A 288,358-nucleotide genomic window follows, 5' to 3' on the forward strand; every position below is an offset into this window, starting at 1 on the left:
ATGCCGCTGCGCATCACACGTGTATTATGGCTAGCAGTGAAGGGGTTAATTAGGTAGCTTGTAGGGAGCTTGCAGGGTTAATATTAGATTTAGTGTAGAGCTCAGCCTCCCACCTGAAACATCAGACCCCCTGATCCCTCCCAAACAGCTCTCTTCCCTCCCCCACCCCACAATTGTCCCCGCCATCTTAAGTACTGGCAGAAAGTCTGCCAGTACTAAAATAAAAGCTATATTTGTTTTTTTGGTGGTTTTTTTTTAAAGCATACTTACATATGCTGCTGTGTACTATCCCCCCTTAGCCCCCAACCTCACTGATCCCCCCCAAACAGCTTCCTAACCCTCCCACTCTAACTTAATGGGCGCCATCTTGGGTACTGGCAGCTGTCTGCCAGTACCCAGTTTAGAAGAAAAAAGGTTTTTGTTTTACATTTTTTTTAACTTTTCTGTAGTGTAGCTTTCCCCCACACAAAAACCAACCCCCCACCCCTCCACGATCTCTTTTTGTGCTTTTTTTTGTGTGCTTATGGCACTTTTAACTTTATACTTTTTATTAATTTTCCGTAGTGTAGCGGTTCCCACCCGCTCCCGCCCCGTGCACGCGCCCGTCCGCCACCCTCCGTGCACGCGCGCGCGTCCGTGCGCGCCCCCGGCGGTCCCGCCCCCGATCCCGCCCCCCTCGACGTCACACGGCACACCGATGGCCGCCCACCCGCCTCCCAAGTCGGCTCCCACCCACCAACGATACCGGCCATCGATGTCCGGTGCAGAGAGGGCCACAGAGTGGCTCTCTCTGCATCGGATGGCCATGTAAGGTTATTGCAGGATGCCTCCATATCGAGGCATCACTGCAATAACCGGAAAGCAGCTGGAAGCGAGCAGGATCGCTTCCAGCTGCTTTCCACACCAAGGACGTGCAGGGTACGTCCTCAGGCGTTAACTGCCTTTTTTTTGAGGACGTACCCTGCACGTCCTCGGTCATTAAGGGGTTAAAGTTGGCATCATGATTAGAGTGTCGATGACCATGGTGTCTCTGAGTTTGGTATGTTTGGCATGATGTTTGTGTGGATATGAATGATGTGATGTCTGTTTGTGTGAGTAGTGGTTTCTACCATAGCTGTCATAGTTCTGGTATCTATTTTGCCAATGTGTATTCGGATTAACTATACATGAAACATTTTTATTTGACCAATTTGTGGTGGAATTGTCTTTGTGGGAAGGAAACCTATTACCATAGTTGTTAACAGTGTTTTGATTGTGCGGGCCTCTGAATCTATTGACCCTATTGTGTTGGACTTTTTTCCATCCATTTTGTGATTCTTGTGGATCGGATGGGTCTTGTTGAGTTGTATTATCGCTGCGATTAAAGGTATAAACACAGTTTTTCGTGTAATCCTCATGGTCTCTCTGCATTTTTTTTTTTGTTTTTAGTGCTCACAATATTTTCCTGATATCTATCAGTGCGTTTATTGATATCTTTAGCTATTTTTGCATAATCTGTGTTCTGTTGGTAACAAATAAGGTCTTTTTGGTTCTTCTCTATGTTAGTGTTACATTCATTAAATAGTTGCATCTATCTTCAATTAAAATGTTAATCAAATTAAAAGAACATTTGTTGAGGGCATCTTACCACTTTTTAAGGAGATCAGGATCGTCTTTAAAGGAACAATGTTTTAAAATATGGAGCCCCCTTGGAATGTATTAGATCTCAGCATATTTTCCCAAAGTGGTTAGATCCCACCAATGTCTATGCTCTTTGTTGATCTCTTCTTCTAATAGATAGAATTGATCTCTCATGGGTCTAATGTTATTTGTATGTAGAGTTGTATTTGAAATGGTAATGTTTCTTGATAAATTGAAACCTTGTCTTTTAGAGCATCTTTCCTCACTGGATTGCATGTTAATGTTACAGTGTATCTGTGAATATTCTTATATATGTAAGGTGTTGAAATGTTTCAGTAACTTGTGAAAGGAGTTGGAAATCTACTCTGGCATTCTAAAATGATAAATGTTATAATATGATGATGTGTGACTAGTGGAATATCGTCTCCAGAATGGAATAATGTGAAAAATGCTAAGTGAATATAATGGTGATAGTGAACTTTCAGAGAAGTTTGAAATATCAGATCATATCATTAGTGAGTTAAAAAATATAAAATAAATATAACAGATATTCCCAGCATCACAATTTCTGGACCACTTTGAAGCCTGGCTTCCACATTGTTTCTCTTGTAATGTCCCTTCTCTCATCTTAGGGGACTTCAACATACCCGTTGATAATCCTAACATGCCTGCTGCATCTAAACTTCTATCCCTTACCACCTCTTTTGGCCTGTCCCAGTGGACAACATCTCCAACCCACTGTGAAGGCAACTCTATCAACCTGGTCTTCACTAATCTCTGTGCCGTTTCCAACTTCCTTAACTTCCCCTTTCCTCTCTCTGATTATCATCTACTAACTTTCTCTCTTACTCTACCTGCTACATATTTGCAAGCCCCCAATAAACTGCTACCTTACCTGAATGTAAATGACTTGAATCTCACAGACTTTTCAACTCAACTGAATCCTCTGCTCTTAGACATTTCATCCCTCTCTTGCCCAAACCTTGTGGCTTTACAGTATAATTTGGCACTAAAATCAACACTTGACAAAGCTGCTGTAATGCTTGTGGGATATTCCTCTATCAGACCAAACTCGACCAGTAGTTTTGTTATCCCGGAGTCGAGCCGGAATGATAAGGAATATCCCAGAGCAGAGAAAGTTAGTAAGACGAGGAAGGAGGCACTCACCACAGACTGGAAAGTCCACAGCGGTATTGGCAGTGCAGTCCAAGGACAAACCACTAGAATGGTCAGGCAGGCAGGGTTTGGCAACAGCAAAGCAGTCCAAGGGCACACTACTAGAATGGTCAAGCAGGCAGGATTTGGCAACAGTAAAGCAGTCCAAGGGCACACCACTAGAATGGTCAGGCAGGCAGGATTTGGCAACAGTAAAGCAGTCCAAGGGCACACCACTAGAATGGTCAGACAGGCAGGGTTCGGCAACAAATAGGCAATCCAGAACAACAAGGGTTAATAAGCAAAGTAGTCAGACAGGCAGGGTTCGGCAGCAGTATATCAATCCAGTAATTCCGGATTATAGCAGGCAGAGTAGTCAGACAGGCAGGGTTCAGCAGCAGTATATCAATCCAGTAATTAAGGGGTATATCACACAGAGTAGTCAGACAGGCAGGGATCATACACGAGTAGGTTAAATTAAACAATGATCTATCACACCCAGGAGCACACAAGGTAACACCTATACTTGGGCAGTGATAAATCGTTGTGATGGCACTTACATAGGCGCAGGATTCGGGCCAGGCGTCCGAACTGGCATCAGGAAGAGAGGCGTGTGCAGCTATGACGTCAGCGCCGCATGCATTCAGATCCGACACAACCCCTGGCAATGAGCAGGGAAGGAGACACCGCGCCCCTAACAATGGCTAGAGCGGCCTGGCGTGACAGCTGCACCCTCCACTGTTCACCGTATATCAATCACCGTGGCACACCAAACAGCCCAGATATCTTTAGTGTTGCTCACTGGCTGCTGAACGACAGTGGAGGAAATCATACACCTGTGCTGATTTCTGGCATTATAAATTCATCCTTTAGTCCTACAACTCTGCGCTCAGCCTGGCCAAACAAGTCTATTTCTCCTCCCTTGTGTCATCTCATGCATCCAACCCCAGAAAGCTGTTATCAACTTTTAACTCCCTTCTACATCCACCTGCACCCCCGCCAACTACCAATCTCACTGCTCAGATTATTGCTGATCACTTCAAAAATAAAATTGACACAATTAGAAAAGATCTCTGCACCTCACACCCCTCAAACCAAGCAATCCTACCCACCCCTTCTATTAACAAAACTCTATGCTACTTAACTCCTGTAACAGAGGAAGAAGTCTCTGCACTCCTATCCTTGGCTCATCTTACAACCTGCCCACTTGACCCTATTCCTTCATGACTTCGTCCCTCTCTCTCTGCTTTACTAATCCCTACCCTAACTTACCTCTTTAACCAATCTCTCACCACTGGCATATTTCTTGATACATTCAAGCATGCGTCAATCATACCAATCCTAAAAAAGCCCTCGCTTGACCCTTCCACACCTTCTAACTATCGACCGGTCTCCTTACTTCCCTTTGCTTCAAAATTATTGGAACGACTGGTCTATAATCAACTAATTCCATTCTTGATCCACTACAATCTGGTTTCCGCCCTAAACACTCAACAGAAACCACTCTTGCTAAAGTAACAAATAACCTGCTATCAGCTAAAGCAAAAGGCCATTACTCCTTACTAATTCTTCTTGACCTATCCACTGCTTTTGACACAGTCGACCATCCTCTCCTCCTAAAAATACTACATTCATTTGGCATCCAAGACACAGCCCTCTCCTGGTTTGCCTTATATCTCTCAAACTGCTCGTTTTCAGTTTCCTTTAACAACATATCTTGTGATCCTATGCCTCTCTCAGTTGGAGTACCGCAAGGCTCTGTCTTGGGCCACTTGCTTTTCTCTCTCTATACATCCTCCCTTGGAAAACTTATAGCCTCTTTTGGATTCCAGTACCACTTATATGCTGATGATACCCAAATCTATCTTTCCTCTCCTGATATCTCTCCCTCTTTACTCAACCAGATTTCCAACTGCCTCTCTGCAATTTTTTCTTGGATGTCTTCACACTACCTCCAACTCAATCTGTCCAAAACTGAGCTGCTTCTTATTCCCTCCTCTTCGAGACATCCAACACCTGACATTTCTCTGATGGTTGAAGACTCTATTCTCAACACCTCACCCCAGGTCCGTTGTCTTGGGGTCACACTAGACTCAGAACTCACATTCAACCCACATATACAAGCACTTACCAAATCCTGCTGTTCACACCTAAGCAACATTTCCAGAATTCATCCCTTCCTTACTCAAAAATCTACAAAAATACTTATTCATTCCCTCATTTTGTCACACATTGATTATTGCACTCTACCCCTAAATGGCTTTCCAAAGCACTGCCTCTCCTCCCTCCAATCTATTATGAATACTTCTGCTAGACTCATGCACCTAAGTCGCCGATCTACATCAGCTGCTCTGCTCTGCCAGTCTCTACACTGGCTCCCCATACACTCCAGAATACAACTTAAAGTATTAACCTTAACTTACAAAGCACTCAACAGTCTAATTCCCAACTATATTTCCTCTCTCGTCATGAAATATTCCCTATCCCGTCCTCTTTGATCAACCTCTGACCTATGTCTCTCCACTCCTGCTATCTCTACGCCCCACTCCCGCCTCCAAGACTTTGCATGTGCTATTCTTGTCCTCTGGAACTCTCTATCCTGCTCCATAAGACTGTCTCTAACCTTGTATAGCTTCAGACGCTCCTTGAAAACCCACCTATTAAGAGTGGCTTACTATTTCTCCACCATCCCTCATCCGAACCAAACTAATACATGAACTGCCTGACTCACTGCTGCAACTACAACCGATGTGACAAGCTACCCAACCAACCTTATGTCTCTGCACCCTAAACCTGTAGACTGTGAGCTCTCCGGAGCAGGGCCCTCTTCCTCCTGTACTAGATTTGTTTAGTTTTGTTATGTTTTGTATTTTATCACAAATCCTTGTCATTGTATACCCCTATCATTGTACCCAGCGCTGCGGAATTTGCGGTGCTATACAAATAAATGATAACAATAATAATAAAATAACTAATGAAAAAATCACAAGGTGCCGACTGCCCCTAAAACACCTCAAATAGAACAAGAAAAATGTGTACAGATAACCGTGAGGGTATCCTATAAAAGGGGGAGCACCAATTATTTATATAAAGATCAACGAAAAACAATAATATTATGGTGATGAAATCAACCAAAGAAATGTGTATGAAATAATATAAAGTCATAATAAAAAAAAGTGTAATTAGTTGAAATCAGGACATTAAAGACAGAGTAGAATCTTGTATACCAGTGCGTAGTACGCTGTATAGTCCATGGACACCAGCAGGAAAAAGGTGATCCGTGATCCTCTGGATGTAAAGGAGAAAAAGACTGCTCCACTTTAAAATCCTGTGTGTTGGGCAATCTGTAGAAATGGAGAAGAAAGAAAGAGGCACCTCATAGTGTATTTCAGACAGCTGACGTGTAAAGGTAGGTGTGTATGTAAATATGTATATTCATGTATATTTATAAATATATATTTTATGTGCACTGGGAAACAAAAACATTAGTGTGACTTACGTTATTGCTATGCAGTATTCGCTTTATCGACGTGGCTGGAACCGAACCTGCAATATCTCTGAGGTACGCCTAGCAAAAGAAAGGACTTTGTTTAACTTTCATGATTCAGATAGAGCATGCAATTTTAAGCAAAATTTTAATTTACTCCTATTATCAATTTTTCTTTGTTCTCTTGGTATCTTTATTTAAATTTAAGTTTAGGAGCCAGCCCATTTTTTGTTCAACACCTGGGTGGCTACACTTAGATGCCAATCAGAAAGTGCTACCCAGGTTCTGAACCAAATTGGGCCAGCTCCTATGTTTACATTCTTGCTTTTTCAAATAAAGATACCAAGAGAACAAAGAAAAATTTATAATAGGAGTAAATGAGATAGTTGCTTAAATGACCAAGGATGTGCCTGGCACATCCTCTGGGGTTTCAAGCACTGGAAGCAATCATGATCGCTTTCAGGGTATTGCAGCCATGCCTCAATATTGAGGCATTGTGCAATATCCTTTTTAGGCAAACCGATGCAGGACCTCTGTGGCCCTCTCTGCATCGGCCAGTGATGGTGCCGATCCTTAGTGATTTGGGAGGGATACGAAGGAGGGTGGGTTGGCGGCCCATTGCTGGATCAGTTCTGGCATCCAGTTCCGGCAGTGCGCATGGGGGTGGGATCGCTCAGGGGGGTGGGAGCACGCGTGCACACTATTAAAGCTGCTGTGTAAGGGAAGGAGGGAGATGGAGGGTGGAATAAGGAAAAATTTTGGGAAAGGGATCTGGAAGGGGGAGGGGAGTAGGGTATTGAGGGGGGGCAGCTACACTACAGAAACATGGGGTATTTTTATTATAAGAACAAAACAGAGGAAGTCTGCCAAAGTGCTGGTAAAACATCCACTTTATTGAAGATATTAAAAGTAGTTAGGATAATGCAACATCCACCATCATCAACAAGGTAACAGGAAACAGTGTAGCCTGGAAGGGCTTACGCATTTCGGCTAACAAGCTGTAGCCATAGCTGGTGTGCAGCGGCATTTAGTGTCCTTCTTATTACCAATAAGCAATGCCAAAGCCATATATGTCTGCTATTTCTGAACAAAGGGGATCCCAGAGAAGCATTTACAACCATTTGTGCCATAATTGCACAAGCTGTTTGTAAATAATGTCACTGAGAAACCAAAAGTTAGTGAAAAAGTTAACTTTTTTCTATTTGATCGCATTTGGCTGTGAAATGGTGGCATGAAATATACCAAAATGGGCCTAGATCAATACTTTGGGTTGTCTACTACACTGCACTAAAGCTAACATTAACCCTACAAGCTATGTCATTAACCCCTTCACTGCTCGGCATAATACACCTTCACTGCTGGGCATAATACAAGTGTGGTGCGCAGAGGCATTAAGCAGCCTTCTAATTACTAAAAAGTTATGCCAAAGCCATATATGTCTGCTATTTATGAACCAAGGGGATCCCATAGAAGCATTTACAACCATTCGTGCCATAAAAAGCTGAGAATATAAAGTTTGTGAAAAAGTTAACGATTTTTTTTATTTGATCGCATTTGGCAAAAAACTTAAATAATTAATTATTTATTATGAGCAAAAATCAAGTCACAGTGCATTATTAATAAAAAGATGTTAACAAATAGAATTATACATAAGCAAACAGTTTTTAAAATAAAAAGGAGGAATAACAGACCTAATACTTTACTAGCTTAGATGTCTGCGCCAGGGAGATTGGCAAGAAAAGATGGTCACTACTCTGTTGGTATACAGCCTCCCATGTAGAATGAACTTTGTTAGACACAACCTTCTTACGAGGGGCCAGAAATATCCACCCCTCTCTTTTTAGGACATGTCATAAAGTTCAGAGTCTTTGGCTGAAATTATAGAACACCTTATAATTTCTGTTATGTGTATCTGACTCATACACACAGATAGGCAATCCCTGTTTGATGCCATTAGAAGTATTCTGATACCAAACGCCATATAATTTGCATTCTTTATGGTTCTGAGGCATTATGACTTATAAAAGTATATTAATTTGCAAGGCTGGTTGTCCCGTGAATGACCTCAGTTTAGAGCCTGGATAGAGACACTGTGTTCCAAAAAGTTCTCTCTTGTGGATCTTACAAACTATTTATGAGGGCTCTGGCTTATCTAAGGGAAAACACAGCAACAAATTTCTTCTGGAAAAAATGTTTTTAGCACACAAGATAAAGAAAATTAACCCATTAGCATCTAAATCATGAGGTATTCAAAGACTATTGTTCATCTGCTCCCTTTACATCTATCTTCCTTTCATTTTATGGGGTATAAATTTGATGGCTTTTACGTTATGGATGACTCTGCCATTGCAATGCCATAGAAATGACAGAGCAAAGAGAGGAGACGGCATTGTAATTTATGTCGACAATTCCACAAAGTACACCCCTTACAAAAATCTAGCTCTCCTGCCACCTTTGATTTCCTTTCTGGCACAATTGAGATCCCGTGCAGTAAATCAATCATTGTTGCAGGAATCTACCGCCAAAGTAGCTGCCCTGTGCATTCCCTTTCTGACATAGCACATCTCCATAGTGAAACCATAGCTCAAAACCCAAAAAGCCAATCCGATTGAACTTGAATTTGATTGGCTGATTCAATCAGCCAATCAGATTTTTCCTACCTTAATTCCGATTGGCTGATAGAATCCTATCAGCCAATCGGAATTCGAGGGACGCCATCTTGGATGACATCACTTAAAGGAACGTTCATTCGTCGGAGTCGCCGGAAGAAGAGGATGGATCCGCGTCGGCTGTTTTAAGATGGTCCCGCTCCGCGCCGGATGGAAGAAGATAGAAGATGCCGCCTGGATGAAGATGTCTACCGGTCCGGATGTCCTCTTCTTGCCAGATAGGATGGAGACTTCGGACCCTCTTCTGGACCTCTTTTTGCCAGATAGGATGAAGACTTCGGACCCTCTTCTGGACGGATGGTGTGATACCCGGCGTGGTGAAGATAAGGTAGGGAGATCTTCAGAGGCTTAGTGTTAGGTTTTTTAAGGGGTGTTTGGGTTAGATTAGGGGTATGTGGGTGGTGGGTTGTAATGTTGGGGGGGTATTGTATGTTTATTTAAATGCAAAAGAGCTGTTTTCTTTGGGGCATGCCCTGCAAAAGGCCCTGTAAAAGAGCTGTTAACTTTTTATTTTAGAATAGGGTAGGGCATTTTTTTATTTTGGGGGGCTTTGTTATTTTTTTAGGGGGCTTAGAGTAGGTGTAATTAGTTTAAAATTCTTGTAATCTTTTTTTATTTTTTGTAATTTAGTGTTTGTTTTTTGTAATTTAGTTTAGTTGATTTAATTGTAGATAATTGTAGATAGTTTAGTTAATTAATTTATTGATAGTGTAGTGTAAGGTTTAATTGTAACTTAGGTTAGGATTTATTTTACAGGTAATTTTGTAATTATTTTAACTAGGTAGCTATTAAATAGTTATTAACTATTTAATAGCTATTGTACCTAATTAAAATAAATACAAAGTTGCCTGTAAAATAAATATAAATCCTAAAATAGCTACAATATAATTATTTGTTATATTGTAGCTATATTAGGGTTTATTTTACAGGTAAGTATTTAGCTTTAAATAGGATTAATTTATTTAATAAGAGTTAATTTATTTCATTAAATAAAAATTATTTTTAACTTAGGGGGTGTTAGTGTTAGGGTTAGACTTAGCTTTAGGGGTTAATACATGTATTTATAGTAGCGGCGAGGTCCGGTCGGCAGCTTAGGGGTTAATACTTGAAGTTAGGTGTTGGCGATGTTAGGGAGGGCAGATCAGGGGTTAATACTATTTATTATAGGGTTTTTGAGGCGGGAGTGAGGCGGTTTAGGGGTTAATACATTTATTAGAGTGGCGGCGAGGTCCGGTCGGCAGATTAGGGGTTAATAAGTGTAGGTAGGTAGCGGCGACGTTGGGGGGGCAGATTAGGGTGTAATAAATATAATATAGGGGTCGGCGATGTTAGGGGCAGCAGATTAGGGGTACATAGGGATAATGTAGGTTGCGGCGGTGTAGGGAGCGGCAGATTAAGGGTTAATAATAATATGCAGGGGTCAGCGATAGCGGGGTCGGCAGATTAGGGGTTAATAAGTGTAAGGTTAGGGGTGTTTAGACTCGGGGTTCATGTTAGGGTGTTAGGTGCAGACTTAGGAAGTGTTTCCCCATAGGAAACAATGGGGCTGCGTTAGGAGCTGAACGCTGCTTTTTTGCAGGTGTTAGGTTTTTTTTTCAGCTCAAACTGCTCCATTGTTTCCTATGGGGAAATCGTGCACGAGCACGTTTTTGAAGCTGGCCGCGTCCGTAAGCAACGCTGGTATTTAGAGTTGCAGTGGCGGTAAATTATGCTCTACGCTCCAGTTTTAGAGCCTAACGCAGCCCTTCAGAGAACTCTAAATACCAGCGTTGTTTAAAAGGTGCGGAGGAAAAAAGACACGCGTAGCTAACGAACCCCTTCTAACGCAAAACTCTAAATCTAGGTGTAAGTTTTTTTTAAACAGAAGTCGGTATTAAAGGGACAGTAAAGTCATAATTAGACTTTTATGATTCAGACAGAGCATTCAATTTTAAACAACTTTCCAATTGTATTCTATTATTAAATTTGCTTCCTTCTCTTGTTATCCTTTGCTGAAGGATTTATCTAGGAAAGCTCAGGAACAGCAAACCTGGTTGATAGCTGGTGATTGGTGGCAGCATATAAGCCTATTGTTATTGGCTCACCCAAAGTGTTCAGTTAGTAACCAGTAGTGCATTGATGCTCCTTAAACAAATGATACCAAGAGACTGAAGCACATTTGATAATATAAGTAAACTGGAAAGTTGTTTTACCTAAATCATAAAAAAAAAATGTGGGGTTGCATGTCCCTTTAAATGACTTGTGTAGGTAATCTGATTTTTTTAGGTATGGAAATAAATTGGGTAAACAATTATCAAATCTTGTCAGGATGAAGAGATGTAACATCAGTAGCACAGCATTGAAGGTGGGAGCATGAGATCAAATTATATATAAGTTATATTGTAGCTATCTTAGGGTTTATTTTATAGGTAAGTATTTAGTTTTAAATAGGAATAATTTATTTAATTGTAGTAATTTTATTTAGATTTATTTAAGTTAGGGGGGGTTAGACTTAGATTTAGGAGTTAATAACTTTATTATAGTGTCTGCGACGTTGGGGGCGGCAGATTAGGGGTCAATAAATGTAGTTAGTTTGCGGCGACATTGGGGGCGGCAGATTAGGGGTTAATAAATATAATGTAGGTGTCGGCAATGTTGGGGGCAGCAGATTAGGGGTTCATAAGTATAATGTAGGTGGCGGCGGTGTCCAGAGCGGCAGATTAGGGGTTAATAATATAATGCAGGTGTCGCGATGTCGGGGGCGGCAAATTAGGGGTTAATAAGTGTAAGATTAGGGGTTTTTAGACTCGGGGTTCATGTTAGGGTGTTAGGTGTAGACATAAATTTTATTTCCCAATAGGAATCAATGGGGCTGCGTTAGAAGCTGAACGCTGCTTTATTGCAGGTGTTAGGGTATTTTTCAGCTGAATCAGACCCATTGATTCTTATGGGGAAATCGTGCACGAGCACGTTTAGCCAGCTCACCGCTACCGTAAGCAGCGCTGGTATTGAGGTGAGATGTGGAGCTAAATTCTGCTTTATGCTCACCTTTTTGCGGCCAACGCCGGGTTTAAAAAAGCCTGTAATACCAGCGTTACTTTAGGTGAGTGGTGAGCTGAAACTTGGGGCCCGATCCGATATGCAGCGTCGCCCGCAAAAGCCGGCGACCCCAAATATTGCGCTGGTTTGGTATCACATATACGGCGTAACCTAGAAGTTACGCTCGTATATTTCATCCTTCGGCCGTAGTTTTTTGGCCCATAGAGTGATATACAAAACCTGCGCAGTTTGTATCCAATATACAGCGTAAGGACTTACGTGGCGAAAATGGAGAAATCTTACTCCGTTTTGACCTCGCCACAAAATGCAGGCGTAGTAAGCCTTACGCTGAGTATTGGAGACCCGTAACTCCCTAAACTACCTGCAAAATAAAACCTAACACCTAACGCATGCGCAATGTCTATCTACCTGTCAACCGCAATCCCCCGCCGCAATCCCTAATAAAGTGTTTAACCCCTAAACCGCCACTCCCGGACCCCGCCGCCACCTACATTAACTATATTACCCCCTAATCTGATCCCCCTACACCGCCGCCACCTACATTAACTATATTACCCCCTAATCTAATCCCCCTACACCGCCTCCACCTATATTAAATATATTAACCACTAAACCTAAGTCTAACCCTAACACCCCCTAACTTAATAATTATTGAAATAAATCTAAATAATATTAATATTATTAACTAAATTATTCCTATTTAAAACTAAATACTTACCTATAAAATAAACCCTAAGATAGCTACAATATAATTAATAATTACATTGTAGCTATTTTAGGGTTTATATTTATTTTACAGGTAACTTTGTATTTATTATAACTAGGTACAATAGCTATTAAATAGTTAATAACTATTTAATAGCTACCTAGTTGAAATAATTACCAAATTACCTGTAAAATAAATCCTAACCTAAGTTACCATTACACCTAACACTACCCTATCAATAAGGACAGGTAAGGACCACTTGGGGGTTAGACTTAGGTTTTTTTAAGGGGGGATCGGGTTTTAGAGTAGGGGTGTGTGGGTGGTGGGTTGTAATGGGGGTGGGTTGTTCTTTTTTTTTTACAGGTAAAAGAGCTGATTACTTTGGGGCAATGCCCCGCAAAAGGCCCTTTTAAGGGCTGGTAACAGAGCTGATTAATTTTTTAATTTAGTTTAGGGTAGGGAAATTTTATTATTTTGGGGGGCTTTTTAATTTTATTAGGGGGCTTAGATTAGGTGTAATTAGCTTAAAATTCTTGTAATCTTTTTTTATTTTTTGTAATTTAGTGGGGGTTTAGTGTATTTAATTGTATTTTAGTTGAGATAATTGTAGTTTATTTAATTAATTTATTGATAACGTAGTGTTAGGTATAATGGTAATTTAGGTTAGGATTTATTTTACAGGTAATTTGGTAATTATTTTAACTAGGTAGCTATTAAATAGTTATTAACTATTTAATAGCTATTGTACCTAGTTAAAATAAATACAAAGTTACCTGTAAAATAAATATAAACCCTAAACTAGCTACAGTGTAATTATTAATTATATTGTAGCTATCTTAGGGTTTATTTTATAGGTAAGTATTTAGTTTTAAATAGGAATAATTTAGTTAATAATATTAATATTATTTAGATTTATTTCAATAATAATTAAGTTAGGGGGTGTTAGGGTTAGACTTAGGTTTAGTGGTTAATATATTTACTATAGGTGGCGGCGGTGTAGGGGGATTAGATTAGGGGTTAATAAATTTAATATAGCTGGCGGCGGTGTATGGGAATCAGATTAGGGGGTAATAGAGTTAATATAGGTGGCGGCGGTGTAGGGGGCTCAGATTAGGGGGCAATACATTTAATGTAGCTGGCGGCGGGGTCCGGGGGCGGCGGATTAAGGGTTAATATATTTATTATTAGGAGTGAGAGGGGGGATTGCGGATAGAGGGGTATACGTGTCGGGATGATGTTTGGGAGGCGTGTTAGACAGTTACGGGATATTTTATACTTTAGTTAGTTTTTTTTATGCGGCGGCAGTTTCTAAAGTCCCGTAAGTTACTGACGACTCCAGAAATTCGTACTTACGCTTATTTCTGGACATCGCTAGTTTGTCCGACTTACGGCACTTTAGCAACTGTCGGCGCCGTATATGTGATAGGTCGAGGTGCGAGGTGAAACTACGGGCGGCGCAGGTTTCCACGAAACATGTGCCGTATATTGGATCACGCCCTAAGCATTAGCAACGCACCCCTGTTACCGCAAAACTCGTAATATCGGTGTACCTATTTAAAAATAAATACAAACTTACCTATGAAATAAAACTAAAACCTAAGCTTACACTAAAAAAAAAACTAACATTACTAATTAAAATAAAAAAACTAAGAAAAAAACCTAAGATTACTAAAAAATGAAAACAACAATTACAAAAAATAATAAACACTAAAATTACAAAAAATAAAAAACTACCATTACAAAAAAAATTATCCAAAAAAATTAAAATTATTCCTATTATAAACCCACCCAAAAATAATAAAAAAACTAATCTATAATAAACTACCAATAGCCCTTAAAAGTGCCTTTTGTAGGACATTGCCCTAAAGTTAACAGCTCTTTTACAAAAAAAATAAAAACAAACACCCCCTAACATTAGAAACCCCTACCCCCCCAAACCCACAAAATAAAAATAAACCTAATCTCCCCATTCCACCAAAAAGGGCATTTGTATGGGCATTGCCCTTAAAAGGGCATTCAGCTCTTTTTCAGGCCATTAAAAATAAAAAATGCCTAAATTAAAAAAAAAAAACACCCCAAAAATAAACAAAAATCCCATTACAAAATATAACAAACGAAATTATACAAAATAATAAAAAATATTCCTATTCTAATACCCCGTTTAAAAAAATACCCACCCCAAAATAAAAAACCCTTATCTATAATAAACTACCAATAGCGCTTAAAAGGGCATTTTGTAGGGCATTGCCCTAAAGTAAACAGCTCTTTTGGAATCAAATAAAAACAAACACCCCCTAACTTCACAAATCCCCCCTCCAAACCCACAAAATAAAAAAAACCTTACTAAAAAACCCCACTAATCTACCCATTGCCCTGAAAAGGGCATTTGTATGGGCATTGCCCTTAAAAGGGCATTCAGCTCTTTTACTGCATTTAAAAGGGCATTCAGCTCTTTTTCGGCCCATTAAAATAAAAAAAGCCCTAATCTAAAAAAAAAACACCCCAAATAAATAACCTTACACTAACCCCAAAATCGGTGCTCACAGTTTCTGAAGTCCACAGAAAGATCTTCATCCCAGCAGCGAAGCATCTTCATCCAGGCAGCTCCATCTTTATCCATCGTGGGACCGGCATCTTCTTCATCCCTGCAGAGGTGGAGCAGTTGATGCGCGGAGACGGAGGTCCAGGTGGAGGTCCATCAGTCCGACGTGGAGGTCCACTTCTTGCGATCGTCCGCTGTACACTGAGGATTCAAATGCAAGGTACCTCTTTTATATAGGGGTACCGTTGCATTCCTATTGGCTGAAAAATTAAAATCAGCCAATAGGAATGAGAGCTGCTTAAATCCTATTGGCTGATTTGAACAGTCAATAATATTTAAGCAGCTCTCATTCTTATTGGCTAATTTCGTTATTTTTTGTAATGGTAGTTTTTTTTATTTTTTGTAATTTTAGTGTTTATTATTTTTTGTTATTGTAGTTTTAATCTTTTAGTAATCTTAGATTTTTTTATTTTTAGTAATGTTAGTTTTTTTTATTTTTAGTAATGTTAGGTTTTATTAGTTTAAGCTTAGGTTTTATTTTATTTCACAGGTAAGTTTGTATTTATTTTAACTAGGTAGTTAGTAAATATTGTAGCTAGCTTAGGTTTTATTTTAATTTCACAGGTAAGTTTGTATTTATTTTTAAATAGGTAGTTAGTTAATTAATTAGGTCTATTTTAATTATGTTAAAGTTAGGGGTGTTAGGTTTAGGGGTTAATATAGTTTAATTTAGATTTTTGCGATGTGGGGGGCGGCGGTTTAGGGGTTAAAAGGTTTAGTTAGTGTTGACGATGTTTGGGAATGGCGGTTTAGGGGTATTTAGGTTTAGTTAGTGTTGACAATGTTTGGGAACAGCGGTTTAGGGGTTAATAGGTTTATTTAGTGTTTCAGTTAGTGTCGGCGATGTTGGGGAACTGCGGTTTAGGGGTTAATAGGTTTAGTTAGTGTCGTCAATGTCGGGGAACGGGGGTTTAGGAGGTAATAGCTTTATTTATTGATTTAGTTGGTGTCGGCGATGTCGGGGAATGGCAATTTAGTGGTTAACAGCTTTATTTAGTGATTTTGTTAGTGCCAGCGATGTCGAGGAACTGCAGTTTAAATTAGAACAATGAAAAATTCAGAATATGAATAATGGATCCGCAAATTCGGAAACTGATTTATTCATTTTCGGAATTTTTCGAGATTTTAGTTATGGTGCTGATTTTGAAATTTGGATGCATTCGATTCTTCGAATTGGCCAAAATTCGTCCGAAAACGAAATTCGCCCGAAATGAGACGCACATGTCTAAATTCATATTTAATAGAATTGTTGAAGTCTAGATGCCAAAGGTTCATAATGGCTATTATGGTTTGATTCTGTTTTTTTCCTTGGCTGGACTCCACAGTTTGACGATTGACATACTATTTATGCACCTAATAACTATATTATATTATGCCCACTCAAACATTTTCATATTATAACCATAACTTACTCCTTACCTCTTATTGAGTACCTGATATTGGCTACCTGTCAGGGTGGCAGGAATCAGACTGAGATGAGAAGTGCAAAAATAATCACACCTTTATTAATAACAAAAAATAATAAAAAGTCCACAAGTCAAATAACAAGCCAGGAGTCAAAGCCAGAGCTGGTAGTCAGACGAGCCGAGTCAGGAGCCAAAGCGAATAGTCAGACAAGCCGAGTCAGCAACCTTTCTCACATGGATGATGTACACCAGTCTGGCCATAAAAGGGCGTGCAGGAAATGAGCAGCATCACACACTATGCACCAGAGTCAGCAAGAGAGGTGAGTAAAATGGCTACCAGCATCACATGCCAAACAAAGCAGGGAAAAAACCCTGACAGTACCCTCCCCTAAACGATCCCTCCCCCGCGGGAGGACAAAAGGCTAATTGGGGAAACGGGCATGGAAGGCACGGTGGAGGGCAGGAGCAAGAACATTAGAGGAGGGAACCCATGAACGTTCCTCCAGACCGTAGCCCCTCCAGTGAACCAAATACTGTATGTGGCCCCTGGACATGAGAGTCAATAATGCTGCTGACCTCATATTCTTCATTGTTGTCAACAAAGATAGGACGGGGACGAGGCAACACAGTGGTAAACCGATTACAAACCAATGGTTTCAAGAGGGAGACATAAAAAACATTGGAGATGCGCATTGCAGGAGGAAGGTCAAGAGTGTAGGCCACAGGATTGACCCGTCGGAGTATTCGAAAAAGACCAACATAACGGAGCCAGTTTATTGGAAGGCACACAAAGGTTCAAGTTGCAGGAAGACAGTCAAACCCTCTCACCAACCTGGTAGGAAGGCACAGGCAGATGCCTACGATCAGCCTGGAACTTTTAGCGCTGCATAGAACAATGAAGGCAATCCTGAATCTGCATCCACGTGGAACAGAGTTGCCGGAGATGCTACTCCAAAGCCGGAGACATGAATGAATCGGGCAACAAGGATGGTTGAAACCCATAATTCGCCATGAACGGAGATAACTTGGATAAACCACCCAAGGTCTGCCCCCAACAGGACCTTAGGTGCAAGCATTTCCCGGCCGTGTAGGACAAGACTTTAAAAGGTGACCCTGTAACCCACAATAGAGGCAGAGCCCCTCCCTCCTCCTAAAGGCCCTCTCCGCTGCGGAGAGATGAGTGAATCCCAACTGCATCGGCTCAGCAGTACCTGGTGACTCGGGACCAGGAGGCATGGGAGGAGAGGGAGGCATGGGTGAGAACAAACACGTAGGAGACAACGGTACAGGAGGTTTCTGCAAGCTCTCCTTGAAAGAAGGCCTCTCTCTGAGTCTGATGTCAATTAAAATAAAAAAAGACACCAATGCCTTGGGATCCTCTGGTAAATCTCTGGCAGCAACTTCGTCTTTAATCGCATCAGAGAGCCCATGAAAGAAGGCGGCAACAAGGGCTTCATTGTTCCAACCTACCTCTGCGGCAAGCGTATGGAACTCAATGGCATACTGAGCAACAGATCTTGTACCTTGTTGAATGGACATGAGTCCATTAGCAGCAGAGGAGGAGCGAGCCGGAACAACAAATACCCTTCGAAAGGAGGCCACAAATTCAGGGTAATTTGAAATCACAGGTTACTTAGTCTCCCACAAGGGATTAGTCTAGGCAAGAGCTGTGTCAGAGAGTAACAAGATGAGAAATCCCACCTTAGCTCTGTCAGAGGGAAACGCCTGAGGTAACATCTCAAAGTAAATGCCCACCTGGTTCACAAATCCTCTGCACTGAATAGGATCACCTCCATATTGCTGAGGTAGAGATGCAGAACCTGACATGCTCCTGGTAGGACTAGGTGCAGCAGCGGAAACAGGAAAAGCCACAACTTGCGGGACACTTTGGTCTAAATGTGCAGTGTGAGTCAGCAGAGTTTGCAGGGCTAGTGCAAATTGATCCAAACAGTGATTCTGTTCATCCCTCCTGGAAATGATGGTAGATAAAGGTGGATTATTAGCACCATCAGGATTCATGGTCCTTGCGTAATGTCAGGGTGCCAGGAATCAGACTGAGGCGACAAGTGCAAAAATAATCACACCTTTATTAATAACAAAAAATAATAAAAAGTCCACAAGTGAAATAACAAACTAGGAGTCAAAGCCAGAGCTGGTAGTCAGACGAGCCAAGTCAGGAGCCAAAGCGAATAGTCAGAGGAGCCGAGTCAGGAACCAAAGTGGGTAGTCAGACGAGCCGGAATCAGGAACAAGGAGAACAGCAGAGTCAGGAACAAGCCAGGGATCAAGAACCAGGAGGGACGTCAGACAGCCAGGTAAAACACAGGAACTGGAACTCACAAACAGGTCTGATACAACCCAAGGGCAAAGCATACTGAACAGAGGCCCTTTAAATAATAAGTGATTACATCACAATTCTGAGACTGCAACCTATCTCACAAGGATGATGTACACCAGTCTGGCTATAAAAGTGCGTGCAGAAAATGAGCAGCATCACACACTATGCACCAGAGTCAGCAAGAGAGTTGAGTAAAATGGCTGCCAGCAGCACAAAGCAGGGAAAAACCCTGACACTAACTTTGTGCATTTGAATGTTCTTCTTGGTTTCTCAACTACCTTTAAATTGGTAGCACACATGATTCCCATATCATATATTTTACTGTACTATGTTTTGCTAGTCTTATATTTAAGTATTTAATTGCTATAACCACATAAAATCTATGCTTCTAAATTACTACCATATAGTTAACACATGTGGTTCTAATATAATACTGTATACTACAGTTCACCTCCAGTATTTTACATTCTTATTCAAGACTGGCCTTTATATTCATAGGAGGATATATATATATATATAAATTTAGTACAGACCGCACTCCAGAATCCTTGATCCATCCCCGGGTGCACCAAGTGTATTAACAATTGCACGAAAGAAGAGCACTCCACGGGTCTTATTAAATATCACTTTACTGTTATGTAAACGTTTGTCCGAAAACTTTAACATAACAGTAAAGTGATATTTAATAAGACCCGTGGAGTGCTCTTCTTTTGTGCAAATATATATATATATATAGTGATGTCGCAAATAGTTTGCCGGCGAATAGTTCCCGGCGAACATAGCATGTTCGCGTTCGCCACTGCGGGCGAACATATGTGATGTTCGACCCGCCCCCTATTCGTCATCATTGAGTAATACTTTGATCCTGTACCTCACAGTCAGCAGGCACATTCCAGCCAATCAGCAGCAGACCCACCCTCCCAGACCCTCCTACCTCCTGGACAGCATCCATTTTAGATTCATTCGGAAGCTGCATTGTTATTCAGAGGAGGGACAGTGTAGCTGCTGCTGATTGAATAGGGAAATCGATAGCTAGGCTAGTGTATTCAGTGTCCACTACAGTCCTGAAGGACTCATCTGATCTCTGCTGTAAGGACAGCACCCCAAAGAGCCCTTTTTAGGGCAAGAACATCTGCTTTTTTTTTTTCCTGTGTAATCTAATTGCAGTTGCCTGCCTGCCAGCGTGTGTGTCAGGCTTACAGCGTATACTGTGCCCACTTGCCCAGTGCCACCACTCATATCTGGTGTAACAGTAGTGTAGATTTAAAAAAAAACCCACTTTTTTGACTGTGTTAAATAATAGCAGTCAGTTTCCTTCACACGTGTGCGTTTCAGTGCCTGCCTGCCAGGGCACAGTGTCACCCCAGTGCAACTCATATCTGGTGTAACAGTAGTCTAGATTTAAAAAAAAAACAACACTTTTTTGACTGTGTTAAATAATAGCAGTCAGTTTCCTTCACACGTGTGCGTTTCAGTGCCTTCCTGCCAGGGCACAGTGTCACCACAGTGCAACTCATATCTGGTGTAACAGTAGTGTAGATTTAAAAAAAAACAACACTTTTTTGACTGTGTTAAATAATAGCAGTCAGTTTCCTTCACACGTGTGCGTTTCAGTGCCTGCCTGCCAGTACACAGTGTCACCCCAGTGGAACTCATATGTGGTGTAACAGTAGTGTAGATTTTAAAAAAACAACAACACTTTTTTGGCTGTGTTAAATAATAGCAGTCAGTTTCCTTCACACGTGTGCGTTTCAGGGCCTGCCTGCCAGGGCACAGTGTCACCCCAGTGCAACTCATATCTGGTGTAACAGTAGTGTAGATTTAAAAAAAACAACGCCTAGATTTAGAGTTTGGCGTTAGCCGTCAAAACCAGCGTTAGAGGCTCCTAACGCTGGCTTTGGGCTACCGCTGGTATTTAGAGTCAGTCAGGAAAGGGTCTAACGCTCACTTTGCAGCCGCAACTTTTGCATACCGCATATCCCCCTACGCCATTTGCGTATCCTATCTTTTCAATGGGATCTTTCTAACGCTGGTATTTAGAGTCTTGGCTGAAGTGAGTGTTAGAAATCTAACGACAAAACTCCAGCCGCAGCAAAAAGCCAGCAGTTAAGAGCTTTCTGGGCTAACGCCGGTTCATAAAGCTCTTAACTACTGTGCTCTAAAGTACACTAACACCCATAAAATACCTATGTACCCCTAAACCGAGGTCCCCCCACATCGCCGCCACTCTATTAAATTTTTTTAACCCCTAATCTGCTGACCGCACACAGCTGCCACCTACATTATCCCTATGTAGCCCTAATCTGCTGCCCCTAACACCGCCGACCCCTATATTATATTTATTAACCCCTAATCTGCCGCCCCCAACATCGCCGCCACCTACCTACACTTATTAACCCCTAATCTGCCGACCGGACCTCACCGCTACTCTAATAAATGTATTAACCCCTAAAGCTAAGTCTAACCCTAACCCTAACACCCCCCTAAGTTAAATATAATTTAAATCTAACGAAATAAATTAACTCTTATTAAATAAATTATTCCTATTTAAAGCTAAATACTTACCTGTAAAATAAACCCTAATATAGCTACAATATAAATAATAATTATATTGTAGCTATTTTAGGATTAATATTTATTTTACAGGCAACTTTGTATTTATTTTAACCAGGTACAATAGCTATTAAATAGTTAATAACTATTTAATAGTTACCTAGTTAAAATAATTACAAAATTACCTGTAAAATAAATCCTAACCTAAGTTACAATTAAACCTAACACTACACTATCAATAAATTAATTAAATAAAATACCTACAATTATCTACAATTAAACTTAACACTACACTATCAATAAATTAATTGAATACAATACCTACAAATAAATACAATTAAATAAACTAACTAAAGTACAAAAAATAAAAAAGAACTAAGTTACAAAAAATAAAAAAATATTTACAAACATTAGAAAAATATTACAACAATTTTAAACTAATTACACCTACTCTAAGCCCCCTAATAAAATAACAAAGCCCCCCAAAATAAAAAAATGCCCTACCCTATTCTAAAATTAAAATAGAAAAGCTCTTTTACCTTACCAGCCCTTAAAAGGGCCTTTTGCGGGGCATGCCCCAAAGAATTCAGCTCTTTTGCCTGGAAAAAAAATCATACAATACCCCCCCAACATTACAACCCACCACCCACATACCCCTAATCTAACCCAAACCCCCCTTTAACACTAAGCCCCTGAAGATCTTCCTACCTTATCTTCACCACGCCGGGTATCACCGATAGGTCCAGGCTCCGATGTCTTGATCCAAGCCCAAGCGGGGGCTGAAGACGTCCATCCTCCGGCTGAAGTCTTGATCCAAGCCCAAGTGGGGGCTGAAGACGTCCATCCTCCGGCTGAAGTCTTGATCCAAGCGGCGGCTGAAGAAGTCCATCATCGGGCAGAAGTCTTCATCCTATCCGGGCAGAAGAGGAGATCCGGACCGGTAGACATCTTCATCCAAGCGGCATCTTCTATCTTCTTCCATCCGATGACGAGCGGCTCCATCTTCAAGATGTCCGGCATGGATCCATCCTCTTCTTCCGAAGACTAGACGACGAATGAAGGTTCCTTTAAGGGACGTCATCCAAGATGGTGTCCCTCGAATTACGATTGGCTGATAGGATTCTATCAGCCAATCGGAATTAAGGTAGGAAAATTCTGATTGGCTGATGGAATCAGCCAATCAGATTCAAGTTCATCCGATTGGCTTATCCAATCAGCCAATCAGATTGAGCTCGCATTCTATTGGCTGATCGGAACAGTGTGCGTTTCAGTGCCTGCCTGCCAGGGCACAGTATCACCCCAGTGCAACTCATATCTGGTGTAACAGTAGTCTAGATTTAAAAAAAACAACACTTTTTTGACTGTGTTAAATAATAGCAGTCAGTTTCCTTCACACGTGTGCGTTTCAGTGCCTGCCTGCCAGGGCACAGTGTCACCCCAGTGCAACTCATATCTGGTGTAACAGTAGTCTAAATGAAAAAAAAACAACCCTTTTTGGACTGTGTTAAATAATAGCAGTCAGTTTCCTTCACACGTGTGCGTTTCAGTGCCTGGCTGCCAGGGCACAGTGTCACCCCAGTGCAACTCATATCTGGTGTAACAGTAGTGTAGATTTAAAAAAAAAAACACTTTTTTGACTGTGTTAAATAATAGCAGTCAGTTTCCTTCACACGTGTGCGTTTCAGTGCCTGCCTGCCAGGGCACAGTGTCACCCCAGTGCAACTCATATCTGGTGTAACAGTAGTGTAGATTTAAAAAAAACAACACTTTTTTGACTGTGTTAAATAATAGCAGTCAGTTTCCTTCACACGTGTGCGTTTCAGTGCCTGCCTGCCAGGGCACAGTGTCACCCCAGTGCAACTCATATCTGGTGTAACAGTAGTCTAGATTTTAAAAAAACAACACTTTTTTGACTGTGTTAAATAATAGCAGTCAGTTTCCTTCACACGTGTGCGTTTCAGTGCCTGCCTACCAGGGCACAGTGTCACCCCAGTGCAAATCATATCTGGTGTAACAGTAGTGTAGATTTAAAAAAAACAACACTTTTTTGACTGTGTTAAATAATAGCAGTCAGTTTCCTTCACACGTGTGCGTTTCAGTGCCTGCCTGCCTGCCTGCCAGGGCACAGTGTCACCCCAGTGCAACTCATATCTGGTGTAACAGTAGTGTAGATTTAAAAAAAAACAACACTTTTTTTACTGTGTTAAATAATAGCAGTCAGTTTCCTTCACATGTGTGCGTTTCAGTGCCTGCCTGCCAGGGCACAGTGTCACCCCAGTGCAACTCATATCTGGTGTAACAGTAGTGTAGATTTAAAAAAAACAACACTTTTTTGACTGTGTTAAATAATAACAGTCAGTTTCCTTCACACGTGTGCGTTTCAGTGCCTGCCTGCCAGGGCACAGTGTCACCCCAGTGCAACTCATATCTGGTGTAACAGTAGTTTACATTTATAAAAAAAAATTTTTTTTGACTGTAATAGATTGAATAGCAGTTAGTTGTCTGCAAGCGTGTGTGTCAGGCCTACAGCGTCTACTCTGCCAACTTCTGCCAGTGCACAGTGCCACTCATATCTGTTGACACAGTAGCTTGCACGCATAGTACCACTAATCGAAAAAAAAATTATAGGCAGAGGCAGGCCACCCCGCAGGGGCCGTCGTGTTCGTGGTGCTGTGATTCCCTTTGGCCCTAGAATAATGCCCAGTGTTCAGAGGCCACGTACCCCAAACTCGAACATTTCTGAGGACATAGTTGACTGGCTAACACAGGACACCCAATCGTCTACAGCTTCCGCTCAGAACCTTGACGCACCATCCTCCTCCAGCTTAGCTTCGGGCACCTCTCAAGTTACCACTTGCCCGCCTGCCGCCACCACCAACACTAGCACCAAATCCACTTCACTTGATCTGTCAGAGGAGTTATTTATACATCAGTTGGAAGAAATGAGTGATAGTGATGCACAACCATTATTGCCAGAGGATGTAGATAACAGGGATATGTCTCAGACAGGCAGCATTACACACATGGACGTACGGTGTTATGATGATGATGTTGTACCTGCTGCTGCTTCCTTTGTTGACTTGTCAGATACAAGTGAAGCGGTTGATGATGAAGATGCGTCCGTGGATGTCACGTGGGTGCCCGCTAGAAGAGAAGAAGAAGAGGGGGAAAGTTCATATGGGGAGACAGAGAGGAGGAGGAGACGAGTTGGAAGGAGGGGGAGGTCATCGCAAGGAGCTAGTGGCACAGTTAGACAGCATGCATCGGCACCCGGGGTTAGCCAGACAGCACGCCAATCAACGCATGCTGTTGCCACCACCAGAATGCCGTCATCGCAGAGCTCAGCAATGTGGCATTTTTTTGTGTGTGTCTGCCTCTGACAACAGCGATGCCATTTGCAACCTGTGCCAAAAGAAACTGAGTCATGGGAAGTCCAAAACCCACCTAGGTACAACTGCTTTGCGAAGGCACATGATCGCACATCACAAACGCCTATGGGATCAACACATGATTACAAGCAGCACACAAACTCAAAGCCACCATCCTCCTCCTGGTCCAGCATCTTCAGCCACGTCAACCACTGCTGTCCTCCTTGCCCCGGCATCTGACAGCTGGCTTGACTGAACTCTTAGCCTGCCAGCTTTTACCATACAAGCTGGTGGAGTCTGAGGCGTTCAAAAAATTTGTAGCTATTGGGACACCGCAGTGGAAGGTACCCGGCCGAAATTTCTTTGCACAAAAGGCAATCCCCAACCTGTACTCGATTGTGAAAAAGGAAGTAATGGCATGTCTGGCACACAGTGTTGGGCAAGGGTCCATCTGACCACTGATACCTGGTCTGCAAAGCATGGTCAGGGCAGGTATATCACATACAATGTGCATTGGGTAAACCTGCTGATGGCTGCCAAGCATGGAATGTGTGGCTCTGCAGCGGAGTTGGTGACACCGCCACGACTTGCAGGCAGGCCTGCTGCCACCTCCTCTACTCCTCCTACTCCATCCTCTTCCATAACCTCCTCGGCTGAGTCCTCTTCTGCATCTTGCTCCACATCAATGGCACCCCCCCAGCTCCCCAGGTACTATTCCACATCCCGGATACTGCAGTGTCACGCCGTCTTGGGGTTGACTTGCCTGAAAGAAGAGAGTCACACCAGACCAGCACTCCTGTCCGCCCTGAACGCACAGGTGGATCAGTGGCTGACTCCGCACCAACTTGAGTTTGGCAAAGTGGTTAGTGACAACAGAATAAATTTGGTGGCGGCATTGAATTTGGGCAAGTTGACACATGTGCTGTGCATGGCACATGTGTGTAATCTGATCGTACAACGCTTTGTGCATAAGTACCCAGGCTTACAGGACATCCTGAAGCAGGCCAGGAAGGTGTGTGGCCATTTCAGGCATTCCTACACGGCCATGGCGCACTTTGCAGATATCCAGCGGCGAAACAACATGCCAGTGAGGCGCTTGATTTGCAACAGCCCGACACGTTGGAATTCAACACTCCTAATGTTTGACCGCCTGATCCAACAAGAAAAAGCCGTTAATGACTATTTGTATGACCGGGGTGATAGGACAGGCTCTGCGGAGCTGGGAATTTTTTTGCCATGTTACTGGACGCTCATGCGCAATGCCTGTAGGCTCATGCGTCCTTTTGAGGAGGTGACAAACCTAGTCAGTCGCACCGAAGGCACCATCAGCAACATCATACCATTTGTTTTCTTCCTGGAGCGTACCCTGCGAAGAGTGCTGGATCAGGCCGTAGATGAGCGTGAAGAGGAAGAGTTGCGGTCACCATCACCACCAGAAACAGCCTTATCAGCATCGCTTACTGTACCTGCAGCAACGCTGGAAGAGGATTGTGAGGAAGAGGAGTCAGAGGAGGAATGTGGCTTTGAGGAGGAGGAGGAGGAAGACCAACCACAACAGGCATCCCAGGGTGCTCATTGTCACCTATCTGGTACCCGTGGTGTTGTACGTGGCTGGGGGGAAGAAGATACCTTCAGTGAGATCACTGAGGACGAGGAACGGGACATGAGTAGCTCGGCATCCAACCTTGTGCAAATGGGGTCTTTCATGCTGTCGTGCCTGTTGAGGGACCCTGGTATAAAAAGGCTGAAGGAGAACGAACTGTACTGGGTGTCCACGCTACTAGACCCCTGGTATAAGCATAAAGTGTCTGAAATGTTACCGAATTACCGCAAGTCGGAAAGGATGCAGCAGTTCCAAAATAAATTAAAAAGTATGCTATACACAGTGTTTAAGGGTGATGTCACAGCACAACGGGAATCTAACAGGGGAAGAGGTGAAAGTAATCCTTCTCCTCCCACGACCACGCCGGCAAGGACAGGACGCTTTACAGACGTGTTGTTGATGGAGGACATGCAGAGCTTTTTAAGTCCTACGCATCGCCACAACCCTTCGGGGTCCACCCTCAGAGAAAGACTCGACCGACAGGTAGCAGACTACCTCGCCTTAACTGCAAATATCGACACTCTGAGGAGCGATGAACCCCTTGACTACTGGGTGTGCAGGATTGACCTGTGGCCTGAGCTATCCCAATTTGCGATAGAACTTCTGGCCTGCCCCGCTTCAAGTATCCTGTCAGAAAGGACCTTCAGTGCAGCAGGAGGTATTGCAACTGAGAAGAGAAGTCGCCTAGGTCAAAAAAGTCTAGATTACTTCACCTTTATTAAGATGAATGAGGGATGGATCCCAAAGGAACTGACAGTGGGCGATACATTCGACTAAAAAAGGCCTGATGAGATGAGCTGCCTTGGTCTAAAAATGGTCCACACGCTGCTGTATTTGATCTCTGAATGCCGGATGACTTGCGTGACTTATCCGCCACCAACTAGGGTTCAAGCCGCAATGTTTTAGGGCACTTTCTGCCTGGGAAACAAACATCAATTTTTCTGGCCGCTGCTACAGCAGCGGCTGCAACAATACCTAATTTTTCAGGCATGTGTACATGCCTAATTTTTCTGGCCTCTGGTGCTGCATTGTGGCTTCAAAAACCAAACCAAAAAAAAGTCACATAACAGGGATTAAACTGATAGGAATAGTACTACTTAAAACACCACTCCTATCTGGTGGCACATTAGATTGCACGCGCAGTGCCCCAAATTTGAAGTAGGAGGACCAACCAAGCATCTTTTTCCATCTCCCGGTTCCTAAAATCGATGCCATATACACGTCCCCTGATAGGGGACGTAACAGGGATTAAACTGATAAGAATAGAACTACTTAACACACCACTCAAATCTGGTGGCACATTAGATTGCACGCGCAGTGCCCCAAATTTGAAGTAGGAGGACCGACCAAGCATCTTTTTCCATCTCCCGGTTGCTAAAATCGATGCCATATACACGTCCCCTGATAGGGGACGTAACAGGGATTAAACTGATAAGAATAGAACTACTTAACACACCACTCATATCTGGTGGCACATTAGATTGCACGCGCAGTGCCCCAAATTTGAAGTAGGAGGACCGACCAAGAATCTTTTTCCATCTCCCGGTTCCTAAAATCGATGCCATATACACGTCCCCTGATAGGGGACGTAACAGGGATTAAACTGATAAGAATAGAACTACTTAACACACCACTCCTATCTGGTGGCACATTAGATTGCACGCACAGTGCCCCAAATTTGAAGTAGGAGGACCGACCAAGCATCTTTTTCCATCTCCCGGTTCTTAAAATCGATGCCATATACACGTCCCCTGATAGGGGACGTAACAGGGATTAAACTGATAAGAATAGAACTACTTAACACACCACTCAAATCTGGTGGCACATTAGATTGCACGCGCAGTGCCCCAAATTTGAAGTAGGAGGACCGACCAAGCATCTTTTTCCATCTCCCAGTTCCTAAAATCGATGCCATATACACGTCCCCTGATAGGGGACATAACAGGGATTAAACTGATAAGAATAGAACTACTTAACACACCACTCCTATCTGGTGGCACATTAGATTGCACGCGCAGTGCCCCAAATTTGAAGTAGGAGGACCGACCAAGAATCTTTTTCCATCTCCCAGTTCCTAAAATCGATGCCATATACACATCCCCTGATAGGGGACATAACAGGGATTAAACTGATAAGAATAGAACTACTTAACACACAACTCCTATCTGGTGGCACATTAGATTGCACGCGCAGTGCCCCAAATTTGAAGTAGGAGGACCGACCAAGCATCTTTTTCCATCTCCCGGTTCCTAAAATCGATGCCATATACACGTCCCCTGATAGGGGACGTAACATTGATTAAACTGTTAGGAATAGTACTACTTAACACACCTTATAATAACGCAGAGAGAGGAAGCGCAGAGAGAGGAGTCTGAAGAAGAGGAGTCAGAGGAGGAAGGTGGCTTTGAGGAGGTGGAAGACCAAATACAGCAGGCGTCCCAGGGGGCTTGTTGTCACCTTTCGGGGACCCTTGGTATTGTACGTGGCTGGGTGGAGTAAAGACCTTCAATGACATCAGTGAGGACAAGGCTAGCTTGGTATCCAACCTTGTGCAAATGGGGAGTTTGCGGTTGTGCAAATTGACTGTTTGCGGTGCTTTAAAGAGACAGTCTAGGCCAAAATAAACTTTCATGATTCAGATAGAGCATCTAATTTTAAACAATTTTCCAATTTACTTTTATCACCAATTTTGCTTTGTTCTCTTGGTATTCTTAGTTGAAAGCTTAACCTAGGCGGTTAATATGCTAATTTCTTAGACCTTGAAGCCCACCTCTTTCAGATTGCATTTTAACAGTTTTTCACCACTAGAGGGTGTTAGTTCACGCATTTCATATAGATAACACTGTGCTCGTGCATGAGAAGTTATCTGGGAGCAGGCACTGATTGGCTAGACTGCAAGTCTGTCAAAAGAATTGAAAAAAGGGGCAGTTTGCAGAGGCTTAGATACAAGATAATCACAGAGGTTAAAAGTATATTATTATAAATGTGTTAGTTATGCAAAACTGGGAAATGGGTAATAAAGGGATTATCTATCTTTTAAAACAATAAAAATTCTGGTGTAGACTGTCCCTTTAAACGGGGAGTTTGGTCTGTCACTGTGAAGCGGGCGTAACCCTTACACTACCTGATCGATACAACATCCTACCTGATGTTTTAAAGCACGTTATTCCAAACAATTTTGGAATGTTAGGTGATTTATGCCCTTTATGGCTTAAAACCAGACTCTGCATCAACTATGTAATTTTCCATGGGAGTTTTGCCATGGATCCCCCTCCGGCATGCCACAGTCCAGGTGTTAGTCCCCTTGAAACAACTTTTCCATCACTATTGTGGCCAGAAAGAGTCCCTGTGGGTTTTAAAATTTGCCTGCCCATTGAAGTCAATGGCGGTTCGCCCGGTTCGCCCATTCGCGAACTTTTGCGGAAGTTCGTGTTCGCCATTCACGAACCCAAATTTTTATGTTTGCGACATCACTATATATATATATATATATATATATATATATATATATATATATATATATATATATATATGAAAAAGGAGATTTAATATGAATATGTTCATCACAACTACTCATATGTGGGTGCAGGAATATCTCTTGGAGGCAGGAATATAAAGCTCTTACTCTATGCTGATGATCTTTTACAATTTATTAAAGTGATGGTAAACTCTCCCCTTTTTAAAATCAGATCTGGAATGTTAGTAATATTTTAGATGGCGTTTCATTCATCAGTTGTAATGAAGATGCAGCATAACTTACTTTTTAATATAGATATAAAATTAAAGTACCCCGCGCTCCACTGCCCACTTCAAAAGCAAATTTTTCTGAGAGCTAATGGTTTGAATTGTTCTCCTGTCAACGCTCTCCCCATATGGCACTTTTGCTAGAGTGCTGATTGGATAACAATTCACACCGTTAGTTCACAGAAAAATTGACTGTTGAAGTGGGCGGAAGAGTGCGGGATATTTGAATTTTATATCTATATTAAAAAGTAAGTTTATACAACTGATGAATAAAACTTAATCTAAAACATTACTGACATTCTGGGTCTGATTTTAAAATTGGTAAAGTTTACCATAACTTTAATGATGCCAGAAAGAATATTCTGATTACCCTAAAAATTATTAAAAAAAAAAAAAAAAGACATATAGAAGAACCTTTTTAGGAGGTCAAGAACTGTCTAACCAATCCTAAAAATTGGTTTGGAATTAATTATCTGGATCGTATTAGCAAGATTGCACATGATCTAAATAGATGGTCTAGATTACACTTATCTTTGACAGCTAAGGTAAATTTAATAAAAATTATTATCTTTAAAAAAATGTTATAACTAATGCAAAATCTACCTCTTCCTTTTGGAAAAAAAATTAAAGCAATTTAATAAATTATCTAAGATCTTAATACAATTAAGATCTTTTGGTGACCTTGCGTTGCCCAGTATTCAGATTTATAATTGGATATGTTAAGGTAAAAAAGCAATTCATTGGATTGTGGAATCAAGCTATGCAACCTATCTGAAAGTTGAAAAAACTTAGAGCATATGTATTAATATATATATTTATCAATGTTTTGTCATAGGAAGTAATGGTGTCAAAACTTTTGATTCATTCGAACAAATGTTCAATTTATTGAACAGTGGCTTTTATGTCTATTTGCAGGTTACACGCTGCCTTTAATGGTCTAGTTTTAAATAAAGAATGGTCTAAGTTGATATGGAGCCAGAGTTAACTGTATTTCTTATTGTATAAAGCTGTATTGTCAATGCAAATACAAGATTTACAGGCCCATTTATCAAAGGGCTTGCGGACCTGATCCGACACTGCTGATCAGGTCCGCAAGACCTCGCTAAATGCGGAGAGCAATACGCTCTCCGCATTTAACATTGCACCAGCAGCTCACAAGAGCTGCTGGTGCAACGCCGCCCCCTGCTGACTCGCGGCCAATCGGCCGCCAGCAGGGAGCTGTCAATCATCCCGATCGCATTCGATCGGGTTGATGTCCGGCGATTCCTGTCCGTCTGCTCAGAGCAGGCGGACAGGGTTATGGAGCAGCGGTCTTTAGACCGCTGCTTCATAAGTTGTGTTTCTGGTGAGTCTGAAGACTCGCCAGAAACACGGCCCTTCAAGCTCCGTACGGAGCTTGATAAATGGGCCTGCTAGTCTCTAAATGGCAACATGATTTTTATTTTATTAATGTAAGAACAATTCTATAAAGCTTAGCGTAGACAAGACAATGATAAAGACAACCTGATGTGTCACATTTTAAATTAAAGAATAAAATGTATCTTTTGCCAGCTGTGAAAAATAAATATTATGTACAATGCCCACAAGGATGTTACACTGTGGTTTTGTTGGAACAGATTTGATACATTTTTTTGGAATTGTTATAAAATTAAAATATTTTGGAATAAAGTAAATTCTAGTTAAACAAATTTCAAAGACATAAAAGCCCTTTACCAAAGTATCATATATTTTATGTTTGAAAAGGTGAATAGACTTGATCATGAGAAATTGATATACTGCAATTTCATGTGGCTGACATCTAATTCTCAAGACTTGGAAATCAAAGAAAGAACCAAGTATAGATGAAATAATAAAGAAAACGCATCAACAAGCAGTTAATGAACTATTGGATACATCTATTCACAATGAAAAAAGTATTAAAAAATATTTTACATATATTAACCCCTTTGTTACCATAAATTTCAGAAGAAAACGTACCTAAAATACCGGAGAATGTTTCACATTTTTGCTATAGCTCCATTACAGAAATAGCTCCAAACAGAAATAGAGCCTTGTTATTTTTTTTTTATTTACCTATAAAAAAAAATATATATTTTTTTACACCTTCACTGCCTTATGACGTTCTATGCCATCCTAACTGCACCTGGCTTTAAAGCCCTTAGGGCGCCATAGAATGTTATAGCCATTTGGGATAATAAAGCCAAATGCTCTTCCTAATTGGGATCACGAGCAGGAGGGCATGCCTAGTGTCAAAGTCACTCCCCCCTAACCTGATCCCATCATTGAAATACATTTTTTACTTATTTATTTACATTGAAACTTTGTTCTGATGTATAAAAATAAATAGAGATGGGAGGGGGTTAAGTAGACAACCCAAGGTATTGATCTAGGACAATTTTGAATGCAGCAATCACCCTATTGTTATAAAAGGCGTCAGACCTTTTCCGTAGTGCAGCGCCCATCCTTCCCTCTCCCTTTTCTCATAGGGTCCCTGCCACTTCCTCGTCCCTCTGCTGCCCACCCCCCTTCTCACCAACACTTTCCGCTAGCACCAATGGAGACAGTAACAGACAGACTGTCACTGTCTTTAACAATGTGGAAATTTGCCTTTTTTAAATCTGAATATAAGGCTAATGCAATTGTGGTGAATACCTACTTACATATGTTTTTTTAGAACATTGCCAATAAAAGTTGAAGATTGTACCTTGGTCGGGGGGGGGGGGGGGTAAGGAAAGGTTTACTCCCTTTTTTTTTTTTTACTTCTCATTATTGGTTTTAGAATTATAGGAGGTCAGGGAGAGGACCTATCTATTATTTATCAGAAAATAGTTATATAATTGCTGGGTTTTTTTAATTTTATATTTTGATACATGTGAATTAAATCAGGGGTCAAGTCCTACAAGAAAAAGTGTGGAAATTCACCAAGACTTTCACCCCCTCACAATGAATATTGTTTTATACACACACAGTGTATTTATATGTATATAATCTATACACTCTGGTTAATGAAAGCAAATTAAAACCAATGAAGGGCTGAATGGTTGCTTCGGGCCTGATGATGGACACCCAGGGTTACAGTTTTGCATGGCGGGGTGACATTTTTTATTTGTAATTTAGGATTCAACTGATACTGAATACTGAAAAGCCAGACACACACTTTTAAGAACATATGAAAGGGCATTTGTATATAGATGATGTTGAATAATCTAAAACGCTAAGAGTCTTAGTAAAATATTAGGATGTGTTACTCCCTTGCTCTCAGGATGTATAAGGCTCTGTAATGTAAACATCTGATATCATGATCTTGATAAGGTTTGTGTGTGCACTCACTCTGCAGTAAGAAACAATGATAATGTGATTTAAAGTAAAATTATGGACACAAGGCATCTGAGTGTTATTTTCTTTTACCATTAACACGTATACCAAGTAAATGCGAAGCAAGTAACATTGGCAGAGGAAGCAGGAGGCATGAGGGCACAGTAACATTAAAAGCAAAACAGATTATCCTGCACTTTGGGATGAAACTGTTATGGTTGAAGCTGCAGCAAATACATTATTTTGCAAAGGTCAGCATTCTGCAGAGAACCTGGCCTGCTGACCATAAATTGATAGTTATACAGACACCAACATAAACAGATTGCATATATATATATATATATATATATATATAAGGCCACTTCTCTCTGCTTATCCTCCTTGACCTGTCTGCAGCCTTTGACACTGTTGACCACCCTATTCTGCTCCGAACCCTCCAATCCTTCGGCATCTGTGACACAGCTCTCTCGTGGTTCTCTTCCTATCTGACTAATCGTACATTTAGTGTAGCCTTCTCCGGAGCATCCTCTGCCCCATTACCACTTTCTGTTGGGGTACCTCAAGGCTCTGTCCTTGGTCCCCTTCTCTTTTCAATCTACACGTCGTCACTAGGTTCCTTAATAAAGTCCCATGGGTTTCAATACCATTTGTATGCCGATGACACCCAAATCTACCTATCTGCACCAGACCTACTGTCTTTCTCACATCTCATCTTGGATGTCCTCTCACTACCTTAAGCTAAATCTCTCCAAAACTGAACTCCTTATTTTTCCCCCTTCTTCCAATGTCTCCACCCACAAAATTTCTATAACTGTTGATAATTCCATCATTACCCCTAACCCGCACGCCCGATGTCTTGGGGTCACACTTGACTCAGATCTTTCCTTCACTCCTCACATTCAGTCCTTGGCTAAAGCCTGCCGCTTCCACCTTAAAAACATTGCTAAAATTAGACATTTCCTTACACAAGATACAACCAAGATTTTAATCCACTCTCTCATCCTTTCCCGCCTCAACTACTGCAATTCCGTCCTCTCTGGTCTACCTAGCTGCCGCATAGCTCCTTTACAATCCATTATGAATGCCTCTGCCAGGCTCATCTTCCTTACTCGTCACTCTTCATCTGCTGCACCTCTCTGCCAATCCCTTCACTGGCTTCCTCTTGCCTCTAGGATTAAACATAAAATCCTCACCCTGACATATAATGCTCTCAACTAAACTGCTCCCCCCTACATCTCAGAACTTGTCTCTAGATACTCTCCCTCCCGTCCCCTTCGATCAGCTCAGGATCTCCTCCTCTCCTCCTCTCTTGTTACTTCCTCACATTCACGTTTACAGGACTTCTCCAGACTGACCCCCATCTTGTGGAATTCCCTGCCTCGCTCCATAAGACTCTCCCCTAGATTTAACAGCTTCAAGCACTCCCTAAAAACTCTACTATTCAGGGATGCATACAACCAACACTAACCTTTCCTAACGCTATTGCTTTCCCCTTGAACCTCTTAGATTGTAAGCCTATGGGCCCAGCTGTTTACAGATCGCTTCATAAGAGCCGACTACAACAGTGAAACTCTCGGCAGGGCCCTCTACCCACTTGACCCCTACAAAAGCTATCCTGTACACCGACTATGTTTACAGTGCTGCGGAATCTGTTGGCGCTCTACAAATACCTGATAATAATAATAATACTATTGGTGTATAAAATAAAGTAATTGGGCTTATCCTACTACAAGATGTTTTACAAACACTTTTAATTGCAAGGACTATTTTACTTTCCAGACAGAAAGCAGGAAACTGGAAGGACGTGACTCTTCCCTGCTTGATGAGCACATTATCTTTGGTGAAACACTAAACTTTTTTTAAAACAACTTTAAAATAACTAAACTAGATATGCATTAACACCTGTTGTTTAATGTCAATATCCATGCTGTAGATACTTTGTTTTTAACTCACATGGTGCATGGCCCGCTTAGTTTCAGTTCCTCACACCCTCCTTCCTCCCCTCTCCTTCCTTTTCAGGGTGGGCTGACATCTCTGTGTCTGACAGCAACTCCAGAATCCTCTTCTGTCACAGGGTTTCACCCATTTAATGTACACTAGTTCTATTTCTGCTGAGGGCTAAATAACCCCAGAGTAAGCCATACAGAAATGTAAGCACCATGTGGGGTGATCACACAGCAGGACCACTTGTGTACTTAGTGTATTTTACGAAGTGTTACTGCCCATTACTGGAGGATCTCACTATCCCTCACTATCCCTCTAACCAGAATGTGTTCCAGCTCCTCCCACCAGCAGCTGCTGTGTTTATTGAAGTGTTTCTGTTTTTAGTCCAGGGGGAACTTAGTTCCTCCTTCAAAAATAGTGCAGAAACTATGTTCCCATGTGTTTCCGCTGGACTTGACCCCTGAATTAAATGGAAGTAAACCTTATTTAAGAATGCTGCTACTTTAACATCTCAACCACCTAAAGTGTGGCAGATTTCAATAATCCTGATCCAATAAGGATGACTGACAGCCCCTGCTTGCACGAAATTGGCAGAGAGCAAGCAAAGGACGGCATTGCAAAAGCGCTGAGCTGCCATTCAGACAAGCTTCACTATAGCGAACCTCATCCGCCCAATACATAAAAAATAGATATCAAACTCAGAAATCAGCAACAAGTTTATATGTTATCATATGTAATACTTACTGTTCTCTCACATTAAAATTGCTAACATGTAATTTAAAAATAGTTAATTACTTTACAGCACTACATGTTTTCAAAAGTACAGTAAAATACTAAATTATCTATTTAATATCTCATGACCTCTCAATATACAATGTAATTTAAAATTTCACAATGCAACTTTACAACTAAAACGATGCAAGTTTTTAATAAAATAAAAAAGTTTAAAATAAGGTTTTTACCTAAAACATAAAAATTCAAATGCTTATTGATCCCGGGCAGCGCTTACTACCAGCGCCGGTGTTCTGTTAAGGGACCGAACTTTTCAAAAGAGCGAACCACGTCACTTCCTGTGACGTTACATCAGCTGTTGTACACATTTTGGCCCTAATGCGCATGCGTGCCAGCGTCATCACATACCTGGCCGCATACGTCACTGTGAAACTATTTAGACTTGTGAAATTCAGAAGCCTTTCTATAGCGCATGAGCGGGATTTTCTCTCACAAATGGGGGGGGGGGGGTTTATGGAACGCTGTTTATTCGTCCCTGCATGACAAACAGCCACTCGGCTATCGCCACTGCTTCTGTTGGAAGAACCATTTACTTTAGTAGAAAGTCTGGTCACGTTGTCATTGCTTTACCAACAAAAATATAATTTTGTAATGTCGTATTTTAAAGTAAACATAAAGTGAAGTGCTTTGAATGCACGCCTTCTTGTTTGTATGCGTTTGAGGTTATAGGTTATTTTATATTTTTGTTTCATCCACACCCAAATAAAATGTTCTATGTGTTTTAATATTTTTAAATAAGTATACATTTTCCTATCCTTACTTTTTTATCGGTTTTACACCATAATTTACATATATTGTTGAATAAACAGCGTTCCATAAACCCCCCCCATTTGTGATAGAAATTCCCACGCATGCGCTATAGAAAGGCTTCTGAATTTCACAATTCTAAATAGTTTCCCAGTGACGTATGCGGCCAGGTATGTGATGGCGCTGGCACGCATGTGCATTAGGGCCATAATGTGTACAACAGCTGATGTAACGTCACAGGAAGTGACGTGGTTCGCTCTTTTGAAAAGTTCGGTCCCTTAATAGAACACCGGCACATAGGGAGTGGTGATGACGTTGCGGTGTGTATACGTCACCAGTTAGGGAGCTTTGACAAAACGCTCCCATTGCAACGTCCCACATCACCACGCATTGGACAGAATAGTAGCCATGCGCAAAGGGATCTGCATAGTAGAGACACTTTTAAATGCATGCAATATTTCTAATACCTTTTAAGTATTATAAATATTGCATGCAAATAGAAACATCTCATATGAATTATATATTGTAATCCATTATCGTGCAGTAGATCGCTTTGCACATGCGAATGTTTATTAGTAGCTCCCTTACTTGTTAAAGTGTTATTAAATTTACAACACTTATTTATATAAATATATATATATAAATAATTGTAAATGTAATAGTACTTTCACAAATTGTGATAATAAATAATGCAGATATGATTAACTTTTACATTATTGTAAACATGGCAGCCTCCACGAGCAACACGTGTGTATATAAATATACTGTATGTATAGTGTTGCTCGTGGAGGTGTTTACATTACAAGAGTCTGAGCTTTCAGCGTTGAAAAGTCCCAGCTTTACCAGCACGCTGGAAGTGGAAACGCTGGGACTTACGTCATCAGAGCTCTGCCTCTGAGGGAACGCCCAGCACCTCACTGTCAAGTGTTCACAGAACCTTGCAGAACGCGGCTTGTCATTTGGGCTTAGATATCACGTGATGAGTACGGCCAATGGGGGAAGAGCAATTGATTAATTGTCAGTGTGGTAGTGACTGAATTGTGAATTATCATGTCCTGTTTCAGACTTCTGTTTGTTCTGCGGTTAGTTTGAAGTACTGTTTTCGTGATTTCACACCGTAATCGCCTGACTGTTCGGTGTAAATAAAAGTTGAGAATCGATTTGCTGAGGCTGTCATGATAAATTACTTTCTTTACAGTTAAACACTTCTTATACGTAGATCTTTTTATTTTACTATAAAACAAGTGTTCAATTATAAGTAGATGTACTTTTGAAGTGGTATAACGTGTTCTGTACTAATTACAAGTATATCATTCAAATAGCTTTGGAAATGAATGTTGTAGCATTTTCATTACGTAGCATACTGTATATGTATTTACACATCCACACAATTATAATAGCCGATAATCATATGCATGTTTATTAGCATCCATCTGTACTAACACGCAGGTTACAAACACTGTCACAGCTCTGTCAACACTTGTTACCCCCCCCCCTCCTTATACAGCAGCTAGACTGAAAGTAGTGCATGACTCAGTGCCCCTCTACATCTATTTATAGGTTGCCAGAAACAAAAAATATTCAACAAGCGAATAAAAAGCCCACATAGGGTAGCATTTGATGTTTCGCTTAACGCATCCACAAATATAAATTAGAACAAATGATTATGTGCGTGAAATACAGCAAGGAAAGTCCTCTTACTACACCGCCTCACTCAAAGATGAATGACTATGAACTTGTCAGTTTATGCGAAAAAAGCTGCAGGTTCTTTTACAAGAGTATTCTTATAGCTACCTTTAAAAATACAGTATATATAAAATATATTTTAAGTAAAAACGTATCTAATTGTTATCAGCATTGTACACCTTTAAAGCCTATACGGATTTTTGTTGCAGATAAATCATTGTATACGTATTTCTGACTGACCCCAATATCAGAAATACTGTTTGCAAAAAAAAAGTTCTTCGGTAATGCAGGGTTTATATATTTTGTTAAAATGAACCAAGAGAGAGAGAGAGAGAGAGAAAAAAGAAGCAGCCTCCAATCAGAAATGACTTTCTCGTTTACTAATCACAGACCCACTTGCCCATCCAATCTGCTGCTGGAGGGGAGGAGAGAAACTGAAGAATGGAGGAAGGTGGCTTCAGTGAGGGATCAGACTGACATCCAGGCTGCCCTGCCTCCATAGAAATCTCTCTTTTTTTCTGTGGTGACAGTGGGAGGAGTAAACTATAAAGAGCTGTTTTATCAAAGAGAAAAGAAACACCCATTTTGGCTTATCCATAGCAGTTGGTGAACATCATGGCAGAGCAGCCAGTGTGTGCAGCTCAGGTAAACAGCTGCCCTAGCAGTCAGAGCAACAGCTGCAGCGGTGGAGGAAGTGTGAGCAGCACCAGTGTCCCGGTACTCTTCTGCTTCTCAGTGTTCGCACGCCCCTCATCTGTGCCGCACGGTTCCTGTTATGAGATTCTGATCCAGAAGTTCCTTAGCCTGTATGGAGATCAGATAGATATGCACCGCAAGTTTGTTGTGCAGCTCTATGCGGAGGAGTGGGGCCAATACATTGACCTGCCCAAGGGCTTTCTTGTCAGTGAAAGGTGCAAAGTCAGACTGGTGCCCCTGCAGATACAGGTGAGTGCAGAAATGTGAGCTCAATACATAAGATGCACATAATTACTTTACAGACGTCTATTCAAGTTTATCTCGAAACCCCCCAAATTTTTTTTTGTATCCTTGTATTGCACTAATAACAAGAAAGCTCCCCAAAAGATGTTTTGAATTCAGAAATAAACATGGCTTACTTTTTTATTAGCTGTATAATAATACACAGTAAGTGGCTATTTATATATCCCATATAAGCAACTTGTTGCATTTCTGGATGCTGTTTTAATGCTATTTACCAACATTTGGCATTTTTTAGGATTCAGACTAAATTGAGATGCACCTCAGAGTTATTATACCTAATCAAATGCACCAGATATATAGATTACCTGGAAATAACCCAGCTTGTTTCCTTGGTAGCACTTATGTACCAATGATTAATGCTGCTTCAGCTGCTGCCTGATGATAGAAAATTATTCTCTCCTGCCCTGAATAATTCTCAAAGGATATCTCCAGAATTTGATTAGACAGGATAAAGCTGATATCTACCAAGTACAGGTAGTAAAAGCTGTCAGTAATATCCTTAAATGAATATAGTGGAACACCTGTTTGCTGTGTGCAATGATACACAATATCTTTTAAAGTATCCATTCTGAAACTTTTAATATTTATATTTTGTACAATGGGTTCTGCTATACAAAAAATGTAATTAAGCTGATAACAATGGAAATATATACATCTGTTACACTCTTTAAAGTTTCACTCATTTAACATCTCTAGGATACTTCCTACTTTAGTGACTATACAGATCAATTGTCTGCCTGCTGCTGTGCGTGTTCATATATAAAATATTATAACAAATATTTATTCACCAGTCTTGTGTATCACTGCTTCTAATCAAAAACTTTGTAACATATGTAAATGTATTTAAATGTCTTTACAAGACTATTTAGGGTATAATGTACATGCTATTTGCATTTATTTAGCTTCAAGTTTCCCTTTCTTTTTAAATATTTTTTTATATATATATATATATTGTTCAAAGAGAGCACTCTCACTTCCAAACTTTAAATGCCAGGGTGCAAGCAGGTGCGTATATATAAATGAAAGAAAGCACTCTCTGGTCTTTAAAGTGAATATTTATTAAATCAAGCGAGACGTTTCGGGGACACCCTCTGAGGAAAGGGAAGTGTCCCCCCGAAACGTCACGCTTGATTTATTAAATATTCACTTTAAAGACCAGAGAGTGCTTTCTTTCATATATATATATATATATATATATATATATATATATATATATATATATATATATATATATATATATATATATATATATATATATATATATCTGTAACAGCTCACAGTGTGGAAGATGCTTGTGCAGTTGACACATATAATTAATTCATTTTCTATGTTAGCTTCATCACAAAACAAACAAACAAATATCCCTCTAGGAATATCAATCATATTATCATTCTTTTAAAGCGTATTACTGTTTCCACCATCTGCTAAAATGAATAATATTATTATGGGATTAATATTTATTATCTATATATCTTCAGAGTAAAGGATGCACTCACCAGGAATTTTCACAATCGTCACCTTTTATTCATTTAATGTTTCAGGGTTTTATCCCCTTCATCAGACACCAAAAAATGACAACACCTTGGTGTCTGACGAAGGTGATAAAACCCTGAAACATTAAATGAATAAAAGGTAACGATTGTGAAAATTTGTGGTGAGTGCATCCTTTACTCTGAAGATTATCTGATGATTGGAAGCACCCTGGGTGGTTATTTGGACCATGAGTGCTGGCCTCTAGATCTATCTATATCATCACAATTTCTTATGTTACTCTGTTGCAAATTCTTTAAACCATTAGAACATTCTCCATTGTATGTTGGAATGAGTTTATCTTACAATAATATTTTAATTACTGCTAATTTTCCAAGTGAATATAGGCCATTTTATATATTTTATGAGTGTTAATATTTGCATTTTTTGCTTGAAAATTATTTTGAACACACTTACAAATATAATTTAGATAACCGATTGCCATGATTTTGAATTTGCTTATTTCTATGCATCTACTTGTCTGAAAATGAAACTTTTATTTTGCAGCTGAGTGCTGTAAATATGGAAATCTTTAGCTTTTTATGTGTTCAGTATAAATTACTAGGTCTGGTTTTTACAGAAGTTTTTGGTTTCCATTATAAGGTGATACTAGAACTGGAAATTGTAACATAAATGATACCGTATGTAAATATCAGCTATTGTCTAAGTATTTGTTCTAAAGGTTGTGGCTGAAATAGAGAGATCACTTTTATTGTAACATTTCTATAATTGCTTGATTATTATATTTATTATGTTATTGTTATTTACTGTTGTATTATAAACCTAATGACATCTTTTTAGATCATCCATTACTGATCAAATTGCATCCAAAGTTTGTGTCTTTGGTTGTGTTTTTTTTTTTTCTTTGTGTGAATATGGTGGTTTATGATGCTGGCTAAGGACATATCTTAGATTGTTTCACAACTCTTCAACTTTAAAGGGACAGTCTTGTCAAAAATAAACTTTCATGATTCAGATAGGGCATGCAATTTTAAATAACTTTTCAATTTACTTTTGTCATCAAATTTGCTTTGTTCCCTTGGTGATATTTTTGAAAAGCTAAACCTAGGTAGGCTCAAACGGATTTCTAAACCGTTGAAAACCGCCTCTTAGCTCAGAGCATTTGGAAAGTTTTCCACAGTTAGACGGTGCTAGTTCATGTGTTTCATATAGATACAATTGTGCTCACTCCTGTGGAGTTATTTAGGAGTCTGCACTGATTGACTAAACTGCATGTCTGTCAAAAGCACTGAGATAAGGGGGCAGTCTGCAGAAGCTTAGATACAAGGTAATCACAGAGGTAAAACATATAAATATAACTGTGTTGGTTATGCAAAACAGAGGAATGGGCAATACAGGGATTATCTATCTTTAAAAAAAATAAAAAATCTGGTGTAGACTGTCCCTTTAATCACTATTATTAAATAGTTGTTGCATTTCAACTAGAACATTAATGCATTTGACCTATTTTTGGCTTAATGTTTGCTCTGTGTTGCAGACCTCTCTAGTGAGACTTTAACTATGTTACATGTTAGACAAAAATCCTGTGTGAGCTCTACAAAATAACAAAAAATCTTTATTGCAGAAACATAATAAAATATCACACATTCACAGGATACAGGTGGCAACCAGAAGTACGGATCTTACACGTTTCAGCAAAGTCGTGCAATAATCATAGATCTGATTGTATACTTGGTATGCTGATATTTAATTGAAATATATTTTTATTAATCACACTCTTCCAACAATGACATCAAAAAAGCGAAAGAGAAAATACAGACTTTCAATCATTAGAAAACATCAGATCTTGGGGAACTAAGTCACATTTCAAAGAGGAATGTCCTTCAATAGAGTTTCTGATTCCAACAAGTTTCTTTTTTACTTGAGGTTTGTTCCAATGAGAATAGTCCCCCTCACTTTGTACGTTCTGCATTACATTTTCAGGCAAGAGTGTGTTATTTAGATATAAACACATGGTCCCTCAAACATTTTCTAAACAATGCCCATCATGTATTATCTATCTGGGGAACATGTAGTATGTAGGAGGCATGATCTTCAAAGATTCTCAGCCTCCTTAACAATAACTCAAAACTAAAACTATGTAAACATGAAAAACAATAATCAATGCACGAATCAAACTTATACCTTAATATTTAAGCGTAGTATTTTGTGTTTTTAACATATCAAAGAGTTGGTTTCTCATCTTATCTTGCTCCCAAAGGTAGTAACTAATTCCATTCCTCACCTCCTCTTCTCTTCCCTCACACCCTGTCTCTCTCCCCTCTCTATTCCATCTCCCCCTCAGTTACCCTAGAAGTCAGATTATTATCCCCCTCCAGCATCCAATAAAACCAGACTTTCTGAAATTGGGCCTCCGTATCTTGGATCTGTGCAGCAGATTCATACATTGAGTATACCAACTTAATTCTAGCTATCACTTCTGACCACGACGGTACCTCCGTCTTCCAGTATTTAGCGATCACTATTCTAGTCGTGGTGCACAGTATTCTAATAAACGTGTTAATGTATTTGTTCAAACTAGGGATACGTTCATGCAATAAAGCCTGAGCCGGGGTGAGATCAATTCGTTCGCCCAACACTTTTCCCAGTAGGGAAGACAATTCTTGCCATACTCTACGTACCTTGGGGCATCCCCACCACATGTGTAGATATGAACCTACCTCTTTGCACCCTCTGTAGCAAAATTTAGAGCTCTCTTTTCCCATATGGGCTGTCTTAGTTGGGGTAAGGTACCATCTGAAAGATGTTTTTAATACATTTTCTCTTAGATCGGCACTAATGAGGCCCTTACAGGTTTGGTGCAATGTTTCTTGCCATTTGTCTCTTTCTAACTCTTTATCTATATCTGCTTCCCATTTTGTCATTAATGTTGTCTTAGAGTCACTTTTAGAGTCTTGGATTGAAATGTATAGCCTAGAAATTGCCCTCTTAGGTCGAGCAGTTGCTGTGCAAAGGTGTTCAAGCTCAGTTTGTCTAATGTGTGTCGGGGATTTATCTATGTATGTACGTACGGCTGATACTACTTGGAGGTATAAGAACCATGGTAGTGGAAGAGGTTCAAGTTTCTGTTGGAGCTGTGTAAAGGTCAGCAAATTGCCCTGGGAGTACATGTCAGCTACCCTATATAACCCCTTATTTTCCCATTTTTTGATGTGAAATTTAAATTCTTCGTTAACAATGAATTTCAAGGGCCGAATCTTTGTGTGTGAGGGAAGAATTCCCTCCCTGGTCCGTGTGGGTGGCCACTGTCGTCTAGAGAGTAATGTGATCTTATTCTGGTATGTGGGATGCCCATCAGTCAGTTTTTTAGACCAAAGAATGCCATCTGGAGTCTCCTGTCCCACCATCTCTGCTTCTAAGAGAGGCCATATTACATCTTCCTGTCTCCTACTCAAGAGGGAATCCTGGGCCAGTCTTGCCGCTCTATAGTAATCAAGTAGGTTAGGGACCCCTATCCCTCCCAGTTGCCTATGTCTGTTTAAGATAGTGTGAGGAATTCTCGGGTGCTTACTGTCTCTTAGGAAGCTATGTATGTCCCTCTGAAGGCTAGCAATGTCTGTAGTGTTAATCCTGATCGGGAGCACCCTAAATAAGTATAATATTCTAGGTAGAGTCGTCATTTTTATCGCGGATAGTCTCCCATACCAAGAAAAACCCATTTTCTTCCATTTTCCCAAATCAGATCTAATCGCTTTAAGTAAAGGGGTATAGTTTGCTTCATATAGCTTCGAGGAATGTGACACCAACTTTATGCCTAAATATTTCAACCCGTCTAGAGCCCAATTAAAATCAAAGTTTGCTTCTATCAGTTTGATAGTATGCTTAGGAATAGAAAGGGGTAGCGCCTCACACTTATCTATATTTATTTTATATCCCGATATTTTAGAAAACTGCTGTATTGTTTGATATACATATGGTAATGAATGCAGAGGCTTAGAGATAGTCAGCAACACATCGTCCGCAAATAAGGTAATTTTATGGTGGAATCTTCCAATCTCTAGGCCAAATATGTCAGGACAATTGCGTATATACGCCGCCAATGGTTCAATGCATATGGCAAAGATCAGAGGTGAGAGTGGGCAACCTTGTCTGGTGCCATTGAGTATAGGGAAGGTTTCTGATTGGTGTCCTATCGCCCGAACAAATGCTGTAGGCTTTGAGTATAACCCCTGAACCGCCTTCATGAAGTTGCCTTCAAATCCCATGTGTGACAAAAGACTCAGCATGTATTTCCAGTCAACCCTGTCAAATGCCTTCTCCGCATCCAATGATAGGACCAGAGAAGGCACTTTTCTGTCTCGCAATAGGTCTATTATCGATACCATTCTACGGATATTGTCCGGGGCTTCCCTATCCTTAATGAATCCCACTTGGTCAGGGTGGATTATACTTGGTAGAATATGTTTGAGTCGGTTGGCCAGGATTTTTGTCACAATCTTAACATCTTGATTGATAAGGGAGATGGGCCTATAGCTGCTACATAAATTAGGGTTTTTCCCCTGTTTTGGTATTACCACAATTTTGGCTCTAAGGAGTTCTTCTGGTATCGGTTTCCCTTCCATGATATGATTTGCAAATGTTATCAAGTGTGGCACCAGGACTTCCCTAAACGCCTTATAGTACTCCCCCGGGAATCCATCAGGTCCCGGGGCCTTGCCAGGTCTAAGGTCTTTTATAGCCGTTATCACCTCAGCTCTTGTGATCTCAGCATTAAGATTAATTCTGTCTCCTTCAGTTATCACTGGCAAGCCTGCCTTATCCATAAAGGAGTTAAAAGCCTCCTTCGTTTCTGGGTTATGCTGCACTTTCGTGCCATCATATAATGTCTGATAAAATTTGGCAAACGTATCAACAATGTCCTGTGGATGAGTCGTGATCTGGCCTGTCGGTGTCTGAATGCATGGTATAGAAAGGGATTGGTAATTGTCTCTAAGTTTTTTTGCTAAGTATTTGTCAGGTTTGTTGGCAAAGATAAAGTAGTTCGTCTTTAGTCTATGTACAGCTTTCATGGAGTGTCCATTCAACATAGATTGTAGAGTTTGCTTTTTTTCAAGTAGCTTGGTGAGTGTGACTCCAGAGTGGTTTGATTTGTGTAGTTTTTCTAATATGGCAATTTCTGTGTTCAGTTGATTAATAAGATCGTTGTACTTCTTATTATGTAATGCCTTTTCTTTAATTAGAACCCCTCTGATCACCGCCTTATGGGCCGCCCAGGGTATAGCTGTGTTTTCTGTAGACCCAACATTAATTTTCCAATATTCTTGTAGGCTTTGTAAAATCTTGCTCTTAACGGGCGGGTGTTTAGTGCTAGACACATCGTATGTCCATGTCCTAGTTCTCTTAGGATCCGCTAAGTCTCCTAGAGTAAGCGCTGTCAGAGAGTGATCTGACCAGACACATGGGTGAATATCTAATGAATGTATTGCTGGTTGCAGTATCTGGCTAGTAAATACGTAGTCTATTTTTGAATAGCTGTCGTGTGGTGCTGAATAAAATGTAGTGTCTCCTAGCCCACCATGTTGTGTTTGCCATGTGTCCTGTAGTGTGTGTTGAGCTAAGGCGTCTAGAATGTTCTTAGCAATACTCTTTTGTCTCTGCTTTTTCTTAGACTGTTGGGAAATTGTTTGCTTAGTCAGTGATTGTAGGTCAATGTTAAAATCCCCCGCCAATATTATTCTTAGTCTAGACCAGTTAGTTAGCAAATTCGAAATAACAGTGAAAAATTTATCTTGTTGTTCATTTGGGGCGTATATATTGCATAAAAGAATCTCTACACCTCCCAAACATCCAAACACTAAGAGGTATCTACCCTCCTTATCAGATATAGTCTCTCTATGGATAAAGGGTATTGAGGAGTGTATAAGGATAGAGACCCCTCTCTTTTTGGAATCCAAGGCAGAGTGATACTGCTTTGAGTAATCTCTTGCCCAGTATTTGGGGATAGTATCTTTTCAGGAAATGAGTCTCCTGAAGAAAAATAACATTAGCTTTAAGTCGTCTATAATGTGACATGGCCGTCCTCCTTTTAACATCGGTGTTTAGTCCTCTCGCATTATGCGAGATCAAAACTATCTTAGGAATGAGCATCATAATTTGTACACCCACACTTCCTCTCAATCCCTCCCTTGGTATCGGGGACCCCTGACAACAGATCTCCCTCCAACAAAAGCTTGTTAGTTTCCCTCCTCCTACTCCGTTTCTCTAATTGTCTCTTCCTTTTCCTATACCTGTGTAGAGCATTTCCGCAAGATGAGCTTAGTAAGGTTATACAACATGGTGTGCATTGTAATATTAGTAATATAAGCAAACAAACATAACAACATAACATTAAAAAACAATTAAACAATTGAGTGTGGATACATCGAAACCTGCACATAAAACCTGCACTGTGCAAGTACGACATGGAATTTCAATTTTACATCATCTGTATTCAATGAAGAGTCCCAGACCCGCCTTGTGAGTCTGAGTGGTAGTCGGCTATTCGGCCGTTTTCAGCAACCCCTAAGTCCGAGGGGAGGCCCCAGAATGCAAGAGAGAGAAAAAATAAAGAGAGAATAGACATTCTCGTCCAAGGCACTCACATATTGTTTGAATGTCTTATGTCTTGGTTTTCTTTTTGTTAGTCACCTTTTTCCATTTTGGTCTTTGAGGTTTCGCCTTCAGTGACAATACAGCAGAAGGGGTAGATTCTGAATCCTCCCCCAAGATGACCGGAGGTTCCAGGTTCAGGGATTTGCAGATTTCTGGGATCTCCTCAGTGGCTTTAATAGTAAGCATTTTACCATTTCGCATCACTTGCAACGCAAAGGGGAAGCCCCATCTGTAGGGGATGTTGTTTTTCCTCAGGAGAAGAGTGAGTGGCTTCAGCGCATATCTTTTCTGTAATGTTTTGATGCAGAGGTCTTGGAAAAATTGGATAATATTGCCCTGGAACTTAAAGGTGGGGTTGTTTCTGGCAGCCAGTAGAATCTTTTCTCTATCAGGGAACCGTAAGAGCTTAACAATAACGTCTCTTGGTGGTTGTTCTGGTTTGGGCTTTGCTTTAAGGGCTCTATGTGCTCTTTCTATTGGGCACTCAGAATCTGTCGGTCCTCCCAGTATAGCATGGAATAATTGCTGGAGATAACTGTGTAGATCTTCTGCTCCGATTGACTCAGGAATACCTTTGAGCCTGATGTTGGAGCGTCTGCTCCGGTTTTCCAGATCTTCAATTTTTTCTTCTAAATCCTGTATGTGTTGGCTGTGTGAGTCAAGAGTTTGGGAGATTGCTGTAATTTCCTCCCCTATTTCCTCTGTGGCTGTTTCTAAGGAGTCTACTCGAGTGCCCAGTTCTAGTATCTCTGTTTTAATGTCCGTAAGACTATTCGTGACTGTAGCTTGGAAGCTATCCATCTTCTCCCACAGTTTCTCAAAATTAGAAGTTATATCTTGTTTGGACACCAGGCCCTGCAAGTCTGCTTTAGTTGCGGGAGTTAGATCTGCAATTTCCTCTTCATTTTCTGAATCCGTGTCTTCCTCATTTTCCACCTGGGCAGCTTCTTGAGTCTTGGAGATCTTAGAGGCTTTGAAAAAGGTGTCTACTGATAAGGATTTTAGATTTTTATCTCCTTTGGTTCCTTTTCTTGTAGCCATAATGTGAGTGTTGATAGATCAGCTATTTTCTACTGCTTTTTATTTTGTGGCTGTTCAGTACCCAGCAGGTTTTTCTAAATGTCCCTTTTCCCTCTTTAGAGAGATTTCAATTCACCTAGATCTCCGCTGGGTATTATTACATGCGCTATCACCACTGCACTCCCTCTGTTTCTCATCAATCCCTACAGATATGATTAATAGATTATGTACGCCTCACCCCTCACAGTTGATGCGAGCATTCCTGCAAATTTGTTTTCTTTTTAGTAGGGATGGGTGAAAGGCGATGACATGACAAGTGATGCAATGATGGGTATAGAATTAGCTATAGTCATCCATGTCAGACTGTCTCAGCGCCGCGTGTCTCAGGCAGCTACATCCTCTTTATTATCTATTTCCAGGTTTTTGCCAGGCACTTTTAGTTGTTAGAGATTATGCCTAACTGTCTTTATCAAATAAAGATCAAAAAGGCTGGTTTTACAATATGTGCCTATCTCTTAGCAGAAATGTATCCCCAAATATCTCACTGAGCTACCACTGTACTGCATAAATACACTGTCCAGTTTCTGTGTGAGCTGCGGTCCCTGTGTGCAGTCTAATGTAGCAGCCTCATTTTTCTGCTGTTCAGTTTCAATGTTCGTCTTGTGCCCTTTCAGTTATAGTGCTGACAGGCTATGTATCTGAAACGGAATTCGGCCAGTATGTATCCCATATAGAGATGTTAGAAATAGAAAGAGCCCCCTTCCCTCCCCTCGGCTCGTCTCTCTGGCTTTTTATTTTGACATTCAAGAGCCGTTTACAGAGCAAAGGGGGCTCCCAATGTAAAGTGAGCTTATTCTCCCCACTCTTTCCTAGGAGGTGTATCTATTCAGGGTACTTTATCAGATGCCGAAGAGGCCTCTACGCTGGGACATTGTGTATGGCTGCCTCTAAAATGGCGTCTTTTCGCGCCACTGGTTATTCCTCTGTGCGGTTCAAACCGCTGTACCTCTCTCCAGCCCAGAAGTCCCTTGGTCCCCAAAATTATGTTGGTAGGAGATGGGGTCTGTATCAGGGTCAGCCTCAATAGTCTCTCACCTTTCCGGGGCACCTCAGTCAAACAGCCGCAGTGGGTCAGCCGAGTTCACTGTTGCGTGTGTCTTCGGAACACTGTAACGGCTCCGGAGCGGAGCCCCGACCCTCCGGAGTCGTGGACCCGCTGCTATCTCTCTGGTGGCTTGTCGATTACAGTTGTAGGTCCCGGAGCAGATATATGGCAGGGCTCTTGGATGTAGGCTAGATGTAGCTGAGCCGCTCTACCCGCCTCACCTCCGCTGCTTCTCAGTTTTCTTTTAAAATTATTCAATCGCCTTAAGTTCGGCCGGCGGAGCAGTGCAGGTCCCAGCTCCTTAGTATATAAAGGAAATAAAGTTCAATAAAAGGTGTTCTGTTGGTCAAAAACACCTAAAATTGTTAACTTCTCCAGGAGCTCCCATAAATTGCTTCCACTTCGTTCGGCAGTAAGCTCCGCCTCCGGTATGCTGATATTTAAAGGGACAGTCTAGTCCAAATTAAACTTTAATGATTCAGATAGGGCATGCCATTTTAAACAACCTTCCAATTTACTTTTATCATCATTGTTTCTCTTGCTATTCTTAGTTGAAAATGAAATCTAGGTAGACTCATATGCTAATTTCTAAGCCCCCTGAATGCATTTGACAGTTTTTCACAGTTAGGGGGCATTCGTTCATGTGTGTCATATAGATAACATTGTGCTTATGCCCATGGAGTTACTTATGAGAGGGCACCTATTTGGCTAAAATGCAAGTCTGTGAAAAGAACTCAAATAAGGGGACAGTCTGCTGAGCCTTAGATACTTTTTTATCTCTGTGATTACCTTGTATTTTAATATAACAGTGTTAGTTATGCAAAACTGGGGAATGGGTAATGAAGGCATTATCTAGCTTCTTTTTAAGCAATTACAATTCTGGAGTAGACTGTCCTTTTATTAAAGACATTATACACTATAATACTATTGAACAATTCTAAATCAACCTATTTGCCAACCAACTATTAACTCTAGTGTTACCTGAATCGTTACTGGATGAGATATATATATATATATATATATATATATATATATATATATATATATATATATATATATATATATATATATATATATATATATATATATATATATATATATATATATATATATATATATATAAAAGATACTCAATCACAAACATTTTAGTAAAATTATAATGTGCTCTTTAACACTAGCACTTCAGCATCCAATACTGAATAAATGGATATACCAAATAAATAAATAAATGCTATAAAAAAGGGCATAAAACTTGTGCTATACAAACTTGCCACTCATCCTAGTTAGCTCACTTCCGGTATCTCCGAAACTGGAAGTGATGTGACTGGACAAAGAAAGGTAAATATTAGACAGTACAATCGATCTAAGTACAATTCCTAAACTTTATGAATATTTTTAGTACCTCCACACACACTCTCTCATCAGATATTTTAGAAGAGATAAGAATTTTTAATATTTAATACGTTTTTCTATCTGTTTACGTTTTTTACCCATAATACTTACAAACAGGAAGTAGGCGGCCCTAAAAAGCCGTTTTTTGGCACCCAAACATACCTCTAAAGCTTACCCTATATAAGGCTAGTTGATGCCACATAAATTTATTATCTTGAAAAAGGCCTGTATAGGCCGAAATGCGTCGATAATTGGTAAGCACATTTCTGATACTCTTCATTTATCCTGTACATTCTACACTATGTTTTTTAATTTTTTTATAGGACATTTCACTACAAGGATACAGAAAAACCACTAGGAATCCACTGGAAGTTTTTTGTACACTATTTTTAAGCTGTTTTTACACACTTTGTGTTTCTATACACTTTTGGATTTGCTATTTTTGCGTTTTTAATTTATATATTTTTTATATTTTTTCACCGCACCAATTTTTTCACTGTTTCACTTTATCACATCAGCTGTTATTTGGATCAAGTGTGCTATATTTGACATTTGGAAACACCTTTTTCTGGACACTTTCTACTGGATAATACTAGTACTGGACATTATTTTATTATTATTTTTTTTATATCATTATGGATCCATAATTAAGACTTTTATATCCCCCCGGTTTTTATCTGAATTTTAGTATACAGTCCTGTGTATTTTTGTGCTTATGTTTGTTAATTTTCATCCATTATATTATCATCATTTGATTTATTGATGTATTTGCGTCCCTAGGACCACCATATCCTATTGTACTTCTTCCTATACCCTAGCCTTTCAGACGCTTTGTACACCCACCACTATACTTGCTCCTTTTAGGCCAGCTAGGAGGCCTTTTGTATAAAGCTAGAGGGCCACCCCGTCGGCGCTCGATCTAACTATTGCTTTAGAATATTCACCAGTGCAAGTAATCTTCCAGAGCGTGTAGTTACACTTAAGTGCCCACAACTGTTTACAGGCAATTTGGCTGTATTCCTTGAAAATCTGTGGAACGCTTAATCCGGAGTGTGTCTTTTGGACACTTAAGTGCCTTATTGTTCTATATGGACTGTAGCCATGCCGACTTCATATTAAAGTGTATTTTGTTGGTCTGATATACATCATGCTTTCTACAGGTCCTGTTATAATATTGGGCCTACTAGTATATGTGATTGTAGTTATTAGGGTTTGGCAAATATATACTTCGATATTTTTTTTTCTAATAAAGAGCTGTGTTTTTTTACAAAGAGCTGCCTTAGTCATTCTTTGGTATGCAATAAGTTGTTGCATACTCTTTCTTTTGGTAATGAATGTTTATTTACCATTCACTCACTTTAACTACATATAATATATATATATATATATATATAAAAACATAGGAAAAAGAGACAGAATACCGGACTGGTAGCCAAATGTCAGGATGAGTTTATTCAGCAGATGGTAGATAGCAGCAGCTTCATATTATCTGACATGTTTCGCGCATGCTCTCATGCGCTTCCTCACTATATATTAGTGTGTGTGTGTATATATATATATATATATATATATATTTTAAGGAGAATCTAAATACCAATTCTTATGTCTAACATCTTTGGGTTTTTGAGAAATAGTTATCCTCATAAATCAGACCCCCCTCCCCCCCCCCCCCTTTTGACCCCCTTAGGAGATTCAAAATACCAATTTGCACATCTGTAACATCTTTGGTTTTTGAGATATAGGTATCCTCATAGATCAGCCCCCCGCCACACGCACTATACACTCTACTGAATAACCGGAGCTAAACAGGAGACAGATATCGCATACATTACAGTGCGACCTGGTAAACTACTCAAGCCCGGTTCTGTGTAGATTCACAAAAAATAGAGCAGAGTCATATCTGTTTAACTACCTGGCATAAATTGACATATGCTGGCTAGAAACCACTAACGCTGCCTACTTGTTTCAGCCCCTAACGGAGGCATACTTAACTGCTGTACGGCACACTGTACATACACAATTGTACAACTACAGGGTGTGTGTATATTTAGATGTTAATCTACTCATTAAAGTGTAACTTTTTTACACACCGGGTTTATATGGCCTCTTCAAACTAGAGTACCCTAATTGTATATGAGAACTATACACCACAGTCTTGTATATACTGTGGGACAAGAATCCTATCCACAACTGGGATAAGCGAAAGAAGACTACACAAGGAGATCAGAAAGTGAGATCACCTGTAACCAAGTGTCTTATCTATACCTCATACTGTATGAGGTTGAATCGTGTGTGTGTTTCTGATTTTTGTTCTATAAACTACTGACAACATTTTTCTCAAATTCCAAATAAAAAAATTGTAACTTAGTGCATTTATTTGCAGAAAATGACAACTGGTTAAAGTAACAAAAAAGATGCAGTGCTTTTTGACTTTAAAAAGGAATATGAAACTTGATTTAATTTGCATTATTTAAACAACACAATACTAATGTTTTAACTTAGCAAGAGTTCAGAAATCAATATTTGGTGGAATAACCCTGATTTTTCAATCACAGCTTTCATGCGTCTTAGCATGCTCTCCACCAGTATTTCACATAGCTGTTGGGTGACTTTATTCCACTCCTGGTGCAAAAATTCAAGCAACTCGGCTTTGTTTGATGGCTTGTGACCATCTATCTTCCTCTTGATCACATTCCAGAGGTTTTCAGTGGGGTTTAGGTCTGGAGATTGGGCTGCCCATGACAGGGTCTTGATCTGGTGGTCATATGTAGCAAGATGTTTCTGAGCATTTTTTTATTTTTTTAAGATGGTGCCACTTATTTCTAAGTTAATAATATGGTCCTTAAATTGTCTACAATATGTAATAGCCTCCTGACAATTAATATACAGTAGATTGATAGAGTTCCAAAAGTAGCCTTGTGGATTTAGGAGGTAGATACAGTATCTTTTCAAATTTATATTTGCAGACATCATCCACTAGTTTTATAATAAAATTTAAGTAACATATATTCTATTATCTACAGTTATTTCTTTGTACATAGTTTTTATGTCTTGCTAATCAGTTTATACAAGAGAGATTTATTCAATGACCTAAAAGCCTTGCTAGAGTTCCTTATTCTATATAGGTCACAAATTGCCTTATGTTCTGTGGGAGGAATTTAATATGTAGATAAATAGAATTTAGATTTTAACATGGGACCATTGTGTTCCATATCACCTGTGATCCCCTGTTATGTTTTGATTATATATCTATGGGCCTGAAAGAGATATCTATTTTCCAGTTAGGGATGTCTTATCTTTACAGTTTTAAGGTTTAAATTGTATGATACATTTTTAAAAAAAATCAGAGGTTTACTGCAATTTTTCAGCAGTTTCTAAGTTCCATTGAAGGTATACAATGTTTGTTGTGACATCCTAGGGCCCGATGTCCAAAAAAAAAGGCGATGTCACTCCAATAGAAGTCAATGGGAGCGTTATATCACCACACACTTCAACAACATCGCCGATCATCTGCATTTTTTTTTGCGTGGGAGCCATATTTGAAGTGTGCTTACACGGTGCAAACAGTGCACTCACTGAAATTAAAAATAGTTTCACTGTAGGCACACTTAAAATATTACTGTGGGGACCTAAGTTTTACAATACCTTCTCTAACTAGCTCAGGTGATGTTGTTTGTCTCGGCAGCTGATAGCTAGCAAGACAAACATGGTCGCTACCCTCCTTGCAACTTGCACTTTGCTGCTTTGAGCATAACGATCTTGTGTCGATGTGTCCAAAGCAAAGTGCAGGCTACTCCTACTAGCACGCCTTCTGAATGCCTATAATTACATCCCACCTAAGCTGCACTCTCCCTGCTCCACCTCCCTTTCTACCATCGACCGCCTATGTCATGGCTAACCTACACTCCCCCTGCTTTGCCCAGCTAACTCACCTCCTTGACCACCTACGTCACGCCTAACCTAGACAGCCCAAAATACTCAGCTAAGTCCCTAATACAGCCTACACTGACATCATGTATAAACAACACTCCAGGGGAAAGGTAAAAAGTAAACTTTATTTAACTTTTGATGAATAAAGTTTACTTTTTACCTTTCCCCTCGAGTGCTCAGGATTTCTTTGTTGTTTGTTCCTGCTGGTGGATTGGTTCCCACCACAACACCTAATGCACCGCTTTGCATTCTGGGACTTGTAGTTTTTTTGAAACTTCAAACCGCTTGGAGATCCGTGTTCAGTCGCGGCAACTTCTTGTGATATAAACAACACTCCCATGTAACGCCCCTCAAACTAACTGCCTACTGTCAATAACAAACTAACTGTAATAACTTATACTATAAGTAAAAAACCTTATTAAAACTATATAGCTATGTCACTAAAGTTATCATAAATGTTTAATGTGTCAGAGATGTTCCTATCTGGGCTCCTGCAGTGGCGTCACTAGGGGGGTGCAGGCCGCACCCGGGTGACACCCTCCAGGGGGTGACACCACCAAAAATGTTTTTTTCAAATTTTATTGAAATTCAAAGAAATACAATGTAGAGATGCATATATTTTTTTATTAGAGGGGCCAGCATTTGTAAACATTAGTGGGACTTGGGAAATTGTAGACACTTCATTTTTTTGCCCCTTGAGCCAGCACTGCAATTTACACATATAGTTTTCCCGGCTGCTTTTGCTTGTTTGTACTTTGCTCCTCCCCTGCCCAATTTCACTATGAATGTTGTGGGCGTGCCGTGGGGCTTGCGAAGTTGTGCTGCTAGCCTAAACCTGCCTGCCTATCTGTGCTCAGTGACGTGTGGAGCAGTGGAGTCACTCACTGCTGTGCTGTCTCTCTAAACGGGAACTGGGAAATCATGAGGGGGATGCCTGGCACCTGACCGCATGACTGTCTGACACTGTCTCTAAAGTGAAGGAGCCACGTATGATACCCACCAGACCGGTACAGTTACAGTATACTAAGTGCACACTGAAGAGGTAGGAGGGGAGGGCGGGCAGGGGTCTGGGGGTGGGCAGAGAGCAGAGGTGCTTATCCATAACTTAGAAGCAGTAGGCACGCGGCCCAGGGCTGTGCACTGACAGACTTGGAACAGAGTCAGAGAGCAGAATTTTCATAGTTTGCGCGCCTAAACCTTTTCTTTAGTGATTTATTTTTAGAGTGCACTGTTTCTTTCATTTGATGCTCTGCTGAGCCAGGGAGCATTTCTAGGCATGAGCTTTATAATTAATGCAGTGCAGTTTACATATTTTGTATGTGTGTGTGTGTGTGTGTCTAAGTTTGTGTGTGTCTGAAAGACTAGCAAAATCTCCAGTAACTATACATATTATCATTAGTTGCTACATAAAGACATACACATTTTAATAGTTTTTTTTTAATGTTTTTATTATAATGTGACTGTGGTGCAGATGTACATTGCAGAGTCTTGCTCATGAAATGGCCATCCACAAAACTACAATATTGTATCCAGTGTCTTTAATATTTTGTGGGCATATTGCTGCCTTATTTATTGCAGCTGTGTTCTTCAAAACATGCCCAGCTAAGCCTTTTGTAATCATCAGATGAACAGCAGGCTCAGTTGTAATCAAAGGGATATTAGCACTGTACAAAGGCAACTTTAAGAATTGGGTCTATATATAGTATATACACACACACATATTAGACAGACGCAGTTTTAAGAGTAAATAGGTTATAACTGCTATGCTTTATTTTAAATCTGCAAAATAAATGGAAAATGTGTGCTAGATAAAGCATACAGTATTATAAATGGCAAACTTTAAAAAAATAAAGTACTAATCAATCTTTTTATAAGTACTTATTGCTTTAAAAAAATATTTCAAGTGTATTTGCTACAACATACAATAAATAAAATTTAGTATAGTATATACTATATTACTATATACGCAAAGAGTGTCACATTCCCACAACAGCACTTCGTGTTCCGTTTTAGCCAGTGACTCAACCATGGCAAGGAGAGCCGGTCAGGGAAGCGTAAACATTTTCCTGTGAGTTACACAAAAGACGCGCATGGACAGTCTTGGATATCTGAGTATCAGCAACCTATTACCGGTGTAAGTAAGGAATACACCTTATATTACCAAACTTTATTCTTCCTGTAAAAGGAGTTTTCTCTTATTGCTTATTCCAACAGCAAAACGATTGTGCTCCTATCTGGGCTTCCTATGCTCATGACCGACCTGCTTTCTGCAAACTAAACCTGAAGCTTTCTATGAGAATTAACCATTTCGCTTATGACACTATGGACTTTTTAACTTATCTTATTGTATGTATTTGTGAAATGTCTTTATGTGATTTGACATTGTATTCATTTTTTTTTCTTTTTTTGCCATTCAGCTGGATATTATATATTTGCTCTTTATTGTGCTATTTCATTTTGCCATTTCAGTAAGGTACTACAAATATTAAGCTGCCTGTTAGGGCAGCACAGTCGTTTTTTCTAGTAAACCTATTACTAGAATACATTTTTTTTTTTTTTCATGTTGTTTACACCAAATTCTGACCCTACCATCTGAATGTAACAGCTGAAATTGAGACACATCAGACAACGTTTTTCCAATCTTCTAATTTTGGTTAGCCTGTGCGATTGTAGCCTCAGTTTCCTGTTTTTTAGCTGACAGGAGTGGCACACGGTGTGGTCTTCTGCTGCTGTAGCCCATCTACTTCAAGGTTCGACGTGTTGTGCATTCAGAGATGGTATTCTGCATACCTTGGTTTTATAACGAGTGGTTATTTGAATTACTTTTTCCTTTCTATCATCTCGAATCAGTCTGCTCGTTCTCCTCTGGCATCAACAAGGCATTTTTGTCCACACAACTGCCGCTCACTGGATAATTTCTCTTTTTTGGACCATTCTCTGTAAACCCTAGAGATGGTTGTGCGTAAAAATCCCAGTAGATCAGCAGTTTTTGAAATATTTAGACCAGCCCGTCTGGCACCAACAACCATGCCATGTTCAAAGTCACTTAAATCCCCTTTTTTCCTATTCTGATGCTCGGTTTGAACTTCAGCAAGTCGTCTTCACCACGTCTAGATGCCTAAATGCATTGAGTTGCTGCCTGATTAGCAATTTGTGTTACCAAGCAATTGAATAGGTGCACCTAATAAAGTAGTGGCCTGTGTATATATCACGTGTGAGCAGGGCTGCTCAGTTGCAATAGGTGGAGAGGTTAGGATAAGTTTGATAACTTGCAATAAAGTCTCTCTTGAGAAATTGTGAGCCACAAGGGCTCTGAAACTACATATTCAACAGCTTCATAAATAGAGCTCTTAATGCGAACCAATCACTGAAATTCACATAACGCAGATTCTTTTTCATTTTTTTATAAACTACACCAACTGAGAATCAAAGGAGAGGAAAGAAGATGGACGAACACCCAACAACATAAACACAGGCTCACTTTAACTGAAGTTCAGGTGGCTTTTTTTGGCCCAATAGTTGTTCAAACTATTAAATGAAGTTGTACATCTAACATCGGATTTCTATAAGCGTATTTAAGTGATTCTGTTTTATTGTGTGTTTTTTTTTTTTTGGCTTCTAAACTGAGAAATGCACAAAACCTAGAAGAAATTGAAGTGTTGCGGACTTTTCAAATAGATTTGAAAAGGAATTTGACTGACATTCACAAGGAAATATGATACATGCAGCCAAAGTGAAAGTAAAACATGTTATAATTCAATATTGATGATAACTTCCTATGTTTGAATGCAGGCTTTTTGACTTAACTGGAAATATTCATAATACATTTTTTTAATCATTTTGATTATTTATAATATATATTTGTTTTTTTAAAACGACTAGACTTAAAGTGAAGGTAAACTTTGATGAATGAAAGCCAGTTTTCTTTTTAAAAAATACTATTAAAAACAGGGGCACTTTCATTCATCAAAGTTTAGAAGGCAGCTGTTTTGATTAAAAACTTACCTTTTGTTTTTTTTTTCACAGCCAGAGCAGCTTCCCCCACATGGAGATTCTCTCTTCACACGTCATCAATGACTAATCCAGCTTCCTCCAATCACAGCATGGCCTCAAGCAATGACTACCCTGGGGGGAAAGTTGTGATTGGAGGAAGCTGGATTAGTCATTGACGACGTGTGAAGAGAGGATCTCCGGGTGGGGGAAGCTGCTCTGGCTGTGCAAAGAAGAGAGGTAAGTTTTTTTTTTTTTTTTTTTTTTTAATCAAAACGACTGCTTTGTAAACTTTGATGAATGAAAGTGCCCCTGTTTTTAGTAGTATTTTAAAAAAATGGGCTTTCATTCATCAAAGTTTACCTTCACTTTAAATTCCCCAGAAATTAAGATGCGAATGTTATATTTCACTTCAACTATAAAATAATTTGTTTTCCACTTAAATGAACATTTAATTTGCGGAGTACAACTACAGTAACATGCTTTCTACTCACTATGGTATTGTTTTTCCTCCTCTGCCTACAGCTGTCTTCAAATGTTGTCCTCTTTTAACCCATTGCAATTATTAGTCAGTGAAGCTTTATCTTCACACTGGATGCTGCCATCTTAAAACTTAAATTTGTTATGTAACTTCTAAACTGTGCAAAAAACTGCAATAATGTACCTCTAACACTATTATGTGAGCTAAACAGAAGTGTAAGGTACAGCTGTATAAAAGCCAGTAATATCACAGATAAGTGCACTGCTACTATCAAAGGATGCAACAGTATGCAAGTTACAAGATGGCGGTGCCCGGTAAAAAATGCAGATGGATTTTATAATGAGCTAAAATACGAGAACAGCTTTTAAAGAGAGCAGCAGAAACAGGAGTTTAAAACAATAGCATGTGAGTAGTAACCCTGCTACTGTAGTTGTACCCAGCTGTTTAATAACCTTTTAATGAATGATAATAAGACACTGTAGACCTGGCACTTCCTAAGTTAGGGAAAATACATTCTATGCCAACAGCAACAAAGAGAAATCGCTACTAAACTAAGTATATATTGTCACAAACCAATATTTATAGCCATAATTTCACTTATAAATAAAACAAAGAAGAGATCCTCATGGGGCAGGAATCTTGATTTTCAAAAGAATAATACCCAATCAAATGGATACTCACAAGTAAATTGGCACTGTGTGCAATCAAAAGGCTGGGCTTTGCAGTCTCCAGCTGACTGTTTGTTAAGTGGTCTCCCAGGGTATTAAAAGGGTGGAAGTTTCTGGGGAGATAATGATCTTGTCCTTGCAAAAAATAAAAAGGAGAAAGAAGATTCCCCAATAGTGCAGAAAAGACGGATAACAAGGGATATCAATGATGTAAGTCACAAATGAGTACTCACGTGCAGTATTGCATAAATAGTGCAAACAGGTCAGGCTAATCTTTATAGTCTCCAGCTGACTAATCCTATTTGGTCTCCCAGGGTAGGTGATCCAATACTGATGGTAGTGAAGTGATATACCACCTCAAAAGGCAAAGAGGTTAATTAAAATAGGTGAAGATGAATAAACTACTTTACAAAATGTAGTTTAATAGGATAAAATGCATGCAACGCGTTTCTCAACTATCTAGCTAGGCTAATACCATTCAACTTGCATTTTTTTCCTCCACTTATAACCCACTATCAACATTTTGCAGATTCTGCATTCAGCAGAATTATCTACTTTGCAGTTTTGACAATGTCAAAATTAAAATTTTCTTTCATGTACAGCACACAGTTAATAAAAGTTCAAATTGATTTAAATGATCTAATTATGCACATTCGATTTATATGCATAATGTCTGAGGCACCAGCACCTACTGAGCATGTGCACGAGTTCACAGAATATACATATGAGTCTGTGCTAGGATTGCCACCTTTTCCTCAAAAAAAAAACTGGCCATGGGTGAGGACAGAGCCACAAAAGGGGCAGAGCCAAAAAAAGAGGTTGATTCACTCAATGTTGCATGCCCCTATGAGATTGAGCTTCAAGCTCCTCGGTACAGCTACGGGGTGGCTGGAGTTAAGTTCTAGTATGCCCTATCTGAATCATGGAAGTTTTAATATGACCAGACTGTCCCTTTAAATCTTCTCTTCCTGCACTGGAAGCATTTATCAAAATAAACCTTGTATATTTTCCTTTAATAATTATAACCGGAGACAGTTTGGATCTCAAGATTAAAAAATGCAACAGGAGACAATCAAACTTTTAAACTAACAAAAGTCTAATGTGCATGATCAAAATAATGGGATTTCTCTTACTTTAGCACTAATAACATTATCAGCTGTTGATCCTTCAGATTGATAAATGCCATCAAAGGGACAGGAAACCCACATTTTTTTTTTTTCTTTCATGATTCAGATAGAGACTACAATTTTAAACAATTTTCCTATTTACTTCTATCTCTAATTTTCTTACACCTAGATTTAGCTTTGCGGCCAAAGGGGTGCGTTAACTACGCATGTTTTTTTTTTCCCTCGCACCTTTTAAACAACGCTGGTATTTAGAGTTCTCTGAAGGACTGCGTTAGGCTCCAAAAAGGGAGCGTAGAGCATAATTTTCCGCCACTTCAACTCTAAATACCAGCGTTGCTTACGGACGCGGCCAGCTTCAAAAACGTGCTCGTGCACGATTCCCCCATAGGAAACAATGGGGCAGTTTGAGCTGGAAAAAAACCTAACACCTGCAAAAAAGCAGCGTTCAGCTCCTAACGCAACCACATTGTTTCCTATGGGGAAACACTTCCTAAGTCTGCACCTAACACCCTAACATGTACCCCGAGTCTAAACACCCCTAACCTTACACTTATTAACCCCTAATCTGCCGCCCCCGCTATCGCTGACCCCTGCATATTATTATTATTATTAACCCCTAATCTGCCGCTCCGTACACCGTCGCAACCTACATTATAGCTATGTACCCCTAATCTGCTGCCCCTAACATCGCCGACCCCTATATTTTATTTATTAACCCCTAATCTGCCGCCCCCAACGTCGCCGCTACCTACCTACACTTATTAACCCCTAATCTGCCGACCGTACCTCATCGCTACTATAATAAATGTATTAACCCCTAAAGCCAAGTCTAACCCTAACACCCCCCTAAATTAAATATAATTTTAATCTAACGAAATAAAATAAATCTTATTAAATAAATTATTCCTATTTAAAGCTAAATACTTACCTGTAAAATAAACCCTAATATAGCTACAATATAATGAATAATTATATTGTAGCTATTTTAGGATTTATATTTATTTTACAGGCAACTTTGTATTTATTTTAACCAAATACAATAGCTATTAAATAGTTAATAACTATTTAATAGCTACCTAGTTAAAATAATTACAAAATTACCTGTAAAATAAATCCTAACCTAAGTTACAATTAAACCTAACACTACACTATCAATAGATAAATTAAATAAACTACCTAGAATTATCTACAATTAAATCAACTAAACTAAATTACAAAAAATTACACCTACTCTAAGCCCCCTAAAAAAAATAACAATGCCCTACCCTATTCTAAAATATAAAGTTAACAGCTCTTTTACCTTACCAGCCCTTAAAAGGGCCTTTTGCGGTGCATGCCCCAAAGAAAACAGCTCTTTTGCATTTTAAAAAAACATACAATACCCCCCCCAACATTACAACCCACCACCCACATACCCCTAATCTAACCCACCCAAACCCTCCTTAAAAAACCTAACACTAAGCCCCTGAAGATCTCCCTACCTTATCTTCACCACGCCGGGTATCACTGAAGAGGACATCCGGACCGGTAGACATCTTCATCCAGGCAGCGTCTTCTATCTTCATGGGGGCTAAATTAATTTTTGAGTGCGCCTGAGATAGTCTAAATTTTGCCTGGTATGTCAGTATATGTTAACCTCTATATAAACTCTGTTTGGATAGAAGTGTAATAATATCTTATCGAATTGTAGTATAAATGACAAATATCTGATTGTTAATATACAATAGATTAATTTATTATATTAAGTCATATGAAATAACACAGTAAATTCATTAAAAATATATATTAAATACAAGAAATGTTTTAAAATTATCTAATTTACAAAATCACATAGAGGAGGATAAGTTCATTTGTTAATAAGTCTTTGGCGCCTATTTAAAATGACCCGGGTCCGGTAAGTGGCTTGTCTTTCATATAAGTAGTATAAAATCTATGTGTCCTAAAAATAGTATATTTAAAATACTTAATATAAGTATGTATAATAACACTTCGTCTTGCCGATTAAACACTAAGAACTTAATGTGGGCATATATAGACTCTCCATCAAATGCTTAGAACTAGATATGGGCACATATAGATTCTCTTGGTAGAAAAGGGAAGAGGGCCCAATGGCACCACTGGTTGTAAATAAGGAATATAGTTATTGATACTTATGATAATTATATTAGGTGGAAGATGAAAATCTTCTATTCCACTTATTGTATTTATAGTATCATTGTTAGGTGCTGTGTACTAATGAACTAGAAACAAAAATTGGGGATTGACATCTCCAAGAGAATGTACACTTGATTAGCACTCTAATTCCCTAATATGGAATTGTTTACTGAGTTTCAGGAATGCGGATCAGTGAATTAAATTAAAACATAACTTTTATTGGACTATATATTAAAATTAAATGGAACGGACAATACATTAAAAACCCAGGAATGATTCAACTTTGATAGGAATATGAAACAGAGCTATAATAAACCAAATAGGTAGCTGCTATAAAATGAATAGCAAATATATATATTTTTTCAGCTAGGATTCTGCCAAATCTATGAGTTATCCATTTCTAATAAAAGTGGGAGTTAACCCAAAAGAATGTTAGAATATTCATAATTCCAGTTAGTTTACTGTAACAAATGTCAGATTATGTAGTGATTATGGTATCTTGTGGTATACCATGTACTTAAATATAAAGTTCAGTGTATTTTAGTTGCTTTTACAATATTATCCCCTTTTGGGTGTAATAAGCTAACTATTGTTTCACCATAATACTGATATCAATATCTCAATAGCAGTACGTCTATATTTTCTTTTAAAAGATTTGTATTGGATAACGTTATTCAGTTAGCTAATAAATAACACTGAATTAGTGAATTCGTCATATATTTATAAACACCATTATATGGGTCTCATCAGTGTATTTGTAGCTAAGTTTAGATATTCTAGATTCAGGCTGATATCCAAATTGCTACAATATATTTCTGATTAATTTGCTCTCTGAATTATTCCTAATGTAGGTAAACCATTAGATTTTAACTGGAGCTGTTATAACATAGCATAAGGGTTTGCTGATATGGCTTGTTTATAGAGCTAAAGGTAGTACACAGTTATTCACCAGAGCTCTGTTAATACTCTGGATTCTAAGAAGCTAAGTATGAATCAAGTAAGTTTCAGCCGTTAGTTCAACTGTAGTACTCAATATATGTGGACCTTATATAAAGTCTGCTAGTAAATGTATAATGTTATCTAGCTCAATATATGTGACTTCTTAATCCATTGGTATAGGAACCACTTACTGCAGCACCATTATTGCGCTGCAAATGAGTACAGATCTATCACCAGTAACTTAGCAACATCAGAATCACAGTTTTTATGTTTGTTGACCGCTTAGCAGCTAAAAAAGTATTAATATAAACGTGTCGCTGAGGACAGTCAGTGCTTATATTGCAGCCGGTTCACCGCAGATGGTAAACTGACAGTAACTGACAGTCAGTGTTATGTCTGTGACTACTAGCGGTTAATATTGTAACCACCTTTTAAACTGATTGTCTATAGCCAAGTTCAGTCTCCCACATTAATGCTTAATATCGGTGTATATATGCAGAGATACCTGCCGTTATAAGTACTAAATATAAGCCATTAAGTATGACTTGTTATTTTAAGTATTAACTGTACCACTGAGTAAAGCACCGATATTGCGTTGCAATTTTTTGTTAAAACTGGTTACCAATTTACTGTATTCAAAGGGTTTTCAAACCTTTTGAGAAAGCCGAATTGCTCGGCGAAACATGTCAGGGGAGGTTGGGAGTTAAATGGGCTCCTTATAGTGTTAAAAATTTGTTTTAAATATCAGGAAAAACTTTGATTTAGTGATATAATTGGTAACCAGTTTTAACAAAAAATTGCAGCGCAATATCGGTGCTTTACTCAGTGCTTTACAAAGACTTATTATCAAATGAACTTATCCTCCTCTATGTGATTTTGTAAATTAGATCATTTTAAAACATTTCTTGTATTTAATATATATTTTTAATGAATTTACTGTGTTATTTCATATGACTTAATATAATAAATTAATCTATTGTATATTAACAATCAGATATTTGTCATTTATACTACAATTCGATAAGATATTATTACACTTCTATCCAAACAGAGTTTATATAGAGGTTAACATATACTGACATACCAGGCAAAATTTAGACTGAGTATATCTCATCCAGAGCTATCTCAGGCGCACTCAAAAATTAATTTAGCCCCCATATTCTAAAACTATCTTTAGTTTCAGGTGGTTTTTACTGAGGTAAACCACCTTTTTAGAGTGTTTTTTCTGCCTTAAAATTTAAGCACCATCCTCTAGGGTATTCTTGATAGTAACTCTCTTTAGAGCATCTATCATATTTGTCTTCTATCTTCATCCATCCTGCGCGGAGCGGGACCATCTTGAAGCAGCCGACGCGGATCCATCCTCTTCTTCCGGCAACTCCCGACGAATGAAGGTTCCTTTAAGGGACGTCATCCAAGATGGCGTCCCTCGAATTCCGATTGGCTGATAGGATTCTATCAGCTAATCAGAATTAAGGTAGTAAAAATCTGATTGGCTGATTGAATCAGCCAATCAGATTCAAGCTCAATCTGATTGGATCAGCCAATAAGCCAATCAGATTGAGCTTGCATTCTATTGGCTGATCGGAACAGCCAATAGAATGCAAGCTCAATCTGATTGGCTTATTGGCTGATCCAATCAGATTGAGCTTGAATCTGATTGGCTGATTCAATCAGCCAATCAGATTTTTACTACCTTAATTCTGATTAGCTGATAGAATCCTATCAGCCAATCGGAATTCGAGGGACGCCATCTTGGATGACGTCCCTTAAAGGAACCTTCATTCGTCGGGAGTTGCCGGAAGAAGAGGATGGATCCGCGTCGGCTGCTTCAAGATGGTCCCGCTCCGCGCAGGATGGATGAAGATGTCTACCGGTCCGGATGTCCTCTTCCTGCCGGATAGGATGAAGACTTCGGACCCTCTTCTGGACGGATCGGCGATACCCGGCGTGGTGAAGATAAGGTAGTGAGATCTTCAGGGGCTTAGTGTTAGGTTTTTTAAGGGGGGTTTGGGTGGGTTAGATTAGGGGTATGTGGGTGGTGGGTTGTAATGTTGGGGGGGGTATTGTATGTTTTTTTAAAATGCAAAAGAGCTGTTTTCTTTGGGGCATGCCCCGCAAAAGGCCCTTTTAAGGGCTGGTAAGGTAAAAGAGCTGTTAACTTTTTATTTTAGAATAGGGTAGGGCATTATTATTATTTTAACTAGGTAGCTATTAAATAGTTATTAACTATTTAATAGCTATTGTACCTAGTTAAAATAAATACAAAGTTGCCTGTAAAATAAATATAAATCCTAAAATAGCTACAATGTAATTATTAGTTATATTGTAGCTATATTAGGGTTTATTTTACAGGTAAGTATTTAGCTTTAAATAGGATTAATTTATTTAATAAGATTTATTTTATTTTGTTAGATTTAAATTATATTTAACTTAGGGGGGTGTTAGTGTTAGGGTTAGACTTAGCTTTAGGGGTTAATACATTTATTATAGTAGCAGTGAGGTCCGGTCGGCAGATTAGGGGTTAATTATTGTAGGTAGGTAGCGGCGACGTTGGGTGGGGCAGATTAGGGGTTAATAAATATAATATAGGGGTCGGCGATGTTAGGGGCAGCAGATTAGGCGTACATAGGGATAATGTAGGTTGCGGCGGTGTGCGGTCGGCAGATTAGGGGTTACATTTTTTTATTAGAGTGGCGGCGATGTGGGGGGACCTCAGTTTAGGGGTACATAGGTAGTTTATGGGTGTTAGTGTACTTTAGAGCACAGTAGCTAAGAGCTTTATGAACCGGCGTTAGCCCATAAAGCTCTTAACTCCTGACTTTTTTCTGCGGCTGGAGTTTTGTCGTTAGAGTTCTAACGCTCACTTCAGCGAAGACTCTAAATACCGGCGTTAGGAAGATCCCATTGAAAAGATAGGATACGCAATTGGCGTATGGGGATCTGCGGTATGGAAAAGTCGTGGCTGTAAAGTGAGCGTTAGACCCTTTCCTGGCTAACTCTAAATACCAGCGGGCAGCCAAAACCAGCGTTAGGACCCCTTAACGCTGGTTTGGACGGCTAACGCAGAACTCTAAATCTAGCCGTTAATTTAAAGGGATACTGAACCAAATTTTTTTCTTTCATGATTCAGGTAGAGCATGCAATTTTAAACAACTTTCTAATTTACTCCTAATATCAATTTTTCTTAGTTCTCTTGGTATCTGTATTTGAAAAAGCAGGATTGTAAGCTTACGAGCTGGCCCATTCTAGACCAGAACGGGAGCAAGCTACATTCATTTTAATGGCGCGACCGGGCAAACTGTGACTAGACAGTGTTGCCGCGATGCACTGTGTAAAAACCAGGCCCGCTCAGTAGAGCAAGGAGCAGCGTTCTGGTAAAATTAGGTTTTTACATACAATTTCTCTGAAATAATTGAAAGTATAAATATGCCAGTAAGCTAATGTTATATAATTCTGCACTATGTGCAGAATTCTATAACATTAGTATATAGGTTTACTGCCCCTTTAAGGACTACATTGACATGCATATATGTCCAGACAGTCTAAACATCTATGTGCATATGAGCCTGCAGATCTTGACACTTTTTGGAATGAAGAAACCAAAATTGAGATAAAAAAGGTTAAAGGAATAGTCTAGTCAAAATTAAACTTTCATGATTCAGAACATGCAACTTTCTAATTTACTCCTATTATCATGTTTTTCTTCTTTCTCTTGGTATCTTTATTTAAAAAGGCAAGAATGTAAGCATAGTAGCTGGCCCATTTTTGGTTCAGTACCTGGGTAGCGCTTTTTGATTGGTATCTAAATGTAGCCACCAATCGTCAAGCGCTAGCCAGGTGCTGAACCAAAAATGGGCCGGCTACTAAGCTTACATTCAAATAAATGTACGAAGAGAAACAAAGAAAAATTAACAATAGAAGTAAATGAGAAAGTTGCTTAAAATTGCACTACCTGAATCATGAAAGTTTAATTTTGACTAGACTATCTCTTTAATATGCATTCTGCTAACGCTCTTGGAAATCCACTTCAGTTGTGTTAAACTTCCTGCAATATAAAGTAAACTAACTAATCGCCCTTACATTCTATATTTAAAAGAAAATATGTTGATGGTTTATTATAGGCCGGAATTCATTGCCTAAGGCTCTCATTTGCAGGTTTTTAACAGCTGCGTAAAAATCTCTAAAGCAATATAACTACATATCATCTATAAAAAATGACAAGTTGTTTTATAAATTGCAACATACATTTTTTATTTGTCTATTTAGCATTTTCCTATGTGAATCAGAAGTCCTTGTTGTAAGTTGCTGTGTGCTTTTCTAGCTTTATGCACATAAAGCGGATATTTATAGTTTCACATACAACTAGAACTCTCTTAGCTGGGCTCTCCCTTTGTCAGCTGTAGCAAACTTTATAAATTGCTGCAGTAACTGAATAAAACGGCTGCTTTGAGAACTGCAGCTTCCAATTATCTTCAGGACCCTCTTGGCAAAGGGATCTTCCTGTTCTTTCTTTTTTCTTTTCTTTTTCCTTTTCTTTTCTTTCTCAGGAGTATCAAACGGAAAACACCTCTTGAAAGAATCTCTAAAATGATGATTTCACATATAAAAAAAATCTCTCATAAGTTGTTGTTTTTATTTTTTTTAAATTGAAATCATATTTCTCAGGATAAGTCTTAAACATAGAAAGGATTTTTTTATTTTTTATTATACATTTAGCTTTGTCCTTGCAGAACACTTTCCTTTTGCATTTTTGTTTGTAGAATGGTGATTATATACAACAGAATATAAATTGTCTGTCTAGCTAGCGATCTATATATTCACAGTCAAAATAACTTCCAAAAATTATACCCCATATCAAAGAATATAATATATTCTATTAAATTCTATGGGGTGTGGGGACTTCATAATTTCCATACTATGAAATTAACACACTTTTTCTCTTGTTAAGTGTAGTCAGTCCACGGGTCATCCATTACTTATGGGATTATATCTCTTCCCCAACAGGAAGTTGCAAGAGGATCACCCAAGCAGATCTGCTATATAGCTCCTCCCCTCACATGTCATATCCAGTCATTCTCTTGCAAGCTAACTAAAGACAGGTTGTTGTGTGAGGTCTGTGGTGTTTTTAAAAAACTTAGTTTATTTCTTCAATCAAAAGTTTGTTATTTTAAATGGCACCGGAGTGTGCTGTTTGTTTCTCAGGCAGCATTAGAAGAAGAATCTGCCTGCGTTTTCTATGATCTTAGCAGACGTAACTAAGATCCACTGGCTGTTCTCGCATATTCTGAGGAGTGAGGTAACTTCAGAAAAGGGGAATAGCATGCAGGGCCCCCCTGCAAACGAGGTATGTGCAGTAAATTTTTCTAAGCAATGGAATTGACTAAGAAATTACTGCTGATACCAATGTAATGTAAGTACAGCCTTAAATGCAGTGGTAGCGACTGGTATTAGGCTGAGGAGTGTGTGTACACTGAAGTATTTTTCTAGGGAATGGAATTTGACTCAGAAAATACTGTTAATACTGAAGTAATGTGTGAGCCTTAACTGCAGTAAAAGCGACTGGTAGCAGGCTTATTAATAACACTTCATAACTTTTAAAATGTATGTTCAAACGTTTGCTGGCATGTTAATCGTTTTTTGTGAGGTACTTGGTGATAAAACTTATTGGGGCATGATTTTTACCACATGGCAAACTTTTGTTTCTGCATAGAAACAGTTAACTGAGCTTCCCACTGTGTAATATGAGTGGGAGGGGCCTATTTTAGCGCTTTTTTGAGCAGTAAAAATTCAGTCACAATCTCCCTATTTCATCCTCCATGATCCAGGACGTCTCTAGAGAGCTCAGGGGTCTTCAAAATTCATTTTGAGGGAGGTAATCAGTCACAGCAGACCTGTGACAGTGTGTTTGACTGTGATAAAAACGTTAATTATTAAATTGTTATCCGTTTTTGGGTATTAAGGGGTTAATCATCCATTTGCTGGTGGGTGCAATCCTTTGCTAACTTAATACATTTACTGTGAAAATTTGGTTGCTATAACTAATTTGGTTCATTGTTATTTTAACTGTGACAGCTTTTTGTGCTTCTTAAAGGCACAGTAGCGTTTTTTATATTGCTTGTAAATTTATTTGAAAAGTATTTTCCAAGCTTGCTAGTCTCATTGCTAGTCTGTTTAAACATGTCTGACACAGATGAATCTGTTTGTTCACTATGTATGAAGGCCAATGTGGAGCCCCATAGAAAATTGTGTACTAAATGCATTGATGTAACTTTGAATAAAAGTCAGTCTTTACATGCAAAGAAATTATCACCAGACAACGAGGGGGAAGTTATGCCGACTAACTCTCCTCACGTGTCAGTACCTTCGCCTCCCGCTCAGGAGGTGCGTGATTTTGAGGCGCCAAGTACATCAGGGAGCCCCTTACAAATCACTTTGCAGAACATGGCTACTGTTATGACAGAAGTATTATCTAAATTGCCAGAATTAAGAGGCAAGCGTGATAGCTCTGGGTTAAGGACAGAGCGCGCTGATGATGTGAGAGCCATGTCCGATACTGCGTCACAATTTGCAGAACATGAAGACGGAGAGCTTCATTCTGTGGGTGACGGATCTGATCCAGGGAGACTGGATTCAGAGATTTCTAATTTTAAATTTAAGCTTGAGAACCTCCGCATTTTGCTAGGGGAGGTATTAGCGGCTCTGAATGATTGTAACACGGTTGCAATTCCAGAAAAATTATGTAGGTTGGATAGATACTATGCGGTACCGGTGTGTACTGACGTGTTTCCTATACCTAAAAGGCTTACAGAGATTATTAGCAAGGAGTGGGATAGACCCGGTGTGCCTTTTTCCCCTCCTCCCATATTTAGGAAAATGTTTCCTATAGACCCCACCACACGAGACTTATGGCAGACGGTCCCTAAGGTGGAGGGAGCGGTTTCTACTTTAGCTAAGCGTACCACTATCCCGGTGGAGGATAGTTGTGCTTTTTCAGATCCAATGGATAAAAAATTAGAAGGTTACCTTAAGAAAATGTTTGTTCAACAAGGTTTTATCTTACAGCCCCTTGCATGCATTGCGCCTGTCACTGCTGCGGCAGCATTCTGTTTTGAGTCTCTGGAAGAGGCCATTCGCACAGCTCCATTGGATGAAATTATGAACAAGCTTAAAGCACTTAAGCTAGCTAACTCATTTGTTTCTGATGCCGTCGTACATTTAACCAAACTTACGGCTAAGAACTCCGGATTTGCCATCCAAGCGCGCAGAGCGCTATGGCTTAAATCCTGGTCAGCTGACATGACTTCTAAAGCTAAATTGCTTAATATTCCTTTCAAAGGGCAGACCTTATTCGGGCCCGGCTTGAAAGAAATTATCGCTGACATTACGGGAGGTAAGGGCCATGCTCTACCTCAGGACAGGGCCAAATCAAAGGCCAAACAGTCTAATTTTCGTGCCTTTCGTAACCTCAAGGCAGGAGCAGCATCAACTTCCTCCGCTCCAAAACAGGAAGGAGCTGTTGCTCGTTACAGACAGGGCTGGAAAACTAACCAGTCCTGGAACAAGGGCAAGCAGGCCAGAAAACCTGCTGCTGCCCCTAAGACAGCATGAAGAGAGGGCCCCTTATCCGGAAACGGATCTAGTGGGGGGCAGACTATCTCTCTTCGCCCAGGCTTGGGCAAGAGATGTCCAGGATCCCTGGGCATTGGAGATCATATCTCAGGGATATCTTCTGGAGTTCAAAGCTTCTCCTCCACAAGGGAGATTTCATCTTTCAAGGTTATCAGCAAACCAAATAAAGAAAGAGGCGTTTCTACGCTGTGTACAAGACCTCTTACTAATGGGGGTAATCCACCCAGTTCCGCGGACGGAACACGGGCAGGGATTCTATTCAAATCTGTTTGTGGTTCCCAAGAAAGAGGGAACCTTCAGACCAATCTTGGACTTAAAGATCCTAAACAAATTCCTAAGAGTTCCATCATACAAAATGGAAACTATTCGAACCATCCTACCCATGATCCAAGAGGGTCAGTACATGACCACTGTGGACTTAAAGGATGCCTACCTTCACATACCGATTCACAAGGATCATTATCGGTACCTAAGATTTGCCTTCCTAGACAGGCATTACCAGTTTGTAGCTCTTCCCTTCGGGTTAGCTACGGCTCCAAGAATCTTTACAAAGGTTCTGGGCTCACTTCTGGCGGTACTAAGACCACGAGGCATAGCGGTGGCTCCGTACCTAGACGACATCCTGATACAAGCGTCAAGTTTTCAAACTGCCGAGTCTCATACAGAGATAGTTCTGGCATTTCTGAGGTCGCATGGGTGGAAGGTGAACGTGGAAAAGAGTTCTTTATTACCACTCACAAGGGTTCCCTTCCTAGGGACTCTTATAGATTCTGTAGAGATGAAAATTTACCTGACGGAGGCCAGGTTATCAAAACTTCTAAATGCTTGCCGTGTCCTTCATTCCATTCCACACCCGTCAGTAGCTCAGTGCATGGAAGTAATCGGCTTAATGGTAGCGGCAATGGACATAGTACCATTTGCGCGACTGCATCTCAGACCCCTGCAATTGTGCATGCTAAGTCAGTGGAATGGGGATTATTCAGATTTGTCCCCTCTACTAAATCTGGACCAAGAGACCAGAGATTCTCTTCTATGGTAGCTTTCTCGGCCCTACCTGTCCAAGGGGATGACCTTTCGCAGGCCAGATTGGACGATTGTAACAACAGACGCCAGCCTTCTAGGTTGGGGCGCAGTCTGGAATTCCCTGAAGGCTCAGGGATCATGGACTCAGGAGGAGAAACTCCTCCCAATAAATATTCTGGAGTTAAGAGCAATATTCAATGCTCTTCTAGCTTGGCCTCAGTTAGCAACTCTGAGGTTCATCAGATTTCAGTCGGACTGTGGCTTACATCAATCATCAAGGGGGAACCAGGAGTTCCCTAGCGATGTTGGAAGTCTCAAAGATAATTCGCTGGGCAGAGTCTCACTCTTGCCACCTGTCAGCAATCTACATCCCAGGCGTGGAGAACTGGGAGGCGGATTTTCTAAGTCGCCAGACTTTTCATCCGGGGGAGTGGGAACTTCATCCGGAGGTCTTCGCTCAACTGATTTATCGTTGGGGCAAACCAGATCTGGCTCTCATGGCGTCTCGCCAGAATGCCAAGCTTCCTCATTACGGATCCAGGTCCAGGGACCCGGGAGCGGCGCTGATAGATGCTCTAGCAGCCCCTTGGGTTTTCAAGATGGCTTATGTGTTTCCACCGTTTCCGCTGCTGCCTCGACTGATTGCCAAGATCAAACAGGAGAGAGCATCAGTGATTCTGATAGCGCCTGCGTGGCCACGCAGGACCTGGTATGCAGACCTAGTGGACATGTCGTCCTGTCCACCATGGTCTCTGCCTCTGAGGCAGGACCTTCTAATTCAGGGTCCTTTCAACCATCCAAATCTAATTTCTCTGAGGCTGACTGCATGGAGATTGAACGCTTGATTCTATCAAAGCGTGGCTTCTCGGAGTCGGTTATTGATACCCTAATACAGGCTAGGAAACCTGTTACCAGAAGAATTTACCATAAGATCTGGCGTAAATATTTGTATTGGTGCGAATCCAAGACTTACTCATGGAGTAAGGTTAGGATTCCTAGGATATTGTCTTTTCTACAAGAGGGTTTAGAAAAGGGCTTATCCGCTAGTTCGTTAAAAGGACAGATTTCTGCTCTGTCTATTCTTCTACACAAGCGTCTGGCAGAAATTCCAGATGTTCAGGCTTTTTGTCAGGCTTTGGCTAGGATTAAGCCTGTGTTTAAGACTGTTGCTCCGCCGTGGAGCTTAAACTTAGTTCTTAACGTCCTGCAAGGCGTTCCATTTGAACCCCTTCATTCCATTGATATTAAGCTGTTATCTTGGAAAGTTCTGTTTTTGATGGCTATTTCCTTGGCTCGAAGAGTCTCTGAGTTATCTGCCTTACATTGTGATTCTCCTTATCTGATTTTTCATTCAGACAAGGTAGTTCTGCGTACTAAACCTGGGTTCTTACCTAAGGTAGTTTCTAACAGGAATATCAATCAAGAGATTGTTGTTCCATCATTGTGTCCTAACCCTTCTTCAAAGAAGGAACGACTTTTGCATAATCTGGATGTAGTCCGTGCCCTGAAGTTCTATTTGCAGGCAACTAAAGATTTTCATCAAACTTTTTCCCTGTTTGTCGTTTACTCTGGACAGAGGAGAGGTCAAAAGGCTTCGGCTACCTCTCTCTCTTTTTGGCTTCGTAGCATAATACGTTTAGCCTATGAGACTGCTGGACAGCAGCCTCCTGAAAGAATTACAGCTCATTCTACTAGAGCTGTGGCTTCCACCTGGGCCTTTAAAAATGAGGCTTCTGTTGAACAGATTTGCAAGGCTGCGACTTGGTCTTCACTTCACACTTTTTCAAAATTTTACAAATTTGACACTTTTGCTTCTTCGGAGGCTATTTTTGGGAGAAAGGTACTTCAGGCAGTGGTTCCCTCCGTTTAAAGTTCCTGCCTTGTCCCTCCCTTCATCCGTGTACTTTAGCTTTGGTATTAGTATCCCATAAGTAATGGATGACCCGTGGACTGACTACACTTAACAAGAGAAAACATAATTTATTCTTACCTGATAAATTTATTTCTCTTGTAGTGTAGTCAGTCCACGGCCCGCCCTGTCTTTTAAGGCAGTTCAAAATTTTTTAATTTAACTCCAGTCACCACTGCACCCTATGGTTTCTCCTTTCTCGTCTTGTTTCGGTCGAATGACTGGATATGACATGTGAGGGGAGGAGCTATATAGCAGATCTGCTTGGGTGATCCTCTTGCAACTTCCTGTTGGGGAAGAGATATAATCCCATAAGTAATGGATGACCCGTGGACTGACTACACTACAAGAGAAATAAATTTATCAGGTAAGCATAAATTATGTTTTTTGCCACTGAATTTCTTAGGCTTTTTATTATAAGCAAAATGTATGCATGTGTTGTATGTAAGGAAGTTTCCGTTTAATAAATATCGTTTAGTAAAAATAATCTTTTATTTACTAGGGATGACAATATTCTTTGTTCATCCAAATTCTTCTGAAGAGGTTTTTTTTTTTTTGCCAGAGAAAGATTCTATTCTGACAGAATTACAATGTAGTGCATATGTATATGTGTGAGAAATGTGTCCTTAGGAATGAGTTGTGCACAAACATGAATGTCCAGTAAGTTCCAGTTAGTTACAGCTTTATGAGTTTTTCATCCAAGAGCTATTTTTAACCTGTATTATTACTGCTCCTCTATATGCATGATAGAAAAAAGTAATTAAATATCCTTTTGATGTGTCTCTATAGGAAAAGCTTTGACTGACACAAATTGTAGTTTTTTGTTAATAGTTTGACTAATGGCTAATTTAAAGCCAACATTGTACTTAAAGGGATATAAAACACACTTTTTTTTTTTTCTTTCATGATTCAGATAGAGCAGCGATTGTAATCAACTTTCACATTTACTCCTATTATTTTTTTTGTCTTCGTTCTCTTTGTATGGTTTGTTGAAGAAGCAACAATGCACTACTGGTTAATAACTGAACATGGGTGAGCCAATGACAATCAGTTTGTGTGTATGTATATATGTGTGTATGTATATGTATGTGTGTGTATGTTTATATATATATATATATATATATATATATATATATATATATATATATATATATATATATATATATATACACGACACACACACACACACACGTGGCCCTCGTTTTACAACGGTTCAATTTACACCTTTTCAGAATAACAACCCTTTTTTCCATTCATGTAACTTCTATTGAAAAGCGCTGAGAAGCAGTGCATTTATTAAAATAGCCAGTAGGTGGAGCTGTCCGCTTGTGTTGCAGCAAAGCCAAGTAAGCTGAAATTAATCAGTTTAACCAGACCTGAGCTATCAAGCAGATTTCAAAGGAACAAGATCTTCCTATCTATAAATCAGTCCAGATTGGAATGCATAGAAAGAGGTGTTTGCAGAAAAATGCAAGTGAAGTCTGTGTTGTGTGATTATTTTATTAGGTGCTGTTTAGCAAATGTTTTTGTTCATTTAACTTAGTTTAATTATATATTCTGTGTTGTGTGATTATTTTATTAGGTTTATAATGCTGTTTAGCATTTAAAGTCTTCATTTCAAAGCTTTAAAAATAATGTATTAGATGTTACTAATGACAATTTTGAGAGGGGCCTGGAACCTATCTCCCTTACTTCCCATTGACTTACATTATAAACTGGGTTTCAATTTACAACCGTTTCGATTTACAACCATTCCTTCTGTACCTAACGTGTGTGTGTATGTATATGTGTGTGTGTGTATATATATATATATATATATATAGTGTGTTAAAGTGCAGAAACAGTTAATGTGCACATTACCTAGCTAATCTGCAGATTAACTGATTTGCTTCTACACAGAAGCAGTTAATGTGCACATTACCTAGGTAAAGTTGGAAAAGTTTGTTTCTCTCATGTAAACTGTTTATTGAAAAAGAAGCCGAAGAATGTTCTGATTTCGGCCGATGGCAGATACGCTCCAGAGTGCTCTGTTCTAATCGCCTAGGTAATGTGCACATTAACGGCTTCCATGTAGTTAAAGTTGGAAAAGTTTGTTTCTCTCATGTAAACTGTTTATTGAAAAAGAAGCCGAAGAATGTTCCGATTTCGGCCGAGAGCAGATACGCTCCAGAGTGCTCTGTTCTAATCAGAGCCTCGGGCGCCGCAACTGCCTCTGGGAACCTTACCATGGGTCACAGCCCGCACGTCTTGAAATTCTCTGTCTGGGAAATTATCTATCGAATCTATCTATCTATTTATTATAGATTCGATAGATAATTTCCCAGACAGAGAATTTCAAGACGTGCGGGCTTGGAGCCATGGTAAGGTTCCTAGAGGCAGTTGCGGCGCCCAAGGCTCTGATTAGAACAGAGCACTCTGGAGCGTATCTGCCCTCGGCCGAAATCGGAACATTCTTCGGCTTCTTTTTCAATAACCAGTTTACATGAGAGAAACAAACTTTTCTAAAAAGCTAAAGTGCTTGAAAGTGTATTATTTGTTTTTCAACTGTATTATCACAGATACATTACATCTAGAATGGCAGATATTTCACATTCTCAGTACGATGTTCATTGCATAATTCCACATTGGGTTGAAAGGAAGTCGATTCTGTAACAATTCAGAATGCAGAATGGGAAGTATACAATGCTTAGAAGTGTAGAGGCCAAGATGCTAATAAATGCAAAAACAGAATGAGAGCAGTTGTTATACCCTTGGGAAAACTACTATAAACTTGTTAAGAAGTTGAAGTGTGTCTGGGCAATGAATGATGCATAAAGTGCGCCGCACTGCCCTTTAAGATTTTGTTTTTACTTCCATTTTCAGAGGAAAGTGCCCCAGCCTCTAAAAATAGTGATATGAACCGATTATCATAGGAAAAACCACGGGACTCCCTTTAGTATATATATATATATATATATATATATTTATTAGTTTAAAAATCCATGTTGTACATGATCAATGGAGAATCACAAGTATTACTTGACAAACAATGGCTGCTGCTGACATGTTTCGCCACTCAAGGCGTAATCATAGCTGCAGTAAAAATCACAGTCTGCCTATTTAAGGCAGCTGGACAACTTCTATTGGTTTAAAACTTTAATTGTTGACAAGTTTCACTTGGGGATTTTTAACCCCATTTATACACTTTAAACATTAATGCCTCTTAATAGTTCATATGTATAATGATTCTTATATGTTACTTGTTTGTTCTATAAATATTTATCAATGCAGAAAACACAGCGCTAAACTAACGTATAAACTATGCATGAAACTAGGTACGCTATGCATGAAAAATAAGAATAATACATATGCAAGGGAATGTAAAAATACATATATATATATATATATACAAGTGCACGAATACAGAAGTAAATATAAGATAATGAGTTAAACTTAAGCACTCTTGTGGAAACTAAGTTCTATATATTTATATAAACAAGGAATAACATAATCACTTTTGTTATAGTGCTAATAAACCCAATAATAAGTTATTATATTGATGCTCAACAATTACATATAGCTGTATTAGATAAATAGTGTATATTTATATATGCATAATTTTGTTAGAAAAATTACCAGAAACAATTGCTAGAGAAACTAGAAAAATTGCCAGCAAAAATGCTGAAAACATTTGCTAGAAAAAATCTTTTTCTAGAATTAATTCCAGAAAAGTGTTTGAAAAAATTGTTAGACAAAAATTGCTTGCTAGAATAATTACTAGAAAAATTATTAGAAGAGTGGGACTAGGGAGAGTTGACACAATACAACAAGTCAAACTGTCCCGTCTATTTAAATGTTATTTAAAGTATTAGGATGCCAAATTAAATCCTTTAACTAAATTGATACCCGTGATCACAGGATTATGTCACAGGAGAGGGAGATGTATGGACCAACAAATCATTTCCAAAACTTTATTTCCAAAAATTTATTAGGTCATATTCCGAATTCAGACTCAGAGGTACTCTGGTCTGAAGCTTAAATATCCAATACATCTCCCTCTTCTGCAACAGTTTATCGCGATCACCTCCTCTTGGTGGGCATACCACCCTCTCTATAGCCTGCCACCTTAAGCTACTAATGTCTTTATTGTGGCAACGTGCAAAGTGTCTAACTAAAGGAGTACTCTCTTCTCCTGCTTGAATGGTTGATAGATGGTTACGAATACGGACCTTCACCTCATTAGTAGTTAATCCTACATACTGTAGGTGACAACATATGCAGGTGAGAAGATACACTACATAGGTTGATGTGCATTTTAGACAGCTGTTGATTGGAAAAGTGTCACCCGTAACTTCTGATTTAAAGATGTTTGACACCAAGATGTATTCGCAGACCCGACATTTTTGTCTGCATTTGAACAGACCTTTGCGAGTTAACCATGAACTCACAGGTCTGCTCAATTCAGGTAACATTGATGGAGATAAGACATTTGCCAAGGTTTTCGCTCTCCGATAAGAACATCTTAAACCAGTTTTGACACAATTTTCCAAGGTTTTTATATATATATATATATATATATATATATTAATCAGCAGCTAGAACCTAGGTTCTTTACGGCTCATGAGCTTTTCTAGATAAACCTTTCAGCAAAGGATAACAAGAGAAGAAGGCAAAAGAAATAATAGAAGTAAATTGAAAAGTTTTTTTTTTTTTTTTTTTTTTTTTTAAATTTTATTTTATATATAAATCATGAAAGTTTAATTTTGGGTTTCATGTTCCTTTTTTTATTTTAAATGAATTTTTATTCAGTTTTAGAATGTAAGGTAACACTTGGGGACACGCAGGACCCCTGTTCAAACATAAACAGACAAAAAGGAACGGACACGCAGGTCCGGTTGCAATAGCTGCCAAAACATTGATACATCATAAGTAAATTGCAGGGATTTGTGGTGAAAATAATTCACCAAGATTGAACCCTAGTGTGGGCTCAGAATATGGGGGGGGGGGTTTGTTATGCTTTTAAATTTAATGTTCCAAAGAGCAAGTCCGGAAAAAATTGCTGTACTATGTAGTAATGGGTAGATTGAGAGCAGGTTCTGCCAACATCTAGAGATGTGGGTAACAAGAAAACATTCCAGAGACAAGTGAGATGCAAATTGTACCCAGTAAACACTGTACGTAGGGCCCACTGTACCTAGCACTCATTGTGCCTAGCCCACACTGTACCTAGCACTCAGCACTCATTGTACCTTGCACACGCCATACCCAGCCCACACCGTACCCAGCACACGTTATACCTAGCACACGTTATACCTAGCACACGTTATACCTAGCACACGTTATACCTAGCACACGTTATACCTAGCACTCACTGTACCTAGCACTCACTGTACCTAGCACTCACTGTACCTAGCACTCACTGTACCTAGCACTCACTGTACCTAGCACTCACTGTACCTAGCACTCACTGTACCTTGCACACACTGTACCTAGCACACACTGTACTGTGTACGCGCTGTATCCAGCACATGCTGTGCCTAGCACATATTATACCTAGCACACATTGTACCTAGCACTCACTGTACCTAGCACACGCTGTACCCAGCACCCGCCTTGCCTAGCACACGCCGTACCTAACACACATTGTACCTAGCACACATTATGCCCAGCACACACTGCACCCTGCACACACTGTATCCAGCAAACATTGTAGCCAGCACACGCTGTACCCAGCACACACTGAACCTAGCGCTCATTGTACCTAGCACACGCTGTACCTAGCACACACCGTACCCGGCACCCACCTTGCGGAGCACACGCAGTACCTAGCACGCATTGAACCTAGCACACATTGTACAGCAAACAAAGTGCCTAGCACACACAGCATCTAGCACATACAGAACCTAGTACCCACAGGACCTAGCACACACAGGACCTAGCACACACAGCACCCATCACACACAGTACCTAGCATACACAACACCAAGCAAAAACAATGCCCAGCATACGCAGTACCAAACAGACACAGTCCCCAGCTAGAACAGTAACTATCACACACAGTGCAAAGCACATACAGTACCTAGCACACCTAGGAACCCACCCTATATTAGAGTATACATATAACAAAATATAATTGTGCTACACTTTAACCCTTTGGAAGATGAATGCCTTAAAGCTATGTACAGTGACATACTGGGAGTAAACTTACTATGGAGGTACATGAATGTTAAGGAGGGTAGTACCATAATCTACGATAATATAGTAAACGTAAATGTTCATAGATAACTAGCATAACTAAACCTTAACTAGAGTATAGCAATAAACTGAATGGAAGGATGTCCCTAAACATGATATCAAAGGTTGCTATATGCATGATTGAAACTGTATAATGAGCACATCAAGCCCTGATTTTTTAAGTGAGGTCATAATCATAACCTGTGAGTGAAACGAGTACTAAATGAACAGAAAATTCCCACAATGTATATGCATATCAGTCTCCCTCTTGAAAACAGTCGGAGCGATAAATAAGATTTTGCGTGTCTCATTCTGATAGCTCAGATCATCCTGAACAACCTTTCCCCAGCCTGTGATGTTTTAACTAACGCCGGCTTTTTGCAAGATATGGAGGCCATCTAGATCAGTTTCAGTGGCCCTTTGCACAACATGCACGGGTGAAGTCATCTCAGTATTTGTGAAAGGGCTTGTGTCCATGGCAGGTTATAGGCTGTGCCCTCATGTGTGCCTTAATAGCCTGGTTTACCCGAGTTTCAGGAGCACTGCATCTCAGTCTGGGGATATCCTGCTGCGTGGCTAAAATGGCGCTTCCAGAGCTCATGTATGGAATGTCTCACATAAAGCAAAACAATCCACACACTCAGCTCCAAGAATACAATGAGCTAGGAGATATCCTCAGTATCCTTAGATGAGATCGCCTGTGGTCACAAGGATCCCAAGAAACAGTCAACACTTACTCTTTAAACACTCCGGAGTGCAGCAGCAGGCCTTGTAAAGTCAGATTGAGATGCTATCATGTGTTCCTGCAGAATGTACAGTCAGGGTATAAATAGGCGACTAACACTCAGGTCTTTCCTTAAAGGGCCATAATACCCAAATGTTTAAACACTTGAAAGTGATGCAGCATAGCTGTAAAAAGCTGACTAGAAAATATCACCTGAACATCTCTATGTAAAAAAGAAAGATATGTTACCTCAAAAGTTCCTCAGTAGCCACATCCCATTGTAAAGGATTTCTAAGAAGCATGTTAGTGTGTCTGCAAACACAAGGAGTCAGCGCACCCGGCGTTAAAGAAACTGAAGGCACACAGTAAAATGCTCAAAAGGTAGATTTAATGCAATGCATAAATAAACATCACATTCCAAGGCCAGAAGTGTATGGTGGCTGGCTCCACCGGCAATAAGAGTTAATAAGGTCAGCTAGTTAGTGTGTCTGTCCTGGGACAGCTGAAAGGATGAGCCTTGTGCACTCTCACATTATTTCACCAATCAAGTAAAGGAAGCTTACTATGAAATCTCATGAGAGTTAAGTCAAATCTCATGAGATCACAGTAAGAGTTCATGACCTCAGCACTGCTGATGCTGATTGGCTGCAGTTCATTTCTTCATTTTTTTTTTTATTTTTTTTTACCTGCAGCTGGGAGCAGCTGAGTATAACTTTTTACACAGAACTTACTCTGCTGAGATAGAGATGCTCAGGTGATATTTTCCTGTCAGCTTTTTACAGTTATACTGCATCCGTTTCAAGTGATTTAGCATATGAGTATTATGTCCCTTTAACTCCTTTCAGTCTTTAATGTGTGATCTGCCTATATTTAATACCTGCTTAGATCCTGATGTGCAGTTATTTATCAGGGATGATAGTTCTGCCTGCTTTAATCTTATTCTTTCCTGAAGATTTCAGGCTCTTTAATGAGCCAGAGACTTCCGAGGTAGGCCGAAGCCTGGGATTTTCCTGAAAATCCTCTGGAACTCCTTTCTGGGTAGATCGAAATTTGTCTCAAACTCAGCCAATGGTCCCTTGTAGTGAGTAAATACTGCTCCAAAGTTTTTTTTCTTGGAATCCGCTTTTAAATCGTGCTTTTTAGGGCTAATAAATGACAGGTTTTAACTAGAGCTCTGTTAAATTGTGACTGTCTAGGCTGCTGGCTAGCTCCGCCCCCCCCTTCATGTCCCTTTTTAATTACACATTGTTGTGGTTAATTAATCCTAAACATGCAAAGTAAAAAACATTTGTAATTCCTGTGGCTCTATAAATTACTTTAAAATGATATACTTTTTTATTGTCTGCTCTCAGGGGTGATGTAAGTAAGACACTCTGCATAAGACTCCTAGCATATACTGGAGAAGGGATTTCTGTTTCAATCCTGATATTCAGTCTTGTTTCTTTTCTTTGTAGCTAGCTACCCTTGGGAACCTCACACCTTCAACTACCGTTTTCTTCTGCTGTGACATGCAAGAGAGGTTTCGGCCAGCAATAAAGTATTTTGGAGATATAATTAGTGTAGGACAACGATTGGTAAGTGCATTTCATTTTTAGAAATACATAATACATTGAGATGATACATTATTAAAATGTTCATATTTTTAGTATATATTTTCTAGCTTTGTTTTTAACAGTGCTTTTATTTTAGCTCCAAGGGGCACGGATCTTAGGAATACCAGTTATTGTAACAGAGCAATATCCAAAAGGTCTAGGAAGCACTGTGCAAGAACTTGATCTAACAGGAGTGAAACTTGTTGTCCCAAAGACAAAATTTTCCATGGTTTTACCTGAAGTTGAAGCAGCTTTGGCAGAAATTCCTGGAGTACGCAGTGTTGTTTTATTTGGAGTAGAGGTAAGAGGTTATCTGCTGATATGTTTTCATCTGAAACTGTTATTATTCCAGCTATCGTCTGTACTACAGTGTTTCATAGTATATGTGTATATATATATATATATATATGTGTGTATATGTGTGTGTATATATATATATATATATATATATATATATATATATATATATATATATATATATATATATATATAATTTTCTTGCAACTGAAAACAAATGTTTATTTTTTTAAGAATTGATGTTTAAACTGTGCTCTTCTATATGCATGACAGAATTTTTTTTTAATGTCCCTTTCATTTGTTTAACATTCCCTGGTAGACATAGCCAATGTCTAAAATTTAATGTGCTTCTTAAAAAGTAACGTTCAAATGTGAAGTAATTTTACAAATACGATTAAAAGTCTATTTGACTAATTATAAAGTGATTTTCATAGTCAAGTATTTGCTTAGATATGCTTTAGACATGCACACAAGGGCATGTATTAAAGCAGGAACCAATAGATTTACATACCAGGCCCCACTGGACAGGAGCAATCATGGCTGAAGGAATAGAGTAACTTTGCGTTTACAATATGCAGGCATGTTTTAAATGTTTTATTCTAACACTGTTTTCATAGGGAAATGGAAGTGATGCATAAATGCAAAAGGCATGGAAGCCATTATTAAAGTTGCATGATAATTGTAGAGAGTACAATTTTATTTATATATTTTATTTTTAATATCTTTTTTTTTATTCATCAATATACAGATCTTACAATGACAAAAAGAAATATAGCGTTAAGTCAGAGGTACAGAAACAAAAAACAAGAACCCCCAAAAAGGTACAAATCAAACAGCTGTCAGTATATAGCAGGGATATAATATAATGTATTTTATTATTATTCTTTAAAACAAACCCCAAATTAAAATCTATATACAAAACAATTAAAATTAATATAAATTCCTAAATTCTTTATATTTGTTAAAGTTATAAACACATTAAATTATATTTATAGAAACCAGATTATGAATCAAACTGTATGCAGTTACAATATTCTATACAAAGATCATAAAAAGAGTTGCATTAAAATACCACAATGAAATACCAGAGTATGGATCACTAACTTTAACAGTGCTCAGTTAAACAATATAACAAGATGCTTTAACAGTCAATTTATCTGAGCTTTTTTTTTTTTTAGCTACAATTAAGGCAAGTTCTAAAATATATATAGTTGCATATAACTTAATGCACACCAGAGAGATAATATAGGCCTGGCTTAAAAATATGAAATGCAAAGGACCTTTATCTAGCAAATAAATAATTTAATAATAATGACTAGTTAGTTAAACTACACAGGACTATGAACATAAGCTTAAAATACCACTTGTGCTCTTTAAATTACTAGCTTCAATTACTGTAGCAACAATGAATATATTTGCTTTAAAATATTAAGTTATAGTCACTGCTATATGTTATCACATCAACCAATTGAGTATCTCGGCTTTCTCCAATAAGTCCAATTTCACCTCATAAATTAAAAGAGGTCTTTTTGCAAGATGGATGAAAGTTAGGCCCAGATTTGCTTTATAGAGACTGGATTCCAAGGCAACAGTTTGTCAGTCAAAACTCAGCAGCAAAAACTAGTACTTTTTTTTTTTTTTTTTTTTTCTTGCATGAGGCTATATCACGTGATATAACCCCACCACTTTTTATTCTAATCATTTGTGAAATTGGGATGATAGGCCCTTTGGATGCTTGTCCCTGATTGGTTATTTGAGACGCCTCCCTGAGTAGCCATTTATCTTTTGGCTGCAATACCATCTCTGATCTATAGGTGGCATCAGACAAGCAGAAATGCAGTTTTACCATCAAATATTGCAGTTTAACTATCTAAAAACATATGTTTATCAAATACACTATTTCTTTATATTAATAAACTTGTCTGGTCATATATATGTCCCATCTAAGATAATCCAATTTGCAGTCATATACACCACACATGAGTGTATTTCTAGTATCATACTAGTATTATTTTAAAATGCATTTAAAGTTGCATTTAATTATTTTCCCAGATTAATCCAAACACAACATATTTCACATTCAGTGCACAAAAACATATGACATATGGAGCAGAAAATGGATCATAACTTTGATGACCTCATAACGCTCGTGCGGAATGGAGACCATGAGAGCTCTTTGGAGAGAGAAGATGGAATAATCGGTCATACACTGGCAAGCACCCAGATAACAGGGAGTCCATCCGAGCGAGAGTGTCTGCTGGGGGAGACTCTGATTGCTGCTGATCAACTAGTCTTGAAATGGGAAACAGAAAGGGACCAATTCCTGGTGAGAGATTTACCTTTGGCGGTTTCCTGGAGTGGTGCGGCTGGCCCTCCGGAGATTTGCAGAAGCTTCTTTCCTCAATTAAAGACAGTCTCCTGTTCACCCACTACTGGTTTGCGACTCATAGCGGCTCAAGAACGGGATGGAGAAGTCCCCATTTTGATCTCTCCCATTGTTTACGGGACTGTTTTGACATTTCAGTGGTTTAGCTTGTTGGACTTCCTGGAGGCCCTCCCTTTCTGCTACGACATATTTGCAGCTCAACAGATAACTATTTTGTCTGAATCAGCTAGCTTACAGGGCTCTTTTGCTCTGTGTGGAGTGGGGTGAAGAGGGGACTTAGCAGTTCTTATGCTTATTATAGAGCACAGAATGACTTCACTGAGGAAATGTTTGAACTTTTAGATGTGACATTTGTTTTCTCCATATATAATTTTTTGTTAACTTTATCAGTTTGCTTTACCAGTTATGGAGATGATCAAGAGAGATTCCCAATATCAATATCTTGTTATTACATCCAGATTGATCCTTGCCTTATTCCCCATTACACTTCAGCTTATCAAACTCATTAATTATATAAGCATCACCACCAATAGATCCGTTCTCACATATATCTAAGCAATGTGTTTCTTAAGACATGTTTATCCAGCTCGTGAGTTTGGTTTTATTGTAGAAATATTTGGTTGTCTTATTATACTGCCATAGATCCCTAATGAGCACATGGTAGATATGAAGGACCAGGATTGTTGTAGCTCTTATCTTAATAGTCAAATAGATTTTTTGTGTGTATATCCCTTTTTCCTGATATCAATGATTTTTTTTATGTTTTAATGAGTGGTTATTTAAAAATTACTTTTGTGCATTGTTTAAATTATTGGTTGTACTTAAAATATATTGAACTAATAGTTGTTTTTAAAGTGGTATACATTATAAATTTAAGGAGTCCCGATCTCTAGAGTGAACCTATGTGTTTATGACGTTGTGAGTAGAGTGGCCTGATCTAACAGTGATGATGGCGAACTTTAATGAAGTTAACACTGCAATAACTGGCACTGCCAGAGAATCTTGGAATAGAGCCACACGATTGGTGGAAAAATGTATAAGCATTCTCACACTATACTTAACATATATTAGCCTTAATAGCGACATCTTAGTTGACCCAAAAGCTATTAAAAGGTAACCATTAGGAGCACTACTGGATAATAATCCCTAACGAAGGTGATCCGTACAAGATAATACAAGGTCTAAATATATGTACTATAAATATAGATATCGCTTGCTTCAGTACTCCGACATTACAATACTATAAGTAATGTCTCTATATACATAGAATCCCATCTAATACAACATCAAGTCTATGCTACATAAAGGATCAATTGCAATCTTACGTGAAACCACAACCATTGATTCTTAGTAATACTATGTATGTGGATACACTACAATAATAGTCTAGCAAAAACATTCTAGTATTGTTCAGTATCATTCTGACAATAAGAACAAATAACGAACAGTATCAACTATTTAACCTTTAGACTGCCTTTAACCTCTATATCTGTTAAACACTACCTAGGATTTATAATGTATGTATGATGGTAATAACCGTTTCAAATAAGGCAGTACTACCAATGATAACTAAGTGGCACTTAAGTATGTTATTATAGAAGATACTTTTAGCAGATATCTCGTAATCCATTGCTAGCCATATTATTATCCAAGTGACACTCCAATATACATAATTTTTGTATATGATAGCCACGTGAATACATGTTATTACACAACAAATTCAATTGCAGATATCAGGCACATATATCACATTACAAGTGGTCCAGTGAAGGATATTGATCCTCGACTAGAAATTACTTAAACCAATTCTTCTGATCTGCAATAGCTGGCCTATAGTAAATTAGTACCGCATTTGCACTATCCTGCAATTACCTATAACATATCAAAGGCTGACTTATAGGTACAGGATATTGGTCAACAGTTCTTTAGTTGTTTTTAACTTTGAGTCCTTATTTTAAGATTTCCTAATAAAAGTTATTTTTTCATTTTCCAATTTCTTATACCCAGTCCAGGCTAAGAGTGCTAGTAGTGCAGTCATTAGTGAGGTTCTCTCCTCTCTTTGTGTACTTGGTAAGAACCAGGCCTGTGTTTTTATTTTGTTGCTCCTCCTTAGAGCCTTAATTTTGTTCTTAAAGTTCTGCAGTAGGCTCCGTTTGCGCATATGCATGCAGTTGATAGTACGCTGTTATCTGGGATAGTTTGGTGGTTTCTTGCCATTTTGTCTGCTTAAAGAGTTTTTAGCATTTCAGTATGATCCACTTATCTTATTTTTATGAGGATAAGGCAGTCCTGCGTTCTATTTTGAGTTTTCTTCCTAAAGTGGTATCGGATTGCAATATCAATCAAGAAATTGTTGTTCCTTCTTTTTGTCCGAATTTTTCTTCTCAGTAGGATAGTCTATTACACAATCTGGATGCTGTACGTGCTCAAAGATTTTATCTACAAGCAACTTAAGATTTTTGGCAGTCTTCTGCTCTGTTAGTTTTTTTTGCTGGTAAGTGTAAGGGTCAGAAGACGCTTCCTTTTTTTTTTTTTTTTTAATTATAATTTTTTTATTCAGTTTTAGATAAGTTTACAACATAAACAAATAGTCATCAATACTCGACAGAAATAAGTGTACATTCAAAAAAATCTCATTTTAGAGAACATGCAGATAAATTGAAAATGAATGCCTTGTAAACATAATATAGCATAATAGATTTCAACAGTTTTTAGAGTACACCTATAGTTAAAGCCATTAGTTTTCTAAACAGAATTTCAATTCATCTGTCGTTTATTTGACATCTGGGGGGGGGGGTAGAAAAAAAATAAGAAAAAAAAAGGGAGAGGGGGAGCGAAAAAATCCTTTACCAACACCCTAGTAAAACTGTCTCGGAATGTCTAAGGGGATATATTAACTTATCTATTTCTTCCTGGGGGAAGATTTTAATAAATCTGGCCCATTTCTGGAAAAAAATAGTTATTTCCCTCTCGGATGTCAAGGTTATATCCATCTGCTCAATGATACATTGCTTTTTCATGTAATTTTTAACTTCTGATATACTCGGATTTGAAGTGTCTCGCCATTTATTAAAGATTAAATTCCTTGTGGCCAAGATTGTCATATTCATTATCTTTTTAGAGTTATGAGGAGAAGGGGATTCAATGAAGAAAACTACTTCTGCCAGAGAGAGAGGAGGCAACTTTAACACCCTAGTAAGCCAAAATCCTAACTTCCGCCAAAACTGCATTAATCGAGGACAAGTCCATATCATATGGACTAAGTCCGCCGCTGGAAACTAGCATTTCGGGCAAGAATTAAAATTATGCCATTTGAATGCTTTAAGTGGAGTGTAATAGGTACTATATAACAACTTAATGTGTGATTCCCTCCAACTAGCAGATAGAGTAGTTTGTGTTATCGTGGCTATAGACTTTTCCACTTGATTTGGCCCAATATCTAAATCTTGAGACATTAGATTCCATTTTTTGCGATATGTAATATAAATTGAGTTCACCCTTTTGGCTGACCAACAGGTCATACCAGGTTGAGATAGAAAATAGATTATTTTTAACAAGGATCGGCCAGCTATCTAACTTCCCTGAAGACCAAGTCCAACCATATTTATCAATAAGTGAAAAGAGATAATGTCTAGCCTGTAAGTACGCAAAGAAGTCCTTATTACTTAATTTGAATTCCTGCTTTAGTCTCTCAAAAGTTTTTATTAGATGGGTCTCCTGATCCATAAATTGTGTGAGGTAAGTCAGTCCCAGGCTATGCCATTTCTGGAAGACCTGAGATTGAGTACCTCTTTGGAATTCCGGATTGCCAGACAGTCCTTGAAGTTTCGGAATGGAGAGATCTATACCTAATTTACATCCTAATTTTTTCCAAGCTTGTAATATTGTATATACAGAGCTAAGGCATTTCACTTCCTTTGGAATCAGGTGCATAGGGCAGTGGATTAAAGCTATGGGATTATATGGATGTATTATGTTTGTTTCAAGAGTGTTATTCGTGAAATAGTTCTTATTTAATAACCAATCTATTACAGTTCGTGCTAAAAAGACCAAACTATAGCTGCTGAGGTCTGGTAAAGCCATGCCACCAAACCTCCTAGGCAGATGTAGTCTATTAATTGAAATTCGAGGCCTTTTGCACTTCCAGATGAAGTACCGATGGGCCTTACATAAACTCTTCCAGTCCTTGGTTTTCAGCATGACTGGTACATTTTGCAGGGGAAAAAGGATCTTAGGGAGAAGAACCATCTTGAAAAGTGCAATACGACCTGTCAATGAAAGCGGAAAATTTTGCCAATTCTTCATATATTCTTTTACCTTAACTAGGACTGGAGAGATATTAAGGTCATACCACTCTCGTGGATTTGCCGATATATTAATGCCTAAATATCTAAAGTGAGAGATGACCTCCTTAAAAGGTAACTCAGTCATGGATGTCTCACTTTTCCTAATCCACATTAACTCTGATTTAGCAGCGTTAATTTTATAACCTGTGAAGGTTCCAAAAGAATTTGTAATCGAGAGTAGTCTGGGAATATTAATTCTAGTGTTTGAGACATAGACCAGTACATCATCAGCATATAGAGCAATTTTTTGTTCCATGGACCCTATCTTTATGCCTTGAAGATCTTTTCTTATTTTGAGAGCTAATGGCTCAATAGCTAGATCAAACACCAGAGGCGATAAGGGGCAGCCTTGTCTGGTGCCCCTTTGAAGTTTGATTGGACCGGATTCTAGTTGATTGATAGTCAATTTTGTTGATGAATTTTCACAGAGACTTTTAATGAAATATACAAAGTTATCTTTAAATCCAAAGGATGAGAGAGAAGTCAAAATATGCTGATGATGTACTGAGTCAAACGCCTTTTCTGCGTCCAGCGCTATCACCGCTAAGTCCATTTGATCTTGTGACGATATTTTCCCAGAGTTGTTAAAATAGTCAAGGACCAGAAAGAGTTCTCTAACTTTGGCTGTTAAATTTAGTTTATTTAGAAACCCCGCCTGATCCTCGTTGATAAGGGTTCCAATCTCGCTCTGTAGTCTTTTAGCTAGGATCGACTTTAACAATTTATAGTCGGAGTTAAGTAATGCTATGGGCCGATAGGCCTCCTTTTTTAGAGGATCCTTACCTTGTTTTAGAATTAACGACGTGGTGGATGCAGAAAAAGATATAGGAATGGGATTTCTCTCTATGTAAAAATAATTAAAGAGTATCTTCAAATGGGGAGTAATAATCGGTGCCAAGATCTTGTAAAACTCATTAGGCAAGGAGTCCGGCCCAGGAGCTTTATCCAGCCGCAAATCTTTAATGGTTTGAAGAATCTCTTGATCAGATATAGGGGCATTAATTTTATTTACTGCATCTTCACCTAAGACTGGATGGTCCAAGCCCTCCCAAAAGTCTCTTGAGACTTCCATGTCGGACTCCTTAAAGGAATAAATCCCTTTATAATAATTTGAAAAAATTTCCAATATTTCTTTTGGGTCGTTAATCATAGAATCAGATTCTAAGAGTGAATCGATAGAGGGATTCCCTTGAATATTTTTGCATAGTTTGGCCAGAAATTTACCGGCTTTGTCCCCATGGCGATAGAATTTTGCTTTAGATTTTAAGTCAGCTTGAACCGTATTATGGGTCAGTAAAGTATCTCTCTCTCTCTTGGCAGCGGAATATCGTTTCCAGTTTACAGTAGTGGGATGGGTTAAATATCTATTATAGGAATTAATCAAGACTTTCAGTGCTTGATTTTCTCTAAGACTAATTTTTCTTTTGAACTTAACCATATACGCAATTATCTCCCCCCTCATTACAGCTTTACCTGCTTCCCATAGAAAGTTTGGATCATTAACTGAGCCCAAATTTAAGGAAAAAAATTCGTTCATTTTATTCGTTAACCAATTTTTGAACTTTAAATTTTTTGATAGAAATTTTGGGAAGAAGAAGCGTTGTGAAGAGTACATTTTGCCATAAATTGGGATCTCTAATATGATTGGGGCATGATCTGAGATAGTTATTTGTGTAATTTTAGTAGTAGTGCCTATTTTTACTATTTTATCACTAACTAAAAATAAATCGATTCTCGAGAGAGAGAATTAACATTTCTGGCCTTACATGTAAATTCTCTTTGATCTGGATGTTGTAGCCTCCAAATATCTTTAAGAGCCAAGTTACTCGCTAAAGTTCTAAACATTATGGCCTCTGATTTGTCTCTCTTAGATTGCAAAAAAATATTTGTTTGCCTGAGTCTATCAAGGGGTGTTTGTGGTGCCATATTAAAGTCCCCTGCCAGTATGACATTTCCTTCCCCCATTCGTAGAATATTGGTTTGAACCGAGTCCCAAAAGTTAGGATCAAAATTATTGGGGCCATATATGTTACAAAGTATAAAGACAAAGTTTGCCAGTTTAATTTTCAAGATTAGGCTTCTACTGTTTGAGTCAGAGTATTTTGATAGCACTTCATAAGTTAACCTCTTCCCCATTAAGATGGCCACTCCCCTCTTCCTGCCAATACTAGGTGTATAAAATACCTCCTTCACCCACAAAGTTTTAAATTTTAATGATTCTTCCACATTAAGGTGGGTCTCTTGTATAAAGGCTATATCAGAGTTATGTTTCCTCAGTTGCGAGACTATTGCCTTGCGTTTTATTGGAGAGGAGATACCCCCAACATTCCAGGACGTTAAAATCAATTTTCCCTTTTTAGACATTACTTAGAAGAAAGGAAAGGAGAAAGGAAGAGAAAAAAAATAAAAAAAAATAAAATAAAAAAAATAAATCATTTTTAAAATGCCCCGCCATCCCCAGCCCCAGAAGATTACTCCTCCTTGAAGCCTGAGGCAGAAGAAAAAGACAGATGAAGCTATAAAACCTTCTAATTTTACTTATCAAAAATATGATTGAGTACATTTGGATTGTCAAAAATCCTATTATCCTATTTAACAACTTTTTCGGTGAAAAACTTTTCTGCCTCCGCAGCGGTCTCAAAAAAGTATGTGTGACCCTGGAATTCTACTTTAAGTTTAGCCGGATAAATTACAGTGGCGGATAAACCCTCTTTAATTAATCTGCCGCATATTGGGGAGAGTTCTCTTCTTTTCAGAGACGTGCCATATGTGAAGTCTTGGAAAATTAATATTTTAGCCCCCTCCAGAAGCACAAGCAAATTTGTGCGGGATAATTGCATGATTTTGAGCTTATCTTGGTAGCTCAAATATCTTACAATTATGGGTCTAGGCCTGGATTTGTTATCCTCTGCTCCCATAGGTCTCCCTATTCTGTGGGCTCTCTCTATTACTAAAGGTAACAGTTTAGTAATTTAGGGAGAGATTCAGCTGCAAACTTCTTCAGATCTAAATAGTCTGGGGTTTCAGGCACCCCAATTATTCTGACATTATTCCTTCTTGATCGATTTTCTAAATCTTCGATCTTGTTCTGTAATTCTCTGATAGAGAGGGTATTTGCCTGTATTTTGGTACTTTGGACTGATGTGAGATCTTCAAGATCAGAGACTCTTTGCTCTGCTTCTTCGATTCTCATTGTAAATTGCTTGACCTCATTGGATAGGGAATTTAAATCTTTTATTTCTAGCCTGAGTGACTCAAATTTCGGGTTCAAGGCTTCTAGTATACTATTCACTAGCATATTATAAAATTAGCATATTGTCCTTGCCCCTCAGATAATGCAGATTTGAGAAAAATATTGCCTCAAAGATCATGTCCAGCTCTTGCCCTGTTATTTTTAGCCGATAGTGTTCCTCATACTCTTGCGAGTGCTGTTATAGAGTCCAAAGTCACCCTTTTTTTTTTTTTTTTTTTTTTTTTTTTTTTACCCTTTTTTATTTTTATTTTTTCCTCCTTTTTTTATTTTTTTTATTTCCTTTCCCTTTAGTTTTTGCAACAGGGCAGGTAAAACAAATCGGGGAGGAGGTACCTGTTATATGCCCCTAAGATCTAGGGCAATGTCTTTTAACTTGAGGCAAGTAAGACTTTCCCAGGGGATTACAAACAATAAGACACTTACTCCCATCAATTACAGACCTTGTCTCAGTCAAAATGATCTTAGAAGGGGTTCTACTAACATTTAATCCCCTGCTCTCTCCCACATGATAGACAAACTGAGAGGGAAGCTAGGACCCAATTTTTCTGTTTGCTTGTAGCTCCACTTTAAATAATGCGTTTTTTTCTTAGGGGTAACCGCAGACCGGGGAAACATAAAGGGCTCATCAAACCGACAGGTATCTTAAGAACAAATATCCCTCACAGAGTACATGAAAAAATAAGGTACCAAACTTGCAGATATTCTGCACTCACCCCTCTTTCAGTCTAACTCCTTCAGTGTTGCCCTTCGTTCCTTTATGCACTAAGAGATGCGCTGGGCATAAGCGAGTTATTTAGCCCCGGGTGTGAGGGAGACTTATGCTCAATAGCCTTGCATGGGATGGAAGAAAGATCCGTAGCTCACCAGGGCTAAGCTAATGCCCTGTATCATCTGTGTTCGGCCTTGACGTCTGCCAATCAGGTGCAGAGAGGCCCCAACAGCCAGAGGGGTGAGATACAGCGGCAACTTTGTTCCCCTACCTCCGTGCCCCCAGACCCCAGGTGGCTCGCAACGTTCTCCAGGGAGTCTCCCTGAGTAGTGCACGAGCAGGGCTCCCGTTACCTGTGAAGCCGTCGGTCTCACTGACTCTGACCGCGGTCAAGATGGATATACTCCTGTGATATATATACGGCCGATGCCGTGCTCCTTCCAAGTGCTTTCTTTATCCTGGTCTGCTGTTTCTTCTCCCCCCGCGCAGCACCGGTGGGGGGGGGAGAGCAGCATAGAATATTCGGATTCCGCTGTGAAGGCAGGCGTCTTCGGTTATCTACCCCCTCTCGCGCAGCTTCGGTGGGAGGCGGGGACTGCCGCTGGAGATGTTAAGGCTCAGAATAGCTCCTACACGCGATGTCCTGCGTGGAGCTTCAGAGTTCAGATGAATTAGAGAAGCGCAGATAACAGGCGCTTCGGGAGACCCTCAGGGCTTGATTCACAGCTCAAGCCGGTTGCAGGTCTCTTTCCTCGGCTGCAGAGGTCCCGGCGCGCGAAAAACCACCGCCAGTGGGTTACCTGCAGGACACAGGTGCTTGCGCTGCACCACCTAAACGCAGGCTCCTCCTCCGGAACTCTCCCTCCAGAAGACACTTCTACTGTTCTTTCTCTCTGGTTGAGCAGTGTTATCCGATCAGCATATGAGTCAGCTGGACTACAGCCTACTGGAAAAATTACGTCTCATTCCACTCGGGCAGTTTTCTTCTTCTTGGGCTTTCAAAATCTGCAAGGTGGTCATTTGGTCCTCTTTGCATACTTTTTCCAAATTCTACAAATTTTGATATTTTTGCCTCTGCTCGGGCATCTTTTTAGGAGAGTGGTTTTTCTAGCGGTGGTGCCTTCTGTTTAGTGAATGTGTGTATATGGGAAGGCACTAGGTGTTAAAGTTATTGAGTGATAATGTCTTAGAAAAAATAGAAAGTATTGGGTATGTATATAATACAAGTTCCTAAAAGATTATTTCCAACTTAAATAATAGCAGCCATCTGCTTCAAACTTAGGTAGAAATTGCAGTTTCTAACTATAAAATAATAACGATTCTACTTCAAACTTGGGTAAAAATATCAATTTGATATATAAAAAAAAATCCATAAAAGGTTCCATTAGGAATGGTTAAAAACTGGAGAAATGTCCAGCTTTTAATAGCTTAAAAACCGTGATCACAATGTGGTTGTTTGAGTGTTCTGATATTATCTGTATAACAACCTATATTTCGATTCCATTAGATTCTAAGAATTCAACAGTAAGTTAAAACATATAGATACAAAATTATAACAATGTTAAATTACAATGTCCCAATGCGAGTCAGACACAGGCTGATATTTAGTATCTGTTCAAGTAGTGTGTCAGGTATAGACTGATATAGTGTGTTTGTTCCAACAATGTCTACAATAGAATTATTATTTAAAAAGATAATCACTTTATTACCCATTCCCCAGTTTTGCATAACCAACAGTTATAATAATATACTTTTTACCTCTGTGATTACCTTGTATCTAAGAACCGTCTGACAGCCCCCTGATCACATAACTATGACTATTTATTATCTATTGACTTGCATTTAGCATTGTGTTGTGCTAAATCTTAAATAACTTTCTGTGCCTGAACACAGTGTTATCTATATGGCCCACGTGAACTATCAAGTCTTTTGTTGTGAAAAGCAATTTAAAAAGCATGTGATTAGAGGCAGCCCTCAAGGGCTTAGAAATTAGCATATGAGCCTACCTAGGTTTAGTTTCAACTAAGAATACCAAGAGAAAAAAGCAAATTTGATGATAAAAATAAATTGAATTTTTTTTTAAAATTGCATGTCCTATCTGAATAATGAAAGTTTAATTTTGACTAGACTATCCCTTTAATTATTTAATTATTAATTGGATAGCTATACAGTGATCAAGTTGTGTGTTTATAGTTAAATGTGGAGCATACTTCTGTATAACCTTTTCAAAATAACACCTGATGGTGATCGGGTGTTTATAGAAAAATGTGTCCAATGCTACAATAATTAATAATAAATATAGAAAGCTATTTAAAAATATGAGGAAGTTATTAAAAACGTGAAAAAGAAACTTTGTTGTGTATTCCTTAATTTCATTTTGGTGTGATTCATTATTATTGTCATGATCTGGTATTGGATCCTGTACCTTTAATTCCTTAGGCTCATGACCCTGCCAACATTCCCGTTAAGTAGGCTGAACTTTCAATAATCAGTGCTTAGTATTCTGTGTCAATAGCTGTATGCTGTTGCTCCTACTTGGAATTTCTACTCTCCTTGTTTCCTACCAAGTTATATTATAATCAACTATCAAGCAGAAGGAATTTACACACACTATTACCCTCCTGTTGCAGCGCCAAAGATTTCGTTACACCAGCTGCTTTCAGAGCGGTTACTAACCGCAATCTCTCTACGGCAAATTCCTCCCTGCAAACAGTGGATCTAAGAGTGACGTTAAAACTCCTTTTCAAACCTGTGCCTTACCTGTAACCTCTTCCAGGCAGATAGGTTACAAACCGAGGTGTCTGTTTGGCTGTGACAGTCTTCGGTCGGTGGTACGAAACCGGGAGTCGGAGTAAAACTCCTCCCACTTTGAAACATTTAAAAAACAAATACCGCTCAGCAAAGGAATCTGCTATTGGCTGTACATGGAACAACAGAGCGTGAGTAAGCTCCTCCCACCTTCTACCATTGCTACATTCCTAGCTCCGCTCTTGTTTTGTTTCACTTGTAACAAAGTATATTACTAACATTCTACAAATCTCATCATAGAAGCATTGACTTTCTTAGTTGTTCTCTGGGAATGTTACATAAAACCTTTGGCTTGTAAGAATTTTTGTTCATCTTCTATACGGCTGTTAGTACATTTGCTGTATATTATAACAGCTCCACTAATCCACACCAGTGATAATCTCATATTATACTAAAATCTCACTTCTTCTCAACGGAGATAATACTCTCAACCATAGTGTGTTCCTAAGAGTGAGTGATACCAAAAAAAAACTATTTTTTGCGATATCTGCAGCAGTGTTCCAAGTTCCAGTCTCATTACATAATACTAAGCCCAAAAAAACAATATGGAACCAGCAGATCTCCGAGAAGGTAGACCAAATTGCACAAGCAGTAAGGGATTTACAGGTGGAAAACCAATCCCCGAAGGACATCATAAAAGGCTCTATAGCAGTTAAAAGCCCACAACTTGTAGACACTCCTGAACCCCAGGTCACTTTGCCAGACACCTTTGCGGGAAATAGGAAGTCATATAGACAATTCAGGAATGCATGTCAGTTACTATTTAACTTAAAGCCCAGGTCATATCCCACCGAAAGAATAAAGATGCTGACAATTATCTAATTTCTGCGTGGTGAACCTAGAGTCTGGGCTGATAATTTCTGCAAAACCGAAGATCCCATCCTTGGCTCGCTTGATGACTTCATCTCTGCCATGGATGAATTATACCTTGATAAAGATATACAACTTACTGCAGAAGCTAGCATTAGAAGCCTTAAGCAAGGCAAAAGAGCAGTCGAGGAGTATATAACAGAGTTCAAATTGTATGCATCAGATTCATTATAGAGTCCGATATCATTGCGCAATCAGTTGGTTTTACTTACCTGTTTTACTTGTTTTAATGTATGCTCTTGATAAAGACGTGTAAAACGTTGAAACGCGTTGAGCAAATAAAACCTTTTATCCTTTGTTGAAAGATTGTCAAGATCTTGTTTTGCTGTGCTGAACTGGAATCTCCTTATTTATGGAGTAAGTTACTACATTTTTTCAATTATACACTGGATACTTTTGTCATTTGGGTCTTTATTCATTTATAGTCCACTTTTGGATAAACCTGAAAATTCAGTATTTGACTCCAGGAACCTGTGGACTCTTGCCATCTGACGCTACGTTCCCTTTCAGCTGTAAAGATTCATCTTATGGAGTGAGTATACTGCACCCATATTAATTGGCTTCAATATATGCATCAAGCCTTTTTTCTCTTCACTTACTAGAGAAAATCATTCAATAGACCAGCGCCATCTACTACTACTATCCACCCCGCAATCAGTTTCGCCTAGGTTTAGCAGACTCAGTCAAGGATGAGCTTGCCCGAATTGAACTTCTACACAGATAGATCGGAGACTACGAGAACGACAAGCTGAGCGTAATCACCCAGATAGCCATGTTAAGAATTACTCTTTCAATCAACCTTCAGTAAGTTCAAAACCTACTCCCAGTAATGTTCCCATGGAAACAGGCGTTATGAGAGGCCCACTTTCCACAGAAAAGAGGATGCAAAGAAGGAATCGGAACCTGTGTATGTACTGTGCTAGTCCAGCTCACATTGTCTCTGACTGTCCCATACTTCTTAAGAACAAGAAATGTAAGTCTACTACCATATACTCATCTCAATTATTGACTAACCAAGTATCATATTGTAAGCTCTCTCTCATTTTACAGTGTGACCACAAATGAGTGAGAACTGAAGCAATAATCGATTCCGGGGCCTACGGAAACTTCCTAGATGCAAATATTGTAAAACTTAATAAAATACCACTAGTGTTAAAAGATGCACCTGTTTCTATTGGCGTTATTGATGGCTCCCTTATCAGTACCGGGCCTATTACGCATCACACTATACCAATACAAGTTACCACAGTTTCAGGTCACACTGAGTACATATCTTTTGACGTTTTACTTTCTCCTCACTTCCCAGTAATACTAGGTATCAAGTGGCTTCAAACTCATCAACCAACAATTGACTGGGTAAGCTCTCAAATAACTTTTGATTCTCCCTATTGTAATAAAACTTGCGTTCCTAATACGGTTATATTACAAACATGTCCTGGGGATCAGACACTTCCTATCAAATACACTGAATTTTCTGACGTCTTCAGCAAGACCGAGGCCAAACATCTGCCTCCTCACCCGCCATGTGATTGCCCGATTCAGTTACAACCTGGTGCCACCATTCCTTACGGGCATCTGTACCCTTTAAGTCAACCTGAGTTGGACCATTTAAAGAATTATCTAGACGACAACCTACGAAAGGGTTTCATCAGACCCTCTACCTCTCCCGCTGGTGCTGGAATGTTCTTCGTTACAAATAAAGACAATACACTGCGTCCCATCATCGATTACCGTGAACTCAACAAACGGACCATTAAGAACAGGTACCCCTTACCCCTCATTCCAGAGCTGATCAAACAACTCTCTGAAGCCACTATATACACCAAACTTGATCTCAGAGGAGCATACAACCTTGTACGAATTTGTGAGGGCGATGAGTGGCTGACTGCCTTCAGAACTAGGAACGGGTTATTTGAGTACCTGGTTATGCCCTTTGGCTTATGTAATGCCCCAGCCACTTTCCAGCACTTTATAAATGATGTATTTAGGGATTTACTGGATGTATGCATGGTTGTCTATCTAGACGATATTCTGATATATTCCAAGAACCATGAAGAACACATTAAACATGTCAGATGGGTTCTATCCAGACTGAGGATTCACAAGTTATATGCAAAACCAGAAAAATGTTTATTTCACACTAATAACATTTCTTTTCTTGGATACACCATAACACCTGATGGCATACATATGAAAACAGAACAGGTTGAAACAGTCAAGGATTGGCCCCTTCCTAGAAACATAAAAGAACTTCAACGGTTCCTTGGTTTCTCTAATTACTATAGAAAGTTTATAAAAAAAATGTATCTGCTTTAGCAAAACCTCTCACACAATTAACCTCTGCCACTAAACCATTCCTTTGGACACCCCAGGCCATTTCTGCCTTTGAGATTTACATCCATTCCCATTCTAAGATTCCCTAACGTGAACCATCAGTACATCTTAGAAGTCGATTCTTCTGACTGCGCTATTGGTGCTGTTTTGTCCCAGAGAAAATCCTTCTCCGAACCATTACATCCAGTCTCCTACTTCTCTAAGATAATGAGCCCAGCTGAACTCAACTACCCTTTAGGGGAAAAGGAACTCCTGGCTATCAGAAGATCCCTAGAACATTGGAGACACCTTCTAGAAGGAACCAAACAACCATTCATAATTTTCACAGACCACAAGAATCTGCAATATTTACAAACAAATAAAACGCTGTCAGCAAAACAGGTCTGCTGGAGTCTGTATTTTTCCAGATTTGATTTCCAGATCATGTACAGACCAGCTAGTAAAAATGGTAAAGCTGATGCTCTGTCCAGACAGCCAAGCAGACCCACACCCCAACAAATGACAACATCTATCATTCCAATTGAACGTTTCGTTGGTATAGCAACTCAAATGATGACTGACATCAGATTATACTCTCAGGATGATCAAGATGTTCCCCATTCCCTTCTAACCAAGAAAAATGGAATATATTACCATGAAGGTAAGATTTTTATTCCAACAAAACTTCGACAATTGATTATAAAGAATCATCACGATACCCCCTTGTCCTGTCATCCAGGAATACAACGTACTACGGATCTTTTATCCAGGACTTTCTGGTGGCCAGGTATGAGAGACCATTGAAGAATATGTGAAGACCTGCATTATCTGTATTACAGCAAAAAACGAAAGACATCCACCATACGGCTTTCTTCTACTAGATACGATGAGTCCACGGATTCATCCTTTACTTGTGGGATATTATCCTCCTGCTAACAGGAAGAGGCAAAAAGCACCACAGCAGAGCTTTCTATATAGCTCCTCCCTTGACTCCACCCCCCAGTCATTCTCTTTGCCTACACTAAGTAATAGGAAAGGTAAAGTGAAAGAGGTGATAAAATGATAGTTTTTTTTATTTTCTTCAAGCAAGACTTTTTTATTTTAAATGGTACCGGTGAGTGCTATTTTTTTCCCAGGCAGCAGATGGATGAAGATTTCTGCCTGGAGACTGTTGATCTTAGCAGTTGTCACTAAGATCCAGAGAAGTTCCCACAGAATGGCTGAGGAGTACTTAAGAAACTTCAGTGTAAGGAACGTTTTTCATGCTACAAGCATTGAGGTATGTTCAGTCATTTTTTTCTGGAGAGACTGTGTTATTTCAGAATTGGCTGACAGTATTCCCATAAGGGAAGGGGTAAGCAGTAATCCTAATATGAAAGAGAAGGGTATTACTGGGACTTGTATGTTGGGCTGAAAAAATGGTTGACACTGATGGCATAATCCCCAAAATGAGATAGCATATAGATAGTCAGACACAGGATGTGCAGTATTGACTAAGATTGACAATTTATGGGGGTTTAAAAATCAATGCACATATTAACTGCCAAACTGAAGGAGTAGTTTATGCATTACGATGTAAATGTAATTTATTTTACATTGGAATGACGACCAGAAAAATAAGAGTAAGGTTGCAAGAACATCTTAGAAATATTAAAAATTCAAGAAACAACCTACAAGCAGGAAAACAATTGACTTCTTTGGCTAGACACTTCTTCAATAAGCATAATTCCAAACAAAGTGATTTAAAATGCTTTGGGATACAAAAGGTCAAATTTGGAATTAGAGGAGGTGATGTGGAACAAACCTTACTAAAGGCTGAAAGCAAATGGATTTTCCTTCTCAACACAGTCTATCCATTTGGCCTAAATGAGTGTAACAACTTTTCCTCTTTTTTATGAATTTGTAAGATGCAGTAGTTCCATATCCAATACAGTCCAATCCTTTTAAAACTCTATGCTAAATAAAACATCATATAATAAGCACTACTAGTATTTTAGCGGTGGAGTGTTACTAATATGAAGATATTAATCAGATTGGTAACTCTTTTAAACCATAGGTTGATACTACACATTGAAAGGTTCTCTTCACCATTCAAGTCAAGATTTAATGTAAATACCACAGAATTTAGTGTGGTTATTATGATTATAACCACACTTTTGTTTGTTATTATTTTATTCATTTATCAACATTATGATAGGTGTTTGCTCTTTATTATCACCTTTCTTCACATTCACATTTGGTTCTAATTTTCACATAGGGAGTTATTATATTATATATAATCTCACCTTTTCGTTACAAATTTTTTTTTTTCGCGCTTATGTACATTTTTCATTTTTTACTTATTTTTGACATATTCACACTTGCACTAAACTGCAATAATGAAATTAAGATTATAGTTTGTGTATTTCACATACACTTTATTTGACTAATAATGAGATACATCTCACAACTAGTGATGTCGCAAACAGTTCGCCAGAGAACAGTTCCCAGCGATCTTAGCTTGTTCGCGTTCGCCGCGGCGGGCAAACATATGCGATGTTCGATCCGCCCCCTATTCGTCATCATTGAGGAAACTTTGACCCTGTATCTCAGAGTCTGCAGACACAGTTCAGCCAATTAGCAGCAGACACTCCCTCACAGACCCTCCCAGCTCCTGGGCAGCAGCCATTTTAGATTCATTACGATCCTGCTTTCTTAGTGAGAGGAGGTCTAGTGCTGCTGCTGCTGATTTTATAGAGAAATAGATAGCTAGGCTAGTGTATTTAGTGTCCACTACAGTTCTGAAGGACTCATCTAATCTCTGTTGTAAGGACAGCACCCCAAAAAGCCCTTTTTAGGGCTAGAACTTCAGCCCAAAAAGCCCTTTTTAGGGCTAGAACTTCAGTCGTTTTTTTTTTTATTATTTGTAATTTATTTGCATTTGCCTGGCTGTCAGCCTGTGTGTGAGGCTCACAGCATATACTGTGATTAGTGCCACCACTGATATCTGCTTAACATTAGTGTAAATTTTAAAAAAAACCTTTTACCTCATTTTGCTAGTGTAATTTAATTTCATTTTCTATCAGGCCTGTGTGTCAGGCCCACATCATATACTGTGATTAATTGCTCTGTGCCACCACTGATATCTGGTGTAACATTAGTGTAAATTAAAAAAAAACAACCTTTTACATCATTTTGCTAGTGTAATCTAATTTCATTTTCCATCAGGCCTGTGTGTCAGGCCCACATCATATACTATGATTAATAGCTCTGTTTTCCACCACTTATATCTGATGTAACATTAGTTTAAATTTAAAAAAACAAAAACTTTTACATCAGTCTTCTAGTGTTATTTAATTTTAGTTGCCAGGCCAGCCTGCCAATACTAGTGCCAGCCTGTGTGTCAGGCTGCCAGCATATACTGTGCATACTTCCATCCTCAGTGCCACTACTCCTATCTGTTGTAACATTAGTGTAACTTTTTAAAAAAAAACTTTTACATCAGTCTGCTAGTGGTATTTAATTGCAGTTGCCTGCCTGCCAGCGTGTGTGCCAGGCCCACTTGCCAACTAGTGCCACCAATCATATTTGTTATAACAGTAGTCTAAATATTTATTTAAAATAAAAACTTTTTTGACTATGAATCATCAGTCTGCTAGTGCAATTGAATTGCAGTTGCCTGCCTGCCAGCGTGTGTGCCAGGTCCACTTGCCAACTAGTGCCACCAATCATATTTGTTATAACAGTATTGTAAATATTTAAAAAAAAAAACTTTTTTGACTGTGAAACATCAGTCAGCTAGTGTAATCTAATTGCAGTTGCCTGCCTCCCAGCGTGTGTGCCAGGCCCACTTGCCAACTAGTGCCACCAATCATATTTGTTATAACAGTAGTGTAAATATTTAAAAAAAACTAAACTTTTTTGACTGTGAATCATCAGTCTGCTAGTGTCATCTAATTGCAGTTGCCTGCCTCCCAGCGTGTGTGCCAGGCCCACTTGCCAACTAGTGCCACCAATCATATTTGTTATAACAGTAGTGTAAATATTTAAAAAAAACTAAACTTTTTTGACTGTGAATCATCAGTCTGCTAGTGTCATCTAATTGAAGTTGCCTGCCTGCCAGCGTGTGTGCCAGGCACACTTGCCAACTAGTGCCACCAATCATATTTTTTTTTATAACAGTAGTGTAAATATTTAAAAAAAAAAACTTATTGGACTGTGAAACATCAGTCTGCTAGTGTCATCTAATTGAAGTTGCCTGCCAGCGTGTGTGCCAGGCCCACTTGCCAACTAGTGCCACCAATCATATTTGTTATAACAGTAGTCTAAATATTTAAAATATAAACTTTTTTGACTGTGAATCATCAGTCTGCTAGTGTCATCTAATTGAAGTTGCCTGTCTGCCAGCGTGTGTGCCAGGCCCACTTGCCAACTAGTGCCACCAATCATATTTGTTATAACAGTATTGTAAATATTTAAAAAAACATTTTTGGACTGTGAATCATCAGTCTGCTAGTGCAATTGAATTGCAGTTGCCTGCCTGCCAGCGTGTGTGCCAGGCCCACTTGCCAACTAGTGCCACCAATCATATTTGTTATAACAGTAGTCTAAATATTTATTTAAAATAAAAACTTTTTTGACTATGAATCATCAGTCTGCTAGTGCAATTGAATTGCAGTTGCCTGCCTGCCAGCGTGTGTGCCAGGTCCACTTGCCAACTAGTGCCACCAATCATATTTGTTATAACAGTATTGTAAATATTTAAAAAAAACAAAACTTTTTTGACTGTGAATCATCAGTCTGCTAGTGTCATCTAATTGAAGTTGCCTGTCTGCCAGCGTGTGTGCCAGGCCCACTTGCCAACTAGTGCCACCAATCATATTTGTTATAACAGTATTGTAAATATTTAAAAAAACATTTTTGGACTGTGAATCATCAGTCTGCTAGTGCAATTGAATTGCAGTTGCCTGCCTGCCAGCGTGTGTGCCAGGCCAACTTGCCAACTAGTACCACAAATCATATTTGTTATAACAGTATTGTAAATATTTTAAAAAAATACTTTTTTGACTGTGAAACATCAGTCAGCTAGTGTAATCTAATTGCAGTTGCCTGCCTAGTGCCAACTAGTGCCACCAATCATATATGTTATAACAGTATTGTAAATATTTAAAAAAACAAACAATTTTTGACTTTGAAACATCAGTCTGCTTTTTTGTGCCAGGCTCACAGTGTATACTGTGCCCACTTGCCCAGTGCCACCACTCATAATTTGTTTAATAGAAGTGTAAGTGTACATTTAAAAAAAAATGACAGGCAGGGCCACTCCGCAGGTGCCATCATGGTCATGGTGCTGTGATTCCCTTAGACCCTACAACTATGCACATTGTTCAGAGACCACGTGCCATGGACGTGAAAAGTTCTGAGGAGGACCTAGTTGAATGGCTAACACAGGACACACAATCTTCTACAGCTTCCGCTCCTAGTCCTAACCTTGACGCACCATCCACCTCCAGCTTAGCTTCGGGCACCTCTCAAGTGACCAGTGCCACTCGCCCGCCTGCCGCCAACACTAGCACCACAGCCACTTCACTTGATCTGTCAGAGGAGTTATTGACACATCATTTGGAAGAAATGAGTGATGCGCAACTATCATTGACAGAGAATGTAGATAACAGTGATATGTCTCAGTCAGGCAGCATTACAGACATGGACGTACGGTGTGATGATGATGATGTTGTACCCGCTGCTGCTTCCTTTGTTGATTTATCAGATACAAGTGAAGCGGTTGATGATGATGTGTCCGTGGATGTCACGTGGGTGCCCGCTAGAAGAGAAGAAGAAGAGGGGGAAAGTTCAGATGGGGAGACAGAGAGGAGGAGACGAGTTGGAAGCAGGGGGAGGTCATCGCAAGGAGCTAGTGGCACAGTCGGACAGCATGCATCGGCACCCAGGGTCAGCCAGACAGCACGCCAATCAACGCATGCTGTTGCCACCACCAGAATGCCGTCATCGCAGAGCTCAGCAATGTGGCATTTTTTTGTGTCTGCGATGCAATTTGCAACCTGTGCCAAAAGAAACTGAGTCGTGGGAAGTCCAACACCCACCTAGGTACAACTGCTTTGCGAAGGCACATGGTCTCACATCACAAACGCCGATGGGAAGAACACATGAGTAGAAGCAGCACACAAACTCAAAGCCGCCATCCTCCTCCTGGTCCAGCATCTTCAGCCATGTCAACCACTGCTATCCTCCTTGCCCTCTCTCAACCATCCTCCACTCAGTCTGTCTTACGTAGCAGTTCCTGGTCATCTGCCCACAGTCAGGTGTCTGTCAAGGACATGTTTGAGTGTAAGAAGCCAATTTCCCAAAGTCACCCCCTTGCCCGGCCTGACAGCTGGCTTGTCTGAACTCTTAGCCCGCCAGCTTATACCATACAAGCTGGTGGAGTCTGAGGCTTTCAAAAAATTTGTATCTATTGGGACACCGCAGTGGAAGGTACCCGGCTGAAATTTCTTTTCACAAAAGGCAATCCCCAACCTGTACTCGATTATGCAAAAGGAAGTAATGGCATGTCTTGCACACAGCGTTGGGGCAAGTGTCCATCTGACCACTGATAGCTGGTCTGCAAAGCATGGTCAGGGCAGGTATATCACCTACACTGCGCATTGGGTAAACCTGCTGACGGCTGCCAAGCATGGAATGCGTGGCTCTGCAGAGGAGTTGGTGACACCGCCACGACTTGCAGGCAGGCCTGCTGCTACCTCCTCTACTCCTACTCCATCCTCTTCCATAACCTCTTCCTCGGCTGAGTCCTCTTCTGCTGCTGCGTCTTGCTCCACATCAACAGCACCGCCCCCAGCTTCCCAGGTTCAACATCCCGGATACGGCAGTGTCACGCCGTCTTGGGGTTGACTTGCCTGAAAGCCGAGAATCACACCGCACCAGCACTCCTGTCCGCCCTGAACGCACAGGTGGATCAGTGGCTGACTCCGCACCAATTGGAGATTGGCAAGGTTGTTTCTGACAATGGAAGTAATTTGGTGGCGGCATTGAAATTGGGCAAATTGACACGTGCCGTGCATGGCACATGTGTGTAATCTGATTGTACAACGCTTTGTGCATAAGTACCCAGGCTTACAGGACGTCCTGAAGCAGGCCAGGAAGGTGTGTGGCCATTTCAGGCGTTACTACACGGCCATGGCGCACTTGTCCGATATCCAGCGTCGAAACAACCTGCCAGTGAGGCGCTTGATTTGCTACAGCCCGACACGTTGGAATTCAACACTCCTAATGTTCGACCGCCTGCTCCAACAAGAAAAAGCTGTTAACGAATATTTGTATGACCGGGGTGCTAGGACAGCCTCTGGGGAGCTGGGGATTTTTTTTCCAAATTACTGGACGCTCATGCGCAATGCCTGTAGGCTCATGCGTCCTTTTTGAGGAGGTGACAAACCTTGTCAGTCGCACTGAAGGCACCATCAGCAACATCATACCATTTGTTTTCTTCCTGGAGCGTGCCCTGCGAAGAGTGCTGGATCAGGGCGTAGATGAGCGTGAAGAGGAAGAGTTGTGGTGTCCATCACCACCATAAACAGCCTTATCAGCATCGCTTGCTGGACCAGCGGCAATGCAGGAAGAGGATTGTGAGGAAGAGGAGTCAGAGGAGGAATGTGGCTTTGAGGAGGAGGAGGAAGACCAAGCACAACAGGCATCCCAGGGTGCTCATTGTTGTCACCTATCTGGTACCCGTGGTGTTGTACGTGGCAGGGGGGAGGAAGATACCTTCAGTGAGGACGAGGAACGGGACATGATTAGCTTGGCATCCAACCTTGTGGAAATGGGGTCTTTCATGCAGTCGTGCCTGTTGAGGGCCCCTCGTATAAAAAAGCTGAAGGAGAACGACCTGTACTGGGTGTCCACGCTACTAGACCCCCGGTATAAGCATAAAGTGACTGAAATGTTACCAAATTCCCACAAGTAGGAAAGGATGGAGCGGTTCAAAAATAAATTAAAAAGTATGCTTTACACAGCGTATAAGGGTGATGTCACAGCACAACGGGAATCTAACAGGGGAAGAGAAGAAAGTATTCCTCCTCCTCCTCCCACAACCACGCCGGCAAGGACAGGACACTTTCCGGACTTGTTGTTGGAGGACATGCGGACCTTTTTAACTCCTATGCATCGCCACAGCCCTTCGGGATCCAGCCTCAGAGAACGACTCAACCGACAGGTAGCAGACTACCTAGCATTAACTGCGGATCTCGACACTCTGAGGAGCGATGGACCCCTTGACTACTGGGTGTGCAGGCTTGACCTGTGGCCTGAGCTATCCCAATTTGCAATCGAACTTCTGCCCTGCCCCTTCTTCAAGTGTCCTGTCAGAAAGGACCTTCAGTGCAGCAGGAGGTATTGTCACTGAGAAGAGAAGTTGCCTAGGTCAAAAAAGTCTTGATTATTTCACCTTTATTAAAATGAATGAGGGATGGATCCCGAAGTTAGTGACATTGTGCGATACATTTGAGTAAAAAAGGCCTGATGAGATGTACTGGGTGTCCAAGCATCTCTTTCCATCTCCCGGCTCCTAAAAATTATCTCCGGGTTCCTAAAATCGATGCCATACCTGTACTGTATTGTTCAAAAGGAGGGCATTTGTGTTGTGTTACATGCTGTCGTGCCTGTTGAGGGTCCTGGACCCTCGTATAAAAAGGCTGAAGGAGAACGACCTGTACTGGGTGTCCAAGCATCTTTTTCCATCTCCCGGTTCCTAAAAATTATCTCCGGGTTCCTAAAATCGATGCCATACCTGTACTGTATTGTTCAAAAGGATGGCATATGTGGTGTTTCATGCTGTCGTGCCTGTTGAGGGTCCTGGACCCTCGTATAAAAAGGCTGAAGGAGAACGACCTGTACTGTGTGTCCAAGCATCTTTTTCCATATCCCGGTTCCTAAAAATTATCTCCGGGTTTGTAAAATCGATGCCATACCTGTACTCTATTGTGCAAAAGGAAGTAACCTTACCATGGGTCCGCATGTCTTGTTGTTATATTTTGTCAGGGTAATCGGGCAGGCCATATAGACCTCCCCCGATAGGTGGAGTAACACGTATTAAAGTGCTAAGAATAGTACTACTTAACACAACCTAGTTACCATGGGTCCCAGTCCGCATGTCTTGTTGTTATACTTTGTCAGGGTAATCAAGCAGGCCATATAGACCTCCCCCGATAGGGGGAGTAACGGGTATTAAACTGCTAAGAACAGTAATACTTAACACAACCTAGTTACCATGGGTCCCCAACCGCATGTCTTGTTGTTATACTTTGTCAGGGTAATCATGCAGGCCATATAGACCTCCCCCGATAGGGGGAGTAACAGGTATTAAACTGTTAAGAACAGTAATACTTAACACAACCTAGTTAACATGGGTCCCAGACCGCATGTCTTGTTGTTATACTTTGTCAGGGTAATCATGCAGGCCATATAGACCTCCCCCGATAGGGGGAGTAACAGGTATTAAACTGTTAAGAACAGTAATACTTAACACAACCTAGTTAACATGGGTCCCAGACCGCATGTCTTGTTGTTATACTTTGTCAGGGTAATCATGCAAGCCATATAGACCTCCCCCGATATGGGGAGTAACAGGTATTAAACTGCTAAGAACAGTAATACTTAACACAACCTAGTTACCATGGGTTCCAGACCGCATATCTTGTTGTTATACTTTTGTCAGGGTAATCATGCAGGCCATATAGACCTCCCCCGATAGGGGGAGTAACAGGTATTAAACTGCTAAGAACAGTAATACTTAACACAACCTAGTTACCATGGGTCACAGATCGCATGTCTTGTTGTTATACTTTGTCAGGGTAATCATGCAGGCCATATAGACCTCCCCGATAGGGCAAGTAACAGGTATTTAACTGCTAAGAACAGTAATACTTAACACAACCTAGTTACCATGGGTCTCAGACCGCATGTCTTGTTGTTATACTTTGTCAGGGTAATCATGCAGGCCATATAGACCTCCCCCGATAGGGGGAGTAACAGGTATTTAACTGCTAAGAACAGTAATACTTAACACAACCTAGTTACCATGGGTCTCAGACCGCATGTCTTGTTGTTATACTTTGTCAGGGTAATCATGCAGGCCATATAGACCTCCCCCGATAGGGGGAGTTACAGGGATTAAAGTGCTAAGAACCGTTCTACTTAACACAACCTAGTTACCATGGGTCCCACACTGCATGATTTGTTGTTATACTTGGTCAGGGTAATCATGCAGGCCATATAGACCTCCCCCGATAGGGGGAGTTACAGGGATTAAAGTGCTAAGAATAGTACTACTTAACACAACCTAGTTACCATGGGTCTCAGACCGCATGTCTTGTTGTTATACTTTGTCAGGGTAATCATGCAGGCCATATAGACCTCCCCCGATAGGGGGAGTTACAGGGATTAAAGTGCTAAGAATAGTACTACTTAACACAACCTAGTTACCATGGGTCCCACACTGCATGATTTGTTGTTATACTTGGTCAGGGTAATCATGCAGGCCATATAGACCTCCCCCGATAGGGGGAGTTACAGGGATTAAAGTGCTAAGAATAGTACTACTTAACACAACCTAGTTACCATGGGTCCCAGACCGCATGTCTTGTTGTTATACTTTGTCAGGGTAATCATGCAGGCCATATAGACCTCCCCCGATAGGGGGAGTTACAGGGATTAAAGTGCTAAGAATAGTATTACTTAACACAACCTTACCATGGGTCCCAGCCTGCATGTCTTATTGTTATACTTTGTCAGGGTAATCAAGCAGGCCATATAGACCTCCCCCGATAGGGGGAGTTACAGGGATTAAAGTGCTAAGAACAGTACTACTTAACACAACCTAGTTACCATGGGTCCCAGACCGCATGTTTTATTATTATACTTTGTCAGGGTAATTATATATCTATCAAATCAATCTATTTATCTTCTATCGATTCTATCCAACTATCAATCTATGTATATCTATCTATCAAATCTATCTATCTCGTGGCCGGACTGATTTGAGACAGCCACTTGTGTTTAGGCCAAATTTGAAGTAGGAGGATAGACCAATCATCTTCTTCCATCTCCCTGTTCCAAAAATGTAGGCCATATAGACCTCCCCCGAACAGGTAGTAAACTGCTAAGAATAGTACTACTTAACACACCACGGAGCCCAGACCGCATGTCTTATTGTTATACTCTTTCAGGGAAATTATATATCTATCAAATCTGTCTATTTATCTATCAAATCTATGTAACTATCAATCGTATCTATCAAATATAAATTGCATCTATTGATCTATGTAATTCGTATCTATCAAATGTATATTGCATCTTTTGATCTATGTAATTTGTATCTATCATATGTATATTGCATCTATTGATCTATGTAATCTATGTATCTATCTATCAAATCTATCTATCTCGTGGTTGTGCAAATGGACTGTTTGCAGTTGTTTGCGGTGCGTTACACGGGGAGTTTGGTGTGTCACTGTGAAGCGGGCGTAACCCTTACACTTTCCGTGGAAGTTTTGCCATGGATCCCCCTCCGGCATGCCACAGTCCAGGTGTTAGTCCCCTTGAAACAACTTTTCCATCACTATTGTGGCCAGAAAGAGTCCTTGTGGGTTTTAAAGTTCGCCTGCCTATTGAAGTCAATAGCGGTTCGCCGGTTCGCAAACAGTAGCGGAAGTTCGAGTCCGCCGTTCGCGAACCGAAATTTTAAGGTTCGCGACATCACTACTCACAACTCACCATAATTAGTCTATCAACACAATTTCACTACTTATAGACACACTTCAGAATATGAGGGGGCACGTATCTTTTTAAATTTACTCTAGATACCCAGATATATAGAATCATTCCTCGGTATGATTTGGAACACTATTAAGTAACAGTCAGGGAATGATTATTACGTTAACATTATGGTCTCTTTTTCTTCTTTAGATAGGTATGTATCAATGCTCTAATTCCGATAAGCATATTAGTTAATATTTAAAGGGACACGCAATCAAAATGAAACTTTCATTATTCAGATGGAGCATGCCATTTTAAACAACTTTCCAATTTAATTCCATTAACAAAATGTGCACAGTCTTTTTATATTTAAACTTTTTGAGTCATCGGCTCCTACTGAGCATGTGCAAGAATAAGCGTGTATGCATTTGTGAATGGCTGATAGCTGTCACATGGTACGTGTATGCATTTGTGATTGGCTGATGGCTGTCACATGGTACAGGGGGAGTGGAAAAAGACATAACTTTTAAAATTGTCAGAAAAAAAATCTACTACTCATTTGAAGTTCAGACTAAGTGCTATTTCATTATCTTGTTATCTTGCATTTGTTGATTATGCAAATCTACTGTGTTGACTGGTCCTTTAATAACACAACCCACACGTCTAAATGAAGTATACTATTAGTATTCGATCAACCCAGTCTTATCTTGCAATACAGCTTTGACGTTGTTTTGGACTGTTTACGATGGGACGAAGATTGGCCAATCGTCAATGACATCACTTCTAGAGGCGTGGTTATCACGCTTTTTAAGACCGGTGCATGAGCGGCGCGCTCACTCTTTGAAAAAGCCGAAAGGCGAAACATGTTAGGGACGTTAGGGTACTGGTGATGAGTCCTTGGAGCTCATGTATTTTTAGTATGCCTTAGGCAGCCTTAGTTGGTATCTTATTATTCTAACTTGAATATTAATTGAAGGGCTGGGCAGTGGGCGCCTTTAGATTGCATAATATCCTACTTAAAGATCTTAATACTCGATCTCGACTAGCTTGTTGCAGTAACAACACTGTTACATTGTCTCAGTGGTGAATAAAAATTGCGGTCCTCACCTCATAGGTCTTTGCAAATAATATTGGTGGGAATATTAGCGTAACATTTAGCAAGCTGCCAGAAACACCTTTTGATGTAATTTTAGAATATATAATACCGCAATACAATCAGCCGGTGAGACTATCGATAGATTCATATACAAATAACGCTATTACAATTGCTGCTTATAGATCAAGCAGCACAGCCGCCAAGGACCACTACTTGTGTGTGGACAGAGTAACAGCAGTCAATTTGTAGCTATACTGTTGATATACAAATAATAGAATATATATTAAGATCGCAGTTACTATATATTATATTTGAGCAACTGTTGATATACCAATAATAGAATATATATTAAGACCACAGTTACTTTATATTATATTTGAGCAACATACTAGTTGGACCTTATAACTTACAAAGCAAAAGTAGTGTGCTATAGAGGAACGATACTCAATCAACACATACGATACACCTGTCAGCTCTAGCAGCTGCTGGTGAGAATACTAGCGTTATATTGGGCGGGTTGCCAGAGATAATGTTGATGCAATTAAACACAAATACCACTGTACACACTTATATCGCCACTAGTGGTGTTTAGATCGAGTTAAGCAATCTGTGTTTGTACTGTTGATATAATGGTATGCCAACAATTGTATACACTGTAAAAGACAATCATTATTCAAGGTTTGAGCCATATATGTGCCAAAGTATATATGCTTAAAATCAAATCAACGTGCCTCTTGTGAACGATACTTAATTTACTGAAGCAATATTCCTGTCAGCTCTAGTCCAGTGTATATGCTTAAAATTAAATCAACGTGCCTCTTGTGAACGATACTTAGTTTACTGAAGCAATATTCTTGTCGACTCTATTGGTTGCTTCACAAATTGTGCACTAATAAGTAATCTGTTTGAGAAATTGATTATATATTTCTATATATAAACAATGATACATGTGATAATATGGTAACTCCTACTCAGTAACCGATCAGCACAGTTGTTCAACTTTAGTGTTGTTACATATTAATTGAGTGTAATCAGGATAACTATAGTTGTTGCTAAAACAAGATTATTAAGACATAATAGAATAAACACCAATACTGCAATTTGTATCTTGAATCTGAGCAACTCAGCTGTCAAATTCTACATAGTTAAAGTGAATGTCAAGTTTTCAAATCCTGAAGCCTCCTAACACTAGTTTAGCACTTCGCTATTCCAACCGCTAACTTTTTAAAATAAATAAATAAATAAACAATTTGTATAATAGTTTAAAAAACAACTTATCTCCGGTTTGAGATTGAACTCCTCCCATCCGGCACTTCCTTGAAAGTGCGCACCCGTGGAGCTCTTACTATGCGCCCTTACTATACGCATGCGTTCCAAACTGATGTATGCTTTTAACGCATGCACATATTGTGTACAACAAACCCGAAGTATGTGTTTCCGACGTTTCCACGGCAACAGGCAGCTGCAGCTTTGTGCTGACGTCACCAGAATTCCTCAACATGACAGTGCTGCCATGCTCAAAATGACAGCGCTGCCATGATCTCCTTATCTGACGGGGAGCCCTACACCGTGGAGCGCTGGGCTCCGGTTGGTGCAATGGCTGAAGATGCAGAGGAGCAGACCTCAAACCTGGCAGATGTGCTGAAGGGTGAAGTCGGTGGTAGGTCTGTTGGTCTGCTAGCGGTGACCGGGGAGATGGCGGAGAAGCTGAGAAAGCTGGAGAAAGAGCAGGACCTGCTCAACTTGTCGCTGCTGGCCCTAACATCTCACTTCGCTCAGGTACAGTTCTTGGGCGGAGGGCAGCGAGAAAGAGTCTGCTGGCTGAGCTGGAGGATTTTGCATTCAAGGGTAGCCCTCTTCTGTATATCCCCCATGACAGGCAGCCTATTGTGTTAAATCCCCCGGTAGGCAGAGCTGAAAGTATACTCTATGAGACACTCATGCTCTATCGATACAACATAGACTATGTTGTATCGATAGAGCATGCGTGTCTCGTGGACACGCATTTCTTCCGAAAAGGAGATTCCCATGTAACGCATGCGCAGAAGAAGTGCATGACATTGGAAAAAAGGGGCTGGACGCCACAGGGTGGAAAACACTATTGGAAATCCTTGATGTCAATCAACCACAAAAAAAGGAACTAAATGGCGGGTGGAGGAAGCGCGATTGAAAAAACAATAGTATAAGGTATTTTTCAACTTTCAATTTTAAGACCTGCAAAAACGATGAATGAAAGTCCCCCTAAATTGTTTTGATTAAACATATGGCGTAAACAGGTATGGTTGAGTTGACATTCACTTTAAACATAATTTAATTTCACGGCAGTATACATAAGCTGCGTGTGTTACAGATCCAGAAATCAATGTTGAACCTAAATATTACCATACATCAGGTTATGTTATCTGTTTAAAATCAGATATTGACCGCACATCTCCGGTTCTCATTTAATTCTGATAATATGAGTATCTTTAACCAATTGATATGACAGCTTGAAAACTTACTGAAGCTTCAATTCTGCCAAACTTAAGTAGTAGGTTTAGCTTTACTATCCAAGATGATATAAACATTTTGGTATCTCAACCTGTTACGGGCCAAATTGATATAGTAGCTAATATTATATCACAATAGTAATAATGCCAACTAAGTAATTCCAGCAGTTTGTATATTGGTCTATAATTTATGACTTAACCGCTCATATACTAGCTTTTACTTCGGAGGTGAGAAAGCTTAAAAAGCCCATACTAGTAGCAGAATAATAACCCACTCTGTTATAATATAATATGGTATTATTTACCTTGTGTATAAACACCACATAGTACTATTAATAGTGGGGATTTAGTTCGACTATATCCAGCCCTCAACAAATTTACAGTTATTACACAAACCTATAGGCTCCTAAGTGTGTTTTTAATGTGTGTTTTTCCACTTCTAATAAAAGTTATTTTTTAAACCCCCATAAATTGTCAATCTTAGTCAATACTGCACATCCTGTGTCTCACTATCTATATGCTATCTCATTTTGAGGATTAATACAGTTATTTAACCCCTAGAGTGCTATATATGTAGTCTTTATCAAGAATAGGCTGGTTCAGCCTTTCCTTTGTTGGTTGTTGAATTGTTCTTTTACTACATAGCACCTGACTGTCCTATCTCACAACAAACGTGACTGAGTTCACACTTTCTACTAGGAAGGACAGGGGTAGTACAAATATCTAGCGTGAGTAGTGCCATTGGTATCCCCCCTTTTTTCTCGTTCAAAACTGATGGCATAATGTTTGTTGGGCAAATGATTTTATGTTTGGAGAACAATTAACGTTTTTTCTTTTGTGTGAAGCAAACATTTTTATTATTATGGCAATGGAGGGTGCACATGGCTTATTTTAGACCTGGGTATATTGAAACCCACATGGCTAGGTTTTAGACCGCTTTGTAGCGGTTTCTTTGCAAGGGTGTGAGACATCGATTTAGATGGGCGGGACCTATTTTCGCGCCTCAGTTGCTCAGTTGAATTCCCCATGCAAGCTCTAGCTCCGGTGGGCCTCAAAGGAAGGATTGGGCCTAATCGAAGTGTTAAACTGGTTTTACAGTCCCCTGAGGGCAGGTAGGTGCCACAGCAGAGCTGTGGCGAGGTGCAGGTTTTTTTTTTGTTAATCATAATGTTTTCTTGAATAATGTTTTTGGCATTAAGGGTTAAGTATTCCTTTCCTTGTGGTGCAATCTTAGCTGGCAAGATTTGACACATATATACTAAAATTGAGATAATTTTATCATTTTAAAGCAGTTTTGGAAAATTTGTACGCTTTTTTTTCTCTTAAAGGCGCAGTACCGTTTTTTCAGATTATTGTTTTCACTAAATAATGTGTTTTCAAGCCTGTTTGTGGTCATTACTAGCCTGTGTTAACATGTCTGACATTGAGGAAAGCCAATGTTCCATGTGTTTAGAAGCCATTGTGGAACCCCCACTTCAAATGTGTCCCTCATGTACTGAAAGGGCCTTACATCGCAAAGAACATATTTTAGCTGATAAAAGTATGTCTCAGGATGATTCTTAGTCAGAAGAGAATCCGGTTATGCCATCTGCTTCTCCCAAAGTGTCACAACCTTTAACGCCCGCCCAAGCGACGCCAAGTACTTCTAGTCCGTCTAATTTTTTCACCCTGCAAGATATGGCTGCAGTTATGTCTACTACCCTTACAGAGGTATTATCTAAACTGCCAGGTTTACAGGGTAAGCGCAGCAGGTCAGGTATTAGAGTAAATTCCAAGCCCTCTGACGCGTTATTGGCCATCTCTGATGTACCCTCACAGTGTTCTGATTTGGGCGTGGGGGAATTGTTGTCTGAGGGAGAGCTTTCTGATTCAGGAAAGATGTTCCCTCAAACAGACTCAGATGTGACAGTCTTTAAGTTTAAAGGGACACTGAACCCACATTTTTTCTTTTGTAATTTACAAAGAGCATGCAATTTTAAGCAACTTTCTAATTTACTCCTATTATCAATTTTTCTTCGTTCTCTTGCTATCATTATTTGAAAAAGAAGGCATCTAAGCTTTTTTTGGTTTCAGTACTCTAGACAGCACTTTTTTATTGGGTGATGAATTCATCCACCAATCAGCAAGGACAACCCAGGTTGTTCACCAAAAATGGGCCGACATCTAAACTTACATTGTTGCATTTCAAATAAAGATACCAAGATAATGAAGCAAATTTGATAATAGGAGTAAATTAGAAAGATGCTTAAAATTTCATGCTCAATCTGAATCACAAAAGATAAATTTTGGGTACAGTGTCCCTTTAAGCTTGAACACCTCAGCTTGTTACTCAGGGAGGTATTAGCGACTCTGGATGATTGTGACCCTATTGTCATTCCACCAGAGAAACTGTGTAAAATGGATAAATATCTGGAGGTCCCTACTTACACTAATGTTTTTCCAGTCCCTAAAAGAATTTCGGACATTGTTACTAAGGAATGGGATAGACCAGGCATTCCGTTCTCTCCCCCTCCTACTTTTAAGAAAATGTTTCCCATATCTGACACCATTCGGGATTCGTGGCAGACGGTCCCTGAGGTGGAGGGAGCTATTTCTACCCTGGCTAAGCGTACAACTATACCCATTGAGGACAGTTGTGCTTTCAAAGATCCTATGGATAAAAAATTAGAGGGGCTTCTAAAGAAATTGTTTATTCATCAGGGTTTTCTTCTACAACCTATAGCGTGCATTGTTCCAGTAACTACTGCAGCAGCTTTTTGGTTTGAGGCTCTAGAGGAGTCTCTTAAGGCTGAGACCCCATTAGATGATATTTTGGATGGAATTAAAGGGACATTGAACCCAAAAATTTTGTTTTGTAATTCAGAAAGAGCATGCAATTTTTTTTTTTTTTTTTTTTTTTTTTTTCGCATTTTATCCAAATGTATTTCATTAAAAAAACATTTTATTAAATGTATTTATGTAATATGTTTTTAAAGTTGTACCATTTTTTTTTTTTTTTTTTTTTTTTATTATTTTTTTTTTTATATTTAATTGTCTTTATTGAATTTTATATATAGTACAGTACATTAGTTCGCTCATGTAATAAAAGCAGTTCACTTGGATAAATGCAGTATCTATACATTACTCATAGCTTCATAAACAACCAATGCACTTTTTGGGTTGATTTTAAGATAAACAAAACAATAACCAAACTGTATAACTTACCAAGTCTCTCTTGTGCGTGTTCCGTGTCATACTACGAGGGCCCCCTGCACAGCGTGTCTTTGTCAGATCCCCCAGACCGGCTTGTTTATCTCTCTAGCCTCCAGGTCGTGGGAAAGTGGGAAGGGTCAGTTCTGTCATATTGTTTCTATCTGTCATAAGTCAAATATTCTTTTCATGTCACACTCGTATCTTGTGAACACTTCCTAGTGTTAAGGGGCATCTTATGTTGTAATTCATCCCATATAAATTTTAGGTCGTGAAAGAATGCTATTTTGTTAGATTTAAAGTAACCATATTCCTCCATAGACAGGGTGTCCTTCATGAGAGCCGACCACTCCCCGACTGATGGGCATATTTGAGTTTTCCACCCCCGGGCTATTAATAGTCTAGCTGTGTTAAGTGATAGTTGAATTAGTCTGCTTCTTAACCTACATTTACATTTTGTGGGGAGATTCAATAGTGCTACTTCTGGTTCTAAGGTAAAATGACTGTCTGTGTCCAGTGTGTTGCTAACCTGCTCTTGGATCTTTTCCCAGAAGGGTTTGATTTTGGGGCACTCCCACCAAATATGGAGAAGGGTCCCCCGCGATCCGCATCCTCTCCAACAGAGTTCAGATGAGGAAGGAAATATACTCTTCAGTCTTGAGGGGGTGAGGTACCATCTTGTTAACAGTTTAAAGTTAGTTTCCAAGTATTTTGTGGAGAAAGATGACTTTCTGATACTCTGAAAAATATGATCCCACTCCGTCTCTGTTAGTTCCCTACCTAGATCTTTGTGCCAACGGTCAACGTAGTCAGGTAGTCCCCCTTTTTGGGCTTGGATCAAGAGTTTCCTAGCTAATGATAAAGTGTGATGTGCGGGGAGGTCAGCTGTACAAGTCATTTCAAATGGAGTTAAGTGCCTGGTCAGCAGTTGTTTCTGTGGGTGTGTTTGTATGAGGTGGTGTATTTGGTTATATTTTAACCAGTTTGTGAAAGCGCCGCCTAGTATGTCCGTTAATTCTTGCCTTTGTTTAAGTTTCCCATCTCTAACCAATGAACTAAGTGGAGTTGTGTAACCCATTTCCCACATATTTGAATTTGTTTTGTCAAATCTGATTCCTCCCTTCAGTTCTGCGTTTGGGGAAATGGGGAGCATAGGGGAAATCGTTGTGGAGATGCCTGAGTATTTTTTAATAATACCGTCCCATGTATCGAAGACATGTGCAAGTAGAGAATAGCATTTTAGCCATGGTGGTCTATTCTGTTTTTCTATCCAACATAAGGCCCCGGGGTTGGGTGTATGCAAGATGTGGGAGTCCATTGGGATCCACGCCTTCCTATCTTTGTTTCTATGCCAGTCTATTATTCTTTGAAGGCTCGTAGCTTGGTAATATGTCTCAATGTTTGGCAGTCCTAACCCTCCTTCCCTCACGGCTCTGTACATTGTTAGTTTTTTGATTCTGGGCTTTATTTTCCCCCACACAAACTGATTCATGATTTTTTGGGTTTGATCTAATAAGTGGCGTGGAAGGGCTATAGGTATTGCTTGAATAGCATAAAGTATTCTGGGTAATATATTCATTTTCAAAATTTGAATTCTTCCCCACCATGAGAATGGGCGATCTTTCCAAGTTTGTAGATCGTGTGAGATTGAGTTGATAAGGTTTTTAAAGTTCAATTGTAGAAGGGATTTGGGGTTCTGGGTTAAATAGATCCCCAAATATTTAATGGCTTTTGGTTGATGTTTAAATGGGCAGTGATCTAACAGGGATTTAAACTTAATTCTAGAAAGGGAGATGTTTAATATTTCGGATTTCTGTTCGTTTACTGAAAAGTTAGAAAATTCCCCAAATCTTTTTAATTCTTGTAATACTGCAACGGTGGAAGGTTCTGGGGAAGATAAGGTAAAGAGGACGTCATCCGCATACATTGATATTTTAAAGTCTAAGGGACCTATTTTAATTCCCGATATTAATGGATTATTCCTGACTCTCTGTGCTAGCACCTCCATACTGATGATAAACAAGATTGGGGAGAGGGGGCATCCTTGTCTCGTTCCATTACTTATTTCAAATGGGTCTGAAACCAGGCCATTAACTCGTACTTTTGCTGAGGGGGATTGGTATAAACATTTTATCCTACGAATCATCTTTTCTCCCACCCCTATCTTACCCAGTGTGGCGAATAGAAAGTTCCAGTCTAGGCGATCAAACGCCTTTTCGGCGTCAGTTGAAATTATAATCATTTCAGTATTGGTTGTTTTGGCGTATTCTATTAGTTGGAGTACCCTGATAGTGTTGTCCCTCGCCTCCCTTCCTGGGACAAAACCAGACTGGTCTGTGTGAATTATTTGAGGTAAGATTTTATTTAATCGATTGGCCAGAATTTTTGTATAAATTTTAAGATCCGTATTTAATAGTGATATGGGTCTATAATTACTTGTAAGTTTAGGGGATTTGCCTGGTTTAGGTATGACGGTAATGTGGGCTTCAAAACATTCTTTAGGGAGCTGTCCAGATTCGTCAATTTGTTTAAAAAGGGCTAGTAAGTGTGGAGCTAATTGATCTCTAAATTGTTTATAGTATTTATTAGAAAACCCATCCGGTCCTGGGCTTTTATTGGATGGTAGGCTATCTATCGCTTCTAAGATTTCTTTTAGGGTGATTTGGCTTTCTAAGACTTCTCTATCATCTGGTTGTATCTGAGTCAGGTCGGATTCCTGGAGGTATTGATCTAATGTATTATTCTGTGGTGTCATAGTGGGCTTAGGGAGATTGTATAAGTCTTTGTAATAATCTTTAAAAGATTGTGCTATTAATGTAGATTCTACGATTTCTGCTCCTCTGTTATCTGTTATATTGAAGATGTGGTTGTGGAGGGATTTGCGTCGTAGGGCCCTGGCCAGTAGTGTACCTGCCTTATTCCCTCCCTGATAGTATAGTTTTTGTAGGTATAATGCTTTTCTACATGCTTCTTTATTTAAGTATTCCTTTAAGAGGTCTCTCGCTTTGTTTAGGTCTATAAGAGATTTCCTCTCTGATGGGTTATTTTTGTGAGCTATTTCCGTTGTTTGGAGGTTTTGTAGCAATTGTGTATAATATGCGTTTGCCTTGCGTCTATGATTGATTTTGTCTCTCATAAACTGTCCTCTCATGTAAGCTTTATGAGCTAACCACACCGAGGGTATCCCACTAGAAGTGTTTAAATTTGTCCTGAAAAATTCAGTGATGTCACTTAGTACTTGTGTATGGGTGATGGGATCTATGAGACGCGTTTCATCTAGTCTCCATAGGTAGGGAAGCACTGGGGCTGATGGCCATTCCAGGCTCATAGAGATAGATGCATGATCGGACCAGGCTATTGTCTGTATATTTGCATCCCTAATCAATGATATACTCTTATGTTCTATAAACCAGTAATCAATTCTAGAATATGATTTTGCCGGGTTGGAATAGAATGAGTAGTTGCGTGTGGTCGGATGTAGGAAGCGCCATATGTCAATCAGTGTGAGTTGTTTTAAAGTGTTATTAATGGAGTGTCTAGTGCTTTTAGTGGTGGAGCTAGAACCTTGAGAACAATCAACTGCAGGTAGTAATGCGACATTAAGATCTCCTCCCAATATTAATATCCCTTTCTGAACTTCTAGTATTTTGTTTCCAACTCTTTTAATGAATTGTGCCTGCCCCGTATTAGGAGAGTAAATGTTGGCCAGGGTAACCCAATTATTGAACAAGGTTCCAACTAGGATGATGTACCTGCCCTCCTTGTCTGTGTATTTGTCTGTTAGTTGAAAGGGAGTATTTCTGTTAAATAGTATTCCCACTCCATTCGTCTTTTTCTCATGTGAGTGAAGGAAGAGGGATGGGAACTCTTTGGATTTAAAGATGGGTTCTTTGTCCTTGAGGAAGTGTGTCTCTTGGACAAATACTATGTTCGCTCCCTCTCTCTTGAACCAATTAAGAGCTATAGATCGTTTAGTGGGGGAGTTAAGGCCTTTACAATTTTGTGATAATAAGGAGATGTCCCTATGTGTAGTCCCCATTACACTATAAGATTGTGTGTGCGCTGATTTTTATCCCAGTTCTCAATGGGGTGGTCTTTGCATGTGTGTCTCTTGCTTACCCTATGGAGTTCGTCTTCATACCAGAGAGGAATGTCTGCCGTCAATTTTGTGAGTATGTCTGTCGCTGTGCAGTTGGTCCTCGAGCATTGGAAAGTAGAAAAAAGCATTAGAGACTTGGTTAACATTAACACGAAAAAAACAAATAACCAAACAACAATACAAAACCAGGGATTTATAATCCCATAACTGGACTCTGTCCTGAAGGAGGGAGTCGTTGGGGAAATAACTCAACCAATTAGGTTGGATGGCAACCCTAGGGGTGCTTTCTAATTTTTGGGATATTAGCAAATGTGCTGCAGTGGAATACTATAAAACATTAATAATAAATTTTAAATCTACATTGTTAATTATGAACATTAAACAGAGGGACCACCCAGAAATCTGGTATGTCCTATACACTTATATCTCATTAGCTGTAAAGAAAAACATTATTAGCTATAGACAGTAAGCATAGGGAGCATTCTAGGGTCTGACATGAAATATACAGTTATATCTCAATTATACTGGATTACATCATTAATGGCTTCAAAGTTCCTTAACCCCATATTCTCTGCTATAGGTCAATATCTGGCTCATCATTTGATGCAGTCTGTGCTGTTAATGTGTCTCTTGGTCTCTTCTTGGAAATTTTCTGCCAGTGATGCCTTTGAGGTTGTGGTTGTGTGGAATCTTTTCTTTGAGTAGAGTTATGGGGGGGTTCTAATGCGGGGAGCGAAGGAGGAGGGATGTCCAACGATTTACAGAACTGTTCCAAATCATCTGGGGTCCTATATGTGTATATTCTGTTGTCTTTCATGACTCTGATGCTGAAAGGAAATCCCCATCTGTAGGTCAGACCTTGCTCTTTTAAGTGGATTGTGAGGTACCTCGCTTCTTTCCTGTTCTGGAGAGTGATTGGGCTCAGATCTGCAAAGAATTGAAGTTTGTTCCCTTCTATTTGAAAGGATTGTTGTTTCCTCGTAGAAGTCATAATTTTCTCTTTATCTGTGAATTTGTGGAAGCGGATGATTACATCTCTGGGAGGCTCGCCGTCTCTTGGGGGTGGTCTCAAAGCTCTATGAGCTCTATCTAAAGGTATATCTTCCATGGTGGAGTCTCCCATTAGGTGTTTGAAGATTTTTTGTAAGAAGTTTTGTAGTGCATCTGAGGATACTTTCTCTGATATTCCTCTTATGCGTATGTTCTGTCTTCTCCCTCTGTTGTCCAAGTCCTCTAGCTTAGAGGTGAGGAATTCAATCTGAGATTCCTGTGTATCAATTTTTCTCGTAAGTAAATCTAGAGTAGAAGTGGTTTCTTCATCTTGTTCTTCCAGATAGGCTACTCTACCACCCAGCTCTGCTACTTCTTTCTTAATCCCTGAGAGACCATCTTTCAGTACCTGATTAACTTGTTGAAAGAAATTGGTAAGATCAGCTCTGGTGGGAAGTTCTTTCAGGTCAGCTCTTGTGACAGGGGAGTCCTCACCCTGGGATGCTGCATTTAAGAGTTCATCTTGTGATTGTTGTGAATCCTCTCCCTCTGTAGTAGGGGATGTTTGTAATTTTTGGAAAAATGTGCTCATCTTGGTACTGGGTGTATTAGATGTTTTAGTGGTCTTTTCAGATCTGTTTAGTCTTTTTGTTGTCATTTTCTGCGTTGTGTTTGTTGATTTTTGATGTACTTAGCAGAAGTAGAGAGAGAATAAAGAAAACTTTGTTGCTGCTTAGTTATGCTTAAAACGCTCACTGAGTGCTGTTTGTTTTCAAATTGCAGGGTTAAGTTCTTTTATTGAGCTGCAGGATCAGCACTTCTTTTGCGGGAGGCCCTTTTTGTTAGTTATATAATGGAAGCTTTATGTTTTCTTAAGGGTTATTTGCTGTGTGCAACAGGAAGTCTTTTAGAGAAGAGGGAAAAAAAAAATGGCACCTCCTATGTATTTTAGTTACAGGCCTAGGCTTTTCTGAGTTATAAAGAATGAGGCGAGTCATTAAAGCCTGTGTATTGTGGTAATATCACTATCCACTTCTTGCAAAAACGTAGCTTCTTTGCCTAAAATAAGTAGATGAATAAAACTCCAGATCAAGGGAGTTGCTCAGTGATCTATGTTAGGCGCTGGAAGGCTGGATAACGTCTGTGCAGCTTTTTATTAAGTTAATAATTCGCAATGTCCATAGTTGTGTCTGTTGATTAGTGTAGTTTTTCTCCCATCAACCGTTATTGGCTTTTAATTAATTTAAGGCAGTCCATATTCAAGTTTTATTAGGCCATGTTGTGCCATTTAAAGGGATTAAGGCTAACAGGGTTTCTAGGCCCTAGTAGCAGGGGCGCTATGCTGTGTGCTGTCCGGAACTGTTTGTGGGCCTGTTTGGGGAGTGTGGTTGTGGTCACTCACCGGGCTATCCCTCTGTAGTATGCTCAGCATCCGTTATTAGCTCTGGGTCTCTGCCGCATCGATGAGCGCTGTTAGTGAGAGGAGGCTGTTTGGGGTTTCCCAGGTAGCGCAACAGGGGCGCGTGTTTTTCAGGCTGTTCAGGTTGATTTACGTGGCTTTACATGTCGGCTTTGCCCTTCTGCTGTTCACCGTTCTGTGCCCTATCCCTTCCACTGCAGCATGTCTCAAATTCAGGCTTTAGGAAAGCGTTTTAGCCCCTGGGTGCCATACTAAGCACGGAGCATCAGAATAGTGCGGCCATTTCAAGGCATGGTCGGCTCCGCCCCCCCAGAGCATGCAATTTTAATAAACTTTCTAATTTACTCCTATTATCATTTTTTCTTTCTCTTGCTATCTTTATTTGAAAAAGAAGGCATCTATGCTTTTTGGGTTCAGTACTCTGGACAGCAATTTTTTTATTGGTGGATGAATTTATCCACCAATCAGCAAGGACAACCCAGGTTGTTCACCAAAAATGAGCCGGCATCTAAACTTACATTCTTGCATTTTAAATAAAGATACCAAGAGAATGAAGAAAATTTGATAATATGAGTAAATTAGAAAGTTGCTTAAAATTTCATGCTCAATCTGAATCATGACAGAAATTTTTTGGGTACAGTGTCCCTTTAAGGCTCTCAAGCTAGCTAATTCTTTTATTACAGATGCTGCTTTCCAAATGGCTAAATTAGCGGCAAAGAATGCAGGCTTTGCCATTTTAGAGTGTTATGGCTTAAGTCTTGGTCTGCTGATGTGTAATCTAAATCCAAGCTTTTAGCTATTCCCTTTAAGGGTAAGACCCTATTAAAATGAGGACCAAACAGAATAATTTTCGTTCCTTTCGAAACTTTAAAGGCTACTACTTCCTCATCCGCCTCCAAGCAAGAGGGGAACTTTGCTCAATCCAAGTCAGTCTGGAGACCTAACCAGACCTGGAATAAAGGTAAACAGGCCAAGAAGCCCACTGCTGCTACCAAGACAGCATGAAGGGGCAGCCCCCGATCCGGGACCGGATCTAGTAGGGGGAAGACTTTCTCTCTTTGCTCAGGCTTGGGCAAGAGACGTTCAGGATTCCTGGGCATTAGAAATTGTGACCCAGGGGTATCATCTAGAATTCAAGGATTCCCTCCCAAGAGGGAGATTTCATATTTCACGTTTGTCTGTAGACCAGACAAAAAGAGAGGCGTTCTTACGCTGTATAAAAGACCTATATACCATGGATGTAATCTGCCCAGTTCCAAAATTAGGGCAGGGGTTTTACTCCAATCTTTTTGTGGTTCCCAGACCGATTTTAGATCTTAAAAGTCTAAACAAATTTCTCAGAGTCCCATCGTTCAAGATGGAGACTAAACGAACAATTTTACCAATGATCCAGGAGGGTCAATATATGACCACCGTGGATTTGAAGGATGCGTATCTTCACATTCCTATCCACAAAGATCATCACCAGTTCCTCAGGTTTGCCTTTGTGGCCCTTCCTTTCGGGTTGGCCACAGCTCCCAGAATCTTCACAAAGGTGCTAGGGTCCCTTCTGGCGGTTCTAAGGCCACGGGTCATAGCAGTGGTGCCCTATCTGGACGATATTTTGATTCAGGTGTCAACTTACCATCTAGCCAAATCTCACACGGACATCGTGTTGGCTTTTTTAAGAACTCACGGGTGGAAGGTGAACATAAAAAAGAGTTCACTAGTTCCTTTGACAAGAGTTCCATTCCTAGGAACTCTGATAGACTCGGTAGACATGAAAATTTTTCTGACGGAGGTCAGAAAATCAAAGATCTTAACTACTTGCCGAGCACTTCATTCCATTCCTCGGCCATCAGTGGTGCAGTGTATAGAGGTCATTGGGTTAATGGTAGCGGCAATGGACATAGTTCCGTTTGCTCGCTTACATCTCAAACCACTGCAGCTGTGCATGCTCAGACAGTGGAATGGGGATTATGTGGATTTATCTCCGCGGATAAATCTGGACCAGAGACTCTCTTCATTGGTGGTTGTCACAGGATCATCTGTCCCAGGGAATGTGCTTCTGCAGGCCAGCATGGGTCATAGTGACGATGGACGCCAGCCTCTTGGGCTGGGGTGCAGTCTGGAATTCCCTGAAGGCTCAGGGTGTGTGGACTCAGGAGGAGTCCCTACTACCATTAAATATTCTGGAACTATGAGAGCGATATTCAACGCGCTTCAAGTGTGGCCTCAGCTGGCTTCGGCCAAATTCAGAAGATTCCAGTCGGACAATATTACGACTGTAGCATATATCAATCATCAAGGGGGAACCAAGACTTCTCTAGCAATGATGGAGGTTTCCAAAATAATTTGATGGGCGGAGACTCACTCTTGCCATCCATCAGCAATATATATCCCAGGAGTGGAGAACTGGGAAGCAGATTTTCTAAGTCGTCAGACTTTTCATCCGGGGTAGTGGGAGCTCTATCCGGAGGTGTTTGCAAAATTGATTCATCAATGGGGCACACCGGAATTGGATCTGATGGCATCTCGTCAGAATGCCAAACTTCCTTGTTACGGGTCCAGATCAAGGGATACTCAAGCAGTACTGATTGATGCTCTAGCAGTACCTTGGTCGTTCAACCTGGCTTATGTGTTTCCTCCTCTTCCTCTCCTACCTCGTCTGATTGCCAGAATCAAACAGGAGAGGGCTTCGGTAATCTTGATAGCGCCTGCGTGGCCACCCAGGACTTGGTATGCAGATCTGGTCGAAATGTCGTCTCTGCCACTTTGGAAACTGCCACTGAGACAGGACCTTCTCATTCAGGGTCCGTTCCAACATCCAAATCTAATTTCTCTGCAACTGACTGCCTGGAGATTGAACGCTTGATTTTATCTAAGCGGGGATTCTCTGAGTCGGTCATTGATACCTTGATTCAGGCTCGAAAGCCTGTCACTAGGAAAATTTACCATAAGATATGGCGTAAATATCTTTATTGGTGCGAATCGAAAGGCTACTCATGGAGTAAGATCAGGATTCCTAGGATTTTGTCCTTTCTACAAGAAGGATTGGAGAAGGGGTTATCAGCTAGTTCCTTAAAGGGACAGTACACCCAAAAATTGTCTCCCCTTTAAATTATTCCCAATGATCCTTTTAACCTGCTAGTGTATTAAATTGGTTACAAGTAGCTCCTTTACTCCTATTTCAGCATTTGAAATAGCTGATTTAGCCTGTGGTATCGCCACCTATACTGAACAAATTAATACTGGAGTATAGGCTATTGAATAGCCTAAGTATACACAGCCAGCAGAACAGATTACAGTTTCAGTGGGATGCAGGATAGTTAAGTAATAAAATGATCATTTTCCATTGTTCTCTCTATGTATTGAGCTTTGGTGTTCCAGCCAAATAAAAGATAAGGAAGCAAGTCTGTTTACACCAACTTAGAAAATAATGAGATATGATATCACCTTTAAGTTCAACCCATTGTAATAGGCTGTGGTTTCAAAGCACACAATCAGCTACTTCATATACAGAAATAAGCATGAAAAAGGAATTTCTCAAATATTTTACACTCTGCATTTGGTATAACAAGTCATTTAAAATACATTAATGGAAAAACTATTTTACAGTTTACTGTCCCTTTAAAGGGACAGATTTCTGCTTTGTCAATCTTACTACACAAGCATCTGGCAGATGTTCCAGACGTTCAGTCGTTTTGTCAGGCTTTGTTTAGAATTAAGCCTGTGTTTAAACCTGTTGCTCCGCCATGGAGTTTGAATTTAGTTCTTAATGTTCTTCAGGGGGTTCCGTTTGAACCCATGCATTCCATAGATATTAAAATTCTATCTTGGAAAGTTCTGTTTTTAGTTGCTATCTCTTCTTCTCGAAGAGTTTCTGAGCTATCTGCGTTACAATGCGACTCGCCTTATTTTATATTCTATTCTGATAAGGTGGTTTTGCGGACTAAACCTGGATTTCTTCCTAAGGTTGTTTCAAATAAGAATATTAATCAGGAAATTGTTGTTCCTTCTCTGTGTCCTAATCCTTCCTCTAAGAAGGAGCGTCTGTAACATAACTTGGACGTGGTTCGTGCCTTGAAGTTTTACTTTCAAGCGACCAAGGATTTCCGTCAAACATCTTCTCTATTTGTTGTCTATTCAGGAAAGCGTAGGGGTCAAAAAGCTATGGCTACCTCTCTTTCTTTTTGGCTAAAAAGCATCATCCGTTTGGCATATGAGACTGCTGGACAGCAGCCTCCTGAAAAAAATTACAGCTCATTCTACTAGAGCGGTGGCTTCCACATGGGCTTTTAAAAACGATGCTTCTGTTGAACAGATTCGTAAGGCTGCGACTTGGTCTTCCCTTAATACCTTTTCCAAATTTTACAAATTTGATACTTTTGCTTCTTCTGAGGCTATTTTTGGGAGAAAAGTTCTTCAAGCAGTGGTGCCTTCTGTTTAGGTATCTGTCTTGTCCCTCCCAGTCATCCGTGTCAGCTTTGTTATTGTATCCCACAAGTAAAGGATGAATCCGTGGACTCGTCGTATCTAGTAGAAGAAAAGGAAATTTATGCTTACCTGATAAATTGATTTCTTCTACGATACGACGAGTCCACGGCCCTCCCTGTCAATTTAAGACAGATTATATTATTTTTTGTTTAAAACTTCAGTCACCTCTGCACCTTTTAGTTTCTCCTTTTTCTTCCTATACCTTCGGTTGAATGACTGGGGGGGTGGAGTCAAGGGAGGAGCTATATAGACAATTGTAGTATAAGGTGGCGCAATACAAATTTTTTTTTTTTTTTTTTTTTTTTTAAATATAGCGGGTCATTAGATACACCTCTATCTATATATTCCTCTTCAAAAAAATAAGTGCTAAACAAATTTTAAATTTAAAAATACATACAATTTTATTGATATTTCTTATTAAAAACAATATAAGACAATTTAAAAACTTGACACCGGTGCCTTCTAGATTGTCAGAATTAGGATAATAAAAGATATACAAATGTATCTATATGTTTATACAGTCATGTATTAAAATGTCTATACAGTCATATATTAAAATGTTGCTTAAAAAATCATCATATACAAAGTAACTCAAGATTTCGTTATACACTTTGCAATAATCTTATTCTCCGTAATATAGGGATGGATATAGCTAAGTCTCTTATATGCTTCTTGCAATATATGTTCACTGAATGAGTACCGCAATGGGCCAGATTATAGATTGTTTTTAGAAGACATTCACATCCAATGTTACCTTATAGTGGGTGGGTCCGTGGTGTAAAGAGGTTAATGTGCAAGTATTCCTTAGCTGATTACTGCCGATGTCTGAGCTTTGGCTGTTGATGTTGTGCAGGTACCATTTCTTCAGACCTTTGTTTCATGGCTTTAAATGTAGATGATCCTCCTTTCGGTCAGTGACAGATCGCCTGTTGTTGATGTGCCCGCTCCTCCTGAGATGTCTCTTTAGCGTTTTTTCCTTTCGGTCCGTGATTCACCGTTTGTTGTTAAGACTCTTGCCTTTGTAAGCCTCTTTATACTTGGAGTCACTAGATGATGCTCGGTGTAGATAGGTGGTTGGAGATTGCGATAATCCTTTACCGGATCCCAATCTACGTGGCTATTCGTCAGGTGTCTGGTTCTTCTTTCGGTCAGTGACCGATCACTTGCTGTTGTTGTAACCACTCCTCCTGGGAGATCTCTTGGTGGTTTGTTTTCCTGCGGTCCGACTTTAACTGCTTACTGTTGGAACTTCTAATTTTGTTTGCCCTTAGGTGTTAGGGTTAGTTTGATAGTCTTTAGTGCAGACAGATAATGCAACGCTGGTATTTTGCTAATAGCGGTTAATCTCGCCGGACTTTAATGAATTAAAGGGTATTGTGAAAAGAGCATGGAGGGCTCCGTTTGTTCCTTATTCACCACAATCAGTGTGGCTATAGCTCTGGTATCAACACGTTTCGGCTGGGCAGCCTTTCTCAAGATACCAGTGAGGTGGATTCTTGGCTATTTAAAGCCTGGATATTAACTCTTGGATTGCTGATTTTAATTCCATAGCGTGTTACACTTGAGTTTTGATATTTTATTTTTTGAGGAAATAAGGTTACTTTCTCTAAAGAGTAGTTAATAATTTGTTATGCTTAAACATTATTAGAACTTAGAAACTATTTACAGTATATACGTATTTGATATTTTCCTAGAAATTTGTCATAACTCATATTTCGGAATATAAAGTATTCTGCGTGTTTATGTTTAATCCAACTTCTGCGTTCATTATGAATACCAAAAGGAATATATAAACTCATATGGATCTTGGCATTAAAAATATTATATAAAATGTTATGGTATAGACGATACTATTTGTTATGGATTGCACAGATTTAATTTAATACTTGGGTTTTAAATATATATTGTATTTGGGTTGGACATTATTTTCTTCATGATGTAGTGGGTTCTTTCTACAATTGATGGCATGTATTGTCTATAAAGTACCACAAAATGGTTGGCAGCAAGTGTTTAGCGTAATTTGATTAAATCCATTATATAATGGCGTTGAGATCTAATTCACTATTCAGGCCTTTTGGGTACAGGGTGCCCATTTTAAATATTAATTCAGCTTCCTGATATAGTAGTCTCTTTTCCAAATTCCCTCCTCTACCGTCTGTCTTAACTTTCAGGAGCTATATAGACAGCTCTGCTGTGATGCTCTTTGCCACTTCCTGTTAGCAGGAGGATAATATCCCACAAGTAAAGGATGAATCAGTGGACTCGTCATATCGTAGAAGAAATCAATTCATCAGGTAAGCATAAATTTCCTTTTTTAATGCCTCTGAATGTAGCAAATAAACCCTGGCAACAGATTTCTATGGATTTCATTGTAGAACTTCCCACCTCACTAAACTTAAACACCATACTTGTCGTGATAGACACTTTTTACTAAAATGGCACACTTCATACCATATCATAAATTACCTACTTCTGCGGAAACAGTTCTTCCTCGACAATATCGTCAAGCTACATGGTATACCTCCCATCGTTATCACAGACAGAGGATCCCAGTTCACCTCACACTTCTGGTCCGGTCTGTGCGAACTGATCAAATAAATCATTGTTACACCACCTCCTTCAACCCCCAGACCAACGGTCAATCCGAGAGACTAAATCAATGGCTTGAGGAATATCTGAGATGTTTTTGTTCCTACCAACAGAATCACTGGGTTAAGTTTTTACTCATGGCCGAATTCGCTTTCAACAACCTGACCAACTCCTCTACAAAACTAACACCGTTTTTTGCAAATTATGGTTTCCATCCTGTGTTTAATTTCTTTCCTTCTGCCTGTCGAGATTCCCCTCCTGTGGAAGACTTGGGAAATTTGTTATCGGAGAACTTCCAATTCATCAAAAACAATATCCTTAAATCTCAACTATCTCAAAAACATCACTATGATTTGAGGAGGAGGGCCGCACCGGATTATTCAGTAGGTGACAAAGTATGGCTTTCTACAAAAAACCTAAAACTACAAATTCCTAGTAAAAAAATAGCTACACGATACATTGGTCCTTTCGCGATTCGAAGAATTGTAAAGAAGAATGCTCTCACTTTGGATTTACCTACTACCATGCAGATTAATCCAACTTTTCACGTCTCCCTGTTAAAACCCTATTTACCACCATGATCCCCCCGTTCTGTTCTCCCCACACCCACTTTGGATCCGGACACCTACGAGGTTCATTCATTACTTGACTCCCGACTCAGTGGTGGAGTATTGCAATATTTGGTCCATTGAAAGAATTACTCCTCCGATGAGGATACCTGGGAACCAGTCTTAAACCTCAACGCCCCGAGACTTGTTTCACTGTTTCATAGGGGGAACCAAGATCAGCCGAAGCCTCAAGCTGTGGAACAGCTTGCTTGATGGGTGGGTCATGTCATGATCTGGTATTGGATCCTGTACCTTTAATTCCTTAGGCTCATGACCTTGCCCACATTCCCTTTAAGTAGGCTGAACTTTCAATAATCAGTGATTAGTATTCTGTGTCAATAGCTGTATGCTGTTACTCCTACCTAAGCTCCTACTTGGAATTTCTACTCTCCTTGTTTCCTACCAAGTTATATTATAATCAACGATCAAGCAGAAGGAATTTACACACACTATTACCCTCCTGTTGCAGCGCCAAGGATTTCGTTACACAAGCTGCTTTCAGAGCGGTTACTAACCGCAATCTCTCTATGGCAAATTCCTCCCTGCAAACAGTGGATCTAAGAGTGACGTTAAAACTCCTATTCAAACCTGTGCCTTACCTGTAACCTCTTCAAGGCAGATAGGTTACAAACCGAGGTTGCTGTTTGGCTGTGACTTCTTCGGTCGGTGGTACGGAACCGGGAGTCGGAGTAAAACTCCTCCCACTTTGAAACATTTAAATAACAAATACCGCTCAGCAAAGGGATCTGCTATCAGCTGTACATTGAACAACAGAGCGTGAGTAAGCTCCTTCTACCACTGCTACATTCCTAGCTCCGCTCTTGTTTTGTTTCACTTGTAACAAAGTATATTACTAACATTCTACAAATCTAATCATAGAAGCATTGACTTTCTTAGTTGTTCTCTGGGAATGTTACATAAAACCTTTGGCTTGTAAGACTTTTTGTTCATCATCTTCTATACGGCTGTTAGTACATTTGTTGTTTACTCAAAAGGATTGTTTTTGGAGTTCAGCTGTATATTATAACAGCCCCACTAATCCACACCAGTGATAATTTCATACTATACTAAAATCTCACTTCTTCTCAACAGAGATAACACTCTCAACCATAGTGTGTTCCTAAGAGTGAGTGATACAAAGAAAACAATTTCTTGCGATATCTGCAGCTGTGTTCCAAGTTCCAGTCTCATTACAATTATGACAAAAAATATATATAGGGGGTGTAATCATGTTCCTAAAAAAAGTGGATAAGTCAAGATCTGAAGTGACCCCATTTGGGTAAATAGTCTCAAAATTATCACTGCTTGTCCTTTTGAGATACAGGACAACTTGGGTCAGTACCTGCATTAATAACACACGGTTAAATGTAAATCTTGTCCTATATGACTTTTGAAAGTCTGTATAATGCTACATGTAGATTGTCTCAATTTGTACTGTATATGTCATTCTCTTTTTCCTCAATAAAAAGTTAATTTTAAAAAATAAAAAATTACCCCCTCTCCAGTTATTGACTGCAAATTCCTCGATATTTGAGGTCAGCAAAAGTATTACTGTGTGTTTCACTAAAATGTTTATAAAGGTGTTCTCCCTCCCTCTCATTCTGTGTCCTCTAGCTTGGATATTGGTTCCCACTAGTAATTGGAATGAATTGTGAACTCTCCATGCTATAGGAAAGAAAACAAAATGTATGCTTAGCTGATACATTTCTTTCTTTCATTCCAGGCATGGAGACTCCACGACCCGCCCTTATTTATATTCAAGACAGTAATTTTTTGGTACAAACCTCAGGCACCTCTATACCCTTGTGTTATCTTCTTTTTCCATTTTCCTTCGGCCGAATAACTGGGGATTATGGGTAAGGGAAGTGACACTTAACAGCTCTGCTGGGGTGCTCTTTGCCTCCTCCTAGTAATTGGAATGCATCGTGGACTCTCCATGCCCGGAAAGAAAGAAATTTATCAGGTAAGCATACATTTTGTTATTACCCATTCCCAGTTTTGCATAACTAACATGGTTATATTAATATACTTTTTATCTCTGTGATTATCTTGTATCTAAGCCTCTGCAGACTGCCCTCTTATTTCCGTTCTTTTGACAGACTTGCATTTTAACTAATCAGTGCTCTCTTATAAGTAAATCCGGCGGCGGGACCACAGTGTTATCTGTATTGCCCACATGAATTGACACCCTCTAGCTGTGAAAAACTGTAAAATCCATTTAGATAAGAAGTGGCCTTTAAGGGCTTAGAAATTAGCACATTAGCCGACCTAGGATTAGCTTTCAACTAAGAATACCAAGAGAACAAAGCAAATTTGATGATAAAAGTAAATTGGAAAGTTGTTTAAAATGTTATGTCCTATCTGAATATTGAAAGTTTAATTTTGACTAGACTGTCCCTTTTAAGCAGAATTATGAATTTATACATTTAAAAAAAAAAGTTAAACAGATATACAAAGCAGTAATGAAGAATGGACCTTTTTTAATAGTTGTATGAAGGGCTGATTTTACATAACTGAGCAGCGTTAGTTTAGTGTAAATGTTTTTTTCATCAGAAGCTGAAGCAGGTAATTGTGCTTAATATATAGTGCTGTGCACAAAATTGAACAGCATACTTGTATAATTATTTTCCTTTCACATAAAGATTGTCACTTGTAAAGATAGTGTAACAAATTGTATTTTCTGTAAAAAGGTAGATTGAGTCTCAAAGCTACTTGCCTTTAAAACAAAGTCATGTCATTTTGATGTCTAATCCTGCATTTCTTTTTGTAAAATGGTGATGGTCCACTGTCCTCTATAACATATGAGATATGTTTCCCACCACCAGTCAAGAACCCATACAAGAGATTTAAAACCCTCCCTCTCCCATCTCTCTTTTAGTTTTGTTCTTAGCCTGGTAGGAGTTGGTTGAGAATACAGTTTCTAAATTGTCAGCATTATCTTGTTATCCTCCATTTTTTATTTTTCACAAGTACAAACATTATTTTCTTCCTAAAGTAGTTTTTATGGATATTATCAGTCAATAAATTGTTGTTCCTTCTCTATGTCCAGACCCTGCCTACTCTAAGGAAAGACTGTTACATAATCTGGACATGTTTAGCACTTTTGAAGTTCTGTCTCCAAGCTACTAAAGAGTTCAGAAAACTTCTACTTTGTTCATGCATAACTCTGGGATTTGGAAAGGGCAAAAAGCTATTAAAGTAGCATTGGCATCTTGGCTTAAACAAGAGATTTACTTGGTTGCGAATAAGTCGTCCCCTAAACGTATTACAGCTCACTTTACCAGAGCAGTGGATGCATCTTTGGAGCAGATTTGCAAAGCTGCCACATGGTCTTCTCTGCATACTGTTTCCAAATTGTATAGTTTTGATGTTTTTGCTTCTTTGCAAGCAGCTTTTGGCAGGAAAGTCCTTCAGGCTGAGGTGTCGGCTAATTAGGAACTGTAAGAAAAAGGATTTTCAAATCCGTTCCATAACATAGACCATTTGCATAGGTAATTAATGTAATGGAGTAATGTGGACGATAATCATTTTTGGAAAGAAAACAAAATTTATGCTTACCTGATAAATTATTTTCTTTTGGAATGATGATGGTCCACAACCCCCTCCCGCTTCATGTTGGGCAACAGTTCTAATGACACCTCTATAGACCCTGATTTGCCTTTCCTACCTTTATTTTCCTATTCTCTACTCAGCTATACGTGAAACTAAGAGAGAGGTGGGAGGGTTTTAAAGCTCTTGTATGGGTTCTTGACCTACTCCTGGTGATGGGAAATATATCCAAAATGTTATGGAGGACTGTGGACCATCATCATTCTGAAAGAGAAGAATTTATCAGGTAAGCATACATTTTCTTTTAATTAGTACCTTGCAGTTTTAACAGTTCATTGTAAAGTAATTGACTTGTTTTATTGACAATATTACATTTCCTATAATGTTGTTTTGACATGATATTCACTCAGATGTTTTTGCTGACAGACTCACGTGTGCATTCAACAAACCGCTTTGGATTTGGTTGGGAGAGGGGTAGAAGTCCATATTGTAGCAGATGCCTCGTCTTCTAGAAGTATGATGGACAGAATGTTTGCCTTAGAGGTAAGATTCACACTAGCACTAAATTGCACCTTCAATATACAGTTACAGTGTGTTTAAAATTAAGGGGACATTATACTCGGTACATTTGTATTGTACATTTTAAAAAGCAAATGTTAAAAATATACTTTATGTGGATAAAAGTTTTAGGTAAATGCTGTTTAAACTTTAATTGATAATAACAGGAAAGGCATGTTTCTGCACCAATAATACATGGGTAGCAATGGTTTACTAGCCTATAAAACATCTCCTAAATTTCTTTTGCTGGACAGGAACACATCATCAAACCTAACTGATTTGATTAAAGAAAAACTGTGCTGTAAAATGGTTCCCTTTTAAAGGGACAGTCTACTACAGAATTGTTATTTAAAAAGATAGATAATACCTTTATTACCCATTCTCCCGTTTTGCATAACCAACACGGTTATATGAAAATCCATTTTACATCTGTGATTACCTTATAGCTAAGCCTCTGCAGATATCCCCCTTATTTCAGTTCTTTGGACATACTTACATTTTAGCTAATTAGTGCTGACTCCTTGGTAACTCAAAGGGAGTGAGTACAATGTTATTTATATGGCACACATCAACTAGTGCTGTCTAACTGTAAAAAAAACCTGTCAAACCTGTACTGATATAAGAGGCGGCCTTCAAGGGCTTAGAAATTAACATACTGTATGAGCCTACCTAGGTTTAGCTTTCAACAAAGAATATCAAGAGAACAAAGACAATTTGATGATAAAAGTATATTGGAAAATTGTTTAAAATTACATACCCTATATGACTCATGAAAGTTTAATTTTGACAAAACTGTCCCTTTAATGTATCACAGTGACACTGACACGTATTTAGAGATACATGAAACTCCTTTTTCTTTCATGATTCAGACAGACCATACAATTATTATCAATCTTACTTCATTATTTTGGTATCCTTTATTGAAGGACCTGCATTGTGATATTGGGAGCTAGCTGAATACATTTGGTGAACCAATGACAAGAGACATATATGTGCTGCCACCAATCACCAGCAAGCTCCCTATAGGGCATTGCTGCTCCTAAGCCTACCTAAGTAGTCTTTCCAGCAAAGGATTCCTGGAGTACAAAGCAAATTGGATAAAGGAAGTAAATTTGAAACTTATTTTAAACTCAGATGCTCTATCTGAATTTGTTAATTGAAACCACCAACTATTGTTGCTAATGAAATGTGAAACCCAAATATTTTCTTTTGTGATTCAGAGTATACGGTTTAAAAAAAAGTTTAAAATGTACTATTGCACGGTCTGACTTTGGGGTGAATTTGCTGGGACGTCCACTCCTAGGAAGATTGGCAACTGTCTTGAATGTTTTCCACTTGTGAATAATCTTTCTCACCGTAGAATGATGGATTTTACTTAGCTTGGAAAGGGCCTTATAACCCTTCCCAGATTGATGGACAGCAACAATTACTTCTCTAAGATCATTGCTGATGTCTTTCCTCAGTGGCTTTGTGTTAACACACACCTCAATGCTCCAGACCGGCAAACCTCAGCTTTTATAGAGGTGGTTACGCTTGCTGATGATCAATTAATCAAGGGTATTTGATTAGCAGCACCTGGCTGCTACTTGGCCTCTTAATTCCTAAGGAGGCAGTAAGGCTGTATTTAGTTTTTCACACATGGCTTCTCCATTTTAGCTTTATTTTTGGTAAATAAATCATGACACAATGTAATATGTCATGTGTTGTTGTTCATCTGAGGTTGTGTTTACCTAGTTTTAAGACCTGCTAAGGACCAGAGGATTGTTATGTCCCGATATGTAAAACCATATAATTTCAAGAGGGTGTACTTTCTTTTTCACATACATATATTATAGCCCTTTCCATTCAAACACCTTGACATATACCATATATTTTTGAACCCTTGTAACTTTTTATTTTTAATATTTATGTAAATATTGTTCATTAGATAGTGTGTGTGTATATATAATTGTAACACTTTTCTTATATAAATGTATGTATGTTGTGTTTAGTGCAACTTTTTATTTAGCCCTACTTCTTTATGCTTGTGCACTCACGTTTACTCTCAACTTGTAATATGAGCGCACGTTAACCTGGACGCAATATTTAAAAATTGCACGCTTGCATTAGCGTGCCAATTGTGATCTAGCCCATAATAAACTTTACTTTTTAATAATGAAGTGCTGTGCTATATGTGGAAAATAATCCTTTGAAAGCTTTTTGTGTATGTACATTTATCTTAGATATAAAGCAAGAAATTTCGGACAGTCCGTAGTTAAAACTTAATATTTATTTGAATTCATTAAAAATGATACAGGAACAAGCTAGTAAAGTAGAGTAGGTGTAAACCTAAACGGCTTACGCGTTTCGGCGTTTGCCGTAATTATAGCCATAGATTTAGGGTGGCTCTCTAGTCTTAAGTAGCACATGTTAAAATCTGATTGGTTGTTAGTAAATTAGTAAAAGAAACCATAATACACCTACTCATAAACATGTGACCTGTCTTAATATGCAAGACAAAATAAACAAGGTATCATATACAGAGTTAGAAATGTGATCTAGTTCGCTAAATACAAGAGAAAACATATGTAAGAAATTAATTAATATAAAATATTGACATACATTATAATGTAAAATTTTGGCTCCACAGAATCTTGGTATATAAAAATAAAATGAAAGCCACAGTACAGAGAGTGCAATGGTCTATATGTATCAGAACATTCACACACAATGTCTGCAATGTAGATAGCCCATAGGAATTAAAATACCCTCACAAGCCAATGTTCAATGCTATCGTAAAGAGAAAAATACACATAACTCACTTATATCTAACCAAAGATAAATCTAACTTAAATATAGGTATTATCTAAATATATATAATTACCAAAATACCTCTAATATGAAAATATATGCTAAGCGTATGGAAATTATTAGAAGTACAATGTGTGACATGTGTATTCTGTAGCTATATCTGCTAGCATTGTATCTTGAGTAATATTTCAATCATAGACAAGAGGAGGAACATAACTGTTCTAATGTAGTCATGAATATACCTATAATGTTGATAAATATAGCACCGTATAAATCATGCATATTGATATTTCTAGACAAAGTAGGGAGACGCACTGGATATCAATTAGTATATGAGTATATGAAAGATATTAAAAATATTAATGAGTTTCTTATTCCCAAAAATTTATATTTGGAATTTAGACCCTTGGGAATTCTGGTCTCCAACTTGAAAATCCAGTACATCTCCCGCTTTGCCAGAATTTTGTCTTTGTCTCCTCCTCTTTTGGGTAACACTACCTTTTCAATAATGCACCATCTGAGGGAGTTAATGCTTTTATTATTATGTTTAGTTGCAAAGTGTTGAACTAATGGTGTAGCTGATTTACCTAGTGTAAGGGTGGACAGGTGTTCTCTAATTCTAGAATTGGCATCCCTGCCTGTAAGACCTACATACTGTTTTTGGCATAAGATGCATTCTAAAAGGTAGATAATACACTCCGCTGTGCAGTTTAAGCAGGACTTGATGTCAAAGGACTCTCCTGTCACACATGATCTAAAGTTATTGGTAAATGAAGCAAATTCACAAGGCCGGCACTTTTTGTGACCACATTTAAACATCCCCACATGTTTAAGCCAGGAGGAGTTCGATTTGTCAATCTGTTTCAATTGAGTGGGTGCCAGTCTAGAACCCAACGTATAACTTTTTCGGTAAGAACATCTCAAACCCTTTTTAGCCGTTTCTAGTAGGGCATCATCAGCAGTTAAAACTGCAAAATGTTTTTTAACAATATCACAAATTTGTGAATATTGGGAGCTGTATCCCGTCACAAAATAGACACCATCCGTGCCAACAGGCCTATCGTGGGATCTATCATTTGAAATCAAAGTGTGTCTGTCTATTTTATCCACCTCCCTTCTTGCTCTGAAAAATTCTCTGTTGGTATATTTTCTTTCTTTCAACCTCTTTTGGAGATCATCAGCTGTCACCTGATAATCTTTGGGATTGCTGCAATTACGCTTCAATCTTGTGAATTGACCCTTTGCCACAGCATATCTCACATGCTCTGGGTGATTGCTTGTTGCATGGAGAAGGGTATTACCTGATATCGGTTTACGGTACACAGAAGAATCAATACTACCATCCTCTTTTCCAGTTAGAGTCAAATCAAGGAAATTAATGCACAATGAATCGTATTCAAACGTGAACCGCAAACCATCACTATTGTTGTTCAAATATCCAACAAAATCTGAGATTAGATGTTCAGGACCAGACCAAATTAAAAGAAGGTCATCTATAAAACGTCTGTATGTTTTAACATACTGACGATAGGGATTTCCCTCTCCAAAGACGTGCACCATTTCCCACCACCCCAGAACCAAATTGGCATAGGTAGTGTTACCCAAAAGAGGAGGAGACAAAGACAAAATTCTGGCAAAGCGGGAGATGTACTGGATTTTCAAGTTGGAGACCAGAATTCCCAAGGGTCTAAATTCCAAATATGACCTTATAAATTTTTGGGAATAAGAAACTCATTAATATTTTTAATATCTTTCATATACTCATATACTAATTGATATCCAGTGCGTCTCCCTACTTTGTCTAGAAATATCAATATGCATGATTTATACCGTGCTATATTTATCAACATTATAGGTATATTCATGACTACATTAGAACAGTTATGTTCCTCCTCTTGTCTATGATTGAAATATTACTCACGATACAATGCTAGCAGATATAGCTACAGAATACACATGTCACACATTGTACTTCCAATAATTTCCATACGCTTAGCATATATTTTCATATTAGCGGTATTTTGGTAATTATATATATTTAGATAATACCTATATTTAAGTTAGATTTATCTTTGGTTAGATATAAGTGAGTTATGTGTATTTTTCTCTTTACGATAGCATTGAACATTGGCTTGTGAGGGTATTTTAATTCCTATGGGCTATCTACATTGCAGACATTGTGTGTGAATGTTCTGATACATATAGACCATTGCACTCTCTGTACTGTGGCTTTCATTTTATTTTTATATACCAAGATTCTGTGGAGCCAAAATTTTACATTATAATGTATGTCAATATTTTATATTAATTAATTTCTTACATATGTTTTCTCTTGTATTTAGCGAACTAGATCACATTTCTAACTCTGTATATGATACCTTGTTTATTTTTGTCTTGCATATTAAGATAGGTCACATGTTTATGAGTAGGTGTATTATGGTTTCTTTTACTAATTTACTAACAACCAATCAGATTTTAACATGTGCTACTTAAGACTAGAGAGCCACCCTAAATCTATGGCTATGATTACGGCAAATGCTGAAACGCGTAAGCCAGTTTAGGTTTACACCTACTCTACTTTACTAGCTTGTTCCTGTATCATTTTTAATGAATTCAAATAAATATTAAGTTTTAACTACGGACTGTCCGAAATTTCTTGCTTTATATCTACATTTACACCAGTTGAGGACTTGTCCGTACCACTGCTGTACTGACTACTTTGGCGTTTTAACAAGTCAACCTTTAGCTGTGTCGAGTAGGACTGTGGACGGACATCCAATCCTGTCCCAGAAGCGGTAACATACCTTCGTTCCACATACCCGGATTGGACATTGGTATCCAGACTCGTCATCACTGACGTCACCTCATTCACCGTCTTTGCATACTGAGGATTATCGCGCGGTTTTTGACTAGTGGTGTTGAACCTGTGGATGGTTTTGCTACGGAAGCATTGGAGGGGTCACACATTTGTGGAATAGTGATATCCTCCCAAGCCTAAGGTTCCACCTGAAGCAACCGCATCTACCCACAATACAAGGGGCCAGCCTGGTTTGGTCACGAAGAGAGGTGAGGAATCCATTGTATTTATTCATTGAACTGAGGGTTAAAATTTGCACTTACCGGGACTGTGGTCACACACGATACACAGGTTTGTCTTCCAGTTTTACGCCATATATTGACTTTTGTCATTTTTGAAATATTACCTACAGTGTTTTGAGATAGGTTTAATATACGCCCCATTTCTTTTCTATATGTCTTATCATTGATACTACTGGTGGTGTCAAAGGGGCCGTTATTAACTTTTGTCAGTGCAGCATGGAAGGAACACAGCAGGTAACCGAACAACCACAATTCTTTGCATTGAGACCTGATGCAGTACGTTATAAAGACACTACTGACTGTGACCTTATATTCTCTGAAGACAGGGGTTCCCTTACTTTGGGAACACTCTTTGATCAAATGGAGACATTATTACTGAAGGAACTAAAAATACAGTGGGATGTCTGGACTTTCGAAAGTTACATGAAAGCCAAAATGATTCCTAGGGGGTTACGTGTGTATAAATTCCCTACTTTTGAAATTGATTTAAGTGACAAAGATTTTATTGATACATGGAATGATATCCTATCAGAATGTTCCTCCAGGTTAATGTTTATGTTAGTTAAATATAGGTCACAGGATTTAAACAAGGTTAGAAGTGAGATTAATGAATTGCAAGCAGAGTTAAACAAGAGATGTTCTGAACCCAATTTTGGTAAATATGATACAATTTTACAGCATACTGTTGCACAAGGGAGGTCACAAATCATAGAGAATAAACATCTCAAATTCATGAGGGATAAAGCAAATTATGACCTAGGCTCTGTTTACATTTGGAATAGAAAAGTCAGAAATGAATATAGACGTAACCAACCTAGGTTTAATAATAACAAAAGTAAGAATAAAAAGGGCAATAAGAACAGGAGAGGTAGTAAATCCGTAACTTTTTCAGATTCAGGAACTGATTACTCCTCAGATGAAAACACAGCCACAATTAGTCCATCTATGACGGCAGTCAGTATGGACAACACTTCAAACACCATTAATGGCAATCTGACAGGGGTTACAATTCCTGAATCTATTACAGATAACCGCCCAAAAGGGGTGTCAGGTAGATCCAAAGATATGACTGCTATTCATCATGATTTGCCTACATCATCATTACATTCAGACACAATATCTTCAGACATCCAACAGGTTTTTCCACAGGCACTTTCAAGAACCGGGGAGGGTACACAGCCACCCAAACCTCTAAATCAGGAGAGATATCATCTGAGGGCCAACCGTCCCCAGAGCAAGTACAAATAAAAGTCACTAACAATGTGATCAATCTATCTAGCATTAAATTAAGTAAAGACCAAGAATATGTACTAGGCTTAGGATTAGGTTTTTCGCCCACATCAGATTTTAATGTTTTTCAAACTTTAATCGATGTAAACCGACTGGTAAGAAATCTTACACTGAAAAAACATTTTCAAGATTCCAATGATGTACCAAGCAGATCTGGCTCACAAACTCCAACAACAATGGACTCTAATCATGTTTTTAATTTTTCTGAGTCCTGTGATATGGTTGCATTGCAAATGTTGGAGTCTGAGGCCAGAACTGATTTGAGTATCATTAACAGTGGACCTAAGTTAAAAAGCAAATCTGCTTTTTACCCGGTGCAATCTAGGGGAGCTATTCTGGAGACTTTCCACTCTAGGGTGGAGAAGGATCTAGTGGCTTTAAGCAACAAGATTAAAAATGATCAGTCCAGAAGGAGGTTTAATCTAACACGTTCTCAAAGAGAAGCACTAGTGTCACTGGAGCAAAATAGCTCATTAGTCATTCGTCCAGCAGACAAAGGCGGATCTGTTGTAGTTCTTGATAGAACTATGTATGTATCAGAAGCCTATAGACAATTGCACAATAATGAGGAGTACTCACAATTGTCTGGGGATCCTACCTTTAAGTTTAAGCAGGAACTGATTAGCCTTTTGGATGATGGAATGCATGAGGGTTTTATGGATCAACAAACAGTGGATTACATAATAGTTGACAATCCGAAAACCCCATGGTTCCATCATTTACCAAAAGTGCACAAATCACTCACAAATGTGCAAGGCAGACCCATTATTAGTGGCATAGACTCTCTCATGGAGCATGCATCTGAATGTTTGGATGCTCTATTACAACCATTGGTTACTTCCTTACATTCTTATATTCGAGACACCAAACATGTCTTAAATATAATACAACAGATTACATGGGGAAAAAAGTAATTTTTGGCTGACAATAGATGCAGTATCATTGTACTCCTCAATACCTCATGGTATGGGGTTAAAAACTATACAATTTTTTTCTTTTGCATTTTACCAACTATTCTGAAGATTTTCAAAAATTTGTGTTGGAAATTACCAATTTTTTGTTAACACACAACTTTTTTCGTTTTGAGGGGGATTTCTTTCTCCAAAGGCGTGGCACGGCTATGGGTGCCAAATTCGCACCATCCTATGCCAATTTGGTTCTGGGGTGGTGGGAAATGGTGCACGTCTTTGGAGAGGGAAATCCCTATCGTCAGTATGTTAAAACATACAGACGTTTTATAGATGACCTTCTTTTAATTTGGTCTGGTCCTGAACATCTAATCTCAGATTTTGTTGGATATTTGAACAACAATAGTGATGGTTTGCGGTCCACGTTTGAATACGATTCATTGTGCATCAATTTCCTTGATTTGACTCTAACTGGAAAAGAGGATGGTAGTATTGATTCTTCTGTGTACCGTAAACCGATATCAGGTAATACCCTCCATGCAACAAGCAATCACCCAGAGCATGTGAGATATGCTGTGGCAAAGGGTCAATTCACAAGATTGAAGCGTAATTGCAGCAATCCCAAAGATTATCAGGTGGCAGCTGATGATCTCCAAAAGAGGTTGAAAGAAAGAAAATATACCAACAGAGAAATTTTCAGAGCAAGAAGGGAGGTGGATAAAATAGACAGACAAACTTTGATTTCAAATGATAGATCCCACGATAGGCCTGTTGGCACGGATGGTGTCTATTTTGTGACGGGATACAGCTCCCAATATTCACAAATTTGTGATATTGTTAAAAAACATTTTGCAGTTTTAACTGCTGACGATGCCCTACTAGAAACAGCTAAAAATGGTTTGAGATGTTCTTACCGAAAAAGTTATACGTTGGGTTCTAGACTGGCACCCACTCAATTGAAACAGATTGACAAATCGAACTCCTCCTGGCTTAAACATGTGGGGATGTTTAAATGTGGTCACAAAAAGTGCCGGCCTTGTGAATTTGCTTCATTTACCAATAACTTTAGATCATGTGTGACAGGAGAGTCCTTTGACATCAAGTCCTGCTTAAACTGCACAGCGGAGTGTATTATCTACCTTTTAGAATGCATCTTATGCCAAAAACAGTATGTAGGTCTTACAGGCAGGGATGCCAATTCTAGAATTAGAGAACACCTGTCCACCCTTACACTAGGTAAATCAGCTACACCATTAGTTCAACACTTTGCAACTAAACATAATAATAAAAGCATTAACTCCCTCAGATGGTGCATTATTGAAAAGGTAGTGTTACCCAAAAGAGGAGGAGACAAAGACAAAATTCTGGCAAAGCGGGAGATGTACTGGATTTTCAAGTTGGAGACCAGAATTCCCAAGGGTCTAAATTCCAAATATGACCTTATAAATTTTTGGGAATAAGAAACTCATTAATATTTTTAATATCTTTCATATACTAATTGATATCCAGTGCGTCTCCCTACTTTGTCTAGAAATATCAATATGCATGATTTATACGGTGCTATATTTATCAACATTATAGGTATATTCATGACCACATTAGAACAGTTATGTTCCTCCTCTTGTCTATGATTGAAATATTACTCACGATACAATGCTAGCAGATATAGCTACAGAATACACATGTCACACATTGTACTTCTAATAATTTCCATACGCTTAGCATATATTTTCATATTAGCGGTATTTTGGTAATTATATATATTTAGATAATACCTATATTTAAGTTAGATTTATCTTTGGTTAGATATAAGTGAGTTATGTGTATTTTTCTCTTTACGATAGCATTGAACATTGGCTTGTGAGGGTATTTTAATTCCTATGGGCTATCTACATTGCAGACATTGTGTGTGAATGTTCTGATACATATAGACCATTGCACTCTCTGTACTGTGGCTTTCATTTTATTTTTATATACCAAGATTCTGTGGAGCCAAAATTTTACATTATAATGTATGTCAATATTTTATATTAATTAATTTCTTACATATGTTTTCTCTTGTATTTAGCGAACTAGATCACATTTCTAACTCTGTATATGATACCTTGTTTATTTTTGTCTTGCATATTAAGACAGGTCACATGTTTATGAGTAGGTGTATTATGGTTTCTTTTACTAATTTACTAACAACCAATCAGATTTTAACATGTGCTACTTAAGACTAGAGAGCCACCCTAAATCTATTGCTATGATTATGGCAAATGCCGAAACGCGTAAGCCAGTTTAGGTTTACACCTACTCTACTTTACTAGCTTGTTCCTGTATCATTTTTAATGAATTCAAATAAATATTAAGTTTTAACTACGGACTGTCCGAAATTTCTTGCTTTATATCTACATTTACACCAGTTGAGGACTTGTCCGTACCACTGCTGTACTGACTACTTTGGCGTTTTAACAAGTCAACCTTTAGCTGTGTCGAGTGGGACTGTGGACGGACATCCAATCCTGTCCCAGAAGCGGTAACACACCTTCGTTCCACATACCCGGATTGGACATTGGTATCCAGACTCGTCATCACTGACGTCACCTCATTCTCAGTCTTTGCATACTGAGGATTATCGCGCGGTTTTTGACTAGTGGTGTTGAACCTGTGGATGGTTTTGCTACGGAAGCATTGGAGGGGTCACACATTTGTGGAATAGTGATATCCTCCCAAGCCTAAGGTTCCACCTGAAGCCACCGCATCTACCCACAATACAAGGGGCCAGCCTGGTTTGGTCACGAAGAGAGGTGAGGAATCCATTGTATTTATTCATTGAACTGAGTGTTAAAATTGGCACTTACCGGGACTGTGGTCACACACGATACACAGGTTTGTCTTCCAGTTTTACGCCATATATTGACTTTTGTCATTTTAGAAATATTACCTATAGTGTTTTGAGATAGGTTTAATATACACCCCATTTCTTTTCTATATGTACATTTATCTTAACTGATCACAACATTGAATATAGGGGCTGATAAAAATGAGTCGCTGATTGACCAATCAATATATAGCATGTTCCAGAGTTAAGGTCATGAGGTGTGCAGGATGCAACCCAGCCTCTCTGGAGGGCAGTAGAAAGGCTACACTAAATTTTAAATAAAAGTACAATAAATATTTACATTAATTATCGCTATAGCACTTTTGGTTAACACAACATCTGCCCAGGGTGAGCTCTACATACGATGGATATATTTGCGGATCTCTATAGGTCTTTCATCAAATATTGCTTTAATCCAATGTTTTGCTTTAGCTGTTTTATTTGCATCCTCAGACATACAAAAAACAAGTGTATTCAGCCTCCATATATACCTTAAACATCCCCTGTGTGTGGTGTCCTTGTGGTGGTGCTTCTGGTCATGCCAGGGTGAACATCAAAATACCACCCCCAACATCACCATAGATACCCGACTGTAGCATTGTCACTGGCACCTGTAAAACCTATTAGAAACTGTACTAAACCAACAAATCCATCAATATAAATATCTACATAGTCTCTATTATAATCAATAACGGGCTCTAGCAGTCATCAAATTGAGGATTGACTCCATGGGGCCCATTTATCAAGCTCTGTAGGCTTGCCAGAAACACCAGTTATGAAGCAGAGGTCTAAAGACCGCTGCTCCATAACCTGTCCATCTGCTCTGAGCAGGCGGACAGACATTGCCACAATTCAACCCGATCGAGTATGATCAGGTTGATTGACACCTTCCTGCTGGCATTCAGCGAGATCTGTTGGACCTGATCTGCACTGTCGGATCAGGTCCGCCAAACCTTTGTTAAATAGGCCCCCATATATGCACACAGCTGTAAAAAGTATCAGGCTGTTCTGTTGAACCACCTCTCCTTGCTACATGTATGATATATTGTTTATTATATCTTGGATGCATGAAGAATTGCCCAGTAATCATTGAATGGCAGGTTGTACAATGTGTGCACACCTATAGCATTCAGGTTTCACATCACTCAGCCATATATCAAGGGTCGGTCTTCTGTAGTGTATACTTCAGTGATCTTGCATTATTAAAGCCCATCACTGCGGGGGGGGGGGGGGGCACATATCATTGAAAGATAAAGACTTATCAGTGCTTACAATATTCCAGACCTTCTTTAGATTTTTTTGAGAATTCTTTCTTATCAGCCGTGTAGACCTTTATGTATGCATTTATTTATTTTTAGTTTGCATTTTACTCCCCTTTTTAAAGCAACTATTAATGCTTTCAATAAATCTTTCCTTTTTAGGTATAGGTTTCTTTTTTATGGGATGCTGAAATGCTACAATATTATTTTCTAAAATGCAGTATATTTGCATTTTTCTATTTACCTACTACATACTTGTATATAGGTTATGAGCCACTAAATCTTAAATTATAAATTAAACTGCCATCTACAGGCTTTAAGCAAAATTACGTACTATACTAAGCTTTAGCTTCTATTGTTTGGTTTTGGATAGATATAGTAATTACAGTACTTTTCCATTTAAGGACTGCTACTTCTGTTGGTGAATACAGAATGACAGCAGATGGCGCTATAGAGTTTTGGTCTGTTACTGGAAAAGTACCAATATTTTTAGAAGCATAACATACCTCTCAGGTGCTTGATTGTCTTTCCCCACATTGTTCTTCCTGCTCTTACGCTTGTCACAAGTGGAATTCATCAATCTGAATAACTGTTCATGCAAATTGAAAGCATATTCAATTTCTGTATATTTCTGGTTTAACCTATATAAAAATATTAAGCCAATATTTTTTTCCTTTTCTGTCACAATTCAGACTTTAGTGAATGTGGTGAACTAGTTCACCAAAGCTAATGAATATGAAAGTAGATGAGATTTTCCTTTTAGGAATGAAGTGATAGAGTGCAGAAATAACTGAATAAATCAGTACATTAAAGAGGAAAATAAATAAGTGTAAACCTTTTAGTGTCCATAAAATGAGCACAACCTTGTTGTAACCTAGGTTTCCTTATTTTCTGAGTGAGACTAATTAGGCAGTTGCATATAGGTTACTAGAGTGTGCAACCAATGACTGTGTGAAAAGTAGCAACGGTTAGTCCACCAGGAGTAGGCAAAAATTCCCAAACCCCAAGAGCTTTATAAAACACCTCACACATACCTTAGTCTTTATTTTGCCTCTGCTGGAGGTGGTTGAAGAGTGAAGATGTGCATTTGATTCTTCAGAGAGAGGGGTTTTCAGTCTATATTGAGGCCTGAATTCCCCTCAGATCACAGTGCTTATCAGAGGGATGTAAATGGATATGGTTTATGACTTTTTTTCACCTCATGGGACATTTTTCATAAACCCTCTATAATTAGTCACAGGAACTTGTATTTTGCCTCTCTTTATATTTACAATATACTCCTATTCTATAACCTCTGCTATGTTTTAGTACTGGTTTGGCTGTCTGCTGCTTGTTTGCTAGTGAACAAGTGTCTATTGGTAAGTATCTTTTTATTAACAACTAGATAAGGCTGATGTAGTGTCTCCTACCATGATTTTTTTTTTATCAAGGCTGCAGTTTCTAAAGCGTTGGCTGCTCTCCCGCCCTTCAAACAACTGTAAAAGGTCAGTTCAGATTTTACCTTCTAGAAGTGCTATGTGCCCCTAGACCAGAGATACTGTTTTGTCTTCAGACAGTGAAGCTTCATCTGAAGATGAGGACTTCTGATCTTATGTTTAAACTGATATTTCCTCTTTTTTGTTTAAAGTTGAACATATTCATTCCCTTTTCTTTCCTAAGATATGATGAGTCCACGGCTTGAGTAATTACTGTTGGAAATATCACTCCTGGCCAGCAGGAGGGGGCAAAGTGCACCACAGTTAAACTGTAAAGTATCACTCCCTTACCCACAACTCCCAGTCATTCTCTTTGCTTTCGGTGCATGGAGGAGGTAAAGTTTAGGTGTCTGAAGAAAATTTTTGATTTCATCTACAAGCAAGTTTTGGGGTATAGCCATATTCCACGTCATTCCTTGCATTCGTGTAGTGGTGGCTTTAAAGCAGTTAGGAACTTGTAAAGAGGTACTTACTGAGTTTTCCTAACAATTGCTGCCCTAGTTTAGAAAGCCAGAGTTGGCTACTCTGTTCTTTCATTTTCAAAGGTCTCTGTAAAGAACTTTCTTCTCATACCTTGTAACTGTCTACATGCGGAGCAGGTAAGTGCCTTTTCTTCCAGTTGGGGAGACCATGCACTTAACCAATTAAAAGACGCTGCTTTTTTATTGGGACATAGATAATCCTGTTGTATGGGTTACACTGGGGCATGAAGCAGGCACTGCAGCATGTGTGAGACTAACATTTAAACTCTTTTAAAAAGAAAGGGTGAAATGTTTTTATTGGGCTTTATTTTCTGACACATATTTACTTGATAAAACAATACAAGTTTTTAAACTGAAAGTAAAGCTGAATTTTCTATTTCAGCAGCTTATTAATTTCCCCTTTGCTTTAAAAAAAACGATGCAACATTTTAAACTGTCAGGTGTACCAGAAAGCTATTTTAAGTGCTTCTCTGTGTCGCAGCAGTAATTTGAGCTCAGCAGTTGTGGTCACATGATCGGCTTTACTTCATAACGTTTCTGAGGGGGAATTTTTTTTCTCTCCATTTCTGGGTGATCCGGTCTTAATTGGTAGCAGTAAGACACCTCAGTAATTGAGGTGTGGGGTTGCCTGAGGGGTATTTTAGAAGTTTATTTGATGTTTATTAAAGGGACAGTTTACACCAGCATTTTCATTGTTTAAAAAGATAGATAATCCCTTTTATTACCCATTCCCTAGTGTTGCATAACCAACACAGTTATATTAATATACTTCTTACCTCTGTGATCACCTTGTATCTAAGCCTCTGCAGACTGCCCTCTTATCTCAGTGCTTTTGACAAATATGCAGTTTAGCCAATCAGTGCAGACTCCTAAGTAACTCCAGGGAAGTGAGCACCATGTTATCTATATGACACACATGAATTTGCAGTTTCTAACTTTTAAAATGCTCTGAGCTAAAAGGCGGGTTTCAAAGGTTTAGAAATCAGTTTGAGCATACCTAGGTTTAGCTTTTCAAAAAATACCACCAAGGGAAGAAAGCAAATTTGATGATAAAAGTAATTTGAAAAGTTATTTAAAATTGCATGCTCTGACATTCGCTGACATGCCCTGGTGTTCCGGGGGAGGAGCTTGTGTGCAAGGCCAGGTGAGCACCTGCTCCATACACCCCTTCAAGCCGTTGGCGGCACTTATCCGCGCCGAAAGCTCTAGTCCTTGGGCGGCTTGTTTAGCTTGCTTACAAACGCTACCGGAGCTCCATCAAGTGCATCACCACCGCACTTTTGAGATATATCACACATTTTCAACAGACATATCCTGTTCCTGGTTCTGAATTACCTGAAGTTGTGAACACTATTTCCCTGACTAGACGCTATATCAGAACGGGATAAAATAGTCTGCTGGCTTTCATCCTTTTTTTCTTTCCCTTTTCCCACGGAAGCCTTGAGAGGGGGTACAAACGACTTTTCATAACATCTTCTTTTCAATCTGAGCTTACCCTAGGTACTACCGAAGTATTGAAATACTCTGCTACATCTTTGGGGCAAAAGAAATCTCCCTTGCATTTTAGGGACACAAAGATACCGACAAAATCACAGAGCGAGCGGACATTCCTGGTATCAGTTCTTACCTGGTTAGACGATACCTATTTGGAAGTTTCATCTGATACCCCGGGATCGCTTCTGAGGCGGACTCTCTTCTGTACACCTCTCGAGCCGGGCGGTGCTCCTCCCCCCCCACCGATGCTGCGAGAGAGGGAGGTGTGGGGAATACTGCTCACACGCTGCTGCCTAAACACGCCGCACGCCTGGCTCGTTTGCTATACTCCGCTCCTTCCAGAGCCTCAAATGCAGGCTGACTTGGCCTCATCAGCCTGAAAGTATTCATCCAAGGATCTAAAAACTTCACCCCTGTACTTACCCTCCCACCGATGTTGCGAGAGGAAGGCTCCTGATAGCAGTTTCAAAGGTAAGCTCAGTTGTACCCCCACGAAGGCATGTGAATCGACATTTTCCTACTCTCCACGGGAAAAATCTTGTAAATAATTGCACCATTTGCCCTGATATCTGAAAAGAAAAGTGTTCACTACACAGCTCACCTCTCGCTAGAAGTGGACTGAAGCATAAAAGTTTAATATCTGATTGCAAAGACTCTCCAACATACGCTAACATTTGCAACAATTTTGACTTTCTGGCACTATAGAGACTATTGTATCTTTGATTTTGGTTGTTTCTTTTTTAGGAAATAGTAACATTCTGATGTTGAAGTCTTACAGATTATATATATGCTTTTTTCTATGAATTAATAGGACATATTGTTTGGTTTTCCCCTGACTGCATAAGAGTGAAAAGTGGAAAATCATTGATATTAGATTAATCCAATTGCTTATTCTAAATTTGAATCCTCCTAACATTGATCAGCCACATATATTGATAACTAAATCTTTGTTCTGATCTATTTTTCTGTTTAACAACAAAACTAAAGTTTAACATTGTATCTTGGTTACTTATGCTATTGGCTGATCTTGATACACCTTAAGTACTAAGCTTTAAATATTTAGATAAATTAATATCTGGTTCATATTTGTATGCCTTAGATTACATCTAATATAATTTGAAAACCCTTGACTGATAGGTTACATTGTTCAAAACCCCCTCTCCTAAAAACTCCTTTGAACTACAAACTCATAACCCAATTGTACTTGTTGTTCTCTCCTCCTTTAAACTCTACTGACTTTATAAACCTCACCAAAGCATAATCTTAACACACTGAATAGGCTTTTCTGCTGAAAAAGTACAAACTTCCCTAGCTGACTATCACAGCTGCCCTAAATCCCTCACATACACAAAACACCCCCCCCCCCTTTTTTTTCTTTTTTATCTCACAGCAACCTAACCCTATTTCACATTTTCCCAATCACTACTAATAAAAAAATAAAAAAAAAAAAAAAACTGATCACTTCTCATTTTTCTTTTTCTCTTTTTTCACTTTTTGCACATTGACAAATTTGTCTCTGCACAAGCAAAATCTTCACCTACAGCTATGGCAGCCCGTCAAAGGGAAAAGAGAAACAAAAATACTACTGAAATCACAGCAGATATACATATCCCCACTGTTAATCCTCTACAGTCGGGTGACATGCTAGACATTCAAGCTTTAGTAGCTAACATTTCTGATGCACTGACTCCAAAATTCGATTCTCTCAAATCAGAAATTAAACAGGATATTATATCCCTATCAAATGAATTTAAACAGTTCTCTGCTAGGCTCTCTGAGGTAGAACAGAGAACCTCGGATCTGGAGGATCTGACACTAACTCAGAACTCTAAGTTGGAAATGCTAAATATATCCCTGTTAAAAGCACAGAGTAAACTAGAGGATCTTGAAAACCGCACTAGGAGAAACAACTTTAGAGTAGTTGGAGTCCCGGAAGGCAAACAATATGATGATTTGCACAAATTACTAACTGTTACCATTCCTCAATTGCTAAAAATTCCACAATCTCAATCACAATTTACACTAGAGAGAGTACATCGGATAGGCCCACTTATCACTGATATAGAAAGTACCAGGACCAAACCTAGGCCCATTATCGCGAAAGTCTTAAACTTTCAGGACAAAATTACACTTTTACATTACTACCGCAAACATCAGCCTATATACTTAGGAGAGGCAAAAATCATGATCTTTCAAGACTTTTCTGCAGAAACAGCTGCTAAAAGAAGAGAACTAGCTCCAATTTGCACAAAACTAATAAAGCATAACATCAAGGCCACAATAACCTATCCAGCTAGACTCAAAATTTCCATTAATGACCAAACACACTTTTTTGACTCAGCCAAACAGGCTGAGAAATTCTGCACTGAGACCTTCCCAGCAGAAAACGTAGGAGCAGGGTCCATTGTCACACTGTCTTGAAATTTCACGTATTAAGATGCTTTGAATAACCATAACAATAATTTAAAATGTATAACTATGGATTTATCAAATGTTGTGATACTTTTTTTTTTTTTCTTTTTGGGTTAGGAACAAAATTGGGTTATAGATTGGTGAACTCTCCCCCATCTCTCTCCCCCCCCCCCCTTTTTTTTTTTTTTTTCTCGTTCCCTTTTTTTTTTTAATTAAAAATGCCATCTGCTTTTAAACTCACCTCTTGGAATATAGGAGGTATCACATCTCCTATTAAACGTAAGTCAATTGTCTCACAGCTAAGAAAAATAAATTCCGACATTGCCTTCCTGCAGGAGACAAACTTAAAGATGGAAGAAGTTCTCAAACTCAAAACCTCCTGGGTTAATGAGGTGTTACCCTCCCCGAGTGTTCAAAGGAAAGGAGGGGTAGCAATATTATTGGGGAAAAGGCTAAAATACCAAGTTCTTAATACCCTCGCTGACTCAGAGGGGAGATTCCTATTTGCAAAAGTCAAAATAGCTAACATAATTTATACATTTTGCAATATCTATGCTCCCAATATTTTTAGCTCTTCTTTCTGGGATACCCTTTATGCTAAATTAATTACATATAGAGAAGGTTACCTAATCCTCGGAGGGGACCTAAATATGGCGCCCCAACATCCCCTAGACAGATTAAGGCATGAGAATGCTCTTTCTAGAACTAAAAGAGATAAACTAGAAACAAAAATGTATTTAAAACTTTATCAGATTCTTGGAGTTAGAGACATATGGAGAATCCAAAATCCAGACTCCAGGGAATTCTCTTGCATTTCTAAGGCACATAAATCCTTATCAAGAATCGATGTAATTCTCTTAGATGAAAGACTCTGCACGTCAAGAGTGCTTACCGGAATTCTCCCTATTTGCATCTCAGACCATGCCCCGATTTTCCTAGAGCTTTACCCCAATAACCCTACTCCAAGATATTCTAGGTTCTTTTTCCCAACATATTTAGCTTCTGACCTTAAATTTAAAAACTGGCTCAGCTCTAAATTTCAAGAATTTATCTCTTTTAATCAGGAATACGTAAATCGTCCGATTATCCTATGGGAAACAGCCAAAGCGGTACTGAGAGGGGAGATCCTAGCTTACACTATTAATAGGATAAAGAAATCAAAACACAGGGAAAAAGAAATTATAAAATCTATTTCTAATTCATACAACTTGTATCTGTTAAATAAAACTGCAAGAAACTGGTTAAGATATACCCAAGCATTAAAAGAGAGGGATGCTTTTTTACTTTATAAAACTACTCAGAAGGACTTGAAACTTCAAGCAAAACTTTACAGGTATGGAAGTAAAACCGGAAAAATCCTGGCTAGATTAGTAAAAACTAGTAAAACTTCTTAATTAATAGAGTCTTTAAAGTTAGAAGAGAAAAATGTATCATCCTCAGAAGAAATCATCCAGGTTTTTACAAACTATTATCAGGACCTATATTCTTTAAAACAATCAAATCTTTTTGAGCAAGAATCATTTTGGCAAAATATTGTTGTTCGTACATTAACTCCTGATCTAATTGAATTTCTCAATAATCCCATATCTGAAATAGAGATTAATAGAGCAATTCAAGACCTTGCCTCAAACAAAGCCTCAGGCCCGGATGGCCTTCCTAACGAATTCTATAAGATATTATCAATGGAGATCTCACCTTACCTTGCTTCGGTCTATAATGACATATATATAAAGGGTATTACTCCGCCACTTAGCTTTGCAGCCTCATATACCACCTTAATTCTTAAACCAAGAAAAGAGCCGGACAAAAAAGAATCTTATAGGCCCATAGCACTGCTCAATGTTGATTATAAAATAATGGCCTCAATCTTAGCTTCAAGGCTTCAGTTGCTTCTTCCTAAGATTATTCATCCTGATCAAGCAGGTTTTTTACGTAATCGTAATTCTTCAGCTAAGATTAGGGAACTCTTCTTAACTATAGACCATTTTTCTAGAGGAGGGGGAGGAGAGGAGGGAAAGGGGGACACTTTAGATGCTGCAATTATTTCAATCGATGCTGAAAAAGCATTCGACTCAGTTCATTTTGATCATCTCACTCATTCTCTCCAGCAATTCGGCTTTATTGGTAATTTTCTTAGCTTTGTTAACAACCTCCACAAATCTGCCTCCACTAGGATGATAGTTAATGGCAAACTCTCTCCTAACATTTTTCTTCAAAGAGGAACGCGTCAGGGGTGCCCCCTTTCTCCTCTTCTCTTCGACATTTCCATCGAACCGCTGGCCATATATGTTAGACAACACCTTAATGGTATTAAGATCGGGAAGAAAGAGATGAAAATTGCACTATATGCGGATGATATCTTAATTTATATCTCTGATACCCGTAACAATATCCCGAAATTAATTTCACTTATTAAAAAATTTGGTTCCTTTTCAGGTTATAAAGTAAATACTACAAAATCTGAACTCATATGGATTAAACAACCCAAGGATCCCCCCTGGATATGCCATTTAAGATAGTGGATGATTCCTTTACTTATCTAGGCATCACAGTATCCTCTAACCCAGACGAATGGTATAATCTTAACATTCTCCCAGTACTGAAGAAAATTAAGGAGGACTTAAAAAAATGGCAAGGTGTTCCCCTTTCTCTTTCGGGACGAATTGCTCTTTATAAAATGATTTGTCTCCCGAAACTATTATATGTCCTACAAAATATCCCTGTGATTCTCAAGGGAAAAGATATTCTCCTTCATAATATGGTGTTGAGGAAATTTATTTGGCAAAACAAGAAACCTAGAATTTCCTTACCTAAACTTTCTCTCCCCAGAAAATATGCAGGACTGGCTTTGCCAGACATTAAAATATACAATTACGCCTTTTTGGCTCGCCTAATTATGGACTGGATATTTGAGAAGGATTATGTTACCAACAACGAACTTGAGAAAAATATAACAAACCCTTTTGATCCCTCTGCAATCATCCATTGCACTGCTTCCTCTCTCCCCAGAGAACATAAAAACCTGAAAACCATATTTACTCCATTACAGGCTTGGTGGAAAGTCTGCAAACTCCTCAAAATAAAGCATAAAGTATCCAAATTTATCCCTCTAACTGGTAATCCCTTTTTTCAAGCAGGAATTCAGACATCTCAATTTCAGAAGTGGAAAGCTTCAGGTCTAAATAAAGTTTCTCAATTACTAGACCTAGACAGAAAATGTATAAAGTCTTTTTGCTCTTTGAGAGAGGAATTTAGTCTCTCCCATAAAGAATTCTTTGCATACCTACAAGCAAGACATTATGCTATGAGTCTTGTCGACGAATTCGGCTGGAACTGGACAATGGGACCCATGGAGAAATGGTTAACATTAGCTAAAAACGGTCTTACGGCAATTTCCCCTATTTATTCTGATTTAAGTTCCTTAAAACGTGTTCCTGACATGGAAAACATCACTACCAAATGGGGGGCAATCTTGCAACAAAATTTGGAAGAAAGTAACATAGTTGAACTCTCAATCACTGAGGTTTCACGAATTACTCTCTCATCCTCCTGGAGAGAATCTCATTTAAAACTTTTACGCATTACCTTTTTTACTCCTGAGAGAGGTTTCAGATGCAGAAGCCTAGATTTCAACTGCTGTCCCAGATGTTCGCTCCCTGCAGCTAATCTCATGCATATGTTCTGGGATTGTCCAATTATCCAACAGTTTTGGATGAAAATACAATTTTGGCTTGGCACAATGGGGATCTCCCCATCAACTCTACTACCATTAGATATTGTATTTCTCCAAAAGTATGCAGAAGGCCAATCGGCAAATATTAAAATTATCAACCTAGTTGTCTTGGCTGTGCGATATTTGATTTTAAAAAAGTGGAAATGTAGAGAAACCCCCAGTATCCAGGAGGTAAAAAATTGTCTCAAGAAACAATGTATTCTGGAACAGATTGACACTAATCTTAACGATGAAAATGATGTCATTACATTTTTTAAAAAATGGTCAATCTTTATCCAAAATCTATCACTGTCTGAAATTGAATATATAATTTACCCATTTAGAAATACAGAACTGGTATTACTTGGACTCTGGCACTAGCCTATTGTAGATATCTGGGAAAAATGTTTTTTTTTTTTTTTTTTTCTACGTGGGGAGGGGGGGGGGGGAGGAGAGGGGAAAATAAAAGAAAATTCCAACAATAGGTGCATACGCAAATTGGTAATTCATTTTACTTTTACTTTTCTTTTTTTTGTTTTTTTCTTGTTCAAATCATGAAGGTATATCAAAGACTGGTATATTAGAATATTATGTGTTGTTGGTTACTCTTGAACATTGTTTTCATTTTATTTACATAAATCTGTACTATGTAAATTTACCTTGAGACACCTTTGTTGGAAACAAACTAAATAAATAATATAAAAAAATAAATAAAAAATTGCATGCTCTATCTAAATCATGAAAGTTTAATTTTGACAAGACTGTCCCTTTTTAAATGTTTATTCTTAACTTTTCTCACATAATTTTAGCTAGGGATTGATCCTAATTTGGGATAACATTTTAAAGTTAATTTTTTCCTTGACTTATTTTAATTGAATATTTAAATCTTTGAAACTTATCTGTACACGTTTATTTACTGTTTCACAACATGTCTGATATGGAGCAAGAGCCTGCTCTTATGAATTCATGCTCATTATGTTTAGATGCATAAATTGCAGCTCCTATGCAATGTTGTTCTTTATGTGTCAAGAAAATCTTGCAAAATAAAGGTAACATTTTTGAGCCTAATGTCTCTCAGGATGATGCTGTTAAAATAATACCACAGCTTTCTCCTGCTACGTGCCAAGCCTCAATAGCGTCACATGCAGTGCACTACGGTTCCTCTATAACTCTTAGTGGAGTTTATTTAAAAGCAGAAATTGCTGCCCAGGTATCTTAAGCGGGAACTGCGGCATTAACTGCCATTCCCAGATTACAGGGAAAACGCAAGAGGAAATCTAGAAATTCAGTAAGTAAGATGTCTGTCCTTAGTTCTGTTTCCCAAGTTGCCCTTTCTCATAAGTCTGATGAGGAAGATACATCGGGACTTTCTGAGGGTGAAATCTCAGATTTGGACAGTATAATTCCTTCTTTTGAGACTGAGGTGGTATCCTTCAGATTTAAGCTTGAACACTTTTGTGTATTGTTAAAGGAGGTTTTAGCTACATTAGATGACTCCGATACCCCTGTCATTGTCACTCCTAAGAAATCTAGTAAACTTAATAGTTTCTTTGATGAACCTTCCACTTCTGAGGTTTTTCCTGTGCCGGACCATGCTATGGAGATTATCTAACAGGAATGGGAGAAACCAGGGGTGTTTTTTTTCCTTTCTCCCATTTTTAAGAAAATGTTTGCTGTCGAGGACTCCATTAAAGACCCTTGGTATACTGTACCCAAAAGAACCACTATTCCTATTGAGGATAGCTGCTCTTTTAAGGATCCGATGGCAAGAAGCTGGAGGCCTATTTGAAAAAGATTTGTTCATCAAGGTCTCCAATGGAAACCTGCGGTGTGTATTGCCACTGTGATTAGTGCTGCATCTTATTGGTTCAACACCTTTTCTGATTCAAGTAGAGACTTCCTTGGATGAAATTAAAGATAGGATTAAAGCTCTTAAATTGTCCAATTCCTTCTAGTTTCGCTGTCCTAGCCCGCAGGGCGTTATGGTTAAAATCCTGGTCTGCGGACATTTCCTCTAAAGTCAAGCTTCTGGCAATTCCTTACAAGGGCAAAACCTTGTTTGGACCCGGTTTGGCAGAAATTATCTCTGATATTATGGGTGGAAAAAGGTCTTTTCTACCTCAAGATAAGAAGAATAGGCCTAAAGGACATTAGAGTAATTTTCGTTCCTTTTGTAAGTTCAGTAGAAAGCCTTCCCCTTTTTCTTCCAAGCAGGAACAATCCAAGTCTTCTTGGAAATCCATTCAGTCTTGGAACAAGGGGAAACAATCAAAGAAACCCGCAGCTGATTCCAAATCAGCATGAAGAGTTTGCCCCCGATCCGGGATTGGATCAGGTGGGGGGCAGACTTTCTCAGTTCTCTCAAGCCTGGATACGAGATGTCCCAGATCCTTGGCGACCATGCAGATCTATCTCAGAGAATAGAGTTAGATCAGTCATCAAGGGATTCTCTCCCGTGGGGGATTTCTCTGGAACATCTCAGGGCACATGCTTTCGAAGACCCTTCTGGGTGATCGTGACCACGGAGCAGTCTGGAACTGGTTAAAAGCTCAGGGCCTTTGGACTCAGGACAAGTCTGCTCTTTCCATCAACATCTTGGAGTTGAGGGTGATTTAAAATGCTCTATTGGCTTGGCCTCAGTTGTCCTCAGCCCAGTTTATCAGGTTCCAGTCAGACAACATAACCACTGTGGCTTACATCAATCACCAGGGAGGAACTCTGAGTTCCTTGGCCATAAAGGAGGTTACTAGGATTCTTCAGTGGGCTGAGACCCACAATTGCTATCTATCTGCCATCCACATTCCAGGAGTAGACAACTGGGAAGCGGATTTTCTGAGCAGGCAGACTTTTCATCCCGGGGAGTGGGAACTCCATCTGGAGGTGTTTTCCAGCTTAGTCCTCAAATGGGGGGTGCTGGAGTTAGATCTGATGGTGTCCCGTCAGAATGCCAAGCTTTCAAGGTACGGTTCAAAGTCAAGAGATCCGCAGGCCGTTCTGATAGATGCTCTGGCAGTTCCTTGGGTTTTCAGGTTAGCATACCTGTTTCCTCCGTTTGCTCTCCTTCTACGAGTCATTGCTCGTATCAAACAGGAGAGGGAGTCAGTGATTCTAGTAGCCCCTGCGTGGCCTTGCAGGATCTGGTTTGCAGACCTAGTAAAGAGGTCATCTCTCCCGCCTTGGAGACTACCTCTGAGGAAGGGCCTCCTGATTCATGGTCCCTTCCTTCATTCAAATTAAGTTTCTCTGAAGCTGACTGCTTGGAGATTTGAACGCTTAATTCTGTCTAAGCATGGATTTTCTGAGTCGTCATTGAGACCATGACTTAGGCTCGCAAGCCTGTTACTAGAAATATTTACCATACGATATGGCGTAAATATCTTTATTGGTGTGAATCCAAGGGCTACTCTTTTTGAGTAGAATTAGAATTCCTAGAATTTTATCTTTTCTTCAGGAAGGCCTGGAGAAGGGATTGTCAGTCAGTACCCTGAAAGGTCAGATTTCTGCTTTATCAGTTTTACTACATAAACATTTGGTGGATGTGCCAGATGTGCAATCTTTTTGTCAGGCCTTGGTCAAAATCAGACCTGTCTTTAAGTCTGTTGCTCCTCATTGGAGCCTTAAAGGGACACTGAATCCAATTTTTTTCTTTTGTGATTCAAATAGAGCATGCAATTTTAAGCAACTTTCTAATTGACTACTATTATCAATTTGTCTTCATTCTCTTGCTATCTTTATTTGAAATGGAAGACTTGCCTGATAAATGTATTTATTTCCGGATATGGTGAGTCCATGGCCGCACCCTTTATTTTAAGGCAGTTGTTCTTTTGACTATAACCTCAGGCCCCTCTACACCTTGTGTTACTCCATTTCCCTTTGTTCGAATGACTGGGGGTTGTGGGTAAGGGAGTGATACTTAACAGTTTAACTGTGGTGCTCTTTGCTTTCTCCTGCTGGCCAGGAGTGATATTCCCAACAGTAATTACTCAAGCTAAGGACTCTCCATATCCGGGGAATAAATACATTTATCAGGTAAGCATACATTTTTGTTTTTTAAAGGATGTCTTAATTACTTTAGAGGTTAAAGATTCCAAAGTTTTCTGATAAGCCTTGTAATAGTTTAAATTCAGTTTTTAAGAATGTTTTTAATCTCCCAGAGGTTTTTCCTGTCTCTGACATGATTTCTAGGGAATGGTCTAAGCCAGGTAATTATTTTACTACTTTTGCAAAGTTTTACCTGCTGCTAATTTCGATTTATGGAAAGCAGTTTCCAAGGTGGAGGTGGCCATTTTCACTCTGGCTAAACATACTACTATTCTTTGGAAGACAGTACTTTTTTTTTAAAGGGACACTCAAGTCAAAATTAAATTAAACTTCATGATTCAGATACAGCATGTCATTTTAAACAACTTTCCAATTTACTTCCATTAACAAAATGTGCACAGTCTTTTAATATTTACACTTTTTGAGTCACCAGCTCCTACTGAGCATGTGCAAGAATTCACAGCATATACTTTTGCATGTATGTGCATTTGTGATTGGCTGATGGCTGTCACATTGTGCAGGGGAGTGGAAATAGACATAACTTTGCAATTTATTTTAAAAAAAAATCATGCATTTGTTGATTATGCAAATCTATTGCATTGACTGGTCCTTTAAAGACCCTTTAGACAGAAAGTCAGTCTTTTACATGCAGGTTATATTCTCAAGCCAATTATTTCTATTGCTGATGTAGCTGCTGCTTCTACTTAATGGTTGTCTTTCAGAGCATTATTCTAAAGGCTACTACTGCAAATCTTTTAGGTTTGCTTAAGAGTGCCATTTTTTTATTTGTGATAATGTATTTGATATATGAAAATTAATGTCAAAAGCATGCATTTGGCAGTCCTTGCCAGGAGAGCCTTGTGGCTTAAATCCTGGTTGGCTGATATGGTGTTAAATCTAGATTTTTGTCTCTTTCTGTTCAAGGAAATAAGTTATTTTGTTCTTATTTAGATTCTATTATATCTACTTTTACTTGAGGTAAAGGGGCTTTTCTTCCTCAAGAGAGAAAGTCTAGAAGGAAATTAAAGTCTTATCGTTTTCGTTCCTTTCGTCAGAATAGGGAACAAAAAGTTGCCTCTTCTGCTCAAAAGCACGGTTCCTCTGGTTCAGTTTGGGGACCTAATGCTAACTGGAATAAGTCAAAGCAGAATAAGAAACCAATCTCTACTACCAAAATTGTATGAAGGTGTGGCCCAGATCCAGAAATAATGGTAGGGAACAAATTAAGCCTCTTTCAGGGAGGCTTAGTTTCAATCTGTTCCAGATCCCTGGTTTCGGAATATTGTTTCTCAGGAATATCGAATAGGATTTAGAACAAGGCCTCCCAGAGGAAGGTTTTTATGTCTAATGTTCCAAGTCATCCTGTAAAAGCTCAAGCTTTTCTCCAGTCTGTCTCAGGTCTGAAAGATATGGGAGTGACAGGAGATCTAATTTCCTGCAACGGAAACTTTTTTTCACTGTAAGAGCAATGCAATTGTAGAAAGGATTACCAAAAGAGGTAGTGAAAGCCAATACCTTAGATACATTTTAAAAATGGTTTGGATACATTTTTGGCTAGAAACATAATTCAGGCATATGATTGTGTTATTTGGGTCACCTTTTAATGTGATTCATTTAAGATCAACTGGAGCTTTTTTGAAAATGTATTATATTTGTACAGGTTGAACTCGATGGACTTTGGTCTTTTTTCAACCTCATCTACTATGTTACTATGTATGTTACAAAGAAGGAAGGTACTTTCAGACCAGTTCTAGATCTAAAAGCTTTGGTCAGGTTTGAAAGGATTCCATCTTCCAGAATGAAAACTATCCAAACTATTCTACCTTTTTCTTCAGCTAGGTCAGTTTATGTCCACAAATATTTACTTACTTTTAAGTTCCTATTCACAGAGATCATTTTCAGTTTGAGGTTTGCCTTTCTAGACAGGCATTTTCAGTTTGTTGCTCTTCCTTTTGGTCTGGCTACAGCTTCAAGAATATTTACAAAGGTTCTGGGTGCCCTTTTGTGTGTGATCAGGTCTCAGGGTATTGCAGCATTTCCTTACCTGGACGATATCTTGGTTCAAGCTCCATCTTTTCTTTTTGCAGTATCTCACACCAAACTATTATTGTTGTTTCTTCAACACCATGGTTGGAGGATTCATTTTACAAAGAGTTCTTTGGTTCTTCAGACAAAGGTAACTTTCTTGGGTTTATAAATAGATTCAGTATCCATGAGTCTTTCTCTAACATATCAGAAAGGTTGAATTTGGCGTCCGCTTGTTTCCTTTAGTGGCTCTGTGTATGGAAGTCCTAGTTGTCACGCTCCTCCTTTTTAAACCTATGTATTAGTTGGACATTAAACCATTTTCTTAGAAATTGCTATTTCTTTTTCTAGAAGCGTTTCTGAGTTATCTGCTCTTTCTTGTGAACCTCCTTTATCTGATTTTATCTGATCTGATGTTATTTTAAGACAACATTAGCAGAGAGATTGTAGTTCCTTCTTTGTGTCCTGATCCTATGAATGCTTCTGCATTATTTGGATGTTGTTACTAGGGCATTTAAATATTACATTGATGCTACTAAGGACTTTACACAAACTTCTAATTTGTTTGATCTTTTTTCTGGCTCTAGGAAGGTTCAGACGTTCTCTGCTGTTTCTTTGGCCTCTTGGTAAAAACTTTTAAATCACAAAGCTTATTTGGAGGCAGGTCAGCCTCCACTGCAGCAGATTACTTCTCATTCTACTAGGTCAGTTGCCATTTCTTGGGCTTTCAAGAATGAGGCTTCAGTTGTTCAAATTTGCAAGGCAGCAACTTGTTGTTCTTTGCATACTTTTACAAAATTCTACCATTTTGATGTTTTTGCTTCTTCTGAAGCAGCCTTTGGTAGAAAGGTTCTTCAGGTAGTTGTCTAAAAAAATTTTTTTGCCTGCTTGATTTATTTTAAGTGCATAAAAAAATTGGGGTTGTGGATTTAATTTCTCATTGAAAAAAGATGTTTTTAATACCTCCCTTTATGTTATTACTCGTGGACTCGACAGCTGGGGTGTTAGTTCCCAAGAGTAATGGATTGTGGACTCTCACCACCTGTATGAAAGGAAACATAATTTATGCTAACCTGATAAATGCATTTCTTTAATGGTGGTGAGAGTCTACAAGACCCCACCCTTATATTTTTTGGAGGTCAAGTTTTTTTCTTTAGCATATCTTTTTTTTTTTTTTTTTCTCCTTTTTATGGTTCTTATTAATTTTTCTTACTTCACTTTGCTTAGCTATACATTAAACTAAGGTATATGTGAGGTGGGAGGGGTTTTATAGTGCTCTTGGTGTTTGGGAATCTTTGCCTCCTCCTGGTGGTAGAGAAGAGTAATTCCCAAGAGTAATGGATTGTGGACTCTCACCACCATGAAAGAAATGAAGAAATTAATTTATTAGGTAAGCATAAATTATGTTTTTTTAAAAATGAAAATGCAAAGCCTATCATCTTTAGAATTAGAATTATATATATATATATATATATTATAGAAGTACAGGAAAATGGACCAAACTAAATAATAGAAATATACAAAATAGTTTTTTTTCTACTATATATAATTAAATTCTCAAACTTCCAATCATACAAGGAAAAGTGAATTTAGGTCACATTCTCTGTATTTTGTTGGCATTTCATATTGAAATGATCAATGCATCACCTTAACCGAGTCACATTATTTCAGATATTTTCACTAACAACATGATTTCCCTGCAATATGGCATGTCAAACTACTGTATCCAAACCTAGTGATACATAATTTGTTATCTAGACCAATTCTATTTTTAGTGCAGCATAAATATTTATAGAATTAGAACAACCAACGTGAAAATATAAGCACATTTATACATGCTATAGAGGTTTTATTAATTGGAACCCATTTTTTTCCCAATCTATAATTTTTCTCAGGTGCTTTTGAAAGACATAATGCTCTGAAATTTAGAAGTAGCAGCTTATATCACTGACCTGAAGGAAGCAAAGAAATGAAATCCTTTAATCCACTGATGATTTGGATTAGAATATTAGTTTTCCCTTTGCTTGAATCAGAATTTTAATAAAAAGAACTTCTTCTGTTAGTCTTTTTTTTCTTTTCTTTAGATATGCAGAGACTGTTTTGTTTGTGATATTAATGCTTTATCAGATTCTGGTGTTTTCATCAGGTTATAGGATAGCTACCTAATGAAGGTCTATTTTAAGAGAATTGTAGGTTTGTCTTATGTTTTTTATTATTATTTTGGGATTTTTTATTACATATTTTTCGAGCTACCTAATGCTTTTCAACTAAACTTTCTTTTCTTCTTTTTTTGTGTGTGGAGGGGAGGGGGGGTTATTCATTATTTTATTTTTGATACATAATGAAAGGCATTTTGGTGGCAAAACATGTTGATATCTTTCCCTGTATGAACAGTTAATGGACAATAATCTAACAGGGATTACAATTTTGTTGGGTCATTCAATGCTAAAGGACGCCAGGCATAAGCAGCAATCAGAACTTCCATTCTGAACCCTATGCTATTATCTGTCCTGAACCATTATCAGCAGTCATAAAAGCACTCCACGAAAGACTAAATCTGTGCTGTAATTTACTGCAGAACACATACCAGACTGCTAGCAAAAAAAACCTACAGATGCCAATTTTGGTTATTCAGAAATAATCGGCATTTAAACTTTTTTTTTTTATCCTCCTACTTTAACCTCTTGGCTAACAGAGATGAATGCCGTGCATTACATTACAGCCCTCTGTAAAAACAAAATAGTGGGCAGCAATGTAGTGCACAACAATGCACATTCTACACAAATGAATATATATATATATCTAAAACGTTTTTATAGGATGCAAACAATGATGGACATAAGGAAAACTTAATTGGCTGATACTGTTTTATGCTTAGTTGGAATCATTTCTGTAGGATCAAGCACGGATACATGTACGCCATTTTATTCTAGTGCTTTTGCTCTCCTGTCTAGTAATTGAAACACATGGGAATTCATTAGATTGATCGTTACAAGCTGTTTGTCAAAATTATAACATCCCAAGGCTACTTCTGTCTGTGGCCTCAATTTCAATGTTAAGCTAACAGTATTCAGTTCCTATCTATTCTGTCAAGCAAACACTATTCAGTTCATATCTATCCTGTCAAGCAAACTTTCTATGGCGTTTAATGTCATTGTGGGAGAGAAACAATAGTTTTGTTAATGATTAGATTAGAATATTTAAAATTATAAAATATGATGAAATAAGATATTTATGAAGAACAAATTTGTTGACATCTAAAATAGAAATCTAGTATCTATTACTTATTTTACTGGCAACACTGCTGTGAAATGTGATGAAAGCATTTATTTGTTATTCCTTTTTAAATGTTGACAAGCAAAGCAAAAGTGGTATACGTATAATTTATATTTCATGTAATTGGCAAGAGTCCATGAGCTAGTGACGTATGGGATATACAATCCTACCAGGAGGGGCAAAGTTTCCCAAACCTCAGAATGCCTTTAAATACACCCCTCACCACACCCACAATTCAGTTTTTACAAACTTTGCCTCCTATGGAGGTGGTTAAGTAAGTTTGTGCTTAGATTCTACTTTGATATGCGCTTCTCAGCATTTTGAAGCCCAATTCCTCTCAGAGTACAGTGAATGTCAGAGGGATGTGAAGGGAGTATCACCTATTGAATTCTATGGTTTTCCTTGCGGGAAATCTTTTTCATAGGTTCTCTATTATCGGTTGTAGTGATTCATCTCCTACCTCCCTTTTTCAGATCGACAATATACTCTCATATTCCATTACCTCTACTGATAATTGTTTCAGTACTGGTTTGGCTATCTGCTATATGTGGATGGGTGTATTTTGGTATGTTTTTATTACTTAAGACACTCTCAGCTACGGCTTGACACTTTATGTATTAATATAAAGTTCTAAATATATGTATTGTACTTATATTTGCCATAAGTCAGGTTTATGTATATTTCCTTTTGCAGACTATCAGTTTCATATTTGGGGAAAAAACATATTTAGGAATATATTTTTCTTACCTGGGGTATTGTTTTTTTTTTTTCAAATTGACTGCTTTTTCATTAAATTTTTGCGGGCAAAATTAGGCTTGCGAGGTCACAAAATGCTGATGTTTATTGCGTCATTTTCGACGCAAGAATTTTTTGGCGCGAAGGTACGTCCTGGTGACGCAAATTCGTAATTTCCGGCGTCTTAGTTGACACCGAGTTTCTTTGTACAAGGTCGCGTCTGAAATTACGCGAGTGTGTCATTTCCGGATGTTGTTAGCGCAAAAAAATTTAATTTTCCGTTGTGCGTCATACTTGCCGCCAAATAATTTCATTATTTAAAACCCCATTCCTATATGCCTCTTGCCTTTTTCTATGTCAGAGGGCTATGCTGTTTGCATTTTTCCCATTCCTGAAACTGCCATATAACTAAATTGATCATTTTGCTTTTATATGTTGTTTTTTCTCTTACATTTGCAAGGTGTCTCAATCTGATCCTGTCTCAGAAACCACTGTTGGAACCCTGCTGCCTGATAACAGTTCTACCAAAGCTAAGTGTATCTGTTGTAAATTTGTGGAGATTATATCTCCAGCTGTGGTATGTAATAGTTGTCATGATAAGCTTTTACATGCAGAGAATGTATCCATCAGTAATACTACAATGCCTGTTTGTTCCACATCTAATGTACATGATATCCCTGTGAATATGAAAGATTTGCTAATCCGATTCAGAAGGCTTTGTCTGCTATCCTGCCTTCTAATAAATGTAAAGGGTATTTTCAAACTTCTCATAAAGTTGATGAAATTTCAAATGACTGACAACACACTGAATTATCCTCCTCTGATGAGGATCTATCTGATTCAGAAGATCCTTCCTCAGATATTGACACTGACAAATCTACTTATTTATTTAAAATAGAGTATATTCGTTCCTTGTTAAAAGAGGTGTTGATTACGTTGGATATTGAGGAAATTAGTCCTCTTGATACTAAAATTAGTAAACGTTTAAATTCTGTTTATAAACCTCCTGTGGTTACTCCAGAGGTTTTTCCAGTTCCTGATGCTATTTCGGATATGATTTCTAAGGAATGGAATAGGCCTGGTACTTTTTATCTATTCTTCAAGGTTTAAAAAATTGTATCCTTTGCCAGCAGTTAGATTGGAGTTTTGGGGAAAAATCCCCAAGTTGATGGGGCTATTTCTACTTTTGCCAAACGTACAACTATTCCTATGGAAGATAGTACTTCCTTTAAGGACCCTTTAGATAGGAAACTTGAATCTTATCTAAGGAAAGCTTATTTATATTCTGGCTATCTTCTCAGGCCTGCCATTTCTATGGCTGATGTTGCAGCTGCATCAACTTTTTGGTTGGTAAGTTTAGCGCAACAAGAAATGGATCCTGATTTGTCTAGCATTGTTCGCTTGCTTCAACATGCTAATCAATTTATCTGTGATGCCATTTTTTATATCATCAAAATTGATGTTAAATCTATGTCTTTAGCTATTTTAGCTAGAAGAGCTTTGTGGCTCAAATATTGGAATGCTGACATGGTATCCAAGTCTAGATTACCATCTCTTTCTTTCCAAGGTAATAATTTATTTGGTTCTCAGTTGGATTCAATTATTTCAACTGTCACTGGGGGAGAAGGGAGTTTTTTGCCTCAGGATAAAAGACCTAAGAGTAAATCTAAAGCTTCTAACTGTTTTCGTTCCTTTCGACAAATTAGGAACAGAAACCCAATCCTTCCGCCAAAGAATCTGGTTCCAATTGGAAACATTCTTCAAGTTGGAATAAATGCAAGCCATTTAAGAAACCAAAGCCAGCCCCCAATTCTGCATGAAGGTGCGGCCCGCATTCCAGCTCAGCTGGTAGGGGACAGATTAACGGCTAGATTTAGAGTTTTGTCGGTAACGACCCAAAAAGCTAACGCCGGCTTTTTTCTGGCCGCACCATAAAAATAACTCTGGTATTGAGAGTCCACATAAAGGCTGCGTTAGGCTCCAAAAAAGGAGCGTATAGCATATTTAACGCAGCTTCAACTCTCGATACCAGAGTTGCTTACGCAAGCGGCCAGCCTCAAAAACGTGCTTGTGCACAATTCCCCCATAGGAAACAATGGGCTGTTTGAGCTGAAAAAAAACCTAACACCTGCAAAAAAGCCGCGTTCAGCTCCTAACGCAGCCCCATTGTTTGCTATGCGTAAACACTTCCTACGTCTGCACCTAACACTCTAACATGTACCCCGAGTCTAAACACCCCTAACCTTACACTTATTAACCCCTAATCTGCCGCCCCCGCTATCGCTGACACCTGCATATTATTATTAACCCCTAATCTGCCGCTCCGTAAACCGCCGCTACTTACATTATCCCTATGTACCCCTAATCTGCTGCCCTAACATCGCCGACCCCTATATTATATTTATTAACCCCTAATCTGCCCCCCACAATGTCGCCTACACTTATTAACCCCTAATCTGCCGAGCGGACCTGAGCGCTACTATAATAAAGTTATTAACCCCTAATCCGCCTCACTAACCCTATAATAAATAGTATTAACCCCTAATCTGCCCTCCCTAACATCGCCGACACCTAACTTCAATTATTAACCCCTAATCTGCCGACTGGAGCTCACCGCTATTCTAATAAATGTATTAACCCCTAAAGCTAAGTCTAACCCTAACACTAACACCCCCCTAAGTTAAATATAATTTACATCTAACAAAATTAATTATCTCTTATTAAATAAATTATTCCTATTTAAAGCTAAATACTTACCTGTAAAATAAATCCTAATATAGCTACAATATAAATTATAATTTAGGGCTGGTAAGGTAAAAGAGCTTTGAACTTTAGTAATTTAGAATAGGGTAGGGCATTTTTTATTTTGGGGGTCTTTGTTATTTTATTAGGGGGCTTAGAGTAGGTGTAATTAGTTTAAAATTGTTGTAATATGTTTCTTATGTTTGTAAATATTTTTTTATTTTTTGTAACTTAGTTCTTTTTTATTTTTTGTACTTTAGTTAGTTTATTTCATTGTAGTTATTTGTAGGAATTGTATTTAATTTATTTATTGATAGTGTAGTGTTAGGTTTAATTGTAGGTAATTGTAGGTATTTTATTTAATTAATTTAATGATAGTATAGTGTTAGGTTTAATTCTAACTTAGGTTAAGATTTATTTTACAGGTGATTTTGTAATTATTTTAACTAGGTAACTATTAAATAGTTCTTAACTATTTAATAGCTATTGTACATGGTTAAAATAATTACAAAGTTGCCTGTAAAATAAATATTAATCCTAAAATAGCTACAATGTAATTATAATTTATATTGTAGCTATATTAGGATTTATTTTACAGGTAAGTATTTAGCTTTAAATAGGAATAATTTATTTAATAAGAGATAATTAATTTCGTTAGATGTAAATTATATTTAACTTAGGGGGGTGTTAGTGTTAGGGTTAGACTTAGCTTTAGGGGTTAATACATTTATTAGAATAGCGGTGAGCTCCGGTCGGCAGATTAGGGGTTAATAATTGAAGTTAGGTGTCGGCGATGTTAGGGAGGGCAGATTAGGGGTTAATACTATTTATTATAGGGTTAGTGAGGCGGATTAGGGGTTAATAACTTTATTATAGTAGCGGTGCGGTCCGCTCGGTAGATTAGGGGTTAATAAGTGTAGGCAGGTGGAGGTGACGTTGAGGGGGGCAGATTAGGGGTTAATAAATATAATATAGGGGTCAGCGGTGTTAGGGGCAGCAGATTAGAGGTACATAGCTATAATGTAGGTGGCGGCGCTTTGCGGTCGGCAGATTAGGGGTTAATTATTGTAGGTAGCTGGCTGCGACGTTGTGGGGGGCAGATTAGGGGTTAATAAATATAATACAGGGGTCGGCGGTGTTAGGGGCAGCAGATTAGGGGTACATAAGTATAACGTAGGTGGCGGTCGGCAGATTAGGGGTTAAAAAAATTTAATCGAGTGGTGGCGATGTGGGGGGACCTCGGTTTAGGGGTACATAGGTAGTTTATGGGTGTTAGTGTACTTTAGAGTACAGTAGTTAGGAGCTTTATAAACCAGCGTTAGCCCAGAAAGCTCTTAACTACTGACTTTTTTCTGCGGCTGGAGTTTTGTCGTTAGATTTCTAACGCTCACTTCAGCCACGACTCTAAATACCGGAGTTAGAAAAATCCCATTGAAAAGATAGGATACGCAATTTACGTGAGGGGATCTGCGGTATGGAAAAGTCGCGGCTGAAAAGTGAGCGTTACACCCTTTTTTGAGTGACTCCAAATACCGGAGTTAGCCTAAAACCAGCGTTAGGAGCCTCTAACGCTGGTTTTCACGGCTACCGCCAAACTCCAAATCTAGGCCTAAGATTCTTCCAAAGCATTTGGGCAGAGTCTGTCCAAATTCAATGGATTTAGAGTATTGTCTCTCAAGGGTACTGAATAGGATTCAGAGTAAGACCTCCTGTGAGAAGATTTTTTTCTCTCACGCATCCCAGCAAATCCAGTTAAGGTTCAGGCTTTTCTGAAGTGTGTTTTAGACCTGGAGCTTTCAGGGGTAATCATACCAGTTCCGTTTCAGGAACAGGATCTGCGGTTTTATTCAAATCTATTAATTGTCCCAAAGAAAGAAAATTCATTCAGGCCAGTTCTGGATCTGAAAATTTTGAATCGTTTTGTAAGAGTGCCAACTTTCAAAATGATGACTATAAGGATTATTCTGCCTTTTGTTGAGCAAGGGCATTATATGTCCATGATAGACTTACAGGATACATATCTTCATATTCCGATTCATCCAGACCACTATCGGTTTCGGAGATTCTCTTCTAGACAAGCATTACCAATTTGTCGCTCTTCCATTTGGCCTAGCGGCAGCTCCAAGGATCTTTTCAAAGGTTCTCTGTGCCCTTCTCTCTGTAATCAGAGAACGGGGTATTGCGGTGTTTCCTTATTTGGACGATATCTTGGTACTAGCTCAGTCTTTTACATTCTGCAGAATCTCACACAAATCAACTAGTGTTGTTTCCTCAAAGACATGGTTTTAGGATCAATTTACCAAAAAGTTCCTTGATTCCTCAGACAAGGGTCACCTTTTTAGGCTTCCAGATAGATTCAGTGTCCATTACTCTGTCTCTAAGAGACAAGAGACGATTAAAATTGGTTTAAGCTTGTCGGAACCTTCAGTCTCGATCATTCCCTTCAGTAGCTATGTGCATGGAAGTTTTAGGTCTCATGACTGCAGCATCGGACGCAATCCCCTTTGCTCGTTTTCATATGAGACCTCTCCAGCTTTGTATGCTGAATCAATGTTGCAGGGATTATACAAATATATCACAATTAATATCCTTAAATCCCAATGTTTGACTCTCTCTGACTTGGTGGTTAGATTGCCATTGTATAGTTCAAGGGGCTTCTTTTGTTCGTCCAACCTGGACTGTGATTACAACAGATGCAGTATTTCAGGTTGGGGAGCTGTCTGCTGATCTCTGACAGCACAAGGGGTTTGGAAATCTCAAGAGACGAGGTTACCAATCAATATTTTAGAACACTGTGCTATTTTCAGGGCTCTTCAGGTTTGGCCTCTGTTGAAGCGATAACCATTCATTTGTTTTCAGACAGACAATAACACAACTGTGGCATATATCAATCATCAGGGTGTGACTCACAGTCCCCTAGTTATGAAAGAAGTATCTCGGATACTTTCTTGGGCAGAATCCTGCTCCTGTCTAATTTCTGCGGTGCATATCTCAGGTGTAGACAATTGGGAAGCGGATTATCTCAGCCGTCAGACTTAACATCCGGGGGAGTGGTCGCTCCATCCAGATGTGTTTTCTCAGAATGTTCAGATGTGGGGTTTTCCAGAAATAGATCTGATGGCTTCCGATCTAAACAATAAACTTCCCAGGTACTTGTCCAGGTTGAGGGATCCTCAGACGGAGGCAGTGGATGTGTTAGCAGTTCCTTGGTGTTACCAACCTGCTTATATCTTCCCGCCTCTTGTTGTTCTTCCAAGAGTGATTTCCAAGATCATCATGGAACAATCGTTTGTTTTTCTGGTAGCTACAGCATGGCCTCATAGGTTTTGGTATGCGGATCTTGTCCGGATGTCCAGTTGCCAACCTTGGCCACTTCCTTTAAGACCAGACCTTCTGTCTCAAGGTCCGTTTTTCCATCAGGATCTCAATCATTAAATTTGAAGGTATGGAAATTGAACGCCTAGTGCTTAGTCATAGAGGTTTCTCTGATTCAGTGATTAATACTATGTTATAGACTCGTAAATCTGTTTCTAGGAAGATTTATTATCGAGTTTGGAAGACTTATATTTCATGGTGTTCTTCTCATAAATTCTCATGGCATTCTTGTAGAATTCCTAGAATTTTACAGTTTCTTCAGGATGGTTTGGATAAAGGTTTGTCTGCAAGTTCCTTGAAGGGACAAATCTCTGCTCTTCACAGAAAGATTGCTAAGCTTCCTGATATTCACTGTCTGTCATTAAATCAATCTCTCCTCCTTGGAGTCTTAATTTGGTTTTGAAGGCTTTACAGGCTCCTCCTTTTGAGCCTATGCATTCTTTGGACATTAAACTACTTTCTTGGAAAGTGTTGTTCCTTTTGGCCATCTCTTCTGCTAGAAGAGTTAATGAATTATCTGCTCTTTCTCCAACATTGGTGTGTCCGGTCCACGGCGTCATCCTTACTTGTGGGAATATCTCTTCCCCAACAGGAAATGGCAAAGAGTCCCAGCAAAGCTGGCCATATAGTCCCTCCTAGGCTCCGCCCACCCCAGTCATTCTCTTTGCCGTTGCACAGGCAACATCTCCACGGAGATGGTTAAGAGTTTTTTGCAAAAGACTGGCAGCTGTGCCAGATGTTCAAGCATTTGTTCAGGCTCTGGTTAGGATCAAGCCTGTTTACAGACCTTTGACTCCTCCCTGGAGTCTAAATCTAGTTCTTTCAGTTCTTCAAGGGGTTCCGTTTGAACCTTTACATTCCATAGATATTAAGTTACTATCTTGGAAAGTTTTGTTTTTGGTTGCTATTTCTTCTGCTAGAAGAGTTTCAGAGTTATCTACTCTGCAGTGTTCTCCGCCCTATCTGGTGTTCCATGCAGATAAGGTGGTTTTGCGTACTAAGCCTGGTTTTCTTCCAAAGGTTGTTTCTAACAAGAATATTAACCAGGAGATAGGTGTACCTTCTTTATGTCCGAATCCAGTTTCAAAGAAGGAACATTTGTTACACAATTTGTACGTAGTCCGTGCTCTAAAATTCTATTTAGAGGCTACAAAAGAGTTCAGACAAACATCTTCTTTGTTTGTTGTCTATTCTGGTAAAAGGAGAGGTCAAAAAGCGACTTCTACCTCTCTCCTTTTGGCTTAAAAGCATCATCCGATTGGCTTATGAGACTGCCGGACGGCAGCCTCCTGAAAGAATCACAGCTCACTCCACTAGGGCTGTGGCTTCCACATGGGCCTTCAAGAACGAGGCTTCTGTTGACCAGATATGTAAGGCAGCGACTTGGTCTTCACTGCACACTTTTGCCAAATTTTACAAATTTGATACTTTTGCTTCTTCGGAGGCTATTTTTGGGAGAAAGTTTTTGCAAGCCGTGGTGCCTTCCGTTTAGGTAACCTGATTTGCTCCCTCCCTTCATCTGTGTCCTAAAGCTTTGGTATTGGTTCCCACAAGTAAGGATGACGCCGTGGACCGGACACACCAATGTTGGAGAAAACAGCTTTATGCTTACCTGATAAATTACTTTCTCCAACGGTGTGTCCGGTCCACGGCCCGCCCTGGTTTTTTAATCAGGTCTGATGAATTATTTTCTCTAACTACAGTCACCACGGTACCATATGGTTTCTCCTATATTTTTCCTCCTGTCCGGTCGAATGACTGGGGTGGGCGGAGCCTAGGAGGGACTATATGGCCAGCTTTGCTGGGACTCTTTGCCATTTCCTTTTGGGGAAGAGATATTCCCACAAGTAAGGATGACGCCGTGGACCGGACACACCAATGTTGGAGAAAGTAATTTATCAGGTAAGCATAAATTCTGTTTTCTTGTGAATCTCCTTTTCTGATTTTCCATCAGTATAAGGCAGTTTTGCCAGTTTGGCAGTTGTGAATTCTAACAACATTAATAGGGAAATTGTTGTTCCCTCTTTGTGTCCTAATCCAAAGAATTCTTTGGAGAGATCTTTACATTCTTTGGATGTTGTAAGAGCTTTGAGATATTATATTGAAGTTACTAAAGATTTCAGAAAGACTTCTAGTCTATTTGTTGTCTTTTCTGGTTCTAGGAAAGGTCAGAAAGCTTCTGCCATTTCCTTGGCATTTTGGTTACAGCTTTTGATTCATCAGGCTTATTTGGAGTCGGGTCAGGCCCCGCCTCAGAGAATTACAGCTCATTCTACTAGATCAGTCTCCACTTTGTGGGATTTTAAGAATGAAGATTTAGTTGATCAGATTTGCAAAGCAGCAACTTGGTCTTCTTTGCATACATTTACTAAATTCTACCGTTTTGATGTATTTGCTTCTTCGGAAGCAGTTTTTGGTAGAAAAGTTCTTCAGGCAGCTGTTTCAGTTTGATTCCTCTGCTTATGTTTAAGTTTTTTTTTCTTTTCAACTATGAGAAAAAAACGTATATTTGTTTGGTTGTGGATTAATTTTTTCAGCGGAAAATGGCTGTTATTATTTTTATCCCTCCCTCTCTAGTGACTCTTCTGTGGAGTTCCACATCTTGGGTATTACTATCCCATACGTCACTAGCTCATGGACTCTTGTCAATTACATGAAAGAAAACATAATTTATGTAAGAACTTACCTGATAAATTAATTTCTTTCATATTGGCAAGAGTCCATGAGACCCACCATTGTTATGGTGGTTATGATTTTTTGTATAAAGCACAATTATGTTTCCAGTTCCTTTTTTTTTAATGCTTTTTACTCCTTTCTTTATCACCCCACTACTTGGCTATTCATTAAACTGAATTGTGGGTGTGGTGAGGGGTGTATTTATAGGCATTTTGAGTTTGAGGTTTGGGAAACTTTGCCCCTGCTGGTTGAATTGTATATCCCATATGTCACTAGCTCATGGACTCTTGCCAATATGAAAGAAATTAATTTATCAGGTAAGTTCTTACATAAATTATGTCATTATTTAGTGCAGTTATATTGCCTCATGTCACATGCAGAAGGTAGAAACTTCCCATACATTTTCAGAACTTCAACCCTTTTCTTTATATGTATTGTATTATTTTTGTATTGGATTTACATGGGGAACAGCGATACTTTTTTTTTTTTTTTTTTTTTTTTTTGCACCACAGGCATATGTATGTTTCTATCGGCTAGATTTAGAGTTTTGTCAGTAAAGACCCGCGTAGCTAACGCTGCTTTTTTCCCCAGCCCACTCTTAAGACAACGCAGGTATTTAGAGTTGTCTGAGGCTCAGAAAAGGGAGCGTTGAGCCTAATTTAGCTCCAATTCAACCCTCAATACCAGTGTTGCTTACGGTAGCGGTAAGCTGGAAAAACGTGCTTGTGCACGATAACCCCATAGGAAACAATGGGGCAGCTTGGGCTGAAAAAAAACCTAACACCTGCAAAAAAGCAGCGTTCAGCTCCTAACGCAGCCCCATTGTTTCCTAGGGGGAAACACTCTCTAAGTCTACACCTAACACCCTAACATGAACCCAGAGTCTAAACACCCCTAAACTTACACTTATTAACCCCTAATCTGCCGCCCCCGCTATCGCGGACACCTGCATTATATTATTAACCCCTAATCTGCCGCTCCGGACACCGCCGCAACCTACATTATCCCTATGAACCCCTAATCTGCTGCCCCTAACACTGCCGATGCCTACATTATAGTTATTAACCCCTAATCTGCCCCCCCAATGTCGCCGCTACCTTACCTACACTTATTAACCCCTAATCTGCCGACCGGACCTCGCCGCCACTATAATAAATGCATTAACCCCTAAACCACTCCCGCCTCGCAAACACTAAAATAAATAGTATTAACCCCTAATCTGCCCTCCCTAACATCGCCGCTACCTACCTACAATTATTAACCCCTAATCTCACTGCTGCACTTCTTGTAATTCTTTTTTATTTTTTGTAATTTAGTGTTTTTTTTTTTTTTGTATTATAGAATAGTTTATTTTATTGTATTTTAATTTATATGTATTTTAATTTATATATATATATATATATATATATATATATATATATATACATACAACTGAAAAAGACCGTTATACACTTGATTTCCCTAACCAGAAAATAAATCAGTTCTATTGAAAATATATTCGCCGCCTTCAGCAATATCAATGTTGACAGCAAAGAAATCCTCAATATAGACAATGCAGTGAATGTCTGTATATACACTCTCCTTACATACAAACTGAGCATGAACGCAAAATGGTTATGAATGTTTCACAACAAAAAGTGGCAGAGCAATGTTTGGCAGTCTATGATCAACGGCTAGTAGCCGTGTTAACTTACCACACCATAAGTTGTCAGCGTTCCATCGCTCCTGGCCGCTCACATCCACAGCGGCGTGTGTGTAACTGCAGGAGGTGTGTCCGGTCATGTGTAATCCTCGAACCAATGAGGGAAGTAGAATCTCGGAGTGCGATTCACTCTGGATCTGGGGCGATCCGGGAGCTCCCTAAGCCTACGGTAAGCCTGGTCCTCGTATAGGCAAGGGTGAAGTAAAAATATTTTCTTTATTGCATATTCCAAACTAAGCACATTTGTTCTCCTTGTAAGTGTGTGATGTTTTACGTGGACCTCCAGGTTTCATTTTATCCAGTTTGGAATATGCAATAAAGACAAGATTTTTACTTCACCCTCTGCCTCGGTACACTTTTTTTTTTTTGTTGCATTTCGCCATACGGGCTCCGCTTCCATAGCTGCGGGTGACGGTGCCGCTCCTCCTCTGTCATCAGGAAAAGAAATTAATCCCAGCGCTTGCCACCAAATGTGACGGACCGCCTGGTACCCCAAATGAGTACCTCCGTTAGAACACTTCCCTTGTCCTGGACATCCCTTTATCCAGAGCAATAGCTCCTGGTATCTCCCTTTGACCGCAGTCTAAAGTTATGTAGGGGAACAGAACTGAGACAACACTCGGTTTTCTGAACACAAACATGAATACTTTATTTGAAGGCAGCACTCAGATTTATACACCCTGGCATTCCAGATTTACAGAGCTTCAGATTACATAGTGAATTGGTTAAACAGTAAAGCAAACATATGAACAATACATCAAACCTCTAACAATTGTCTATTCACAGGTAAAACAGATTAACATATCAAGTTAATTATCTGGGGAAGAAAGTTTACTCAGACAATCTGATGTTGGGCAGTCTAGGTAACATAATCACACAGGAACACAATCAGTATACCCAGACAGACTCCTGAGACACAATCAGATTAGAAACGTAAATAAAATACATCTTATTACAGAATATAATAACAGCTCTTAGTAACTATTTAGTCCTTAATGTCCACTTGGTTTATAAAGTCACAATTGCTCCCACAAGGGGCACTCACATCCTGTACCCATCCTGTATTTATGGATACAGGGTGACATGGGCATAAGACAGAGTTATGAAAGTACATGGGGTGTCCAGCATATAAAATTCCACATTTCCATGTAGTCTCTGGGTATCGTTAAAGGAACATGAAACCCATATTTTTTCTTTCATGATTTAAAAAGAGCATGCCATTTTAAACAACTTTCTAATTTACTTCTATTAGCTAATTTGCTTCATTCTCTTGATATACATTGCTGAAAAGCATATCTAGATAGGCTCAGTAGCTGCTGATTGGTTGCTGCACATAGATGCCTCGTGTGATTGGCTCATCCATATGCATTGCCATTTCTCCAACATTGGTGTGTCCGGTCCACGGCGTCATCCATTACTTGTGGGAATATTCTCTTCCCCAACAGGAAATGGCAAAGAGCACAGCAAAAGCTGTCCATATAGCCCCTCCTCAGGCTCCGCCCCCGAGTCATTCTCTTTGCCGCTCTGAACAAGTAGCATCTCCACGGAGATGGTGAAGAGTATGTGGTGTTTAATTGTAGTTTTTTATTCTGCAATCAAGAGTTTGTTATTTTAAAATAGTGCCGGTTTGTACTATTTACTCTAAAACAGAAAGGGATGAAGAGTTCTGTTTAAATGAGGAGTATGATTTTAGCAGCAGTAACTAAAATCGATTGCTGTTCCCACGCAGGACTGTTGAGCCCAGAGAACTTCAGTTGGGGGGAACAGTTAGCAGACTTTTCTGCTCAAGGTATGACTAGTCCATTTTCTAACAAGACTGTGTAATGCTAGAAGACTGTCATTTTCCCTCTTGGGGATTGGTAAGCCATTTTCTTAGACTCTTGACAGAATGAAGGCTTATTATGGGCTATACACGGGTTGACACTCTTATGGGCTAAATCGATTGCTTTATTTAAGTTTTTTATGAAATCTAGAGGTGATTTATAAAGCTTTTTTTGTTTAATAAATTTTTATTGAGGTGTTCAGAGCATACATCAAAAGATCAGACTTTAACATTCTAAGGACATAATGCTATCAATACAGACTAAGAGATTACAATGCTATTAACATCTAAATTGACATCAAAGAAATCATATTGGCATACATGTGAGAAGGAGGATATAAATATCCACAAAGTACTGTGTAATCATTCATTTTGCTTCAAATATGATGATAAATAGTCAAGGATAATGTTAAGTCTGTAAAGTAAGAACCTCGTTTTCTGTTTTATAAATTGGGTTATGGTAACTACTGCTCAGGTATTATATAAACTAGCTGAATAACAACATAAGTAAATTAGAAGTGAGAGTAACTCAAAGCGTTGTTTTAATACTAATGGATTATATAGTTGCGACAAATCATTAAGGCGAGTATATGATGAGCATAGTTAGTGAGAAGGTAGATGGGGTAAGGGGATGCAGCGGGCAAGAGCCGCTCGAAAAAGGATGGGGGGTGTTTAGAGAGTACAATCCGGTCAGCTGAGAGTATATAGATGGGAGTTGGGAATATAGATAGGAGTTGGTGCTAGAGGAACAAAGTTGAATAAAAATTGGATAATACTAATCCATAATTCTATGACTAGAGTTGCTCTTGTATGTCACATGTGAGGTGAAAAGCAGATAGAGAATTTTTCAGGTATATATAGTGCTGTGTGTACCTAAAAACAAATATAGGTAGCTAGCGGCATTACCACTTATCCACTGAAATATCATATCCAGGAGTAAATAGTGTAAATTATACAATAGAGTAAACTTTGGATTTCTATAATGTCTATTCCCTCATGAAGCAGATTTATCTCACATAGATTAATCATATAGGTTGCGATTTCATATTCTGCTACTAGCTAATTGCACTGGACTGAGTAATAACCATTCAGACATTTCCCCTCTATCATACGTAGGTATTCTATAAATATAAGTATGAATCCTTGGTGTTCGATTCTGTTAACCTGTGTGACCCGCCTAGTACATAGACCATTCCTAGACCTACCCACTTCTAGATTGATAAGGGATGGGGGGGTTATATACTTGTCTCGGTCACTGTTGGACCTTAGCGTGTAGAACATGGTGGGGAGTACCTATTATAGGAGAAAGACAAGTGCAGATTTGATGATATTAATATGCGGATATAAGATAAGTGTCTCTCTTTTTTAGTTATTTGAGAAGGTTTTAATTGTAAAAGAGCTGCCATCAATGATAGAAAGGGAAATATACATGAGGGCTAAAGCCTTAAGGCTCAAGAGCTTGAAAATAGAAGAGCAGTCTGCCTAAATGCAACACATAGTGCAAGATATGTACTGATTGTTCAATATTAATACACAGCCTCAAGACTACGTTTAATGCGAGTGGGACTCATTCGAGTATAGCTAGTGTCATGCTATGGCCAATTACATAATGAAGCAGTGAAGGATTATAATGTGAGGAATGAGGGCAAATATATCTATTGGTAAAAATGGGTCGTTCTTGTCAAGTCCCTGCAATAACTTAAACCTGCAGCAACCCAGACCACAGACTATTCAGAGATGTCTGAGGCAATTATTTTGGGGCTAGCTAAAGGGGATTAGACATATAAGTTAACATGAGGGTTGAGATATACACTAGTCCGATGCACATACAGATAACATTTAGAACTAAAGCTTAGAGTAATTTCTATATGACAAACTCTTCTCAATACACAATAACCGCAACATAAAGAGAAAGAAAACAGCAATATGAAACATTTTTTATACTTGGATGAGAGGCATTAATCTCAGTGTCTTTAAGAGTTATCCCACACCAACACTCAGACGATGCCGCTGCAGTTTATTATGTACCAGCACAACAGATCTGACTTCCAAAGTGTGCTGGAGTAAAGCTCTCTTAGCTAAGTGGATCACATCATATGCCGACAGACTAATAAGCTGATAATAAGTGGGCCTCGATCTCCGACCAGAGGAGCCGGCCGCATCTCCCCCGCCAGAGGCCAGAGGCAGCTGGTCAGATGCACGTTTCTCTCCAGAGCTCAAGCAAGGAACCTGCAACAGTCAGCTAGGCTGAGTGCGCGTGGCTAGCGCAGGAAACTGGGGGTCTGGTAGGTCGGCACTCGTAGGTAGGTATTGCTGGGTGTAGCCAACATGGGAGGTTGGTGTGCTGGTTAGACTGCATATAACGTCGCCTGCATTGCTAATTCTTAGATTGTGGTCTGGGGTGCCGTCAGACTCCTCTCTCAGTGGTTGTAAGCACTGCTGCACTGGGGATATGTCCTCCGTTAGATCCGTTGGGTCTGAGTCTTTATCAGTAAGGCATCCGGTAAGGTCTTGAGATGATATATCTCTGATAGTGGCGATAAGCTCTTCAAACCGTCTGTCTGCCTTATTTATAAGATCCATCAGCATGGTATGAATATCTGTGTGTTCCATATTAAATTGGCAATGTGATGACCTTATTGTACTCTGCTATCTGGAGGGGTGCTAGTAAGATTGATAGTTGAAGGCCGGCGCCGCTTCTTGTGACGATGTAGTTCAAATCTTCAAAAAACACTGGAACCAAGTCTTACTTATGTCTAGCAGTACCTGCCGTTATTAGAGAGCAGATACAGGTGTCGCAGATCAGTAGTTTGTTAGGGTTCAAACAAAAAATGAATTAAAAGTTTATATTAGATCCGGAGCTGCTAAAAAATGCGACTTGTCATGGCGCCGGCTAGACACGCCCCCCGATTTATAAAACTTTTATTGTGGGGGAACGTTTTTAGGCGCCAGGCAGTTGTTTAGACACCTTTCCAGTCAGGAAGGGCCTTTCACTATAGTAGGCAGAGCCTCATTTTCGCGCCATAATTGCGCAGTTTCTTTTGGATGCAGTGCATGCAGCTGCATGTGAGAGGGTCTGGTGATCATTGAAAACGTTCCTGGAAGGCTTAATTTGGTATCGTATAACTCCTAAGGACAGGTGAAGTCGCAGCTAACGCTGTGTCTGGGACTGTAGTGGGGTTAAAAATTGTTATTTGATTAAACGGCTCCGGTTTCCTCATTTAAGGGGTTAAAAGCTTAAAAATTGGGGTGCAATACTTTTAAGGCATTAAGACACTGCGGTGAAAATTTGGTAAAGATTGGATATTTCCTTCATACTTTTTCACACATTCAGAAATAAAGTGTGCTCTGTTTAACATTTAAAGAGACAGTAATGGTTTTGTTTTAAAACGGGTTTTTTTGCATTATTAGCCTGTTTAAGCCTGTCTAACATGTCTGTACCTTCAGATAGAACATGTTCTGTATGTATGGAGGCCAAGGTGGTCCCCCCTTCAAATGTATGTGATAATTGTGCTATAGCGTCCAGACAAAGTAAGGACAGTACTGTCACATTTAATAAGGTTGCCCAAGATGATTCCTCAAATGAAGGTAGTGGGGATAGTTCATCATCCTCTCCTTCTGTGTCAACACCAGTTATTCCAGCGCAGGCGACCCCTAGTACATCTAGCGCGCCAATGCTTGTTACTATGCAAGAATTAACGGCAGTAATGGATAATTCCATAGCTAATATTTTATCCAAAATGCCAGCATTTCAGAGAAAGCGTGATTGCTCAGTTTTAAATACAGTGGAGCAAGAAGGCGCTGACGATAGTTTATCTGTCATACCCTCACACCAGTCAGAAGTGGCAGTGAGGGAGGGTTTGTCGGAGGGAGAACTTTCAGATTCAGGAAGAATCTCTCAACAGGCAGAACCTGACGTTGTGACATTTAAATTTAAGTTAGAGCATCTCCGCGCATTACTTAAGGAGGTGCTATCTACTCTGGATGATTGTGACTCTTTGGTCATTCCAGAAAAATTGTGCAAGATGGAGAAATTCTTAGAGGTCCCGGTGCACCCTGATGCCTTCCCGATCCCTAAAAGGGTGGCGGACATAGTGAATAAGGAGTGGGAGAGACCAGGCATACCCTTTGTCCCACCTCCTATATTTAAGAAATTGTCCCCCATGGTCGACCCAAGGAAGGACACATGGCAGACATTCCCTAAGGTTGAAGGGGCAGTTTCTACCCTAGCTAAGCGCACGACTATCCCCATTGAGGACAATTGTGCTTTCAAAGATCCTATGGATAAAAAATTGGAGGGTTTGCTTAAAAAGATTTTTGTGCAGCAAGGTTACCTCCTCCAACCAATTTCGTGCATTATTCCTGTCACTACGGCGGCGTGTTTCTGGTTCGATGAACTAGAAAAGTCGCTTAACATGGAGACTCCATATGAGGAAGTCATGGACAGAATTCACGCACTTAAGTTAGCTAATTCCTTTATTTTAGATGCCGCTTTGCAATTAGCGAGATTAGCGGCGAAAAATTCAGGGTTTGCAATTGTGGCGCGCAGAGCGCTCTGGCTAAAGTCTTGGTCGGCGGATGTATCTTCCAAGACAAAATTGCTTAATATTAACTGTTCCCAGTTGGTTTGTTTGGAAGTATGCATTGTGTGGGTGCTGGTTAGGGTCCCAGGAAGGGGGAGACCTTGTTGCGGTCCTGGGCTTGATACTTTGGCGCCAAATGTAACTGACTTGCCCCAGTTTTGCTTTTAAACATTGCTGTGAATCTGCTAGTGAGTGCTGGGTTTTTTGTGTTTTGTGTTAATGATTGTAATGCTCCCCTGCGGAACTGACATCCAGGTTGCTCAGGGGTTAACTGCCTGGGTTGCTGGGAACTTTGCAGCTGTCTGTCAGTGTTCAGGGCTGTGGAGTTAACAGTGGCTTAGGATGTGTACCTAGTCCAGTCTGTGAGTGCGGTCCATTCCTGTGTTTTGTATTTACATAGGGGAGGTTACAAAAGCCTGTGTCTCCCTGGGAGTTTCCCAGTTGGTTTGTTTGGAAGTATGCATTGTGTGGGTGATGGTTAGGGTCCCAGGAAGGGGGAGACTTTGTTGTGGTCCTGGGCTTGATCCTTTGGCGCCAAATGTAACTGACTTCCCCCAGTTTTGCTTTTAAACATTGCTGTGAATCTGCTAGTGAGTGCTGGGTTTTTTGTGTTTTGTGTTAATGTTTGTAATGCTCCCCTGCGGAACTGACACCCAGGTTGCTCGGGGGTTAACTGCCTGGGTTGCTGGGAACTTTGCAGCTGTCTGTCAGTGTTCAGGGCTGTGGAGTTAACAGTGGCTTAGGATGTGTACCCAGTCCAGTCTGTGAGTGCGGTCCATTCCTGTGTTTTGTATTTACATAGGGGAGGTTACAAAAGCCTGTGTCACCCTGGGAGGTTCCCAGTTGGTTTGTTTGGAAGTATGCATTGTGTGGGTGCTGGTTAGGGTCCCAGGAAGGGGGAGACCTTGTCGTGGTCCTGGGCTTGATCCTTTGGCGCCAAATGTAACTGACTTCCCCCAGTTTTGCTTTTAAACATTGCTGTGAATCTGCTAGTGAGTGCTGAGTTTTTTGTGTTTTGTGTTAAAATTGCTTAATATCCCTTTCAAAGGTAAGACCCTTTTTGGGCCGGAATTGAAAGAAATTATTTCAGACATCACTGGGGGAAAGGGCCATGCCCTCCCACAGGATAGGCCTTTCAAGGCTAAGAATAAGTCCAATTTTCGTTCCTTTCGCAATTTCAGGAACGGACCGGCTTCTAACTCTGCAGCCTCTAGACAAGAGGGTAACGCTTCCCAGACTAAACCAGCTTGGAAACCAATGCAAGGCTGGAACAAGGGTAAACAGGCCAAGAAGCCTGCTGCTGCTACCAAGACAGCATGAAGGGGTAGCCCCCGATCTGGGACCGGATCTAGTAGGGGGCAGACTCTCTCTCTTTGCTCAGGCTTGGGCAAGAGATGTTCCGGATCCCTGGGCACTAGAAATAGTCTCTCAGGGTTATCTTCTGGAATTCAAGGAACTACCCCCAAGGGGAAGGTTCCACATGTCTCACTTATCTTCAAACCAAATAAAGAGACAGGCATTCTTACATTGTGTAGAAGACCTGTTAAAGATGGGAGTGATACACTCAGTTCCAGCTGTGGAACAAGGTCAGGGGTTTTACTCAAACCTGTTTGTAGTTCCCAATAAAGAGGGAACTTTCAGACCAATTCTGGATTTAAAAATTCTAAACAAATTTCTCAGAGTTCCATCGTTCAAAATGGAAACCATTCAAACAATTTTACCTACAATCCAGGAGGGTCAATATATGACTACCGTGTATTTAAAGGATGCGTACCTACATATTCCTATCCACAAAGTTCATCATCAGTTCCTAAGGTTCGCCTTTCTGGACAAACATTATCAGTTCGTGGCTCTTCCATTCGGTTTAGCCACTGCTCCCAGAATTTTCACAAAGGTGCTAGGGTCCCTTCTGGTGGTTCTAAGACCGAGGGGCATTGCAGTGGCACCTTATCTAGACGACATTCTAATTCAAGCGTCGTCTCTTTCCAAGGCAAAGGCTCATACAGACATTGTTCTAGCCTTTCTCAGATCTCACGGGTGGAAGGTGAACGTAGAAAAGAGTTCCCTGTCTCCGTCAACAAGAGTTCCCTTTTTGGGAACAATAATAGATTCTTTAGAAATGAAGATCTTCCTGACAGAAGTCAGAAAGTCAAAGCTTCTAAACGCTTGTCAAGTTCTTCACTCTATTCTGCAGCCTTCCATAGCTCAGTGCATGGAAGTAGTAGGGTTGATGGTTGCAGCAATGGACATAGTTCCTTTTGCTCGAATTCATCTAAGACCATTACAACTGTGCATGCTCAATCAGTGGAATGGGGACTATGCAGACTTGTCTCCAAAGATTCAAGTAGACCAGATGACCAGAGACTCACTCCGTTGGTGTTTGACCCAGGATCACCTGTCTCAGGGAATGAGTTTCCGCAGACCAGAGTGGGTCATTGTCACGACCGACGCCAGTCTATTAGGCTGGGGCGCGGTCTGGGATTCCCTGAAAGCTCAGGGTCTATGGTCTCGGGAAGAGTCTCTTCTCCCGATAAACATCCTGGAACTGAGAGCGATATTCAATGCTCTCCGGGCTTGGCCTCAACTAGCGAAGGCCGGATTCATAAGATTCCAGTCAGACAACATGACGATTGTAGCTTACATCAACCATCAGGGAGGAACAAAGAGTTCCTTGGCGATGAGAGAGGTATCCAGGATCATCAAATGGGCAGAGGATCACTCCTGCCATCTATCTGCAATTCACATCCCAGGGGTAGACAACTGGGAGGCGGATTATCTGAGTCGTCAGACTTTCCATCCGGGGGAGTGGGAACTCCACCCGGAGGTATTTGCCCAGTTGACCCAATTATGGGGCATTCCAGACATGGATCTGATGGCGTCTCGTCAGAACTTCAAGGTTCCTTGCTACGGGTCCAGATCCAGGGATCCCAAGGCGACTCTAGTGCATGCATTAGTGGCGCCTTGGTCGTTCAACCTAGCTTATGTGTTTCCACCGTTCCCTCTCCTTCCCAGGCTCGTAGCCAGGATCAAACAGGAGAAGGCCTCAGTGATTCTGATAGCTCCTGCGTGGCCACGTAGGACTTGGTATGCAGACCTGGTGAAAATGTCATCGGCTCCACCATGGAAGCTACCTTTGAGACAGGATCTTCTAGTACAAGGTCCATTCGAACATCCAAATCTAGTCTCTCTGCAGCTGACTGCTTGGAAATTGAATGCTTGATTTTATCCAAGCGTGGGTTTTCAAATTCAGTGATAAATACTCTGGTCCAAGCCAGAAAACCTGTGACTAGAAAGATTTACCATAAAATATGGAAAAAATATATCTGTTGGTGTGAATCCAAGGGATTCTCCTGGAGTAAGATTAAAATTCCTAAGATCCTCTCCTTTCTCCAAGAAGGTTTGGATAAGGGATTGTCAGCGAGTTCTCTAAAAGGACAGATTTCTGCTTTATCTGTCTTGTTACACAAACGACTGGCAGCTGTGCCAGATGTACAAGCTTTTGTACAGGCTTTGGTCAGAATCAAGCCTGTTTACAGACCCATGACTCCTCCTTGGAGTCTAAATTTAGTTCTTTCAGTTCTTCAAGGGGTTCTGTTTGAACCTTTGCATTCCATAGATATCAAGTTACTATCTTGGAAAGTTCTGTTTTTGGTTGCTATTTCTTCTGCTAGAAGAGTTTCTGAATTATCTGCTTTGCAGTGTAATCCACCCTATCTGGTGTTCCATTCAGATAAGGTCGTTTTGCGTACTAAGCCTGGTTTTCTTCCGAAAGTTGTTTCCAACAGGAATATTAACCAGGAAATAGTTGTTCCTTCTCTGTGTCAGAATCCAGTTTCAAAGAAGGAACGTTTGTTGCACAATTTAGATGTAGTTCGTGCTTTAAAGTTCTATTTAGAAGCAACTAAGGATTTTAGACAAACCTCATCTTTGTTTGTCGTTTACTCTGGTAAGAGGAGAGGACAAAAAGCTACTGCTACCTCTCTTTCTTTCTGGCTGAAAAGCATTATCCGATTGGCTTATGAGACTGCCGGACGGCAGCCTCCTGAACGAATCACAGCTCACTCTACTAGGGCTGTGGCTTCCACATGGGACTTCAAGAACGAGGCTTCTGTTGATCAGATATGTAAGGCAGCGACTTGGTCTTCTCTGCACACTTTTGCCAAATTCTACAAATTTGATACTTTTGCTTCTTCCGAGGCTGTTTTTGGGAGAAAGGTTTTGCAAGCCGTGGTGCCTTCCGTTTAGGTAACCTGATTTGCTCCCTCCCTTCATCCATGTCCTGAAGCTTTGGTATTGGTTCCCACAAGTAATGGATGACGCCGTGGACCGGACACACCAATGTTGGAGAAAACAGAATTTATGCTTACCTGATAAATTACTTTCTCCAACGGTGTGTCCGGTCCGCGGCCCGCCCTGGTTTTTTAATCAGGTTTGAAAAATTTCTTTCTCTATACACTACAGTCACCACGGCACCCTATAGTTTCTCCTTTTTTTCTCCTAACCGTCGGTCGAATGACTGGGGGGCGGAGCCTGAGGAGGAGCTATATGGACAGCTTTTGCTGTGCTCTTTGCCATTTCCTGTTGGGGAAGAGAATATTCCCACAAGTAATGGATGACGCCGTGGACCGGACACACCGTTGGAGAAAGTAATTTATCAGGTAAGCATAAATTCTGTTTTCTTCAACAAAGCATATCTAAAGAATTAAGCAAATTAGAAAATAGAAGTAAATTGGAATATTGTTTAAAATTGTATTCTCTACTTGAATCATGAAAGATTTTTTTGGGGTTTAGTGTCCCTTTAAGCCCATGTACCTCCAGCCCAAAGAATGTTCCATAACAGACCCTCAGATCTTGGTGACACGTCACATACAGTATATATATTTCTTTCTGCCAGCTTACAGCGGCATGAAACCCAACATTTTTCTTTCATGATTCAGATAGATCATATTTACTTCTATTATCAAAGTTGCTTCATTAGCTTGTTTTCATTTGACGTAGAAGCGTCACTGCACTACTGGGAGCTAGCTAAACACATGAGGTGAGCCAATGACATATATGTGCAGCCAACAATCAGCAGCTAGCTCCCAGTAGTGCATTAATGTTCCTAAGCCTGCCTAGGTATGCTTTTCAGCAAAAAATACCAAGAATACGGCGCAAATAAGAAAATAGAAATAAAATCCAAAGTTGTTTGAAATGACATGCTCTATTTGAATTATAAAAGTTACATTTTTACTTTACTGTCCCTTTAAGTTCTGCTATAACATGTTTAAGGTAAGGTAGCATCATAACAAATATTACATAATTTATGTATATAAAAATCAAGTATAAATACAAAATTGTGTATATATAGTTGCAGGAAATTTGGTATCTGAAATTCAGATATCACTTTTTGTAGGGCTCTGATTAGTTTCTCTTTTTAATGCTGAGGTAATTTCAGTTACAAACCGCTTGGGACCCCATCAAATTAATTCATCAATGTTCGTTTAAATTAAAGAAGTGGCTGTAATTACCTTTTGGTTTTTAGAATTTGACTTTTTGAAAGTGAAAGTTAAAGAAGTTTGCTATCCCTTGTGTTTCAAGGGAAAAGTTGAGATCCAGTGCCTGTTATTATGAAAAACATTAGGAAAAGTGCACAGTCTTCCTTCCATACTTTCACTATATTTTACCAGTTCTGACCATTCTTCCTTGAATATAGGCAGAGGTTTCGTCTTTTCTTTCATATGGTTCAGCTTTGTTACTGACAGGCTAGTACTGTTCATTTATTTGCAAAAGTTTTAGGTGGGTGTGAAAAAATGCTGTAAAGTAAGAATGCTTTCAAAAATATAAATGTTATTAGTTTATTTTTTCTTAATTAAAAACTGCAAATTGAGAGGCGGAGCTTGGCCAAGCAGGCAAATGGCCGCATAGTCACATCGCTCCGGCACAGCAGTAAGACCTGTCACCTTTAAAACAGTGTCTAGCACTTTTAACCAGCTGCAAACAGTGGTTTAACAACTAAAGCCCCAAATGTGAGCAAGCTCGAAACCGGGAGAGACCGGACCCGCATGCAATTCTACAGAAAGCAGGAGCAACGGAGCGCTCCGTCGCCATCTTTACACATTTGCGACGGCAAGGGATCCCTCACAGTACACGATGATCGGAGATCCGATGGGGTAAGAGCTCACATCAGTTTGTTTACAAAAGGCTCCACACAAGTTTCACACCGGAGAGAACACGGTACAAATAATTCCACTTAATGCATAACATGCCGAAAAACGGATCACAAAAATGGCAATAAAATGATCAGCACAGTATTGGAAAATCCACTAAGGAGGTGAACAGAACAGTTATCTACAGATCAACAATAGAACATACACCAAAACTGCCTCATAAAATATAAAGGGACAGCACGGACAAGAAAATAACGCACAGCACTGCACATCGAGCATAAACCACAATATACGCCATTAGGCCTAAGCAGATCCTCGCAAAGTGCTGCATCACAAGTTCTCACACTGCGTTTTCTAAATTACTCACCTGCAGCAACCATGACATCCAAGAACAAAGGCAAAGGGGACAAAAACCCTAAAGGACAGTCGCAGTCCAACACGCTAGTAAGCTCCTTTTTCCAATCCAACACATCAGATACACAAGAATCAAACTCCACAGACTGCACCTTCCAGAATGATCCAATATCATCTCCTGACTACATGATACAACTTAAACAGGACATAGCCAAACTACCTTCCAAAGAAGACTTTGAATCTCTCAAATCTCTCATAACAAGAGAACTATCCACGCTGCGCAGAGACATGACAGAGATGGGAGAGAGGATAGTAACAGTTGAGGAAACGCAAGACATAACTACTGAAGCTGTCTGCTCATTATACAACCAAACCAGCACACATGAAAGCAAATTAGAAGCCCTACAAGAAAAGATAGAGGATTTAGAGAATAGGGGACGGAGGAGTAACCTCCGCATCAGGGGCATACCCGAGATAATAAAGCCAACAGACCTGTTGGAATACTTACAAGGACTTTTCCGTCAAATACTGGGAAACCAACAGGCCCCACCGATAGAAATAGAAAGAGCCCATAGATCTCTCTGTCCCCCACCATCACCTAATGCTCCCCCCAGGGACATTATCCTCAAATTCCTCAGATTCAACGACAGAGAAACCATATGGCAGAAAGCCAGATCCTCCCACACAATCACATATTTGGACCATGAGCTACAGATTTATCCGGACCTGAGCCCCAGCACCATACAAAAGAGAAAAGAAACCAGTTTCATCACCTCTATACTCCAGGACAGAAACATCAAATATCGCTGGGGATTCCCCTTCAGCTTAATCGTACCCCATGAAGGAACTACAATCATTTACAAAGGTATACAAGACCTTGACAAACTCTCTAAAGGACTGGGAATCCCCCTGAAAATACCTGGTCCACCTTCCTCAGCCGAAGGCCCCCAACCCTCAGCTGCCCATACTCCATTCTCAAGCTTGCAGAAAACAACTTGGAACAAAGTTCAGTCCCTTAAGAAACGAAAAGAAAATATGAACATTCCTCCTGTATCATTAAGAGACTGACCAAGACAATTGTCTTATTTGAACTGTTCATCTTGGGTAAGAAGTTGAAATGTAAAACTTGTCACCATTACTAGTTAGACGATAGTACACTAACTGTTTAGCTACTTGCTAGTTAAGTTAAGCAAAATGTTATTTCCTGTTGATCTGTTCTCTCTACCATAACCCTATAAGGGTCTTTCTAATTCAGTAAGGTTTTGGTTGATAGCCATTAGTATAGATAATCACATTGTTATTCTTATGTTTAATATTTACATTCTTGCTGCTGTAAACCTCAGATTGAAATGAAAGGAATTTCAATCCTCCCTCTGGCTTCTGGCCATTCCCCCCCCCCTAGTTAACTATCCTACCCCCATTGATTACCATTGAAGCATAATGAACCATACTGTAATGTTCATATTGTTCACTCCTATAAATGTACAATGTATACGCTCTTTTTATTTCACATTTCAATGTCGGTTCTTATACCGCCCAGGCCTGAGAAATAGTCTAACACTGTTTTCACACAACCGACACAACGTATTACCACCAAGGATAAATCACCATGAGTAAAAATAAAACCAATAACAGACAATTATCTTTTCTAACGATAAATGCTAAGGGCCTAAATAACCCACACAAAAGAAATATTGTTATGCGAGATATCAAACATAAAAGAGGGGACTTGATATTCATACAAGAATCCCATTTCTTAAAGGGCCAAGAACCTAAAACTTTCTTTTATAAATTTGGTCCCTCATATTACTCCTCAAACAGTTCAAAGACTAATGGAGTTGGAATTTTAATAAAGAAGGGTATACCCTTTCAATTACTCGACTCACATAAAGACACAGAAGGTAGATATATAATACTAGTGGGGAAACTATTTAACACCATTACCACCTTAGTAAGCGCTTATGCACCAAACACTGGACAAGACAAATTCATAACCTCCCTCACTGGGAAAATCTTAGAAGTGGCCAAAGGTATGTTAATAATGGGAGGAGACCTTAATGTTTCCTTAGACCCGTACCGAGATAACTCGAATCACACTTCATCAACACCACATAGAGCACTGACGGTAATAAAGCAACGCTTAAGAGATTTGGCGCTACATGATGTTTGGAGAATACATCACCCTGAGACAGACGATTTTACGTTCTTTTCCCATCCACATTCACGCTTCTCTCGAATAGATTACATACTAACTGATGTAACTACTCTCTCATTAACTACACAATCATCCATAATTCCCGCGACCTGGTCAGACCACTCTATAGACTCATGCACAATACTATGGCCCTCAGCTTCCCCTTCTACTTACATATGGAAAATCAATGAGGAATTATTAGACCACCCACTATACAATGATAAAATTCAAAAAGCCATAAAAGAATTCTTCGACTTTAATATTAACTCGATACCCTCATTCCAGAATATCTGGGAGGCGCATAAGGGAACTATACGAGGTGAATTAATGAGCATGCACTCCCATTATAAAAAACAGCAGAGACAACTGCTACATGACTCCTTGAATAAAGCAAATGATCTAGAATCACAACTTAAAAGAACACCTGACAACCCAGATTTAGCTAAAACATTACAAGAGACAAAACAGATAGTGACCAACCTTCTAGATAAAGAATGCAAAGCATTTGCCTTTAAACTCAAGCAGACACATTACGAAGGAGACAATAAATGCAGTAGGCTATTTGCCCGCAAATTAAAACGCAAAACCCAACGCGACTACATTCTCTCAATAAAGTCCCCTAACAAAACACACTATGACACTTCAAACATCGCTGAAGCCTTCCGTTCCTACTATGAACAACTATACAACCTTACTACGAAATCCACAGACTCACATTCACATAATTCAGAACCCAATGCATCCTTTATTGACAAATACTTATCAGACGTTAAACTCCCAGAACTGACAGAAGAACAACAAACTTTTCTTCAAAACCCCTTTACCCTACTTGAAATTAAAAGGACCATAAAAGACCTCCCCACGGACAAAGCCCCAGGCCCTGATGGCTACACTAACTATTACTATAAAAAATACATAGATCTCCTTTCCCCGCACCTTCTCTCTCTCTTTAACTCGATAACACCGGAGAACCCTTTCCCCACTCGGACACTGGAAGCTTTCATCTCTATTATACCAAAACCTGGAAAAAGCCCTGAATATGTCGAAAACTTTAGGCCAATCTCACTCCTAAATACAGACCTAAAAATATACGCTAAAATTCTTGCAGTAAGACTAAACACAGTACTACCACAACTAATTGAGAAGGACCAGGTCGGCTTCGTACCAACCAGGGAAGCAAAAGACAATACTGTCCGGGTTATACAACTTATAGAATACGCTACACACAAAAAAAATCCCGCTCTTGGTCCTGTCGACCGACGCGGAGAAGGCATTCGACCGCGTTGGTTGGCAGTTTCTGAGAGCGGTATTACGAAAAATGGATGTGGGGCAAGACTTTATTAATCGGGTGTTCGCCATGTACTCTACTCCAACAGCCAGGGTTCGCATAAATGGTTCCCTCTCGGCCCCATTTCATATCACAAACGGTACACGACAGGGCTGCCCTCTCTCCCCGCTGCTATTCGCCTGCGTAATAGAAATACTAGCACATAAAATACGAAATCACCCCCTAATAACAGGTCTACAAATACACAACTCACACCACAAGATTATGTTATATCCCGACGATGTGCTGTTCTGCATCACTAACCCCCTAACCACTATACCGCACATTATACATCAGTTAGACGAATTTAGCATTGTATCTAACTTTCTAATTAATAAAACGAAATCAGAAATTATGAACATTAATGTCCCACCGACGGATATAGATCTAATCAAACACATATGCCCATTCCGCTGGCAAACAAGCTCACTCAAATACCTAGGTATCCAACTCACGCCATCCCCAGATCACCTTTTTACTTTAAATTACAAACCACTCCTTAAAGGAATTATCACAGATCTTTCCTCCTGGAAAAGGAAGCATATCTCATGGTTAGGGAGGATCAACGTAATTAAAATGAACGTCCTTCCAAGACTCCTCTACCTTTTTCAAACTCTACCCATCCCCCTTCCTGCAAACTACCTCAACACCCTGCAATCAAACATCCTAAACTACATTTGGCTCAACAATAGAGCGAGAATTAGCAAAAAGATAATATTCCTCCCCATACAAATGGGAGGCCTCGGGGTCCCTGACCTCCATAGATACAGACAAGCTACCTTTTTACAACGAATCATAGATTGGTGCTCGAACCTAAACGGCAAATTATGGGTGCAACTAGAACATGACATGACACAAAACCAACACCTGGGCCAACTATGCTGGTCGCCAAGGGACAGAGATAGATTCTTAAAAACCACCACACAAATTATATCAGAAACCTTCAGAGTCTGGGACAGGGTTCTGACTGAGTACCCCAATATATCGACAAAACTCTCACCTTTAACATCGTTAACACACAATAACGAATTCCGACCTGGCCTCTCAATGGTGGCTAGACTTGCAGGTAGCTCCATCAGATCCTTACAGATCCACCACTTGGGAAATGAACAACACTCCCCTAGCATAGAGGAGCTGGTCTCTGAGGGCTTCTCCATCCTTGGAGACTGGTTCTTCTATAGACAGTGTCAATCATATATCACATCTCACCCACAATCCAATAACATGATCAGGTCAATGACACCCTTCGAATCTATTTGCCATAAATGCACCCCAACCAGACACGCTCTATCTATCACACACTCCCTCCTATCACAACAACCGCACGGAGCTCTACCATACTACATAGACAGATGGAACACTGAATTGGGAATAGAAATCACTTACACAGATGCCTTGCAAATTTTCACCAATATAAAAAAAACCTCAATCTCCTGCAAATTCGTTGAGCTTAACTTAAAAATACTTTAAAGATGGTACCTAACACCAGAACGATGTAAAAATATATAAACTTAAATCAGCTCAATGCTGGAGATGTGGATCTGAAGAGTGCCACATGTCCCACATATGGTGGCAATGCAGTAAATTAATACCTATTTGGAACGAGGTAGCTCAGGAATCTAGTAAAATACTAGGAATACCCACTCCCTTAGATCCTTGCTTATGGCTCTTTAACAAGACCCCGAGAAAACTTTCTACTCCACTAAAAAAACTATTTCATATCCTGAGCAATAGTTTTAAAATTCTGATTGCAAGAAACTGGAAATCAGATAAGATCCCCTCCCTGGCACACTGGCTCGCAGAGTGCCATCGCACTATATCTCTGGAAGAATATTTTTACATGAAAAATAAAACTTTAGACTTATACGCTCAGATGCTTTTTGTGTGGGAAACCTACATACACTCCTCTTCTAAATGAAAAGGAAAAAACCTCAGAAAAGCCCTTAGCAACGCTAGAAACACACGCAGGCCTGGACGGTATACTTTATTGTACAATGACTTCTTCTCTCAACATTGATAATTATTGTAACAATACTTGAACTCCCCTCCCCCCCCACCCCCCCCACCCCCTCTATCCATACCCCCTCAAAAGTAAGACGCAAAATGATTCACGAATGTAATTGATTTTATTTTGTATGTTTATCTCTATGTAAAAGTTTGAATCTCAATAAACTTTTGAAACAAAAAAAAAAAAAATAGCAAATTGAGTAAACAGAAGAAAAAGCTAATTTTTGGTTTGACCACCCTTTGTCTTCAAAACAGTATCAATTCTTCCAGGTACACTTGTGCAAAGTCAGGTATTTTTTGTAGGCATATACCAAGCAGGTGCTAATGATCGACAATTAATATGCAGGTTGAAACACAATCAACTAAAACGGAAACAGCTGTTAAGGAGAAATAAAACTGGGTGAGGAACAGCCAAACTCTGCTAACAAGGTTTGACAGCTGAAGACCATTTAATGTCAAAAGCCATACACCATTGCAAGACTGAGCACAGCAGCAAGACACAAGGTAGTTATACTGCATCGGCAAGGTCTTTCAAGGCAGACAATGGTTTACAGATGTGCTGTCCAAGCTCTTCTGAAGAAGCACAAACAAACAGGCAATGTTGTGGACCGTAGTCAGTGGTGGCCAATGAAACTTAGTGCTGCAGAAGAAAGAATCATCATGCTTACTTCCCTTTGCAATCGGAAGATGTCCAGCAGTGTCATCAGCTCAGAATTAACAGAAACTTTTGGGACCCTGGTACATCCATATACTTATCCGGAGAAGTCTGGTCAGAAGTAGTCTTCATGGAAAACTTGTGTATAAAATGCCATACCTTTAATGTGGAAACAAGGCCAGGTGATCCAACTATACATGTAAACACAGGAATCTGAATGCAATTTGACCACTTGAGGACATTAGTTCTTGTTTCATATAGATAACATTGAGCTCATGGACGTGAAGTGACCTAGCAGTCTGTTAAAAGAACTGAAATAAAGGGGCAGTCAGCAGAAGCTTAGATACAAGGTAATTATAGAGGTAAAACGTGTATTATTATAACTGTTGGTTATGCAAAACTGGGGAATGGGTAATAAAGGGATTATCTTTCTTTTTAAACCACAAAAATTCTGGTGTTAACTGTCCCTTTAATTAAGGGCAGCAGAGTGGTACAAGAATGAGTGTCTGCAAATAACAGTGAAGCATGGTGTAGGTTCCTTGCAAGCTTGGGGCTGCATTTCTGCAAATGGAGTTGGGGGTTGTCAGAATTAATGGTCTCCTTAATGCTGACAAGTATAGGCAGATACTTATCCATCATGCATACCATCAGGGCGCCATCCGATTGGCCACAAATGTATTCTGTAGGGTGACAGCAACACCAAGCATACAGTCAGAGTTATTAATAACTATCCTTAGTGTAAAAAAACAAGGAGTACTGGAAGTGATCTATATGGCCCCCACAGAGCACTTATCTCAGCATCATCTGACTATCTGTCTGGGATTATATGAAGAGACAGAAGCAACTGAGGCTGCCTAAAACGAGAGAAGAACTGTGGTTAGTTCTCCAAGATGTTTGGAGAAACCTACCTGCCTAGTTTCTTGAACTGTGTGCAAGAATTTATGCTGTTTTGAAGGTAAAGGGTGGTCACACCAAATTCTGTAAACTCACTTTGGAATTCATTTGATAAAAACATTATTTATTTTTTTTGAAAGCAGCATTTTTTTTCACACCGACTAAAACTTTTACACAGTACTGGGTATAATAATAGCTGTAATGAGAAGACATTATGTATTATACTGGGCAGAAGTAAGACGGAATTTTCGCACAGCCCTTTCAAGCTTCTGCTAGTGATTCTGATATTGCATTCTAGAAAATATTTATCTAAAGGGGAAATCATAGACTTTGATCTGGTGTCCCTTTTGCACCTGAGCCTTCTGCTCTGTCAAAATTTATTAGACATATTAAAGAAGATAGAAGTGCCCGTTACTTTATAGAAAAAGTGGAATTGAGAAATGCAACAATTTTAAATCACAGGAAAATGTGTCAAAATAAATAAATAATGAAAATATAGTGCAAAGTTATTATTTTTATAAACTACACGCAAAACATATATTACAATATCAAACTGTTTAAATGGTACTATACAATGGTTACTACTCACCTGCCATGCTATTATTTTTCCTCCTGTGCTTTCAGAGCTCTGCATTTTCATACTGGGTGCCAAGTTTTTGTGACAGAAGTGGTAACTATTCACACAGATCGGTGATGTAATTTTTTTTTTTGTTACAGCACATATAATATAGATTGGGAATTTTATTATATATATATATATATATATATATACACACACACACACCTACGTACATACTAAGAGACAACTCAAATGTTTTCTTTAATCAGCATCTCTACATGTATGGCAGCCATTCCATTGTCTGTTTCTGTTGAGTTCCAACACAGGCACACTTCATTCTACTTAAGGAGGTACTGAATAGGTGATCACCTGAACTGAATCTTATTTAATGAGAAAAGTATATAATCCACTGCTGTGGTCATCACTGGCCCCTTGCAATAGGACCAGCTGGATGGCAAAAACAGTGCCAGTAGTACCTCAAAAATAATTGGAATTTAAAAAAAATAAAAATAAATAACTTGACCATGCCAAAAGAGTTGGGGGATAAAAGGGTTCAAATCTTGCTTTACTGGCAGAGGGATACAGTGAGCGTTAGGTTGCTTTCATCCTTACAGACCTGCATAAGGCAAAAAGACTCTCCACTGCCCAGTATTAGCTCCAGGTTATTCGGATGTCACTCAACAACTATTGGATGACATCAGGTGGCCTACAAAAAGTATGGCAAATGGCAGCTGGGGTGAAGTGCACGGCGAGGATGGTTCAAACAGGCTCCTATGGGTAGGGCTTAAGTCGTCCAAAGCTAAAAAAAAAAAAAAAAAAAAAAAAAGCCCTTGATCAATGAGAAGCAAAGAAAAGCTAGACTGATCTTTTGAAAAAGAACATTAGGATTGGACTGGAGAAAGGTCATCTTTTCTGATGAGTCTAATTTTCAGCTTTGCCCAACACCTGGTCTTTTAATGGTTAGACAGAGACCTGGAGAGGTCTAGCACCCACTGTGAAATTTGGTGGAGGATTGGTGATGATCTGGGGGTGCTTCAGCAAAGCTTAAATCAGGCAGGTTTATCTTTGTGAAGGATGCATGAATCAAGCCACATACAAAGTTATCCTGAAAGAAAACTTACTTCCTTCTGCACTGACAATGTTCCCCAACTTTAGATTTTTTTTTTCCAGCAGTACAATGCTCCATGCCACACAGTCAAGTCAGTCAAGGTGTGGATGGAGGACCACCATATCTAGACCTGAACCCCATTGAAAACCTTTGGAATGTGATCAAGAGGAAGATGGATGGTCACAAGCCATAAAACAAAGCCATGCTTCTTGAATTGTGACATAAAGTCACCCACCCAACATCAATGTGAAAGACTGGTGGAGAGCATGCCAAGACACATGAAAGCTGCAATTGAAAATCTGGGTTATTCCACCAAATATTGATTTCTGAACTCTTGCTAAGTTAAAACATTAGTATTGAGTTGTTTAAAAATGCGTATGAACTTGTTTTCTTTGCATTTTCAAGGTCTGATAACACTGCATCTTTTTTATTTTGACCAATTGTCATTTTTTTTTTGCAAATGAAGGCTCTAAATAACAATATTTTTATATTTTATTTTTCGGAATTTGGGACAATTGTCATTAGCTTCAGATTAAAACAAAAAGCCCACTATCACTCTCTCGTAAACTCATCTATCCCAAAACAACTCCAAATTACCGTAATATACACAATAATTTAGGCACTCAGACTCTAAATCCTGGCACATAATTTTCAAATACACCCATACATCGTCTGTCTCTCCACAAAATAAAAAAATTATAGTACTGTGGTACCTTGTTCTATGTCCATTAAACACCATTTATCCAGTGGCCTCCGGGGGTGTTGGAGGGGTTGTGGAGAGTGCAGGAGTCTCCTACACATTTGGGTGCAATATATGTAGATTCATCCTACATTTTTGGAGGGCTATTGAGCCATACTTAAAAACTTAAATATAAACCTATCATCACCACAGATTGCTCTCCTTAATGATTTACCAAAATTCCCATGTAAACTAAGACTACTCCTCTTGCAAATTGAGCTAAATCTTTAATTGCCTGGGACTGGAAGTCTCAACACGTTCCTTCCAAACAAGCTTGGGTTGATAGAACATCCAAGCTACTTTACAAACGAGATTGCCATTAGGTTTTAATACTGAAGCAGATTTAATAAATGTATGGAGATAATTTAAAATAGATAAGGGTTTATTCCCCTCTATTTTCGACATCTCCTCTTCCCCACCCTTTTCAACCCCCATCATAGAATTCCTTAACTCTCTATGGAAGTTTTTAATGTTTACATTTTTGTATTTATAGTTAAAGCCACACTCCAATAAATTAAGATTATAGTTTAATATGGGTTTATAGACATATGTAATAAAGCCCAATATATAAATATAAAAGGAAAAGAGAAGAAGGGCTTTTAAACTGATAATTATGTGAATAGTTGACGATTTATAACATAGGGAGATAGGGTATAGAGGTAAAATTTAAGTTATGAATAAATTAGCTGTTACTGGCCAATTTAATACTAACCTAGGGAAAGCAGAGGGGGATGGGGTTAATTTATGTAATGTCTAAATGTGCAATTAAGAAATTAACCTATCAGAAAGTAGTGATGCCTTTAAATGGGTATAGGTGGGTAAAATGACTTATGCTTCTGATGACGGCGTAAGCCGAAACGCGTCAAGCCCTTTGTCTGACGCTTGCAAGTGTGTGCTTTTATCCTGTGTTGTCCATGCTGCTAAATGTAAATAAAGTGTTTTTTTAATTTTCCTGAAGCACCGCATCTCTAAGTTTTTTTTGTTTCTGAGATTATTTCTGACAAGAGGAAGTCAGTTTGCGGTTTGCCAGGAGCATAGAAGCAACAGGTGTAAAGGTGTAATAGTGTTGTAAAAGAAGTGGATTTGTTCGCTCACCCGGAGGTCTGATGAAGAAAACGGCTTCTGCCAATATCGCAGCCTATGAGAGTGCCGCAATGAGGGTCAGTTTCTGACGACATCACTCAAAGCGACAGCGCCAGTGTCAGCGGGCGCATCGAGTAAGAAAGATCCCGTGTGGTATGCTGGCTGAATCTAGGAAATAGCTCTGGATTGTCTTAACAGAAGGGCAGCAAATTCCTGGTAAGGGCTATTATAGCCATTTTTGTATTCATTTATGGACAGTGATACCGGTGACAAGAGTGAACGGGCTTAACATATGGCTCCTGAAAGTGGTTTGTGAGAAATGGTTTGACAGCGTCTTCTGTTTTTTTTTGGCTTACAAGTCTGAATTCTATTCCTCATTTTTAGCTGTACCCAAAATTGCTCTATTTTTGTGTGAAGCCACTTATTCCGCACTCTGTGGTTTACAGACACCTAAAACACCTTAGAGCTGTTATTATGCAATATAATTATATAAAAAAGCAGTTTAAAAGATTGTTCTCTCTCTCTCTCTCTATATATATATATATATATATATATCTGCATAAGAGAAAGTGATATATATGCACTGCGTTCTTTGTGCATTCACTGTGACACGTTAATGTCTATATATAGCAGCATGGATAGTGTGCCATTTTCCCTAAGGGCTGTTACTCATATGGAACTAATGAGACCATCTTTAGATGAATTACTTTCAGATAAAATTAATAAAACTACCATTACTGTTGTTTTCCAGAAAATGAAGGCCTTGCCACTCAAAGAGTATAAGGCATGGTGGGAAATTAGTTTAATGAAAAAGTATATCTCGCTCAAAATGATTCCAAGGGGACACCGAGTATATAAATTTCTTTATAGTAACTGACCTAGATTTCATTAAAGAGTGGAATTCCATTTTATAAGAGTGCTCGTCAAGGTTGATGCTAATGTTGATTATACATCAGGGATGATTTAAGATCAAGGAGTGGCAGGTAATGCTAAAAACACAGTACAGAACAGGGAGGTAAAAAAAAAAATAGAAATTAATACTCCATATGTTCAGGGAGAACTAGTAGTGAGAAAACATCAAGTCAAATACTACACAAGATAATAAGACAAATAGTGAGCATCAGGATTTTCAGTATGCAGTGACAAAACTGGGAATAGGGGTTGTACAAGAAAAAGGAAAAGGAGAGGAAAGCAGCCATGCAGCCAAGAGATATGGGCTGAGAACAGTCAAAGCAAGGAACAGGTACAAAGTCTTGCAATAATTCATCTCACTACAGAGGTGTTTAACAAATCAGAGACGGATGTCCTTAGCTTAGTCTTAGGTTTTGTTCCAAGTTGTAATTTTAACCACTTTGATACCATCATCAATTTAAACTGTTTTGTTAGAAAGTTAACATTAAAAAAGTTTTTTTGCAAATCAGAAAAAAGTCAGGAAAAGTCAGTTGAAAATATGAGTGACATATATCCTTTAACAATGGGTGCACAATGTGATATAGCCTTTGATGAAGCAAAATACTACTTGTCCCAGCTTGAGTTGGAAATGTTGTTAGCGCTAGAAAGCCCAATAGGAGCAGTTGACTTCTCTGTAAAGGACATTATAAATGCAGCAATGCAAACTGTAAAGCCTGTGAGTATGTTGTAGTTTTGAAACCTTTACAATCATATGTGTCACAAAAAGTATATGAAGCTGTGAGCTGTACTAATTGTCGGTCTAAATATGGGATCTATATGGTCCAATGTACAGAATGTAGGATGCAGTATGTGGGTCTGACCAATAGGGATGTGAAAGTAAGGATTAGAGAGCATTTAAATGATGTCTCCACCTCTACCCCCTGTTCTGCACTAGCTGTGCATTTTCTAGATAAACATAATGAGGATGTAAAATCATTTAAATGGCAAGTGATTGAGAAAGTCAGCCTAACAGAGAGAGGGGGAAACCTAGATATGCTGTTATCTAAATGTGAAGCATTTTGAATTTTTTTCTTTACAAACGAGATTGCCATTAGGTTTTAATACTGAAGCAGATTTAAGGTTTTTTTTTTTTATCCAAACTACTATCTCTTTAGAAGAGTATGGATACCTGAAAATAACAACTTAGCCATTTTCTAGATGTGAAATTCTTTTGGGACCAATCCTTGAATACTACTTAGCTAGTTGACACTGAAATAATGACACAGCTCTCATACCTCCTTTTTGTACCCTATGGCTGGCGCATGGGGTGATGGACCCCTGTCCTCTCCTCTTCCTCCTATTTTCCTTGCCTTTCCGACCCTATTCCTTCACTTTATCCTCCATCCATCCTTTGCTTCCCTCAGCCCCCCCCCCCCCAACTACAGCTACACAGAATATTTTTCTCCCACTGCAGTGGCTGGCTACAGTTTGCAGGATACCCACTCTCCTTCCACCCTTTCCTATGAACTTTGGACCATGAGTACTATTGTGAGTTTGTTTTTTTATTTTTTGTACATTACCTTTTTATTCATGTTAAGTTACATCTTGTTGTTTTGGACTAACTAAATGAATGTTCCTAACTAATTCTATGCTAACGTCACTGATGTTTGAATGCATACTACTTCTGTCACAGAATGAAAGAATGCACATGCAAAATAAATTATTCTATTTTCAGCTTAAAGGGACATAAACGTGCAAGAAGAAAATGCTCTAATATCTTAGAGCGCTTTATTATTGCATTGATGTTTGCATAGAACTGTGTTTTACCTACAAGTGGGCTAAACACATACCGTAGTTAAAGTCTACTCCGAAGCAGTAATACACTACTGGTAGAACATAGGGTGAGCGAACAGCAAGACAAATGTGTGTAGCCACCCATAACCAGCTAGCTGCTATTAGTGCTGAACATATGTACACGTGCTTTTCAACAAAGAATGAGAATAAAAAACTAAATATGAAAATAGAAGTGAATTTAAAGGTGTCTTAAAATGATCTGCTCTATCTGAATCATAAAAGTTTACTTTTAACTTTGATGTCCCTTTTTTATAAATGTATTGTGAAAATGCTTATAACAAATACAATGAAAGTCATTATTTCATAAATATTTCAACCATATGACGTATGGCTCCACATTCCTTAACAAAACACTGACATTCTGGGTTCTATACATAAGACTTCTGCACACCAGTAAAAGATAAAATGTATTTTGTCGGGGGGCGTGTCCAATATCTGGAGCGCCTGCTGTGATCCTGCTAATCCGCCAATTACTGCTAGAACATCGGACTTTTATTGAATGGGATCTGAGATCTTAAACACCTCTTACTGTGCTGATGCTATAACCCTAAACTCCGGTGTTTTTATGACCACAGAGCTCCAATCTGGACCTTTTGAGACCTAAGGTGGCGGCCTAATACAAAGCCTCAGAACTCCCCCCCCAGCAATCAGGCTGGCTACAACAGTCACTGGCGACTGTTAGTTTCTACCTCTACAGACCACTCGTTCTAAGCGACCTATCCATAAGACTGGAGGTTTGGAGACTGACACGCTGCAGATGCTCGATAGCCACTTTGCTGAGCTTGAGCGGGAACTCTGCCACATACTTGAAGCCCTTGGACCCTGAATTAAATCCGCTTGAACAAAAGGAAATAGGCGACCTGAAAGGATTGGGTGAGGATTGGAGGGAGGAACTGTGTGGGACAGATCGTAACCTGTCACCCTATACTCCACTTCTGACAGCACTTTATGAACTAGAGCCTACAGCATCTAAAACTGCTGAAATTACACCGGCTGGTCGTTTCTACAGGAGCCCTCACCCGGTGTCTCTGAATGCACGTACGACTTTCACCTGGTTGTCCATAAGGTACGGAACTGACTTACAATCAAGCCTGGTCTGGCCACAACGGCTCCAACATCAGATGCAGGGAAGGAGGATAAGCTGTCTTTATAACTGCTGGTTATGTCGCATAGGAATAGGCTAACTAATTGTTGTTTCTCAGTGGAACTGTGACTATACACCAGGCACACTCGCAGACCTGCCAGCAACCTTTCATTAAATATGTATTTTGTCATCATTTCGCAGGTCCAGTCTTGAAACTGAAAGAAAAAACCTTTTGATGTACAGACCATTTTAAAATTTACAATTACAAATTATATAACAAATAACTACTGATTCATTAATAATACATTTCATAATAAGTTATTAAACTAATGACTTGGATGCACCATCTAACACTGCAATACTGCAGCTCTCAAGTAATGGGTGTTATATTCTATGTGGATTTCTATGACATAATAGCAATAGTGTCCCTATTATGAGAGTAATCCTGCAGTGTTCCTACTTGCCATTTTTCCATATTGTAACCTAAAAGGAGCCATATATACTTTAACTGCTTTAACTACCATTTAACTGATTTTAGGTAGATATAACTCAAAACAGAGTATTATGACAAAATTATCATCTGCATTAATAATCTGAAGCAGTTTAACCTTAAACCCCAACCCTAAATAAACAAATATATCTATGCTGTCCCTATTCTCCTTACCCTCTCACAATCTTACCATCAAAGGACCAGTAAACACAGTAGATTTGCATAATCAACAAATGCAAGATAAGAAGACAATGCAATAGCACTTAGTCTGAACTTCAAATGAGCAGTAGATTTTTTGTATGACAATGGTAAAAATTATGTCTATTTCCACTCCCCCTGTACCATGTGACAGCCATCAGCCAATCACAAATGCATACACATACTATGCGACAGTCATCAGCCATCTAAATAGTGAAAGTTTAATTTTGGCTTGAGTGTCCCTTTAACTATAATGGCTGACCCATTCCCCCATGATTGGAAATAACCTTAACTGCCACTCTTCTGACCTAGAGTATAACATTTTGGACTTTTCCATAGCTTTACATTTTAAATTCCTGGCAAGTTTTGAGATGGTTAGTGGTTGGAGTGTGATGCTAATTTGTTGGGGGGATGTTCGTGTAGTTTTTTTTGTGTGTGTCATAGAGAAGGTCCCTGGGTGTTTATTGCATTAGTGTGAGTCATTTTAGATGTTTTGAGGTTTTAGTTGAGTAATGATACTGGGGAAGGTTAATGAGTAAGGTAGAAGAGATTTTAGTGAAGTGGATGAATGTGTCGAGCCAATATCTGGTTATAGTTAATTTTCCATGTGGTGAATAACATTAATCCCATTTTTTTAGTCATGTTGCCATTAGACTTTGTTACAGTGGTTGCAGCTGGGGAAAGTCCCCACTGAGTGATCTATTCAAATCAAACACTAAAACTCAAATGATTTATTTCATGATTCAGATAGAGCATGCAATTTTAAGAAACTTTCTTATTTACTTCGTTTATCAAATTTTCTTCGTTCTCTTGCTCTCTTTATTTACAAAGAAGGAATGTTAAGCTTAGGAGACGGACCATTTTGAGTTCAGCACCCTGGATGGCGCTTGCTTATTGGTGGCTACATTTAGCCACAGTAAGCAAGCGTAACTCAGGTTCTGAACCAAAAATGGGCTGGCTCCTAGGCATTGCATTCCTGCCTTTTAAATAAAGATCGCAAGAGAACGAAGAAAATTTGATAATAGGAGTAAATTAGAAAGTTGCTTAAAATTGCATGCTCTATCTGAATCATGTAAGAAAAAAAATGGTTATCTGAGTCAAAAAAGCTGCACAAAAAATTTCAAAATTATATTTAAAAGTACAGTTACAATCATTATAACACTACTAAAAATTATTTTCAAAAAATCTTCAAAGTTATAAGGGCTCAAAGCTATGAGGTCTCAGGTGTTAGGAAAAAAAAGTCATGCAAAGGGCATTAACATAGAGATACATACATACAGGGAGTGCAGAATTATTAGGCAAGTTGTATTTTTGAGGATTCATTTTATTATTGAACAACAACCATGTTCTCAATGAACCCAAAAAACTCATTAATATCAAAGCTGAATATTTTTGGATGTAGTTTTTAGTTTGTTTTTAGTTTTAGCTATTTTAGGGGGATATCTGTGTGTGCAGGTGACTATTACTGTGCATAATTATTAGGCAACTTAACAAAAAACAAATATATACCCATTTCAATTATTTATTTTTACCAATGAAACCAATATAACATCTCAACATTCACAAATATACATTTCTGACATTCAAAAACAAAACAAAAACAAATTGGTGACCAATATAGCCACCTTTCTTTGCAAGGACACTCAAAAGCCTGCCATCCATGGATTCTGTCAGTGTTTTGATCTGTTCACCATCAACATTGCGTGCAGCCGCAACCACAGCCTCCCAGACACTGTTCAGAGAGGTGTACTGTTTTCCCTCCTTGTAAATCTCACATTTGATGATGGACCACAGGTTCTCAATGGGGTTCAGATCAGGTGAACAAGGAGGCCATGTCATTAGATTTTCTTCTTTTATACCCTTTCTTGCCAGCCACGCTGTGGAGTACTTGGACGCGTGTGATGGAGCATTGTCCTGCATGAAAATCATGTTTTTCTTGAAGGATGCAGACTTCTTCCTGTACCACTGCTTGAAGAAGGTGTCTTCCAGAAACTGGCAGTATGACTGGGAGTTGAGCTTTACTCCATCCTCAACCCGAAAAGGCCCCACAAGCTCATCTTTGATGATACCAGCCCAAACCAGTACTCCACCTCCACCTTGCTGGCGTCTGAGTCGGACTGGAGCTCTCTGCCCTTTACCAATCCAGCCACGGGCCCATCCATCTGGCCCATCAAGACTCACTCTCATTTCATCAGTCCATAAAACCTTAGAAAAATCAGTCTTGAGATATTTCTTGGCCCAGTCTTGACGTTTCAGCTTGTGTGTCTTGTTCAGTGGTGGTCGTCTTTCAGCCTTTCTTACCTTGGCCATGTCTCTGAGTATTGCACACCTTGTGCTTTTGGGCACTCCAGTGATGTTGCAGCTCTGAAATATGGCCAAACTGGTGGCATCTTGGCAGCTGCACGCTTGACTTTTCTCAGTTCATGGGCAGTTATTTTGCGCCTTGGTTTTTCCACACGCTTCTTGCGACCCTGTTGACTATTTTGAATGAAACGCTTGATTGTTCGATGATCACGCTTCAGAAGCTTTGCAATTTTAAGAGTGCTGCATCCCTCTGCAAGATATCTCACTATTTTTGAAATTTCTGAGCCTGTCAAGTCCTTCTTTTGACCGATTTTGCCAAAGGAAAGGAAGTTGCCTAATAATTATGCACACCTGATATAGGGTGTTGATGTCATTAGACCAAACCCCTTCTCATTACAGAGATGCACGTCACCTAATATGCTTAATTGGTAGTAGGCTTTCAAGCCTATACAGCTTGGAGTAAGACAACATGCATAAAGAGGATGATGTGGTCAAAATACTCGATTGCCTAATAATTCTGCACTCCCTGTACATACATACATATACAGTTGTGCTCATAAGTTTACATACCCTGGCAGAATTTGATTTCTTGGACATTTTTCAGAGAATATGAATGATAACACAAAAACTTTTCTTTCACTCATGGTTAGTGTTTGGCTGAAGCCATTTATTATCATTCAACTGTGTTTACTCTTTTTAAATCATAATGACAACAGAAACTACCCAAATGACCCTGATCAAAAGTTTTCATACCCTGGTGATTTTGGCCTGATAATATGCACACAAGTTGACACAAAGGGGTTTGAATGGCTATTAAAGGTAACCATCCTCACCTGTGATCTGTTTGCTTGTAATTAGTGTGTGTGTATAAAAGGTCAATGAGTTTCTGGACTCCTGACAGACCCTTGCATCTTTCATCTAGTGCTGCACTGACGTTTCTGGATTCTGAGTCATGGGGAAAGCAAAAGAATTGTCAAAGGATCTGCGGGAAAAGGTAGTTGAACTGTATAAAGCAGGAAAAGGATATAAAAAAGATATCCAAGGAAGTGAGAATGCAAATCAGCAGTGTTGAAACTCTAATCAAGAAGTGGAAAATGAGGCGTTCTGTTTGATAACATACTGCATTCATCTTGCCATCAATTCTGACCAGATTTCCTGTGCCTTTTGTAGCTCACACATCCCCAAAACATCAGCGATCCACCTCCGCGTTTCACAGTAGGAATGGTGTACCTTTCATCATAGGCCTTTTTGATTCCTCTCCAAATGTAGCATTTATGGTTGTGGCCAAAAAGCTTAATTTTGGTCTCATCACTCCAAATGACTTTGTGCCAGAAGGTTTGAAGCTTTTCTCTGTGCTGTTTGGCGTATTGTAAGCGGGATAGTTTGGCATTTGTGTAATAATGGCTTTCTTCTGGCGACCCGACCATGCAGCCCATCTTTCTTTAAGTGCCTCCTTATTGTGCATCTTGAAACAGCCACACCACATGTTTTCAGAAAGTCCTGTATTTCACCTGAAGTTATTTGTGCGTTTGTCTTTGCATCCCGAACAATTTTCCTGGCAGTTGTGGCTGAAATTTTAGTTGGTCTACCTGACCGTGGTTTGGTTTCAACAGAACCCCTCATTTTCCACTTCTTGATTAGAGTTTGAACACTGCTGATTTGCATTTTCAATTCCTTGGATATCTTTTTTATATTCCTTTCCTGTTTTATACAATTCAACTACCTTTTCCCACAGATCCTTTGACAATTCTTTTGCTTTCCCCATGACATGAATCCAGAATAGTCAGTGCAGCACTGGATGAAAGATGCAAGGGTCTGTCAGGAGTCCAGAAACTCATTGACCTTTTATACACACACACACTAATTACAAGAAAACAGATCACAGGTGAGGATGGTTACCTTTAATAGCCATTCAAACCACTTTGTGTCAACATGTGTGCATCATCACAAATCATAAATTCTGCCAGGGTATGTAAACTTATGAGCACAACTGTATAATATATTTATATTATATATATGTGTATGTATAAGTGCATTGGAGCCCTTTGCAGTCAAATAGCTGAAAACATGTAAAAACATATTTATGCGATATTCATATTTAATAAAGTGTTTAACTGTGTTTGTGCTGTAAATATTTCACATTCCAATGTTCTTCACATAGGAGAATATGTTCTAATTTTAAATAGATATTCTTTTTTTTATCTGTATATATCTATACCTATATATAATATTTTAAAAAAAACATGAGATGTGTATATATAAATATTTATTTGCTATGTGAAATACATTAGAATGTAAAATATTATTTCATGTCGGGTTAGCGCACTTGGGAAAATGGGATTGGGTTTTTCCAATTTTTGCACTCTATTGAAGTCTATGGGGGAATACGTTAAGGCGGTCACAGTATTGTGTGTGGCTTTCTGCGCACTTTGGTTTAGTGCTCCTGTGAAAACCTTTTACTTTTGACTTGTAATATGCGCTACCCAACATGCGCAAAAAGTTTACTTCTAGCGGAGTTGACACGCAATCGCAAACTGCTGCTCCACTCGTAATCTAGCCTATATTCTTTAGCAAGTTATCTGCTGCTATTTATATTTAGTTTCCTATTGCTATTTCAATAGATTTTTTTTATATTTTGATAGATAATATGGATATAATTGGTGCATAAAATATAGATATACATTTTTTATGTTTGAATGCAATGTCTATTTTTTACTTTATCGGAAAATACTAATTCTCTATTTATTTATTTTTAGCGCCTTGCACGGAACGGAGTTATCATCACTACAAGTGAAGCTGTACTTCTCCAGTTAGTAGCTGATAAAGATCATCCGAAGTTCAAAGAAATCCAAAATATTATCAAAGCAAGTGCTCCAGAATCAGGACTTCTTTCTAAAGTATAAATAGAGAGACAGTAGTTGGTTTAATTTGCCTACATTTTCTCTAATAAAAAACAATAAACGTTATGCATGTGTATGCTTTCCTTTATATAGCTGTCCGGAGATCTTGCTTGCTTTAATAATTAGAACAACCATAAAATGGTCTAAAGTTGTTGCAAACCCTGCAGTATAACATATATATCTCCAGCTAGTCTATAGCTTAGACAAGGGGCTTATTTATGGGTTGTCTTTTATAAAGGTGTATACTCAACCCACATTTATACAGTACATTGTTAACATTTTCCTGTGTTTTAACATGTTGTACTTTTGTTAAATGTACTAAACAAAAAAACAACAAAAAAAAGACATTTTTATCTAGCAGCATAATTTTGAAAATTCTTAATATGTTTTTGAGATCTTGTTCTGTAAGCAAGATTTTTCATACATCAGCTCTCACTGCCTCCTGACCGAAAGATTACGGTTTTAATTTAGATGCCAGTATCCGAGTGTAAAATATTTCAATGCTTTGGGTATTATAGAATCTTTGTAACGTAAGATCTTTTATTTTAACTTATATACAATGAATTAAAATAATGTGCCTGTGTGTTCTATACCTCAATTTGAAAAATAAATATTTGTGAATTTCAGAGTTTAATGTGAAATGTCCAATTGTGCACTACTTGTATGTTACCATTTTGGACCAATCCTTGCTGAATTAAAAAAAAAATCATTTTTTTCTGTGTCCTGTGTTTTCATTTTTTTTATTTAGGTCTTCAATAAAATACCATTTTATGTCTTTATTTTATAAACATCATTATTGGATTGTTAAAAAAAGAAAGAAAAATATTTGAATGGAAGCTCTGTTTTATCTTGGTCCAGTCCATTAGAAGAGGTGCTTGAAACAGATAAATGAGCTAACGAAAAAATCTAGTAAGCACACACGAAATTATTAAGAGACAGGTGTTTAAAAGGTTTCTAATACACAACTAAAGCAAAAGCAAAACATGCCAGCTCATTTGTTTCATAATCACTTTTCCTCAGAAAAATGTCAAAAAATACATAGGAAACTTTGAGCATCTCCCCTGCACATTATGCAGGTGGATATTTCCATGAAGCAAAAACCTGAATAAATGCAACTTAAATTTGAACTGGGTGGTTGGATTTTTACAAATACCCTTAGTTGCATAGCTTCTGTTTCTTTCATAAAATGATGATGGCCTACAGTCTTCCAGAACATATGGGATATATTTCCCACCAATAGGAGGAGGTCAAGAACCTATATAAGAGCTTTAAAACCCTCCCATCTCTCTCTAAGGTTTTTTTTTTCATAGAAAGTTGGCTAAACTTCCTGAGGTTCAGACTTTTGCTCAGGCTTTAGTTAGAATTAGGCCACTGTTGGAACCTATTTCTCCACCATGGAATCTGAACTTACCTTTCTCTATATTACAAGGTTTTTCTCTTCAACCATTGCATTCCATTAATATTGACTATTATTTTGGAAAGTAATATTTCTATTAGCAATCTCTTTAACATAAAGATTTTCCAAATCGTTAACCTTGTCTTGTGAGTCTACTTTTCTCACTATTTACAAGGTGAAGGTTATACTTTGTACTAAATATGATTTGTTCCTAAGGAAAATACCAGTCAAGAGATCAATGTTCCTTCATTGTGTTCAGAACCTGATAACTAGGTAGCGGATATTAAATAATCTGAATGTAGTAAATGCTTTTAAAGTTCTATCTCCAAGCAACTAAAGGATCTCTGAAAAGCTTCTAGTTTGTTTTTTTTCACTACTAAATCTAGTAGGGGGCAGAAAGCCATTAAGGTAGTGTTCGCCTCTTAACTCATAAAAAGGGATTAAAGACTTTCTTCACAGTGAGAAGTTCACCTTTCTTCTTCTTCTTCTTATTATTATTAATATTGGTTATTTGTAGAGCGCCAACAGATTCCGCAGCGCTACTTTCTACGAGTATTACAGCTTTTTCATCAAGAGCAATTACAACTTTGTGGGTTTTTGAAAGATTATGTTTCTTTGGAGCAGATTTGCAAAGCTGCAACAGTCTTATCTGTGTACTCTTTCAGAGTTAATCACTAGCAGCTTGGCATGAAAGTCCTTCAGGCTGCAGTTTTGGCTAAATATAAACTGCCAAAAAAATGTATACTGCCCTTTCTGTAACATAAACCATAGGCTTGGGTATTAATCACATATGTTATAGAGGAATTTGGACCATCATCATTTTACGAAAGAAAACTAAATTTTATGCTTACCTGAAAAATTATTTTCTTTCAGAATGATGTTGGTTCATAGGCCCTGCCAGTTTCAATATTTGGTGACAGTTCTAATGACACCTCTTTAGACCCTGCTTTGCCTTTCCTACCTATATGTTTCCTATTCTCTACTTGGCTATATGTAAAACTAAGAGAGAAATGGGAAACAAGAGGGTTTTAAAACTTTTGTATGGGTTCTTGACCTCCTCCTAGGGATGGAAAATATATCCCATATTATGGAGTACTGTGGACCATCAACATTCCGAAAAAAAAGAATTTGTCAGGTAAGCATACATTTTTTATTTTTTGCTCTACCTGCCTCAGTCTCCTTGTGTCTTCTCTTCATGGGTTTCTGCACAGGAAATATCTACAATACTTTAAATATAGGGGATTCTACTTCTAAATATATAATCACCTTAGTACAAAAGTTAAGATTGATAAGACAGTGTAACAGTATACTTTTGTACATGGTGACATATAAATAATAATACAAAAAAATGTGGTTTATCTGAATTTGATCTAATGTAAATGCTTTAGAGGCTTCTTCTATTTCTTCAGCAGATATGTCTTAAAATGCAGAGACTATAAGGCGCAGAGTCCACAATCCATTATGTATGGGACAACAAATTCCGCCACTAGGAGGAGGCAAAGATTCCCAAATATTCAAGAGTCCTTCATCCCAAGACTGAATTGAGACCAATTTTCTCCCTCAGAACTGCTGTTGAGAGTCAGTGGGAAGGTATTGGAGTATAGGGTAGTGACACAATTACTGTCTGTGTGAAGTTGGTCACAAGCCATATTCGTCGTGGGAACCCATCCCTTAGCTTCCTCCCTGTAGGTTACTGAACTACTCATGCTTTATATCCTCTGCTGTAATGTGCTATGCACAGGATGCAGTACCTTCTGCAGTTGGACCCAGGTACTTCATACAAATGGTAAGTAGTGGTTTGTGAGCTAAGTGTACTTATTGACACTCACATAGGCAACAGGCTCATCAGCAGGTTCACTTTTTATTAGTACATTATAGCCAGGAAACTTTAATGAAGCAGAACATTTGCAGTCAGCAGGGGTTAATGAACCACTTACTAAACTTATCACTACGGTTGGAAGGCAGACTGCCATTTGGGTCATACTCCTTAAGGGGGAAGTTGGGACATTTAGTTTGATGCAGTGTTCTTTCGCTGTTATTTTTTATTTACATACATTTTCTGGATATTTTTCTTAATTCATACAGCAGAGTTCTATCAATACAACGGCTTCCCTCACACAGCGGGGGGAACCAATGCCCACATTTTTCCCCTTTTCAACTTCAACTAATACGCCCTACTGGTGAGAGCTGCAGTTCCCTGCTATAGCGACCAGTCTATGACAAGGGAATCCTTTCAGAGCGGTTAGGTGCTGCGGAGCTATATGCTTTGCAGCCGATCCAGAGTCTGTTTCCTTTTCCTACAAGGCTAAGGGAGCTTTGCACAATGCATTCTCTTTGTCACTAAGGAAAGGAGAATATGTCATGCTTTCTTTCATGTAATTGGCAAGAGTCCATGAGCTAGTGACGTATGGGATATACAATCCTACCAGGAGGGGCAAAGTTTCCCAAACCTCAAAATGCCTATAAATACACCCCTCACCACACCCACAATTCAGTTTTTACAAACTTTGCCTCCCTATGGAGGTGGTGAAGTAAGTTTGTGCTTGATTTTCTTCTGTGATATGTGCTTCTCAGCATTTTGAAGCCCGATTCCTCACGGGAAATCTTTTCAAAGGTTCTCTGTTATTGGTCGTAGAGATTCATCTCCTACTTCCCTTTTCAGATTGACGATATACTCTCATATTCCATTACCTCTACTGATACTGTTTCAGTACTGGTTTGGCTATCTGCTCTATGTGGATGGGTGTCTTTCGGTAAGTATGTTTTCATTACTTAAGACACTCTCAGCTATGGTTTGGCACTTTATGTATTAATATAAAGTTTTAAATATATGTATTGTACTTATATTTGCCATGAGTCAGGTTTACGTATATTTCCTTTTGCAGACTATCAGTTTCAAAATTAGGAAACATATTTAGGAAGTAATTTTTTTTATTACCTGGGGTATAGCCTTTTCTTCAAATTGACTGCTTTTTTATTAATTTTCGAAGGCAAAATTAGGCTCGCTAGTTCGCAAAATGCTGATATTTATTGCGTCATTCTTGGTGCGAGAATTTTTTTGCCGCAAAGGTATGTTCGGTGACGCAAATTCCTCATTTCCGGGGTCTTAGTTGATGCAAGGTGTCCTTGCACAAGGTTGCGTCTGCCATGACGCGAGTTGCGTCATTTCCGGATGTTGTTAGCACCAAAAAATTTCATTTTGCGTTGTGCGTCATACTTGGCGCCAAATAATTTATTAAAACCTCACTTCCTATATGCCTCTTGTTCTTTTTTATGCTCAGAGGGCTATGCTGATTGCATTTTTCCCATTTCTGAAACTGCCATATAACGAAATTAATAATTTTGCTTAATATGTTGTTTTCTCTTACATTTGCAATATGTCTCAATCTGATCCTGTCTCAGAAACCACTGTTGGAATCCTGCTGCCTGATAACAGTTCTACAAAAGCTAAGTGTATCTGTTGTAAGTTTGTGGAGATTATATATCCAGCTGTAGTATGTAATAGTTGTCATGACAAGCTTTTGCATGCAGAGAATGTATCCTTCAGTAGTAGTACAATGCTTGTTGTTCCTTTAACATCTGATGTACATGATATCCCTGTGAATAAAAAAGATTTTTATTGCTGATGCAATTCAGAAGGCTTTGTCTGCTATTACGCCTTCTAATAAACATAAAAGGTCTATTAAAACTTGTCATAAAGTTGATGAAATTTCAAATGACGGACAACATACTGAATTATCCTCCTCTGATGAGGATCTATCTGGTTCAGAAAATCCTTCCTCAAATATTGACACTGACAAATCTACTTATCTCTTTAAGATGGAGTATATTCGTAAAGAAGTGTTGGTTACTTTGGATATTGAGGAATCTAGTCCTCTTGATACTTAAATTAGTAAACGTTTAAATACTGTTTATAAACCTCCTGTGGTTAATCCAAAGGTTTTTGCAGTTCCTGATGCTATTTCTGATATGATTTCTAAGGAATGGAATAGGCCTGGTACTTCTTCTATTCCTTCTTTTAGGTTTAAGAAGTTGTATCCTTTGCCAGCAGCTAGAGAAAAAATCCCCCAAAGTTGATGGTGCTATTTCTACTCTTGCAAAGTACTACTATTCCTATGATATACTACTTCTTTTAGGGATTCTTCAGATAGGAAACTTGAATCTTATCTAAGGAAAGCTTATTTATTTTCTGGCTATATTCTTAGGCCTACTATATCCATGGCTGATGTTGCAGCTGCATCAACTTTTTGGTTGGAAAGCTTAGCGCAACAGGAAACAGATTTTGATTTGTCTAGCATTGTTTGCTTGCTTAAACATGCTTATCATGTTATCTGTGGAGCTATTTTTTGATATCATCAAAATTGATGTTAAATCTATCGGCTAGATGACGAGTATTGCGTTATGAGTAAAAAAGCAGCGTTAAGCCTCATAACGCTGCTTTTTTACTACCACTGGTATTACGAGTCTTGCAGATTTACTGGCACTGTACACTTTTTTTTGGCCTTACCGCAAATCAACTTAACGCAAATTGCGTATAGTCTTTTTTTCTATGGGACTTCCATAGCGCCGGTATTACAAGCTTGTCCTGGGAGGCCAAAAAGTGAGCGGTACAGTCTATCCCGCAAGATTCGTACCGCATTTTAAAGTCAGTAGTTATGAGTTTTACACTACAACGCTGTAGCATAAAACTCATAACTAAAGTGTTAAAAAGCACACTATTAACCCGAGGCCCTCCAGCATCGCAAACACTAAAATTAAATTATTAACCCCTAATCTGCCACTCCGGACATCGCAGCCACTATGATAAACATATTAACCCCTAAACCGCCGCACTCCCGCATCACAAACATTAGTTAAATATTATTAACCCCTAATCTGCTGTCCCTAACATCGCCGCCACCTACCTACATTTATTAACCCCTAATCGGCCGCTCCCAACGTCGCCCCCACAATATTAAATTTATTAACCCCTAACTCTAAGTCTAACCCTAACTTAAATAGAATTAAAATAAATATAAATAAAAATTACTATCATTACCTAAATAATTCCTATTTAAAACTGAATACCTGTAAAATAAACCCTAAGCTAGTTACAATATAACTAATAGTTACATTGTAGCTAGCTTAGGGTTTATTTTTATTTGAATGGTGCGATGTATACAGCGCCTAAAAGGCAGAGGTAGTGGAAACAAATATATAAAATCGATGTGGAAAAAACTCCTAAAAGTTATAGATGTAGTGGATATATTTAATACATGGGGGTATACAGATGTACAATTGTTGAGAGACAAGAAGAAATAACAAAGTTAAAATCTTATATAATATACATAAATTCTAAACAATGAGTTGTAAAAGTAAAATCAACAGTCGATAAAATAGTGAGTCAACGAATGGTATACTAATCATGGATCCATATAGAGGAATATGTGTGATAGAAATCCAACACAAATGAATAAATGTCAAATGTCAATAGGTACTCAAAGTAGTAATGTGTCCAAATAAAACATCCAGATGGTGAGAAAAAATAAAAAGGTGAAAAAACTGACGTTGCGAAAATGAAAATAAAAATAAAATAAAAATTACTGCAAAAAGTAGAAGTGAGTGTCTTGGTGAAAAATAAAAATAATGTGTACACAAAAAGGTATAGAAGGTTTATCTATAAAAATGTGAATAATCCTCCAATGGGATCCTGTGGTGCTCTGTATCCTCAGTACAAACAGTAATAAACCTAAGAAAAAAATAAATAAACAAGACATAGTGTAGATGTACAAAAAAATCAAAGCTCTGTTAAAAATGTGCTTACCAAATGTCCACGCGTTTCGGCCTATGCTAGGCCTTTTTCAAGACAGTTAGGTTAGGTGTTAGTGTAAGACAGGTTTATTTTTATTTTACAGGCAAGTTTGTATTTATTTTAACTAGGTAGAATAGTTACTAAATAGTTATTAACTATTTACTAACTACCTAGCTAAAATAAATACAAATTGACCTGTAAAATAAAACCTAACCTGTCTTACACTAACACCTAACCTAACCCTACAATTAAATAAATTCCCTAAATTAATTACAATTAACTAAATTCAAAACAATTAGCTAAATTACAAAAAAACAAAACACTAAATTACAGAAAATAAAAAACAAATTACAAGATCTTTAAACTAATTACACCTAATCTAATAGCCCTATCAAAATGAAAAAAAACCCCACCCAAAATAAAAAAAACCTAGCCTAAACTACCAATAGCCCTTAAAAGGGCCTTTTGCGGGGCATTGCCCCAAAGAAATAAGCTCTTTTACCTGTAAAAAAAATACAAACAACCCCCCCAACAGTAAAACCCACCAACCCCCCAAATAAAACCCTAACTAAAAAAAACTAAGCTCCCCATTGCCCTGAAAAGGGCATTTGGATGGGCATTGTCCTTAAAAGGGCATTTAGCTCCATTGCAGCCCAAAGCCCTAACCAAAAAATAAAACCCACCCAATACACCCTTAAAAAATCCTAACACTAACCCCTGAGAATCCACTTACCGGGAGAAGTCTTCATCCAAGCGGCAAGATGTCCTCAACAAAGCCGGCAGAAGAGGTCCACCAGACTGGCAGAAGTCTTCACCCAGACTGCATCTTCTATCTTCATCCTTCCAACGCGGAGTGGCTCCATCTTCAAGACATCCGGCGCGGAGCATCCTCTTCAATCGACGGCTTCTTCTGGAATGAATGTTTCTTTAAGTGACGTCATCCAAGATGGCTGTTCCAATCAGCCAATAGAATGCAAGCTCAATCCTATTGGCTGATTGGATCAGCCAATAGGATTGAAGTTCAATCCTATTGGCTGATTGCATCAGCCAATAGGACTTTTTCAACCTTAATTCCGATTGGCTGATAGAATTCTATAAGCCAATAGGAATCTAAGGGACGCCATCTTGGATGACGTCACTTAAAGAAACATTCATTCCAGAAGAAGCCGTCGATTGAAGAGGATGCTCCACGCCGGATGTCTTGAAGATGGAGCCGCTTCGCGTCGGAAGGATGAAGATAGAAGAGGCAGTCTGGGTGAAGACTTCTGCCCATCTGGAGGACCACTTCTGCCCGTCTGGAGGACCACGTCTGCCGACTTCGTTGAGGAAATCTTGCTGCTTGGATGAAAACTCCTCCCGGTAAGTGGATCTTCGGGGGTTAGTGTTAGGATTTTTTAAGGGTGTATTCGGTGGGTTTTATTTTTAGGTTAGGGCTTTGGGCCGCAATAGAACTAAATGCCCTTTTAGGGCAATGCCCATCCAAATGCCCTTTCAGGGCAATGGGGAGCTTAGGTTTTTTTAGTTAGGGTTTTATTTGGGAGGTTGGTTGTGTGGGTGGTGGGTTTTACTGTTGGGGGGGTTGTTTGTATTTTTTTTTACAGGTAAATGGGGAAATGTCCCGCAAAAGGCCCTTTTAAGGGCTATTGGTAGTTTAGTTTATGCTAGGGTTTTTTTTATTTTGGGTGGGTAATTAGTTTAAAGATATTGTAATTTGTTTTTTATTTTCTGTAATTTAGTGGGTTTTGTTTTGTAATTTAGCTAATTGTTTTGAATTTAGTTAATTGTATTTAATTTAGGGAACTTATTTAATTGTAGGGTTAGGTTAGGTGTTAATGTAAGACAGGTTAGGTATTATTTTACAGGTCAATTTGTATTTATTTTAGCTAGGTAGTTAGTAAATAGTTAATAACTATTTAGTAACTATTCTACCTAGTTAAAATAAATACAAACTTGCCTGTAAAATAAAAATAAACCCTAAGCTAGCTACAATGTAACTATTAGTTATATTGTAGCTAGCTTAGGGTTTATTTTACAGGTATTTAGTTTTAAATAGGAATTATTTAGGTAATGATAGTAATTTTTATTTATATTTATTTTAATTATATTTGTTAGGGTGTGTTAGGGTTAGACTTAAATTTAGGGGTTAATAAATTTAATATAGTGGCAACAACGTTGTGGGCAGCAGATTAGGGGTTAATAAATGTAGGTAGGTGGCGGCGATGTTAGGGACGTCAGATTAGGGGTTAATATGTTTATTATAGTGGCGGCAGATTAGGGGTTAATAAGTGTAGGTAGATTGCGGCGACATTGGGGGCAGGATATTAGGGGTTAATAAATATAACGTAGGTGGCGGCGATGTTGGGGGCAGCAGATTAGGGGTTAATAAGTATATTGTAGGTGGCGGCGATGTCCGGAGCGGAAGATTAGGGGTTAATAAGTATAATGCAGGTGTCAGCGATGTCCGGGGCAGCAGATTATGGGTTAATAAGTGTAAGATTAGGGGTGTTTAGACTCTGGGTTCATTTTAGGGTGTTAGGTGTAAACATAAAATGTGTTTCCCCATAGGAATCAATGGGGCTGCGTTACTGAGCTTTACGCTGCTTTTTTGCAGGTGTTAGACTTTTTCTCAGTCGGCTCTCCCCATTGATGTCTATGGGTAAATCGTGCACGAGCACGTACAACCAGCTCACCGCTGACTTAAGCAGCGCTGGTATTGGAGTGCGGTATGGAGCACAATTTTGCTCTACGCTCACTTCTTGCCTTTTAACGCCGGGTTTGTAAAAACCTGTAATACCAATGCTGTAGGGAAGTGAGCGGTGACAATAACGTGCAAGTTAGTACCGCACAGCTCATAACAAAAAACTCATAATCTGGCCTTCTGTCTTTAGCTAGAAGAGCTTTGTGGCTTACATATTGAAATGCTGACATGTTATCTAAGTCTAGATTACTATCTCTTTCTTTCCAAGGTAATAATTTATTTGGTTCTCAGTTGGATTAACTTATTTCAACCATCACTGGGGGGAAGGGAATTTTTTTGCCTCAGGTTAAAAACCTAAGGGTAAATCTAAAACCTTCCTATCGTTTTCATTCTTTTCGACAGAATAAGGAACAGAAAGCCAATCCTTCCCCCAAAGAATGTGGTTCCAATTGGAAACCTTCTTCAAGTTTGAATAAATCCAAGCCCTTTAAAAAAACAAAGCTAGCCCCCAAGTCTGCATGATGGTGCGGCCCTCATTTCAGCTCAGCTGGTGGGGGGCAGATTGAATTTGTTTCCAAAACATTTGGACAGATTCTATACAAAATTAATGGATTCAGAGTATTGTCTCTCAAGGGTATCGAATAGAATTCAGAGTAAGACCTCCTGTGAGAAGATTTTTTCTCTCACACGTCCCAGTAAATCCAGTGAATGCTCAGGCTTTTCTGAAGTGTGTTTCAGATCTGGAGCTTTCAGGGGTAATCATACCAGTTCTGTTTCAGGAACAGGGTGTGGGGTTTTATTCAAATCTATTCATTGTCCCAAAGAAAGAAAATTTATTCAGGCCAGTTCTGGATCTGAAATTTTGAATCGTTTTGTAAGAGTGCCATCTTTCAAATGGTAACTATAAGGACTATTCTGCCTTTTGTTCAGCAAGGACATTATATGTCCACGATAGGCTTACAGGATGCATATCTTCATATTCTGATTTATCCAGACCACTATCGGTTTCTGAGATTCTCTTTTCTAGACAAGCATTACCAATTTTTCACTTTTCTATTTGGCATAGCGACAGCAGCAAGTTTTTTCTCAAAGGTTCTTGGTGTCCTACTCTCTGTATTCAGAGAACAGGGTATTGCGGTGTTCCATATTTGGACAATATCTTGGTACTAGCTCAGTCTTTACATTCTGCCGAATCATACACGAATAAATCAGTATTGTTTCTTCAAAGACATGATTGGAGGATTAATTTACCGAAAAGTTCCTTGATTCCTCAGACAAGGGTCACCTTTTTAGGTTTCCAGATAGATTCAGTGTCCATGACTCTGTCTCTAACAGACAAGAGACGAATGAAATTGGTTTCAGCTTGTCAAAACCTTCAGTCTCGATCAATTCCTTTGCTCGTTTTCATATAAGACCTTTTCAGCTTTGTATGCTGGATCAATGGTGCAGGGATTATACAAGGATATCACAGTCAATATCCTTAAATCTCAACGTTCGACTCTCTCTGACTAGGTGGTTAGACCACCATCATTTAGTTCAAGGGGCCTCTTTTGTTTGTCCAACCTGGACTGTAATCACAAAAGATGCAAGTCTTTCAGGTTAGGGAGCTGTCTGGGGATCTCTGACAGCACAAGGAGTTTGTAAACCTCAAGAGGTGAGGTTACCAATTAATATTTTAGAACTCCATGCTATTTTCAGGGCTCTTCAGGTTTGGCCTCTAATGAAGATAGAATCATTTATTTGTTTTCAGACAGACAATATCACAACTGTGGCATATGTCAATCATCAGGGTGTGACTCACAGTCCCCTAGCTATGAAGGAAGTATCTTGGATACTTTCTTGGGCGGAATCCAGCCCTTGTCTAATTTCTGTGGAACATATCCCAGGTATAGTGAATTGGGAAGCGGATTATCTTTACATCCGGGAAAGTGGTCTTTCCATCCAGATGTGTTTTTTTTTCAGATTGTTTATATGTGGGGTCTTCCAGAAATAGATCTGATGGCTTCCCATCTAAACAAGAAACTTACCAGGTACTTGTTCAGTTTCAGGGATCCTCATGCGGAGTCGGTGGATGCGTTAGCAGTTCTTTGGTTTTACCAACCTACTTATATCTTCCCGCGTCTAGTTCTTCTTCCGAAAGTGATCTCCAAGATCATCATGGAACAATCGTTTGTGTTTCTGGTAGTACCAGCATGACCTCACTGGTTTTGGTATGTGAATCTTGTTCGGATGTCCAGTTGCCAACCTTGGCCACTTTCTTTAAGACCAGACCTTTTGTCTCAAGGTCCGTTTTTACATCAGGATCTCAAATTTAAAAATTTGAAGGTATGAAAATTGAACGCTTAGTGCTTAGTCATAGAGGTTTCTCTGACTCAGTGATTAATACTATGTTACAGGCTCGTAAATCTGTTTCTAGGAAGATTTATTATCGAGTTTGGAAGACTTTAATTTCATTTTACAGTTTCTTCAGGATGGTTTGGATAAAGATTTGTCTGCAAGTTCCTTGAAGGGACAAATCTCTGCTCTTTCTGTTTTATTTCACAGAAAGATTGCTAAGTTTCCTGATATTCACTGTTTTATACAGGCTTTGGTCCATATCAAGCCTGTCATTAAATCAATCTCTCCTCCTTGGAGTCTTTTGAGCCTATGCATTCTTTGAATATTAAACTACTTTCTTGGAAAGTGTTGTTCCTTTTAGTTATCTCTTCTGCTAGAAGAGTTTCCGAATTATCTGCTCTTTCTTGTGAGCCTCCTTTTCTGATTTTCCATCACAATAAGGCGGTTTTGCGGACTTTGTTTGAATTTCTTCCTAAGGTTGTGATTTCTAATAACATTAATAGGGAAATTGCTGTTCCCTCTTTGTGTCCTAATCCTAAGAATGCTTTGGAGAGATCCTTACATTGTTTGGATGTTGTTAGAGCTTTTAAATATTTTATTGAATCTACTAAAGATTTTAGGAAAACTTCCAGTCTATTTTTTGTCTTTTCTGGTTCTAGGAAAAGTCAGAAAGCTTCTGCAATTTCCTTGGCATCTTGGTTAAAGCTTTTGATTCATCAGGCTTATTTGGAGTCGGGTCAGGCCCGCCTCAGAGAATCACAGCTCATTTTACTAGATCAGTCTCCACTTTGTGATCTTTTAAGAATTAAGCTTCAGTTGATCAGATTTGCAAAGCAGCAACTTGGTCTTCTTTGCATACATTTACTAAATTCTATCATTTTGATGTTTGCCTCTTCGGAAGAAGTTTTTGGTAGAAAGGTTTTCAGGCAGCTGTTTCAGTTTGATTCCTCTGCTTATGTTTTAAGTTTTTTTTTTCAATTATGAGAAAAACATATTTTTTGGATGTGGATTTATTTTTTCAGCTGAAAATGGCTGTTTTTATGTTATCCCTCCCTCTCTAGTGACTCTTCTGTGGAGTACCACATCTTGGGTATTAATATCCCATACGTCACTAGCTCATGGGCTCTTGCCAATTACATGAAAGAAAACATAATTTATGTAAGAACTTACCTGATAAATTAATTTATTTCATATTGGCAAGAGTCCATGAGACCCACCCTGTTTTTGGTGGTTATGATTTTTTGTATAAAGCACAATTATATTTCCAGTTCCTTTTTGATGCTTTCTACTTCTTTTTCTGTCACCCCACTACTTGGCTATTCGTTAAACCAAATTGATGGTGTTGTGAGGGGTGTATTTATAGGCATTTTGAGGTTTGGGAAACTTTTGCCCCTCCTGGTAGGATTGTACATCCCATACGTTACTAGCTCATAGACTCTTGCCAATATGAAATAAATTAATTTATCAGGTAAGTTTTTACATAAATTATGTTTTTTTAATAGCCTGGGTATTAATTATTTGACACAAAGTTCCTTATATTATTTGCTGTCATTTCTCACATTATTTCACTGTGTTATTCACTGTGTTTTATTACGGCATTTACTGTCTGAATCTGTTTGCGCTCTACAAATAACCGATAATAATAATAATTATGTCTGCCTCTTTGTTTTACAATATAGCATTTTACCACTGTCCCCATTTGTGAACTCCCTTTAGAAAATAGATCTTTTGTTCAATTATTTAAAAGTATGTAAATACTGTGAGTTATCCTTTTACTTCTCCAGCTCATTTATGCAGCCATTGTATGGCACTTCTTAAAATGCACTCTAAGGGGGGCGTGTCCGAACAGCGGCTAAGATGGCTGCTTTCCTTCAAGGCTAATGACAGGAGCTGGGGAATCCGCTATTTTCCGCTCCTTGGACCCATCTTCTAACTACAACAACATTACTCTGAGAAGTTTAACTAATGTGGAGCAATTTGATATTTGTTCTATGATGAGATTTAGCCTGTAAGACCTTCTTTGATGATGTGCGTAACGGAGGCTAACTAACGGCCTGTGCCTTCATCGCGCCCTCCCCATTTTCCTGTAACAACAGGAGGAACAGCAATAATAGCTGTCTACATTTAACCTGCTTTCATTTCCGAGTAAGTACAGTTTATTTTGACTTACATAAGTCTAACATGGATCATTCTTAATCTACTATGGACACCCTATCCTTAAAGTTGCAAGCTTTATTTAATAACTTTGAAGAGGAGATCCTTCAGACTAATGGAGCCTGCTTAGGGGAACATCAGCTGATCAGCGTACCAGATCGAGAGCTCCCGCAACACCCCATGCAGTCTGAGTTGTATTTAGAGGAGCAGCACCACACTACTATTGATGAGTCATTGCCTCGGGCCGACTCTGCTCCTGCCTCATTCCAAGCTTCAGCTAAGCCATTTCAACTCCCGGTTCATGCCACGGAAGAGGCAGCTGATCCCGGTGAGCGGAGTGTGATTGTGTTGGAGGACCGGAGAGAATACGCAGAAGCCAGGTACAGCGGAAGCTACGGCTTTCTGTCCCAGCTTAAAGTGATGTGGTATACAGATGGGGACTTGAGCTACGGGACCGGGAATGAGCGGCTCCTAACCAGAGAAAGAGCAGCTGAGAGTGACTCTTACGTTTCCCCCAGGCTCTGTGAACGGCAGCTCATTCTATTGTCTGACCACAAGATGAGGAAAGTGGGTGTGGGGTAAGGCTGCAAACTTTACTTGCTCCGGAATACTCCTCAAAACATTTCTAAGGAGACTTATAATATACTGTTCTTCCATATGGCACTGCTTATGACGACTGGATGGTCTGAAGTTTACAGATGAGTAAAAACTCTAAAGCCTTAGAACTTTTCTATCTTTATTCAGCATTTTAACGTCTGTTATATACAAAGTCACTTGCTTTATCCTGCCTAGAGAAGCACTGTTACCTTCATGTTAGATAAGTTGATCTGCACCAGCTCATTTGGAATGTACATATAAGAATGTTTATCTTAAGTTAGCACTATAACTTGCTCATAAGAAAAGAATACTAGATGTGGGCTAAACATATGTTAACTACCTGACACAACACTGTTCATTAACACTCACCCTTTGGTATATTGTACATTAATTTGTTTACCTAAGGCAGTTTCTGTTTATATGTTTGCATAGTGCAGGAGGTTTTATACTTTTACTAGTCCTGATTAGAACAGTTTAATATTTGTGTATGAACAGTTTGATAACCTTGCCCCATGATGTATGCTTCACCATGTTTGTTTAGGAGAATTTCACTGACATATACTCCTGCTTACAATAGCGTCTAGACTGAGCTAATAAGTTTCATAACTATATAACCAGCACATTATCTAGAACAGAAACTTCTAAGTATGTAATAGATATGTTTGCTATGCAGTCTTTAAAATAGAGGAGTGATGGTGACCTAAAGAGAGCTGTGTAGGGCAATGCTCTTTTATTCTTTTTACTATTATTCCACTTATTAGATGGTAATACAGATGTGTTCATTGTTCATAAGTGCATTTTGTGGCCCATTCGATCAGTCAGTTAAATGGAACTTTGCTTGGTATAGGTATTCCTAGCCCTAAATTCTGGAATATGAGGTTTCATACTGTATATATTTCCAGGCGAGAGTTCTAACCATACTTATGTAATTTTATTTTTGAAATACCCTATGTAATGATTTATACTCTCATTACTTATGACATATAATATTGTTGTATATACTGCTGCTCTTGTATATAATTGCATATGACACAGTTCGTCATAAGATATTAACTTAATTCTAAGGACCAAAAGTGACCGTATGTAACTTTAGAGCTCCTCTCCCTAATAATTTAAAGTATATAGGCCCATAAGTGGTCTGCTAGTCTTTTTGAGGTGCTTCCATTTCCTACAAAAAATAGAATATGAGGTTCCCATATGCATATTCAATGTTTTGTACAAACGTACTCTATTGTCTTTCTAATTATACGCTGTCATGTACATGGTAATGCCATTCTTTTTATATGACTGTAAAAGCTCAACAATTATCACTGTACCCAATGTATATATGCCACTGAACTTTTGTTTATTGTTTGCTATCTACATAACCTCAATAAAAATCTTTATAAAAAAAAAAAAATGCACTCTAAAAGGAAAACGTATGCTGCTATTGTCTCCGAAGGAGTCTGTCCTCCTCCTGTCAGTTCGGTACAAGGGAACAATTCAAATTTTACTACTGGATTTAGAGATTTTATACAGTCAGTGTCTGAGATGTGGGTGACTATGCTTTTCCAAGTAAGCGCTGGAGACTGCCTGATAAACTTGTTTCTCTGATTTACCCAGTATTTATGAATCTTTTTGGATCAGAACAGCTAAAGATTTATTTACACTTTCAGATTCTAACTCCTCAGGTTCATCTTCTGAGGGAGAGTTTTCTCTTGCAAGGTGTATCCAGTCCACGGATTCATCCTTGCTTGTGGGATATTCTCATTCCCTACAGGAAGTGGCAAAGAGAGCACACAGCAAAGCTGTCCATATAGCGGCCCCAGTCATTCTCTTTGCCGCTCTAACAGATAGGGCATCTCCACGGGAGGGTAAAGTGAATGTGGTGTTAGAAATGAAAATTTTTCTGACAGAGGTCAGAAAGTAAAAGCTTTTAACTACTTGCCGAGTTCTTCATTCCATTCCTCGGCCGTCTGTAGCTCAGTGCATGGAGGTAATCGGATTAATGGTTAATGGTAGCGGAAATGGACGTAGTCCCTTTTGCTCTAATACATCTCAGACCACTGCAACTGTGCATGCTCAAACAGTGGAATGGAGATTATGCAGATTTGTCTCCTCAGATACAACTGGACCAGAAAACCAGAGATTCTCTTCTCTGGTGGTTGTCTCAGGATCACCTGTCTCAGGGAATGTGCTTCCGCAGACCGGAGTGGATCATTGTAACGACCGACGCCAGTCTGTTAGGCTGGGGCGCGGTCTGGGACTCCCTGAAAGCTCAGGGCCTATGGTCTCGGGAAGAGTCTCTTCTCCCGATAAACATTTTGGAACTGAGAGCGATATTCAACACGCTCCAAGCATGGCCTCAGCTAGTGGCGGCCAAATTCATCAGATTTCAGTCGGACAACATCACGACTGTAGCATACATCAATCATCAGGGAGGAACAAAGAGTTCCTTAGCGATGAAGGAAGTAACCAAAATAATCAGGTGGGCGGAGGATCACTCTTGCCATCTATCTGCAATTCACATCCCAGGAGTAGACAACTGGGAAGCGGATTTCCTAAGTCGTCAGACTTTTCACCCGGGGGAGTGGGAACTTCACCCGGAGGTTTTTGCTCAGCTGACCCAGCTATGGGGCATTCCAGAATTGGATCTGATGGCCTCCCGTCAGAACACCAAACCTCCTCTTTACGGATCCAGGTCCAGGGACCCCAAGGCGGCATTGATAGATGCTCTAGTAGCGCCTTGGTCCTTCAGTCTAGCTTATGTCTTTCTACCGTTTCCCCTTCTCCCTCGGCTGATAGCCAGAATCAAACAGGAGAAGGCTTCGGTAATTCTGATAGCGCTTGTGTGGCCACGCAGGACTTGGTATGCAGACCTAGTGGACATGTCATCTGTCCCACCATGGACACTGCCAACGAGGCAGGATCTTCTAATCCAGGGTCCATTCAAGCATCCAAATCTAGTTTCTCTGCAGCTGACTGCTTGGAGATTGAACGCTTAATTCTATCCAAGCGTGGGTTCTCTGAATCAATCATAGATACTCTGATACAGGCTAGAAAGCCTGTCACCAGGAAAATTTACCATAAGATATGGCAGAAATATCTTTTTTGGTGTGAATCCAAGGGTTACTCGTGAAGTAAGATTAGGATTCCAAGGATATTGTTTTTTCTCCAAGAAGGATTGGAGAAAGGTTTGTCAGCTAGTTCCTTAAAGGGACAGATATCCTCTCTGTCTATCCTTTTACACAAGCATCTAGCAGAAGTACCAGACGTTCAAGCGTTTGCACAGGCTTTAGTCAGAATCAAGCCTGTCTATAGACCTGTGGCTCCTTCATGGAGTCTAAATTTGGTTCTTTCAGTTCTTCAAGGGGTTCCGTTTGAACCTTTACATTCCATAGATATTAAGTTATTATCTTGGAAAGTTTTGTTTTTGGTAGCTATATCTTCTGCTCGAAGAGTTTCAGAATTCACCCTATCTGGTGTTCCATGCAGATAAGGTAGTTTTGCGTACCAAACCTGGTTTTCTTTCTAAAGTTGTTTCTAATAAGAATATTAACCAGGAAATCATTGTTCCTTCCCTGTGTCCTAATCCAGCTTCTAAGAAGGAACGGCTTTTACACAATCGTGATGTGGTTCGTGCTTTGAAATTCTATTTACAAGCAACTAAAGATTTCAGACAAACATCATCCTTGTTTGTCGTTTATTCTGGTAAGAGGAGAGGTCAGAAAGCAACTGCTACCTCTCTTTCCTTCTAGCTGAAAAGCATCATCCGATTGGCTTATGAGACTGCTGGGCAGCAGCCTCCTGAATGAATTACAGCTAATTCCACCAGCGCTGTGGCTTCCACATGGGCTTTCAAGAATGAGGCTTCTGTTGAACAGATTTGTAAGGCAGCGACTTGGTCTTCACTGCATACTTTTGCCAAATTTTACAAATTCGATACTTTTGCTTCTTCGGAGGCTATTTTTGGGAGAAAGGTTTTGCAAGCAGTGGTGCCTTCTGTTTAGGTTACCTGTCTTGTTCCCTCCCTTCATCCGTGTCCTAAAGCTTTGGTATTGGTATCCCACAAGTAAGGATGAATCCGTGGACTGGATACACCTTGCAAGAGAAAATAGAATTTTTGCTTACCTGATAAATTACTTTCTCTTGCGGTGTATCCAGTCCACGGCCTGCCCTGGCAATTAAGTCAGGTTAAAATTTCTTGTTTAAACTACAGTCACCACTGCACCCTATGGTTTCTCCTTTTTCTCCTAACCGTCGGTCGAATGACTGGGGGGCGGAGCTAGAGGGGGAGCTATATGGACAGCTTTGCTGTGTGCTCTCTTTGCCACTTCCTGTAGGGAATGAGAATATCCCACAAGTAAGGATGAATCCGTGGACTGGATACACCGCAAGAGAAAGTAATTTTATTAGGTAAGCATAAATTCTGTTTTTTGTTTTTTTCCTTTAAAGGACCAGGACTCAATCTCAGAGCAAGATTCGCCCTTTACGTTTTAAAGATTGAACATCTTAGAACTGTTTTTCGACAGGTCTTAAGCACCTTAAAGGGACATAAAAAAAAACAAAAGTATTTCATGATTCAGAAATAGCACAGAATTTCAAACAACTTTGTAATTTGCTTCTTTTATCAAATTTTCTTAATTTTTTTGTTCTGCTTTGTTGAAAAGCAGGTATGTAAGCTCAGGAGTAAGCATGTGTCTTAAACACTTATGGCAGCAGTTTTGGTATACATTAGCAAAAGCACTAGATGGCAGCACTATTTCCTGATGTGTAGAGCAAAGTATTTAAGTAAATAAGAAACTTTTAAAAAAATTTTTTGTCAGATCAGCGAATTTATCAGACTAGCGAACGGAAGTGACATTCCGTCAGCTGTCTGATTAAAAATACACACTGCGCAGGCGCTGCTCTTAGTCATAGCATTCCACTACCTACGTCCCAGCCCATCAGAAGTTAGAACAGTTAACTGAATGCACTAAAGTTAGCTCTTTTGATGGATCTCCGTGAGCTGCTCGTGTTACTACATAAAATAAAATCATCCAACAGATAAACATAAATAAAGATGACAAATGCATCAAATCACTTAGTATAAACCCTGACAACACAGAATACACACATGTAAACATTAACATTAGTTGAGTATACTTGTGATTTGATGCACATTATAGTAACAATATATGTACATATTAGGGAGGCATTTGTCTTCTTTATTACTATATGTTTATTTGTTGGATGATTTTATTTTATGTAGTAACCCGAACTGCTCACGGTGTTCCATCAAAAGATTTAACTTTAGTGCGTTCCGTTAACTGCTTTAACATCTGATGGGCTGTGACGTAGGCAGTGGAATGCTATGACTAAGAGCAGCGCCTCCGCAGACAGCTGACGAAATGACACTTCCGTTCGCTAGTATGATGAATTCGCTGATCTGACAGAACAGTATTCTCTATTTGAATAATGAAAGAACATTTTTGGGTTTCATCTCCCTTTAAAGGCACAGGATCTTAAGCCTATGGTGGAAAAATCCATTAAGTAGATTAATTAAACTTCAAACCGGTAGTTAAAACTTCAGAGGTGTTTCTTGTTCCTTAGTTAGTCAAATAAATTATCTCTTAGGAGTCTCTAGGCTGGGTATGCCATTTAGCCCATAATTAATATTCAAATAGGATGTTTGCTATACCTTTCTCTAGTGTAGATCTTGGGAAACAATTCCCAAGATAGATGGGGTGATTTTTTTTTCTTTGCAAGAACTACTATTCCTTTATAAGCTACTACATTTTTCAAAGACCCAATTGGTAAGTATTTAGAGTCTTTCCTCAGGAAAAACCTACAGGGTTATTTATTTAAGCAAGCGGGTACCATAGCTAGTGTGTCAGACGATTCTAAAGTTTAGTGTGCCTTTTTTTATTGCCAATGTATGTTCATTCAGCCAATGTTTTTATCAGTGTCACAATTTTTGACATTTTTAAACAAAAAAAAAAAGACTATGGCATTAGTTGTTTTAACAAGACAAGTCTATGGGGTAGATTTATCAAGCAATGGATGCTGCAATCTACCCCCAAAGTTTCCGACTTGCCGGAAACAGAAGTTAAAAACAGTGAATTATGTCTGACCACCATTTGATAAATCGGCCCCTTTGTCTGCTGACATGGTCTTCAAATCTAGATTCTTATCTCAGGGACAGATTCTCTTTAGACCTGGTTTAGATTTCATAGTCTCTATATTCACTGTAGGAACGGGAGCTTTTCTTCCTTGTGACAAAATGATTTTAAGGAAAGATTAAATCTCAAAATTGTTTTTGGTACTTTTGCTAATTAAGGAACCAGATATCCTCTTACTTTCAGAAACAATAATTTTCAAGATATTCCTGGAAGTCTAATCCTTTCTTCAATTAAATTCAAGGAGTCAATGAAACCTACAACTACTTATAAATCTGCATGAAGGTGTGGACTACAATCCAGATCTCTTTAAGGGTGTATGCTTCATCATCGGTACAAGGACATCAATCAACTTTCTCCAAGGATCTTTTTGGCTTGCACTACAAAGAATTCTCATCCTAGTGGATAAACAACCAATTAATTCCTCTGGGAGCATCTTTTGTTTGTCCAAATTGGTCATCAATCATCAACATTTCACCCACCTACTCCTCAGCACATGTTATGGACACCTATGGACTCTCATCATCCCAAAAGAAAGAAATTTATCAGTAAGTATAAATTCTGTTTTTTCTCCAGGATAAGGCTGTTTTATGAACAAATTTCGATATTTTAGCTAATCTTGTTTCTTCTAATTCTATAAATCAGAAGAGTGTTGTCACTTTGTCCTAATCCTCAACATTCAAAGGATAGATTCCTTCATAATTTGGAAGTAGTAAGAGACTTCTAATTTTATCTTCAGACTATTAAGAATTTCAGGCAGTCTTTTAGTTTTTCATTCATTTTTTGTGTTCCCCTAAAGGCCATAAAATGTTTCTGCTGTCTCATTTGCATTGTGGTTAAGATCACTGATTCATAATGCTTTCTTGGAGGCAGGTGAGCCTCCTCCAAAATCTGTTACAACCCATTCTACCAGATATATTTCTACTTCCTGGACTTTCAAAAATGAGACTTTACTAAATTTTATAATTTTGATGCCTTTATTTTTTTTGGTTCTTCAGAAGCGGGTTTTAGTAGGAAAGTACTTCAGACAGCAGTGACTGGAAAACAGGTCACCTTCTTCAAAACTTTACCTCCTAACATTATGGGTGGACTACACAGCTTGGGTATTAGTTCCCATGCGTTATGTATTTTCGCACAAAAATTGTGAAATTGTATATTCTTTTTAGATGCACAATTTTTATGCTTTAGTTCCTACCGAGCATGTGCCATAATTCACGCTGATGGCTGTCATATGATACAGGGCAGAAAATGGGAGATAATTTTAAATTTGGCAGACAAAATCAACTGCTTGGTAAGTCTTATTGCAATGTATTTTAATTATGTATGTGTTGATCATGCAATTCAAGGAGGAGCTTGCTAGTGTGGATACACAGAGCGATTTCTGGAGACACCGAAAGTGGAACAGGTGAACGTTACCTAGAGGCAGTTAAGCACCAAGGAGGGTTACAAGAGAAGCTGTCTGAGTCTGTAAGTCACATCCTTCTCTTTATTGTGATGACAGAGAGAAGTGAGGCTTATGCATTGTAACAACCGTATGCTTTTTGAGCCGTGACCTGTTATATATTGTAAAACTCTGGTACTGAGCACAGTTGAGGGGTACTTTGTGTGATTTGTCTGCAGAGATAGACCTGGTGACATATGCAACCAGTAGCTCTAGCCAGGCCCTGCAGAACTTGGCATGCAAATCGGATTCAGATGTCAAGCTTTCCACATGGTTTTTAACTTTGACAGGACCTACTGTCTTAAGGTCCCTTTTTTCATCAAGGTCTCAAGTTGTTTCTTTCTTGCTGTGAAAATCATGTATTTAGCTGACATTTTTTTAGAATGCAGATAATTCTTCTTTTTGCAAGAAGGTTCAGATAACAACTTCTGCTAGTGCTTTAAAGAGAGTTACATTTTAGCTTTTTCTGTTTCATACTACAGGAAAATTGCTAAGTACCTTGACATCAAGGCTTTGTTCAGCTTCTTTGAATAATAATTTGTTTTTTTACAAGTTTTACAGGTTTCGAACTTGTGCATGTTTTGGACATTTAACTTCTGTCATGGAACTTTGTGTTGCTTTTAGCAAAATCTTCTGCCAGAAGATTTTCTGAATTGTTTGATCTTGCAAGCTTACTTATTTTATTTTTCATCAAGATTAGGTGGTTTTAAGGACTCAATATGATTTTTACCTAAAGTGATTATTTGGATAATATCAATCATCAGGAGATTGTGGTTCCATCTGCTTGTCTTAATAAGAATTTAATTGAAAGTCTCTTACTTATTTTTGATGTTGCACGGGCAGTATAACTCTACTTACAAATTTCACGTTTTTTTAGACAATCTTTTAATTTGTTTGTTCTTTGCTTCACATAATCGACAGAAGACCCCAACCTTTTCTTTAGCTTTTTGGTTAAATCTCTTGATAGCCAAGGCTTATTTGAAGGTGGGTTAGTCTTTTCAAAAACATATTATTTACCATTCTACTAAATCAGTTTCATCTTCTTGAGTTTTTAAGAACGAGGCTTATGTTTAACAAATTTGCATAGCATTACCTACTTTCTCTAAATTCTACCACTTTGATATGTTTGGTAGGAAAAGCCTTCAGGCAACAGTGTCTGGTAATTAGGTGCCTGCCTTAAAGAAAATATTTTAGTCTCCCCCAATTACTTGTGGATTCCACAGCTTGGGTAGTAGCTCCCATGAGTAGTGGCTTGTGGACTACAACCTTGTGAAATAAAACAAAATTTATGCTTACTTGATAAATACATTTATTTCATGGTGGGGAGAGTTCACAAGACTTGCATAGTTTCTTTTTTTTTTTTTTTACTTAATTCTTTTTTTTTTGGTGGTAGTTCTAGCTTGCATCTCATTTCCTCTGCTTTATCATTTTCTACCTTTTTACTTCTTCTTTCTTGGTTATATGTCAGACTTGACTTTTTGACTCTCACCACCATGAAAGAAGTTAATTTATCAGGTAGGCATAATTTTTTTCCCCATCTAGTTGTGCTTTATGGTTTAAAAGATGACCAGCCATCGGTGGTTCCAAGCATAGCCTTTTGCATCTAATTTGTATTCCATTATTAAGAAGACAAGGGGGTCTTTCTTTTTTTGCTCCTGGATTGGCCACTGACATCTCACTTTCTTTTTGTAACTTCAAGCTCTTGAATTCCTCTAGCTTCAGATTCTGACAGACATACAACTGCATAATGTGTTGTTCCTCTTAAAGGTTTATCCTGGCATGAATTAAAAGTGTAATTTCCAGTCCAGCCGAAATTTAAAGACACATAAAAGCTTGTCCATATTTCGCATAATGATTCTAACTTTCTAGTACTTTTGCATTGGTGATTCCTTCCAGATTTATAAATTATGATTTTTCATCATTTGTAACAAAGCCCAGCTTTTTACAAAATCAGTTGTAACAATGTCAGCTGCCACAATTGGTCTGTGGATCAGACATTTTTAGGGTCACAGGTAGGCTTCTTCATCATACTAGATTTCTCTATCGTCACAACATTTTTGGTCATCTATATTTTAATTGGTTCAGGCCTTATTGTCAGGTATAGAATTACTGGGGTCCCAGGAGATAAAAATGGTCAGAGTTCTAATACAAAGCTTATAGTTATTCCATACAGTAATTTGAGACTAATAGGATAACCTAATGGTAAGTACAAAACTTTTAGGAACACCTCAGGATTCTTGATGGCATCATTGTTTTCTGTACTTTAAAATTATGTGTACATTTTAAATACACCCCAAAATCAACTTCAGATGCTTACACTGCCAGTTTTCTGTGTTTTCATTTTTGAGATTATAGGATACATTTAAGAATAGAAAACCCATTGCCAGTGATAAACTCAAGAAGACTTAGGGCTCGATGATAGAAATCTCGTCATTGGCAGTATGTGTATTTCTAACTCGCCTATCTCGCAAATTTCACGCCTTGCGTAATGATTGTATAAAGTGGGCAGTCCATTGTAAACAATACGTTATGCGATAAGCTGTCCATAGTAAACTATTGGCTTTGCTTCCTTATATAATTTCACAAACTTCGAAATGGGTTTCGAAATATCATTGTGTCGCTTCGTAATTTAAATGATTCACTTTATTTCAGTTTGTGCTTGCATATTTCAAAATGTAAAAGTTACAGGGGCCTATCTATCAAGCTCCGAATGGAGCTTGATGCTCCATAACCCTGTCCGCCTGCTCTGAGCAGGCGGACAGACATTGCCGCAATTCAACCCGATCGGGTTGATTGACAGCTCCCTGCTGGCGGCCGATTGGCCGCGGTGTTGCACCAGCAGCTCTTGTGAGCTTCTGGTGCAATGTTAAATGTGGAGAGCGTATTTGATAAATAGGGGCCATAGTATATTGTCAAATTACATTATATTGTTATATTTTTTTAATTAAATAAATATTGTAAATAATGTTATTCATGTTATTTCGCCAAAGGATGGGTGGCAAGGCATGTACGTATGTGTGTTAAATGTGCGATTCGTATGGCATATGTGTTTATATCATCGTAACATATATGCGAAATTTACAAAATTTACTCAGTTTACATCCATGGAACGCCCATCTTACGTCCTCTCCTTCTCAATGAAACTCTCCTTCACAATGAATTTTGCTTTTACTGTTCTGGTTATATTTTGTTATTCTTTTTATTGAAATTGTACAATAAAGTTTTTTACGCTCTTTATTTATTTAATATTTTCACTCATTTGTAGTTCAATTATTACGAAATTGCGTATATGTTATAAAAAAATGTTCCATTTGCAATATTTGTTAATCAATCATATTTACTGTTATATTATTTCTGTTTCCATAATACCTTGCAATACATTTATGTACGCATATTTATGAGTGCTTCCTTAATATTCTCCAATCACAGAGTATTTTACATTTTACGCTGGTTACATGTATATTTCCTTAAATGTACAGCATATTTTTTATTCTGTGAGGCAGTTAATGAGATTTGTGAAAATGTTTGCTGAGAGGTTTTCAGTTGTGGAGAACGAAATCCTAGTATCTGCTTTGGAGCCAAACTATGGCATGCTTTTTGGACCACTGAGGCGTGGCACTAGTTTAAAGACAAGGGATGCAATCTGGGAAGATATTGCTGAAATGGTAAATTTAAATTCTACACATATAAAGACTGTGGCTCAATGTCGCGAAAGGGTTGCAGACATTTAAAGGAAAGTTCTTAGAAAGAATAAGAGGAGGAGGAGATTTTTAAAATATGAAAAAATATTTATTAAACTTTTAATGTCTGTAAACCCTAATGTGGACATTGAGCAACAGTCTTCTTCAGCATCATCTTCCCAGACTTCTCTGTGTAGCTGTCTCTGTGGGCACAGCAAAAGAATACTGAGGATGTGGATGAAGGTAAGTGTTTTTTATTTAGTTAAGATATCATGTTCCTTAAAAAAATATTAAATAAAGTTTATTTTAATTTAGTGCAAGAAGTAACTACATCACCAGAATTACTTGCTGAAACCACTGAGGCAGCACGTGAAAGTGACCAATTCGAAATTGAAGACATTCAAAAATTTTAATTTATCATTACCGGTATATATATATATATATATACTAGTCCTAAAGCCCGTTCACACGGTCCATTTTTTGCAGTACAGCGGTCCCAGCCTTTGCTCTCTTCCCCTCTCTTTTGTGCTCTCTCCCCCTCTCTTTTGTGCTCTCTCCCCCTCTCTTTTGCGCTCTATCCCCCTCTCTTTTGCGCTCTCTCTCTCGCTCCACCTCTCTTTTGCTCTCTCTCTCGCTCCACCTCTCTTTTGCTCTCTCTCTCCCCCCTCTCTTTTGCTATCTCTCTCCCCCCTCTCTTTTGTGCTCTCTCCCCCTCTCTATTGCACTCTCTCGCTCCACCTCTCTTTGCTCTCTCTCCCCCTCTCTTTTGCTCTCTCTCTCCCCCCTCTCTTTTGCTCCCTCTCTCCCCTTCTCTTTTGCTTTCTCTCCCCCTCTCTTTTGCTCTCTCTCCCCCTCTCTTTTGTGCTCTCTCTCCCCCTCTCTTTTGCGCTCTCTCTCCCCCCTCTCTTTTACGCTCTCTCTCCTCCCTCTCTTTTACACTCTCTCTCTCCCCCTTTCTTTTGCGTTCTCTCTCTTTTGTGCTCTCTCTCCCCCCTCTTTTGCGCACTCTCTCTCCCCCTCTCTTTTGCGCTCTCTCTCTCCCCCTCTATTTTGCTCCCTCTCTCCCCCTCTATTTTGCTTTCTCTCCCCCCTCTCTTTTGCTCTCTCTCCCCCTCTCTTTTGTGCTCTCTCTCCCCCCTCTCTTTTATGCTCTCTTTCTCCCCCTCTCTTTTGCGTTCTCTCTCTTTTGTGCTCTCTCTCCCCCCCTCTTTTGCGTGCTCTCTCTTTCCCCCTCTCTTTTTCGCTCTCTCTCTCCCCCTCTCTTTTGCACTCTCTCTCTCCCCTCTCTTTTGCGCTCTCTCTCTCCCCCCTCTCTTTTGCGCTCTCTCTCCCCCCTCTCTTTTGCTCTGTCGCTCTCCTTTTTTTTGAGCTCTCTCTCCATCCCTCTCTTTTGCTCTCTCTCCTCCTCTCTTTTGCTCTCTCTCTCCAACTTCTCCCCCGTCTCCTTTGCTCTGTCTCTCTCCCCTCTCTTTTGCTCTCTCTCCATCCCTCTCTTTTTCTCTCCCCCTTTCTATTGCTCTCTCTCCCCCCTCTCTTTTGCTCTCTATCCCCCCTCTCTTTTTCTCTCTCTTCCCTCTCTTTTGCTCTTACCCCTCTCTTTTGCTCTTTCCCCTCTATTTTGCTCTCTCTCCCCCCTCTCTTCTGCTGTTTCCCCTCTCGCTGCTCTTCCCCCTCTCTTTAGTTCTTTCCTATCTCTTTTTGTCTCTCCCCCTCTCTTTCTATTTCTCTCCACGCTCTCTCGAGCCGACCGTGACCGGCCACGCCCTGTCACGCCCGACCATGCCTGGTCACATCCGACCACGCCCACTTTCGCAGCAAACAGCATGTCAGGTAAGGCCAGGTGTGTTTGTCCTTGTGCGGTCTCTACTGCGCATGACAGCTTCGGACAAACACACTTGGCCTTTTAGATTATAGGATATATGTATATTTTTATTTTATTTTATAATCATTTAGCATGTAAATTAAAACATCAATTTAAAGGGACAATGAACCCACAATGCAATTTTTATCAGCTTTCTAGTTTACTCCTATTATCACATTTTCAACATTCTCTTGCTATCTTTATTCGAAAAGCAATAATGTAAGTTTAGATGTTGGCCCATTTTTGATAAACAAGTGCTGTACATGGTGCTGACCCAAATATTTGCTGGCTCTTAGCTTAGATGCCTTCTTTTTCCAATAAAGATAGCATGAGAACAAAAAAAATTGATAATAGGAGTAAATTAGAAAGTTGCTTAACATTGCATACTCTATCAGTGGGTTCAGTGTCCCTTTAAGCATTGTAATTTTTGAATATATATATACTTTTATCACAAAGTATCCCATAGACCAATTTTTAAATCCCCTGATCTTTAACATGTTAGGATATCTCCTTACATCTGCAAAGTTTAACCCCTAAAACCTGCTTCTGATTTGTGAATAATGTTAAAAGCACTTGTAATGGATGGTTATTATTATGCATCTATAAAAGGGATTTGTTATAATGGGTGAACAATATTTTATTTTCACAACTTGTAATATAGAAATTAATATATAATTTTGTTTATAACAAATATTGTTTTTGTATTCACTGGAAATGTGCTTGATGCTGACAATGCAAAAGATTTTCCACCACATGAACAAGGTATGTATACATTTACACCTTAATTTACTTGTTAATAAAGAATGTCACTTATGTGTGTGCATATTTTTTTTTATTTTTTTTAAAAAACATTGTTGTCATACAGTTTTTTATTTTTAACACATGAACTATCAATTCATTTGTATTATTTTCTTTATCCAAACAACATTTTAAATTTGTGCTTATTGCAATTAAATTTGAAATGTATTTTAATATAATACTTTTTTAAATTTCTAACAGGAAAACGTAAAGAGAAAACATTTGAGAAAATGTGTGATTTGCTGGAAAATATAAACACTAATATTACAGTTTTCAAAGACTGAATGCTTCACCATTTTCGAAGTTTTACAGAATTACACATACGAAGTGGGTATTTAACATTACGCAAACCAAAAAAATAATTTGCAACGTATGTGGAATGAAGAAAACACACCCATTTGGAATACATACACGCAATCAATTTTGAACACTTTCAATCATTACGATATTATATTCGCACTCCAGTGCAAACATCTTTACATCATATCATTTTACAAACAAGGTTTCGATCATCGAGTCCCTAGAGTTACACAGATGCCAGTATTGAAGTCCCTAAAAAATAAATGTGACTTCTCCAGACTACAAATACACCTGTTTACACAGCTCTGCAAGTTAACCCTTACTGCGGCCTCTCCCTACTGTGTGTTAACTCTAATTAAAAAAAAAAAAACTATTGCAAAATAAATGCATATTTTAAAGGGTTTAAAAGTACAGTAAAGTCTAAATAAAAAATATAATGATTCAAAGAACGTCATTTTAAACAAATGTTAAATTACTAATGTTATCAATTTTGCTTTATTCTATTGGTATCATTTGTTGAAGGCTAAACCTAGGTATTCTCAGGAGCAGCAATGCACTACTGGGAGCTAGCTGAACACATCAAATGAGCCAGTGACAAGAGGCATATATGTGCAGTCACCAGTTAGTTGACAGTAGTGCATTGTTGCTGCTGGTTTCAACAAATGAAACCAAGAGAGCAAAGCAAACTTGTTAATAGATGTAAATTGCAAAGTTCTTTAAAACTACAACTTCAATTTAAATAATAAATTTAGGGTAGGCTTATCATATGACTGTCACTTCTATGTGAAAGTAACTTGTGAGCTTATTCATATCCTTGCAGTGACTTGTAAGTACAAGGACTCATGACCTGCTACTGATAGCTACTAAAATTGGTTTTCAGTTTGAGGACATAACCTTTAAAAAGCGTCTAATAATTTTATTGCCTCTTTTGTGGCAAGATATTTTTATTTTATTAAAACCAGCAGGATGCCCTCCATCTTCTCTTGGGGAAATAGAAAAGAGGAGGAAATAAATAATAATTACAAATTGTATGGGAAATTACATTTTAACTTTGATATCCATTAAACAAAACGTTATACACAGAATGCAGGCAATGTGTGCTCGTGGGTGTTTATAGAGTACACTAAAGAGAAATGGAAACATAAATTACAGTCCTTAAAGGGATATGATACCCAAATGTTGAAACATTTGAAAGTTATGCAGCATAGCTGTAAAAAGCTGAATAGAAAATATCACCTGAACATCTCTATGTAAAAAAGATAATTTACCTCAAATTTCCTAAGAGACTTTAAAGGGGCATTCCGGTCAAAATTTAAATGCACATAGATGAATTACATCTTTGAAAAGAAACATATTTGCAATATACATGTTTTGGCAAAATGTTTCTAGTAAAAGTTATCGCTGTTTTAGAGTTAGAACTTTTCTCTGTATGTGCATGTGAAGCATAGCTAGATATTCTCAGTGCACCAGCATTTTAAATACTGCAGCTGCACAGAGCACCAGTGGGGCTTGTATCATGTCAGCAATTAACAAATTTAGTTATTACCAGATGGTAGAAGCACCTTAGGCTCTCTGAGCAAGTGCTGTGTTTAAAATGCTCGTGCATGGTGTATACTTAAATACACTTTTGAAACAGATATACAGGGCCGCCACTAGAAATTTTGGGGGCCCTGACTAAACTTTAGACTGGGCCCCCCGACAAATGCCATTGTGGACCACCTGGAAAAGACCACTTGTAATCATGAAGCAGGGAACAAGAACAGTTTGTTAATTTTTTTTAAAAATGCCCACCTTACTCCCAATGTGAAACTATTCTTTTAAGTTTATTTTTGTCTATGAGCTAGCTAGTTTTGCTCTTTGAAACAGAAGCACTTGCAGGTATATGAATTCTCCTTACATTATCACTATTTGTACACATACACTGTGGGGCATATTTATCAAGCTCCGAATGGAGCTTGATGCCCCGTGTTTCTGGCGAGCCTGCAGGCTCACCAGAAACAGCAGTTATGAAGCAGTGGTCACAAAGACCGCTGCTCCATAACCTGTCCGCCTGCTCTGAGTAGGCGGACAGACATCGCCAGAAATCAACCCGATCGAGTACGTTCGGGTTGATTGACACCCCCTGCTGGCGGCCTATTGGCCACGAGTCTGCAGGGGGCGGCGTTGCACCAGCAGCTCTTGTGAGCTGCTGGTGCAATGCTGAATACGGCGAGCGTATTGCTCGCCGTATTCAGCGAGGTCTGTCGGACCTGATCCGCACTGTCGGATCAGGTCCGACAGACCTTGACAAATATGGGCCAAAGTCTCTTTATGTTATCTGTGTCTTAGAGAACAACTGAAAATGAATATTTGAGCTTTACCATTCAGTATAGTTGAAGATAAAATGGGCAAAAGCAGCCATTTCAAAGGAAAAATTAAATATTTTTATTTGTAATATACTCCAGCAGGTAAAATAGGTCTTTGGGGACATTTTTCCAGTACCCAGTCTCTTTAAATCAAATGCTGATAGGTGGATAAGCTGATCTCTCTCTCTCTCACTGTGTTACTGGTGGGCAATGGCATTACAAAACTTAAAAACAACATGTTTTTTTTACAATTTGACTAAAAAAATGACTAATGTCTTTTTAAGATATGAAAGGATGGCCAAGCTCTTAAAATTATTGACAGAAAACTCAATAATGCCCATAATTCATCATACATAAGTAAAATATTCATAATTTTTGGTACAGATTTATGGAATATCACTGACTTTAACCAGTAGCAGTATTAATTGTTATGTAACTGATGGTTAAAGCCTAAAGACATTTCCTAAATCTGTGTGAGTTTTTTTTTTAAGTATGTATTTTTACTTGTGTTTGATATATATTAATAAAAAAGAAAAAAAGAAAATTAACCTGTGTGCAGATTTATAAAGGGTCTTACTGGCTTTAACCAGCAGTTGTATAACATCTAATACAGCTAGTGATTAAAGTCACTAAGACACTTTTAAAAGTGCATTTAAGCCTATATCTTCTCAGCACTATAACTGTCAACTCATACTCATTTATGGCATTGGGGTCAGAGGGTTAAGGGCAGTCAGCTGTGTTGCTATTGTTTTCACACATTTTTTCAGCATAGTAAAGACCCTCTCTGTTCCAAGTCTCATATAGCAGGAGTGAGCAGCCTGCATAGCTGACCTGATCAGCAAGAAGATAAACAGACAAAGTTAGAGCCGGGAGAAGCCCTGCACAGAACCTTTTTGTGTCTGACACAGGAAAGGCTCAACCGGCAGCATAGCAGATCAAAACAGGTGTCCTACACCACTACAAACCTCAATTAAACATAACAAGGCAGGCACAGACAGTGGATCTAACCTGGTGGCAACCTTAGCTGCTTCAGCTGTGCCTGGAGCGCTCTTCCACCTCACTCACTGTTTTGCTTGTAGTCCTGGCGGGACATTTGCTGCACGGCATTGTGGAACTTGTAGTTTCCAGTGCCTGCCGTGCAGCATGTAAAGAACCCTTCCTGACAAAATGTTCTGTGCAGCTGGATGCTGCAAATAGTGGGGGTATGTGGGGGCTCCGGTCGGGCCCCTGAAGAGCATGGGGCCCCTGACTGGAGTCATGGCCATCACCCCCTGATGGCGGCCTTGCAGATATAGCTTTTATTAGAAGCATTTTTGCTAGTAGATGTATATTGCAAAAAGGCTTCTATACAAAACTGAAAGGCATCCAAGTGGATTCCAATTTTGGCTGGAATGTCCCTTTAAGCAGGCAGTCAGGATGCTGGTCTTAGGACTTGCAAGGTAGTGTGCATCTGGCATGTGCAAGCACAGTCATGATATTTTCCTATTCAGTTTAAATTCTATGCACTCTCATGAGATCACAGAAACTGTAATGCATTACCTCAGAACTGCAGATGCTGATTGGCTATTGTTTTTTGTTTCTATTCCCTTAACTTGTAGCTGGACAGCAGCTGAAGTACAATTGTTTACACATCACTTACTCTGGTGAGCTGAAGACATTTTGAGGTAAAATATCTTCCTTTTTTTTTACATAGAGTTTCTCAGGGAATATTTTCCATTCAGCTTTTTACAGTTATGCTGCATTGCTTTCAAGGGATTTAGCATATGAGTATTATGTCCCTTTAATCACCAAATGCTACATTTATTAAGATTGTGCAAAATATAGCAGAAAGTCAGCAACATAATCAAAGATTAAAGGGGCAGTGTATAACAGTTTTCATATAACTGCATCTATAAGACACTACTATAAAGAATAATATGTACAAATACTGATCTAAAAATCCGGTATGAAACCTTCTGAAAACTTACTTAGAAGCAATTTAGCACTATTGATGATTTTCGGCTGGGACACCTAGTGAAAGGGGCTGGGAAAGCAGGAAGAGCAGACACTCCCCTGCATTTGAAAAGACATATTACACAAACAGGAGGAAGCAGGACTCTGTAGACATTTGCGTAGATTCATCAAATGTTGGGCGGACGTGATCCGCTGTAGTGGATCATGTCCGCCCGACATCGATAAATGGTGAAATGCTTGTGCAATGCCGCCCCCTGCACATTCGCTGCCAATCCTGCCGCTAGCAGGGGGTGTCAATCATCCCGATAATATTTTATTGGGATGATTGCTGTCCGCCACCTCAGAGGTGGCGGATGAGTTAAGGAGCAGCGGTCTTATGACCGCTGCTTTTTAACTTAAGTTTCAGACGGACCTGAAACTTTGGGGGTAGATTGCAGCATCTACTGCTTGATAAATCGACCCCTTTGGGGTCGATTTATCTTTGCTTCAACTGATAATACATTTGAATTACTTGTCAAATTAGACACCAAGTTGATTCACAGCGTCAACATCGTCAAATGTTGAAATGTTCAATGTAATATATGTGCCTGATATCTGATTCAAATTCGAGCATTATACTGATGATTCGCCTTCAAATTCTACTCTATTTGACCCACTTAACAATTTATCAAACATTTAACAGGTACGCCCACGTCTATTCGGACGCAGCGTACCTATCGTTCAAACCACCAACTTTGAGGCTGCGAATGCCATAGAAATCAATTGGAGTCTGAAAACACAGAAAGGTTTTGTTCTATGCTGTTTGTCGTCGCAGACAGTTAACAATGAACATGCAAAATATGTTTAAATTTGCAATACTTCTTTGACACAGGAGGAGTGTATTAATGAACCATCTGAATCATGAAGTATAATACAAATGTTTCATGTCCCTTTGACCTTTTGTGATACAAAAATATATTAAGCTGGTTAATTGCTGTTCTCATGGTACAGTAATAGATGTCTGAAAATATTATGTTTAGGGCACACCCAGATTCCTAGACATTTTTCAGCAAAGGATATCAATAGAATTCAGCATATAGATAGTTGATTAAAATGTATACTCTTTCTAAATCATGTTTGGGAATGTTATTAAACAACATTGTTCTATAATACAGTGATTTCCGTGAGTAAGAAAATTCAAACTATATGGCATTGACTGTCTCTTTAAAGGGACAGTATACACTCATTTTCATATAACTGCATGTAATAGACACTACCATAAATAATAAGATGCACAGATACTGATATAAAAATCCAGTATAAAACTGTTTAAAAACTTACTTAGAAGCTGTCAGTTTAGCTCTGTTGAAAAGGCAGTTGGAAAGCCCCCTGCAAGTGGCAAATAAGACACCCCCCCCACCTCCCCCTTCTTTTGCATATGAAAAGACCCTTTACACAAACAGGAGCAAGCTGGAGAAGGTAGCTGACGGTATTCAAATAAAACTTTGGGGCTTGGTTAGGAGTCTGAAAATCAGAGCAATGTTATTTAAAAATAAGCAAAACTATACATTTATTTAAAAAACAAAACTTAATGGGCTATATAAATAGACCATCTACAAAACATTTATGCAAAGAAAAAATGAGTGTATAATGTCCCTTTAAGGGAGCACATTTTTAAACATAAACGTGTTTTCTTGATTTTGTTACCTTGAGAATATATAGATGTTAAAGGTGGTTCCATACGATGAGTTACCTCCACTATAATAAAAAAAATGTAAATAAAGAAATTCAGGGACATATAAATATGTCTGAAAAAGTTTCTGACATAACACACACATATATATATATATATGTATATACTAGTCCTAAGGCCCGTGGACACTGGACATTTTTTGCAGTACAGCAGTCCCACCCCTTGCTCTCTCTCTCTCTCTCTCTCCCCTTGCTCTCTCTCTCTCTCCCCCCCTCTATTTTGCTCTCTCTCTCCCCTCTGTTTTGCTCTCTCTCTCCCCTCTCTCTTTTGCTCTCTCTCTCTCCCCTCACTTTTGCTCTCTCCCTCCCCTTCTCTTTTGCGCTCTCTCTCCTCCCCTCTCTTTTGCTCTCTCTCTCCCCCCTCTTTTTTGCTCTCTCTCCCTCCTCTCTTTTGCTCTCTCTCCCCCTCTCTTTTGTTCTCTGTCCCCCTCTCTTTTGCTCTCTCCCCCCCCTCTTTTGCTCTCTCTCTCCCCCTCTCTTTTGCTTTCTCTCACCCCTCTCTTTTGCTCTCTCTCTTCCCCTCTCTTTTGCTCTCTCTCTCTCCCCCTCTCTTTTCTTCTTAAAATTGGGAGAGTCCACAGCTGCATTCATTACTTTTGGAAAATACAGAACCTGGCCACCAGGAGGAGGCAAAGACACTGCAGCCAAAGGCTTAAATACCTCCCCCACTTCCCTCATTTAGTTCACAGTCAATTAGTTGCAAGGATGTGTGTGAAAAACATAAGCTTGTCACAAAAGCATTCACAGTCAATTTGGATCAAGGTATGTTTAACCTCTTAAGGACATGTGACAGAATTTTTCCGTCATAAAACAATTGAGCAAACTGAAAGCTGTGTCCTTAAAGGGTTAAAGGTTGATATAGTTATTAAACACATGCAGTATTGTGTAGCTAGAAATACATATGCAAACAGCTTTTAGTTAGGTATCAATACTTGCAGTTTCCTGAGATAATTGAGAGCTGTGAATGAAAACTTTGAATAGCGTGCTGTTAATCTGTGAAGATATACAGAGAGAGTGGAAAACGGTTTGGCTGAACTGCAAACGCTGAATGCTGAACAGAGCGAAGGCCAAAAAAGGGTGACGTCACTGAGGTCTGAAGCTGGAGCAAGGAGAATGTTACATACTAAGTATTGGAAGTTCATTCAGCTGGAGTCACTGGTTACTATCACTGGTGTATCAGAGCTGTGGTCTCAAATGAGATATTCAAGCAATGAAAAGGAAGTGATGAATTCCTTAAATAGGAGATGTGGGAGGTGATGTTGTTAAAGGGACATGATATAGAACATGATATAAGATAGATATAGGATATGACAGATTCCCCTCCTCAATGAATCCTCTATGAGGATTCAGGACCAGGTTTATGAGGATATTTCTTATGAAAAGTTGAGACAATGCGAGGAGCATGCAGATCATATTGAGGAACAGAGATTGAATGTATATTTGCAATCTTACCATTCTTTTGGCGATTTAAAGTGGGACAACTGGAAACAAGGTGTTCATTGCTAGCACAATACATACACAAATTTGCTAGTCGTCTCCTCATTTTCTCTTCTTGAGTCAAGGGAGCTTTTATGGTACCTATTTCCATTGGGATTACTTTAGAAGAAGGCTTTTCATACTGTGGAGTGAATAACTTCTTTGTCATCTGGTCTGAATTTAACTTTTCAGCCCTTCTCTCTCGAAGTCTCCTATTCATAGTTATAGATACTTTTATCAAGGAATCCAGAGTTTCTGGCATTTCTATGCGAGATACTTTGTCCTTCAATAATTCAGATAGTCCTAGTCTAAATTGGTTCTTTAGACTAATGAGGTTCCATTGGGAATCTGTTGCCCTAAGTTGAAAATCAGCCACATAGTCCTCCACTGGCCTTTTACCTTGTCTGAGTGTTCTTAAGTTAGTTTCTGAAGTGTACTGTTTGTTTATATCTTCATAGAGAACAGCCATAGCTGAAAAAAATTATCTAAAGAATCAAGAATTGGATCTGCAGTTTCAAAAAGAATGTCTGCCCATGCTCTGGGCTCTCCTGTTAAAAAAGAGATTGTTGTGCAAACTTTTATCCTTTCACTATGATACGTTTTAGGCTTTAATATGAACAATAAACAGCAAGCATTACGAAATTCCCTACATTTTGAGCGTACACCAGAAAATGGAGTTGGAGGATTGATGTTGGGTTGAGGAGGTTCAGATGTTTTTGTTGTAATGAGATTATTTAACAATCTTTTTAATGTATGCATATCATTCTGTACATCAGTTCCTGGGCGAGTATGTCCACATTTTTATTTAAGGTGGAAATATGAGATTCTACTTCATTGGGATCCATGGTAAGATCTTTTAAAAACAAACTCCTGATCACTTATAGGGCTTGAATATACTGCAATGCCTATAACCACATTACTTGGTTAGACAATGTAATAGAATTTGGTTTTTGTAGCTATGCATGAAATCCTCACTTTATAGTTTGTAAAGAGATGAAATTAACAGGCTTAGCAATTAGTGGTCTGTGTATTGTATAAGTTTACAAAGAATACTTATTCATGCAACAATGAGACAAATCAGTGATGAATGAAACATTGACCAACTCATAAGTTTATATATTGAAAATAATCCAATAACCAATTCAATTCATGCAGGCTGTATTTTGTTAGCAAGTTTAGTAGTCTTTTGAGACAGAGAAATGATTAATAGCAGCTAGCACAGGTTAATCACATAAGTGTTCACAGTCAATTAGTTGCAACGATGTGTGTGAAAAACATAAGCTTGTCACAAAAGCATTCACAATTTTGAGCAAGGTATGTTTAACCCCTTAATGACCACAATGTACCCTGTATGTCACTGGTCGTTAAGGGTTTTTTCAGGACATAAAAGCACAAGTCTAGCAAGAACACGCTATTAATGCCCTCCCTCCAGCAGGCTTTGTGGAATAGAGCAGTTTCAACGCTGGTGGCAAGACCGCACTATAAAACAATCAAGTCCCAAAAAAGGCCAGCGACATACAGGGTACGTCGCTGGTCCTTAAAGGGACAGTATACTGTAAAATAGTTTTTCCCTTAATGTGTTTACAATTGCTTTTTTTACCAACTGCAGAGTAAAACATGTATGAAAATTAGCTTTTTAAGGTGTATTTCTGTATATTAAAGCTCTGATTTTGTGTTTTGAAGCCACAGCCTAATAAAATAGGTTGAGCTTGTAGTTATAATCAGATCTCATTACTGTATCACATTGTGCACATATACTTGCTTCTTTATCTTATATCTGTCCTTAAAACAATCACCAATACTTTGAGAGAACAATGGAAAATCAACATTTTATTACCTTATCTCTGCTTTATCACACTGGGAGTGTAATTTCTTCTGCTGGCTGTGGTTACAAAGCTTATCTATAGCTGGTACGCGCGGCCACAAACTTTCAGAATAGGTGGGGATACCACATGCTAAATTAACAATTTCAAATGCCAATATAAGGATAAAGGAGCTACTTGTAAACAATTTAATACACTCCAGCAGGTAAAGTGGATCATTGGGAACAAATTAAAGGGGAGAAAATTTTTGGGTAAACTGTCCCTTTAAGGGGTTAAAGGTTGATATAGTTATTAAACACATGCAATATTGTGTAGCTAGAAATTTATATGCAAACAGCTTTTAGTTAGGTATCAATACTTGCGGTTTCCTGAGATACTTGAGAGCTGTGAATGAAAACTTTGAATAGCGTTCTGTTAATCTGTGAAGATATACAGAGAGAGTGGAAAACGGTTTGGCTGAACTGGAAACGCTGAATGCTGAACAGAGCGAAGGCCAAAAAAGGGTGACGTCACTGAGGTCTGAAGCTGGAGCAAGGAGAATGTTACATACTAAGTATTGGAAGTTCATTCAGCTGGAGTCACTGGTTACTATCACTTGTGTATCAGAGCTGTGGTCTCAAATGAGATATTCAAGCAATGAAAAGGAAGTGATGAATTCCTTAAATAGGAGATGTAGGAGGTGATGTTGTTAAAGGGACATGATATAGAACATGATATAAGATAGATATAGGATATGACACTAGCCCGTAACTCCCTAAAGTCTATTATTACCTGCACTGGTGATTTTAATAATAAAGAACCCTAGAGGAATGGCTACCCCCTAGACCAAATCACAGAGAGAGATAGTTTGCATCAAATTATTTATTACTTCAAAAACCCCTAAAGGGTATATTCCCAAAATCCCATCATAAGTGATATACAAATATGTATGGTCATGCAACCTAAAACCTTAACTTATAAACTCTAAACAAGTATATATGAAATATATATACAGTCGTAAGCAAAAGTTTAGGCACCCATGAAAATTTCCATGATTTTCATTTATAAATAATTGGGTGTTTGGATCAGCTATTTCATTTTGACCTATCATATAACTGAAGGACACAGTAATATTTCAGTAGTAAAATGAGATTTATTGGATTAACAGAGAATGTGCAATATGCATCAAAACGAAATTAGACAGGTGCATAAATTTGGGCACCCTTGTCATTTGGTTGATTTTTAATACCTGTAACTATCAAGCATTGATTAATTGGAACACACAATTGGTTTGGTGAGCCCATTAAGCCTTGAACTTCATAGACAGGTATTTAAGGTGGCCAAATGCAAGTTGTTGTTCTCTTTGACTCTCATCTGAAGAGTGGCACCATGGGGGCCTCAAAACAACTCTCAAATGACCTGAAAACAAAGATTGTTCAACATTATGGTTTACGGGAATGCTACAAAAGCTATTGCTGAGATTTAAGCTGTCAGTGTCCACTGTGAGGAACATAGTGAGGAAATGGAAGACCCAGGCACAGTTATTGTTAAGGCCAGAAGTAAAATATAGGAGATGCAAAGGCAAGGGATGGGGAGAAGGGTCAAAAACAGCTCACAGGCCACCTCTAAAGACCTACAACATCATCTTGCTGCAGATGGGGTCACTGTGCATCGGTCAACAAGGTATCAGTCACAAAGTTGAAGTTATGCCGGAGCTGGATATTTCAATAGGACAAGACCCAAAACACTGCTCAAAATCTACTCTGGCATTTATGCAGAGGAACAAGTACAATGTTCTGGAATGGGCATCACTGTCCTCAGACCTGAATATCATTGAAAATCTGTATGGTGATGTGAAGTGGGATGTCCATGCTCAGCAACCATCAAACCTAACTGAACTGGAGATGTTTTGCAAGGAAGAATGGTTCAAAATACCTTCATCCAGAATCCAGACACTCATTTCAGGCTATAGGAAGCGTCTAGAGGCTGTTATTTCTGCAAAAGGAGGCTCTACTAAATATTGATGCAATATTTATGTTGGGGTGCCCAAATTTATGCACCTGTCTAATTTCGTTTTGCTGCATATTGCACATTTTCTGTAAATTCAATAAACCTCATTTCACTACTGAAATATTACTGTGTCCTTCAGTTATTTGATAGGTCAAAATGAAATTGCTGATCCAAACACCCAATTATTTATAAATGAAAATAATGGAAATTGTCAGGGGTGTATAAACTTTTGCATATGACTGGTAGAGGTGGTGTACTACACGAGATATATTGATGACGTCTTTTTGATTTGGCGTGGGACCCCAGAAACGTTGGTATCTTGGGTACATGATCTAAACAGTTCGTCAGGTCCAATCAAATTCAAACTCGAATATGAAATTGATAGGGTCCACTTTCTGGACCTAAACATCTTTAAGGTGACTGAAGGGGAGGTATGTAGGTTTGGTACGTCCCTTTATACCAAGCCCACAGACCGCAATTCCCTGTTAGATGCACGTAGTTATCATCCCACACATCAGAAGAAAGGGATAGTAGCCTCTCAACTCACTCGGGTTCTGCGCAACAATACCGAGGCACCTAATAGAGTAACACAATTAAATGAGATGTCAGAGAAACTGATCACACGAGGCTATGATAGAGGGATGGTTATGGACATTAAGGAAGAAGCCATAAAAAGATTTGAGGAAACTGGGATCAGAACAAAAGAGACCATTAATTCAGAGGAGAAAATCAATTTCATTACTACATTTGATCCAATGCATCAAAAGGTTGCTGGAGCAATCTCTAAACATTGGGACCTAGGTAGCTCTGATAAGTCTCTGCCATTCATGAAACAACAACATCCTAGAATGGTATATCGAAGAGCAAGGAATTTGCGGGACTTGCTGGTGAAAGCGGACTCAACTAGGTGTTATGAGACAAATACTTGGCTAAAATCGAATAAAAAAGGCTGCTTTAAATGTGGCGATTGTGTCACGTGGGACAGCATGCTAAAAGGTGACACATTCCAACATCCACACACGAATAAGCGCTATAAAATCAACTACAGACTTTCATGCATGAGTACCCATGTGATTTATATGCTGATTTGCCCCTGTTCCCTTGTATATATAGGGAAAACGGTCACTACGTTTCGAGAGCGCATGGCTAATCATCGCTGTGCGATCAGGGAAGCCATCAAAAATGGTGACTCTGATCAGCCAGTAGCACGCCATTTCGCCCGACACAAGCATGGTGTATCAAGTCTAAAAACCATGCTGATAGACCAAGTACCACCGTTGACAAGGGGAGGTGACAGGGGCAATCGGCTTCTGAGGTTGGAGACAAGATGGATTTATACCTTGGACACTATAACACCTAGGGGGTTAAACACTATGCTCGACTTCTCGCCATTTTACACTGGGAACTGATTTAATTTTCCTCCATTGGCTATAATTGCTCTAACCATCTAAGAATAACATCTACAATTGCTGACTCTCAAACATAACTTTCTCCAGTTCTTAAGTCCTCAGGTATTTTTTGCCATACTCCAGGAGATATGAAGAATGCACAAATATATTGGATGTATATATGTACATTATCTAGGGTTTGTGTTATCTACAAATGGTGTTTTATTACATCTCCCAATACCCATATAATGGATTATTGTTATTATTGTAATATATACACACCAATATACAAGTAGTTCTCTTAGACAGTAATAGAATTCACATGTCCACCATATTTATGTTTTAATTGTCATTGATCACTTATGATCGATTGCCCTTACTGTTTTTAGCTTGCACAGTGCTCTGATACACGGCTGTCTGCAGTACCCCATGGAATAGGCAAAGAGGATCTATATGTTAATTAAAAATTAAAAATGATTTTGGCCTTTATATCCCTTTGGTTGGGCCCTTCCTCACAGCCTGTGTCATCGCTAGACAACAAATGTTGCTACTATGGCAACCAACGTCATTACGTGATCCACGTAGATGACGCAACTTTCGGTCACATGACTTCCGGATCTGCAGCATGCAGGCCGCGGTAGCGGCTCAGCGTTATCAGAAGCCATTTGGTTATTTAAGGAGGGGTATTGTATATTTTATACTGCTTTTTGTATTTTCCAAAATGTCTGTATCATGCATTTGAAAAAGGAGGTGGAATACCTCCGAAACGTCATGCATTCTTAACTTAATCTTTTATTAAATGTTAAGTTTTATCTGAACCAGTGAGTGCCTTTTTTATACGAATATATATATATATATATATATATATATATATATATATATATATATATATATATATATATATATTTTGTATGCATAATTTATACAAATATACATATATACACACTTTTATGCCCTTTCCAGTCAAATATCTTGATTTTTTTTTTATATAAATACTTGAAATTCCTATGTTCTTCACTTAGAATAAAATGTTCTTTTATAAAAAAAAAATAAGAAAGTATATATATATATATATATATATATATATATATATATATATACACACAATATACATATACAGCTCTGGAAAATGAGCACTGCAAAATTCAGTTTCTCTGGTTTTACTATTCATAGGTATGTCTTGAGTAAGAGGAACATGTTTGTTTTATTCTGTAAACTACTGACATTTCTTCCAAGTTCCAAATAAAAATATTGTCATTTAGAGCATTTATTTGCAGAAAATGACAACTGGTCAAAATAACAAAAAGATGCAGTTTTTTCAGACCTTGAATAATGTAAAGAAAACAAGTTAATATTCATTTTTAAACAACACAATACTAGTGTTTTAACTTAGCAAGAGTTCAGAAATCAATATTTGGTGGAATAACCTTGATTATCAATCACAGCTTTCATGCGTCTTGGCAAATTCTCCACCAGTCTTTTACATTGCTGTTATAGGACTTTATGTCACTACTGATGCAAACATTCAAGCAGCTCAGTTTGTTTGAAGGTTTGGGACCATTCATCTTCTTCTTGATCACATTCCAGAGGTTTTCATTGGGGTCCAGGTCTGCAGAATGGGCTGGCCCTGACAGGGTCTTGATCTGGTGATTCTTAATCCACACATTTATTGGCCTGGCTGTGTGGCATGGAGCATTATTCTGCTGGAAAAAACAGTCCTCGGAGTTGGCGAACATTGTCAGAGCAGAAGGAAGCAAGTTTTCTACCAATGTATACATGTATTTAGTGTTTAATTTAATCTCTTTAAAGGAACACTCAATCAAAATTAAACTTTCATTATTCAGATAGAGCATGCCATTTTAAACAACTTTCCAATTTACTTCCATTAACTAAATGTGCACAGTCTTTTTATATTTAAACTTTTTGAGTCCCCAGTTCCTACTGAGCATGTGCAAGAATAAGTGTTTATGCATTTGTGAATGGCTGATGTCTGTCACATGGTACGTGTATGCATTTGTGATTGGCTGATGGCTGTCACATGGTATAGGGGGAGTGGAAAAAGACATAACTTTTAAAATTGTCAGAAAAAAATCTACTACTCATTTGAAGTTCAGACTAAGTGCTATTGCATTGTCTCGTTATCTTGCATTTGTTGATTATGCAAATCTACTGTGTTGACTGGTCCTTTAACTGTATGTTTAATCCCCTTTCAGGGATTAACACATAGTTATATACTAGCAAAAGTGCAATAATAAAATTATCTTACATATAAGAGCATTTTCTTTCCATACATTTGTATCCTTTTAAATCAGATGATAGTGTGTCTATTAAATTATATCACATCGGTATTGCATAATGTGTTTACATTGGGGTATATTTATTAATGTGCAAGTGGACATGATTCAATGTAGCGTATCATGTCTGCCGCACATTGATAAATGCCGACAGCATACGCTGTTGGCATTTGTCATTGCACCAGCAGTTCTTGTAAACTGCAGGTGCAATGCCGCCCCCTGCAGATTTGCGGCCAATTGACCACTAGAAGGGGGTGTCAATCAAGCCGATCATATTTGATCGGGATGATTTCTGTCCACGGCCTCAGAGCAGGCAGACAAATTATGGAGCAGCAATCTTTAGACCGCTGCTTCATAACTTCTGTTTCCATTGAGTAAAGGCATGCCAGAAACCAGGGGCCGCTGCTTCATAACCTATCCGCCTGCTCTGAGGCGGCGGACAGACATCGCCGTAAATAAACCCGATCCAATACGATCGGGTTGATTGACACGCCCTGCTGTTCACAAGAACTACTGGTGCAATGATAAATGCAGAGAGCATATGCAATATCGGATCATGTCCACTTGCACGTTCTTAAATAGGCACCATTGTCTCTAATACCTATCCCCTTTATATGTACTTTAGATTGAATTTATCTTATAAATTTAAAAATTAGTTTCTGCAGAAAATTATTTACATATGTACATGTATGAGAATCATCAAAGTAAACCACTAAATTCAGGGGTTTTTTAAAAGCCAATTCAATGCAAATTATTCTTCCAATAATAAGGTTTGATATTTAGCAAACATAGGGCTAGATTACAAGTGAAGCACAAACATTTGTACGCAAGCAATAAGGGGTTTAAGCTTGTCGGTTTTACCGCTGGTATTACAAGTTGAAAGTAAAAGCAATCGCTTGAGCGCAATCGTGATTTGCGGTAGAAGGATAACTGCGACTTCAGAGCTCTGGTTAACTGTTTTGCGAAACAAAAAAGTTGCAGAAAGCACCTAAAACATACAATACAAAGTACAGTTACACTCATATTAGCACAATATAATTAAAATGATTAAAACAAATATTGCACATAAGTTATAAAGGCTTAAAGATATGAGATCTCTGGTGTTAGAAAAAAAAAGCAGGCAAAAGGGCTTTAACATTGAGATACATACGTATACATGTCTAAAGATGGATATGTATGTCTATATACTGTATGTATACATATGTATTTATGTATTTATGTGTATATATGTATTTACAGACATATATACACATATAAACACATAAATACATATGTGCACACACAATATATATATAGACATATATTTAAGTGCATTAAAAACATACTGGCCTCTAGTTATCAAGGTCTGTCGGACCTGATCCGACAGTGCGTATCAGGTCCATCAGACCTCGCTGAATATGGCGAGCAATACGCTCCGCCGTATTCAGCATTGCACCATCAGCTCACAAGAGCTGCTGGTGCAACGACGCCCCCTGCAGACTTGCGGCCAATCGGCCGCCAGCAGGGGGGTGTCAATCAACCCGATTGTACTCGATCGGGTTGATTTCCGGCGATGTCTGTCCGCCTGCTCAGAGCAGGCGGACAGGTTATGAAGCAGCGGTCTTTGTGTCCTAAGGAGTCATTGTGAGCTTTTGGGCGCTCTGTTTTTAAATAGCCTCAGTTAACCCCTTAATGACCGGACCATTTTTCAATTTTCTTACCCTTAATGACAATGGCTATGTCAGGTATTCCCCTTTAAGGTGACTCCTCCTACATAGTCTTTAAAAGACCTGCACACCTGTAACCAGGTGCTTAGTATTTTGTTTGCTACTGACTGAGTAGTTGTACTTTGGCTGAGCTCCAATTTCTATAGAAGTATTCCTTTGTATTTCATCTACTACTAACTTCTGGATATACAAGATTAACAAAGATTTATCAAGTCTCAAGTAACAGCGTGTCTCAGACGAACTGACAACAAACTTTATCTGCAGTTGTTACGACACGGAATCATTGCGGTCTCAACTGCCTTATTCAACTCTAACACCTAATTCCTACCTGCAATTTAGGTTTCTAGCAAAGCACCAGTGACATCCGTTACACAGGACTACAACATAACCAAGCCTTTACTAACAACCAGCGCTATCGAATACCGGAGCAAAGACACACCCACTTCCGTGATGTAACGGACCTGTGAATCAGATCGGATAACCGACGGCACAGGTAGCGTCTCGCTCTCTTCACTGACTCATCTATCAGAGCAGCGCTAAGCAGGCTTCAAACTGTCAGCACATCACTTCAGTAAGTTTATCATTACTCGTTGTAGTGGCATAAGACTTTCCTCTGTCTTGCAGTAAAGACACATAATTCCTCTCAGCTTTTCTAAAGTTGTAAGCTGATCTTCAGTTGTTGCATATAGCAGGACTGATTGTACATTGTTATTTAGTTCCTACTGATTAATTCACCACGACAGACAGTTACCATTTTACTCACCATATTGGTAACACAGATCGCAGTGATACAAACTACTAATTTATTAGTATCAACTACTTTAATACTAACTCTGCTACTGAGATCCACCAATTGATACTCATCCACAGACCAGATCATAACATAATACTAAGCCATTAACAAAATGGATCCTGCGGAGTTACCTCAGTTTGTTTACACCCTATCACAGAGGGTTGATCAACTGTCACAGGGTATGAGAGATCTACAGGTCGAGAACCAGTCCCTGCGTGACATTATAAAGGATACTATGGCACAAAGGGGTCCCCTTCCTGATCTAACCCCCGAACCTCAAGTTTCATTACCTGAAACATTCTCGGCAAACAGGAAGCACTACCGCCAGTTTAAAAACGCTTGTAATCTCCTCTTCACTTTGAGACCTAAAACTTACAACTCGGATAGGATCAGAGTTCTCACCATTGTTTCATATCTTAGGGGTGAGCCGCATGTCTGGGCGGACACTTGCTATGAGAACAATGACCCTATTCTCTCCTCATTGCAAGCTTTCTATAACAGCATGGATGAATTATACCAGGACACCGATATGCAACTTACTGCTGAGGCAAAAATGAGAGCACTTAAGCAAGGCCGTAGGGCCGTTGAGGAGTACATTACGGACTTTAAGCAATATAGTACAGACTCACAGTGGAATGCGATAGCCCTACGCAATCAGTTCCGCTTGGGGTTATCGGATCAAAGATGAGCTTGCAAGGTTGGATATGCCAAATAGCCTAGAGTCACTGATGAAATTGGTCATTCAAATTGACAGAAGGTTGAGAGAAAGAAAATTAGAACGCTTCTATTCTGAAACACCAAATAAAACAAGTACCTCCTACACTCAAAATTCATCACTAAAAAAATCAACAGAAGAACCCATGGATCTGGGAATCATCCGAGGACCTATTTCCTCACAAGAACGGACTCGTAGAAGGAACTTACAGCTTTGCATGTATTGTGCAAATGCTTCACATATCGTGAAAGACTGTCCACTCCTGATCAAGTCCAAAAGAAGTAAGTCACATATTCTTACTGTACATCCAAAGATCAGTGTTAACCCATCTTACTGTCGTATTCCTTTGTCTCTACAGTGGCAGCAGCAGAGATTCAACACTGAAACTATAATTGACTCAGGAGCCAGTGGCTGTTATATTGATGTTAATTTAGTTCATACCAATAAAATCCCTTATGTGTGTAAGCAAAAACCTGTCTTCATTAGAGTCATTGATGGTACACCCATCAAATCTGGTCCAATTACACATCAAACTCTACCGCTCACTCTAGTAACTTCTACTGGACACACAGAGATTCTAACTTTTGATATGATTCCTTCCCCCCTTTTTCCTATAGTTTTAGGCTTATCATGGTTGCAGCTCCACCAGCCTACCATACAATGGAAGGACTTACAGGTGAACTTAGACTCAGCTTACTGCCGCAAGTCCTGCTATAAGCTACACCATTGTCTTCTACAGAATTCTGAGAATGTAAACAATTTGCCTTCTCACTATCTTGATTTCTCAGATGTTTTTAGCAAAAAACAAGCAGAGATTCTACCTCCACACAGACAGTACGACTGTCCGATCGAACTACAGCCTAACGTTACTATCCCTTATGGCAGATTATATCCACTCAGCAAACCCGAACTAGATTACTTGAAAGACTATATGAACGAAAACCTGAAGAAAGGTTTCATTAGGCCCTCTACTTCTCCTGCTGGCGCCGGTATTATTTTTGTCCGCAACAAGGATATGTCACTCAGACACATCATTGATTACCGAGAACTAAATAAAATTACCGTAAAAAAATCGCTATCCACTACCCCTCATTCCTGAGTTGATTGAGAGAGTACGTCAAGCTACTATCTACACTAAACTTGACCTACGTGGGGCCTATAACCTGGTTCGTATTAGGAAGGGTGATGAGTGGCTTACTGCCTTCAGGACAAGATATGGGCATTTTGAGTACTTGGTCATGCCGTTTGGGCTCTGCAATGCCCCAGGGACGTTTCAGCACTTTGTCAATGACATTTTCAGGGACCTATTGGACACTTGCATCGTCATTTACCTGGATGACATCCTCATTTATTCCGTTAACCTACAAGATCATATCACACATGTTCGCCAAGTTCTAGAGAGACTCAGAAAACACCATCTTTTTGCTAAGCTTGAGAAGTGCATTTTCCATACCACTGAACTATCTTTCCTAGGATACCATATTAGTCCTGATGGAATCAAGATGGAAGACACAAAGGTTAAAGCAGTAATTGATTGGCGACAACCCAGGAACAAAAAGGAATTGCAACAATTCCTCGGTTTCTCGAATTACTATAGAAAGTTCATTAGGAATTTTTCTCAAATAGTCAAGCCTCTAACACGTCTAACTGGAGCGAACACCACATTCTCTTGGGACAACAATGCTAACAAAGCTTTCCAGCTCCTTAAGACTCGCTTTACGACTGCTCCCATTTTACGTTTTCCAGACCCAAACCTACCTTACATTCTTGAAGTGGATTCCTCCGATTTTGGCATTGGTGCTGTACTTTCGCAACGACTGTCTGACTCTTCCCCTATTCATCCGATAGCATTCTTCTCCAAAACAATGTCTCCTGCAGAGACACATTATCCGATTGGAGAGAAGGAGCTTTTGGCAATTAGACGTTCACTTGAGCACTGGAGACATCTCCTCGAAGGCACTATAAAACCCATACAGATAATAACAGATCACAAGAACTTGGAGTATCTACATAGTAGCAAAACTCTATCTTCTCGTCAGGCACGATGGTGCCTATACTTCACCAGATTCAACTTCACCATTACTTACAGAACAGCAAAACTCAACGGCAAGGCATGACGCCTTATCCCGAAAAGACAAGGATAATACTTTTCCATCTGATGTAAAGCCTATAATTCCACCAAATAGGTTTCTTGGTCTTACAACAACCTTTTCACCCTCCCTAAAGACATACAAACTAGACCAAAAATTCATCAAGGAATACAATCTACATAAAAACCATGATGGTCTGTTTTGCCATAACGATAAAATTTATGTTCCATCCACTTTGCAAACTGACATTCTATATAACTGCCATGATATTCCATCAGCCGGACATCAGGGCATTGGAAGGACATACGAAAAGGTTTCCAGACACTACTGGTGGCCACAGATGAAGAAAACAGTAACTGAATACATACAGTCCTGCTCAATCTGTGCAACATCAAAGACCCAGGCTAGACGTCCCTATGGTTATCTCTTACCCATTTCTATCCAAGAATGACCATGGCAACATGTTGGTCTAGATTTCATAGTAGACCTCCCAAGATCCAACAAATTTAACACTGTACTCGTAGTTGTGGACCTTTTTAGCAAGATGGCACATTTTATTCCATTTCAAAAACTTCCGACTTCCTCTGAGACTGCAAAATTATTCATTGACCATATTGTTAAATTACACGGTGTTCCCCCAATTCTCACATCCGACCGTGGAACACAGTTCACCTCCAGGTTCTGGAGACATCTCTGTCAACTACTCCAGATTACTCACCGTTATAGCGCTTCATTCCATCCCCAAACAAATGGACAGATGGAACGCATCAATCAATGGCTAGAGCAGTATATCCGTTGCTTCTGTACCCAACACCAGGACAACTGGTCGGACCTCCTCCCTATGGCAGAATTTGCCCACAACGATTCACTTAACTCCAGTACCAGGATGACCCCTTTCTTCGCCAACTATGGCTTTCACCCGACTTTCACCTTCTCCGCAAATACAGTTTCTGCTTCACCATTGGTTGATGAGTACACCAACACATTAAAGGAGACATTCTCCTTGGCTCATCGTAATATCAAACAATCACAAGAAACCCAAAGCAGATATTACAACCTTAGACGACAACCATCACCCAATTATACAGTTGGTGACTATGTCTGGCTGTCAACGAAAAACCTTCGCTTACAAATCCCATCAAAGAAACTGGGAAAACTCTACATTGGTCCTTTCCCCATTCTTAAGGTGGTTAACCCTAACGCCATGACCCTGGATCTACCACCATCCATAAGGGTCCACCCCACTTTTCACGTCTCCCTCTTAAAACCGGCAGGCCACATGAGAAACTCTAATACGATACTACCTCCCTCTCCAATCCTACCTGTAGATGATGAATATGAGGTCCAGACCTTATTGGATTCCAGAATGCGCAGTGGACAACTCGAATATCTTGTGCATTGGAAGGGTTATTCCAATGAGGATGATTCGTGGAAACCTTCCACTAACCTTCATGCACCCAGACTCGTGTCCCTATTCCATAGACGACACCCGGATAGACCCCGACCTCAAGTGCTGGGACCACTTGCCTGAAGAGGGGGTGATGTCAGGTATTCCCCTTTAAGGTGACTCCTCCTACATAGTCTTTAAAAGACCTGCACACCTGTAACCAGGTGCTTAGTATTTTGTTTGCTACTGACTGAGTAGTTGTACTTTGGCTGAGCTCCAATTTCTATAGAAGTATTCCTTTGTATTTCATCTACTACTAACTTCTGGATATACAAGATTAACAAAGATTTATCAAGTCTCAAGTAACAGCGTGTCTCAGACGAACTGACAACAAACTTTATCTGCAGTTGTTAAGACACGGAATCATTGCGGTCTCAACCGCCTTATTCAACTCTAACACCTAATTCCTACCTGCAATTTAGGTTTCTAGCAAAGCACCAGTGACATCCGTTACACAGGACTACAACATAACCAAGCCTTTACTAACAACCATCGCTCTCGAATACCGGAGCAAAGACACACCCACTTCCGTGAATCAGATCGGATAACCGACGGCACAGGTAGCGTCTCGCTCTCTTCACTGACTCATCTATCAGAGCAGCGCTAAGCAGGCTTCAAACTGTCAGCACATCACTTCAGTAAGTTTATCATTACTCGTTGTAGTGGCATAAGACTTTCCTCTGTCTTGCAGTAAAGACACATAATTCCTCTCAGCTTTTCTAAAGTTGTAAGCTGATCTTCAGTTGTTGCATATAGCAGGACTGATTGTACATTGTTATTTAGTTCCTACTGATTAATTCACCACGACAGACAGTTACCATTTTACTCACCATATTGGTAACACAGATCGCAGTGATACAAACTACTAATTTATTAGTATCAACTACTTTAATACTAACTCTGCTACTGAGATCCACCAATTGATACTCATCCACAGACCAGATCATAACAGGCTATTTTTACATTTCTGCAGTGTTTGTGTTTAGCTGTAATTTCCCTCTTACTCATTTACTGTACCCACACATATTATATACCGTTTTTCTCGCCATTAAATGGACTTTCTAAAGATACCATTATTTTCATCATGTCTTATAATTTACTAAAAAAAAAATAATAAAATATGAGGAAAAAATGGAAAAAAACACACTTTTTCTAACTTTGACCCTCAAAATATGTTTACACATCTACAATCACCAAAAAACACCCATGCTAAATAGTTTCTAAATTTTGTCCTGAGTTTAGAAATACCCAATGTTTACATGTTCTTTGCCTTTTTTGCAAGTTATAGGGCCATAAATACAAGTAGCACTTCGCTATTTCCAAACCACTTTTTTTTCAAAATTAGCGCTAGTTACATTGGAACCCTGATATCTGTCAGGAATACCTGAATATCCCTTGACATGTATATATTTTTTTTTAGAAGACAACCCAAAGTATTGATCTAGGCCCATTTTGGTATATTTCATGCCACCATTTCACCGCCAAATGCGATCAAAAAAAAAAAAAGTTCACTTTTTCACAAAATTTGTCACAAACTTTAGGTTTCCCACTGAAATTATTTACAAACAGCTTCTGCAATTATGGCACAAATGGTTGTAAATGCTTCTCTGGGATCCCCTTTTTTCAGAAATAGCAGACTTATATGGCTTTTGGGTTGCTTTTTGGTAATTAGAAGGCCGCTAAATGCCGCTGCGCACCACACGTGTTTTATGCCCAGGAGTGAAGGGGTTAATTAGGGAGCTTGTAGGGAGCTTGTAGGGTTAATTTTAGCTTTAGTGTAGTGTAGTAGACAACCCCAAGTATTGATCTAGGCCCATTTTGGTATATTTTATGCCACCATTTCACCGCCAAATGCGAGCAAATAAAAAAAAAAACAACATTTTTCACAATTTTAGGTTTCTCACTGAAATTATTTACAAACAGCTTGTGCAATTATGGCAGAAATTGTTGTAAAAGCTTCTCTGGGATCCCCTTTGTTCAGAAATAGCAGACTTATATGGCTTTGGCGTTGCTTTTTGGTAATTAGAAGGCCGCTAAATGCTGCTGCGCACCACACGTTAATTATGCCCAAGAGTGAAGGGGTTAAATTAGGTAGCTTGTAGGGAGCTTGCAGGGTTAATTTTAGAGATCAGCCTCCCACCTGACACATCCCACCCCCTGATCCCTCCCAAACAGCTCTCTTCCCTCCCCCACCCCACAATTGTTCCCGCCATCTTAAGTACTGGCAGAAAGTCTGCCAGTACTAAATAAAAGAGGTTTTTTTTTTTTTAAATAAAAATAATAAAGTATTTTAACTGTGATGGACCCCTGCCTTAGCCCCAACCTCCCTGATCCCCCCTCCAGCTCTCTAACCCTCTCCCCTACCTAATTACCACCATCTTGGATACTGGCAGCTGTCTGCCAGTACCCAGTTTGGCCCCAAAAACCCCCCAAAAAGTATTTTTATTTTATTTTTACTTAAAAAACTATTTCTGTAGTGTAGCAGCCCCCCACAATACCCCCACCCCCACCCCCACCCCCTCCCAGATCCTTTTATATTTTTTTTTAAAAAAAATCCCTTTTTTTTCCCTTTCTGCCCTCATTCATTGGTGTCAGTGTGGCTAATGGGTGCACGTGCACGTGCGCACGTGCACGCGCGCACACGTGCACGCACGCGCACATGCATGCTCACGTGCACACACGCGCATCGCGCATCGTGCACGCGCACGCGCACCCTCACACCCGGCACTATCGCTACCGGTGCAGAGAGGGCCACAGAGTGGCTCTCTCTGCATCGGGGGCTTGTAAAGTGGTATTGCAGGATGCCTCCATATCGAGGCATCACTGCAATACCCTCAGAGCTGCTGGAAGCATTTGTGATCGCTTCCAGCACTCTGTTAGACAACTGACGTACCAGGTACGTCCATTGTCATTAACTGCTTGTTAATGCATGACGTACCTGGTACGTCAGTTGTCATTAAGGGGTTAATTTGTTGAATAGTCTGGGTTGTGCCAGACTTTGCCAGAGTTAATATTAAAAACAATACAAACATCCACTCTTTGACCGTGCAGGATAGGAGAGAATAAATGCATTAACCGTGACAGTAGCAACCTGATTTGACATAACTATAGGTTGTATGTACAGCGCAAACGGAGCTAAATATAACAGTGATATAGATTGACAGTGTTGTCTTCTAAGAAGGATACTATAATTCTGGGTCACATGTTTGTAGCGCTAACAGAACCAAAGAAAATTGTGATACATATTGGCAACACAGAGATAGTGTTAACTTTTAATAATAGACACTGTAATTTTGGGTTATATGTGTATAGCGCAAACAGAGCCAAACAGAATTGTGACATACATGGTCAACACAGAGATAGTGCTGTCTGTTAATAAAGATACTGTCATTTTGAGTTACATGTATCATTAACTAATTAGTGATTGTAGCATTTGCAAGACTAATGGCAATCCTCAAGTACATATGAAGTGGAGGGTCACAGAGAATATACCGTATAAACACAATAATACAGATTTGCACTGATCAACCGGTTCTGTAATGTATTGAACATATGCAGCAGGAAGTCATTTTCATATGTGTTAAAGACAATATATATAATACCAGTGTTGCGCACAAATAAGATCTTCTTTATTTAGAACGTTCACTCACATTATAGAACGTGACACTATAAAGTTGCACATAAGCAACACAAGATAAGTATTGCTCTCTAACCAATATATACTAGTCATAAAATAAACAAGTGTGGACTGGTTGTCGTATCAGGATCAAACAGCAGCTATTGTTTCTATAGATAGTGCAGAAATCGAGTGGACAGAATTCTGGCTCATATCATACAAACTAGAGCTATTAGGGTATCCAAATATCCTTACAGAGGGTGTTAGTCATATTATGATTGTACACATACACCGTTTGGACCCAATAGCATTAGTATAGCTGAGTAATTATAACTTTACACCAGGGGGCATAATCATTCATACCAGGCCTTTGATTCTATAAGTCCTCCACATAGTGAATCACTTGTCAGATTACAGGAGGGTGCTAGTGTCGTTTTTAATTTGTGTGTTACCCTTATTTTAAGTGCAATTCATAATAAAAGTTATATTTTATTTTACCCGTTCTGGAACTACTACCTCACAGTCTAGGCTGAGAGTGCTTACAGGTGCATACTTACAGGAGATATCCACATCTTTATGTGTGAGTCTTCTTAGTCTTCAGGAATATGCCCCACTGTATTTAATGTAATATTGAAGGGACACTGAACCCAAATTTTTTCTTTCATAATTCAGATAGAGCATGCAATTTTAAGCAACTTTCTAATTTACTCCTATTGTCAAATTTTCTGCATACTCTTGGTATCTTTATTTGAAAAGCAAGAATGTAAGTTTAGATGCCGGCCCATTTTTGATGAACAACCTGGGTTGTTCTTGCTGATTGGTGGCTAAATTGAACCCCCAATAAACAAGTGCTGCCCATGAACTAAACCAACAATTGGCTGGCTCCTTAGTTTAGATGCCATCTTTTTCAAATAAAGATAGCAAGAGAATGAAGAAAAAATGATAATAGGAGTAAAATAGAAAGTTGCTTAAAATTGCATGCTCTATCTGTATCATGAAAGAAAAAATTTGGGTTCAGTGTCCCTTTAATAAAAAAATATATTTTTGAAGAAAAAAATATTTTTATGGACTCAGATTATTACATAATTGTACTTTTAATAAAAGAGAATCAAGTCTTAGTCAATTTTGGTCCAGTTTATTTACTTTTTTGTAAATGAAATTTCTCTATCATTCTGTGCCTGGCTTTATTTTATTAAACCAGTTTAATCCATTGAAATGTCGTAAAAGCTCAAGCAATCAAACAAATGGAAAACTGACATACTTATAATATTTAGAGAATATAATCTGCTACTTTAACATTCTCCCTGTTTTATATTTACTGATGCCCTTTGTTTAAACAAAAATATTCTACTTAAACTTGAAAAGCTAGCGGATTTATTACATTATGGTCCCATGTCAACAACAGATTTCATAAAATCTATTTTGCAGCTAGTACATGGAGTACATTCTTGTTCTACAAATAAAGTAGCATTTGCATTTAGAAATGTATTTATGGTATACAATGTGTTATATGTTCAGTGTTTATGAAGACCTATTCTGACAAGTTATCAGATTGCTGTAAACTCCAAGCCATTTGACAAGAAACCTCCCTTTAGTTGGTATCAAGATGATCAAAAAGGAAACAAATAATGTGCTTAAAGGGATAAGAAGGCCAAATTAATCGTGCATGATTTAGAGGCAATTTCCTCTTGTGATTGGCTAACCAGATGTGTTCAGCTAGCTGCCAGTGTTCTTCAGCTAATGATAAAAAGAGAATGAAGCAAATTTGATCATAGAAGTTAATTGGAAATTTGATTCAAATTGCATGTTCTATCCGAATCACAAAATAAAATGTTGGGGTTTCCTGTCACTTTAAGGGTATACACATGCTGCCCCTTTTATTTTTTTCTGCAGGTCATATGTGTAATACACAATAAATGTCCAGCACTCCTGCATAAAGGTGCATGCTACAAGGGTTCTGCACACCCCAAAAACAATACTGAAATGTCCAAAAGAGTAGTAGCACCAGATTCACAAAATATTTATTGGGACATCACATAAACATATCACCACATCATTTTGGTCCAAATGACCTTAATCATGTTGTATACAGAATGGTTCACTTCTTATACCCAAAATAGGTGGAGCTAATTACCTATATAGGTGTATACAGGGAGTGCAGAATTATTAGGCAAATTAGTATTTTGACCACATCATCCTCTTTATGCATGTTGTCTTACTCCAAGCTGTATAGGCTCGAAAGCCTACTACCAATTAAGCATATTAGGTGATGTGCATCTCTGTAATGAGAAGGGGTGTGGTCTAATGACATCAACACCCTATATCAGGTGTGCATAATTATTAGGCAACTTCCTTTCCTTTGGCAAAAAGGGTCAAAAGAAGGACTTGACAGGCTCAGAAAAGTCAAAAATAGTGAGATATCTTGCAGAGGGATGCAGCACTCTTAAAATTGCAAAGTTTCTGAAGCGTGATCATCGAACAATCAAGCGTTTCATTCAAAATAGTCAACAGGGTCGCAAGAAGCGTGTGGAAAAACCAAGGCGCAAAATAACTGCCCATGAACTGAGAAAAGTCAAGCGTGCAGCTGCCAAGATGCCACTTGCCACCAGTTTGGCCATATTTCAGAGCTGCAACATCACTGGAGTGCCCAAAAGCACAAGGTGTGCAATACTCAGAGACATGGCCAAGGTAAGAAAGGCTGAAAGACGACCACCACTGAACAAGACACACAAGCTGAAACGTCAAGACTGGGCCAAGAAATATCTCAAGACTGATTTTTCTAAGGTTTTATGGACTGATGAAATGAGAGTGAGTCTTGATGGGCCAGATGGATGGGCCCGTGGCTGGATTGGTAAAGGGCAGAGAGCTCCAGTCCAACTCAGACGCCAGCAAGGTGGAGGTGGAGTACTGGTTTGGGCTGGTATCATCAAAGATGAGCTTGTGGGGCCTTTTCGGGTTGAGGATGGAGTCAAGCTCAACTCCCAGTCCTACTGCCAGTTTCTGGAAGACACCTTCTTCAAGCAGTGGTACAGGAAGAAGTCTGCATCCTTCAAGACAAACATGATTTTCATGCAGGACAATGCTCCATCACACGCGTCCAAGTACTCCACAGCGTGGCTGGCAAGAAAGGGTATAAAAGAAGAAAATCTAATGACATGGCCTCCTTGTTCACCTGATCTGAACCCCATTGAGAACCTGTGGTCCATCATCAAATGTGAGATTTACAAGGAGGGAAAACAGTACACCTCTCTGAACAGTGTCTGGGAGGCTGTGGTTGCTGCTGCACGCAATGTTGATGGTGAACAGATCAAAACACTGACAGAATCCATGGATGGCAGGCTTTTGAGTGTCCTTGCAAAGAAAGGTGGCTATATTGGTCACTAATTTGTTTTTGTTTTGTTTTTGAATGTCAGAAATGTATATTTGTGAATGTTGAGATGTTATATTGGTTTCACTGGTAAAAATAAATAATTGAAATCGGTATATATTTGTTTTTTGTTAAGTTGCCTAATAATTATGCACAGTAATAGTCACCTGCACACACAGATATCCCTCTATAATAGCTATAACTAAAAACAAACTAAAAACTACTTCCAAAACTATTCAGCTTTGATATTAATGAGTTTTTTTGGGTTCATTGAGAACATGGTTGTTGTTCAATAATAAAATTAATCCTCAAAAATACAAGTTGCCTAATAATTCTGCACTCCCTGTATTAACTTCTTCACAACCATTCATATAATAGATTTCAAGCTCCCTCTAGTGGTAGTAAAGACATTTACTGTATATGTATACCTGAGCCAATACCATATCATCAATTATTCATATACATAAAAAAAATATATACAAATTTATACATAGATAGATAGCAATCCAATTCAAAGAAAATTAACATTTGTAAATTACATCCCTTAACAAGTATGTATATTTTCCTGGGGGGGGTTCCTTAATTCCTAATATTCCAGTCTATTTCCCTATGCATACCTTTGGGATTCAGAGATTGTAGAGTATAATTCCAAAACGTTCTTCTAGCTTTGAAGGGGTCAATTTATAATAGTGCAGACGGACATGATACGATAAACGCTGTCGGCATTTATCATTGCACCAGCAGTTCTTGTGAACTGCTGGTGCAATACCGCCCTTGCAGATTTGCGGCCAATCGGCCGCTAGCAGGGGGTGTCAATCAACACGATCGTATTCGATCGGGCTGCTTGCTGTCCGCCACCTCAGAGGTAGCGGACGAGTTAAGGAACAGCAGTCTTAGGACCGCTGCTTCTTAACTTCCATTCCACTTCAGACGGAACTGAAGCAGAATGGGTCGGAAGCAGCATCCGCTGCTTCATAAGTCGACCCCGAGTAGTTTAATCATGTCACCCCCTCTCCTTGTCTTTTTAATCTGTTCAATAATCTGGAATCTCAGTTGTGATATTGTATGACCTGCTTCTAAGAAATGATTAGAGACAGGAGCTTAATTATTCTACTATCGTATACTAGACTTTTTATCCTGTCCCTTATTTTACAGATTCCCCAATGTAAATTTTGGAACATGGACACTTAATTAGATATATGGCAAAATCTGTATTGCAAGTATAGAAACCAGGAATCTTAAACTTTCTTTACTATTACTGTTAGAGGCGCTCTGCTCTCTAGACAATAGGGGGCGCAATAGATAAAGATATATTATAAAATAAGAATATAGAATTCAAATAATGGACAGATGTAAATACTGTGGGATATAAATGTGTTGTCAATAGATCCCCAAATCACACACAATAGATCATAATCTAGTCCAGAAATTATTGTATATTCCTTATCAGGTTGGTGTCACAGTCCGTATGGATGATCAAAACTTGCTTGAATCAGATGGAGAGTTGTGCAGCAGGTTCACCATCCCTCTTGATCTTGACTAGAATATGGGCTGCTCCTCTTTTAAAAAATCTCCAAACAATCTTACCCTGTGAAAAATACCACAAACAGAGGGCGCCTCCTAGTGTAACACTGTTATATTACAATTATTATTCACACCCCATGGTAAATAACCATACTCACAAGTGGGGCAGCACCCAAGTGTGCTGATATGTGCAGTCTGGGATCTCTCAGTGTCCCAGCTCACTGATCAGTGGTTTGGGATGTTATCACCTCTGTCCCCTCCAGTCATGGATACAGACAAACAGATTGTGCTTCCAATGCAGTTTAATTAAAATATATACAGGTAGCCCTCAGTTTACGCCGGGGTTAGGTTCCAGAAGGAATGGTTGTAAATCGAAACCGTTGTAAATTGAAACCCAGTTTATAATGTAAGTCAATGGGAAGTGAGGGAGATAGGTTCCAGGCCCCTCTCAAAATTGTCATAAGTAACACCTAATACATTATTTTTAAAGCTTTGAAATGAAAACTTTGAATGCTAAACAGCATTATAAACCTAATAAAATCATCACACAAAACAGAATATATAATTAAACTAAGTTAAATGAACAAAAACATTTGCTAAACAGCATTATAAACCTAATAAAATAATCACACAACATAGACTTCACTTGCATTTTTCTGCAAACAGTTCTTTCTATGCATTCCAATCTGGACTGATTTATAGACAGGAAGCTCTTGTTCCTTTGAAATCTGATCGATAGCTCAGGTCTAGTTAAACTGATTAATTTCAGCTTGCTTGACTTTGCTGCAACACAAGCGGACAGCTCCACCTACTGGCTATTTTAATAAATGCACTGCTTCTCAATGCTTTTCAATAGCAGTCACATGACTGGAAAAAAAGGTTGTTATGCTGAAACGGTGTAAATTGAACCGTTGTAAAACGAGGGCCACCTGTATATATATATTTTTTTAAAATATTTTTTTATTGAGGTAATGAGTAATAACAACAAAACAGAAAATATGTCCAGGCACGAATCAGAATTGATAAGAGCGATCATACAATTCTCATACAGAAAATAAACTTGAGCTAAAACATTAAGGTTTTAGTATTGCAATTATAATCGCCATGTCCAAACCACAGTAGTGCTATACAGATACGAATGAGAGCTTTTATTATACAATATAGCAAGCTGAATAGTAAGAGAGTAGCTACTGACATGGGCTATAACACTATGTCTGAGATTTTAATCATAAAGTGCATGCGATAGAGGGTTAACAATAATAGAAACTAGTTTATGGTAAGTATGGGTGACTGGAACATATAACAATGAAACCTCGTTTTATTTTTAAATGTTTTTATTGAGGTTGTTCGAGAATAAAACAATAACCAAACGTTCATCTGCATATATACATCAGGCAATGCAGGTATAGTGTTACTAACACATTCATGTACAGTATATTGCATTAAAAAATATAATCAAGCAGGCAATACAGTACTATTGTACAACATAACACTGAACATATAAACTGGAGCCCTACCTCCAGACCTTCAACAGGCCACTCATGGACCTGTGTAGTCTAAATAGTTAAAAGGAGGTGCCCTAATGTTACATACGGTCACTTTTAGACCTTGAAATTTGGTAAATTAGAGTGATACAGAGCTGCTCTTAGGCAGGGCAAGATGACAAATTTGAGATAAATTAGCATCTGATATTTTAAATGATATCTATAATGGGAGTATATTTAGGCTTACCATAATTTTTAGAGGTGAAACTGGGACCACCTGGTGCGGTGCCAGTGGGGGTGTGGTCAGGAGCGTGGTCAAGGGGGCGTGGCAATTACCGGTCCTTTTAAAGTAGTAGCTTTTATGTGTGTAATGTTTCGTGGATACTCTACCCTTCCTCAGTCAAACAAGTGAATCACACAGTTTAAATAGACCATAACACCACCCCCTAGTGAAAAAGGCACCATTACGTTGTCATGGCAAATAAGTCATTAATCTAAATCTCAGATTCTAAATAATGCCAAAAATCAAGCATAATTATCACTTTCATAATTATCACTTTCACAATTTAATATCTGCAGTGTAATATGTGTTTTATGTGTCTAATTAAGGAACAGAGCCAAATACTGATAAGGCATAAATACAACATTGAATGAAAGTAAAAAAGAAACACGTAATGTACCTGCTAAAGCTGTTTAAGAGGCTACTCTATACCATAATGCAGGAAGATTATAGCCAAAATGCTATCCTGCATGAAGTAAAGCGAGATCCACGCCTTCCTGTCTGTACTTCCTAGTCATACCCATATGATTCCCCTAAAGGTGTATTACCGGCAATGTCACCAGGGGTCGGGGGGTGTTAAATTCTTAGAAAAATAAACCAAGTAATACTACAAAATTAAAAAAAACCCTATGCTGCTCACTCAGCCTGTATTACTAAATGTAAACTTTGAAGGGCACGAACGTTAAGCTAAGCAGGGCTGTATGTAACAAAGCACCAGCATCCAACTATGCTGGAGAGCCACAGTACAGTCATTTTGAATAATGTGTCTGGGTATCAGGTGGGCTGAAACCCAGACACATGATTTGAAACCTGGAGGTGTCAACCCTACTGGGACAGAATGAACAACTGGGTGGGACACTGGGACAGCGCCTCCAAACCGGGACAATCCCAGTAAAAGTGGGACTTCTGGTAAGCCTAAGTATATTCATATATATTAATACATATGATTATAATGATTGATTTGCTTTAAATAATAAATTCTGCCAACATATAACAGGTGTACCCACGTTAGCTAAGTTAAAATGTTGATACAACTGATAATATAGTATGTTTCGGAACGACTAAGGCGTTATGAGTATTGTTGTTTCCGACTAATATAGAGCCCTTCCAATCCTCACCGGCTGGGTCGCATGAAAGTAGGGTTTTTCATGAGCTATTGAAACATATAAGATATAAGTACCCATAGTAGCAAAATCGCCATCAGTCATGATAATAATGATAAATTGTGGGTAACCTAAAATTCACATATAGTTAATATGCGGCATTAATGTATAACTTGACAATAGTGTAGCATAAATACCAAATGAGCATTGCGTATTATATAAATAACTTCTAAAGAAGAAATTTTATGGTATCTGTAAACCCCTGAAGCAAGACAAAGAGATTTGGTAATCTTAAAACCCACGGAGAATAGTAGGTAACATAAGGTTGGCAATAGCAGCATTTGTTATAACAATACACTCCATCTGGAAGTAGGGATATTATGGTAACTACGTGGGCACAAAATGTTAGGTCATGCAGCAATCTAACTTTGAAAACCATAAGTGACCTACAGCTAGGACCCAATGAAGACCATACATGGCTTTCAGTTCACAAATTCTAACTACACTTTAACATGGCACACAAAGCACCTAGAAAGTAATTGGTATAGCGAGAGCCCCCATGTTCAGAAACCTTATTCTAGTTGAAATACAGATACTGCTGGCTGTAATTATTAGTTAAGCCGAGGGTGGAGTTTTTCTGCAAATTATTGGGACAGTGGGCTCTATGTGCACAGTTGGCTATGAAGAGAAAAATAACTTTATCGCTATACAAAGAACCAACTTTATGGTGTTCGTTACTGATCATGGTAAAATAATAAAACATAATAGATGTTATATTGTGTGATGCAATAATATGTAACACTGGGTATATGACAGGGACAGCACAGTTGTTTAAGTCGATATATTGAGATAAATGACTACTGTAACTCCATGGTTATGTATTTATACTCTAAGAAGTTAGAGCAATGTGGTATTCAGTGTAATGTATAGGTGTGTCCATAAATAGCCACCCATCTCTTGTTAATAGCCTGATGATGTGCCACCCAGGCTGCAGATAGTACACCAACAGTAGGTAGTTATTATTAAGAACACCCCATAACAGAAAGACATAAGTGTAATAGGCAAAGTAAGGTGTAACGTTCAAACTCAACACTCCTATATTAAAAAAGATTATACACAGGAGCCTAGAGCTGGAAGTCTACAATTTAATATTCTATGTTGTTTGGATTTTAACTATGTTGCATCCCATGCAAAATACTATTGTAGCATCTAGCTATAACCACCTCCTATAGGATCAGTATGAGATCTCTATTCACAAGTACTAAATATGACATTTGGGAAAATAAAGCATGTGATTGGTATCATAATTACAACACATCAACTCATTCACTTTGTAAATGTCCCATTGAAAACAGAGCAAGTAGAAAAGCAAACAGTCATATAATGTAGCCTAAGAATAAGTCCTTAGGCACCAGACTTTCTAGATATATAGAATAATAGGGAGCTATATTAAATCAAACCCACTACAAACAAGGATGTAATCACAGAATTGTCCCTCACTCATCTGGCATACAGTGTCACCCGTATTCAGCCAACTCCTGTTTTTGTGCTTCGAAGGAAGGTTTGCAGTGGCTGTTCAGATGTCATATAGAATGCTCCAGTACACAGCCAATGTCCCATACACAAATTCTCAGGGCCCTCCAGAGCACACAGCACTCTCCTGTGTCTCCAGTGTGGAAAGCTCATACGCCTCAGGGTTGCAGGTCTGCTATATACAACACCAGGTCCAGAGCTGGTTGTGGCCTTTGCGCTGTTACAAAGATGATGCGACTTGGGTAGGTACAGGGACAGAAGTTTATTCCGGCTGATAGGATGAAGGGCCAATGCACTGCTGTTCTCCCTGGGCTCTTGAGTTTCTGCGCATAACACTGGCACTGCCATTGGGTCTGCCTCCTGAATGCTGTATTCATGCCCCAAAGTGGATGGATCGTTTACCAGGTGGGCTTCATTTAAGCTTCTCCATTGCAGGGAATCCAGCAGGAGCAGTGTATATTTTGGCCTATATAAGAGATCATGAGGCATCAGGGCTCCGACATGGATAGATGACTCAGCGGTTCCCAGATGTCTGCTATGTCCCAGATCTGCTATGTCCATCGTTAGAATTCTGTAGCCAAACTTGTAGTAGCCAATCTTCTGTGACTCCTTCTCTAAAAGAGACCGGTACGTCCTTTGCAATGTTCTGCAGTGGGATAGAGCCACAGCCTGTAGCCCAGAAACAGGTGTAGTAAATGTCCAGAAAGTACCGGGTTGGCCTTAAATTTGCTGCGACACTGAGAGCTCCCGTGTAGATGCAAGAATCCTGCGTTTCAGAGGTAGAGGTGTGGGCAGCGGAGAGTTGAACCGGGTGAGGTCTATCTGGCAGCTGTAACTCGCGAATAGGTGGGCCAATATTCAAAGATTGGACCTTCCGGACCGCCGTGAGTTGTCGGGTCTTGCTCGCATACCTCCATGGGCTTGTGCTATAGTGAGCCACAGTCTCTCTCTTCTGCACGCTCACCATCATAGGAGCAGGACTTTCACAGTCGGCTTGAAGGGAATACTCCTGTCTTAAAATCCAGTCTGCTTCAGTATTTCTGAGTGCCGAGGGCTTAGTAGGTGATGAAGGAGATTTCTTGAAGATTGCAGGCAAGATTGTGTGTGCAGTGACATTCAGAGAAACAGCGTGAGAGCTGGGTAAAGTGATCATCCATTTTGTCACTTAAGCTTTTTATAAATAGAAGTAGTGTGGCCTCCATGTCTCCCCTATATAACCCTGCAGTAGTTGGTGGAGGTGGGAAATGCTTCAGTGCCTTTGCGGTTACTGCGTTGCTTGTGTGCCGAAGATCCACGCTATACGACTCCTGGTTGCAGGGAGTGTAGGCCCCGATTAGATGTGATTACTGTCCCGCTGCTCATAATGTCCCTTCTAGATATGGTCAATAAACTTTGTTAGCTTCAGATGTAGATTTTAGGGTATCATATTTGACGTTTTGTCACTTTTTTAAGGTTTCTATCACAGAGTTCTAATATTTTGCGGCCATACTCATCAGCGATTGGCTCCACCCCCTAATTAAAATAATTTTAATAAAATTACATAAAATACTAAGGGTTATTCAGTGACCCAAAGTGTTTTAAAACAGATTGCAATGCGTTTCTCAGCTTTACTAGCTGACTAACGTTTTTAAACACTTTGGATCACTGAATAACCCTTAGTATTTTATGTAATTTTATTAAAATTATTTGAATCAAACTGAATTGGAAGCACAAGCTGTTTGTCTGTATCCAGGATTGAATTTTATCTAGATAAACAGACACACTAGTCAAGAAGGAATTTGTACTCGCCACTATAGGGCGTCCTAGTGGTGGTTTTTTTTTATCCTTATTGATTTTGGGAAGGGCGTAAAATACAGGTATTGAAAATCTTTCTGGGATCAAAAATTTCATTTCTTTTTGTGTTATTAACCCATTATTAAATGCCTTATTTACACACCTCAGCAATTCCTTTGTGATATCAAATGAAGGGTCCCTATCAAGGGGTTTATACACTTCCCTGTCATGTAGCTGTGATTGAATTTCTTGTATATAATACATCTTATCTAGGACTACAGTCGCTCCGCCCTTATCGGTCGGCTTACAAATAATTTTATTATTAGATTTTAGATTTAATAAGGCTTTCCTCTCATCCACTGTAACATTATTATATCTATTATTATAATCACAGGACCTATTTTTTTTTTGGTTGTCTATATCTCTTTGGACCGGCTGAATAAATGTATGAATACTGTTGTTTAATACATTAGGACAAAATGTATTTTTGTTAATAAGCTCTAAAGATTTTAGTGACATTATATTCTGATCCTTTGCTAAAATATCCTCCCCACACTTCTTATGTTGCTGTGAAAAAAATGCTTTTAATTTAATAGTGCGGAAAAATATCTTTTTGCAGTGTGAAGAAATCGCATTTAAGTTGGGTTGCAGAATAGTCCCTTATACAATACGCTCCTTTTGGAGTCAGTAAAAGGTCATATATATATTCAACACTATTTCCGGTAGTACTGACTGCGTGTTGTTCTCTGGGGTTTCTGGTTCTTTACCTCTGTGCCCATCCTTGCAGCAGCGGTGTTACCGACCACCTCTCCTCCTCTGCCTTCATAGTCCCCCGACAAGCCGTTAGTAGATGACCCGGAACTAGTAGGAGTATCACGTGATCAGCGTTGTCTACGTCGATTGGGTGGCACTGATCTCTTCCTTTCCTCATAGGAATATTATGTCCACCTGTAAACAGTACCGTTCTGGTAAACATCTTCATCCCAATGGAACTTTTGCCTTTAAGATGTGTTAGCTCTTCCCCCTGTATTTCAAGTTCTCTTTGCAAATACTCTACCGTTAACACCAGTAGATCAAATATGTGTAATGCACAAATTATTTAGCAAAAAAAAAATAATCTGTTTTGTGAAAGTTAAGTAACCCTAGCATTAAGAGAGTACATTTTGTGATATAATTGGGCAGTTTAAACTACGTATCCACACCAAAATATACTAGAAGTAAATTAGGTGTTTAACCCAATGAGGACTATTTATCAAGCCATCAACCGCAAATACACTGGAATTCTGCAGCGTAATTGTTGCGAGCCTGATTCGCCCTATTTATCAAAGCCTACTGACTGGCAAAAGTTGAAATTTGTGACGTAACATACGATCCGCCGGTCTCAGTCCAACACAGATCGATGCTTACGTCATTACAGATATTCCGAATACAAATTCGGCACTATCTGACAACTTTTGCAAGTTATCAACTGTCTAACAGGTACGCTCGCCACTATTCCAGCCCAGCGTACCTGGTTTTCAATCCGCCACCCTGGAGGCCGCGGATGCCATAGGAATCAATGGGAGTCTGAAAGCAGCGAAAGCTCATGTTCGCTGCTGCCCGATATCCCATTGATTTCTATGGTAGAAAACCAGTAAAGTTTACACCTAACACCCTAACATAAGCCCCGAGTCTAAACACCCCTAATCTGCCGCCCGACATCGCTGCCACCTACATAAAATATATTAACCCCTATCCTGCCGCTTCTGGAGCCCACCGCAACTAAATAAAATGTATTAACCCCTATCCCGCAGCTCCCGGACCTTGCCGCCACTAAATAAAGTTATTACCCCCTATCCTGCTGCTCCCTGACATCCCTGCAACCTAAATAATGTTATTAACCCCTATTCTGCTGCTCCCGGACCCCGCAGCAACTTAATAAATGTATTAACCCCTATCTCTCCGCTCCCGGAGCCCACCGCAACTAAATAAATGTATTAACCCCTAAACCCCTGGCCTCCCACATCACTGCCACTTACTGAACCTATTAAACCCTAAACCGCCAGCCCCCCACATCACCATAAACTAAATTAAGCTATTAACCCCTAAACCTAACAACCTGCTAACTTTACATTATAATTACCTCATCCCTATCTTATAATAAATTTAAAACTTACCTTTAGAATTAAAATAAACTATATTGAACTATTGATTATCCTACCCTAACTATTATACTAAAATTACATTAAACTATATTAAACTATTCATTAACCTACCCTAACTATTATAATAAAATTACATTAAACTATATTAAACTATCAATTTAATGTAATTTATGCCTTGTAACATTTGGTATTTATAACTATTTTCCCAGTCATTTACTATGAACATAATTAAACTATGGTCTAGACTGTGCATATCAGAGTATAGGGCTTTTTAGCATAGGGGTAACTTCACCACTCTGATATAGTCTGATATAGCGAATATAGTTCATGAGTCCAAACAGCTCATGAAAATGTTATATGTTGCTTAAACTTTACAGCCACAGAATGGTTAACATCCACTACACACTATTTATCCACTTTCTTTAATGTTTAAAATACCCCAAATGAATATAAGTATACTGTAATATGGTCCTAATTAATATCGGACCAATCAGCACATGGGTAAATGTACCCATCCTGGTTCTTTACACAAAGTTAAGGGATGATAATGAAATGAATGCTTACTTTTTGTTTAAACCCCAGGCATTCCCTTCCCCTGTCCAGAGATCTGCTTGTGTTACGCCCAGTGTGTTATACCATATCAAGCCACTGTCATTATTGCTTAGGCTAATCATATTATTTCTATGTACATACCTGAGATGATATTGAGTGTTAAAGTATGTTAGTCATCATATTAATAAGGTAATGGTTGTTTTCAAATATGTTTCATATTTGTTACAAATTTAGTTGACCAATAGGAGACTATGTATCCCTTTAAAAGTGTGCGTTTTTAACTTCACTTTTATCAGCTAGGAGTACGGCTACCTGCCAAAACGCATCAGCTGTTTAGCTTATCTCCTTTTGACATGTTGCCAACACAGTGTCCATGTGTGTATATGATGTTACTAAATTGTTTTAATTTGCTACAATAAAGGATTGTTGCACCGCTTGCTGCTCCCATCCATTGTGTGTTATTTCTACGCTTGATTCAGATAGGGCTTGCAATTTTAATCAAATTTTCAATTTACTTTTATCATCAAATTTGCTTTGTTCTCTTGGTATTCTTTGTTGAAAGCTAAACCTTTGTAGGCTCATTTGCTAATTTCTAAGCCCTTGAAGGCTGCCTCTTATTTCAGTTAAAGTGTTTCATATAGGTAACATTGTGCTCACTGCTGTGGTTTTTAATTATGAGTCAGCACTGATTTGCTAAAATGCCTGTCTGTCAAAAGAACTGAGATACTGGGTTATCACATAGATAAAAAGTATATTAATATAACTGTGTTGGTTATGCAAAACTAGGCAATGAGTTCTATAGGGATTAACTATCTGTTTAAACAATAACAATTCTGCAGTCCCTTTAAGTGTACAGTATTATTTTCATATGCACAACCAATGGTGCCATTCCTAAGAAATTCTTTGTAATCACTTTATATATTACCTTAAATGTTGCCACACCTAGAGGGCACTGTAAAATGATTTTGAATATCTGTCCATATCCTGGCACCAAAACGGCTGCAAACTTTATTTAAATATGCATGTTAAAATGATTTATTATACATATGGTATAACTACTAAAATATTTAAATGGAACCCTGACATTTTTAACCACTTTTCCAAATGTCCATTTTATTTGGAAAACTAAAATGGTGCTGGTTATAATTCAGTCATGACTAGCAAGTAAAATGATTGTATTTGCTATAGTATATGATGTAAATCTAGTTGTATGGGTCATCTATTCCTGCAAATCAGTAAAGCAGTTAATCAGAATGGTAATATGTCTCCCTAAAATATCACTCATCTAACTAAAAGAGATACGTAATGGTAGAACAGTATAGCACTTTAGTTGCTTCAGGCTCAGGAAATTTAACAATAAGTGGCAACCTTACTTTAAACCATTTCTTTCAGGTGATTTATTATGTTTTTCCTCTACTTCTAAAACACTCTTTATCAGTTAGAATCCAGCATATCGAGTATCTTAGGGTCGATTACAATCTTTTAGAAAAACATATCTAATGATTTTAAACACAAAAACACTATCAACGTCTATGGACATTTTGTGGATAAAACATGATACATTTTCTGAAGGATTGTGATTGACCTCTTAGTTTGGAAAACTTATCATGACCAAAAAAAGAGAGAAGCATCCAACCAGGGAACAAACAAAATCATAACAGCTTGTCCTACAGTTAGTCCTCATTGCAAGAGCATCCTTTTTGTCCAGAATGTGCCTATGTGCCTAGTGGCATATGACTGCTCCTCACTGACAAGGCCAACATAAGCCCGAAAGTATGTCAGAGGTTGCCATGTTTCTCAATCAGACCCCAATGATTGAAACTGCTGCTTGGGGGCGATATATTCAAAAGGAATCTTATGCGATGTTGTGAAATATTCCAAAGTGCAGACATTACTCTTTAAAGGCAGCATCCAGGTGCTTTTTACTATACATCGCAATGGGTGGCGATACTGGCGAAATATACCAAGAAGCATCAGCACCGTCATTGGCGATGTAAAGTAAAGAATCCCTTTTAAATATATAGCACCGAGCCTAATAAATATAAGTATGTACCCCTCAACCGCCATAACCCACTGCACTAACTAACCCCTAAACCACCAATAGCCCACCGCAATAAACTTCCTAACCTATTGACCCCTAAACTGCCAATAGACCACTGCAATAAACTTCCAAACCTATTAAACCCTAAAAAGTCAATAGCCAAACGCAAACACCCCTGTTTTGTTACTCTTCTTCTTTGTTGAACATAAATTCCTTGCCATCAAAGAAATAGTTTTCCTCTATTGAGTACATCCAGAAATGATCTCAGATAGATAGTCACACATTATTTAACCGTTTTAGATGGTACTGTTGCTTCAGAAATTTGCAAATTTGCATGTCATGATTGTAATACCCACTTAAACTTAAATCTAAGGACCGTTTATAAGTACTTGAGCTTTAACAACAATTTCCTATTCTATGGGGACAAAAGCCAGAGGGTATGCACCAGTTCCACAATCTGTAGATGTCAGGGTGTCAATGGGATGTTACCGTAGTATTGTCTGCCCACTCGCCCTTTTGCCACTCTTACCGGACTATGTGAGGCTTATCCAGCACGGGTATATACGATACCGCTCCAAGTGCTCCCTCTCTTCATCGGCGTGGCTCGGCGTCCTTGTGGATCATTAGCATCCGTCCGTCATCACAAACATTGCAAACATTAACCTATGCAGTACCAGTGGCTTGTTAATCAGAATACAGAAATATACAAAGACAAAAAATGCCCTAAACAGAAATATGCAGTGAGATATAGTACATGACAGGATATAAACAGTTATATTAGAAACACGAAATTGGCTAATACAACCCACAGCAAACAATTATCGTTAGGTAGATAAATAATACCATTGACAAATTTACATTTATTTAGTGCAGTGGTAATCATAAACATTCATCAAGCCTAACTGTCATTGTGAATTGAAAGGTAGATCCTAAGGAATAAATCGTACAATGTGATGTTGCATAAGCACTAATATGTACTCCTACCATTTAAGATTACTGGCATCAATGCTATTTATAATAGTAAATACTGGTTCTCCAAATTGAATCAGGAAAATTGTTGTCAATAGAATCCCTAACATGTAAATATAGTAAACATTATTACCTCTAACCATATGCTTAAAAGAAGGGAAGGGAGAAGGGGAGGGGGAAGGGGGGGGGGGAGGGGGGGAGGGGGGGCAAGAGAGGGGGGGGGGGAAGGGGGGAGGGAAAGAAAGCCATGCAATCACAGCAAGACTAAGGATGAGATGTATTAATAGTTCCAAAAATTCATAACGTCATACTTAGAATTAAGTCCATTAGGGATACTAGTCCCCAATGTGAAGATCCAAAAGGCTTCTCTTAATTCCATAATATGATCTAAAGAGCCACCCCTTTTAAGTTTCCCAATTTTTTTAATTGCCTGCCAAGAAAAAGTTGAAAGATTACCATTGTGCAGTACTCCAAAATGTTGTACTACTGGAGTGGTAGATCTCGCCAGCTTGAAAGAGGAAAGATGTTCTCTTATCCTCGTATTTACGTCCCTAGAGATAAGACCAACGTATTGTACTTTACATTGTGAGCATTCTAGTAGATAAATAACATATTTACAAGTGCAGTTCATACATGTTTTGATGTGATAGGTTTTCCCTGTCACAAAACTGGAAAACAAATTAGCACTTTTTACATACTCACATGGCTTACATCTGGCATGACCACATTTATACATGCCCTGATGTCTGAGCCAAGAACTGGTGATTTTTTCTTGAGCAGGCAACAAGGTAGGGGATAAAAGTCCCTTTTTCACAGTCTCCACCAGTTTGTCATCTGCTTTGAGGATTTGGAAATGCCTGCGAATAATGGAGCATATCTGAGTATACAAAAGTGACTCCTTCAAAGTAGTTTTTCTTTGTGCCTTTTGATATGTTACTTTCTAATAAACTCTCTCTTGATTTAGTCTGTACAGATAATTTAGCCTTCTGAATAGCTTTGTGGGGATATTTTCTTTGTTTAAGCCTACACTCTAAATCAGTAGCAAGCTCAATGTAATCACTCTGGTCTGAACAGTTTAGTTTTAATCTTATCAATTCTCCCTTGGCAATAGCCTGGGGAAGATGTCTAGGATGGCAACTCATGCCATGTAATATGGAGTTTCCAGAAATCGGCTTCCTATATGCCTTGGTTTTCACTTTGCCATCTACCTGTCCTATCAAGGTCAGATCTAAATAATTAATTGAGTCTGCTTCAAATTAAAAAGTAAATTGGAGATTCATTAGATTGTCATTCAAATACAAGCAAAAGTCTACGGCTTCTGATTCTGAACCTGTCCATATAAATAGCAGGTTGTCTATGTATCTCTTGTACAGAGACACATATTGACGAAAAGGATTCTTATCTCCAAAAATGTGGAAGAACTCCCAATATCCAAGAAATGGATTCGCATACAAGGGGGTGAATTTTGCCCCCATCGCTGTTCCACATTTTTGGAGATAATAGGTTCCTTCAAACATAAAAAAATTATGCGTGAGCAAGAAACTAACAACTTTGACAATATATACTTTAAAGTCTTCCGTAAACTCAGAAAAATTCTCCAAAAAGAAAGACTGCCTCCAAGCCCTTATCATGGGGTATACAAGAATATAGAGAGACTGCATCCACAGTGAGCCACTTCAATTCCATTGTCCATTCAGCCTCTCTAGTGAGTTGTAACATATGCTTTGTGTCCCTCAAATAGGAGGGCAATGAAATCACCAGTGGCTGTAGGATGCAGTCTATCCATTCTGATAGATTGCAGAGTAAGGATTCTACCCCACTCACTATGGGGCGTCCCTTCACATTCACCAATGACTTGTGTACCTTGGGGAAGAAATGGAACAGGGGAATCTTAGGATTGTCAGGTAGCAATTAAGATTCAGTGGCTACATCTAGGAACCCCTGTTCCACTCCGTCATCCAAGATATATCTTAATTCAGAGGCAAAAATGGAGGTGGGATCTCCTCTCAAAACACAGCAATCATTCTCGTTAGTTAATTGTCTAAAGGCCTCAATGAAATAATAATCACGGTTCATGACTACAGTCATACCTCACTACCAGGGAGGCCAGAACCTGCATCAAGGAGCATTTAGCGGACATCAGAGCAGGTGTACTCACTACCCCTCTTGTGAACCATTTCTCAGGGGTACACTCAAATGATATCTCATCCTTTACCTGGAATATCATTGAACGAATACCACCATTAAGGGGAGGACAGGACAGGAATCGTAAGCTGGGTGAGAGGGAGGCCTTCTGGATCTTTAAGCTTAAAACCAGGGTTCCAGAAGGCCTCAACTCAGAGTTCGACCTCATCAATTTTTGGTGAGACCAGCGTAGCACATTTTTTGCTGAATATTCATAAGGCGCCGTTCTCTCCTTGATCTCCCAGTAGGGTGTGTGGTAGGTCAGTGATAGCCTTAGCTGCTTCTTCGCTTCTACTCTGGACCTTGACTCCCTCTTGAGGTCCCGGGATATCTGGGCTTCATTTGATTTCCCCATTATGTAGCCAAATGAATATGTGAGAATACACTTCTATGTATATATTAGCATAAGATATGCAAGCATTGATTTTGACTTACCTTGTCATAGGTATTCAGCGCCTTGTCATCCCAATTATATATACATAGTCTTGTGTACCCACCCTGGTTGATATGTATTGACAGGGCATGGCTCAGGAATAATTATCCTAAAGGTTAATGAGAGGGTAGATAGTGATCTATCCTATGAATACACTCCTATTATATACTGGGTACACCAGGTCGGTGTGATATTTCGTCATTCACTATATATACATATTTAGTATTTATACTTTATTCTTAACCCTGTATATATACATGTATATTTTTTGAATCTTTCCTTAGGCTTGTGACCATATTCCATGGAGTGCGTGGGAATTTGAACGGCCACTGTATTCTACTAAAGACGCATCTGTCCGTATGGGTGCTTATTGTAGCCGCAGAGAGCACGGTCGCAATAATCTTGACGTGAATAGAACAAAAGACCCGTGGATGGTCACCCGCTAGCATAGTAGTGTCATTAACATTAATGCTAATGACGTTGTGTGTGCCTTTTCATATTTGTTCTTCCAAATTGTCTATTCACACGAGTTCATGTTTTCTCTGCTTTCAAGCAACTAATTATATTATATTGTACTAACTGTTCGTGGTACCTCAGTTTACTTATTTACTTAATATACTTAATATTTCGCAATTCTTTTTTCATAGTAGTATGTTAAGCACATTTACTGGGAGCTGACGTTGTCTGAAGTTATTTCCATTGGTCATGATTAGGAAATGGGTTTTTGCACACTGACCAATAGGAAGAAGGGCTGGTTGTTTTATAGTGCACAGTGTACTATTTTAAAATTAGGTAATGAGTAAGGCTACACGCTGAAACGCGTTTACCTGTCTATTTCCAGTCCCTTGACATATTATCCGTGTATTTAACCTGGGGTGTTTATCCCCTCCACACTTGTGTTAATTTGTATTTTGCTTCACTCATGTAGCGATACAGCACCATCTGTAATAAACAGACTTTTATTTGCAACTACCTGGTCTATGCTCCTCCATTTTTGCTTTTTTGTTTGCATTGAAGGCCTTTTTGAGTGAGCACGGACCTGGGGTATTTGACCGCATTGCACACACAGCAAAGGTTTGGAGCAGGAAGGAAGGAGATCGATGCGACCGCCATTGGAGGCGGGCTCAGGACTCAGCTTGAGTGTCTTGTGGGACGACAAGGCATAGAAGGTACAGAGGTGATACGACTGTTTCACAGCCAGCCCTGACACTTGTCTTGCATAATCCGGAGGATGACAGGTATGTGTCCTGAGTT

General features: G+C 39.0%; 1 protein-coding gene across 1 annotated transcript; it reads left to right on the forward strand.

Annotated features, from left to right (window-relative positions):
• Window positions 1–38,155: 38,155 nt before the first annotated feature.
• On the forward strand, window positions 38,156–213,940 carry ISOC1 (isochorismatase domain containing 1). The gene is made up of 6 exons (XM_053701646.1): window positions 38,156–38,170; window positions 39,165–39,719; window positions 83,677–83,796; window positions 83,912–84,115; window positions 137,476–137,592; window positions 213,018–213,940. Exons 2-6 carry the CDS (start codon window positions 39,390–39,392, stop codon window positions 213,162–213,164), a joined length of 918 nt encoding a protein of 305 aa, XP_053557621.1. The 5' UTR covers window positions 38,156–38,170; window positions 39,165–39,389; the 3' UTR covers window positions 213,165–213,940.
• Window positions 213,941–288,358: the final 74,418 nt, after the last annotated feature.

The sequence above is a fragment of the Bombina bombina genome, chromosome 2, assembly GCF_027579735.1.
Source record: "Bombina bombina isolate aBomBom1 chromosome 2, aBomBom1.pri, whole genome shotgun sequence".
In the NCBI taxonomy this organism is placed as follows: domain Eukaryota; kingdom Metazoa; phylum Chordata; class Amphibia; order Anura; family Bombinatoridae; genus Bombina; species Bombina bombina.

Excerpts from the sequence above, each read along its gene's own strand:
- ISOC1 (XM_053701646.1), top strand. The coding sequence starts at position 39,390 with ATGGCAGAGCAGCCAGTGTGTGCAGCTCAGGTAAACAGCTGCCCTAGC. Across the intron at positions 39,720-83,676 it reads TGGTGCCCCTGCAGATACAG|CTAGCTACCCTTGGGAACCT; the intron begins GTGAGTGCAGAA and ends TTTTCTTTGTAG. Across the intron at positions 84,116-137,475 it reads TTGTTTTATTTGGAGTAGAG|ACTCACGTGTGCATTCAACA; the intron begins GTAAGAGGTTAT and ends TTTTGCTGACAG.